A 209,164-nucleotide genomic window follows, 5' to 3' on the forward strand; every position below is an offset into this window, starting at 1 on the left:
TGCCCAACCTGTAAATGAGATGAATTTCATTTACAACAAACTAACAGCATTCCATCCCAGCCCCAGAGCACATTGCATTAACCAGATGTAAATCCTGCTTGCTTCCCTGGCTTCTCTCGCGCGCACTCCTTAGCCCGGGGCCGGCGGCTCTCCAGAGCTTCTTCCAGAGGCAGGGAACCTCGTCCTGCTCAGCCTTTTGCCTGTAAAAATGACATTTATTTTTATTTTTCCAATCTCCTGCAGAAGAAAGTTCAAAGAAATCCCGTTAAGAAATAATACTGTAGTCAGTTTTTTGGACAGGGACAGGTAAATCTGAAAGAACAGTTGAACAAAACTCAGAGTATTCAGTACCCCATGGAATCTGTCTTTTTATAAAGCTTGGTTTTGGTGTTCTGTCCTCTTCTCGTCTTCCCTGAGCCCCTTTGGTGCATGCTGTTAGTGCTGTTAGTGACTGAACTCTGTGTGTTGTGCCTCTACACTTGAAGCTTTTTCTTACACTCTTTTCTCTTTCTGCCTTTCGACTGAACACAGAGAGAAAAGTGTCCTTCAGTATCTCAGTGTGAAGCCTTTATATCTGAAGTAACAAGACAGCGACTGTAGGAATCATTAATAAAAATTAAGGGAATTTTTTACATTCTTCGTGACTAGAGCAGGCAAGAAATAAAAACCTACCTACCTACCTTCCTTCCTTGAATCAAGGAGCTCTACTGGAGTCTACTGCCGAAAATGTGTAGATGGTCTTAGGAATTATTGCACATTGCACTGTTAAGATCTACTGAATAAAGGACAGTTCTCATCTCCCTAAGGACCAAGGATTTTAAGGTCTCAAGAATTACTCCAGGGGAAAAAAAATCAAAATAAAACTTCTTTCATCTTCTGTTTTTGAAATTAGCCACTGATTTGCTTAAGCTTCTGCTAATAATTAGCCAAAACCCCCCAAAACTAGCAGTTTCTATTTACGTCTGTAAATCTAAAGGAAATGCTGTAGAATTTTGTTGAAATGGACTGTATATACAGATACAAAAACCTCACAGCTACTGGCACTTCACTGCCTTATTTGGTTAGCATAATCTGCATGAAATTGCTCTTAAGAAAGTTTATGCTGATTTTTGTTGCATACTGCAAGAGAAAAATTTGTTTACATCCATGGAAAAGCTTGGTAACTAACAGAAGTGGGAGTCATGGGATAATGGTATTATAGAGACATTGTTTGTCCTTTGTGTTTTTCACATTCCCCAGTTACTCTGCATATGTATGTTCAGATGTTTCTGACAGGAAATTGTCGGGTATGTTTTTTCTATAACTTTTATTTTAATAGAAGGCTGTTTTCCACAAATGCCATTTCCAGGATAAGACTATCTTACGATGTTTGTGTATTGACTAATTTTTTTTTTTTACTGTTTGTCTTTTGACATGAGCTGATTGTGGCTTAGGAGGTTTCTTGATGGCAAAAAGAAATGTAAATAATATCATATGCATTTTACAATCAGTTCCCTCTAAGGTTATCTTTTACTAGATACATTTTGTTCATTATTGATTTATATTAAAGTCAACAAACATTATTGGTACATTTGGTGGTTGCATATATTTGTCTGGAAAGATTTGCAGCGAGCTCAGAGGAATTTGATGGGAACTGAGACCCAAAATGAGTTGTTCTATTTTATTAAAGCCAGTAAGCACATTCCTGTTCCTCTTGTAAAGGGCTGAGTTCCCTGTGTCACCTCCGAGTGTCCCAACAGGCAGGTGCATAATGTCACCTGCAGCTTCCTCAGAAGGTGAGCCCCACTGCTGAAGGCAGTTCAACAGATTGAAAAGCTTGAAATCTTCTCAAAAAGGGGAAGAAAGAGGCATGCACAGTAAGCTTTAGAAGGGGAGATTTTCTGTTTGTTTCTTGAAAATGAGTTTGTTCTGAAATTTTCTTTGTGATAAAATGGGCTAAGAGATCTCTGTACTAAGGGCATAGCGGGTATGACAGACAATTCAAAGGCCATAAAGATCAGGAAGATCTCTCCTCACTCTGAATGGCAGCAGGTTCAAGCTCCTTTCAGGACCTGGGTTCTCCTCACTCTCTGCTGACAGAGGACTGAGCAGCTCACACCCCCAGCCAGAGCCATTTGTCACGTTACAGAAAAATGCTCTTGAAGCAGGAGATGAAACCGCAGTGCCAAATGCTGCCAGGATCCCTGCCAGGATCCCTGCTGGGTGGCTGTGTCTGGGGACTGTCACTGTCACGACTCTGGCACACACTGCTGTGTGTGGGGCACTGCTGGGCAGTGTCAGTGCCCTCAGCAGAGCTGGATGTGTCCTTTCCATCACACAGGGATCCCCTCCTGCTCCACTGACCAGCTCAGCTCCTCTCAAGCCGCTGCTTTGCTTTGCAGAGAAGTTCCCTGGCACTTGAGCAGTCAGGTGGCTCTCTGTGCTCTGCCAATTCCCCTTTCCTTCTTCCTTTCTTAACCTTCCCACTCTGTGCCCTTAAAGGGAAATATAAAAAACCAAATTCAACCTGGGAGCAGCCTCTCAGTTCCTGCTGCTCCCAATGCCAGGGATGCACATGGCAGCTTTGTACCCCAGCGATCCCAACCCCAGCACTGCCAGTTCCAGCTTACAGAGGAGGTTCTCATGCCATACAATGTGTATGTTCTGTTAACTTTTCTGGTAGGCTCTGAGGATTTAGTAACATTCCCAGCACCTATTATTATTATTTCTAAATTTTGTCCAGTACATGATGCAGCCTAACAAAGGGAGCTCATGTGTGATTTTTAGGGGTAGCTGATGATGTATATGTAAATAATGCTTTGATATTAATAAAACTGCCTTAAAGGAATGTACCGAGGTGTGAAACAGAACTTAAAAAGCTCTTATTTAAAACTGTAATTTCCTTTACATATTGATTTTTTTAATGTTTGCCATTGTATACATTTATTAATGATGTTATTAAAATGCCAAACCAAATAATTTTTATTCTTATTTTGTGTGTGTATATTTATACACACTTTTTTTCTGGAAACTGATGTTACTGGAAGGGTATTGGTGTCGTGGTGATGTGTGCAGTGAGTATTTCTTCTGGAAGGAAACGGATAAAACTGTAGCAGAATTTTTCTGGACCATGTGTAGTTTGTCCTGTGTGATTTGTGTAGAGCTGGGTAGCTTTTAACTGTACACTATTTTGATACTATTACTAAAAAAAAAAGAGACTGATTTCATAAGTAAATACAAAAAGAAATCATTCTAGATTTGCCAGGTGTAGTATTTGAAGCCTGGTAGATATTTTTGCTGAGATATGTCTCAGGATCCCTTCTGAGGATGAAGTTAAGTCACACTTTAGGCAGTGCAGATTCCAGGATTGTGCACATCCTTCAAACCATTTGTCACATTTAAAACATTCCAGATTTAAAAACCTTGGCAAGTCAAATCTAATACTCTTTTTTTTGGAAATGATAAAGGATTTAGGGGTACCACAATAAAAAAAAACGTGAAGGGGGAGGGAGAGTGAATGGCAGAGAGAGAGTAAGGTAAATATTACATTTAAAGACACATCCTAATGTATCAATGTGGAGCTAATTCAGTGGTGCATCTGTCAGTCCAGAGCTCATTCATCTACCCAGTATTCCTAAATACCAGATGTTCCCTTCAGTCTATAAAATGTCATGTATCTGGACATCTCTCTAGTGCTCTTCCTACAGCTGCAGCATCTTTTGGTCACTTCTTTCCCACTGAACATGACTCCCAGGATAGATGCAGTTGGTTGTGTGTCAGAGGTGGAGAACTGGAACTGCTGGATGGTGAAGGGTTCTGTCACTCAGAGCTCCAAGAAAGGTACCAGATCCTTCCAGATGAAGGAAACATGGTAAGGCTGTGAGTGAAGAACTTGCCTTACTGTAGATGGTGATTTTTCCTACTCGGTTAATAGTAATTGTTCATTCACCCAAGATCACAAATGCTTTTACATGTTTTTAATTTGTGCTCCTGCAGTTCTGGTTCCAGTTCATCCCAGCCTGCGCTGATGCTCTTGCCCTGGAGGCTTTGTTTGTACTGACATTTTCCTTGGGCTGCATCCTAAAGCCTTCACCCCCATCACCCTCAGATTCCATCCCTCACTCACTGCTCCCCTGGCCTTGGGTTTTGGGGGTGCTCATTGCCATGGGATGTTTACTGGACTTGAGGGAGTTGCTGCTGCTTCTGTCTTCAGCACACCGTGATTGAACAATGACAATCAAATGCATTTCCTGTAGTGTAGGTGAGTTGGTTTTTTAGGTAAAAAGAATAAAAAGAAAGCAATGTGTAGTAGGGCATAAATGGGTGCAGGGACAGTCACTCTGTCCGGAGGTATTGACAGGTCCTACAACTTGCAATTTGTTCTTTTCTAGTGATGTCAAGTTAAAACCTTCAAGGCCAGTCCCATGCCTGGGAAATTCTAGTTTTATCCATTTACTGATAAAGACTGTAGTAGTATTTAAAGAATGCCTTTTCTACTTACTAGCTACTTAGTGGTAGATTGCAAAATGTCTTTTTAAGAACACTGTTAACCTTCCAATAACTGAAAGGCAGAAATTTTTCTCACCAGATTATACAATACATAACTGAAACAAATGAAAAAGGAGTAAGCCATTTTTTTCAAGTTTTATTTGTAATGAGATTTTTCACCAGTTTTGCTCTATAAAAATCTATGAGTAGCAGTAGAAAAATGAACTTCCTCTACTTAATGTCTTCATCGAAGTGTACGATGATGGACTCGTGGCCTGTTGATCTCACAAACTTCAGGAAGTCATCGGGGCTTAAGCCCATGGTTGCAGAATTTGTCATTGGATGGAAATACACCTTTTCATGGCCCCCTTGGAGCAGGGCAGCGTCCAGCACCAGCCTCACATCTCCCTGGTCACAGAAGAGGGCGAGCGGCGTGGCACAGCCCTGACCCACTCGCAGCTTTTCCAGCATGGCGTTCTCGTCAGCAAATCTGAGGTTTCCGCTTCCAACGCCCAGCTTTTTACCAAGTTCGTTCAAATTGACCTGCCTGTCGTGCAGGATGGTCACCAGCCAGAACCCTTTCTTCTTTTTGTCTTTGAGAAACAGGTTTTTACTGTGAGCTCCTTTCATGTGTTGGACGTGGGGCATCATTTCCTCAACAGTGAACACCTGGAAATCAGCAGCAGTGTGGTGTCAGACTCTATATCCCATTAGACTCCCAGTCGTGTGCTGGCAGGTATCTTTTGTTAAGTATTTAGAAAATGCTGAATGTTCTACTCGGCCTAAAAGCTGTACCCTTTTACGAAGGAATTTTAACAGAACACGAATAAAATGTGACAAACTGCTCCGGCACACTCAGAATCGTTTCTGTCTCGTGTGTGCAGCAATGCCTCGCTTTAAAGGCAGCGCTGGGAGCGCTCACACGTGGAATGACGTGGCTTGTAACTAGGAGCGAGTAGAAGTTTGGAAAGCATCTTGGATGCCGCCGACTTCAGGGAAAAGAAGTGGGCGAGCCGCCGGGGAAAAGGGGGTGGACCTGGAGGCAGAGTCAAAGCGACCAAAAAACGTCCCCAACCATTCTGCCAGGCCCTGCGAGAACTTCCTCACCGATACTTCTGCTAAAGCCGCAGGGGGTGGACCTCATCCCGCCCTGATTCCGCCGTGCTCCGCTGGCAAGGTGGGGGTTTATAGCCGGGTTTTAAGGAGGTTCCTACCTGGGGGTGCTCGGCGGTGACGGTGGCGATGCCCAGGTCCCGCAGCCGCCGCTCCAGCGCCTCCCGCAGCTCGGCCGCCATCGCGCCCCGCTCCGGGCCCGCCCCGCTCCGGGCCCGCCCCGCTCCGGGCCCGCCCCGCTCCGGGCCCGCCCCGCTCCGGGCCCGCCCCGCTCCGGGCCCGCCCCGCTCCGGGCCCGCCCCGCTCCGGGCCCGCCCCGCTCCGGGCCCGCCCCGCTCCGGGCCCGCCCCGCTCCGGGCCCGCCCCGCTCCGGGCCCGCCCCGCTCCGGGCCCGCCCCGCTCCGGGCCCGCCCCGCTCCGGGCCCGCCCCCGGCAGCGCCCTGCCCCAAAGAACCGGCAAATCCCTCAAAATCCCGCTCGTTTGTGCTAAGGAACACCCCCTGCGGATCAGACCGTGGATGTAATATATCCCCATCCCACCCGAGCCTCCCCTCCCGCACAGTTCAATACATTTCGTGTTCCTTAGAGCCATTTCCTTCCCAAACAGCGACATTTACGCATTGTTTCGACACACGCTGTGTTTGGTTCAAGTGTTGGTTTCAAGCAGATATTTAACCTATTAATCCGTTTGTACGTGTTCTTACTCTAATTTCAGGTTCTGGCGTGCTCCTTGTCCACAGTTTTGCTGAAAACGCTGCTAGATAAGAAAGTTATGAAAAAGTCAAAGCTAAAAAGAAAATCAAAATACATCATACACCCTGTAAACAAAAACTGCATCATTTGTATTTTTTTTAATCAACCAGTAATAGTCAGGAATTGCAACTAAGGGACAAAGCCAAACATTAATGGCCACACAGTTGGAAAATATTTCTACAACCCAAACCATCGTCCTGACCTATGACATCAATAATTATTTGTTTCCAGTTGGCCCTTCAGAATAACAGGCGATCTGTAATAAGCTTTAAATTAAAACAGTATGACTCTGCAGTGAAGAGACATGCGGATAAAATACAATCCCATGCTAATTCCCAGAGCCTTACAGCAGCACACAGGAAGATTTCCAGACAGCATCCAGTGGAAGATCAACTCAAAAAGCAGATTTGCAGTAAACTCTGATGACTGTTTCGCAGGCTAAATCTATTTTTGCATTAAAACGCTTTTCAGGTCAGTCCCAAGATGTGTTGCCCTCGTAGTGGCCTTTCCTTCCCTGCATGTCTTCTGTGCTAGAACACTGACTGCTCTTAATGTGCTTTGCACAACTTTTGGTATTTAATTACTTTTTTTTTTATTATTGTGATCTGTTTTTGAGAAATACACAGCTCAGATATGTGAAGGAAATTATGGTCATTACTTGTCACACACAATTTGCAGTGTCCGGATTTACAGGGATCACCACAGCATCAGGCAGACCCCTGGGATTATCCCTGGGTTTTACAACCAGCATTAACCAGGTAACATTAAGGAGTTTTCACTTGTAGAGCTTCATCTTACATTTTTGTTTTCTCTACTCCATTATTTTAGAGAGGAGGTAAAAATCAGGGACGTTAAAGCTTTAGCTTGCATGTGAGTGGGGAGGGCTTTGCAGAGAGGAAGCTGCTGTCTCCTGGCAAGGAGGAGTAAAACAGATTTAAGTGTGTAGATAGATAAATAGATGTTTAAAAAAATAAGTTTCAAAACCCTAGAATAGGCATAAATTCATAAAGTCCCTGTCCCGTGACGGGTCCGTGTCCCGCCTCCCCTGAGGACCTTTCCCGCCTCCCGTGAGGCGAGGCCCCGCCCCCTGCCGGGCAGCCCTGGGGTCGCAGCTGCGCCTGCGCGGTTCCCTCGCACCCCCTGGGGACGCATGCGCAGAGAGCGGCGCGCCGGGCGTGAGGCACGGAGGGGACGCGGAGCCTTTTCCCTTTCTTCCCTTCCCTCCTTCATTCCTCGGGCTGTCAGGGCCTGCACCCGGGGGCTCGGAGAAAGGCGCTGTCCCCGCGGGGAGGGCGGGCTGCAGCTGGCAGGTATTAACCATGCAGAGCCATGGGCAGGAGAGCAGCAGGAGCGGGAATGTCGCTGCTCCGCCCCGGGAGCCGGGAAGGGTTTTCCGCAGGCAGAGCCTGGCTGGGATTCGCTGCTGTGAGCTGGGCCAGCGGGCCTTGACCTTGTGTTGTTTGTGTGTGTGTGCTGCGTCCTGTGGCAGCTCCGCGGCTCCCTCGGCTTTACCGATTCAGCCCCTCTGCGGTTCTCTTTAGGGTTAAAAACCCCACCAGAACAGCTGGGTCTAGTTGGTTAAGTTTGTCATGTGCTCGCTTGCTGCAGGAGTCAGGGTGCAAGGGAAGTTTTAAAGGGCCCGCAACCATTCTGGGAGGAAGCGAGAGCGTTCCCTGCCTTTGGGAGGGTGACACAAGGACACCTCTGAGTGGGGACAGGGAACGAACAGAGAGTCCGTCCCCAAGCAGGTCAGAATCACAGAGTGCTTTGGGTTGGAAGGGACCTTAAAGACCATCCTGTTCCACCCCCTGCCATGGGCAGCGACACCTTCCACTGCCCCAGGGAGCCCCGTCCAAGCTGGCCTTGGACACTTCCAGGGGTGTGGCAGCCACAGCTTCTCTGGGCACCCTGTGCCAGTGCAGAACAGGCAGCTCTGGCAGCAGGAGCAGCTCAGGGTGTTGTCCGGGATAATTGGCAAAAAGACTCAAACCAAAGTTAAAATGGTTAAAACAAGATGTGGGATGATCTGACAGAAGCTGAGCCAGGGCTTAGCCTCACTGGAGGTCTCTGAGCACACGTCAGCACTGGTGTCACTGCCGTGCTGTGGTCTTTCAGTGGTGCTTTTGTCTTGAAATGCTCAGGAAAAGGGCATTTTGCATTTTGAAATGCTCACCAAATGGCATTTGGTGTGTTTTGGTGGCTTAGAGAGGTGGCTGACGCTTGTGTAATTCTGTCGGTATAGCATGAGGAGTGCAAATGTGGGGTTTTTGTAGGAGACGTCAAAGAACATGCAATGGGGGAATTAATGGTTTAAATCAGAGATCAGTGGAGAAAGATGAAAGATCTGTAAGCTCTTAGTAGATCCATGTTTCTGCAGTGGAGTAGTGGAGAAAGGTGAAGCACAGAAAGAAATGGAAAAACTGGAACAGTCCCTAAACAGTTTAATTTTGCCAGTGTTAAAAAGCCTGTTTGGAAACATAACACTGGTGCCTCGTGTTCCTGAACACTTTGTCCTGAGAAGGAGGATTTTTGAGCCTCGAGGCTGACCTCAGTGTGTGCTTTGTGTTTGCAGGGGGGAAATGAACCAAGGGTTGCTGCTGAGGTTTGAAAATCTGGTGCAGCTCCGTGGTGCCTGCCAGCAGCTGCGTGCCCTGTCCTCCAGGAAAGTGTGTGGAGCACGATGGAAGCCTCTGGAGTTGTCTGCATCTCCCATGTGGTCCCTCCCTCTGCACCCACAGCTCTGGCCAAAACACAGATTAATCAGTGCTGCCTTACCACAGTGCAGACATCTAGCTACAAAGGAGGTAATTAAGGACATCCAGTAATCCCTGGGTTTGTGTGGGAAGTACAAGAGCTCAGCTTGAACATTTGAATTAAAAAGGAAAAAAAGTGCTTTATTCATGAGTATAGAGACTTGCCATAAATCTGTAAGACAAAATGTACTTCATGCATAATTTTTTGCCATTCCCTCTCAAATATGACTTAGACCAGTAACATCATGAATTTTTGCTGACACTGGAGGAAATTATTGCAAACAAAAATGGAAATTGTTTTATTGGCTTTTGTCCTTGTTCTGAAAAATTAAAAATGCAAAAAGATTAAGAGTAGCGTGCTACACATTTGAAATGTTCATTATGATGTGTTAACTCATTCATTAATTGTAATTAATTGGTATTACTGTAAAGAAGATGTGTTTACCTCATACGGCTTGAGACCATTGTCTTTTTAATATTGTCTTTGTTATATCTTAGTTTATATTTCTGTGTTTGTGTCTAATTCCATGTAGGAGACAAAAAAGAAGAAAAAGAAGATTCCCCTGACAAAAGGTGAAGTGGAGATAAGGCAGAAGATGACTGTGGAGGAACTGGCACAAGCTATGGGCAAAGACATAGGTGAGAGCTGCTTTGGGGTCAGAAACAGCAACATTTGTCACACCCCTTCCACCAGTGACAAAGGAGAAGGTGGCTTCAGTGGCCTGAGTGCTTCTGGATCCATCCCAAAGGAAATGTTGGGAGACACAGTGCAGACTAAAGAGAAAAGATGTTGGGCCATCCAAATGACCAGCCAGCCATTTAAATGTGAAGAAGCCATGTCTGTCTGTCTGTCCTCTCCAGCAGAAAGGCCTCAGATCCAGGCAAGGCTGCTCCTTGTGGCTATGCTTCCCAGGGGCTCAGTTATTCCAGAAGGAAAATGCTGCACCTGGTCTGTCAGAGCTGGACCCCCATGCGTTAAGAAGTTGAGGCTAAAGAGCTTCAGCCCAAAATCCAGAGTAGGAGTAGGAATCTTGTGTTCAGGAGCAACTTGTGTTTCATTAGAACAGTCCTTTGATTAACTGGGAGTGGCAAGACTTGTCTGGAATTGCTCCCTCTAACAATTTTTGACTACTGTGATAGGTTCTGTGTTTCTACAACCAAAGAACGGAGCCTGTGATCGGATTTATCAAATTTCCTTCCTCCTTGAATCACTCCTTTGCTCTTTGCTTTAGATGAGTTTCAGTTGTTTTCTCTTTTGGAGTTAGTAGAAGAGTAAGCCATGAATATCTGAGTGGAAAATAAGATTCTAGCAGCTAACAGAGTAGTAATTTTCAGTAATTCTGCAAAAAGTTCTTCTCTGCAAGTATGTAGATTAATGGCAACTTCTAGATAAATCTGACTAAAGGAAAACTGCTTGGTGGATAATACTTATTAGCACAAAAAAAATATGGAAAAGTCTGATGAAGTGGGTTGGATTTTTTTGTCCCACATGTTTTTGTGGATGTAATTATTAAATGTGTTTATGTTTGCTGCAGATCATATTTATGAAGTGCTGCTGTACACAAACATTAACCTTGATTCAGTAGAACCAGATTCCGTCTTAAGTGAAGACCACATCAAGATGATTGTTCAGAAATCAGGAATGAAGTATAAATCAGCAAAGCTGAAAGAGGAAAAGGAAAGAAAAAACACAGATGCTGTCAAGAGGCAAGTTGTGAGCTGCTCTTTTTGGCTCTTTTTATTCTATTCCTTTCTGCAGGTGTTTGGGGAGGAGGCAGCCTGGATTGTGGGGCATTGAGTGCTGTGCTGGGTGTGGCCCAGTGAATTTTTTTTGGCATTCACAACTCCTGTTTTTGCTGCAATTACAGACCTCCTGCAGACCCAGCAGTGCTGACCCCACGGCCCCCAGTTGTCACCATCCTGGGACATGTGGATCATGGCAAAACAACCCTGCTGGACAGCCTGAGGAAAACCCAGGTGGCAGCCATGGAAGCAGGAGGCATCACACAACACATTGGAGCTTTTATTGGTATGATCCAAGTCCACCTGCTCAGCTGTAACACAATTTCCTCTCCATCTCAGGCTGTGTTCATTGGGGAAAGAAAGTTGCCACATAAATGGTGAGAAAGGAAACCATAACACAAAATGTCTGTTGCTGATACCTGTCATAACTCTGGACATAGAGCTTTGAGATTAATTGTCTGCACAAGTTGATATTAAATGATCTGGGGTTATGGAAGATCCCAGGACACTTTCTTGTTCCTGAGGATTTAACAGCACCTTTGACCTTCATGCCAACAATTACCTGACTTTCTAAAACATGTCATTATTATTAAAATGCCCCGACTGCCTAAAACTTGTCATTATTATTAAAATGCCCTCAAAGGGGTGGTGCTTGATGTACAGCACATCAGATGAAGCTGGCTGAAGTGCTGATGTTGAGCTGTACCATTTGTCACAGTGCACATGCCTTCTGGGGAGAAGATCACCTTCCTTGACACCCCTGGCCACGCAGCCTTCTCAGCCATGCGGGCCAGGGGCACCAACGTCACCGACATCGTCATCCTGGTGGTGGCAGCAGAGGATGGAGTGATGCAGCAAACCATAGAGTCCATCCAGCACGCCAAAAATGCAGGAGGTACAGAGTGGGGGGTTTTGGGAACCTTGTTTTTACCTCTCAAAAAAGCCTCCTTGTGCTGGAATCCACAGAACTTGGGAAGTGACTGTCCTCGTCCCATTCATCATCCCCTGTGATGTTTGAAATGTACTGAATGTTGCAGTAATACAAAAAGATCCTAAAATATGAATATTTAACAAGACAGAGGTTCATTGTTTGGGTTTTTTTACCTTCTCTACATGGGTAACTCCTGCAGCTTCCTCCTGGTAGCTCAGATCTTGATGGCTGCTCAAGGAAGAGGCACCAAGTGAGATGAGCTGTTCTAAATGCCTATAACTTGCTCTATCCTCTTCTAGCAGCTCTGGTGGTAGCAGCAGGTTTTGGTTAGGTTGGTGCTGAGTTTGTGTGTTCTCTTTTTAGTTCCTCTTATCCTTGCCATTAATAAATGTGACAAACCTGAAGCTGATCCTGAAAGAGTAAAGAAGGAATTGCTGGCTCATGATGTGGTGTGTGAAGAGTTTGGAGGTGATGTTCAGGCTGTAAATATTTCTGCACTCAAGGTAAGATTGTGGTAGAAAAAATGATGATGTTCATGGGTGTCTAATATGTGCAGAGAAATGCATTTTTATTTGGCACCTGGAAAATAAAATGCTTCTCTTCCTGGTATTTGATCTCTTGCCATGAGGCAAGAGCCAGAATTATTTGAAACACACTGAAATGTATTTTGAGGCTCAGACTTCCAGCAAGCAATAATATCTCATTTTTCTGCTGGTAATTCAGTCCAGCAGTTTTGTGTCTGATGTCTGGAAGTCTTGCCTGGGTGTTGAATGTCATCACATTTCAGCGGGGGAATTTGGCACCAAGGGTTGGACTTCTGATCTCACTTTGCTTGGGCACTTCCTTTATTCTCTGTGGTTTTGTGTGGCTTTATGCAGGGGGAAAACCTGATGGTTTTGGCAGAGGCAACTGTTGCTCTGGCAGAGATGTTGGAGCTGAAGGCAGATGCCACGGGGCTGGTGGAGGGAACCATCATTGAGTCTCGGAAAGACAAAGGGAAAGGGTGAGTCCAGTGCCACCTCTGCACCTTGTGACAGCACAGGCACACTGGGCAGGGACCTGTGCCTCAGTAAGGAAAGGCAGAGCACTTCCTTTGCAGTGCTCCTAGCCAAAGCCTTGAAATACTACTCTGCAGCACAAGAGGTTCTAAACCGGTGGGGCAAAACTCATCACATCCCTGAAATGAAAATCCTGTGACAGGAAATCGTTTCAAATGGTAGAACTTAAGTGGGTTTTTTAATGTCTTTTAAAAAGTAGGAATGATGACTTAACTGTCAATACATACAAAATTCATGACTAGTTTTGTGTAACGTGACATTCTACCCTTAAGTATCTTGGTCCATTGGCAGGTTTATGAATAAGGTGTGTTCTGTCCTCTTTACAAATGAACTGAGTTCTACAAGGTTGTTGGGATTTGTTGTTTGGGGTTGGAGTTTTTTTGGTGGGGCTTCACTTAATATGTAAAATCACCATGTTGCTGGGTTCCCAAAAGCCAGATTTTGGATTGATCTGCAGAAATGAAGAGCACAGTACAGATTTTGGGGCTTTTTAACTCACTGAAACATTTGGTGAGTGCTCTAGTAAATCATCACAGGAATATAAATCAGGAGTTGATGGATGACGCTTGGGACTCTGCATTGTGCCAGTGATGGATCACAAATCCGTTCTGGTTGTGTTGTGCCTACACTGGCTGTGAAGACAGGGAGAAACATCACTTGAATTCTGTCTGTTATTTTTCTCCTCTGCTCTTCACTAGTCCACTCACCACAGCCATCATCCAGAGAGGAACTCTGAGGAAAGGCTGTGTTCTGGTTGCAGGGAAGACCTGGGCTAAAGTGCGTTTCCTGTTCGATGAGAATGGCAAAGCTGTGGATGCAGCCCCACCAGGCACCCCCGTGGAAATCATGGGCTGGAAGGAAAGCCCTTCAGCAGGAGATGAAATCCTTGAAGTAGAGTCTGAGGTACACAAAGAACTCACACTGCTGCAAGGATGGGAAGGAGCTGAGTGACAAAATAAGTGAGAGCTTTTAATCACCTGGATAATCCCATGGAAGGTTGAGCGTGGGGATTAAGAGACCTGAGCTGATGCTCTGGAAGAGGAATGAGGGTTTGCATTTTGCCTCTTTCTTTTCCACCTTTCCCCTGCTGGACTGTCCTCATCTCCACTGGAACAATCCAGTACTTGAGGAGATCAGTGTTTTAATTTGAGAAAGACATAACTCTTGCCTGACAAAAAGAAAATGCATAAAATACAACTTGAGATGGGTGTTGTGAGAGCTGGAAAAATACCACATGAAAGAATGAACAATAATTTTCTTCTGCAATGCAGAGATACTATAAAAATAGGCCTTGAGTCACGTGGTAGCTCAGGGAGGAAAAGCTCTTGTCTCATTCTCTGCCATCTGTGCAGTAAAACTATAGTTAAAAGTGAAGGAAAATGAGTGAGCCTGTAGAGGGGATGTGAAAGGATGAAATTGCAGTGTTCTGAAGCAGTGCTTTCAAGGTAATGATTCTGTCTTCCTGCCCAGCAAAGGGCACAGGAAGTTGTGGCTTGGAGGACCTATGTTGAACAACAGGAGAAGATGAAGAAGGATCTGGAAGTTATTGAAGCAAAGCAAAAGGAACACAGGGTGGAATATGAGAAGCAGCAGCAGAAGCTGGCCCACTTGACCTGGAGACAGAGGAAGGCAGTGCTGTACAAGGCCAATAAGCAACTGATGTTCTCAAGGCCTAAGGAGAGGACAGAGATGGATGAAAACACACTCTCCTTAATAGTTAAAGGTGCTGTCCATGTCTGTGTGCTGCTCCTTTAGTTCTGTGCTTCTCAAATGGTTAGTCTGAGACAGAGCTCTAAACTAACCCCAGCTCCTATTACCAAAAGTTCGATCAGTTTAAAACTTATTGAACTTCTCTCCTAAGGGCAGGGCCATCAGAAAACATCCACTGGTCAGGAGGATGTGCTGCCAGCAGGGCCAGAGCAACAGGAAAACGTAACGTGCTCAATGCACTTACCCAGGGGCTCCTGAGTAAAACCCATACATAGAAACCCCAATATATATACACACACATATATAAAATCCTGTATATGTAAAAAAAGTCCCAAGCTATAACCATTTGGCACCAGCAAAATAGAGGAGAATAACAATTATGTATTGAAGTGGGACAGGAGGAAATTGGTTTAACCTCACTTAGTGATACTCAAGCAGTGACTGTAGTTGAAAACCTGCAAACTTGATGTGACAGTGGAGCAGATGCAGAGCCTCTGGCCCTTCTGTATTTATCCAGTTTATTTCTGAAATTAACAGACATTTTGGGTGGGTTTTAACGTATTACTGAAAATATAGTAAGAGTGACAGATGTCAGAAGGCTTTCTGTTGCACAGTGTGGAGTTGACATTAGTTGTGTTTTTGTGTCTTTGACTTACACAAAGCCAGCAGTATTTCCATTTATCCATGCAGGTGATGTGGATGGATCTGTTGAAGCTATTCTGAACATTCTGGACAGCTATGACTGTGAGGATGAATGCAAACTAGATATTGTCTACTTTGGAATGGGAGACATCAGTGAAAATGATATCAGCCTTGCTGAAACGTTTAATGGTGGGTGTTTCAAAATCATTTTACAGTTTTGAAATTACTGACTTACTGAAATGCACAGGCCTCAGCCAGGTTTTGCTTTCTCAATAATAGTTAGCAGCATCAATAAGGTAAATTTTTGTGAATGTTGAAAATGTTTCCTTGAATATCAGACCAGTGCAGAAGAGGAGGCTCAAAGTCTCACAGAAATGGAAGGACTCTGGAAAAGTTCTTGCCAGAAATTCAGTTGTTCAGGTTAAACTCTGGCTCTTCACTCAGGCTGCTTTATGATGCTCACACAGGGCAAAGCTAGAAAAGCAGGTTCAAAAATAATTTTCTCTTTGCTCAGGGAGGCATCTGGATCTAGGACCGAGTCAGTTGTTGCTGTTCATACCCCATAATTCTCAGAGAATGAGGTCACTGCACATGCCAGTGGCCACAGCTGGGCAAGAATCGTTTAGGATTCACTTCCAGCTTTGTTTGGACAACCTTGTTGGTTTTCCAGCCCAAAAAGAGAGATCTGTCTCCTTCACATGAGCTGTGTGTGTTATTTTCTGCTTTGATACCTGCAGTCTGTCATCAGGGACCTTCTGTGGGCTTTTTTGGGCCATTTATTTTGATAGGTTTGTAGCAGTCCATGAGCCATAGCAGGAGAGGCAAACGGTTCCCCATTAAAAGAGAAGCAGGAATAAAATGTACCCTGTGCTGCAGAATTTCACTCTAACTGCTCAAAGACTGATCCCTTGTAGTCAGCACTTGACAGTTGTTTCATTTTTCAGGTGTAATATTTGGATTCAGTGTGAAAGCCAATGAAAGCATCAAAAAGCTGGCTGATAAAAAGGGAATAAAAATTAAACTGCACAACATAATCTACAAACTTATAGAAGACTTGAAGGATGAGCTGAACAGCAGGCTGCCCCCAACTGTGGTGGAGACTACAGTAGGTGAGTTTTCATTGATACATTTTTGCCTCAAAACGTGGCAAATTCTACACTCCCAATAAAATGCAGCCTGCTTCTACCTCGTGCCAGTTTGTTATTCCTGTGGACTTCAACTTTACTTTTTGTATTTTAGGGGAAGCTTCTGTTCTTGACACCTTCTCTGTCACAGTAGGAAAAAACAAAATTCCAGTGGCTGGATGCAGAGTGCACAAGGGGCTGCTGGACAGAAAAATGAAGTTTAAGCTAATCCGTAACAGGGATGTTATTTGGAAAGGTGAGTGGAATTGCCACAAAACGTGGATTTGTGCTTAGTATTTTTAGATATTGCCAGTTCCCTGGGAAGTCAGTGCAAAGGATCCTAGAGAAATGCTGAATTCTGTCCAGGATGGAGAGAAAAGCCACCAAATGCCAGTGTATTATTGTTCCCAGTGGGCAAGCAGGAGCATCTCAGGATGTTCCTTCCAGTAACCACAAGCACCCCCCATCCCTACATTTTCCTGCTTTCCCTGTGGAGCCACAAATTAATGGAAGGGCAAACCAATCCATTGCTCTGCTCTGCTGCTGGTGGCCTCTCTTTGATGCATTTTCTCTTCGCAGGATGTTTGTCATCACTGAAGCACCATAAAGATGATGTCCAGGTAATAAAAACAGGAATGGATTGTGGATTGAGTTTGGACAAAAATCTGGAGTTCAGTATTGGAGATGAAATTATCTGTTATGAAGAAAAAGAAGTGCAACAGACAACTTCCTGGGACCCAGGGTTTTAAAGACATTTTAACACGTGAACACTAAAGGACAATATATTATGATCCTGGCTGGCCTTTAAGTCTTAACATTAAATGAACTTTCAGAGGTGCACGGGAGCTGTTCTTTACATCAGAGCACTTCAGATACATTTTATACCTGAAATGTTCTGCTCTTCCATCATGTCAAGCAACCAGCTGCCCTCACTGGAACACGGGATAAATCACTTGGGTAACTCCAAGCACTTCGAGTGTGTAAAACCAGCGTGGTAAAATATTTCTGATGACAATCTTTTGGCTCCAGAGTAGCTGAGCCATCTCCTCCCTCCCCTCCCAGTGCTGCTGTACAGTATTTCAGTGTGTTGGCTGCATTTTGTCACCATGTCACCCCACTCTCTAGCACTGACCCACTGTGGACCTCTGAAGCTGCTGTTTTCCCACATCAGAACTGTCTCACGTTAAGACCACTTCTAAGGTTAGCTTGGCTGTTGGTTTTCTTCCTTTTACAACTGGTGCCCAATATTCTTAAAATCCAACTGCTGCTTCAGTTTTCCACTCAGTATTTCACCCTAGCTGGCTGGCAGCACCGCCCAGATTTTTCTCACTGATCAGCAGAGAGGAAACGCAGCGCCACAGAAAGAAACCCTTCAGCCATACAGAAGTTCAGATTTTTATTGTCTGGTACATTTACTTGTCTTCTGGCTTATTGAAGCAGTATGTCAGACAGCACTTGCCACAGTAGTGCCTGTCAAAGTGGCTGGCCATGAAGACTCCAGCCCCACACTCCTCCGAGGGGCACTCCCGGCGCAGGCGGCTGATCTTGCCGTTCTCATCCACCTGGAAGGACAAACAGACAATGGCTCACATGCACTCTCCTCCTTTCAGCAACAATAATCATTTTGAGTATTTTCCATTGGCATAATAGGTGTTGTAATAGCAGCTACACCAGACTTCTTGAGGTACGTGTCAGAAGTGCCCAACTGCAATAGGTCATGTGTCTTTTATTTAACACATGGGATATTTGCAAATTGAAAGAGTTTAAATATTAAATACACCAGAATCTGTGCAGACCAGCAACAGGCTCCACACCCTCCCTGGTGAGAGCTGAGTTTTTATCAAGTTCCCCCCTCCAAATTAATTCTACCTACCTTGTAGTACTTGAGCACTGCAAGCTTAACCTTCTTTCTCTTATGCTTGTTCTTCTTGGGAGTTGTGTAAGACTTCTTCTTCCTTTTCTTAGCACCACCACGAAGTCTCAGCACCAGGTGAAGGGTTGATTCCTGTTTGTAAAGCACATGAAACAGACTCAAAATGCTTTCTCAAAGCAACTACAGCATTTAAACAGGACTTTTCCATCTACCTAGAGGAAGTATATCTCAAGTGCCAGGCACATAGGAAAGCTCTAAAAGGATTATTTTTTCTTAAGGTGGCATCCTAAACTCCCAGCACCAACACTACTCCAATCCCTTAATTTGGCTGAATTAGAAACATTTCTCAATCTCAGCAGCATATCTCGGTGAGCTCTGCCCGTGCCAGCTCCTGGGCACTGCACTGCTGTGTCCTGCCTTTCCTACTCACTTTCTGAATGTTGTAGTCGGACAGTGTGCGTCCATCCTCCAGCTGCTTCCCAGCGAAGATCAGCCGCTGCTGATCCGGAGGGATGCCTGATGGTGACAGAAATCAGGGATAAACGAGGGATGTGAGCTACAGCATGCTGTAATAAAATTAAGATTGCTGCAGGAAATTATATCTGTGTAAGACACACATCAATCCACAAGAGTGCAGGACAGAATAACGTATATAACATATACTAATTGATATCAATATATAATAATCAATAAATGCCTTTAGAACTCACCCTCTTTATCCTGGATCTTCGCTTTTACATTTTCTATAGTATCAGAAGGTTCAACCTAGTACGAAACAGAACAACAGAATCAAAACGCGCTGCACGTTTTAGTTATCCCAGCAAGGCCGAACAACCACGAGGTGCTCCCGGCACAGGCCCGGTGCTGCCACGGCCATTCCGGGCCCCACCGCGCGGTCCGGGCCGCCCGAGGCAGCGCATGGCCGCGATTCCCCGCACATCCCGGGCTCTGCCGCCATATCCCCGCCTTCCGGAGCACCGGCAGGCGGGGGGCTCACCTCGAGGGTGATGGTTTTCCCCGTGAGGGTCTTCACGAAGATCTGCATGGTGAGGCGGGCACGGGGGACGCCGGGGCCGGAGCGCGGGCTGCCCGCGCTGCTCGCGGAATGGCGGCGGCGGCCCGAGAGAGCGCCGCGCCCGCACGCACGGGGTTTCCGTGCGCGCCGCAGAGGGGGCGGGTGGCGAGCCGGGACTACGACTCCCGGCATGCCCCGCCAGCGGCGGCCGCGGCCGAGCCTGCTGGGAGATGTAGTCCCGGCACAGGGGGAGTGGGAGGGAACTGCGGCTCCCACAGTGCACCGCGGTGGCAGTCGTGAGGGGAGGAGGAGCCGCCATGAGGGGAAGAGGAGGAGCCGACGTGACGAGTGAGGCGGGGCCGCCGTGAGGGGAAGAGGAGGAGCTGCCGTGACGAGTGAGGCGGGGCCGCCATGAGGGGTGGAGGAGGAGGAGCCGCCACGGCCGGTGAGGCGGGGCTGTCGTGAGGGGAGGAGGAGGAGCCGCCATGAGGGCGGGGTTCTCCGGCCGTGTGACTCGGTTTTTCTGTGCTTTGTGGTGGCTGTTGGTGGAATTGTTGTTCTAGGGCTAGCAGGTTTTTGATTTACCTGTGTCTCTGTCAAGGCCGGGTTGGACATGACTTGGAGCAACCTGGTCTAGTGGGAGGTGTCCCTGTCCATAGCGGGGGAGCTTTGAGGTCCTTTTCCATCCAAACCATTCTGGGGTTCTGTGATTCTCTGCAGCCTAAATCCCAGAATTCGATGTCCTGGTTCTCGAGGAGGCAGTTTAAAGACGCCTCACAGCCACTTTGCCACCTGCAGATTCCTCCAGATCAATTCCAGGTTTATATCTGGGAAAAGATTTTTAAAACTAGAAAAGCTGTAGGTAAATTGGGAATAAAGGAGCCCTGAGTCACGATTTGGAAATTATTTGTTAGGTGGTTTTATGCTTGTGAGTTGAATACGAGAAAAGCTAAAGCAGAATCGGGATCTGCTTGAATAAATCAGCTGAGGCCATTTAAACAATTTCAACCCTTCTGTGTTTTGGTGAGAAAATAAGAAAGTGGGCTGCTTTGGGTACGGGCTATCTGAGGAGTGTTACATTGTATACAATAATGCATTTTGTAAGATAACAAATAATTGTCAAGTGAATGAGCACTTGACAGTATGTAAAAAGTGGTTTGCTGGGTTTTTGTCTCCAGTTGGTGTAAGCAGACTGGTTGTGACAGAAATCAAGGGTTGATACATTTTCAGCTGGGTTTTGTGCTCCTGTAAACACCGCAGAGGAGTCAGGGTCACTACAATGAATTCCTAATCCCAGGAATAACAGTAGGGTTCATGCTTGAAAACAGCTTTTTGTAACTTTATGGGAGTTTTAAAATGATAAAGCTGTCCTAAACCAGGAGAAAATCAACAATACTGAAAAGACCCATGACATTTATCTCACATGCCCTGTGCTGGCATTACCAGCCCTTCTGTGCAAAGGTTATTGCTGAAATTTCTGAAATTCCTGAGGGACTCCTGCCTGCCTGCCCATGTCTGCCTTCTTCAGACACTGAGATGGGAAAGGCCTAGACTAAATCAAAATCCCAGGTTTTGGGAATGGATAGGAAAAAGGGATGCTGGCTCTGCTTTTAAACCTTGAGTTGGATGGGTATTTAAAGATACTAAAATGCACAGCCCCTGCTCCCTGCTTCTCCACAGCTGTAAGTGCAAAGGACATTCAGTGCCCACCCAGAGAAAACAGATGCTGTTCCAGCTGTCCAAATAAGTGCTGGTTGCCTTAGTTTTAAATTATATTGGTGATTAAATAATCTCAGGTGAATTTAGAGGCTGCCTCATAATGAAAACTTCTACATTTTCATCACCTTGAATGATGTTGCTTTGCTTTTGGGGCTGTTTTTCGTTATCTTAGAGCAGCACCATGAAGCTGCTCCATTATTTTCTCTATTAATTTTATTTTCCTCATGCCATACTTATTAGAGTGTTCCAGAAAGTTCTTTTCCTGTTCATTCTCTCTCTATAAATGTCATATCCAAAAATACATCAGTGGATCATGCAGTATGTTACTGTATGCAAGGATAGCCTCACTTCAGCCAAGTGGGAATGTGAGGTGTTTATTGCCAGAATCAAGAGTGGTTAAAGGAATGCAGTTTTTTCTTACAGGAGATTAAAAGTTCTGGAATCTGAGCCCTCAGCTCTGTTATACTATAGGAAAATATCATTAATTAATATTAATTTTTAAAAAATAATTTTATTTTTAAAATAGAATTTATTTTCATTTAAAATTTTAGAATTAATATTTAAAATATGTGCAAATTAAGACATTTGATAATTTGTCTTTGGCTTCTTTCATTTGTATTTTTAAACGTTTCCATTCTTCTTTTATTTTCATTTAAAATTTAATTATTAATATTTAAAATATGTATTAATGTTTAAAATATGTACAAAACACGTTAATTAAGGCATTGATAATTTGTCTTTGGCTTCTTTCATTTGTATTTTTAAACGTTTCCAGTCTTCTTTTATTTGCATATGGCAGCTTCTAATGCTCATGTATTGCTGACTTGAAAACCTGAATTTCACTAATGCTGCAAAAGGTGTTTCATAAAAATTATCTGCCTGAGGGGATGTGTTCAGTTCTTAAAAAAATATCCTCAGTTTTAGAAAATATTTTTTCATATAAATATATTAGTTGATAAAGTTTGTGACTGTTTTGTTTGGGGTTTTTTTTAATTGCTATTTTTCAAAGGCTTTAATGGTTTTGAGTCTGAATTGATGAAATGGTACTGTGGTTATCCTGCCCTGCCATGTTTTGGATTTGGTGATGTCCCTGGTGAAACAGCTGAAGAGTCACTTGGGTTTTTGGAAAGGAAAGCAGTTTGTGTGCTGTAGCAATTTGGGATATCCCAGTTCACACATGACACTGAATGCAGCCCTTCCAGGACACGTTTTTTGGAGACCCTTTTGCTGTGACAGCCATGCACGTGGAGTCCTTTTGTATCCATTTTCACAGGTTCTTCCTTGGCCCTTTCTCTAAAGGAACTGAAATTGCAGAGCTCAGCTGTTCTGTGTGTTGTGAGAGCTGACAAGCAAATTTTCAATCAGTCTCTGTGTGCACAGATCAAAAAGTGCAGCTGGAGGCTTTTCCAAAAGAATCCAAGTCCTGGAAGGACCTGGGCATTAAATGCTGTTGAAAACCCCAATAATGCAAAGATCTATTTCTGGGTGCTGAGATCTCACTGCCGATGGAATCCCTGGGTATCAGACCCACAAATTAGTTCATTAACTCATCTCCTATGGCCTGCTGAGTAGCTGCTGCTCAAAAATAGCTCCCTCCTGTTTCCAGCCATTGATTAATTAGATCAGTCCTTCCCAAATCACAGTTGCTATATTTTCTGTAATTTCACTTGAAAAGCAATAGATTCTAAGGACTTCCAGCCCCCTGAGATTTACCTGCCAGTGCTGAAATGTGGCCTTTTCTTTCTTCTACATGTTCTCTTCCTTAGACTGCTGTTGCTTAGTTATGGCACCATTTTTAATTCTTATTTTATTTCCTGGCCATATTTCTGACCATTTTATGGGAGAATTTTCAGGTTATCTTCTCTTCTAGTGCTTCTTAATATTGTCATTCTAGGACATTTCTATGTACAGGAAAAAAATGTTCTTTGTATCCATGTTTTCAAGGAAAAGGTTGGATATTATACATGGATACACCTTTGTACCTATGTTTTCAAGGAAAAGGTTGGATATTATACATGGATACATCTTTGTATCCATGGTTGGATATTATACATGGATACATATTTATATCCATGTTTTCAAGGAAAAGGTTGGATATTATACATGGATACATATTTATATCCATGTTTTCAAGGAAAAGGTTGGATATTATACATGGATACATATTTATATCCATGTTTTCAGGAAAAGGTTGGATATTATACATGGATACACATTTGTATCCATGTTTCCAAGGAAAAGGTTGGATATTATACATGGATACACATTTGTATCCGTGTTTTCAAGGAAAAGGTTGGATATTATACATGGATCCACCTTTGTATCTGTGTTTTCAAGGAAAAGGTTGGATATTATACATGGATACACATTTGTATCCATGTTTTCAAGGAAAAGGTTGGATATTATACATGGATCCACCTTTGTATCCGTGTTTTCAAGGAAAAGGTTGGATATTATACATGGATACATCTTTGTATCCATGGTTGGATATTATACATGGATACACATTTGTATCCATGTTTTCAAGGAAAAGGTTGGATATTATACATGGATCCACCTTTGTATCCGTGTTTTCAAGGAAAAGGTTGGATATTATACATGGATACATCTTTGTATCCATGGTTGGATATTATACATGGATACACATTTGTATCCATGTTTCCAAGGAAAAGGTTGGATATTATACATGGATCCATCTTTGTATCCGTGTTTCCAAGGAAAAGGTTGGATATTATACATGGATACACCTTTGTATCCATGTTTTCAAGGAAAAGGTTGGATATTATACATGGATACACCTTTGTATCCGTGTTTTCAAGGAAAAGGTTGGATATTATACATGGATCCATCTTTGTATCCGTGTTTCCAAGGAAAAGGTTGGCTATTATACATGGATCCACCTTTGTATCCATGTTTCCAAGGAAAAGGTTGGATATTAATATCGCCTCCAGCCTGCCCACAGTGTTCAGGGAAATCAGTCAAGATCATTGTGTGGCTTTATGGCAGGGAAAGGGAGAGGTAACTATACACAAATACAGAATAATCTTGCTAGCTGGTTTTTCACATGATTGCTTCTTTCTGCATTAATTCACTGTCTCAGTAAACTGTGGATTAGAAAATTACAATTTTCATTTATAAGAGCTGGTTTTAACCTCAAAAAAGACTTTTTTACCCAAAAGGTGGGTTTGGGCTGTTGGAAGAAATGAGCAAAAAAAGAAAACACAAGAAAATCTTAATAACAAACTTCGAAACGTGAAATTTTAACTTAGCTCTGATTCCAGCCTACAAATGACTTTGGATTCAGCCTTCCCTTGGGCAGCTTTCCATGGAGAGAACCCTGCAGGCACTTGGCTTTCAGGGGAGCCTCTGTGAGCTGGCTCTTGGACAAGCTGCAACTGCAGCACTTGGTGCTCAGGACACAGAAATGAACAGAGTCCTGCTTGGCTCCAAGGCCTGCAAGTTTTCACAGGGGCTTTTCCTTGCACTGCCAGCCCCAGGGGCAGAAACTCTCCAGGCAGCAGGAGCCAAGGGCAGGCAGCTGCAGCAAGGGCCAGGAAACCACTCTGCAGGCAAGCTGACACATGGCTGCCTGGACTGAGCCAAAGTGCTCGAATTTAAAGACAAAATTTCTGAAAATTAGTTTTTCTGCATCCACACATAGTCTTTTGCATCCAATGTGCTTTTTGTGTCTTGCTCCAATGAACTGCCCTTGACTCTGTGCCTGCAGCTCCTCTGTCATCCTGTTGATGTTATGGGTTTTGAGTGCAAGCAGGGATTTTGGCCTTTAAACCTTTTAAACTAAAATACATGCTCTTTCTCTTCTGTGACATTAATTTCATCACCTTTATTTATTTCTTTTTCAACTCAGTCTTTGGATTTCTAATCCACGTTGAAATCAGCGAGTGAGTTCTGCAGTATGCTCAATATGAATAGTAAAAAGCTTTTCAGGGCAAATGTGGTTTACTTTTCCTTAGATGCATTGTTATTCTGAATGATACCAGCAGTACTTTGTAAGGCTGGGCTAAGACAGAAGTTGCCTGAGGAGAAAATCAGCATGAGAAGTTATCTCAGGATGGAATTCTTGAAGATGAGAAAGGTGCCAGGCTGATGGAACGTGTTTGCTGGTCACTCCTCTGCACAACAACAGAGGGAGCACTCAGAGCAGGCAAGTGAAGAATCCTCCTGGCTCTGGGTGAGCTGTAGGAACCTCTGAGCACCACAAACAATGCTCAGAGTGCTTCTACCAGCAAGTATCAAACAAGTTGTTTGTCCATGTAATGTGTCTGTGTGAGAATGTGTGCATGTCTGCATTTTTACTTTCTTCTGTGGAGAAGGAAGCTCTGCAGTGGGCTGGAAATGGAAAGGAAATGGTTTGTGCACCTGTGTTGCCAGCCTCAGTACATCAGGTCTGTCCTTGCTGTAGTTGCACAAGGGTTTGGAGTCAGTGTGAGTGAGCTGCCTCTGAGTGCTCCCTCCCAAAGAGGTGCAGCGTAGGCATGTCCCAGTGCTTGGATTTTTTGGTTTGTTCCCTGCTGGGTCGTTGCTGCAGTCATGGCACAAATGAGATATCCAGATAATTAACAAATCCTGTCAAAACAACAAACACTTCCCTAGAACAAATGTGGGCTTTGGGCACGTGCACCTACCTGCTCCTTGGGCTGCTGTGGGAATGGTCTGGCCTGTAAGAGCCAGTGTGAGAGCTTGGCCTGGCTGGTCCTTAAGAAATGGATCATTCAGCCTTCAGGAAGGAAAGATGGCCAGCTGCAGATTGCCTGGGGGCCTGTTGGCAGAGCCTCTTTGAGCTCAGCCCACAGCCACTATCAACAGGAAGAATACTGAATGTCATTTGCTCTTGTAAGTGGGATACATGTTCCCAAATAACATTTATCTCAGTAATTAGGCTCCATGGAGCTACTGCTGGCTTGTTTCAGTTTTAATACATTTTGGCACTCTTTAAAAGTGTATTTATTGGATGGCTAAATCTGCAGAGTTAGGGTTCACAAGAGAACTGTAGTTAAAGGAAGAATTACTATTTTAGAACTATTGTGTGGATGAGGAATAGGGAAAGGTATGGAAGTTCACTCTGCAACATGTAGAGTGATATGCCCTCAAGTATGTAACCCCTAAGAATGGAACTCAATATAAATCAGATTTTGACCAAAAGAGTGAAAGCTGTGAATGAAAAGGTCACTCACTGTCTTTGTCACTGCACAGAGCTGACCATGCAAGAAAGCAGTGCAGATGTAAGTGCCACACTCCCCAGAGTGATTTCATGGTTCTTGTTTAATGTTTGCAGCAGCTGAGAAGTGACAGTGCTTGTTAAATCAAACGAGACAGTGGTGGACCAAACCACAAAGTTTTATTCTTCTTGTTTTTTCCCCCCTTTGTAGCCATTTTCTCAGTGCAGCAGGGATTTCTAGCAGGGATGCATGACCAAATGGCAACCTTAGTTAGGTGCTTCTGTTGTTGAGCTATTCACTTGTTGGTTGGGTTTTATTCAGCATGCTCTGGAAGTTTTAGAAATCAAGCTCCATAGAAAGTGCAGGTGCAGTGTCCAGTGAATACTCTGTAAAGCAAACTGAGAGGGATTGTACTGGTGTGGCCTTGTGTGCCTCTCTTTCCTTCAGAAGAGCTTGGTGTCTCCCAATCCAACACTCAGTTGCTAATCATCCATTGAGATTTAAACCAATTTAGATGCATGATTTATTCAGTAAGCTCAAGAATTTTCAGTCACTTCATCTTGAAAAAAAAAACCTCTCTAAAAAATTCTCTAGCAAGATAGCAATATACTTTTACCCACATGCTTTTACTGTCCATGAAAGCCAAGCAGTATTTTAGCAATATTCCAACAGCCTAAGTTACAAATAGAGGAGAAATGGGGTTTCATTAAAGCCAGAGACATCTGTAAATGCCCAAACAAGTTTAAAGATCCAAGCCTTGCAAAACTTTACCTCCAGTCTCAGATATTATTTTGGAGGAGAGGTGGGTGGGTTCACACCAGGAGGAGCATGAGAGCTGTCTTGTCACCTCAGTGGTAACAGAGGTTCTGAAACATTTTGGATACATTTATTTATTCTTTTGTATTATTCAAACTTAGATTTTATCATTTTCTCAGGGCCTGACTGACTTGGATAAAACTGTCTGGGCAAAATATGATAAAGGAGTTGTGAGTTTCTAAAATACTTGGAGAATGACCAGAGTATACAGGTGCACGGCATCATGGTCCGATGCAATTCATTACTGCCAACCTGTGAGAAGCTGAATTGCTCCCTGTCTGTGCTTGACTGGTGTGCTGCAGTCACTCCCAAAGGTCAGCCCCAGCATTAGATCTTGATTTATGCAGAAATTGGGCTGTTAACTAACAAGATCTTACTGACTGGGACACTAAAGCTGTGGGAATGAGAGGAAATGGGAGGTTACTTCCATAGCCTCATGCCCAGGACACTTCCCTGAAGGAGGAAGTCATAAGCTGTTCTTCCTGCTTCATGGAATTCCTCTGATTTAAAATTAATTCATTGCTCATCTTCTGTCTTTAATTCATTATTCACTGGAAAAGTACAAAGCCCATCCAAGATCTGCTTCCAGCTGAGTGCCCTTACCACAGGAAGATGGGTTTCCTCCCCCTCACTAAGAAATTTCATTAGAGCTGGAGGAAGTGATAATATTATTTTTATTCAAGTCTTGTCTTTGTGAGGTTTTTTTTTTTATATTACTCTGACAAGTTTTGTGGAGTGGAGATGGGCATAACTATGCTTTTTGCATGCTTTAAGCACGAATCTATTATGTGATCTGAGAGTTAGGTTTTCTGAAGTCATCCAAACCAAATAAAATTTTGTGTTCCAGCTTTTACCAAACAAAAATCATGGAGGTTATCTGTATAAAAGAGTTTGTGTTGACAAACAGATAAATGATAAATGTATTGGTGAGGGTTTATACTGATAAGAATCTATATGTGATATTCAGGAGGACTTTTTAAGGGAAATCAGGATATTAATTTTTTTATGTTGTTTCTTCAAGCTCTTACCATTATTTCACTTTTTCCTTCTATCTTCCTTGTACCCCCATGGGCAAATTATCCTTCTACTTGAAATCTCAGCATGGGAGGAGCAGTCCTTCCCTGAGAGATTAATGATATTAACCTGGTGACCTAATGGGGTAAATTTGGTTTATTTCCATCCCTCTGCAATCCCATGGAAATCCATGAGTCACACTAAGGGTGCTTGGCCTTAGTCCCTTTCCTTCAATGAACTCCATGACTTTTTCTGCTCTCAAAGCTGGATACAAACCCCTGATTTGTTGAAGCCATTGGTCAGAGCCATGGAAAAGGCACCCCTGGCCAAGCATCCAGGCTCTCCCAAGCCTAGAGACAGGAACACTTTGGACACTTGCAGAGAAATCCTGGAAGTTTTCATCCAAATTCATGGATGGAATCTGCTGTCTAGTCCCAGTGCTCAAGGCTTCATTAATTAAAGCTTCCCCCTGAATTTAGCAAGCCATAAATCCTGGCCTGTGCTTTGCTGCAGTGATACTCAGTCTGGCTATCCTGCTGGATAGCTGAAAATGGAAGTAGGTTATCTCTGGAGAAAGCAGAGCAGAAAAGGAAGGATTATCTTCTGAGGGTTTTGTGGTTGGGCTCTCAGCCTTGAACTCCAGTTGTTCTCTATTTTATCCTCTGCAAAAATAAGCATAGTCTAAAAAACTTTTTTAAAGTTCTATAAATACAGTGCAGGGGACAGGATTAGTGAGCATGCAGCTGCTGAGGGCACTTGGGTAGGATGGAGTAAATTAATTTTGAATGAAGCTCACATTGAAATTTTAAAGGCCAAATGGTTTCCCAGTAACTGATGCCACTGGTTTCCCTGCCTGATGCAACTGGGGCATCTAGCTAACTGTGCTTCTCCTTCAGGAGTAAAAATTAAATTATAGTAAAAAGAGAGTGAAGTGTCATTTAAGACGTGTCAGCACAGACTATTCCATGCTTGATGTTGCAAGTGAGAGCTGCTCAGAAGCAGGAAAACCTGCAGAACCCTCCCTCCTGGAATCACCAGAGCAGCAAGGGGTCAATTACCAGCACTTTGATCATAAATATCAAGGGAGGGGGAGGTAGCCCATGGAGTTTCATAAACTGTAGGAACACAAAACCATGTAAGAAGAATGTTATTAAAAAAAATCCTTCCAATAAAACAATATTAGAAAAGAAATCTCTGCTGGATATCTTGCAGAGATTATTATTTCTTACAGAGCTATAGCACCAAGACTACATTCTCATTTCACCAGATATTGCTCAAATACCAAGAGACAGACAGCAAAGATGAAAAGAAAGCATACTACAAATATTGAAGTAGATCTGGAAAGGTCACTGATAGACACTTTAGTTCTGGTTACTTTTCTGAATTCTAAAATGCACAATGAAAAGAGCAGAGGGGGAAAGAGTATAATAATTTGAATTTTATAAATAGAGGTCTGATTCTAGAGATTTATTGCTGGTTAATTTGTACATCTGAGTTCTACTTGGACCAAAATTAAAGAGTAACAAATGTGGTTGCATGATGAATATAATCTGGGTGTCGTAGATAAGTAAACAATGCTTGTGTGACAGCCTTGAGTGTTAGGTTATTTTATTCATAATTGCACAAAAATTGCAGATGGTTGCAGAACGCCCTGCACCTGCTAAGGAGGTTGCACCTCACTCAGCCGAGCTGCTCCTTTCCTGAGGCTGCTGCTGCCGCACCACAGCGGGGCCAGGCCCCTCTCCCCGCTCCCCTCCTCGGCTGCCGTTGCTCAGGCAACGCGATCATTCAGCAGCACAGCAACAACAGCGGGAGGCTGCAAGGGGGGAGGAGAGAGATTCCCAAGGGCTGTGCGAAGCGTGGAGCAAAGGGAGGGAGAATATTGGTACGTGTCTCAGGGAAGGTACTTGCCCTTGTTGTACAGAACGGTGCCAGGGGCTCCTCCAAAGCACTGCAGCTCTGCTGCTTTGCAAGTTCCCCGTTTGGAGCAGCTTCTTCCCCTCCCTTGGCTTTTGCAAGGGGTGAGCAGATGGAACGAGGTGCCAGCTGCTGGAGCGTTGGTGTCCTCCTGGAAGGCCGTGCTGGAGGGTTCATGCAGTGACTTTGCCTGGTAGCCTCGGCATGAGGCATGTCACCTGCTGTGCTGGGCCAGGAGCAAAGCTCTGACACACAGGGACCTCGAGGAGCCACTGCCACTGTGACCGTGTTCACAGGGGCTGGGGATGAGGGAAGAGACGAGGATCTGACTCCATGCTTCAGAAGGCTGATTTATTATTGTATGATATATATTACATTAAAACTATACTAAAAGAATAGAAGAAAGGATTTCATCAGAAGGCTGGCTAAGAATAGAAAGAGAAAAGAATGATAACAAGGGTTTGTGGCTGGGACTCTGTCTGAGCCAGCTGGGCTGTGATTGGTCATTAATTAGAAACAACCACATGAGCCCAATCCCAGATGCACCTGTTGCATTCCACAGCAGCAGATAACCATTGTTGACATTTTGTTCCTGAGGCCTCTCAGCTTCTCAGGAGGACAAATCCTAAGGAAAGGATTTTCCATAAAAGGTGTCTGTGACAGCCAGCACTCAGGGCTTTCCTCCCCTTGGCTCGCAGGAGACCTTGCTCTGTGTCTTGGGGCCTCAAGCATCACAATCAGAAAGCTTCTGGGAGCTGCTTTACTGTCACCCTTGAGCCAGAAATGACACAAACTCACTCAAAGGCTGGTCTGCAGGAGTAGAGAGTTTAATACAAAAAATCCTCTCTTTTATAGACAGATTCAACACTTGATTGGCTAACTAACAAAAGCATCTTTCTCACAAACAGTCCTTGAGAAGAACAGAAAAACAGAGTAGGAAAACACCACCTGCAGGCTGTTTGTACTAACAAGCTCTCATAGTTTTTCTACAGCTCCCTAAAAAGTCTCACAAGTCCACTGTGACAAAACAAAGGCCGTTTTCTCATTTCTGACTAGGCTGTTGCATCCACAGTTTACCAAGTAGGGAAGATGGTGTCTGTAACCATCCTCTTATAGGAGTGAGAAATTATTAGAAAGGAAAAAAGCACAACCCCACACACCTCCTCACATTTCTGCTTTTGGGGTATTGATCCCTTTATCAAAGCTGGTCAAAGTAAGAGCTTGTTACTGAAATTCCTTCGAATTAACGCAGATGAAAAAGAACTATTTCTTAGATCTTAACATTACCTCCTCATTATAATTTGATTTAATTGCTATTACTTTCATTACATCAGTACCAGAACATGAACACTCTGTAGGCTTAATGCAGTCTGTCCTTGCAATTCTGATTTCCAATTAATTAAAATTGATTGGCTGACCTGACATTTATATTTATCACAACATATGAAGGATCCAGGTTTTCCTTCACATAAATTTTACTGCTGTTCTCTGTTAGGTGTTTTGTGCAAAAAAGCTTTACATAATGTCAGATACAGTAAAAAAAGCATCTTAATCTTTTGAAGTTGCATTGTACTCAAAGCTACTATAAACAACAAGATTTCTCCCCTTAATTGCAAAGAATTACATTGTTTGGATCAAACTGTTTCTTTTCCTGGTCATTTTTTGAAAGTTTTGAAATGAATTCTTACAGCAATGCTGACAAAAATCTTGGTTATAATTGTCTGATTAGCACTGCTCATGTTGGCCAATACTATTATCTCATTACTTCCCTTGTAGAAAATGTACATGTGTTGTGTCTCATCTCTGACAGTAAATTCCTTGGAGCCCTGATTGTCTTTTGTTCTATATATAGTTGTCCTGCAAATGAAGTCTTGCTGGTGAGCAGGGCTCTTGTGCAGGGTGCTGACAGAATCAGAACTTCCTCCTGTACATTTCCCCATTAAAATGGGCAGTGAAGGCAGCAGCAGAGCAGTGACATTGCCAGACTTGTTCATGCTGGGGACTGCTCCCAAAGGCTGCAGGGGCTGCTGGAAGTGCTTTTGCCACTGCTGCAGAACAAATACTCATTCAAGGTTTTACACTTGGCCTCCAAGTTTGAAGTTCATTTCTGGAGAAGAACAGTTGGCTTCTGTGACAGTGTTCACAGGGGTCTGAGGATGAGGGAAGAGACGAGGATCTGACTCCATGCTTCAGAAGGCTGATTTATTATTGTATGATATATATTACATTAAAACTATACTAAAAGAATAGGAGAAAGGATTTCAGCAGAAGGCTGGCTAAGAATAGAAAGAGAAAAGAATGATAACAAAGGTTTGTGGCTGGGACTCTCTGTCTGAACCAGCTGACTGTGATTGGTCATTAATTAGAAACAACCACATGAGCCCAATCCCAGATGCACCTGTTGCATTCCACAGCAGCAGATAACCATTGGTTACAGTTTGTTCCTGAGGCCTCTCAGCTTCTCAGGAGAAAAAAATCCTAAGGAAAGGATTTTCCATAAAAGATGTCTGTGACAGGCTACATTTGTATCAGTCCCCACAGAGGGAATTATTTGGAATGAGATGTAGAATTTAGAGCCAATAAGGGAAATAAATAGAATTTATTAGATCAGGGTAGGGAGTAGTAAGGCAAGTGGAAAGGTGTCAAAAAGGGAAGAAAAGTTATTAGGAGTCACATCCAAGGCAATGAAAGAACAGGAGATAGGAGCTGGCAGAAGGGATGGTGATTCTGTGCTGCAGTCTCAGGCACTTTCTGGGTATTTCATGTTTTGGGGCACAGCATCCAGGATGTCACATTGATGGGAAGCTGTGACTTTGTACTGTGGATGTGTGATATTATTCCATTACAATGTACCTGTCACATCACCAGGTACAGAAATAGTTGGGTTTGTGTGGTTACCCTTCTCATCTGTGAAAGGATTGATGGCTCCAGAACAGAGATGGGCACTGTAGTGCTGCACAGAAGGGAAAGCTGAAAGAGGAGACCTGGATGCAAGTGAGGGAGGAGGAGAGGAAAGTTTAATATTATTGATGAACTTTGAGATGGGAGAAAAACAAAACAGGAGAAAACTGTAGGAGATACAGAGATTTAAGGGAGCATAGGCACTCCTTGAGCTGTGAAAATCAAATAATGCAAATGTTTCTGGGTGAACAGCAAGGGATGCTCAAGAAAACAACCATGAATTCATAAAGGAGATTGAAGGAATGTCAGAAGACAAGTATAGCTTTATTTGTCAGGTAGAAAGGACTGTCATCCAGTGGCCCTTCAGCTGGTGGCTGTATAGCTCGTATGCCTTTCCTTTTTAATTCCTCTAGGGGAGTTGGTTTGGGGTTTTTTATTATGATACAAAAAGCTCCTTTTCATTGAGCTCTTCAGTAGAAGGAGACATTGAAGCCCAAAAAATGAATGGAATTGTTTACAGTCATATCAGTACTGCACCGAAAACTCCAAAAAGTGAAATTATTCTGGTTCAGAAGGAGTATTTCTTTACAATGTGGCTATTATAATCTCAGGGGAGATGATAGTTTCTCCTTTGGGGTATTTGAAACTGCATTGGAGAGAAGAGCAGGGGTGAGTGGTGGGTGCTGAACGTTGTGTGTGAGCACAGCAGCAGTGCAGGGTCAGTGCCCTGTGAGCTGAGCCAGCACTGCTTTGCCATTTGCAGCAGGTCTGCATCTTTAATTAGACTCACAGGCAAGTAATGCTGCGTGAATTTGCATCCCAACAGTTGCAATCCAGGCTGGGATTTGAAGTGCAAACAGCTGCTCATGGAATATTTGAATACAAGGTTATATTCAGGATTTTCCTTCAGCACTGAGTATGGGTATAAATATTCTTATGCATCAGGATTAATACATCCCTCATTAGTTGCCCATGTCTAAATCCTCTTTGCACTGAGATACTTACAGGGTGGGTTTAGTTATTCTTAGGGTTGATCCTTTGGCAAAAAAATGTATGACAGGGTTTAATAGTTGTACACTTGCTTCTGCTAAGCCCTGCTATTAAATATACTCTAATTTCCATTTGGTGAGTATATGCAATTTGTCTTCATAGCTGTGGTTGTAGGAACAGGTTTGTATTTTTCTTTAGCTGATGTTTCCAATTTGAGTTTTGTGTCATCAGCAGAGAATTTTGGAGCTGAATTTCTTCCTCATTCTACAGCCTACATGTGGCAGGAGGTTTTTTTGAAGAGGAGCAGCTCAATGGTCTTCTCATTCCAAAATGCTTTGGGAAATTCCCTGGTTGATTCATACACTTGTAAATTTAGATTATGTTTGTCACACACAAATAATGCCAAATTCTCTTGTCCCTCATGGGAGTATCTGACTCTCAGAGGTATTTATTCTGCTGGCTTTGGAATGACAGAGATCTGTACAAACAGCAGTTTGTCCTTCTCAGAACAGTGCTGTGATGCCTTTGTCTGCAGAGAGTCTGGGCCAGGAATAGGCATGAACTGGAGTCTTACATCCTGTGTTTGGGAGCTGCAGGGAAATAGGGATTCATGGTCTTAAGGGATTCATGGCTTTGAGCCCAGATCCTGGCACAAACCCCACTTTTATCTCTTAGCAAGGCAAGGGGTGAATCAGCCTCGCTGCGGCTCAGCATGGCCACAAGGCTTGGAGTCATGTAGCCAAGACCTGCATTCTGGAGCTTGGGATCAGCTGCTGAGACACGGGGGGGTGCTGGCAGCAGCAGAACAGGACAGGTTATAGCAGGTTTGGGAGCTCTGCTGGGCGTTTGGGAGCTCTGCTGGGCGTTTTTGTAGCGCGCTCCCACCTCGGAAGGGAAAATGCTCCTGGCAGCGCAGAGGCGGCCGCGATCACTGAGTGGCCGGCAGGTGGCGCCCGAGAACACCGAGTGCCGCAGCCGCTCTGGGCCCGGTGTCACCGGGGCAGCTCCCGAGGAGCCCCACGTGCGATGCCTCCCGGAATTGAATCCTACAGCGGCAAGTGCTGCACCAAAGGGACACCCACCCATCGCTCCGCGTGAGAACCGAAGCTGTGTGTGGCTGCTTGCAGTGCTGCTGACAGGGACACACAAGAACTGCGGCATCCAGAGGGTAATGCCCATGGCAGGAGGGGGGAAAATAAATTCCCTCCTTCCAGATGTGGCTTCATTGAGTAGTGAGTTATCTGAAACAAATTCATGTGGCAGATAAACCCCTTATAAAGCCTTGCAGAAGGCCAGGCCATTGCAAATAAATAATTGCTTGGGTGGGTGTAATAGGGATGGCATGTCAGGAATGATTTTTTTTCTTAGTCATGCTTTGCAACATGTGTTCAAATATTTCTTTGCTCTCATAACTGTTGGAGAGAATAAGATGGGAGCCTAGATGGTGGAGCTTTCTTCTCTTGCTCAGCACTCAGGTGAAAACACAGAGGGATTGAAGATGGATTAGATAAGCATTCTGAGGGAGTAGAGAACTCTGGGAACAGTACTCTGGCCTATTAATTGTGAAGGATGCAAAAAGCTGCCTGGCCCTTTTCTGGTTGGAAAAGCACAATGTTTATGTTGGGTTTTATCTGATGTACAGCTTCAGTTGGTTTTGTTGGATTGGATGATAATTTTTTCCCCTGCATATCTTTCTTTTTAACTCTTTCAGGGTACCCAAAGTGTCTGCACAGTTCTGTTCAGGTGTCCTTTCCTTGGTGTGTCCCATGTGCCTTAAAATGCCAGCAGGACTGAAAATAAAACTGTGACCCATAATTGAATACTAAAACTGTCATGTAATGCCATCTTGTCAAGATACAAAATTTACTGTTAGTGATGCAATTTATTCTCTGCAGAGTTCTCTGCCTGATTATTTCAGAACTTTTTGTTGACTTCAATGGGAAGGAAGCGAGGCTATGCCATGAATATACTTTTTGTGCCTATTTTGATTTAATCTTGTATATTTGCTAGATGATGGGTGTGGAGGAGAGTCAGAGCATGTAATTATTATGTGTTAATTAGTGCCCTAAAGCTATATTTAATTAAACCTTTAATAGCAACAGATTACAAATATTCTTGGGAAATAAATTGCTCTTTGTGAAGCAGGGCCATTGCAGTGCAGCTGAGCTACAACCCCACAGCCTGACAGCTTGCACCATCCAATGCTGATTTTTCTGTGGGGAAAGATAAGAACACGGGAACGAAGGGCAAAGTGTCAGTGTCACCATTTTAGCAGCTGAATCCATTCTGTCTGTCTCCTGCCAAACAGCCTATTAAACCTTTTAGCATGATGCTGTCTGTGACAGTGGGAGTTGTCCCATTTATACTCCCAGCTTTACTGAGAGAGTAGCAGGAATACCCTTCAATAGTCCTACAGATAAAAGCCCACAGAGAACAGGCAACAGAAGCTGCTTTAAATGTGTTGTTTTCAGTGCATGGTAGCACGTGTTGCCTACCCAAGGATGTTTAACACACAGCCTAAATGGCATGGCACTGAGGTTCTACATAGGACTGAAAGTATGAAACTGTCTCTATAATTTCCATTTATTCTATGGCTGCTGTTGAACTGTTTGACCCTTTACAAGCCCCTTTGTCTCTTTTCTTCCATGTGTCCCCTTTGTAATTCTCAGTATAGTTCAGGATGGCACAAAGGAAATGTGCCAAGCTGAGCAGAAGTCCATTCCTAAGACCTGTCAAAAACATTTTCTCAGCCTTGCTGCACTTCAAAGCAGCAATGTTATCCTTTCCTAAGGTTTGCTTCCTTGCTTAGCAGTAGTTCAGAAATTCAATATGCCATTTGCTTGTGCACTGTGATTTGTTTCACAGAAAAAGCTACTTTTTTTTTGTGGTGATGCTAGTTAAGAACCCAAATTTGGTTTGGTTTCCCGAAGTACAAATATTGTTAGAGGTTTCTGAGTTATGGTACTGCTTAGAAACAGATCTCAATGACTTTCATCCCACTCAGCTGGGACTCTGAGTTCTGTGAAATTGCAATGTGCAAGGTACTGAAGGAATGGGCAGAGCTTGAACTCTTGTTCATGGTGAGGTGTCACACTGTGCTGATCCAAAATCCTAATCAAACAAAAAGAAGGCAAAGGTAGATGTGTAGCCAGTGAATATTTAGGCAGAATTAAAAATAGAACCGTGGCAGTAAAACCCCTCAGATCCTATGGAAAGTGCTGCTGCTCACTGAGCACACTGGGGAGAAGAAGCTTCTGAGACTTTCGGAGCCGCTGGCAGAGCTCTGCCAATCACTGCTGGAGACTGTTAGAGCACATTATGAACAAAGAGAGCCCTCAGCCTCGGCAAGACAACCTGTGCTCCAGATCAACAGAACCATCAAATAGACAATTAATGATTGGCAGGGAGCTGAGCACAGAGGGAAAACTGCCCTGATTTGCCTATGCAAATGCTGCACCTCCCTGCTGTGTACCTGCACTGTGGGAAAGAGCAAACCCACACTGGGGTTTCTCCTGTCCACACTTGTGCTGCCACGCTATGCAAATCTTTACATTCCCACATGTTTACTCTGTGCATTTCCCTTCTCTTTAGTTACCTCCCCAAATAATTAAATCGTTAAACAGCTTGTTTCCTGTGAAGATCTGTTAGCCAGTAAGTTTATTTCCAACTCTGCTATTGACCAGGATTGTAATTGCTGCAATTTGTGTTTCTATTTCTATTGGTGTTCTTACTCAGTGTTTACAAAGGTACTGCTGCTGAATACCCATTTTTTGGTATCTTTCTGGTTAAATGAAGTTTTCCTCTGTCAGGCTTTCAAGTCAACAGATGCTAGCAAGGCAGGCTGAGTGGTCTAAGCTAAAAGAAGATTTTGTCCCCAAAGCTGCAGTCTGGGGAAACCTCCAGTAAATTCCTGGTCCCCATATGCTGTTATCCAGAACAACATGTGGTGTCCTGCTGTCCTTTCCAGGGAAGCAGTGTTTGGGAGGGTGAGCTCTGTCTGCCACCAAGATGGATAAATTCATTTTTGCAGGGTTTTGTACACAGCTATTGGTATTACTTCCAGGCTCTGGTTTTTGTGTAGAATGAACTGATCTTGAGACTTCCAGGGGGAAAAAAGCATCAGAAGAGAGAAAATCAGTCTTTCTTCCCCTAGATGCTCTTTAAGGGAAGAAGATATGCAAATGCCTTTGGATTTCTTTCTGGCAGCCTGCAGTCAGAGCACACAGACACAGCCCATTGCTCCTTGATGGGCACTGCAGTAAAACCTCAGAATATTTACAGTGCTGCCATAGTGCTTGTGTCTCACACATGCTGCACATTTGGCCTTCCTTTTCAGAATTTCTTATCCACTGAAGGTTGGTTCATCTGGATTTACTGAGCAGAGATCTCCCAGCTCCTCCTTAAAGCCTCTCTGCTGACGCCCCACCATTTTCTGTTAGGTAATTGAGGTTATTGTAACACATTACTTGAGGGGCATACAAGAAGAAAGACTTCATCTGATATTCCAAAATAAATGCTGACACAGTTTTTCAGTTAAAAAAAGTTTGTCAGAATATTTTAGAAACTAACAATTAGATGCTAATATTTCTAGACTAACAGGAATAGAAATCAGAATTAATGAGTTCTCTGCAGGTACATCTGTCACATATTTAATGATGTGAGGCATATTTCATGCTCACAGCACTCTGCCAACATTATCCAACCCTTGTAATGCTCTCTGCAGTAAATACCAATCTTGCTTTGCTGCGAGGGTAAATGAAACTCAGTTCCAGCCTTTAGAGTGTCTCCCCCTGAAGTCAGTGGGTACGGACATCCCTCGGGCTGGCTGTGGGCTTGGGGGATTATTCATGAGTGCACACTCCTTGTCTGAGCCCTGTGCACAGCCTGGGGCTCTGCAGGGCCTGCATCTCTCGGGATCTTTTGCTGCTCACTGTGACCCCCAGAGATGTTAAATCTCCTTTCCCAGCCTGGTGCTTGAAGAAGGACTCAGGGCTCTTCAGTTCTCAGTCTCAAGGTTGTTCATTGTTCCTTATCTATAAAACATTTTCTCCTGCCCTGCCGAGCTCTGTCCAGCAGGCAGTTCCAGGCACTCTGCCTGCCCCTGGGGCAGGGTTATGTCTTTATACTAAAAACTACCTGTACAATGTTTACAATTCCTTCCCAATACCTATCACCTGTGTTAGACAGTGAGCTTCTACTCTAGACCAAGCTAAAAGTGCCAACATCCCAGCAGAAGATGGAGGCCAAGAAGAAGAAGGAGAAAGGCTGGACACACCCAGATCCCTCCATCCTGCCTCCTGAACTCCCATTCCAGAAACTCCAAAATCTACCTTTTCACCCTGTGATAACTTCACTATTATTCTACCTAACCTGTTGTGGCTTGCTGATCTTCATGTGAGGTTGGTGATTTGCTCCACAGGTCACAATCAAACCCACAGGTGTTCTGGGCTCTGTGCCAGGGTCCCTGAGCCCCTGGCAGGGGTCCTGGCCCTCCTGGACAGCCAGAGGGATGTCCTGGGTTCCCACATGCATCACTTGGGTGCAGCAGCTGCTGAAGCCCCAGACACAGAGGCAGCTGTTCCCAAACATATCTGTTGAGCTGCTCAAGGCTTCTGGGACAGAGATAAATGCTGAATAAATACATTTGCTTGCAGAACAAAGTTTAACCTGGAACAACACTGTCAGGTTTCCAGTGTGTGGGAATTAAGGGACTGATTTGTCTCTGTTACCATTCTGCCCTGTGTAAAGTGACAATAATAACTGCTCCTATCTTAGAAGAAACTGGAAGGGGAAATATTTCCCTGGTGCTGAGAGAGGGTTGATCTAATAGAAATATGCCTTAATCTTTCTTATGGTAGAATAAGAGTGCCAAGCTAACATGCACTGCTGTCCTAGAGAGTGCACTGACAGAGGCATCCTCTTCTTTTGGCAAACTCTGTTCATTCCAAATAAACTGGGAGACACTGGAAACACTTCCAGTCTTTCCATCATTTACAATATGGCCACAAACAAATTGCATTCAACCTGAATTTTCTAAAAGAGTTGACTCATAATTGGAAATTTGTTTCAAATTCGCTGCTTTTTTCTCATTTGGCTCACTCTCATTTTTAGTCCCAAGTAGTACAACTGTTATGGCCATTAGTAGTTTTTGAGGTAAGAGTTGAATAAAAGGAACACAGGCATTATAGTTTCAACAGCTGCTGTAGTTCTACCTGAAATATTGGTGTTGGCAAGCATTGAATTCACTCCCCCAAAGCAGAAAAGCCACTCCCAATTGCTTTGAGCATGGTCCTGGGAGATGTGCATGTGTCTTTTTGAACTACCTTATTTCAGGACAGTCATTTTCAGGCACAGAGGGGACCAAAGAGAGAAGCTTTAATTTGAATTTTAACTTCTCTCTTATCTAGGGGCTGTTTGAAGGTCTGTGGGAATCCCATTAAAAGCTTAATTTCTAAAGCTCAGTTCTAATTCTGAATTTTCCCTGGGCTAAAGACAAGGAGGATTTTTTCCACCTGGATCTCTGGTATATATTGTGTCTTTGACATCACTCTTGGTGCCATTGGCATAACAGAAACCCTTTCATTTTGTCCATTAAGGAAATCTCCATTTACCCTGTGTGATAAAAACTTTTCTCATGAACACAGACTGTGCCTTATAATTTTGTTCTTGAACTGTAGATGAGAAATTATTCTTTGTCCTGGGAAACGGAGACGGCACTACATGGAAATATTTGGGTTTCCAGAAGCATCTCCTGGTGCACAGGAGTTCTGAGGTTCACAGTGCTAACACACCTCTGTGTTACCTCTGTGCTGATGCTATTTTCCCTTCCTTGCTGGTGCAGCAGAGCATCTGTTGTTTTGTGCCTGGACTTTCAGATTGGTCTCTTCCTGCAGACCAGCAGCCAGCCCAAAGGATCTCTTTGCACGTGGATCATCTTGGCCACTGCCCAGGAGCTTCCCAAGAACATATTAGTGACAGAATCACCCAGCAGCACCCATTACTGGTTCCCTCACAAGGGCTTCTCAAGAATATCCTCTTTTTAAGGGTGTAGAAATAAGAGCTGCTGATAAGAACTGTTGATGCCTCACCACTGTTAGTGTCCCTGGACTAAAGAAACCAGTGCACTTCTGTTGATGTTCTTTTGCTTTATTATTGAGCTGTAGCATCTGGAAGGACTGCTTAAAAAAGAAAAGGTAAATGCAGGGTGATGGAATCCTGACAGGACAGTCCTGGTGACTGCAGGCTGAATGCATGGGCTTTGACAAGTGCCAGTCTGCACTGGAAATTGCACTGTGGCCTCCAGTGATCCAAGCTGACCCTGAACTGGACTGTCCAGAAACAGGGAAAATGACTCTCCTCAGGATTGCTGCAGCCAGGGAACTTCCAGGTCTCAGTCAAACAAGCTGGGCTTGCTTAAAACTAGTTTTTGTTTCTATGAATTGTGTCTCAGGCTTTAGTAAAGATCCATCCAGTTCTGGTTTTCCTACTTCAATCTAGGGAAAACACTCTGTGTGCTACAGGAAAAGCTTTATCAGTTGAATAACAAGTGCTGGGTGGGGGCAGGAATTTTTGCAGAATGTCTGTAAGGGCTGCACAAGCATCAGCAACTAGGCAAGAAAGGATGCTGAAGTGGAAGGGAATCATGTCTTGGGTCCATTCTCCATCTAAAAGGGATGTTCAAACTGCATCAAATACCATTAACTCTGCTCTGATACTACTAAACCAGATTCCTGAGAATGATGTGTGAGAAAAAAGGATGGGTTTAATTGTTTTGATGTAATCTGTGAAGTTGAATTAGCTATCCAGTTTTAAATCCAGTTGTGTTTGCATGTGGCTTTAGTACCTCCTCTTAATTCAAGAGGCCATGTGATCATGTTATTCTCTCACAGACTGCCCTGCAAAAGGCCTGTAAAGTTGAAATGCCCATCAGAAATATTCATTATTTTTCTCTGTGAACTTCTTTATTTTATTTCTGAGAATTTGTTTACTAACAATCTACAAAATGTGAGTCAGCTTCAATTAAAAAAAAACCCAGAAAAATAGACAAACTTGAGTCAGCCAAACTGACTGTTCCTTCCTTTTTGTCAGAACTGAACCTCAGGGAGCTCTCAGAAGAGGCCTCTCCTGCCTTCTTACTTTACTGAAGAAATGTTGTACCTTGCATATAATTCCAATTTGTGAGGATTTAAATGGTAGAGAGAGTGAACTAAACTGTCCAGTGTAATTCCAATTTGTGAGGATTTAAATGGTAGAGAGAGTGAACGAAACTGTCCAGTGTAATTCCAATTTGTGAGGATTTAAATGGTAGAGAGAGTGAACTAAACTGCCCAGTGCTCAGCCCCCTGTGCTGTTCCTGGTCCCAGCTTGTCCTTTTGGGCCTCTCTGGGTCACTTGCACGCTGCTCATTGCCTCAGCTTCTCCTTGCAGTGCAGTGTGGATCACGGTGAGCTGGGATCCAGGCCATCCATGGTGAAATCCCAGAGCAGGGGCTGTGTTTTCCTGCCCTGCAGTTCACGTTTCACTCTGAGTCACGCTTCAGCAGGCTCAGCAGCTGTGCATGGTAAGGGCTTCTGCAGGCCTGTGCTTTTCATGCAAAGGGAGATGGAAAGGCAGAGTCTGAGAGAAATCCAGGTTGATCAATACCAGCTGTGCTACTTTTAGCTGGAATTCAAGGTTTGCAGCCTGGGCATGGCTTGGGAGCACCATGGACAGTTGTTTCTCCAGTTGTTTTGTATGCCCACCTTTTGGTTGAAAGGAATGGGTCCCTTCCCAATTGGCAAGGACCACGTGTGGATGTGTGGGCCTGGCCACCTCTGTTTACCTGCTTTGGCATGGATGTTTGTGACAGCCCCAGCTATAACCAAACTCCCACCCACCTTTTTGATTCCACTAGGATTTGATTCTGGGATTCACATCTGCATATCTGTACTACCAGCCCTCTGTGGCAGCCAGGTACACAAATTAATAGTGCATCAGTGTTCAAGTGCAGCTTTCTCCTCTGAATTCCTCTGTCTCCTATTGACACTTCTCTGTATTATATATTTCATCATTGGGCAGCTCATGCATAAAAGATCCTTATTGATCAGCCATGATGTGAAGAAGTGCTGTTCAGACTTGGCATGGAGTTAAGCAGAAGTCAAATCAAGGACAGGGCTGGCAAGTGTTCAGGCTCAGGCACCACAATGCTGAAATCTGCATTTATTCTAATCTGTTCAGATACGATTTCTGCAATGCAGCCAGTGGCTAAGGCTGACCTTAAATCCAAAGAATCCTTGGCTGTTGGGCTGTTTCCAAAGGCTTAATCCCTTTTGGTCTTGAATTTCTTTTGTTCCTCCTTGTGCCTCCACAGAGTTTAATGGTATTTCTATGGCTGTGTTAGTTTTCCTGAAGCAGTCCTGCAAATTACTTATGGATTGTTGGTATTTTTGCCCTTTCTTTTTGAAGTAATAATTTCCCTTAATCCTACTTCCACAGCAGTGTTTCAGCTGACATGCAAGCACACTTGGAATTGCATCAGGGCTGCTCTGTGAGTCCAGAGGCAGGACCCAGTGTGGTACAAGGCACTCCTCCAAAGAGCCTGAGCTGAGCACTCAGCCACTGCTTTCCTGCCTGTGGTTGAGCTCCAGCCCTGCCACAGCACAGCTCAGCAGCTCAGTGAGGGTGGTGTGTTACAAGTGTTATGATGGGAACTGAGAGGGACAAGTAAGAAACAAGCTGTGCTGCCCCAAGTCCCCATCTGTGATCTCTCTAGGTAACCTGGCAGTGCTTTATTTTATTGTAATAGCAGAAATCTTGAATTTCTAGAAATTTAGGGGCTTCAAATTCGAGAAACTCTACAAGGTATATCTGAGTTAGAATTCTTCTGAGGGAGGTGATGCTCCCCTTCTACTCTGTTCTTGTGAAAGCCCACCTGGAATATTGTGTACAGTTCTGGTGCCCCCAACATGAGAAGGACATGGAACTGCTGGAGAAATCCCAAAGGAGGCTGAGAAGTTGATAAGGGGACTGGAGCACCTCACCTGTGGAGACCTCCCAGCACCTTCCAGGATCTGCAGGGGCCTACAAGGAAAATAGAGTGGGACTCTTCACCAGGATCTGGAGTGGCAGCATGAGGGGGAATTGCTTCAAACTGCAAGAGGGGAAATTTCACACAGAAGGGATTCTTCTCTGGGAGGGTGCAGAGGCCCTGGCACAGGTTGCCAGAGAAGCTGTGGCTGCCCCACCCCTGGCAGTGTCAAACGCCTTGGTGGCCAGGGCTTGGAGCAGCCTGGGATGCTGGAATGTGTCCCTGCCCATGGCAGGGAGTAGAACAAGATGATCACCAAGATCCCTTCCAAAGCAAACCATTCTATGATTCTCTATTATTCTAATATTTATATATTTATTTCAGGGACAACAAGATGAACCTTACCAGTTACACGCCCTTCCAGATAAAAATCAAAACAACCCGAAACCCAACCCTCTACATACTCTAGGAATTTATTTTTTATTATCACCATGACAGTGTGTTTTTCCCTTTGACTTATTTCCTGGAAACAGCTGAATCATTTCTTGCTCAAAAGCTTGCCAAAATTTGCAGCCAGTGGCATGGAAAATTTTGACCCAGAGGTTTGTAAAAAGCTCAAGTCAGATTGTTTTAATGGGGAGTGGCAGGAATGTTCACAGTGTGGAAATCTGGGAGCCCAGAGTGCAATCCACATATATGTAAACAGAGCTGTAATGTTAGATCTCCCAGGGGAATAGAAGAGGAAAAGCTTTTCTTCTGTTTAAGGAATGCAAAAGATTTTAAAGCAATTTTTAAAGCAATTTTTTCAACACTAGTGATTGTGTTCCTGTGGGTAAGCAAGGCCAGGACATTAGATCTGCAAGTGTTCCAGTGGAAATCTGGGAGCCCAGAGTGCAATCCACATATATGTAAACAGAGCTGTAATGTTAGATCTCCCAGGGGAATAGAAGAGGAAAAGCTTTTCTTCTGTTTAAGGAATGCAAAAGATTTTAAAGCAATCATTTTTCACTACTAGTGATCGTGTTCCCAGTGATTCACTACTAGTGATTGTGGGTAAGCAAGGCCGGCGCATTAGATGTGCAAGTGTTCGGAAATGTGACCTTTCCTGTAGATGTGAGCGAGATGACTGCCTTTGGTTTCAGCCCAAGTGCAGATGTGTATCTTAGCACGGCGGCTGGAAGCTTTTCTGCCTGTGGCAGGCACTGTTTAGCACAAGCCGAGGTTCCCTATCGCATGCTCAGTGAGATTCCGCAGGACAAAGGCTGTGTAAATTGAATTACACGAACACCACCTATGGATTCGGGGCTGCCGCATTTGCATCACAAACGCCCCTACAGTGTGCATGCCCCGCACTCACCAATTAGGCTTTCTTCCCAACCCTATTGGTCCTTCATAAAAAAAGGGAAGGTTTTTTCTTTGCTGATGGAGTTGCAAAGAAAAGCTGCTGATGAAGGGCTGATGAATGGTCTGATTGTGTTGCTGTTTGTATAGTTTCACCTTCATTTGCATCAGTACCAGGCACAGATCCCAAGACTCATTTTTCACTTTTCAGTGCTCCTCTTCTTTGGCCCCTGCCTGCAATAGGACCGACCAAACAAGCGCATTTATCTTTGCCTCCTGGAACACGGACTCGGAATATTTCCCTTCGTGCATCCCCGGGGCCTACACGTGGTGGGATGGGACCTCTCCCCAGCACATCTGGCTTCTGTTGCAGGTTGATTTGGGAACCTGACACCAGCTGGAGTGACACAAAATGTACTGGGAGCCGTCACTGCTTTCCCTCGGGAGCGCTTAATGCATCATCTCGAAGTGCGTCTCCATTTCCTGCTTCAAGGATTGGATCTCCTATTTAGTATTTTTTCCCAGCAGTTCCCACAGCGTGTTTGACACTGTAAAATCAGTCCCCACACCTCCAGGACCAGAGAAAGCACACAAACAGCGTGTCAAATTGTTTACACAGAGCACCCCTAAATGGTCCAATCAGAACGGAGTCAATTCTGCAAACAGCAGAGCAATCCCTCTCTTCCTGTAGGAGCAAACGAGCACACACAAGCCACGTTCTACTAGTGTCTCTTCAGTTCTGCAGCTCTTTGGTTCTTCCTATTTTTCCTGTCATTTTGAAAACATAGCAACTGCCAAAAAATAATGATTTTCTTTTTAAAGAAGGAAAAAAAGAGAATGAAAGAATGTGGCCCTTTGTATTCCATATCTGTTCAGGGAACAAGCTTCATTGATTGAATGCCAGGAAGGGGATAATGCAATCTCCCATTCGGCCTGTTTGCATCTTTTTCCAGGCTGACAGTTCAAGTCTGCTGGCTACAGATGGCCTTTGACAACTGACAACACTCACTGTTGTGCCAGTGCATGACTTCATCTGTGTGACACTGCATGTGACTGCAGCTTTCTTCCTCTTTGCTTGCAGGAACTATTCTCCATTTCAGGAGCACCAGAAGAACAGAGGAAGTTTCCCTTGCCAGAACCAGAAGCCTAAAAATGCCTTCCAGGCAGTGGAAAAACAGGATTGTTGGAATATTGATTGTTGGAATATTGTTGCTTGGGGCTTTAACTGCCAAGTCTGAAGTTCAGAGGCCAAATTTGGTAAAGCTTCAATGCTTTTTTGAATGGACATTTTTCAATATTGGTAAGGCCCACATGGGCATTTCAGAGTGTCCCACACTCCAGAGTGCTTCCCAAAGGGACACCAAGCTTTGCGGCTTGTGCTGGAGGTGCACAGGCTGCAGAGCTGTGCTGGAATTTGGAGGAGTTTTTGTCTTCTGTCAATCTTGGCAAGCTCAGGGGATGCTGCAAGTTGAATGAATGAAGTCATCCATCATCTAGCAGTAACTGGAGTAGGTTGAACTCATTCCCATTCTTCTTTTGCTTCAGAAGCAGGAAAAAATTAAGGCTTGTATTCTAGACTTTTCTTTTTGTCACTTTTAAACACAGGTCACAATTTGAATTATGGTTAGTAGCTATTACCTTGTCCTAATTTTTATTATAACCATTTGATGTAAACTTGGTTCTCAGGCCTGTTCTAACACATGTAATTTACTACTGGCTTTTTTGGAGAAAAAAAAAAAAGGGAAAATACTTTTGTATTTTCTGCAACATTTTTTTTTCTGTTTATTGCTCTAGGCAAGTAGAGAGCTGAGATAACAGAGTGGTGTGGTTCACATAGAGGTGCTGTCAAAGTAGTCCATCATGAACTGGGGATGAAATTTAGCAAATTCTGGGCTTCATATCAGAAGATGGCAGCCAAAGAGTTAAATAGAGATAGAAATACTGGACGTCATATTTTTCATCCTTTTTTAGTTGTAGTGGAACTCAGGAAGCCTCCTCTGAGCTATATGGCACAAGCATTTCAGAGTCTTCATGTTATTAACTCAGTTTAGCAAACAAAGTGTTTTTCAATATCTGGGGAACAATGAAGAGTGCATATAATGACCTCTATTTCTTTGAAGATCACATTTCAATGGTGCTGTCTTCACCATGGAGCCACATTCCTGTGAAAATGCCACTGCCATGAGGCTGTGAACCATGCTAACAAATAGGGAAATGAATGTGCTTAGCTGAAAATGTATTTCCTTTGAGTGATTGTGTTGTTGAGTCTGTCAAAAACTGTGGGCAGCCTGGGAGGGAAAGAAAAGCTGACATCCCAAAAGTTGTTTGGTATTAGTGAGGAGAGCCCAGCATCTGCAGAGCATGAGTGAATTCCATAACAGTTTCAAAAGGCAGTTTATTACAATAAAATTTGACTGTCCTGGATAACTAAAATATCTTAATTAGAGGAGAGTTTAGGAAACAAACCAACATTCTGAGAAGCTGATTCTCTCTCTGTCTTGCAAGCAGGCCAAACAAGGCCTTGTGTGTTGAATAAGTGACAGAATAGGTCTGTGACTCTTCAGAGGATCCCTTCTCCAAGTACCACTGGTAAAATAATGTGTTCCCCACATCCTGCTAAGAATGAGTGGGACAGATGCTGCAGATGTCACTTTGACACGTGTCCCATCTGGTCAGATGGCAATCTAAGGGATGACAAAACAGAGGAATGACACTGACAAAAGGAATTTCTATCCTAGTTCCTTTAGTCATGTGCTGGACATGCTGGATGAACAGTCAGGGTCACAGCCAGCGTGTTGGGAGTGCTGAGTTTTAGTTCCTGTTCTGTGCTGAAATCCATCACCTCTGCTATCAGGCACGGATTGATCTCTTCAGGCTGGCAGGCACATGGCCAGCTAAATGTCACCTCTGCTGTGATGCTCCAGCCAGCCTCTTCACACACTTAGCTACCAAAATATTCATCTTATTCTTACAGAGTCTCCTGGTGCAACACAGCTTCTAAAAGATCTTGGCTCAAACAAATCGATTGCTCCTTCTGCCCTTGGTTCTTGGGACAGTGGATGAATCTGCTTTCTTGTTTTGGCATTTCAGAATATGTGACTTTTCCCCTTGTTCAGGCTGATCTTTCTCTATGTGATGACGTGAAGTTGAGCCCTTGGAAAGGACAGGGAAGAACAGCAGCAGCTTGGCTCTGAGCAATCACTTTGGCTGCCACTCTGGGACAGAACACAGGCTGGTGACTGGCAGTGATATAAATATTCAGGGCTGGATTGACAGTATGCAGGACATGAGCCTGCTGGGAACAGTGAAATTGAGACATGTCTTCTTTCCTTCTTTTGTGCTCCTTTGTGAAGGCATCAAAGGTGTCCAGCAACAAGTTTCTTTCCTTCCCCAGAATAAGCTGTTAGAGGACAAGTGGAGCTCAGCAGCAAGGAGTTGTTGGTATTGTTTTCCACTTGGCTGCAAGTCCTGCAGACAAAGCTAGAGCTGGTAAGTGAATATTGCTTAGCCTGGGTGCCTGGACCTTCCCAAAAGTGCTGAGTCTCAAGGCTGTTCTTGCTCCTCCTCAGCTCAAGAGGGGCTGTGGGAATGGCAGAGAACTTCGGTGTTGGCTACACGGGGCTGTTTTATTGCTGTAGGTCACCCCATTACCTATCAGTTTGAGGCTTGATGCAAAGATAATGAGTTTTGGTGACAGTGAAGACACAGCTCTCAGTGGTAGTTAGGGGGTTGCATTTAACATCTGATTCATGTGGTGACATCAGTACTGAGGAATGTTATTTGTGGTCAAAAGTGCCAAAGAGATCAATGGTTCTACTCCAAGACTAACCATTAAGAAAAAAGAAGCTTTAAATGGCTTTCTAGTATGCCTGTTTCCTGAATGTTAAACTGCTCATTACAGCCCTTTTTAACTTGTTCACTCATGGATCAGGTCAAACCAGTATGATTATTCAGAAGCACTCATCCTATCCAGGTGGGATGAATGTGAGTGCTAAGCTCAAGAGCAGCAATCCTGCTAATCAACAGACCTAAAACTGCAGCAGCTCTGGGATTTTTCCCAATAATGGAGCTAGGACCTTGAATATTTAACTGTATTGTGGAGTTGCATGTGAAGCAGAACCATTTCATTTCTGTACTGACATTTATGCCCTTTATTTCCTCTCTTCCTTTGGGGCATTTCCATGTACACCGCAGGAGCACACCTGAGATGGGCTCTGAAAATTGTTGTGTAATCTGTAGGCAAAGAGCATAGCAGGGGAAAGGCATGAAAGGAAAACTACCAGATTGTGAAAGGGGACCAAGACTGACTTTCTGCATTGTTCTTATTGGCACATGCTGTTTGTGCTTCACATTCTTAGGTTGCTGAGAAACCCTGTCATCTGCAAACAAAACCAGCTCCTGCAGGATGGAGTGTGTGCAGAATGTAAAGAGGGAGGTGTCTGTAGGCAGCCTACAGAAGTTTGCCACGTTGCTGCCATGCACACAAAAAGTTCCTGACTTTTGGTACCAGACTCACCACCCTGACAGGCAACCTGGCTGCACTTAAGGTATTTTATGTCAGGAAGTTTTTCTGAAGACTTGACTCACATATTCTTAAGTAGTAAATACAGAGCTGGTATTAAGTTATGCATTATGATCCAAAGCATTGGTCAATGTTGTATTGAAATGACAGCATGTGGAATTTATAGCATATAATTTTCACCAGGAACACTCATCTCAGGGCTTGTGGCTATTTCTCCATGCCCTTGAAAACACTGGTAGTTTTAGTACTAGATTTGGTAAATTCTTGCACAGTATCTCTGGTTCCTATTTTATTGATAACAGAATTTGATCCTGTAGTATATTTAATATTTGGTCTCTGTCCATTTTTGTGTGTCCTGCCATCCCTTTATCTCAGAATGAAAAAAAAAAGAGACTCAGTTGTGAATTCCTTTCTGACCTGTTCCCCATCATTTACCCACTGAGGGCCAAACCTGTCCTTGGATATTTAGAAGCATAGCTCTAACTGGATATTTAGAAGCATAGCTCTAACTAGGAAATGCTGAAATAAATAAAATAAAAATAAAATAAAATGTATTCCCAGTGGTGAAACAATTGAACATTTTCTCAGGCAAAAGCTGCCTAGCCAGACAGCCTGAGAGCAAAGGCCTGGCTGCATTCAGGATCCCCACAGGAAGACACTCCTGGTAATGAAGCTTGTCACCAGGAAGCTGGTGGCAGCAGATGGCAGTGCACAGCCTGGGCCAGGGGTCTCCTCACATTCCAGTTCCCCATTATATCTGCACGGGGCTTCTCTCCTTAATAGGGGACTCGGAGCTGGGCTTAATGGGCTCTGACTAATGACTAAAAAGGGGAAAAGATGAAGAATTGGCTCCTTTGTGATCTTCCTTTCTTTCTTTCACCCATCTTTGACAGGCTGTAAATGGATTTTCTGTAGCTGCTGCATGTCACTGGGGAAATGAGCAGGGTGTGTTTTAGATGATTAGCCATTATCTGGAGGGTTTGCACTCAGCCCTTGCACTGCATCCCTGTGAGACCAAGGAGGCCTTTAAGTTTCCAAGTGGGAATTCCTACTGGGATGTTGATGGGGAAAAAAAATGCCTAAATTCTGTTCATGCCCAAGGCAGTAACAAGACCTGTCTGACTTCATGGCTCGTGACTGAAGCAGGCTCTGGGCCAGCATGTGACTGCCTGGCTCCTCTTTAGGAGCTGCCTCGGTGCCACTAAACGTGTGTCAGCCCCGTGGGGAGAGAAAACACTCCATTGTCTCCATTGCCTCAGCCCACCCTCCTGCCTTGCAGAAGGCTTCAGATTTCCAGATAATTCTGTGTATGTTCAACAGACAGATTTTGGTGATAAGGTTAAGAAATGTAAATGTTTATCCTTCAAGTTTAGCATGTAATTCCAACTTGCAGGAAAACTGATGGCCCATGTTTGTGCTGTGCTTGCAGAGAGCTTGGCCTGTGCCATGTCACAGTGTTTGTAGGAAGTGTGTGTTGGATCAGTATTTCACTGGTGCAGTCTTGAAAAAGGATGAGGGTGATTCATGAACTGAGAAAAACACAGTCTTCTTAGGGAAAAACCAAAACCAAACCTTTGTAATCAATCTATAATCCAACAGAAAAAAGTGCTGTCTGTATTGGAATGTCTTAGGTGAGGCTGTAAGGCGGGGAAGGAAAAAACTTGAATTCAGGCAAGTTTTTTTCAAAGCTGAATATAATCTGAGAATATTTGGGCTTTTTTTCAAAGTACATGGAGTCCCAGACAGATGCAGCCATCAGCTTTTCCAAAAGCCCAGTATGGTTATGGCACTGCCCTGTGCTGAAAGAGGTTGCAGAGGTTGTTTAGTGGGGATTCCCACTGGGGTGTTTGTAGGAAGAAATGACTTAGTGCTGGGTCTTGGCAGGTGAAAATGTGTGAAGTACAAGAGGGGCTGGAAAACAGAAACCTCTCACAGATGGGGAAATGTACAGATAATTTAGGCTACAGATTTTGGCTTAGGACACCTGAAATATTTGAGGGAACTTTACACAGCATGTTCCTTAGAGCTGAGTGATATCCTGGTGTCTCTAGGACATTTCATATCATCTCACTTGGCACTGAGCAAGACATCCAGTCTGAAAACAATGAATTGACTTGGTTTAACCAGGTAATGCATGGAGATAAAGGTTACATTTACAAAGGAAGGTGAGTGGCAGATACAAAAGGGATTCTGCTGTTTATTACTCTGAGAGTAAGCCAGAAAGAACAGTAAAGCCTGTCACAGTTTACAGGAGTGTCTTTTAAGTGTCTGCAAGATGAGGAAGTCAAGCCATGAAGATTTCATGTCTGTGGAATTCAGGGGAAAGATTCCCTAAGGAGTTGGGGTAATCTGGAGACTAAGGCTGGGGGACAAGGTTTGCTGGCACCTCACAGGTCTGTGTCTCCTCTAATAGCCACCAGTGAATTTTATCAGTTTCCTCAAATTAAAAAAAAAATGTTTAAAAACCATAAAATATTAGAGGGTGTTTGAAGGAAACAAGCATAGAAAGATGGATATAACTATCTATTTCTCAAAAAGAGGAAGGGAATGAAGGCAGTGTTGAGGTGAGGTGTGTGTGACAGGAGGATGTGTGATTTGACAAGAGGCTACTCCAGGCTCACTGCAGTGGCCTTTGCTCTGCTGGCATTTACAGTCAGTGATTCTGCTCCTCCACAAGAAACAAGGGCGAGCCTGAAAACCACAGACACCTCCAGGAGGCACTTAGGCTCAGCTGGCCTCAATGACACAGGGTAATTAGCATAATTAGCATCTCCTTGTTTATGGTAGCTGAGGATCTGGCCAAAATAAGTGCAGTGTGTAGCACAATTGTAATGTGCCTTCAATTCACAAAAAATTTGAAACACTTGTAATTGCTGGTATATGCTGTCAATAACCAGGCTCAGTCATTCATCTGTTTGAACTCCACCTGGAAGAAGCAATAGCAGATTTTCTGACTCAGGTATGTAAAATTAAGGCTTTTTTTCTGCCATGAGACATTTGGATGTGGTAGATCACCCACACTTTGATAACATAAATAATGAAGTGGTAAAATGCTCTTAGTACTCTACTAATTGGTTACAATGGAAGTAAATGGCCCTGGTTGAAAATTGCTTAATGGGCAACTTGAGATAGGTTTCCTTTGTTTGAGAGCTTGTTTAGGTGTTTATAGTACAGTACAGATAACAGAGTTTTGGTAGAAAGTTTTTAGCCTAAGTCTAAAGAACAAGATCAAAGTTCTAGAAAAAAAAGCAATCTGTTTCAGACAGGCTTTAATTGCATTTTGGAACAAGCAAAGGATAAAAGTTTTCTGTCTGCTGTTGGTGGATGGAGAGAAAGAAAAGAATGATCAATAGAGCATGGAAATGAAAGAAGGATAATTGTAGACCTGTCAGTGAAAGTATTTTTTTCAAACAGGAACTCAGTTTCAGCTGTCTCAGTTTTCCCACTGGCTGCTCCCTTCAGTACTTTCACTTTCCATGGCAGAACTTTCACTGATCATTTCTGCAGCTGGACATTCCACATTTCTGCCTTCTCCCTGGAGATAAATACTGAATATCTTACAGCCCAGGAGATTGCTGTCTGGGCTAGAAGGGGAAAGGGACACTTAGTGAATTAATTTTTCTGGTCAGAATTTAGTGAAATAATTCTCTGCTTAACTTGCTTGTGATGTTTTGCTATGCTTGAGCAGGATTATCTCATGCTTTTGCACGACTGCTATGAATTAAGTCTCTACCAAAGGTTTTACACATCCATCTGCTGTTCCTCTTTACCATAATGACTCTGCTGGAGGATCCCATGTGGAAAAGGTTGAAGTTGTGATACCTTTCAGTTATACTGGAGTACTCCTGCATTCCTGGGGTCAAACAGGGCTAATTCTGCAGTGCCTTGGGGCTGTACAGAAATAATGGGAGCAGGGACTCAGGCAAGTTCTCAGGGGTAGTTCCTGAAATTCAGGTCCTCTCTTTGGGGCTAATTCTTTATGCACCTCGGTGTTGCTGTCAGGCAGCACAGCCTTATTTTCTTGAGAAAAATTCACATGGGCAGGTGAGGCTTGTTGAGTATTTTTGGTTCCAGTGTAAACATGAAACAATGTAAATCAAAGCATGCTGGATATATTTTTATTGCTGTTGCAATCTTGTTGCTTCAATACACAACAGTAAAATACAATTTAGGGCAAGCTAGAAACTTAAGGTTTATTGGAATATTTACCAGTGAAAAGGTAAAGATGATATCTTTGATATCAAACTTGATATCTTTGTGATGATGTAAATTACTGCAGCCTCATGTAAGTATCTGCTGATGCATGAGGCCTGTGAGCATTTCTGCATTTTTGGAGTCAGAGCATGGATATTTGTCATTACTGTTTGGTGAAAATTGAGTGCAGATCACAGCCTGACAGCCTGGTTTACCCTGCACCTGTTAAAGGCAATTGCAGGGGGTTTGTCCTGAGTGCCATCATATTTTTGGCTGGAGTCTGCAACTTTTATACACATGAATAATTTTATTTTTGTGAATTCTTTTATTGAACTCTGCATGGAAATATTTTCAATGTGGAGCCTTGGGCAGTGTAAATTCTTCAGAGGAGCAATTATTATGCCTAATTTTTGGCTCTGTTGTAACAGGAGTTATAATTTAAACACATATCAGAACTATGTTTGTAATAACTGAAGCAGCAAATACACCTTCTAAAATGTGCTTTGAGAAAGGACATATCACTTGCTAACCATCGAGAAGAAATGTACAGGAGTGAAAAAACATTGAGTTTATGTAGGCTGAGGACAAAATCTAAATTTGTCAGACTTGTCTGTGTCCCTGCATTTGACTTGTCAAATGGAGGTTTTTAGGAAAATGTTTTAATGTCATGTTTAGGAAAATGGAGGTTAATTTTTTAACTGACTTCATTTGAAAAGAAACTTACTGTCAGTGTTGTGGGCCAAATAAAATCTGGTCTCAGTGCTTACATTCCTGTGGATTTCAGTTGAAGTGCTTATGGTAAATCAGATCTGGGCTTGACTATCAACCATTTATTGATCTTTTTCTGAAAGATCAAATTAAAGTCTTGCTGTGATCAAGCAAATTTCTACTGAGGTTCCAGTCATTCCAACTAATTTCAGACCATGTCACCCACTGGCCTGGTTTTTGCATAGTGGGATATTGGCATAGATTTTGGTGTTTGTATGGATACCTGGGAACACTCAAATATATTCTGTCATTTGTCCAGAATTTTGAGCCAAGTTTTCCATGTTAAATAATTATATCTGGATGAAGTTATAAACTCAGATTAGCACTTTACACTGCTGAGTAAGTTTCACCAATTTAGTATGGAAATGTGTTAGATTGTGTAAGATTTCCTGCTGCAACACCTCTCTTACTGAAGCCTTTCCTAACAGAGCAAATCTACTGACTCAGGTAAGAACACTCCTTTTTTTTCCTGAACCATGGAAGTGTAGCCATTCAGAGATGTGCCCCAGGTCTTGTAATTTTTATTTTCTAACTGCTGTATAATGTCAGGGGCTTCAGCAGCCTCTTGGTGTGCCAGGCTGGAGTTCACTTTGTGTGCCCAGCACTAGAAATGCGTGGCTGATAAGCTGATGCACTTTTTATCTACTTTGGAGCCTGACTGACATCTCCAAACACTGTTGTATCTAAACAGCTTGAATATGTGACCTCATTCCTTAAATACCATCACTGGTACAGCTCTTGTTGCTAAAATAAAAGCAGTGTTGATTCTGTGTTGTGAAAACTCCCCCAGCCCCTGTGACAGGCGCAGACCAAACCACACCTCCTTTTACTATGATAAAAAGGTTCCTTTGTAGCCGTTCCAGGGTACCTGCAGCGTGCAGGCTTTGTCACTCTCTTCCTGTTAACCTGTGACTGGCACAGAAATTCAGGCACATGGAAAAGGACCGGGAGCAGTTGCCAAGGCAAATGATCCCAGAAAGGTGAAGTGGCTTCGTTTTGTTTTCTTAGGCTGACAAGTAGTTTAACTACTCTCTAAACTGAGGGGAGATTGGAGTTGAGCCAAGCTTTCCAGAAAAAAGAGGCCAGGATCAGCTTTCCCCTTTTCTGCTGGTTTTTAATGCTCAGAAACAAGCCCTCTGCACTGCAGGCCTGTGGCAGTGCTTTGTTAAATATAACTAGAGTTTTGGAAACACAAGCTATGCCCTGCATTTGAGCACAACCACATGTCTGCCTGCAAACAGTGTCTGTTAAAAAAAATCTTAGAATTTTCATCTTGAGGACCATTTCTGTGGGAGAGTTGAGGTGCACATCCTCTGCAAAGTAAATTTCAAAATGTTATTTTTTAAAAGAACATACTTATTGCTTAATCTTTAAACATATTCTTTAGTTTGGTGCTGAAAATCCCCAAAGAGAAGTGACTACTTTTAATCTTTCCATCTGGTGATAGGAACTGCCATCAGGGTTAGTGCCTGATTGTCACCTGCTTCTTAAAGCTCAGTATTGTTTTGGTAAGGGAGGAGTCACTGAGAGTGACAACTGCAATTTGTATTTTAATTTACAGCAACCAGATTCAACATTCATTTAGAAATAAAGGACTTCCACGTAGCTTTGGGCACCAAAACTGCACTTTGGGGGAAAAAGGTAAAAACTCTTACATAAGTGATGATCACAGCAGGTTGGACATGTCTGCAGGGAAAGGCAGCCTGTGCTGCTGACTGCCCATTGCCTGGGCACTCCTGGGACCTGCTGGTGGCACAGGGAGGCCTCAGCCAGCCTGGATTTGGCACCTGGAAGGTGAGGGAGTCGCTGCAGTGGGGAAAGCGCTCAGTGGTGACTCCACAAGGCTCCAAGGGTCAAGAGGAAGCACCTTGGGGCCAATATTGAATGTGGCTGGCAACCAGGGTAACTAAGCCTCTGAGGGAGTTATGTGCTTACTCTGCCTGCTGCCAACAAAACTCCTGCCAACATCTTTTTGTAGCAGCAGAAGTCTATTAATTCTGCATGCATACACAGCAGCAGAGAGGGGCTGACATCACGCTGGCCTCCATGGAACAAAACACAGACATGAGGAAGGGCAGGGAAGTGGATTGGCAATGTTCCCAAAAAACAAGGAGCAGCATTTCACTCCCATGAAGGCACTGGCTGGGTGCTGGTCCCTGGGGCTGAGAAGGAGCACTGAAATGTTGTAAAGGGAACACAGGTTAAGGGTATCTAGACAACACAGGCATTTCCTCTGCTCATACTGCAATAATTTGCAGACTTCTTAACACTCTGCTTACAGAGGACTCAGGTGCACTGACAGTGCACAGAAGTGGCAGATGGAATCCTGGTAATGATTTTTAATTACATCTTTGTGATACTTGGCATATGAATGAAATTTAGGCTTCCTGATGGTTTTATTAGATCCATAAGTGAAAAATTTACAGACTGAAGGAAAGAGCTGAAAACAGGGCTGCGAGGAGATCCATAATGAGGGATTTAATGAAGTAGTTAAATCCACTGTAGAACACAAATTGTTTTTAATTGGAAACGTTAGACAGTTTAATCTTTCTATCAAATGTTCAGAGGAAATCAAATACCCTGTTGTATAAAAAGCAGCTGGGACACAGGGAGAATGGCCCTTATATCAGTGCTCTGTGAGAGGTCAATGACAATTTTAATTGATGCTATTTCAGTTCTTGTGGTATGGTGGTAACTAGAATAGAAATATCTGAACTGCTTGTTCTTAGAAATGTGTAGAGTTTATCCAGGAGAATTTTCAGCTTAGAATCAAGTACAAAGGTTCGATGAAATCTGAAAATACAAAAAAATGGGTGCAGTTAAAGATCATTTTGTGGGTACATCCCATTCCATTTATTTCTGAAAAATACATGGGGTGGCAACATTCACTTATTTCAAAGACACAGTTAGCAGTGTGGCCAGATATTATTAAAAATGCATCTTGTACAAAACCTAACATTACAGTTCTAGAAAAAAGTTTTTAAACAATTGCTTTTAAAGCTTTTCTCAATTTTTTTTTTCAACTTTGCAAAGCCCTTTTTATGCCTCTTTCTTTGTCAGCCTGAGAGCACAGCATGGTCCTACTAAATCCATCTCTTTGGTGTCAGTGTTGCATACCATCCCAAATAGAAACTAAAGGAGTGGGAATATGGGCTCATGTTGGAATAATAGCAGTATTCCCAGCTTGGTTTTGCTTTTCTCAAATACACAGAGGAAGATTGCTGGGTCCATTAGAGCCTAACAGGAAACAGAATGTAACTAATTTTGAAGGTAGAGTATTTCTAAAGTTTATCTGTCAAGAGACCTACATTCATTCATTCATTTAAAAAACAGAAGAAATTTCTGGCCTTTTGGTCTTTGCTATGGGCTGAAAGATGTAGTAGGGCACTGGGAAGTGATTTTTGGTTCTGCACTAAACATGTAGAAGGTGGACTTTGAGTCTGGGGCACAGGGGGAGTTTGTATCAGACTTAGCTTGGAGCGTTGTTCACCTGCTGGTTCTGTGCTCTCCATGGAGCCCACGTGTCTGTGGCTCACCTGAACAGCGCCAGCCTGAGCGCAGCCAGCCAGGCCAGAGGGGCTCCACTGCAGCAGCCTGAACCCAAACTAGCTGAGTCTCATGCAATAGCCCCTTGCTGAAACAGCTGGCATCTGGTTTAGTGGCAGTTTACTGATAATACGAACTCTCCAGAGCTAATCTTTAGCCAGGCTGTAAAAATTAAGGGTTGCTTCCCTTTTCCCAGAAGCAAATAGACCTTTGCATGGTTCCATGCATTTCTGGGGTTATCTTTTGGGGGTTATCTTGAACATGTTTATCAACCCTCATTAAGCTCTAAAGCTGTGCTTGCATTCTTAGAAGGAGGTTGTTTTCCTTCCACTGCAGAGCTGTGCAGAAAAGCTCCCTCTGGAGAAGCAAGAGGGAGATGGTTTCTCTGCTCTGCTTCCTGCCCAGAGCGCGGTCCCTGATCCACAGCTCCAACCACTGCAGCTTCCCATCAGTCCTTGTGGGACTTCAAACTCCTGTGAGCACTGGGGATTATATCAATGCTGGGGACTGTGTCAGGATAACACCAGCTTGCTGTGTGTCCTTTGTCCCCTGCTAGCTGGGCCTTGCGTTGCTTTCCCAGATTCTTGTTATTTTGGCTCACTTGTGTTTATCCCTCGGTCCCAGCAGTCCCTGGGCTTGTGGCTGAGCTGTCACTCCTGTACATGCTCAGAAGTAGAAATGCTGAGTTGAGCAGCTGCATCTCTTCAACTGTACATTTCCAGGTCTGAACACCTTTTTTTTTTCCCCAGCTCCCTTGTGCTTTCAAGGTTTTAGGTGTAATCCTTCCAAAGAGCATTAATCACATTAAAGATTTAATCATAGTAATGGTTTTGCTTATTACTGTTATTATGCATTCAAATGTCTTTTCAGCTTTTATTTGTGGGTGGGGCTTTTTGCTTAATAGTTGATTGAGGTTGCATTTTTAATCTACAAGGAATTTAATCTGAGTGATATTCATAAATGCAGAGACTCAAATTTGTTATTATTCAATAAATGAAGGTGTGGCTGTTTCAGAGCATTGTCTCAGGGCAGCACTTTCCTATTTTGGTATCTTTGTACAACTGGAACAAGCAGAATGGAAGGTCAGGCTATGAAGTCAGTGCTGGCCATACAGAGAGCAGTGTAACAACTATCTCTTGATTTATTTTGCACCAGATTTTAGTTATCTTGCCTTCAGATACCCATAAGCAACTCCTTTTTACTGTAGTAACACTTAATACACATCCCTGAGAGAAAAATTGGTCCTCAGAAATAAATTTTGAATTAAAAGGTGAGTAGAGAAAATATAGACTTAATTGTATACCTAAAATAACAGAACTGACTCAAATTGCAGATACATTCAGTGCAGCAAGGGAACCTGAAATTAGAACTTTTTTCTTTTGTTTTCTGCCTCTCGGTTTTTCTGCTTGGAATGAGGGCTTTATGCCCTTTTCTTTCTTCTGTCTTCTTTTCAAATAAAACGGAATCAAACTATTAATACATTCAGTACAGCGAGGTAACCTGAAATTACACTTTTCACTGTTTCTTTGCCTCATCTATTTTTGTGCTAGAAAAGGGGATTTCTTGTCCTTTCCCTTTTGTCTTCATCTGTTACAATTTCTGTATATTAGGCTCATGATTCATTTCACTCTTTTCTCCTAACCCTCTCATGTCTGGCCACAGGCCACTTTTCCAAAACCCCAGGGATACAGATTCCATTTTGTTCTGCTTTCTTCTTTCTCCACCTGCTCCTGGCTGACTCTGCTTGGCGTGTCCTCCCATCCCAAAGCTTGCTCAGAAACCAGCACAGCTTCCATCCCCATCTTCCATGTGCAGCTTCCACCCCCGGCTTCCACCCACAGCTTCCACCCCCTGGCTTCCACCCACAGCTTCCACCCCCAGCTTCCACCCACCACTTCCCACCTTCCCCCTTGGCCATTTCAATCTCTCTCCCATGTAACCATTGCTGGGGAGCCCCAACACTCCCAGCTCCAGCGCAGGTTGCTCTGCCCAAGAAAATGACTTTGTTCAGGCACAAGGGCAGGAACTGCCAGCCATTCTCCATGCTGGCTCTGTTAGGTGGCAGGGTTTTTGGGAGAGAGAAGCACACAGCTCATGGCAAGGCCAGAGTTTCTGTGTGGCAGCACTGAGAGCACAAATACATGCAGCAATCATGTGGGCTCCTTACCCAGGTATTGCCAAACCACAAACCTGCCTATCCTGTCCAATCCCATGTGATGTTGCCCCGGGTGACACAGCTACAAACACATCTATCCCACACATCTGTGTGCTGCCAAGGCTCAGAGAGGGTTTTAGACCAAAGCAGTCCTGTGCTGACATGACACAGAGCAAATGACAATGAAATTGCTCTTTGTATCATGCCATTCACTTCATGGGCAGAACTCCTTCAGACTCCTCTGAAGTCTGCCAGTGTGGGTTACCAGGTTGGGCAGTGCTCCCAGCTGAGTGTCTGCTCTGGCTGCCCAGTGGGGAGAAATCTGATTGGAGCCGATTTGAAAAAGCCCCTGGTGGCAGGAGGTATTTATAGCCCAGCACAGCGTCAGGGGCTGCCGTCGGCACTGCGGGCTCGTGGTGCTGCACTCGGTAAATCACAGATTATGGGGGCTTTGCCTTAGGAGCTTACAGCTGAGGAGGGCTCCCAGGAGTGTGTGCCACTACCTGCCAGAGCACAGAGAGTGCCTGGTATGGAGCAACCCTAGTACTATGGGATGTTATTCTGAGCTCTCTTTGATTTTCTCAATGCATGTCTATCTTTCCTTACTTGTTCTAGACCTGCCTTGCAAATCCAAGCTAATCCCAAACATTCAAGAGAAAACAACTACCCAAGAATGGGAAGTGGAAAAACTGACTGCTCTTTTTCCACTGACCCCTTTGGTTTGTTGTTGCCTCAGTTTTCCAAAACACCCCTACGCAGCACATCTCTCATCCACCTGTTGTATTGAGCTCTGTGAACTGTGTGTGGGAGGAATTGACTTCATAACGTGCCAATGTTGTGTAACACTGAGCCTTGGTGCTTGACCGGGGAGCCTGAGCACTCCAGAGGGTAAACTGAACCTAAGTGGTGTCCAACAGCCAGCCTGATAGGTTTGGCTTTTTTGGTTCACATTTTGGATCTCCATCCATCCATCCATCCATCCATCCATCCATCCATCCATCCATCCATCCATCCATCCATCCATCCATCCATCCATCATTATGCCACACACAATTATAAATGCAAAAAGACTGAAGGAGTATCCATGATTTGAACTAAAATTCCTAAGGAGAGAGGGAAAAAAGTCCCTAACGCAATGTGTTAAAACTTACATATTAGAAGGCATGCAATAAAAATTTAAATTTCGTCCAGTTGCCATGAAATGATCTAAAACTGAACCAATGTATCATATACTGTGTATTTATATGGTGGCACCTGATTTCATTGTCAAAGCAGTTTAAATAGCTCTTGCTATTTCTGAAGAATATGAGTGATGACATCCCCTGCTATTTTTAGGAATAATATGTTTATCTTTATTTAGTTGCACTTAGATGGATGCTATATGGAGAAGTAAGCATTACCCAGTCCTGGGCTGTTTTAGTCTGGGGGAACTAAAGTTACTGGTTTGTGATGGTGCCAGTGCTGATCTTTTGTTCTGTGGGTCAGCAGCTGGAGGTCTGGTCCATTTTGGAATCTCTTTTTGTCTGCTCCCAGCTGTCTTCCCTCTTATCCCATAGTGGGATACATAAATTACTTTTACAGGTTTAGCATTGTGAAGCAGTCATAGAAGTGGATTTTAAAAGGGAGAAAAATCCTCAGATGAGGGAAGAGAGGCTGATTCTCCCAAGGTAGTAACTATCACTCATGGAAAAGGCAGGATGGAATATGACACTTACTTAATATAGAAAGCATCTCCTTTGTGTGCCTTACAATTGTTCTTTTTCTTACTCTTGAAGAAAAAGAAAGGATACTTTGCTTCAAAGAAGAATTCAGTGCAACAATTGAACATCAGTATGAACTTCCAAGCTATAAGAAGGGCTAAACCAGGTCAGATGGGCAGAACATGAGGGAAGTGATGACTGGCTGCAAGTGGACTGAACCCGAGGATTCTGTGAGACAAGAGTAGAAGGTAAGTGTGGCACTTCCATAAGTACTGCAAAGGCACCACAGCAGTGATCAGAGGTACACTTGACCATCACATCAGCTACATGAGCACCCTGAAGTATCAAGAAACTGCCTAAATGTAATCTGGGATCACAAGTTACTGAGCAAAATGGAGGAATTTTTAGATGTAACTAATATGGGCAAGGAGGTTGTCTTCTCACCATCCCAGGAATGTATTTGAAATGCCAGTCAATAATGCCTTTGTTTTGAGTCTCTGCTTTTTTACTAGGATAAAAACCTACAAAACAGTTTACTAGGATTACCTACAAAACAGTTCTACACTGTAGGAAACACAATGTGCTAAAAGAACAAATCAAATTGACATGAATTCAGTGGCAGCCTCAAAGGGATCACATATCTGTGTGCCTTGTTCCCCCTCCAGATGACTCCTCCTCCAGTCTAGGTAAAAAACTGCTGCTGGTGTAGTGTCCAAAAGCTGCTCAGGGAGACTGGCTTTCCAGCCCACTGCAGAGCTGAAGAATTATATGATTATATGATTTACACTTCCCTGGAAGTGTTCAAGGGTGCTCTTGAAACAACTTCTTCTAGTAAAAGGTATCCCTGCCTATGGAATATGGGGGCAAGGGGAGAGAAATGAAATGGTTTGAACGTCCCTTCCAGCCCAAAGCATTTTATGATTATTATTATTATTATTCTTTTAAGCAACTGTCATTTACAAGAATTCTGTTGAATCGATTTAGTTGCATAAGTCTTAAAGAAAGAGTGCTATTCAAAATTCTGATTTTATTTTCAAAAACTTCAAGTGAGTAAAATGGAATGAGAAACAACATAAGCTGCCTTTAAAGCCAAACTGATTGGGTTTTTTTTCCAATTTACCCAGGCATTTCTCCCCAGGATATGGTCAAGTTATTTCCAGGCTCATATGTTAAAACTTACACTGTTTAGCAACCTGATTCTACCTGATGGAATAAATCCAATAAATTTTAGCTAACAGCCTGTGCTGAAGTAATCATTTGAGCAGATGTTACATGTCATTCAAGTAGTTAGTTTTTGCTGAAATATGTTAGTTTTTTACAAGATACAATGAGAAGAGTAAAAACTATATTTACACTGAAAAAAAACCCATTGAAAATAGTTTAGAATAAGGGATACCTGCCAAACATCATGCTCTAGAAATCTGAAGAACTTTGGTTTTCTTTAGGGACTAAAGTAGCCCTGTGCCACTTCTTTTCCATGTGCTGTTTTCTCAGTATCTTTTCCTTTCATTTCTGCTCCTTTTTACAGGATATATCAGAAAGACTTTAGCCTACAGGATTTCTTTTATTCCCTTGCCAACACTGTGGTTGCACTTAGGTAGTCCTTCACCACTGGCATGACTCACCTAAAACACAGCCCTATCTACACCAGTCAGAAACTAGTTCCAAACCAGTAAAACAAGCAAATTCAAGTTTCCTATAGCCCCAGGTCTTAAACTGTTTGCATCTCTATCCTGGAATATCTTCAGTTGTTCTCACACCTCTCATCCTCCTTTTTGGTTTTGTCATCTGGGTAAATGACAGACAGGCAGGCTTGTAAAAACTGCTTATGTATACACCAGTGGAATGGGGAACCACCAGCTTCTCCTGCTCCCTCTGCCCATCAGCTCTCTCTAATTTAGCCAGCTGCTGGTTTCTACAAAACTATCAAAACTTGAATCTTCTGCCACTGCCATTGTTAACTGAAATTGCCAAAGTGTTCAAAAGCTGGAATATTTTATCTGGGGAAAGGTGAGGGAGGTAAAGGGCTTCAGTGTATGACCAGCTGGACGTGATACTGAGAAAGCAGGGAAGTCATGTTGGACATTTCTTAGCTGTCCTATCTTTGTCTGACCCAGATAAAGGAAGAGCTCCCTAAATACTCTAAGAAAGAAGCCTCAGTCCTGGTGGTGTTTTCCAAAGCTGCCCTACATTCCATCCCCAGAGGTCAGAAATGCTCTGTGGCCTCAAGCCCACCACCAGGACCCAGCTGAAGACTCCAGCTGCTGGAGCTGCTAAAGGCATTTGCAAGGGACAGGTTGTTAAGAAGTGAGCAAAGTTCTGCAAAATAGCAGCTCTTCCTCTCAAATGTGAGTTCAGATCAATGTGCTGCTCCCTCTGCACACTTTGCCTGTAGAGTTAAGTTTCCTAATTCCAATAGTGATGGCATCAGCCTTGTCTACAGAAATGGTGAAAATGTTGCCCCCATCAATCTGTTTGCTTTCTCCTAGGGCACATTTGGCAGCTAAGGGAATAATCTTGAATTTTGGTTACCAGGCTGTTTCTTTCCTAAGTGAGTCAATATCAATACTGAGAAAGAGCAAAAATTGATCTCTAATATAAATTATATACACTTTTCCCTTTACAAAGCAAACCAGCTTAAATTCCAATTTATTAGAACTGTAATAAATCCCTAAGTTTTAAAAAAGCTCTTAAAATACTGTAGGTAAAATGCCATGATTTCAGAGTGCTCATTCTCGCTGTTGTAAGTTCTAGTCACTGAGTGAGTGGCACCACTAGCTCAGTACCTGGAGTCAGATTGTGTAGGTGATCTAAAATAAAAATTAGGAGGGGGGAACATGAATTAGAAAAAGTAATTGATACTATCTGGAGTTTTTTGTTAATAGAGAAGGGAGTTTTTTTGTCTAGATCCAATGGAACTGATGGTCCTTATGTTCCTCAAGAGTGAGAAGTATTATGGCCAAACTGGTAAGTGAATAATTTAATTGTATTTCTTAAAAGTGTCAGAGGCTTGCAAGGAGTAACATTAAACCTGATGTGGGGAATTACATGTATTCTGAGAATTAGAGAATTCTGGGGGTGTCAGTAAGACAGAAAATTAACTGTATTGTCCTTTAAGTAACACCAAAGGGGTTCTTTCCAAGAAAAAGAGGAATCAGACCAAATTCCCATTACCAGTGGATCCCTGTGCAGCTTTAGTGAGGTGGGTTTTTCACGAGTCTCATTTGCTGGAGAGCATTGTCATTGTTTTGGTTCCCTTCAAATATTATGTATTTCATTGATGAACAAATGTGTTCTTGTTCACTGTTGTAACATCATTTTAATGGCACTCATCAGCTTTGGTCCCTCTGAATGACAGCTTCCAGAGACCAAAAAGAAATTACCTGGATGTAGGAATTTAAAGCTACAGCTAAAGGCAGCTTTTCACAGGTGGCACTTGGTGTCTTTTGGAGCTGTGCTGAAACTGCTCTCGTTCGTGCAGGTGGGTGGGCTCAGCACCTGGCTGGCTGAAGGAAGTTCTGCAGGGTGTGTTGTGACAGGCCTGAATCAGACTATATTGACATGGGTAGTGGGACATTTACTGTAGCAATGGATGTGTTTGATTCCAATCAAACAATTCCAGAGTAAGAAGTGCCTGGAACACTAAAGAATATAACAGGTTAGAGAAGTTCTCATCAAGAAAATGTTATTTATAGCAGAGGACAAGGAAGGACCCATAGAAGATTCTGATAAAGCCCAGCCTGGTTCGCTTACCATCAAGAGATGGAAATCCCTTTGTTCTATTGTTTTCACACTTTCCCCCCTCCATATGCTGCATTTGTATTAATAAACTAAGCAGTGATTTTGTCACAATATGTCACTGCTGATCTTGAAAAGAAGTACAGCAGGTGTTCAAGTGAAGACAGACCTGTGAGGCAAATCTGCTTGATTCAGCACTGGCATGATCTGAAAACAAAGAATTGCAGAGTTTTATCCTTCAGAGATAAAGACATTATGTCTGAAACCTGGGAGATTGTCCTTAAAGCTTAAAAGGAGGGACAGAAACCCAGCCACCCTCGCAATTTTAAATCCATCCTTTAAAATCTCTATCTGAGATCAAATGTGGGGTTTTTCCTGTTGGATCCTGCTGTGAAGTGACAGTACTGCATTTGTGCTATCACCATTATTATCTTAGTCCATGATCTGCTGTGATATCATGTTCCTTCTGTGTGAGATAAAGCAGAAGGTCAGAGTGGACTGACAAAATCCCACCAGTACATAACCACTGGCAGCACTGCTGTGGAAATTCAGAAACATCCCCACTGGGGTTTCTCTCATGGAACGCTTTCCTTCCTAACTTTGCTATAAGAAAACAGCTGATGAAAACTAAGTTTTAAGTAAAATAAATTGCTGAATATCTGCAAAATACTCCTACTTGTTGTCAATCTTCCTAGCAAAATTGTAAAAGAGCTAAAACCTGGCATGTTTTGCAATAGTTTCAGTACTATAGAGTTCTGTTTTCCCCTTGCCTGTTAATTTGAGTTGCTCAGGGAAAATGGAACTCCCTTCCTGTTTCCCCCCAAGACCTTTAGTCACTTCCTGTCTCTAAATAAAAACTCCTTTCATTTGTTCTTAATTGATGATAGATACTCTTCCAAGTATTCTGATAAAATCAGCCAAATTATATATAGATTTTCTCCTTCTTGTAGATGACCAAAAATCCCCCTAGTTAAATATGTCAGCACCGTGTCTGTACTCAGAATTTGACAATTTTTTAAAGGTACCTTTTTGCCTTAGGTTATTTTATAATGGAATTCTGAAAATCCATTTTCTTGTTTAACCAAGAGATGCAAAACATAGATTTGCTGGTGAAATTATAAAGACCTTATTCAATCAAAGCATTTTATTTGCTATGCCTCCATTCTGCTGCTGCTGCAGCAGCATCCCTTATATCACTGTAAAAGGGGCTGACTTGAAAAGATAAATGGAGAATTTGTCAATGAACACCCAAAATCTTAGTGGCAAAGAATGGCATCTAAAGACCTCACAGTTTGTCAGGCTTATTCACCTGCTGGAAACATTTATGTCTATCAGAATTACAATGTTGCCCTCACTGTATTTACAAAAATACTTTGCACATTTATTTTGGTAATTTCTGGTAGTGATAGGGACATTCCTGGGAAAAAAAAATCTCATCTGGAATTTCCTGTGCCTGATCTGAGACTGGATTGGGTGCAGGGAAAGGCTGCTTGGAGGAGCAGGGGAAAGGGTGGCAGCACAGCTTCTCCAGTGTTAGCTTTGGAAAGCAAGGGCTGGACAAAACATATTCTTAGGAATTAAAATTCAGACACAAATAACAATTTAAAGGGAAAAGTGGTAAGAGGATATACCTTGGCCTTGAGAAGATTAGGACTGGAAGCTGGAAGGTCTCTTGTTATTTAGAAAAGGGGGTACCTTAGCATGGCCTTCCCAATACTAATAGCAGCAGCAAATGTTTGGGTTCAGGCTGTTCATGCAAAGAATACAATAGGTTTTCCTGAGGCAGGAGAGGGCTCAGGGCTGGGAATGGAGCCCCTCCATTGCCTTGTTGCCATCCCATTTTTCAGGCCGTGACTGAAGCTGCCGGTTGAACCCCAGTTTCCAGCCAGAAGCTCTTCCCTCTGCAGCTGCCCCTGAGTCCCTCTGTGTGCTCAGGAGCACTGAACTGATCCCCCCTGGGAGCTTCTGCTCTGGGCTGGATGGGACAGCTCAGAGAATGTCCATCCCTGCATCCATTGCACAAGGGAAGTGACAGGAGAGCTGCTTCTTTTCCTTAACTTCTCCTGTCTCACTGAACTGGCAGCTGCTTGCTCCGAGTGTTTCCATGAACTAATCTTTCATACAGGACAATAAATCATCTGTGGGTTAAAAACCCATCATAATGTTGGAGTAGTGTTAAATATAGAATTATAAGGCCTTTTGGTATTATTGAGGCAGCTGTGTGGGTGGAAATTGCATCCAAATAGAAGCTATTTTAGTTAAATTAAGTGTTGCCCTAAGGGCTTTGGCCAATGTTCCATCTCTGAGCAGAAAGCTGGAGACCACACCAGAGTCGAACACGAGGTAGGTGCCAAGTTTTCTTCTGCTCTCCCTCTCCTCTTCCTTACCTCTTTCCATTCCTCTTTTTCCCCCCTTTCCTCTTGCCTTAAATTTCGTCTTCCCTTTTTCTTCCCTCTTTTCTTTTTCCTCTTTCCTTTATGTTATTCCTTTTTCTTTCATTTTTTCCTCTTTCCTTCCCTTTTCCCATTTTTCCTTCCCTTTTTCCTCTTTTCTTTCCTCATTTTTCCCCTTTTTCCTCTTCCTTCCTTCCTTCTTCTCCTTTTTCCTTCCATTTTTCTCCTTTCTCCTTTAATTTTTCTTTTCCTTTCCATTCTTTCCCGCAGAAGTTATACAATTTAAATTCATTCTCTAAAGAGATGATATCTGTTCATGGCCTTATACCAGCACGGGTGGTTAAACAGGTTTATGTCTTCTGAGAATGTCTCCTCCCTGGTTTTTTTCAGACACGGGAAGGTTTTTGCATCATGTTTTGGTTAAAACTTTCATTCCCATCGGAGGAAGGCGCTGGCTGACTGCACTTCCCGCCCCAGGGATGTGCCTGCGGTGATGGGCGCGATGCCCAAGGAACAGGATTGGGATCGGGGTCGGGACCGGGCCGGCGCCTCGCTGTTCCCGGCCCCGCAGTGCGGCGGCACCAGGGATGGCCCGGGATCCTTCGGTCACATCCAGGGTGAGAGAGGCCGGGCTAGGGCGGATGGGTGCCCGGCGCCGTCCGTGCCCGGGAGCCCAGCCATCCCCTTCTCTTTCTGGAAATCGCTGAGGGTTTCTGGCCGCTGTTTAAAATAACAAAAAAAGAGAGAATGACACTACTCCTGGCCGAGGGGAGCGGTGAATCACGCCATGCACTCCCAGGCTGTCTGTCACGGGGGGATGGAGGGGCCCCGGGCCGTGCCCCGTCTCCTTTGCCGCCCCACCCGCGCTCTCCGGGCTGAACTTTACCCGACTTCTCAGCCCCTCTCCGCCGGCAATCGGGCCCGCCCATCTGATGCATATTCATGGAGGCCACGCCCGAGCCCGCTCTTCATTGGCTGCTCCTCGCTCTCTCCCGCTCCCATTGGCTGGCGTCGCCGCCGCTCCGGGCGCTGGGCGGGGCGGGCGCGCCCGCGCCTCCCGGGCGGTGACTCACAGGGCGTGGAGTGCGGGTCCCGCAGCGGCGGCGGCAGCGCAGCCCGCGCCTCCCCCCGCTCCCGCACTACTCATTGTTCCGCCCGCTCCAGGCACCATGGACGAGCTGGACCAGTCGCCCCTGGTCTCCTCCTCCTCCGGGCCAGCCCGGCCGCAGCAGCCACAGTTTAACTACCAGTTCGTGCTCGACGACGAGAAGGAGGAGGAAGAAGAGGAGGAAGAGGAAGACGAGGACGAAGACTTCGACGAGCAGCTGGAGGTGATGGAGAGGAAGCCTGCCGCGGCTCCCGCCGCAGCCCCGCAGGAGCGGCCGCCACAGCTGCTGGACCTCGGTGGCCCCGCCGAGCCGCCCCGCCCCGCTGCTCCGGAGCCGCCGCAGCCCGACTGGAGCCCCCGGGGAGCTGTGTCCTCTTCCTCCTCCTCTGCCACGACGCCGTCCCCCGCGCAGGAGCAGGTCCCGGCCCCCGCCCGGCCCGCGCAGCCCCAGCCGCCCAAGCCCGAGCCTGCTGCTGTTCCCCGGAGCAGAGGGTCCTCCTCCGGCTCAGCTGGTGAGTGCTCCCGCCCCGGGCCCGGGGAGGGCGGCGGCCGGCCGGGGGAGCCTCCACTCGAGCCGCTCCGGTCCTCGAGCCCCGCTGCCCCGCCGGGAGGTTCCCTTTGTCTGCCGGCCCTCGGCCGCCTCCTGCGGCATCGCTCCCTCCCCTCAGCCGCGCTCGGGCGCGGCCCCGCTCCCCGCGGCCCCGCCGCAGCTCATGCTGGAGAAAGGGCTCCCCCTCCCCTTTCTTTCTTTTTTTCTTTTCTTTTTTTTTTTTTCATTATAATTTCTTCTCTTTCCCTCCTCCTCCCCTCTGTGTTATGCTAATGGCGGGAGGGGGAAGCGCCGCCCCGGCCGCCGCCTCGCACATGGGCCGCCCGGGGGCGAGGCCGCCGCCGCCGCCGCCTGGCAACGGCCGCGTCGCGGCGGGAGCGGGGGGCGAGCCCGGGGTACCGGCCGAGGCCAGAGACAGCGGCCGTGTCCGGCAAACCGGCTGAGCCCCGCGGGGACGGCCCTGCCCGCGGTACCGGCCGAGTCCCGAGGGACCGGCCGCGGCGTCGTCGCGGCTCCGGCAGCTTCTCTCCCGGCGCAGAGCCCTCCTCCCCTCGCCGCATTGTCCCAGGCACGGTTCCCCCCGGGGCGGCCCGGCACTGCGGGTTTGGGCGTGGGAGCGCGGGGGAGGAGGGAAACATAAGATACTTGTAATCTTACTCATGTTTAACACAGCGCCTGGAGGGAGGGGCGAGGCGAGGGACTGCGGAGCCGCCGGCCCTCCACCTGGCCGGCACAGCCCTGCGGCCGCAGCCTGCGTGGGGACGCCGCGCCCCGGCCGCGGACTGCGGGGCTGAGCCCCCGAGAGGGAAGCGGTGACCCAGGGAGGAATGTGCGGTAGCACAAAGGGAGACCGGGCTGCTCGCCGCTCTAGGTGTGGCAGTCCTGGATAAGAATGTCAGCCTCGCGTCCTGGATGGCCACGGCTTAGCCACGGCTGTCACCTGGGGCTTCTCCAAGGCGTCGCCCCGTAATGTGGGGGTTCGGCGGAGCACAGGGCTGTGGAGCGGAGGGCGTGTCACCCCCAACAATTGCTGGTGCTGCCCGATTGCCAGAGCCCTTCTCAGGTCTAATCCGGGAGCTGACCCGCATGACTAATGCCTTGCATGCGGATTGCGAGTGTGCTTTGGCTCCACTTCCCCTTAATTCAAAGTAGAAGAGCTGACTTGAGGCCACTAAAACAGTGACAAGGAACGAATTCAAGTGCCTTGAGATCGTCATGGTGTGTGCTTACCTTCATTGCTGTTGTGGTGTTGGGATGTTGTAAAGATGCAGGATTTTAATAATAACTAAACACCACAGTATGAGGGGCCATGATACTCAAGATCTAATTTAAAAAAATCTGTAACAATACTTTTAAAAAAGGCCTGTCAAAACCTGAATTTAGTTTTTTCAGAGGAAGTTTCACAATGCCTTTTATTTGCATGTGTGATGGGACTTTATGGGTACTTGTGTCTTTCACGAAGCCTACTTTGTTTTGTTCTTCTGGAAGCTCTCTATGTAGCAATATGCCAAGGAGATGAATTTTTTTTGTTTCCACCATTTGGAGGACAGATGATGACAAAAGCTTGCAACAGACTGAAGAGGAGGGATTCTATATGATGGATGAACAAAATTTTTTCTAGGCGTGTTCTCTGAGTGGAGCTCTGGATGGTTTAAACAGAACTGAATGGAAGAAATAGGATCTACCAAATCATGTTGCTTTAAAAAGGAGGGATGAAAGCATGTTTTCTGGAAGTGATTTGGATTTTTTTTCCCTCTCTGACCCCTGAAGGATAAGGCAAAAAGAGCACAGTAATTCCTGAAATAGTTCTGTGTTAGAGACCTAACTGTGAGAATTGCGTAGTATAGCTGAGAAGTGGCATCAAGGAGTGATTTTAATTTGTCAGTGATGATTAATTTAGGGCTCTGAAGTAAGGACTGGCATCTGGGGGAGGCCTGGTTTCCAAAGACAAGGTGTTGTAACACAATGCTCATCTAATGATGAGTTGAAATATTAGAAGCTCTGTACTTGAAACTCCGGGATGAGAGCAAATGATGTTGATAAAAGTATTGCCAGGTTATCTCACGAGTACTTTGCCCTTCTCAGATGCAGGAGCACTTAGTTCCATCATGTTAGATATCCATTTAAACATCAAATATTTGTTAGTTTTGCATTTAGCAGTGGGTGTTAAAACCGTCTGGGTCAAGATATTTGGCTTGGTTTCAAATGAGTTCACTCTCAGTCATGCTGGGAGACTTGCAAAATGAATTTGCTGCCTGCAACTGGTGGCAGGGTGGCCATGGCAGGGACAGCCACGTGGTCCTGTGGTTTGCTCTCTGCAGAGTTGTTGTTTCACTTACTTTGAGCTCTGCTGTTTGAATTTCAGGTCTAACTGAAGAATTGCAATTCACAGTCTAGAAATTTTGAAAAAAAAATCTCTTCATATTTGAAATCTAATGCTTTCATTTATGAGGATTTGAGGCAAATGACTTTGAAATTCTGTTTCCAGGAGGAGGAGAGTATGGCCTGTAGCAGAGAATAGTAGGGCTTCTTTTATCTGCAACAATTGGCCATGGTGCTGCCTTTTGGCAGTGGAACAATAGCAAAAATATATTACCTGCTTGATGGCCCATTGAAATGGATTTTATGTATATATGGAGGTGTTTTTAAAAAGAAAACCTTTGTAATTGCTTTTAGTTACACACTTAAGAGTATTCAGTATCATTGTGACATAATTATATATAATGCAAGTCCCTGACAGGGTAACAGCAGCCTACCTTCTGAAGAGCTAATATAAATATTTGCAGGAGGAGAAAACAAGCAGGAGCTCTGCACTCAAACTTGGCTTCTCCTGAATGATTTCTGGGCTTTTTGTACTTGCTCTTTTGTGAGTAGCAGAAACTACAGTTCTGGCAAGATTACTGCTTAAATCTTCTGATTACCTGAATTTACATAGAGTGAAAAAAAAATAAAATTCAGAAATAGTTATCCATGGTCAAAGTAGTACCCTTTTTTTTTGGCTAGCTGCCCAAAGTAAGGATAACCAGTGTACTATGATGGGTAGATACCACTTTGCTTCTTCAAGCCCTAGATTCTGCAGCAAAAGGAGGCTCATAGATCACTTTTCTGGAAGAGACTGGTGTGTTTTGGAGTTAAGCTGCACTTACCGGAAGGCTGTACATGAAATCCACCAGACTGGCCCTAGGCCAGCATGCAGAGAGAATAAAGATGTTTCCTTGTAAGTCTGTTGCCTTCAGCTGACCTGGGTTAAATACATATGCAAACGTTGTGGAGGGCCAGTTTATTAATTAGTCTTGCTTTTCCACGTGATTATGTAGGATTTTTTCTGGAATTCATCCATGCTGAGGAGAGGTCTCAGGAAGGTTTGCCAGCCAGTGTCATGCAGAGGTCAGCAGAGCTGCCTGGAGCTGTCCCTGGCCAGGCTGAGCCCAGCCGCAGGAGGTGCTGAATAAATGCAGATCCATACTTGCTCTGCTCAGCCCAGTGAGGACCTTTTACCCTGCTCATCCTGCATTTGCATTTGATCCAAATTCTAAACCAGCAGATTTGCTCCTCAGATTTCTTTCTGTTGTGCTGCTGTGTCTGCATGGACTCCTTCAGAGGAGTTGTGTGCATTTTAAGCACAGGATGCAGCATGACTTGGAAAAAACAGAGTTGTCCTTGAATGCTGTCACTTGTGACTTTCATTTGCACCCTTCATTTATTACCCACTGTAATAAATATGTAATAAATAATTATGTACCCACTGATCTTCAGAGTTTCTCTGAGGTGCAAGACATTTTCTCTTCCCAAGTATAGTCAGCAAAGCTCTGAGGGAGGTGCTCATAACCTGGATTATCTAATTTAGAATGTGATTTTTTTGGAAAAAATTCTGTTGTAGAGAGGAGAATAATCTGCAACTTGACTGTATAGTAAACCTTCATTTTCACATTTCATGTTTCCATCTTGGTGAGTTCAGCAAAGGATCATTTTCTTTATTCAGTTTTATTCATGGTCATGTGCAGTGTCTAGCACTGGGGGCCTGCTTCTGTACTGAGCTGGTGTCAGAGTTTCAGAAGCCAAGCAGCCCTGACTCTGGTGAGCAGGAGTGTGTGCAAGGACAGCCCTGCCAAGTTTGATGGTGTCTTTGCCTTGTGTGTGTGTGCCTGGACTCGCTTTCCAGGATAAAACCACACAGTTCCACCTACCCTATAATGATGGAGCCCTCAGGGAAGTTTTGGATTGCACTGGGAGTTTTCCCCTTGGAGATGAAATCCTCCAAACCACAGGTTAGGAGGCACTGAGGAGCTGCTGTTTGTTTGCGCTCCTTCCCCTCCTCCCAGCCTGTACTCAGGAAGTTTCCAGCTCGGCTATGGAGTGACCACTGCCTTGTTGCATCACCACTGGTGGCCACAGAACCTCTTTCTTATCTCACAGATAACCACAAACAGCAGCACTTGTGGAAGCTGAGGGAATGTTCAGGCTCCCCAGTCAGAGGTTTTCTCCAAGTTGCTGGGAAAGCAGATGTTGTGTTCATTTTTCATCCTCCAGTGCCCAGGATTTTGGAGAGCACTCAGGCCAAGAGCCTGGCTGCTTAGGAGGAGCCATTTAGGCATCAGTCTTCTTACCCCTGGAGCCCAGTTCCCATGCTGCTGGAATTCTGGGGGGCTCTGGTGGTGGCCACACAGTTTTGGGGGGATTTTGAGGCTTTTTGCCTGTTTCCATGTCCGTTCTGCCACACCCAGCTGCTTGATGGCTGTCCTGTGATCCTGGCTTTGTGTGCTGGGAAGGAACAAAGGGTGGTTAGCCTTCAACTGGAGCACTTGGTGTGCTGGAGTGATATTTCTTTATTTTCTGTTAATATTTTGACAAAAGCTTCTTCTTTTTATTTGTGCTGGCAGGTTTCTATAGTAACTCTGAAACTCAGATAGAAAAATTAGCAAAGCATAGTTCAATCTGAAAATGTCCTTTGGGTTCTAGTTTGGAGGCAAGGAAACAGTTCTTGGTTTTTTTATTGGCTAGAAAATTGAAAGCAGCTTGGAGCTTACAGGTAAATTATCTGAAGATATTCAGAAATGCTTATACATGAAGTAGGAGGAAAATTGTGTAACTCTCAAGCTGCTTTAGAAATGAAAGGAAAAAAAAGAGCTATTATTGCCAAGTAAAAATAGTGAACTGTGAGACCTCAGTAGAAAAGTAATGTTTTAATGCAGTTTTTAAAAAAATTCTTTGTTTATGATCTAAAGTAGAAATGACTCCTGTGTATGATTTGGAAACACTGCATGTTTTCTACTTATTCTGCAGTCTCAGTTTTTAGGGCAGCATAGGACAGCCAGAACTGAGCTGCTGCACTCCAGACAGATGACATGCTTGGTGGATGGCTTTTTTAATTGGCCTTTCCATCAATAAGAACTATTACAACAGCATAAAATAATGGCCTTATTAATATTCACAAGGTCTGAGAAAATCAAATTATCTCAGTGGAATGTTTTTTATCTTTCAAATGGAAATAATCAATCTGCTGCCAGCTGTAGCTGTCAAAATATGAAGATTTTAAGTTAGGTTAGATTTTATGTTTTTAAATTACTGATTTTCCCCATGATTTCCCATGATTTAATGGTTTTATCTCAATTTGTTGCTTTTCTGATGAATAAAGAAAAAATACTTTTAATTTTATCTCCCTCTCAATGTAGGAGTATTGGGAATACCAGTTTAACCTCCATGGTTTTGCTGGGAGACTTGCTTTGTGTCTGAGATGCTCCCAGCTTCTACTGCAGCTTTTTAATGAGCAGGGCAATCATGTCATCAGCTCCATCAGCTAGGGAGAATATGTTAGCTAAGATGTCTTAAATGAGACACAAGACTGAGATAAATATAAACTTTCCTGTTGCCAGTTAAAATGTTCTCAGTCTGTCAAAATCCTCCTGCTTATCCAGTCAGCACTGGTTGGTGACAGTTTTCCTTGAACCCTGCTCTCCCCTCTTTTCTGACAGGAGAGCAAATTCCTTCATGCCTGTCTGTGTGTGTGTCCCCTGTGTGTGGCAGGGCGAGCAGTGCCAAGGAAAACAGACCAAGGAGCATGTGTGAGGCCTTGCAGAGCAGCTTGGGGCTCAGAACACAAAGGAACAAGCCAGGAGAAAAATGGCACTGGTGACACAGAGGCTCCTTCTTTGTGGGCTTCAGCCAGGTCTGCTCAGAGAGATGGATTTAAAGGGCTTTGAACCAAGGCTTCCTTTAAAGATCACACTGATAGACAAGAAAATTGGGGTTTCCCTGTGTATTTAAAAAAAAGAAATGGTTGGGCAAAATCTGTATTGACCAAAATCTCCTGTAATGCTGTTGATACGTGATCCCCTTGGGAGTCAGGAGGTCATCAAGGCTCTGAATCTTCATATTGCTTTTCCCCTTTAATCAAAATATATTCTGCAGATACTGATGGCTACACTGAGTCCATGTTCTTACTCTCTGTATCTCATCCATCAGACATCTTATGCACCATTTTGTTTTATTTTGCAGACTGTAAGCTCTTGTGTCAGAGGCTTGTCACACAAGGTAATGTGTTGGGAAGAGATGCCAAAAGAAATCAGCAGCATCTCGTCTCTATTCTTTAAAGATTATTTTAGTTAATAAATACATTCTTCTGCAATGATAAGGTTGCTCATCTAAATACTGCTTAATTTGTTTAATTGTGGGGAAAGCAGGGAAAAATCCATCTGTACAAATCAGTGAAAGGGAATCTTATGATTGGTATAATCTCTAAAATTAAATTGGATAATGTCTGCATAATGATAGGATTTGCATGGCTCTTTAGACCTCCTGCCTTTGAATAAGTTCTGATGTAATTACTCTATTTTTCTGCTTTGTGGCACTGCCAGAACTCAAATTTCTATTTGTTATTTCAACTTATGGTTAACGTGTCTGGGTCTCAAGGAAGAGTTACTTAGTTTTTAGAGGAATTATCTAGGTTTTTTTGGTTACAAATGTTGCCAAAGACTGAGTGCTTGGATTTAAAGCTGTGTCTAGCTGGACACGTGTGTTTGCACTTGGCTACATTGTTTCTTTCTGCTTCTTTTTAATCAACACATTGAAACAGTATAAATTGCTGTCTGTAAATGCTGAATCTGGGAATGCTCGTGTTTTAGATGGTTTTAAATTAAGGTTTTACTTTGCTATTAAACACATTTGATTTCTATATTAAATATAGTTGTGATTGTGAAGTGGGCATTTCAGGCCATCAGAGGGGGGCTGTGAACAGCTGGGGTTAATTGTGGCCACCTGACTTCAGTAAAGGGAGGCTGTGCCCCCACCTGATGCTAATTTGGGTAATAAAGCAGAATTTCTGTGCTTGGAGTCGGTACCTTGCAGGGGGAAGGTACAGCCAAGGTGTGTGGTGCTGAGCTGTGCCATTTACTCCTCCCTGAGCTTTGGGAGGAGAACAGAACAGGAGCAGAACAGTTTTCTCTTTGTTCCTGAGAGGGTTTCATTTCCTCGTGGTGAGCTCCTGTGGATTGCTGGGCAGGGAAAGGTATGTGCATCCTGTTTGTGGGAATTCTGTGTGCTCTTGGTGTGAGAGGAGTGAAAAGTTTCTTTGGAGCTGAACTGGGGGACTTTTTTCTCTGTTTGTTTAGTTTTGCTAACAAAAGATGCCTGATAAAACGCTGTTCCTGCTGTGAGGGGACGAGGGGTGACACTCGGTGAATGAGGGACTTTTAGCAGAAAGTGGCATTAGAGAAGCACTCTCTGAAATGCTTTGGGTCCTGGCCCTGGTGTTGCCGACCAAAGTGGTTGCAAGAGTGAGGTGAGAATGGTGGCTGTGCCTGAGTGTTTAATGGCCTTTTGGAAACACCGTGGTGGTGGGCTCTTAATTTGGCAGCCTGGGAATTGTAACAGGGAACGTTGTGACAGAGCCAGGATTAATTTCTCTTCCTTGTGTCCCTCTGTCCATGCTTTGGTTGGCACTTGGGCGTTGCAGGGGAATGGAGCTGCCTTTCTGTTCACTGAAGAGCTGATCAAAAGGAGAAGAAATGCACACAGCTCACCTCTGTCCCGGTGCTTTACAGGGACAGCTTGCCTCAGGTGGAGCTATTTTAAAAGAGGAGAAGCTGTGAAATTGGACCATGTAAAAATGATATTAAAAAAAAACTTACAAACCAGTTGGATTATAGATTTCTGCTTAGACAACAAGAAAATGTTATTTGCTGGAGAGCTGTTTGCAGAAACAGACAATTTAAAATGCTCGTTTGAACTTGTTTTCTTCATGCACTTCAAATAGTGCAGCCCAACTCTCCCCGCAGGTGATGCGTGATTCCACTTTGCAGTAATTGCCATGAAGGGCTGAAATGACCTACAGCTGGGTTTGTTAATGATCAAAGGTCTTGGCTCCTTTTGTGATCCCAGCTGTGATGCCCTCAGGGTGTCCAAAATGGAGCTCCATTTTCCCCTTTAAATCTTCAACAACTCCCATCTTCTGTAGCAGCCTGCACACTTTCCTCCTAAGATTTCCAAATAATTTCCTAAACTGGAAACTTCTCTTTAAAAACTTAGACCTGTAACTAAAAAGAGCCAAATGAGAAAAACTAATGAGTTGCTGTGACTCTGCAGCCTGATCTAATGATGTGAAAAGGTGCTATTAATAGTTAATGTTCTTCATCTTGAATGGTTTAAATATTTGGTGAAATCCCGTATTTAGAACAATCACATCATAACAGGAGATGATTTAAATGGAGTTTGTGTAGGCAGCTACTTTTCTCAGGAAATTCTTGTGAAGTTGTGTGCCCTTGTTTTGTACTGCAGTAGGAAATTAGGCATCTGAGAACTTGAAATAATTAACTTTTAAATGGCCACATGTGTTGCTAAACAGCTTGAGATAGAAATGCTGCTGGGGCAGCCTCCACTGTGGGCACATGAGCAACTTGGTTTGCATTGAAGGAACAATTTCTCTTTCATATCTGCCCTGGAGGGGTTGCTGCAAATGGAACTTTTCCATGACTTGTGAGTCATGTCACAGATGCCATTCCTTGGAGTATTAATTTTCCCCTGTTTTCCTTTATTGTTAAATATTTATGTTAACAGGAGAGGCCTTTCACAATGTCCCACTGTGGGAGGTCTGTAAGGTAAAAGCAGTCCCTGGCCTGTTAGTTGGTGTCTTGCTCATTTCCTAGGCTTGCAAAGGTGGTGAAATGGATTCTTAGACTCCATTTTTGCTCATTTTTCAAGACTAGCAGGCATTTTCCAGCAATCTAATCCAGGAAGTGGTTTTGAAGCTCTGGAGGCTGAAACTGCCACCGAGCAGCCTAATGCAGCCTCCTGCCAAAGCCGAGCTGGGCAGCAGGTGAGGTTTGCTCAGTGTTTCTGTGGGTTTTGTCTGGTTTAATGCTGAGCTCATACACAAATTGAGGAGGGCAGCAGAACAATGAAGCTGTGTCAGCACAGTTCTGCTGCTGCTGACTGGAAGGAGACACATGGGAGCAGAGGGAAGGGTCCTCCACTTACACAAATCCAGTGAGGAGGGACAGGAATTGTTCTGGCTCAGTCCTTATTTTCTCTGACTAGACTGAAGTCCTCTGCTTTCCTTTGGCAACTATATTTTTTGGGAAGCAAAAAGGCTCTTTTCTCATAAATTGATTTTCTTGGAATTGTCAGTTTGCTTACTTAATTTTGAACATTTTTCTCTGGAAATATTTGGAAAGAACTTTCATTAGTTGTGTGAGAAATCTCCCTTTATTTCTCTACTTTTTATCTGAGATTTTGGTATTTAAATGTGAAGTTTTATGCTGGTAATGTCAGCATCTTGTAACATCAGCAGTTAGTGGAAATCAGCAAAAATTAAAATGAGGGTTTAAAATTACACATCTTTGTCACGCTGGTGTCAGGTTCTTTATTTTTAAACAACACTGAAATCTGATTCTCATTGAAGGACATTATATTTTAGCTGAAATCATAATGCAGTTTTAAAATATGAGACTTCATGCTAATGAAAGAAGCAACGGGACTATTTGTGGGTGTTTTGTTTTTTGGTTTTGAGGGTTTTTTTTAGGGAATATTTAATTTGCATAAATCCAAGGTAAAAATTGCAGAATGTTTCTGGTTAAAACCAGGCACGTAAAAAAGTTCTCTAAGAGCCATCAATTGGAGTGCTTCAGTAGCTCATATAAAGTGGTACCACTCATAAATAAGAGGTCAGCCTCTATCTTGGCTGCAATGCTGAAAGAGCTTTACTAACTTGCATCATTATGAAATTTTGGCTGAAAAACTTTAGAGTAAGAACTCTTTTTGTGGAGATTGTGTTCATTTTGAAGTCTCATTCTTTTGTGTTTCATGAAACAAAATCACAAAATCTGTCTTCTGATGGAAGTGTTAACTGAGCAGTTCATCTTAGTGAAGGAGTTTGAGTTAGGATTTGTAAAAAGTTATGATCTGTAAGAAGATCACTTAGATTTTTTTTCTGTATGTATTTGGGTGAAGATTTAGTAGTGAAACTCACTTTGTATGTCAGTTAAGGTGTTTTGAATATCTACTTTTGCTTGGCAATATTGTTGCTCAGAGCTTGATGTATTCAGAAGTTTATTTACTTGGTTCTGTTGTGTTGCTTGTTTGGGTGGGTTTTTTTTTTTTTTGTCACCTAATTTCTGCCTTTGAGATGCAAATAGGAGAAGGCACCCCTGGTGATGGATCCTAGAAGTGTCCTACTTACCCACAGAGCTGTGTTTCTGAGAGGTTTCTACCTCCACATGGGAGGTGGGGATGCTCCAGCATCCAGTGTCACTGCTGGCAAAAATCCCTTTCACCATGTCACTTCAATTGCACTGTGCAGAGAGTGCTGCTGATGGGGACTTGTCCTACTCCATTTTCCCTGCTTGCCTGGAGGTGTTACACAGGGCCCACAAGGGCAGCAAAAATCCATTCTATCTTTTTCCTTTGAGCAGGAAAAATGCCTTTCTGATGTGGGTGGAGGGAGAGTGGGTGGTTCTCCTTGGCTGGTTAGGAAACACTGCTTTTATGTAATCTCTTTTCACACTCCAGCCATGTGTGGAAAATAAAGTTTGGGTGTGGACACAATATCTTTCCATTAAGAGAACCTGGGAATTCAGTGGCTGCCATAGGGCTGGCATGGGACTGTGTTGGGTAAATGGAAGCCACAGCTCAGGAGGAGTTTTTGCCTTGTGCAGTCTAAAGGAAACACTGAAAAATGAGAGCCCATGCTCTTAAACCTAGTGCCCTTCCCCAGAAACTGAAACCTCTGTCTCTGGGGCTGGAAAGAGTTCAAAAGATTTTAAAAGTGGAATTTTTGGTAGAGATTGCAGCTGGCCTTTGGACAGGAAGGGAGCAGCACCTTTCAGGGATGACTTGTGTGTTTTCCCCTTCACCTCCTTGCCCCTCAGTGGACTCTGCTGTGTTTGTTTGCCCTTCCTCCTGCATTTCCACCTCCTCTGCCTTGGTGTTGGTTTCCCTGGAAGGCCCTTTTCTGTTGGGCTGTCAGGGTTTCTGTTCACAACCTGGTCCCATCAGGTCCATCCTGCTTTTTCTCCTGCCCCAAAGCACAGACCCTCAGACATCTGATTCCCCAAGCCCCTTCCAGTACATCTGGGATGATCTGCAGGAGGGAGAGTGTGTGGTTTCAGGAGAGGTGTGGGCTGAGGAGCAGTCTCTGCTTGTGGAAAGGATCCTGGTGAGCCAAGAGCTGCTGGAACAAAGGGCCTGCAGTGAGTGGCACTTGGTGTAGCAGTTCTGTGACTCTGTCACGTACCCATCAGTTGTCCTCCAGTGTGGTTTTTGTCCTTTAAAGCTTTGCCACCATTGAGCTGGGACAGTGCTTTAACGTGCTCTAAATTTGGAATTGAGGTTTCTCTCTATATGGTCCTTAATGGAAAGATGTCATTTTTAGAAAACTGAGCAGAAATGCCTTTGGCCCAGCAGGAATTGAGGACCCTTCTGAATACCAAGGCCTACACTCAGCTTTATTTCTTACTCTGTTTTCTGTTGTCTTCAGGTGATACTTAAAATCCACGAAATATAGCAAGAGAGAAATGTTCTGTGAAGCAAACCCAATGACTGTATAGTGTGACAGGAAATGCAGGTTGTGAGGATTTTTGGAACATTGCTGTTGGATTAACTTGAATAAGCCAGACAGGTCATGAGTGTCTGCAAATGGCATCACTTCTACACAAGTCATGGTTTAGTGCCAAAACACAACTTAATGCCCTGTCTGACTGTTATTATATATGTGCTGCTGCAACTACCATATTTCTTACCTCTTGACTTTCATATTTTAAAATCAATTGTTTCTATTATCCTTTGCTTTTAATAATAATAATAAAAAAAGGCCAAAAATATCCCCACCTCTTTTACAGTACTTGATTTTGTCCAGGCACATAGCAAAATTAAAGATTGTTGGTGTCTGTACTGAGAATAAAAGTCTAAGTGCTTTAATATATTTTTTTTCTCCACTAATGCAATTGATGTAAATTGCGAATATTCTTTACCAGCCTCAATGTGAAAACTTTATGCACTTTTCAGGATGAAATAAATTTGCCTAAGTGGTGGTATTCTCACATCAATGTCAAGCCAACAGGCCATGATGGACCTGGGAGAAGCACTGCTGCTGGCACAGAAATCCAGAGAAGGACTGGTTTGGCTTTGCCTCTTTCCTCATGATGGCTGGTGCTGCAGCTTTGAGTGGAAAGTGGAGAACTGGATTTGTCTTGGGAGATGTTGGGCTTAAAGCAAACTCAGCAAAGCCAAATACATTCCTTGGATCATGCTAAAAAAGGCTTTAAAAATAACAGCTTCCTCTGGGGGCTTGTCTGTATAACACCAAAAGGAAAAGAGTAAAGCCATAAGGCAGCCAGTATGGCCCAGTATGGCTGTGCCTGAGGAGTGCTGTGTTTGTGGGGTGTTCCAGAGCTTGCTTTAGTCATTGAACTTCCACCAGTGTTTGATGGAGTTTGTTGGGGCTGCTCTCACACAAGTGTGGGGGTGTGAAGAGACCTTGGGTGGGGAGAGCTAAGTAAGTGTGCCCCTGGCAATGGCATCGGTGGCTGCCCAGTGGTGTGCAAGGGAATGAAAATAAGAGTAGCTGCCAAGGCGTGTCTCACCCTATGGCTGGTCACTGGCTTGGAGGGTGGAGATCCCTCCGTAAAGATCCCATTGTGAATGGGGAAATCTGGGTGTGGGCTCTCCCAAATCACCTGGCTCTGCTGATGGTGTTCCCTGGTTCTCTTGGGTGTCGGCTGTCGATCTGTTGGGTTCACTGGGAACTGACTCCTTGAGTGCTTTCTCCCCTCTTCACCCTGGCCCTTCCTTCTGCTGAGGTTATTTGTTTGTTTTTCAGATGAGACCCTTTTTGCTCTTCCTGCTACACCTGCGCCTCTGATGCACTCCTCTGCAGGCAAGTTCTTTCTGCTCCCCTTTGTCTGAGTACCTCCTGCCTTTCTGACCTCATTAACCCTTTCCCACTAGTCTGCTTCTACTAAAAGTCAGCATGGGTCCAAGAATAGCCTCTGTCACGTTTTTCAGTTTGGACTTTTTGGTTGATCTATTCCAGATTTTAATATGTATTCATTTGTTAACATTGTAAACTGTTTTATAAACAAGAATCCAGCCATCTGTGAATTCTTGGACCCTTGATGTAGGAGAGAAGTTGGTACTGTTAGCAGGTTAATACCTCAGAGCATAGTTGCTTTACTGATTTAGCAGAAAGATTTAATCTATGGTAACTTTCTGCAGTATTTTAAAGAAGTAAAATTTCCACCTGTAGTATTGATTTAGTGGTTTTTATTAAGTACACCATCCACAAATTTTAAAAAAGGTGTCAAAAAAAGGCTTTGCTGGCACATGTTTGTGCAATATGTTTATGCCCAAGCATCCACACACCCCCTGTCTCTGTCTGCCCTTGCCACCCTCCTGTTCTGGCTTTGTTAATATTGCCCCTGTACAGTCTGACATCTTCAGCTTTACTGAGATCTTTGCACTGCATGAAGTTGCTGCTTCTTGAGCCTCTCGCTCACTTCTCTGCTAGAAGTGAAGTAGAGTAGCTTTAAGTGATAGTGTGTATTAACGGCTCATAGTATCCATGCTAGAGCTTGGGAGAGCCTTTTAGTAGCTAAAATCATGTGAACCTGTTGAAAGTTTGCACTGACTTTAAGAGCACTTGCATTCTCTAACTTTCCTTTCTATCCATGGTCACAGAAAAAGTTATGGACTTGCAGGAGCAGCCAGGTAGCACTAAGGCGCTGGGGCAAGAGGATTTTACTGCAGTCCCGCTTGAGCCTGCTCCTTCTCTTCCCTCCTTCTCTCCTCTCTCAGCTGATCCCTTTAAAGAGCACGCAGCCTTTGGTACCCTCTCAGATGGATTTCCTGCAAGAGGCACTTACAAAGAGAGCTCCAGTGAGGTTTATAAAGAACCTATGAAAAATGCCACAAACCCCTTTCTTGCAGAGGGAAATGAAAAAGACATTTCTGAGATGAAATACTCACAGCCTCCATTTGCTAAAGAAGCAGCAGCCATTTTATCTCCAGCTAAAGAAAAAACACAGCTAGAGGGTCCTGAAGAATTACCTAACCTGGAGAAAACACCTGCAGAGCAGCTGAAAATGTCTCCAGAGTCTCCCCAAGATATATTTGAAAGAAACGAGGAAGATCTCTTCTATAACAAAGACAAGTACAGAGGAGGTGGTGATCATGTTGAAAAAGGGGTGCTGAAAGAAGACCCTCTTAGGAGGGAAGAATATGCAGACTTCAAACCATTTGAGCCAATATGGGAAGTCAAAGGTGCTAGTCATGGACTGAGCAGCATGAGAGAGGATGTTGGAAGGAAGATAGATGCCAAGCTGGAGAGCAGTTTGGATGACAAGTATGGCGTGGGTAAGCTGACTGTGCAGAAGGATTATGAAAGAGACAGTGAAGGCAGTGCTGAAGAGCCCTCCTTCCCAAGCACCCCAGAAGCTGTAAAAGAACCTTACATCACTTGTACTAAATTTGACTCTTCTCCAAGTCCTGGTGGTAACAAAGGCAAATCTCTTTCTCCACTAGAGGAAGGCATTTCAGAAAATAGAACCGACGATGAGAAAAAGATTGCAGAACTGAAAGCTCAGACGGGCCCAGAGCAAGGTGATTTTGCTGCTGGAGCAGGTGGGCAGGAAGGGCAGGGAGCTGACCCTGCTAAAGCACAGGGGGTCCTGCCAGTGACACCTGACAGCACCACAAACATGCCCGAGGGTCTCACTCCTGACCTGGTGCAGGAGGCCTACGAGATGCACGATGCAGCCTGCACAAAGCTGGCTTACGAAACCAAGATCGATTTGGTGCAAACCTCGGAGGCGGCGCAGGAGACTCTGAAACCTGCGGCACAAATCTGCCCCTCCTTCGAAGGCTCGGAGGCCGCTCCGTCGCCCATATTGCCCGATATTGTTATGGAAGCACCGCTGAGCACCGGCACTGCTGGGGCAGAGGCATCTGCTGGGCAGCTGGAAGCTTCCCCACTAGAAACATTTATGCCCACTGCCAAGTATGAGAATGTAAAAGAGGCTGAAAAACCTCCTGTATACCAAGAGGCAGTGAATGTCCCACTGACACAGGCCCAGGAAGCAAAGGAGACATTGGCGTTTAAGCAACCGGATGATGAGAGTAGCACCACTCCTGAAGATCTGGAGACTCCTTATATATCTATTGCATGTGACTTAATTAAGGGAACAAAGGTCTCTGGTGAATCTCCTTCTCCATCTTTCACAGAGTATTCAAAGACACCGGTAGCAGAAAGCATTTCTCAGGATGTGCCTGAAGACAAGGAGCTAGATGGAACCCCGTCTCCACAGTTTGGAAAAGCTGGCCTGTTTAATAGCCAAATGATATCTGACTTTGCTGAGGAAGCAAGTGAAGATCCATCTCTCCTCTTAAAAAGTAAATCCACTGAGAGTATTGCAACTGATGAAGAACATGAGGAGGAAGGACTGGTGGATTCAGTAGCTGCCATGGGCAAGCCTTATCTAGAGTCATTCCAACCCGAGCTGGACTCTTCCAAAATTGTTGCTGCTCCACCGTCTGAGCCAATACCTGCAAAAATAGCCAAGGCAGATAAGATTCCTCTTCAAATGGAAGAGCTGGATGCTTTGGCTTATTCAGCTGATGTATCTGTTGCTATGGAACCAAAAACGGGAGATGACAAAGCTCTCTCACCCATGGAGTCTTCCCCAGTCTCAGTGGAAGAAGACTTTGTGATGTTAGGACATCCTAAAGCTGTTCCTGAGTTTGTGACAGAAGCCACTGACCAAGAAACAATGCACAAAGATGAAGACATCAGTAAGGTGATGCAGGGTGAGAAGCAGCTGCCTTGCCCAGAGCTGCCCTGTGATCTGTCTGTGAAGAATGTAGAAGTAAAAGCTGAGGAAGACAGCAATGCCTTGAAAAAGTCTTTGGAGGCTGTGGACAGAGAAGTGCCTGAAGTATCCACCATGTCCTTACCAGCCACAGATACCTCACCTTTATCTGCTGAAAAAGAGATAGTCAGTGTAGTAAAACCAGGAGCTTTTGAGAAGGAAGCTGAGAAAGAAGCTGCTTCTGTTAAAGAAAAGAAAAAACCTACTGCTGTATTTTCAGCAAAGCTGAATAAGTCTTCAGGTAATCTGTGTATGCTGTCTTGCAGTTTGCTGATCTGCATAATTCTTTAGCTAAACTTAAGCATGCCTTGACTTATTCTTTTTAAATCACTTTCTGTAAACTTCTCTGTAGGCCAAGGGTAACAGAAAATGTCAGTGCCTGCACTTGTACCTTTTTCATATTCTGATTGCTTTAGTACCTTTTTTCTGTTTATCAGGGATGGACTCAGCATCTCCAGGTTTTTCCTCCAGCTCTGCTGCTCATTGTCTGTGGATGCAGAAATAAGTGACTGCCCACTGCAGGCCCTTCCATGGCTGTCCCCAGGCTGGGCATGGGGTGGCCTCCCAACCTCTGAATCTGGGGTGCTGTGTGCACATGATTTGAAGAGGCATTTCTTCCTTTTCATTAACAGTTCAGACATCAGAGTGTAAAACTCAGGAAAATACCCCTGCTGCTCCTGTGTGTGCCTGGAATCTGGAAAAGAGTCTGTGAATCTCCAGCCTGTGGTTTAAACAAAGGGTGAACATGAGGAGCTTAGTATGCAGGTTATACTGAAAAAATGGTCATTAAGTTGAGTGTTCTGCAAACACTAAAATTGGTTTCTGTACAGCACAGGTATTAATTTCTGTTTATCTTTTCAGGTGGGCTTGCACTTCAGTATAGTTAATTTTTCTTACAGTAATGTGCAGTTATAGTATCAGGGAGTTGTAATCTTTTCTCTGAACTAACACCTCATGATTTCCCAGCTTTTTGTAGACTAGAGGAGTATTTTGTTTTTTGATATTGCAGCACTCTGCTGCTACTTAAGCTTTGACCAGAAGCAATCACACCAAAAAAAAACACCTACTGCAGAAAGCACAGTGCTCTAAATAGAAAAGCAGGAGATAGTTTGACTCAGCAGCAGTACTGTATTTATGCAGTAGCTGCAGCCTACAGTTCATAAAATAGGATTACAGAATACCCTGAGTTAGAAGGGAACAGCAGGTGCGTGTTGAAGTGAACATCCGTGTTGGTGCCATTGTTATAGGTTTGGGAAATAAGGTAAAGATGTATTTTTTTATATTTACCTTTGCCATTTCTCCTGTCTCACCTCCTCTATACGTACAGGTAAGGCAGAAAGGAGAGAGTTTTGCTTTTCCCTTGGCTTGGGATAAAACTTTATTGATAATCTGCATTGTTAAAACTCTTGGTGTGTTCTGTGAAGGCTCCTCAGGCCTCCAGCAGATAGACCTGTCTAGAGAGCAGCTGTATGTCTTGGACTTCATGTCAAGGGGTTAATGGCTTGGAGCTCAGACTACTTAAAAAAAAAAAAGCTAAAGCAAACCACTGCCCTTAATATAAGAGCTTTTGTGTTAGTTTTTTTAAAGGGAGACCTTTGGAAGGGTCTTTAATTGTTGCATAGGTGCAGCAGGCTGGGGGTGGCAGCCCCTCCCTGTGGCTCTGAGGTGACACAGCTGCTGCTCTCCCATCTGTGGGAAGCTGCCCCAGAAGCTGCACAGACCCAGCTGCCAGAGCAGAGAGGATTTGAGCAGTGCCATTGCTCTGCCATCCATGGCCCAGTGCAGGGACAGGGCCCAGCTCTGTGCTGGGAGCTGCAGCCTCTCACTGTTGTGTTCACTCTGGAGAGCAGCTGCACTTTGCATTTCTGACAGGCTATGTTGTTTGGGAAGAAATTTTTTTGCTTTACACCAGAGGAACACTTGCTTAAAGCTAAATGGATGAGAATACTGACTCAAAAATGGACCTTTTTTTTCTGGATTTTCCTCCACACTCTGTTGTGTTGCAAAATACAGGACTGGACTTCTGAGACAAGCCACAAACAACATCAGTTGTCTGCTTTAAATACCACACTGCTTAGGCACAATTTCATTGAAGAACTAACAAGGAGGGATTGTTCATCACAAGGCCAAGTGCATTTGTGCATGTGTTTGGCCTTCTGAGTCTACCTTTGTTCTTTGGGTTTTTTTTTTCCTGCCCATCACTGGAACTGAAATAGATTTCACTGTGTCTTAAGACTTGTGGAATTCAGCTGGTGTGATGGTGTGACTGATGCTTGTTAAAGCTTTAATCTGAGCTGCTTTACTGGTGCACTTAAATCCAAGGTTGTGGAATGCTTACTTAACAGTGCTGGTTTTTGGAAGCTAACCTAAATGCCAGTGTATTGTAACTTCCCACAGCCCCAGTAGGCTGTGGGGAGCTAACAGGGGTTCTAAAAAGGTTGCAGATACTTCTTTAACTTATCCAGTTCACTGAAGCAAATGTAAAGCTTTGAAAAGTATCCTGGGTAGAAGGAGGTTTGTTAAATGGTGCCTGGCACACCCTTGGGTAACCTGGACAGATTTAAGAAACACAAAAGCAAAAAATCCCAAACCCAGAACTGTATGTAAAACTGGAACAATTTTAAGGGCAAACAACCCCAGCAACACCAGCAATTTCTGCTGTCTTGAATACAGTGATTTTTTTTCCCCCCCCAAGTTTGTATTTCTCAGTAGCTGCTGTATTTGGCTTTGAGCAAACAGCCTCGCTTCTCTGTCCCCCTCCCTAGACTCAGACTGGCATTCCTGAGCTCCATCAGAGCACTGCCTGATAAGCTGGGAGCTCCGAGGGCAGGTCCTGGGGGTGCAGGTGCTGCTGCCCAGCTCCCCGCAGGAGGTGTGAGCACCAGGCATGGGGAGCCATGGATCAGGGCCAGCCTGTGGGACAGGGCTCTGATGCCATCTAGTGTTTGGCACCGCGGTGGGACCCCAGCGCCTGCCGGACAGGAAGGGATCCATCCAGGTTTGGAGAAATTCCCAACTCCTGAAATGAGTTTGAGAGGTGAAAGCTAAATATACACATTACCTATCCCAGCCCTTCTGTTGCACAGACTTTCTTCTCTCATACAGAGCATTATTAATCCTTCCCAAGCCCATGCTTTCCACAAATCTGGTTTTGATTGATGGGATGTGGAGGTTTTTGTATTATTGATATTATTGAATTATAGACTCAAAACTTCTGGCCACAACAAAGTTATGTACTAAAATGGAAATTGGCAGTTTAAATCCCTCAGTGTGTCCATGCTGAGTATTACAATAATATTTGGAATAATGTTGAGATCTTTACCCTCAAGACACTCAGTTTCCCAGAACACCCTTGTTTTATGGTGGGTTTGACCACGAGCTCTGTAGACATTCTCTTCAGATTAAATCTAACTGGTTGTTTGCTTTCATTACAGGCACTCAGAAATGCAGCTAATTAATTATATTTTACATTTCCTGGATTTTCTTGGGGGGGCAAATACAAAGGTGAAGCCCAGGTGGGAAATGTGCTTTGAGAGGGTGGTACTAATGCTGAATTTTTATTTTTTCTCCTACAATATGGGGGCAGAAACCAAATACTTCCTGTGATGCTGTAATAGAAACCAGGTCATTGCAGTTGTGTGAATCTTAAAGGACATTAGAAGTTCTGCCTGATACCAGCTGTACCCACTTGGGGGATTTCTGTCATTTTCTGTGTTTGTGGTGAGTTAAATGGCACCACTCAGCAGATAGATGTTTGGGTTTGTTTGTTGTTTTTCACTGGAGAAAAAATGCCTTGGAGCATCTCTGAGTTTCTTTCAGAAGCAGATTGGTAAAATTCCATTTAATTCACCATAAAATATCTTGATTTAATTTCATCTCGTTGTACTCTTAGATTCTTTGCTTGTTCAGGTCATCTTTTATGCTACCAGGTAAATAGTAATAAATGGAGAGTTCCAGAGGGAAGAGAATTTGCAGAGGAGGAGGAGGAGGAATGAGTGACCAAACCCAATGAGTGACATTTTTCTGAAGGAAGGACACAGAGCTGCTGTGTTTTTATTAGAGCTCTTGTGCCCCTGTTGAGAGGCAAAGGCTTGTGCCATGAGGCTGCTAAAAGAGCAAAGCCTGAGGAAGTTCCTTCAGAGTGGCACAATTAGGGAGAAAATGGAGCATTTGGGCCAAGTTGCCAACTCTGCCAGGTAGGCATCAGCACAGAGGGATCTGCAGGGCTCTTCTCAGTGCCCTGCTCAGGGTGTTCAATGTGTGAGTAGGGAGTGAGTAAAGCACTCACCCTGCCAGGCAGGGCTCCATGGAGCTGGGGTGTGCCATGACACGTGTCCAGAACTGATTGTGTCTGACTGCTCTGGGGGACCTGATAATGGCACCTCCTCTGTACTTGGTGCTCAAACGCGCTCTAGGGGCAGGGCTGCAGTATCCCTGCTGAAAACAGAGCTCCTCCTGAGGTTTGCCACTGCTGGTGCCCAGGTTATGTGTGCAGAGTAGGGGCCCCTCTTGCCTGAGATGGGAGATGGGCTCATTCTGGGTGTGTTTGCATGGAGGGGTGAGAATGAGCACCGAGTATGCAGAGAGGCAAGAGGAGGATCTGGAGGCCTGGGAGGCACTCCTGGGGGCAGTGAGGGACACTGGAGATGGGACAAACAGGACTGGTGGTGCAGCTGCTCTGCTGTGGCCACAACAAACTCTGGTCAGAGTTGCATAAATGCACTATTTTAAGTATAAGATATAAAGAATATAAACATGAAATGAAGAAGCTTTAATTTGGTATCTTTGGAAATTTGATAATTAATGGAAAGACCTTTGAAAGCACAATGTTTTTGGTAAGTTTAGTGACAGTGCAAATATGGAAGGGGACTCAGGTTTTGGTGGTTTCCAGTTCAGCTTGAAGACAGACACAGATTCTCAGACATATTTTGTACTTTTATTTTTTGTACAGTGCAACTTTTCACGTTTGCTTGTACTGTGATGTTTGAATCTACACTCTCTACTTCCCTCCTATTTTGGATTTGTTTGGATTTACCTGTTGAAAATGGGACTGAAATGCACATCCTTGTATAAGTTAAAAAGAGATGTAACTGGTCTTGCTGTCAAAGGAGGCCTTAAATTTATGTAGCAGTTGAAGTCAAAACCAGGGGTTTTGGGTCTCTTTGTAGTAATCTTTCTCAATGCAAGATTGTGCTACTAAAAAGTGAAACTGTCAATTTAAGGTCTGAATTGGGATCTCTAGCCCTCCTGGTCTACACTATTTTCATGAAAACGTGGGAATGCCCTTTACTAGTTCTTAAGAAAATGGTGTACTAGATTTTTAAGAGGCTTTGGAGCAGTCCTGGGAAGATTTTAGCTTCCTGTTGTTAGCTCTAGATTTTAAGAGGAAAATCCAAACTGGAAAAGAAATTGTGGGTTTTTTCAGCAGGGATGGAAACAAAATGACATCAGGATTGCCACAGCTCTTCTCTTTGACATTTGGAGTTGTAGTTCACGTTCCTCTCCTGTTTGTGCAACACTTCCCAAATGTTACTTTCTGTATGTTGGTACTGCAAACTGTCAGGTTCCTGTTTTTATTTAAATGAAGGGAACAGTTAATTGTCAGGTCTGCAGCTGCCAACAGAGAACGCTGATGTAAAATTAAAAAGGGGAAGGTGTTTGCTGGTAGGAATTAGGTAAAGGGCTGAGTAACTTTTCCTGCAGCCTTCCTTAAGAGGAATAAATGCGGCTGAGCAGCTCCTGGGGACTAAAGATACCAGCAAAAGGATTAATCGTGTACTTCATGAGCCTCTGCTTTTGTTCCAGGCACAGAAAGGGTCCTTTTCTATTTCCCTTCACGCTGTTTGTTGTGAAGGGAGAAGTGTTACAAAGACGTCTCTGTTAGTCCTCCAGCAGGCAGACGTTAGTTTACAGAAACCCGAGGGGAAGCCATACATCTGGGAGGTTTGTAAACGCCTTCGAACCTCTGTTTGAAAAGCAATCTATTTAAAGCTCGTCTGGTGACTACTTTTAGCCGGGCGGCGAAAAGCCGCTTAGCGCGGCCGGGCTCTGCAGCCCTCGCTGCCGTCCGTGCAGCGGGGCCGCCGTGCCGGGGGAGCCGCTCCCGCCGTGCCAGCGCTCCGTGCCGGGGGAGCCGCTCCCGCCGTGCCAGCGCTCCGTGCCGGGCGGAGCCGCTCCCGGGGCCGGGAGGAGCCGGTGCCGCCGTGCCGGGGGAGCCGGGAGGAGCCGCTCCCCCCGTGCCGCCGCTCCGTGCCGGGAGGAGCCGCTCCCCCCGTGCCGCCGCTCCGGGCGCAGCGGGGCCGTGCGGTGCCAGCACTGCGTCAGCTCCACACCCCGTCAGCTGACCCGCTCCTGCAGCACCAGTGCAGCACCACTGCGGAGCCCGGGGAAGCCCATGGTTCCCTCCCTGGGCTGCAGGGCACTTCTCCCGCAGCTCTCCCCTCTTGGAATGCATAATTGATAATCCCAGCTGGAGAGATGGACAGTCAGCCGAGCAGTTGGAAGGATAAGGGTATTTATTCTTTCACCTTCTTTGCTTATTTTATTCCTTTGAGATGCCGCGGGTCGTTTTCAGCAAATGGTGTCTGTAGCATGTATTTATTGATTGTGAAATGTAGCCGAAGGTGTGGAGTCTCTTTGTGCCACGTGCAGAATTAGAAAAGCTGCAGGCTAAAATGGGTAAAGAGGAGCAATGCAGAAGAATAAATACTTTATGTAGGTGAAACGGCTTGTGTGACACTGCAGATCTTTTCCAGTCCTACAGAGCATGTTAATGAAGGGCTTGTTTTGGTATGCACGGCACAAATACCAGCGTAGTCCTAGTTTAGTCCGTGCTCCTTGGAAATTTCGAGACTATTAATAATCTAACAATACTATCCATTAATTGTAAAACCCCACGTAATTTCAGGTCATGTTTTAATGTTTTTAAGAGGAGAAACTGCATGCAGACCACAGCAGGGTGGGGATATTGTCTCTAAAAATCTGTTTGAAATATACCCTTAATCCCATTTGCTTTGGATCTTCATAATTCTGTCAAATTCTAGGTAAAACTGTGTCTGATTTTTCAGAATTTACAGCCATAATATTAAATTGTTTTAGGTAAATAAGTAGCTGACCTTAAATTAGTGTGGTGCTGACCTTTGTTCCTGTAAGCACCAATGGGAGATCTCCAGTGTAAATCTCTGTGGATCATTACATTAGTGTTCAGTGTGTTAGAGTTTAAGCCTTATTTGAATAAGTAATCTTCATACTTTATCAAGAGGACAAGCTTTAAAAAAATTAATTATCTCTGGATACTTAAATATATTTTAAAGGGCCTTGTTGTGCTTGGTGCTTGTGACGTTTTCCTCTTTTTTTGGGAATTATTGCTCAAAATCTGGGGTTTTTTATGTTCTACTTGGACAAAATTGCCGTTGCTCTGAAATCCATAGAATGCTTTTCCAGAACCTAAATATATACCAAAAAAAGTCCTGAAGGACTTTTTTTGATCTCTTGCCTCTGCAAAATCAGGTTCTTAAGGTTTCATCTTTTATTAAAGAGCTGTAAAATATCAGGAGAAATATGATGCAGTGTTTAGTAATATATTGTTGTTGACATGTAAGTAATTTAAATGTTCAAGGCTTCATACGTCAGGCCTGAATTCGTGGAGATGGGAAGAAAGAAAGGAAAGGGAAAAAAAATAAGAGGGCTGAGGTCAGAAGGTTTTGGTAAAAATTGGAAGGCAAGTTCCCTTTTTATGTCTTCAGGCCTAATTTTCAGGTTTCTTTTACAACCAGCCTGGCAGGGGTGGTGCTGATCTGAAAGCACATTTCCAACCCTGGAATTTGAGGCCTTGAGAATAATGGAGTCTGTTTTGGTTTAAAACCCCTGAATTTCCCATCCTGAGCAGAGATCAGATCTAAAAGAAAATGGAAGCAGAAATGAAAGGTTTGGGGGAAGCAGAAGACCCTGGTTCTTCTCCTGTTGCAGCTGCTGTTGAAGCCTGGTTTAGAGGGGTTTTTTGTTTAGAACCAAGATGAAGATACTGTGTTTCACATTCTTCCTTTCTTAGGTCAGGCTCCAGTGGCATGGAAAATGATGGGTAAAGTTCAGGGACTGATTGCACTATTCATCCAGCCCCAAAATAAATATAGAAGCAAATATTGCAACATGCTTCTTTCCATGCTAAAAAATTACTAAAAAAAAATTTAAATCTAAAACCAGAGAAGAGCAAAAAGTACAATTTATAGTTGGACTTTGCAGCTGAAACACTACTTCCTAATGAGTATAATCTTAAATTTAGATTTGGCTAATGTGTTGTAGTTGAGGAACAAGCATAATGCAAGTGGTGCAACCTCTGGCATTGATTAATACCTGTGGTATTGATCATCTAGAGATAGATAGGAGGAAACGGGTCTACCCTGGGAGTAGCATGATTTTAATTTTTAATGCTCTTGAAGATAGGCCCATGGAGTAATTAGTACTAAAAGTAACATTTATTATTTAATTTTTAATGATTTCAAGGAATTGTCAGGTTTTAATGGCTGAATATTGATATGATAATATGGTGAACAGCACAGCTATACTTCCAGGTTATCCCAGTATTCTTTTCTAATTAATGAGCAGAAATCTATCTGAATTTTGGTTTAACTTAGTTAACTGATGCCAAAGATTGCATAGGCAACCTTTATCATGAATAATTGGGGCTTTGGAATGGTTTTCCCAGTTGGTACATTGTGCACACATGTACGAGTATCTGGTCAAATAGAAATGAAAGGAAAACGTTGCTTTGGCTCATTAGGTAGTATTTGGGATTTTTTTTTGGGAGTGTGGTAGTGTTTGCCTTGTTTCTAGCATGTACTTGTGAAATCTGTATCGCTTCTTTTGTGGGGTTGTGGTGCAGATGTGCCGAGCCTGAGCTGTGCGTGGTGCAGCCTTGTTCTGTGCCCTCTGGCACCCAGCTGGAGCCACCTGCCCATGGCTCTGCTGGATGTGCTGCTCCACGGGGATGCCTTTGCCTGGGACAGGGACAGCTCTGTTGGTGGCAGTCCCACGTGCTTGGCACCACTTGCAGTCCTGCTGTCACCACCCAGTTTCTCCAGCCAGGAGCTGGTGTTGTTCCTGGCTTGCAAGGAGACACTCAAGGACCAAACTGGCTTCTGACGCATCTGATGAGGGTAAATGGAGGCTGCGATTTTGTGGCCCAGTCTCTGCTCCTGTTAGGATGTTAACCAGGATTTTGAATAATAACCCTGGTGCAAGAAGCCTTGAAAATGTCAAAGCCCAGGCTCTGGTGGTGCTCGACACACCAACCACTGGATGGTTGATGGCTTCTCCTGGGGGTTGGGCAGTGTGGGGTCAGCACTCGGATTCTCTGCACAGAGATCAGGAGAAACCCTGAAGATCACATCCTGTGTGAATATGAAAGTGGAAAAGGCCTCTCTGAGCAATTTGTGGTTGTGGATTTTCTGCCCAGCAGCTTTTCCTGCTCGGTGACAGATGGGACATTCATTGTGCTGCAGCCGTGCTGAAAGCTGCCGCTTCTCAGCGCTGTGTCCCATTTCTCTATCGGCACAACGCTAGACTGAGCCACGAAAGGCTCTTCCCTGTGCCCCTCGCTGTTCCTAGGAGAACAGAAAGGATCCGTGCCTACCTCTCACGTCACAGAAAGGTTCCAGTGGCACAACGCCTGTAAATGGCCCAGTGTTTTTTTCTCCCCTCCCCTTCGACACAGGCAGCCTTTCTTTGGCGCTGAAGCGCGGGGTCTGTGGGGCTGTAAATGCCGGCTAGGGGGGACTTGTTGGTTGTCCATTGTGCAGCCGCATTGCGAGGGCTCCGGCGCAGGCGGCCGTGGGCGGCTCTGCGATGGCAGCGGGCGGAGGTTGCGTAGCTCCGACCTCCGAGCGCCCTCGCAGGAAGTGGAAAGCGCCGGGAGCGGAGCCGTGCCAGGGCTGGGTGCTCGCAGCACGCTCAAGATGGATGCCAAAACGGGTTAGTTCCTTTTTCCTGCTTTTCTGTGCTACACCTGAGCTCGGCTCGCTCGTAGGTCTCGCTTTTAATTGCTCTTTCTTAAAAAAATAAAAACCGAACAAAAACCCCCCCAAAAATCAAGATAAGGTTGCTTGGTTCAGGGGTTTTTATAAAGAGGTTTATCAGGTTGAATATATCAGACCGCTTGTTTTTGTCGTTAAAACCCGATATGACTTGCTCAGTTTTAAGTTAAATATCTGAAAGGAAAAGGCTTTAAAAAATGCAGCGCCAAAGCTATCGCAGCACTTGCTTTAAAAGCAAAATGTAACTGGATGAGTTGTGCATGTAAGGCACGGATGGTACAAGACTATTTTTAGACGTGCCAAGTGACAGTTCGTGCTTACCAAATGTAGGCAGCTGTTCTTGTTTTAGAATAGGCCTGCAAGACGTGCATTAATATTATTTATTTTATTATACTTCATATTGTGTAAAACGCAGCTCAGGACTGTTTCCATAAGGAAAGATGTTGCAGGGCTGTTGCTGAAAATGGGTTTGAGTTTTTTGTGTTTCTGGTTTTATTTTTGATCTGCTGTGAATATCTTGCGTGTAAGTTAAAACCAGAAAGCTGCTTCTAGTAATGCTTTTAATCTTTTCCTTTCAAAATAAATGCAAATAACTTGTTTCTGATCAATTAGAGAATACAGATGAGTGGCTTCATCTGCTTTCCTGGACTGCAGAATTACAAAGCCGTTTTTCAGTGACTTAAACACCGAATTTCCTTTGAGGAATTTATGATGATACCAGATCCGTATGTCATTAAACCGCTCGTTTGGTCCTTCTCCAAAAGGAGTGGAGATGAAATGAGGAAAAATGTTTTATGAGCAGCTTAACTGGTCCGGGAGCTCCTGGCGTGGGGATTTTTCTTATTGATTACTGAGAACAAAAGACTTGATGGTCGCTAAAGGCCGTTTGGCTTTTGCTGTGTGCTTTAATTCCAGCAATGCACCTTTGTTTCTGGCATTCTGGAACTGTCACACAGATGAATTGCTCTTTTTACATTCCTTATAGCTGGAATAATGCATTAATGCATGGAATTAGTGATTTCCTATGAAGAAGCCACAGCTTTAAAGCTGTGCAGAGAGGAGGGAGCAGCTCTTTTACAGAGGTAAAGCTGTCTGCAGGCAGAGGAGCAGGGCTCATACTGAATGTGTCACCTGATACAGGGGCAGCACCAATTTCGAGTGCATGGATGCTCAAATTGCAGCATTTAAAAATAAACACAGTTTTAATACTTGCAGCAAATGCTCAAAAAAAAAGAGGGCTGTTTTTATTTCTTTTAAAGATTCCTTACATGATTTAAGAGCACAAAATCCACTGTTTTTGGCCAGACTGGTTGTGAAGATCTCACCCAGGTGTTGAGGCTCCTTGCAGCTCAGTTTAGGTTTGCAGGTTTACAAGGATTCTTTGGTCAGTCACACCATTTTGTTGATGTTTAATGCAAGGTGTGCAGAGACAATAATCGATTCTTTTGTGTCTGGAAGCAAAGGAAAAAACCGAAACAAAAAGTTAAATTTTGGGATTGCAACCCACACAACAGCAGATCTACGATGACTTGATTTTATTTGTTTGATTTTTACAAATATTCATGGAAGGTTGTGTTGCTTGGAGCCTGGGCTGCAGTGGCAGGAGGAGTTTGGATTGGAGGCGCTGGGAGAGCAGGAGCGTTGCCTCGGGGCAGTGCTGCTCTATCTCTGCCCCCATATGTTTGTGCAGTCACATGGTGGCAGCGCCAGGCCCTGCTCTGCCTGGCTCCTGCCTGCTGGGATGGCTTTGGCACAGCACAGGCAGCCAGGCTGGAAGAAAGGAGTGGGATGGATGGTGCTGGAAGGGTGAGGCTGTTCTTTCCACAGCGCTTCTGGTCTGTGATAAACTGAAGGTGTTGGTGCAGCTGGAACCTGGCTCTGTCTGTGGGGCTGCAGGAAACTTCTGCTGAAATGTGAATTAAATATTGAGGTTAGATACTTTGCATTAGGGTGAGTTTAAGTTTCTGACCGTGGTTTTCATTTTCCTGCTATGCTGTATAGTTTCCATGTTGGAATAACTGGGAAGAACTTCAGCTCTTCTGAAAGTGTGGGAAAACACACCCCAGCCCCAGGGGCTTTGGCACATTGTACCTACAAAAGGGTTACACAGACTTTGCCCTACACAGACTACCAGGTGTTGGATGTTGGAGCATGACTGTGTTTTCATCCTGCAAGAAATACTAGACAAATTCTACTTTTAAAAATGTTTTTACAGTCATCCAAATAATCTGTTCCAAGCTGTGATTAACTGCTTTACAGTTAATTTTGGTGACGTTTAGGATGAGGCAGGATTACTAAATGTGCAGTGCAATAGTAATAGGTTTCTGTAATTCATCTTGAACTCTGTCTCTACTAGGTTATTGCTGTTAACAGACAGATCTGCAGTGGGTGTGTTTGTGTTAAGCCATCACCTATCCCTTGTGCAAGGGTGTACTTTGCTCTGAACAGTGATGCTAAAAATGGCACAATATTGTGTTCTCTAATGAGGGTCACTTAAGGAAAACTAAACTTGGTTTGCAAATGAAGTCTTCTGCATTGGAGCACAGCAGATTTAGCCTGGATTGACGTTTCAGGGAGAGTATTCCCTCTTGATGGCTCAGTCTGTCACCCATAATCAACATTATAAACTCCCATGGGAATGCTTCCATCAAAAGAAAACAAAATGAACTGTTAATGAGTCTTTGAGCAGTGCCTTTGCCTCTACCAGGCTTGGAAAGCTATAATGGTTTTGAGATCTGTTGGTGTCTTGTTATCTGTCCTCAGAGGGAATTGGAATCAATCTCTTCAGGGAGTGACCTCCACAAAATGCCCGACAATGAGAGGAAATGAAGCACAAACTGTGGTTCTGGTGCAGAACACAGCACAGGAGCTGAAGAGATGAATTCTGACATTGCTTAAGGGCAGCATTGTTTTAAAATTTAAGCAATTGCATCTGGGTAATCCTAATAGCAGTAATCCCAATAATCTGAGGTCCAGAGCTGACCAGTACTAAATAACCTATTTCTAGTTGTGGTTTCAGCTCTGGTTTGACAGGGGTTTGCAAGCTCCACTCTTGGTGACTCTCAGCAGTCGAGTGAATAATGAAAAATTACTGCCTTGATATGAATGCCAAAGATGTCTTGTTCTAATTTCTTACCTCTTTTCCATTGTAGTTGTTGACCTCCTTTACTGGCGAGACATCAAGAAGACCGGGGTGGTGTTTGGAGCCAGCCTGTTCCTGCTGCTCTCATTAACAGTGTTCAGCATCGTCAGCGTCACAGCCTACATCGCCCTGGCCCTGCTCTCTGTCACCATCAGCTTTAGGATATACAAGGGAGTCATCCAGGCAATCCAGAAGTCTGATGAGGGCCACCCCTTCAGGTGAGATTTTTCTTTTCATTAATCAGAATTGTGTTGTTTTGGAGAGCAGCAGTGCTGGTACTGCCAGAAGCAGTGGGTGACACATGCTGTTAAGATGTTGCATAATAACGAAAATAGACTCTGCACTGAAATATGTGTTCCCCACTTTCAGATTTTCTCAGGAGTCATACAGTAAATTCAGAAAAGGGACTGAGGGCTTGGTACAAGGGATGGAAAAATCAGAATAAATGTAGCAGGGTCTAAAGCATGACAAAAGGGTACTTTAATCTTTTTGAAACTTTCAAGACCTTAAAAATGTGTGGTTTAGTTTGTAGCTGTGCTCTCCACTTGCAAGGTCAGTGACAGCGTCCAGGTACCCACTGCTGCAGAGCTGCCTCCTAAGAGGAATTAAACCTTATTAATCTGTGTTGGAGGACTTGCAGGAGTGTGTGTTTCCTGTTTCCCTGCCAGCCCTGTCCACTCTGCCCAGCCTTGCATCTCCCTGTTATTAATGAGTGAAATGGCTCAGTCTCCCCTTGCAATTTTCACAAAGTCCTGTTTGCCCCTCTATCTACAGCCCTCTTACTAATTTGGTGGTGTTCCCATCTTCTTTAAGGCAAAGCAAAATGGAGGCTTCCCTCCATTCCTCCCAGGCCATGTGCAGTGGCTCCTTTTCCAGTGAAAGCCAGTCTGGGGGACAAAATTATAGGGAAAAACTCCTCCCATTAGAGTGAATATTCCCAGCTGAAATCTTGCTTACTTCTCATTATCTAAACAACAATTTCAAGCTTTTTTCTTAGCAAGAACAAGCAGAACTTGTGCTACCTGTGCTCTTTCTGCAGTTTTTTCTAAAAATACTGATATTCCTATGTAGCTTCCAGACTCTCATCCAGCATATCTGGTTGCTTACTTTTTTTCTGTATAGCTTCTCCACAAGAAGGATATTTTTACTTGAAAAATCCTGTGAGAAGAATTGGATTTTTGGTGCAGGTGCTGAATATCCTGTGGATGAGCTAGGGAGGGTGAGCAGATGGAAGCCAAGGGTGGATGGCAGAATGTAGCCTTGAAATGGCCACTTGCTGCAGTTACCATATGAAATATTTTCATTTGTCTTGGACTTGCCACAAGGTCATGTTTAGCTTTGCCTTAAATGACATACATGGGAGCATTGTGCAATTTTCATATTAAAAAATCCCTCAAGAAAACCATCCTCAAGCAGAGTCCCCTAAACAAAAGTTTAACAAGTGTAAAATGAGCTCCATTTTACAGATGTGCTGCATTAGTCCTTCTGCCTGCAGCGTGCACATTAGATAAATAATTTATACTTTGTTTAAAGACTCCAAATTGCCACAGCCACTGCAACTGCAGATAAGTGACAGTGGAGTGGAAAGAACATATAACCAGATAGGGTTGATATCTTTTATGTAAAAGAACTGCTCTCACTAGCTGTAAGAATTATTTCTAGCAAATGAGAAATTTAGCTCATTTTGCTGTGCCTACAGTGTGTTACAGCTTGATGGTAATTCCACAAGGGCCTTCCAGAGATGGGTATGTTCCTTTGTGGGATTTTTCCCCCTTGTTTTAGCCTGCCTCTTTTTTGTCTGGTGCAGGTGACTGAGTAAAGAGCAGTGAGAAAAAACTGGGTGGCTAAGAAATAACTTAGGTTAGTTGTGTTTGTCCTTTCAGCATTCCTCACAGTGTGAGGTTTGTTTCTCCATAGCACAAAAAGGAGGTTCTATCTAACACACAGAGCAGGTTTGCAGCACTTTGACTCTGAGGTTTCCTGGCTGTGTCCTGCAGGGCTTACCTGGACTCGGATGTGGCCGTGTCAGAGGAGCTCATCCAGAAGTACAGCAACGTCGTGCTGGGCCATGTCAACGGCACCGTCCGCGAGCTGCGGCGCCTCTTCCTCGTCGATGACCTGGTGGATTCCCTCAAGGTGAGTTTGCCTCTGTGAGGACATTGCTGCTGACCCAGGCTGGCAAAGCCTCCTGCTCCTTGCAGGATGAACAGTGCCTCTGCTTAAGTAAATAACTGGGTGGAGTTTGCTCTTGGTGGTGTTCGGCACAGGCTGGGTATCGAGTGCTGCCTGCTGTGGTGGGGTGGCTGTGAGGGATAACTTGATCTACATGGAAAGCAGAAATGAGCTGTGGCTGCCTCCAGCTCCCTGTTCTGACTCCTTGCTGGTGCCTCTCACAGCAGGAATCTCCTAAAAAAACAAGCCATGCTGCAGTCTGGCCATTGGGGCCGTGTCACTGATGTGTGTGTGTGTGTCTCTTTGCAAAACCTGGCTCTGGCCTAGATTGTCCCAGCCTGCTTTGGAGTTGATTTTCTGTTTGTGTTTAGTGCATAGCTCCCTGTCTTTAAACGTTCCACTTTCTGCTGGAATGGTGAGGACTTGTGTGATGCCCTTGGGTTACTGGGAAGGTGGATACTTGTTCCAGCCCCTGGATTTGGGAGTGAAAACTGCTGGTTTTAGTGATGGGAGTTACTGAAATGGGGATTGCAAATTACCCAGTGTGAGCAGTGCTGTGTAACAGCTGGAGTCCATCCATGTAGAATTTAATGGGATTGGCAGAGCACAACTGACTGAAGAATGGTAATAAATTAAACAAAATGTAACCAAAAAAAAAAACCCAAACCCAAAAAAAACCCCTCCAAAAGAAAAGAATTGACTGAAAACCCTTCAGTTTTGTTCTGGGAAAATTGTATTCTCTTCTTTCAAGCTCTAATAGCCCTTCTTTGTTTTTGGAACTGGTGTTTCCTTTACCTAGTGCAGTGTGTTGTGCACTTCTTTTTCAGTTTGTTTAATCTTCTTGAAAAAACTTGCATTTATCCTGCAGTAAATCCCCTTACTTAGTGCTTTGTAAAGTCCTTTGAGTTGTTGTGGAGTTGGGGGAGGGGTTCCTTGTGAAACTGGGGAAAACCAGGCAGGCTGTCCAAGCCTTTGTTGTAACTGTGCAATAGAAACCTGCAGGCGGATCTTGGAATCTTACCCAGAGTTTGCAGATCCAGTTTCTCATTGTGCTCTAAGTTAAACACAGTTTGTGCCAGAAAAGCTGCACCTGATGCCCTGCAAGGCTCCTGCAGTGAGGTGGCTCCCTCTGGAAGCAAGAGGAGGTGTAAGGGGGCTCTGCTGCTCCTGGGACACGTTTCTTTCCTCAGGAGGGAGAGAGGAGGAGCAGTATTGGCCTGGGCTTGTGCAGTAATCTCCCTGCTCCTGAAGGGCTTTGCAGGAAAAGCCTTTTGAGGAGCTGGTTGTGCATTCTTTTCTGCACTACCATTTCTGTTTTTTGAGACACGATCAATAGTGCTGCTGCCAAAGTCCTGTTTGGATCTGATTATCAACAGCCCAGAAAAACCCAGAATCACAAGGTCACTTGTGTTTCTGATCAAGCCCTTTGTGGTGCATGCCTTGGTCTGAGTTAGGAGATTTCTCACACCATTTGTGTGGGGATCCCAACCCCTTGCAGCAAAGGAGAAGGAAGCAGAGAGAAGCCAGCTGCTGTTCCAGTGAACACTGGTCTGAAAACAAGGCCTTCTGGAGGAATTATGTTAGAAGCAGAATTAATTCCAGCCACAATGTCTTCAAGGCACTCTAATCACTTAAAATACTACAGTCCATAGGAAAGATGTGTTTATTCAGCTGAACTAATTCATTTCCCCTCTCTCCTTCTGACATTTAAAGTGTTTTATGTAGGTTAATTAGTCTAATTTATGGTAGCTGGAAACAACCCTTTATCAGAAACCAGTGAATGTCAGGACAGTTCACAAGCACATGTTACTGATTTTGAAGAGTTTGTGCTCGAGGAGAACACTGGGATTCCAGGGTCTTATGTAATATAATGGCCCTGGTTTAAAAGATAAAAATATCTTGGCTTGTGTAGTTTAAACATCTTCACTGTAGGAAACCACATGTTTATGTATAATTCAAGTTACAGAGCTCTAATGTAGAACATGTCTGCAGGTCAGTTCATTGTGTGTAATAGTTCTGACTGTAAAATCTGTCTTGTTAAGTTTTTTTCTTCTTTATTAAACAATGCTTCAGTCAGGGAAGTCTTAAAATGGACTCTAAATATTTATGCAGCACAAGGAGAAATTCCTCACAGCTCTTGAGGAGTAACTCCAGAGGAGCCCTTGCCAGAGCCCCAGGAGAAGCTGCATTTTGTCCTGGTAAAGGCTGTGCTGGCACTGGGCACTGCTGCTCTTGCTCAGCTGAGGCTTTCAGCAGCAGAGCTCTGTGTTCTCAGTATTCTGTAGCAAAGGAGGGCATGGGGCACTTCTGGATTTGCCCATTTTGGCTGGCAAAAGGGGCTTCAGTCCATCAGCCACCCAGGCCTTTCACTCGTGTGCAGGTCCTTGGAAGGACCAAGCCTGGATCCTGGGCTGCCTCTGCTTTCTTTTTCTTGTCTTAGAGCTTTATTTAGAAGTGTTTCAGGGAAGGGTTTTTGTGTTTGTAAAGGTCTCTGAGGTGTGTTTCAGGTAAGCTTTGTTGTGTCTGTGAGGGTCTCTGGGTTTGCACAGTTTATAAGAAAAAGAAAATAGAGACCAGTAAGGAAATGTGGGATGGAGATGAACTCCAGGCTGGATAATCCTGGGAGAGCTGCTGGAAGTGTCAGAGGAGTGCAGAGGGAGGAGCTGTGGGATCAGAGTCCCTCTCCCCTCCAGTACTGTAAGTGTAGGAGGTTAAAACCCACACATGCAGCAGTTCATGGTTCTGCCCTGATGCTGCCCTGGACTGACTTTGGGTGGAGAGAGGCTTGTGTAGTCAAATGTGAACTCCTGGATTTTGCTCTTTCTTGAACCATAAATTCAATGCTCACTAAAATAAATAATTGATAGTTCTGATAATTATTGGACTTTGGGATTGATTTGTGTCTTGTTACCCCTGTGCTTATGTACACTCCCATTTTCTGCCCTGAGCAGAGTCATCAGCAGTGTCCTGGCTGCTGAGCTGGCTGGGTGGTGCTGAGCTTCAGGAATTGTGTCCATGGGGAGCAGGTCAGGGATAGCTGTTGGGATGGAGGAGAAGCACTGCAAACCATCCCACCCTCGGGGGCTCTTTGCCCAGTGCAAGTTGTGCCTTCCTTCCCTCTCTGGTGGATGTGCTGCATGTGTTTGCTCCAGTAAAACATGCCTGGTGCAGAGATCAGCTCCAGGCTCACCCTGGCATTGCAGGGCACAACTGGGCCAGGGTTTGAATCAATCATGAGCGAGTTCAGCAAATCTGCTTGATTTTCCTTGAGAAACCTGCCAGAATCCCTCAACTACTAGATATGGTTACAGCCTCTCTTGAGGGTTAACTTTGTGCCTCCCTGAGGGTTAACTTTGTGCCTCTCTTGAGGGTTAACTTTGTGCCTCTCTTGAGGGTTAACTTTGTGCCTCTCTTGAGGGTTAACTTTGTGCCTCTCTTGAGGGTTAACTTTGTGCCTCTCTGGGGGTTAACTTTGTGCCTCTCTGGGGGTTAACTTTGTGCCTCTCTGGGGGTTAACTTTGTGCTCCTCCCTGGTGCTGCTCAGAAGTACTGACAGATAAAGAACTGCATCACTTGCAGTTAATGCACCTGAATTATAGACCAGTTTTGAGTGAAGCTCTTGAAATCAACGTGGTTTTGTTGCAGGGTTCATGGAATTAAACTTGTATTGACTATCAATGCCCTTGATAGTGGTGGCTGGCTGTTGATTTTGTTTGGTTTGGATATTTTACATCTTTTGATAAGCTAAAATTGGATGTTGGGATATGTAAGTTCAGAGTAGCTTGGCTGCAGGCCAGTTACCAGGGTCCTGGCCCACACCCACACTCCTGCAACCCTGCCTTGTTTTCCTTGCCAGCACTTTGTGCCCATCCTTTCCTTGGGTGTAGCTCCTGCTGATGGGCAAGTTTCCATCTTGGGGTGTTCACTGTGCCCAGCTCTGCCCTCCCTGGTGCCAGTGCCAGCCCTCTCATGCTGTCTGTCCAGGGTTCTGCTGCAGAACAGCCCCATGTGCTGAGCTGACCAGGGCTGGGGGTCTCTGCTCTGTGCAGGGCAAGGAGTAAACTCTGGGGAAGCTGCTGCTCCTGGCTGCTGCTCAGCTCCTCAGCACTCCTGCAACTCTAGAAGAAAGGGCTGATTTTCCTCAGGAGGAATCCTACCCCGAAATAGAGCTGGCAGCCCTGGGTCCCCTCCCCCTGCTATAGGTCAGAGGTGTGCCTGGGACACTCCACCTGGCACTGAGTGTGGGCAGACCTTTGTGTGGAGCTGGGAGCCTGTGTCCCACCAGGAGCTGCACAAATGCTGTCAGCAGGGAGGGAGAATGGGGCTGAGATAGGGAGCCAGCAGTGGTGGCAGTGTGGGCCTTTAGGGATGTCTTTGCTTCTGAGCTTGGCTCTGACCTGGAGCCAGCTTCCATGTTAGAGCACTTTTCACTCCTCTTGTTCCTAAATTTTTTTACATCCAAACTGCCTTTGGGTTTTTTGAAGGAGAACAGGTAAATCAAGCCCACCCTACCCTGTTACCATCCAGACAGGCTTTTCCTAATGTGTCAGAGCATGGCTGGGTATGTGGGCGGACTCTTGGGTGGGTGACACCCAGGTGTGATCTCCTTTCTCTCTGGCTCTGTCATGCAGCAGCCCTTTGGCCTCTCTTAGCCTGGCCTGTCCCCTCTCTGAAGGATGGGAGGAGGCAGGAGCTGTTTGCCCATGGTTCCTCCCCATGGAGCTGGCAGTGCCCAGGGAAGGCACAGGGCAGTGTTTGGGGGGCACTGCTGACTCGGGCTGAATTCAGCCCCGTGACTGCACACAGGAGGCCCCATATCCCATTACTGCATCCTTGAGCCCTCTCATCAGCCAGCTCTGGTTTCAGGAGCTGCACAGGGCTGAAGTGCAGTGCACTTTGGGGCTGTTTGGATGGGTATTTGTGTGTGCAGCAAATGGGGTGTCCTGAGCACAGAGTGGTGCTGATGGGCTCTTTTTCCCTTGCAGTTTGCAGTGTTGATGTGGGTGTTCACTTACGTTGGTGCCTTGTTCAATGGTCTGACATTACTGATCCTGGGTAAGTGTTTGACTTGTGTTACACACCTGGCACACCAAATAACCCTGGGGAGGCAGTGGGGTCTGGTCACTGGGAGGCTGATCCTGTAGCCTTAAGATGTTGCACTTCTAAGTTCCTTTTTTTGGATAATACAACAGAACAGGTAATTTTGAGTTGTGTTGTTGAATTCCTTGAGATTGCTGATTTCCAGACATTCCATGGTTTATAGGCAGGTTTGTTGTGCTCGTCCCTGTCAGGCTTAGCCTGCCCTGAATGTCACTGCTGTGCTGGGACTTAAGAGGTGCAAGATCTGCTGTGGTCGTGTCCCACTGCAGGATTTAATTTCTTATATCCCAGAGCAGGCTGGCTTTCAGGTGTCAGAACCAACTGATGCCTGAGCAGCCTTTGGGAAGAATTTGCATGACCCACTGTGAAAAAGTGACCTGTGACCAGACTTAACTGTACTGTTGGTGAGATCTGGAGAACAGCCCAGGCTCTCCTTAGTAGGGATCATTGAATTTTCTGGCCAACAATCGGTGCATGGGGCTCAATTGTTCATTTTTCTTGGACCTTTTTGCAAGACATATCAAGGTGTGGAAACTAGTCCTTGTTCTGCCTGAACACCATCCCTGTTGTCAATATTTATACATTTGATGTGCTCTTTTCCAGCTTTGATTTCGCTCTTCAGCGTTCCTGTTATTTATGAGAGACATCAGGTGAGTGTTTAATAGAATCCATTAAATGTTTCATAAAATCAGCTTAAAACCAGAAACAAATAATTAACATTAATTTCAGTCTTCTGAAATATTTAAAGCCTTTACAATAGGCCTTTACCCAGGAACCAGGGCCAGGGAGCACTAGTTCAGTTTGAAGTTCAGACTGTGCATACTTTCCCTTTTCCTTCTTGGTGGAAGAAGAGGTTTCCCCAGCAAACAGTTCTGGAAAAGGCCTGATGAACTTGGAGGCCTTTTCTGCTGGTCCAGCTTTGGTCAGGACTGGAGCAACCTTGGCATGGTGTGTTAATCCTGCTGTACCTTTTGGGGTTGGTATTCAAGATTGGTTTCCCAAAGCTCTGTGGAATTTGTAGCCCTGGCAAAAACAGGAGGTGGGAGCTGCTTGGCCCAGTCCAAGGCTGCTCTTGGGGAGAGACTCCCATGTAAAAGGAGTAGGGAGGAAGGAGCCAAAATAAAATACTTGTGATTAAATGATGGCCCGGGCTGTCTCGGGCAGGTCACTGCACAGGAGGGGGGAGCCAGCTCTGGCTTAGCCCTGCGTCTCCCCTTTCAACAACAAGGCAGCTGTGGGGGCAGGAGCAGATGGCAGAGCCTCATGGGGTCCTGCCCAGGCTCCTCCTCCACAGGGAAAGGGGCCCTGGAGCCCCAGGGCAGGAGCAGGGACAGTGTGTGGGGCTTAACCCGAGCTGCTCAATCCTCTGGCTGGGCTGCAGCCTAAGCTGGTTACCCAGCCTGGCCCAGCTAAGCAGCTTTGCTGTCCTGTGGGGCCCACAGGGGCCCAGCCCTGCACCCACAGAGTGCTGTGGGACTCAGCCAGGCTGCAAAGGAGGAGCTGAGCTGTAACTTCTTTCTGCTTCAATTCCAGGCCCAAATCGACCATTACCTGGGACTCGTGAACAAGAATGTCAAAGATGCCATGGCAAAGTGAGTTGGTTTGGGTTTATTTATTTTCCTTAGTACTGATAACAGTTCCTGGCACACGTGGCACTCCTGTCTAGGACTAATGTGTTCTTCCATGTGCCAGGCCAAGGAGGGAAAAGGTCTCAGACTCTGGACTGGTTAGGAAATGAGCTCCCTTATTGCTGATGCTGTATTGAAACGAGCCTCTATTATTTCTAATAGAAATCTGTGTATGTGAACCCATTAGTGATAGCTGAGCCCCTCAGCAGGTGCAGCTGAGGTGGGGAATGAGAAGTTCAGCAGTGTCATTGGGCTCTGAGTACAAAGCTGTGTTGTGAGGGTTCTTTTCACATGCTGTTGTTTGTAAGATTCTGTTTAACCTTTCCTTTTTTGTTACTCAAACTTACCTTTTGTCTATTTTTTTTTTCCTCTTGCAGGATCCAAGCAAAGATCCCTGGGTTGAAGCGCAAAACTGAATAAAATAAACCTGAAGCAACTTATCAATAGGAAAGAAAGTTCATCTTTTAAGGGGGAAAAATACTCATTGGATTTACATGGGGAGGGTCAGGGAATAGCAAACCCCTTGACATTGCAGTGCAATTTCACAGATCTTTATTTTTTAGCAACGCAGTGTTTGAGGAAAAATAACTGTTTTGACTGCCATGTGTTTCATCATCTTTAAGTATTGTAAGCTGCTATGTATGGATCTAAAACTAATCATCTTTCCTTATCCTGTGTGCAGCACTGGCTAATACAAACGACTGAGACAGCTGTACATTTGCTTCAGCAGAGGTAGTTCCTGCTGCGTGCCGGAGGTGTAGAGCAGGTGGGGCAGAGGAGAACACTTCCCAGTTTGTGCACTGTGTATGGTCTGTGTAGATTGATGCAGATTTTCTAAAATGAGATGTTTTAGAAGAATATACCAGTTTAGCAAGTTTTGAAAAATCTTGCCTTTTTGGTATGAGTATAGCTGTATTGTGATTTTGTTTTATCAATTGCCAATATATATATATATATATATATATGTGTTTCACAAAGCTTAGATCTTTCAGCTGCTCCACAGTGCTTTGTACTTCAGAGAACTGACTGAGGCCTGGACGAGCTCCAGAGCACACAAGCTTGAGAAACTAAAAAGTCTCTGTAAACACTGGCATCTGTTGGAAACAACAAAAGAGAAATGAACAAAGAACCTCCACACAGAGTAAAAGAAACTTACAGCATACACTTTGTTGCACAAACGTACAGTAGTTGATCTTGAGCAAATAATTCTCCAGCTTTCAGACTCTGATAATCTGTGGACCGAGTATCTAATGCTGCAAATGTTGTTTGGAAACTTAAAGCCCTGTCCTGTTATGCAAGAAAATGATAAGTGAAAATTTATACACTTGCAGTTTGAGCTGTACTGAACTAAGTCTGTGGAATGCATTGTGAAATGTAAAAAAATCCCAACAAAAAAGGAAAAAAAAAACCAACCCCAAAACCCCAAGTATCAATAAAGCTTATAGACATAAAATGATACCAGTATTTGGCTTTCTTGAGGCAAGTTTAATATATTTGTGTTTATTTGAAGTTCCTTGTGATAAATTTCCATTGTCCATGGTGGTGGCAGTAGTGTCCGAGTAGAGCGCGGTGCAGGGTGCGTTTGTCACGGTCCCTTTTCTTCCTCTGCAGCCTGAAGGAGCTGCTCAGGGCCACCTCCAGTGTCCCAGGGAGCTCTGGAAGGGTGGTGGGCTCTTGGAGTTTTGAGACAGGAATGCTTGAGGCCATTTTCAAGTTTGAAGGAAATTCCCAATAATTTCTCCAGGTCAACATGTTGATTCTGATTTAAGAGCTGGACATTGACAACTTGTGTACAAATTTATTTAAAATGCAGATTTTAACTGGATGGCATCCTGACCATTGAAAAATAGAAATTCATGCATTACTATTTCATTTTACAGTAAAATACAGCATTACTTCTGAGCATTTTATACAGGAAGCCAGACCATAGAAACAGAGAAACCGTAGGTAAGTGTTTTCCTGACAGACACTATTGCTTGGAGATATTTCTCACATCACTGGTGATTAATTCATTCTGCCACACAACTGGTTTTGTTTGGGATACAATCAACATGGAAGGAAGGCAAACATGAGTGGTTACAGGCAGAGGTGCTCACTGCTGGCAGCACCTGACAGAACAGGATTTGATCCCGAAGGTTTCTTTGAAAAAAAGACTGCATAGGGACTCGTACTGTGTATCTGACAAACTGCTCTGCTGTATAGTAATATAAGGCATTAATAAATTCAATTGTAAAAAAAAGGTGATTCTTTGAGGTTGCTGAAGCACTTTGTGTGTTAAACAGACAGGAATCCACTCCTTTAATGGGATGTTTTTGCTACTTTTCTGTGCAGTGGGCAGCAGAAACGGACTGGCAGGAAGGTTCCAGAGTTCAAAATCCTATTGTCCTGAACTGGGACTAAAGCACTATTGCTTTTCAGAGTCTAAATGTAAGTCTAAATGTTTTATTTTGGCCTTTATTTCTTTTAATTAAGAAAGGTAATTTCAAAGTATGGATGTTGTTCCATGCCCAGAATCTTGAATAGCAAAATACATATTTAAGATATTTCTTTTTAAACTTTCTCCAGTTCCACACTCCCTTGAGTTTTTGTTTTTGACAAACTGTTCTAACAACTAGTGAAGGGTTTGAGTTGCCTTTTGGGAGTATCTGTCCATGGTTCCACTTTTCCATGGAGGCAGCTCTCCTTTGATCTCAGCTGTCCCCCAGGCCAGGACAGGGGGCTCTGTGGGGTGAGGGAGAAGCAGGGAGAGGAAGAGGAGCCCAGAGTCAGCCATGATGAGCTTTTCCCAAAAAAAAAAAACCCTGCATTTCCTGGTACCAGAGGATTTATGTTTTACTTACAAGCAGCGTGGACTGGCTGGAGGGCACACAGAGCCCTGCTATAGGGACATTCTAGGGCTTCCTTTGGAGGCTTAGGACCCCCTTCCAGAACAGGAAATAGGGATTGATGGAGGCTTTCCCACCAGGCCAAGATTCTGGCTGGCCACTGCCTGTAGGAGTGTAAAGCACATTTTCCCAGAAAGGGGGAGCATGCAGGAACACTTGGGGAATGACTCCCTCAATCTTGGTGTTCAAATGTCTTGAACCAAGTCTGTCCAAGCCCTCTCCTCTCACTCACTGTTGGCGTTCAGCTTGCACTGCTGGCTGCAGGAGCAGCTGCCCAGGAGCTGGAATGCCTCACTTTGGCCTTCTGACAGCACGGAAACAGTGGGGAATTCACTTGTGAAGGTATTAAAAACCCAAAGCAGAAAACAGGGATCGTGTAAGTACCCAGCTGGAAAAGGTGAGAATGGTTTAGCCCTCCTCTGGGTGAGAGTCATAGCACCGTGTGTGGAAAGCAGGTGGGGGGAGGCAAGGCTGCAGCCCAAACTACTAGAAAATTATTCCAAGGCACTTCATGGATAGAAAATTCTGCCAAATATATATATTTAAAAATAAAATGGACTTAAAAAAAAGGGATACTTTGCTCCTTCAATTAATGAAAGCTGAAGGGTTACCTCCCCCCTCCCCAGCCTGTTCATTAAATGCTCCCAGCTTTACTGAGTGCACCAAATTAAAACCCACCCGCTTTTTGAACTTTGTTCAAACCACAAATTTGGAAATTAAAGGGCCCAGCATTTTGTCAGCATTTTCTCCCTTTTCAGACATGGTTTGAAAAACACAGTATTAGGCAAAAGCAGCTTTGTGAGTGAACTGTTCATCCCTTTGGGATCCCCAGGTTACCCTTCAAACCTCAGCTTCCTTCGCAAGGGTGTTGGGCTTTCCAAGGCCAGCTCCCATTCCCCTTTGGTAAGTTGGGATGAGTGATCTGGAAATGTCAGCCTGCAGCAGGGCTGGGATTCCTGCAGCCAGGGGGGCATTCCTGGCTGTCCCGGCCAGCACAGCCCTCGCTGGGGCAGGACAGCAGCAGCCAGAGGCTCCTCAGAGGCAGCGCCACACAAACACACTGGGGAGACAGGAGGGACAGCAGGGATTGGCCTTGGGCATGGCCCAGTGAGAGAGGAGCAGAAAATAAACACATTGGGTGTGTGAAGTACAGACTGTATGTGTGTGTGTGTGTGTGTGTGTGTGTGTGTGTGTGAAATACACTCTGTGCACAGTTGCTCTGTCTGCAGTCTGCAATGTGAGCACTGTGTGTTGTACGTGCATTGTGTGCACAGTTTACGTGCCTGTGTATGACTGTATGTGTGTGCACACTCTGTGTTTGTGTGTGCTGTGTGCCTATATGTGCTCTGCCTGTGCTCTGTGGGCAGTGCCTGCACTGTGTGTGTCTGTGTGTATGCAGTGTGTGTCTAAGTAGATCTTTGTGCATCTCTGTGTGCACTCGGTGTGTGCATGTACTGTGCCTGTGTGTGTGCACTGTGTGTATCCATGTCTGCTGCACGAGCACACTGCGTGTCTGTGCGTGTACACATGTACCATTGTGTGCACACTGCATTTGTGTGTGGGATGTGTCTGTGTGGGTCATGTTAGTGTGGCTGTGGTGTGTGTGCACACCGTGGGGCTGTGTCCCTTTCTCTGTGTGTGTGTGTGCCTGGTTCTGTGTCCCCGTGTGTGGGAGTGTCCCAGCCCCAGCCCGTTACCTGCAGTCGTCCCCTCCGGTGCTCACCACGAACTTGTCGTCGTGCGAGAAGCGGATGTTGGTGACGTGCGCCGAGTGCCCAAAGTACCGCTTGTGTTTGGCCTGTGGGACAGGAGAGCAGCTCAGGGCTGGCACCAGGCCAAGCTCTGTGCCCACAGCCATGCTGAGCCCAAGGCCTCTTCACTCCCTGGGAGCTGCCTGTGGCTGGAGCGTGCTGTGAGTGCTGTAAGAGCCTCCTGAGGATGGACCCTGCTGGTTGGGTGCTGTAACACCGAGTGCTGAGGGGCCTGGGAAAAGCAAAAGCTGCTGAGGTGAAAATAAAACAGGCACTTACAAATTTCTCTGTGCATGGGAAGTCAAACAGCTTGACCAGCCCAAAGTCATCTCCTGTCACTATGTTCAGACCAGCGTGGGTCACACAGGCACAGTTGACATCGGCTTTGTCTGCATTTCGTGGCCAGATCCCAATGACTTCATCTCCAAGAATGCTGTTCCAAAATCAAGGTAAATAAAATGCATTAGACCATAAGACTTAACTTGCTGCTGCTCTTCCACAGGGGGCTGAGTCAACACAGGCTAGTAATAAAAAATTGCCGCATTTAAAATAAAATTGTCCCTTCTAAATGATTGCCCTGAGCTCATCATGGAGACCACCACACTAAGACATCATTTTTATGTGATTCTTAAGCAATCTCTATCCATTAATCCTTAGGTTTATTTCCCATGGAACCACTGGCATCATCCTACACCAGCACCTTGTGCAGCTCTGGTCTCTATCAGCCTTCCCCCAGGACTCCTGACTGCACTGTTCCCTTAGCTGTGAGTTCCCAAATGAGGGAATGCTTGGCTCTATGTCCCCTTGTTCTCAGAAACAGGTGTGCTACCCCTGGCTTCAGCTCTCTGTAATCATTTACCCCCAGAGTCACTGCCAGAAGCATCTGCCCCCTCCCACCAGCTGTCAAGAGTCCTCTGAAACGAGGAATTGGGGGCACTCACACAATTTTATGCCAGCAGAGCCGTCAGAGTAGGAGGATTCTCATTTACCTTCTCCCAGCCCTGCCTGGTTGTCACCCACTGTCAGCTCTGCCTTTGGCCTGTCCCACTTCTCACAGGAAGAGCACAGCCACAGTTCTGCAATGCTGGGGGCAGATTCCTGTGTTCATCCACATCAGGAAATACATTTTAGTGACACTCAGAACTCCTCCATACAATCAGTGCATGTTTCCAGGCCTTCCATCATGCTGGTGTTTGCTGATGTGGGACAAGGCTGCCTGGAGTGGCCCAGAGCGGTGTGAGGGGGCAGGGATGAGTGGCAATGAGCCACTGTGGCTCTGTGACAGCCCCTGGTGTAATTAACAGCACTAATTACCACAGCCACCAAACAGCCAGAGCTGTGTGTAAAACCCCACGGGTGTCACACGGAGCTCTGGGGAAGGAGAGCCTGGGGGTGCTCTCAGGTTTGCCAGGCCCTGGGGACACCTCAGCATTTACACCCCAAACCTGTGACTGATCCCAGTGCTGCCCCACGCCCCCCTTGGCTGTTACCTGGTCCAGGTGGCCCAGGTGATTTTCTCTATGACTGCAGGGTCTGTGATTTGCTTTCCCAGGGGCACCTCGTGAACTTGACGCTTGTAGGCACCTGTGGATACCTGGAAGAGAGAAAGGAAAAATCTGGAAAGTGCTATAAACACATCATTGTCTTTAAAATTTCCAACAGTCCCACCAGGTTTTATCAGCAATTAAACATCCAGGACAATATTTCTCTTTTTTCCTCATTATCTGGAATTCATCACATGCCATATTAAAGGAATAACAATGTTACAGGATGATGATGGAAGGGGATGCTCATATGCAGAGCTGACAGATTTTCTCTCACTTCTATACTTTACTTTATCTCAACATAATTTTACTAAATCAGAAACATTTCTGAATTAAAATGAAACCCCTTCAAATTAACAATTTGATTAAAACAACTGAGCTCTCACACACATCCCAGCCTCAGGAAGGAAGAGAAATTATATGGTTATAATATATTTCACAATTTCTCTTTCAGCATTGTCTCCCTTCCATAGACCTGGGATAAAGCTTTGCCCTCAGCACAGCTGGGGCCTGCACCTGTTATGGTGGCCCAGTAAACCCGAGCACTGTGGGGGCTATCCCAGACATACCTGGATGTACCTGCTGTCTGCAGAGAAATCCATCTGAATGACAAAACTGGCAATGTCCTTGCAGTAGCCAATTCGGTTCAGGGTTGTGCCTTGAGTGAGATCATAAAAATCCACAGTATGTTCTTGTGAGCCCACGGCCAAAAACCTGTTATCTGGGCTGATCCTAGACAATAAAACATGGAGTGGGGAATGTCATTGGCTGTTTTGGTGCAAGGTTTGCTTCTCATGCTATTGTGACAGTAACTTTTTTAATGAAAAAACACAAAAAACCTTCTATCAACAGCAAGACTGAACCCAAACCAAAACTTGATGCTTAAGAGAAAAGGAAGACTCACGATACCTCTGACAGAGAACAGGGTTAGCTGGAATATTGGGAAGGAATCATTGCCTGTGAGGGTGGTGAGGCCGAGGCCCAGGTTCCCCAGAGAAGCTGTGGCTCTCCCATGACTGCAAGTGTCCAAGGCCAGGCTGGATGGAGCTTGGAGCAAGCTGGGACAGTGGAAGATGTCCCTGCCATGGCAAGGGGTGGGACTGGATGATATTTCAAGTCCCTTCCAACTCAGACCATTCCATGACTCTATTCTATATTGTTTGTGGTTAAATGATGCTAATATTGCACTTGCATAAAGCCACAGCACAGTGTGCAGAGCGGCACCAATCCCCTGCGAGTCAGCAACAGGCACTGCAATTTGGAGAATTAATTCCCATCATTCCAGCTGTGCAGTGTGGCTGTAACTGAACGAAAGCCCCACCACAGTGCCCTTCTCACACAGGTTCCTTCTCACACCAGCTCACACCGGTTCCAACAAACACAGACTCACAAAACCTCTGCAAATCCACCCGGCCCTCCAGGGCCGTTCCCTCGAGGCAGGGCTGTGTATTCTGAGCACCTCCTACCTGATGTCCTGAATTGCAGATTTCCTGTCCCGCTTCTTGCCCCAGACCTTGAGGCTGTTGACCAGCAGGAGGACGAACTCGCCGTTCCTCATGCCGATGGCCACCATCTCCCCGTCGGGGCTGTAGGCGGCGCAGCGCGCGGGGTGCCCCAGGCTCACCTTGTTCACCAGCTTCTGCAGGGACACGGGCAACAGGCTCACACCTCCCCAGCACACCCAGAGCTTCCAAACACAAAGTACAGAACTTGCTTAATTAAAAACAAATCCACTCTGTTTCCCTCTAAACATAAACCTGAAATGTCACACCGAGACTCACATCCCACCAGGCATATGTCGCTAAGCAGACTTCAAAATAGAGATGTGATTTGGATGGGGGGCTCATGTTTGCATTATTTTGTAGACTGACATCGAGTTTCACACCAGAAAAAGGACTATTTAGCAGAAAAAGCTGAAAAATCTATTTCCTAATTTGTTTGAAAGGTGGCTTTGACATCTTCAACAACTGCTGATTGGCACAGAGCTCTCCCATTTCATTTGGTACATGGAAATGTCCTAGAAAGATCTTGTATTTTCACCTAGCTGGTTGTATTTATAATAGATTAATTTTCCTCATTAAAAATTATCCTGTTAGCTCAGGTAACAAGCTTTTGGAAAGGTTTATGCTGCGCAAAATAAGCTGTAAACTTCCTGATGTTTTTTTTTTAAATGTTTTGTTGTTTTTAAAAATGGTTGCTGTTAGCCAATTTGACTTGGAGAAATCCCTGAGGCAACATGCAGAGTTCCAAAGGAAGGCTCTGAAGAAGAGGGAGCCATGCCTGCCAGGAAGGCAGAAGGATGGGCAGGGGCTGTGTGTGTGACAGCACAGTCTGTGTCACCCAGACAGGCAATGTGGAATTAAAATGCTTCCTTGATCCCCCTGCCTGCAGATTTGGATCAAAATAAACAATGCCCAACAAGAGGCACTCCATGAGCAGGTGTCCTGGTGAATCCCTACATTTCTCTGGGAGTGCTGGTGCCAAACATGACCAAAACCTGCTCTCATTCCAGGGCTGCTCAAAAGCACAGCTGGAAAAATGGATGCTTGGATAAAATGCTCATTTTTAATCCCACACGTTTACATTCACAGCACTCACTTTGTCCGACAGGTCCCAGATCCTGGCTGTTCCGTCGTTGCTTGCAGAGATAAAGATGTCTTTGGAGGGGTGAGTTGCCAAGCCCCAGATTTCCCCTTCCATGTGACAGTCAATTAACAAGTTAGAAGCAGCATTTTTTTCTCCTACTTCAAGGATTTCTCCATCTTTTGTTCCCACTAAGATCTTCCCCTGTTTGTAGCCAAAGGAAAGGAGTGGAGAGAGGAGGTCAGTGTAACAGTAACTGCCACGGTTTGAACTGCCAGAGCTTCCTTGGCAAATACTTGGAAAAAGCATAAACAGATTAAGCTTGTAATTGGTTAATGGCTACTTGATTGGCAATATAAAACAACATTCCTCAGTGGTGTTTTTATCAAGGAATGTGTCAAAATGAAATAGAGACCATCCCTGGAGCTCTTGACTGGGCAGGCCCCACCCCGTGCAGCATCACTGCTCCTTTCTCGTGCACAATTCAAACACGTGCAAGAGTGACTGCAGCAAGTCACACAACTCCGTTATTTCTACTGTGTTCCACTTCTCACAGTCTCTCAGGAACTCCCCGTGGGGGTTTTGTGGCTTTAGAGCAGCAGCAGCAGCTCGGGCAGGCAGCTGAGCTCTGCCCTGCCCGCCGTGCTCTCACCTTGCCGCGGCACACGGAGCGCACGCACTCGATGAGCTGCCCGGTCTCCAGCTGGAAGGCTCGGCACCGCTTCATCTCCTGGTCCCACAGCTTCACTGCTCCCCCCTCCTTCGTGCTGCAAAGGAGCCCTGCTGTTACCTGCTGCCTCCTTTACACATGGAAATCCCACCAGCATTTTTCTGCTTCTATCACTAAACACACACTGACCCACCCTCCACTCCATATTACTATTATGGTGCAATGGGAAGTAAATAATAAAAAATTCAATGCTTTCACACTTCATGTTCAAACAGCACCATCATTTGTACAAACCAAGCTGCTCTCTTGCCATGTATCTCAAATCTGTTTCTTGGCCAATCTGTTTCTTGTGGTAATCCCAGGACCTGCAGCATCTCCACTGGGAGAGGCTGTCTGTAGTTTGACAGAACAAACAAATGAAGAGAACTCCACTTATGGCAGGAGTTCAGGCAACAGGAGCTTATCCAGGTGTTTGGAACAATTCCAAAGAGGTTCAGCATCTCTCCACCACATAACATGTGCCACTGTGGCCCTCAAGTATCCTGTTTTAGTCTTTCACCTACTGATCCACCTGGGCAGGTTATGCAAAACTGAGAGTGAAGCTGCCACAGCACAGAGACCATTTATCTCTGGGCTGCTGCATAAATAACAAAGACAAAAGGCACACAAGTGAGACAGAAGTTGGCACTTGAGGAAGATGCTGTGTCTTACGGCCTCTCCTTCCCTCCAGTGACGATGAGCCCGTCCCGCAGAGTCGTGTACATGGTGAACACCGGTCCCGTGTGAGCCTTGGCCACCAGCCTGACCAGGAAATGATCCTTCCACACGTACACATCTCCATTTATGGCACCAGTGAACGTGAGGTTATTCTGCAACAGACAGCAGCAATCTCTGATACAACAGACACCTCAGCATTTTGGTTCAGCTTCAAGTAAAATCCTTTAAATTTAATTTAAAAGTCCTTAACGACCACACTGGATTGTCCCCATTGGTGGTATCACTGGCATGTGTCACACTAAATACCATTAGCAGAAAAAAACAGGAAATAACAGATCAAGTTTAAGCTAAACAGATAAATAACCAGCAAAGTGGAAAAAAAAAAAAAAAAGCAAAAAGAAAGCCAGGGCAGTAGGTGTGCACAGAGCTTAATAGAAGGCATTCACCCAATTGTGTTCAGGAAATTCAGGGAAGGATCTCAAGGGGCACAGGTTTTAAATCCACATTTCACTAACAAGCACTGGGTTGGATTTCAGCAAGGAAAACTGACCCTCGCAGGTTTAATACAAAGTAATGTAAAATCCTGCAGCAGGTAACTTGAACTCACTGCTCCAAAGGCAACAGAGAGCATGGTTTGCATTTTGGCATCTTCCATGGAACCAATGACTCCTTTCTTGTAGAGCAAAGCGCTGCCAGCCAAGGTCCAGAACTTCATGTGTTTGACCCCCACGGACACGAACTGAGTGTCGGAGTCGGGGCGGAACTCCACAACGAAGATCCTCTCCAGGTGTCCTCCCCTACTGGCAACTTTTGCCCCTGGTTTAATGAGCAAAGGATGAAAACAAAGCTGAATTCACCTGAGGAATTAAGCTCTGATATGATTTCATCAAATAAATTGAGTTGGTATTGGATTAGAGGTCTGTGTCCCAGATGCTGACAGCTGCAAATCCCAACACTGTTTAGGGTATCAAACATCTTAATGCAACTCCCAACGTCCCTGGTTATTCCATTGCATCCCACAGATTTAGGAAATGCAGATTTAAGGCCTTCATAGCACAATCTGTCTCCTGGGTCAGTGAAATAACACAGAAACGTTGGCTATCATCTGGTGAGAAATGCACAGGGACACACTCATGAGCTGAAGAACTTCTCCTCTCCCCTCCGTCATTTCCAAGGATAATTCTCTTTTAGAAATTACTTCCCAAAGGCCTATCTCCATCATAGCACTTGAAGTGTTTTAGGGAAGAAAAGGAATAGTTTTCCTTAATTTCATGTAATTTTATGTTAAGCATCATTCTTTCCTTAATTTCCACTTAAAATAGGTGTTAAAAACTTATCTTCCTGTTCATACTTTTTAGCTCTTCACCATCTTTAACTGATTAACTGGGATAGAGAGGGGAGACAAAACTCCAAAGACTTGAATGGCAAAGGCAGTCATTTGCACAGCTCTGAGGCTGAAGGCCCACGGTTTCCCCTGGCTTGTACCTTCCTGCCACCTCCAGACAGTGATGGTGTGCTCTGGGTCCACTCCCACTGACACCAGAAGTTTGCCCGTGGCGCTGAAGTTCACGTAATTGACGCCTTTGGTGTGGAAGCAGCGCAGCATGGAAAGGGTTTGCTTGCTCATGGCATCCCAAATGTGAATTGTGGGGGTTGTACCTGCAGGCAGAGAGAGGCATTGAAAGAGGATTAATTCTGGAAAGCTTCAGTGCAAACCAGGCATTTTTCAAGAACATTTAACCTGAACAGACATTAGTTGGGGGTTTGGATTTGTTTGAAGATTAGCACTGCTGGGAAACAAAGAGAAATCAAAACAGCTTGCAAAACACAGGGAGGGGGAATCATTGCAGTCCATGGAGTCAGACAAGTTCTAAAAGAACAACATAACATTCATGAAGAGCCTCATGCAAAAGAAATTGCCTGCAGATGTTTCACTTGTATCCATGGTTCACACAGATACAACGAGGCAACATGGAACTCAACAGGACTCTGCTAAATTCACAAACAAATCAGCCTTACCTGGGAATTCTGTCATGTCACCTGCATTGTGAGAGCAATGGCAAATGAGGAAGCACCAAGGGAAAACAATAGGTGAAATAAGTCATGTGGCTCGTGCTGAAGTGCCAGCATCAGCACCAGAAGGAAAACAAAATTAAAAACTTGGAAATGGATATGGATTAAATCAACAAAACAAATAAGCAGGAATATTGTTGAACTTTTTTGGGTATATTGGCTTTTATACACAAATATTGCAACAATATTTAGTACTTGTAAGTTTTAAAAATGGTATCTAAAAGAAATGTTAAAGGCATGCAGGTTTTAACAATTCTTAAATTCAAAAGTGAAGTGAACCTCTACTTATACAAAGTATCAAATCAAACTCAGAAGCACTGATCTCCTGAGGCCTAGGAAAAGGACTTTAGCCTTTTCCATGTCCCAGAAATCAGTGTTTTGCACAGCTCTGGCACCACGTGCAGGTTTGGGTGCTCCCTCCACATATTCCAGCTGCAGTGACTGTGCTCAGGACAGGCAGCAGAGGGTTTGTGTTTGTCACTGTGCTCATCACCCCCTGTCAAGTGACTCCTGTCCTCAAGTTATGGATTCCATTCTCCTTCTGGAGTGGGCTGAGGAGACGTTCTGACCCCGTTCTCCTCCATAAAGTTAATTACTTCAGCACTAGGCTGAGGGGCAGCACATCCTTCTCAAGGCTTAGGACTACTCATCCTGCATTCCCCATGCAATGTCTACTCCTGCAGGAACCTCCTTGTAAACAATAAACACACAAAAGCCACATATCAGTGGTTTCTCAGCTGTCCCCTGATATGTCCCCTAACTCCTGCTGAGATCTCTCTCTGTTTCTGGCCTTTTCTGTACAGCTCCTGTATTCCTGCAGAGAAAATGATGCTCATTGTATTCTCACTGCTAAACAGTGCCTTGGACACAGGAAGGAAAGGAGGAACTCTATAAATCAGATTACAGAGATGATTAGGCAGTTTATCAAAGTTTGCCTTCTGAAATATGATTACACTCCAATTAACTCTAAAATCCAATCACTCACAATCAGAGACGGAACTGAAACGGTAAGAAAACCCCAGAGCTTGATGACTTCTTCCAAATCAAACAAGAAGTAGAATTCCCCACAGAGAAGCCCCAAATAAAGCAGTGCCCTGAGAGCTGCGAGGGAAGCTTTGCTCAGGCTGTCACGTACCGATCTGGCTGGTGGCCACCACGTTCTTGTACTTGGGGTGCTGGTTCACTGTCAGGCACAGGATGTCATCTGTGTGCTCCAGGTAGAAGCTCTGGCTACCTAAGGCCATCCAAACAGGATTTCAGTCACCACAGGACCAGGGAAGAGCCACCACAGAAGCACAGACTGCTTGGGCAGCTGCTACAGCTCTGCAGGGGATGGGGGGCCACTAAGGCTGCTCTGCTCCCATTCCCAGGCACCGCTCCCAAATGCACTATGGACACAACCACCAACACACACAGGTGGATACAAAAGCAATATTTGGGAAATTATGTGTACACCCAGGGAATCAGCCCACAGCCACCATGGCTGCAAGAAACACCAAAATGGCAAAGCAAAGCCCAGGCTTCCCAGTGAAATCCCAGGGAACTGAGGCAGTGAGTGGGGAAGGGGCCCAGAAAGGACAATGGGGCCATCCTTGTTTCCCAGCCCACAGGCCAGAGGCTGTCCGAGGACTCGAGTCCCCAAAGGCCTCCCCAAAGTTTCCCAAATGTGGGAAAGCCATAGGAAGATTAAAAAGTTCAGACTTCCAATCAAAAATATTTTCCTTATCAAGCTATTTTATCTCCAAGTATTTTTTCAAATGGAATTACCAGTGGAGAGGTTTTGGACAATGCCTGCTGCAGCTGTGTGGAAAATGATGTCAGCACCATCGTTCAGGTAATGGAGGTTGTTGCGACAGTCAAATCCTCTGTATCCAAACACGTGGTCTAAAGCCAGCTCCTGCTCCAGGAAAACAAAAAGAACAAGAGTGAAATGGAAGAAAAACCAAGATTTCAGAGCCTGGAGCACTTAAGGACAATTCTAAATTACACAAGTACAAATATCTTGTGGAGGCAATAGAATAACAAAATAATAATTAGTTACCCCCACTCTGCTCATTTATTGAGGCATAACAATATCAGAGGCTATCAACAACCTTTAATTGGTCAACTGAAGCACTACACTTATATTATTTTCTTTTTTAATTATTCAGAGGGCTATAAATGCCCTGGTTCTGTAAATTCCCATTCCAAACAGATACAACTCACAGAACAGGTTGGATTTTATTGCTCTTCCCATCACAGTTAATATTTATATAGGGCATCAGATATTTTAAAGAAGCTATCTGCAGAGTTTTCAAAAATCATTCTCATAAACTACCACATTTCCACAGACCAAATTCTGACCTTAAAGTCCTTAGAGGAAGCTAGGGCAAGCTATGAGTAACTCTGTAATTAAGACATTAATCAGAGGTGTAATTACAGCTTACAATGAGCGGTTGCCAAGGAAATTTCCTCCAGGAAGCCAGCATGGTTAATGGATTGTTGTTAGAGCTGCCTTGGAGCCCTGAAGCCCAACTTAATGACTGCCCCAAACACAATCACAGCTCACTGGGAACAATCCCAATTAGCCACAGACCAAGTGCTGCAAATGGTCCACACAGGTCACAAAACATTCCTGGTTCTGCCTCTTATGTGGGAATTCAAACAAGTTGTTTGGGGAGAAAGGGAAGTTCCAAAGTCAATGAGCAAATTCCATCATTCAAAATCCCACAGAGGATTTTTCCTGGGCCAAAGTTCTGGATGCATTTCCCTTAGGGTTGAGCAGGGAGCATGGGAATGCACAGACTTTGTGATTGTACCTGCCCTTCACTGAGAGACAAACAGGGGTGGATTTCACCCAGCACATGTTACTCTTAAAGAAATAGGAAGGATATGAATGCTGACCTCAACCAGTTTCTTTTTTTTGTTGACATTGTTCTTTTGCAGTTTCTCAGGCTGAGGAGCAGCTCTGCTCACAGGTGGCCTGCAAAGAGCATTTAAAAAAGGAGACAATTGATATATTTGAAAGTTAAACACAACCTTCAAAACCACAGCATGTGTGAGCAGCAAATGGACAGTTGCCCCTGTATGAGCTCTTTTAGAGTTGTACAATAAACTGATTAAAATCCTGCACTTTTTGATGGAAAGTGCAGAAACATTGATGTAGACTTCACAGATGAGTGGCAGAACAACCAACCTTACACCACTCAAAAGACCCCAAACCATAATGATTTAAATCCATGGAAAAATCCTTGAATATGAAATGATGGTAAATTGGTGCTTTCAGAAATGATCTGAAGTAATTTCTGCAGCTGGCAGTTGACCTCTGCCCAGCCTTGCTTCTTCTGAGAAAGCCTTTCCCAAAACCTTGACATGGCTTCAATAAAATCTTCTCAAAATCATATTAAAGATAAAATGGTTGCATTTAAATGCACAAGTCATTCATCCAAGGGAATTTGGGAGATTGAGGCCAGCAAAGCTATTTTATAGAATTACAGTTGCTAAAAGTAGATAGAGACAAATTCAGAACAGAGGTTGAGACAAAATCTGATGGGTGCAAATGGTCTGTGAGGCCAGATAACCTCTGCTGCTGCTGTTGATCCTGCTGGGAAAAGAGGGACAGAGCTAAGGGGAGCATGTGGAAAGCATTCCCAGAGCTTATGATTCCAGAAAAACCTGACCTTGCTCTTACATTCCACGTGCTGTGAAATTTGTTCCTGTCCTGAGACCGTAACTACCAATAATTCCCATTTTGCAAAAAATTAATTGGAGAAGAATGAAATCCCTCTTGTGTATAGGGAGCTGCTTTTTCTGGAGCTGGATTTCTCATGGAAGGTACTAAAGGCACAGTGGACAGAGCACAGTGTGGACTGAGCCCTGTGGGAATGAGCAGCAGGACAAGCTGAGCTCAGACAGAGCAAGGCTGGAGGGAACCAGTCCAAGCCACGTCTCAAGCACAGCAAGGACCAAGAAGCACATGAGCAGGTGACCCATGACACCAAGAGAGTGAAAGAGTTACCTTGATCCCCTTGGAAGCAGCAAATAAAGCCAAGCAAGAAATTTAATAGAGTTTAGGAGTCACTTGTGAGCACGAGACTCATGCACAAGCACTTCAGAGGCAGCAGTCATTCCTGGGGCACAGCACTGCTATCCAAGCATGCCAGCAAAACTAAAACAGAAACCAGAGAGTGCACAGACCCACAAACATCACACCTGGCATCCCTGGGCAGCCTCAGAGCTAAAGGTCCTGCAGGATGGAGGGGACAGGGAAGCTACGTCCAAGCTTCCTGCACACTTTGCACCAGAGCACAAGGGGGTTCCATGGTTGGTTTATTTTCAGGAGCCTGGCAGGGAGGGAACTGCTAGGAAGTTGACAGTTTCCTAGGCAGTGCTGAGAGTGCACACAATGGATGATTGTTCTCTATCCCAGCTCAGCTGCAATTTAGCCCACAATGGCTGTGAGGAGACCAAGTCACTGCCAGGACAGCCTGTCCTGCCTTGTCCTCAGGGAACAAGTACCTTTATTTCCTCAGAGAGTGGCCACTCAAGTCCCCTGGGGTGACCCTGGGTGGAGCAGGACAGAGCAGCGGTGCTGTGATCAGCAGGGAAGGGCAGAGGAAGTTATTACAAAACTTAATTGTTTTACAAAATAAATTCATCATTTCATTTCAGCCCAGATTTATGAGGGCCTCTGAACTGGCATTTAGGAAAAGAATTGTTTTCTTGCATGCTTTTTTCTGTTTTAGTGTTATTTCAAACTGGATCATTTCTACATTTCTTTACCTAGGAATATCAAAGTTTATGACAAGAGCAAGCCAAAATACTTCATGAAAGCAAGAGAACACTACCACTGTGACATGCTTGATAGTCACCAGATTGTAAGCATGAGGCTTAACTTGGAAACACACACAGAGATACTTTTATAGCTACCTGCTCACAGCACACACAAACACAGATGTTGTGTGCATTCATATATACACAGCCATGTATATATACACACACGGGTGCATTCACTGCCTCATCACCACCTCAATAAAACAAATGGAAAGCAGCCATCAGAAACATTGTAAGAAATAATTTCACTTTTAACAAGCCTGTGACTACATCTAGTTTGTTTTGACACAGAAGATGGCACTGCCAAGACAAGAAATCTGCACTGTAGCAAATGACACCCTTTGCCCTGCTGGGCCTGTGCAACCTGCATGGCACATTGCAGCAATGCAGGCCTCAGCTGGGCTCCCAGCAGTACTTACTTGACAATTCCCTGCCTCCAAAGGAAAGCAAGTTAAAACATAACACAAGCATTAATGGTTTCTTTGCAGCAATTGAAAACAAACGTGCTTAGATCATGTTATGGCACAGAGGAGCTCCAGGAAAGAGAGGACACAGTCAGGTAAGAGGGTTTCAGTTCTTTGGGCACTGTGAATACAGCAGAGAAGGTTTCTGTTACTCGTGGCAATCTCGAGGATGATCTCCCATGAGGACACACAGCTGTCAGTCAGGGATAGAATCCAGATCCAAACTGACAAAACCTCAGCACCACCTTCATGCAGAAATGTGAAAATTGTGAGTGAACATTCCTTCCAGCCATAGGGTGGGGAGAAGCCCAGTTCAGGGGAGGGGTGAACAGGCAGCACCAGGATGGAGAACAGCAGATGGACACAACAAGGGCTGGGCTGGGGGGAAGAGGGAATGAGGTTTTGTAAGAGTGGAGCACCTTGAGGGAGGAAAAGATGTGATCTTAGAGAGCAGGGCCAAACTATGAGGAGAAAAAGATAGATCTGTTGAGATGGAAAAAAAAGGTCAAAAGACAAGGCAGATCAAAAACTGTAATGATAAATTCTTTGGGAAGGGGATAGAACCAGCTCCTGTTTCCAGGTCACAGGACAGAATTGCTGTCTGGTTGGAGATGCTGACTGCAGTGAGAATAAACTGGGGAGAACACAAACATTCTGCTCCAAGGCCAACAGGAACAGCATGGGAACTCCAGAAACTGCATCATGGGAAAGGGACCAACAAGGTCTGGGGCAGGGACAGACGGACAGGAGCGTCCTGCACCAAGAAGGTGACAGGCTGAGCCAGCAGCAATGGGTGGGGAAAAGCTTCAGGCCCAAAAGGGACAAAAGGGAGACAGACATGGATTTACATGGCTGCAAACTGGAGAGGAACACACTTGGATCTACACCAACATGAGCAGGGCTGCTCCTGAGAAGAGAAAGCAAGGTTCAAGGAGAGGAAAGGGTGGTAAGGGCTGTATTGGGCAACAGAACAAAAATCCAAGGTTTGAAAACTATACTGTTCATTTCAGAAAAAAATGCAAAAGCAGCTTTTAACTGTACCCTTCACCAGTGACAGGAGGGGACTCCCAAGCGCCCCCAAACTGCTGCAAAACTCCTCAAGCTGTTTTTAATCCCTTCCCAGAAAAGGGATTAAAAGATTTTGTAAATTCTAAACGCTTGGATTTTCCCATCCCAACATACACAGGAGTTTTCCATACAACTTTTCCTGCTGTTACTTTTTTTTAACGTTTTGTAGCTATCATAAGACAACAAAAAGAACAGGATTCAACATGAAAATACCATACTTTCAAACACAGCAGATCAAAGCAAAGCTCAAACAAAACTGGAGAGAAACATCAGTGGTAATTTGTGTTTTTAAAGGACTGAAAAAGCCTTACATAGTTACAATATTTATAACTTCACATGCATGCTGATGCACTCTTTAAAATAAAAAAAAAAAAATCAAAAAACTCAAAAAGAATCACAAAGTACTGCAGGACATATGGTGGGGCCAGCTGCTGTCACAGCCTGTCAGGGCAGCTGGTCACTGCAGTCCCAGGTCATTCCAGCCCAGTGCCCAGTGAAACCAGCACCACAGCAATCAGTAAGGAGGGCAAGCACCGGGATTAAACCTGAGGGACTTTGTTCTGAGCACCTTGGGAACAGCTCCTGTACCTCAGACTGGCCCTGCTGTCCCTCACACACTGAGGGAACAGAGCCTTTTCCATTTGTTTTGTTATTCCCTGCCTAAGCTCCAGCATGTTTTTGAAGCTGTGTTGTGTAAATACAAACACTGAACCAATCACACACAGCAGATTCTCCCTCTGCATGACAGAACATGAGAAACGTGGCTTTTCCATCAGCCCTGGAGTACCTCCTGCACAACATTCCTGGGGAAAGCTGAGTATTTCACATCATCCTCAGTGCAGAGAGCCCTCAGGCTCAGAGAGAGAGGTGTTGGGAAATTGTGGCAACGCTGGCATCCCTCAGTTCCACTCCCCCAGGTGTCACACAAACAGAGCAGACCTTTGAGCCAGCTCTGTGCTGACCTGTGGGAGCAGTGGGATTGACTCTGAGTTCAGCTGCTTGGCAGGGACTGACAAATACCAGTCACAATGTGTACAAGCCTTGGGGATGAAACCAGCAGGCTGTCAAATGCATTCAGGGTGCATTAACTTGACATAATGCTGTTGAGAAAGTAAAAGTGAATATTCCAAATGATGCTCCTCATTCTCAGAGAGGGGCTATCTGCTGGAATAAGCCCAAAGTTATTTTCTCCACCCTAAAGATGTATTTTTTCAGACACATATTGAATAGTCCCCACCTACACATAAATACAACACAGATTCACACTCAGAGCTGTTGCACTGCACCCACAGACATGTGTGTGTGTAAAGGTGCAGGAACCAAGGCTGCAGCCATATATTGAATAATTCATGGGGCAAAGGCTTGTGGGGGCTATTTGGGAAGCTTATATAAGTTAGCTCATGTTGTTTTAAAGAAATCAATAATTGAAAGTAACATTTGAAGAGAGAAAATTCAACTTCTTTAACTTTTCACCTTTATCAGGACATATGATTACACCACAAAGGCAAACACCACAACAGAGACCAGGCTCTGAGGTGGGTAATTCATGGGGAGTGAGACAAGCCAGGATGCCGAGAAAACGGAAAACCGGACAAACATGCTAACGCTGCTTCTTGTTTTCTACACATTCCACCTGCTTTGGAGGAGTTCCCATCACCAGGTACATGTGGAGTCATGCAAACTGAGCTAAGGGAGAGCTGCAGATGCAGGGGGTGTGTTAGGGGTTAGTAGGAGGCCAAATGCAACCAGGCCTTTGCCTTTGAGATTAGTAACATAAACACAATCATCAGCAAGCTCGTGTTACTTCTCATGGTATCAATTCTTGGTTTAAACGGTCCCAGCCCTTTTGTGAAACAGCACAATTCTTCTGTGGCACACAGCAGAGCTTACAATTGTCCTGGATTGTCTGGGACAGTCCCAGCAGTGGCCAGGGGGTCCCGAGGAGCGGGAGCCCCGTGCTGGGAGCTCCCCCTCTGCCAGACGGCTCCTGCTGCCCCTCTCCAGGGCACCCTGCTCCTGACCCCGGGCATGGCAAGGGGTGCCAGCCACAGGGACACACAGGGACACAAGGGGGGTGGGGAGGACAGGAGGGAACACACGGAAAGGGGGAAGAAGAAAACAACGGGGTCGGGGAGAGGAGAGAGAAACAACAATCAATTAATGATCTTAACCAAACGCACCAATGCAACTGCAAGACATTTTAAAACTGTGCCTCAGCAACAGCTCTCCTGTCACTTTGCCATCCTAAAGCTGTAGCTGCTGATGGAGACAGGAAATGTTAGATCCCCTCAAAAATACCAGGACATGACTTGATTCAAATCCTGCAAGTAAAATCTATCATGCAACCTCTACACTCCTCCAAGATATTTGCAGAATCGTGATTGTTTTATTTACATTTGAGTTAGGAAAAATAAATTTCATAAAGGGCTCTCATTTTCTTTCCTAAGGGAAAATGTTATTATTCCTCCTAAGTTTGTACTAATCACTGTTCAGTTCAGCTCCCAACCCTACACTTGCAATCTTCTCAGGAGTCCCATCACTGCTCCTGAGATCAAACTCCTCCTGAATTGAACAATGAATTGTTATTTCTAGAGAAATGATGTACCTGAAGGTTTTCAGATTCACCACTTTCTATAAGAGATGCACAGAGTCCCCTGCAAGTTTATTCCAGCAAACAGAAGGATTAAACAGATGGACGTGTCTCATTGGTGCTACACAGCACCTTTGGAACGTGTTTGATTTCATAAGCTGGAATGCAACTTCAGCAACAGTTTACCCTCTGAATATGACTATTAACAGAAAAAAAAAAACCCCAGAGAGCTCCAAGTCATTGCCCCCAAGGAGCAGCTCACAGAAGCAGCCCCAGCTATTCCTACTTCTTGCTTAAACCAGAAACTTGCTTTTTCTCTTTTTTTCCCCCCTTTCCTTAATTTAAATTGCTTAATTATGAGTTTCTTCTCACTACACCTTCATAATTTTTCCTTTCTCAAAGCCACAACGAAAATAGAGCAAGGGGGACACTCCAAGACCCTCACTAGATGTTGCAGTGAAGTGGGCCAGCAGTTTTCCAGGCCTTGGGATTTACTCACAGTTCCTGTTCTAAGCAGCCTCCCAGCTTGTCCCACAGTTTTGAACACGTGGGCAGTGAGTGACAGTAAGTTACCAATGCCAGAATAGTGCACAATCCCGGGGGTCTTCAGACAGACACATGGCACAATCACAAAGGGAAAGATCTGGAATATTTCCCCCAGAAAAACCTCCTCCTCAAAAGCTTACCAGGTTTCCCCACACACCTGCCTGAAAGAGAATGGAACACATCCTCTGGGTTCCCTTCTTCAAACCTGGAGGGGCTGGGAGAGCTCCTCCAGCTGTGCCTTTGGCAGAAAACCTAAACCTTTGGGAGCTGCCTCCAATATTCCTTGCTGCCTCTTCACCCAGCCCTGTGCACAGAGATTTCAAGGCTCCCCAGCCTCAAGGCCTGACTTGGTCTTAGATTTCCCTGGACATTTAGGATTTCTCTAAAAACAAACTTTCCATTTCACCTGGATTGACCAACTCCCACTTCAGACCCTTGCAGGTGCAAAGAAAAGTCAGGCCAGGGATTTCAGAAGTTTGTCATGGGCAGACAAACCCTTTTCCAGCTGCTGCATTCTCTTGTGCTCTCAGAAAAGATGGAATTGGACACAGCTACAAAGCTTCCCTCATATCTCATACATCTCCTGAGAGAAGTCAGCTTTAGCCTGAGGCACTCCCAGCTGGGGGTGCCAAGGTTCTGCAGGAATTGTGCCCTTATTGTCCCCCTGGGAGCAGGAATTGCAGTCTTGCAGTAACCAACACACAGATCCTGTCTCACTGCACTCAAACCCCAGCACCCTTCACAGCTTATGGCCCTATCCAACCACTACAGCCTCAGAAAGCAGTTTGGATGACATTTTGCCATAAAGTTGCCACTTCTGATTGTTTCACTATTTCTATTAATCCCTTGAAGACAGGAAAGGGAATTGATCTTTGCTTAACAAGTGACATATGAAAATGACAAGATTTTTTATCAGATTGATCAAAACAGCAAATTCCAAATACCAAAGGTGTGATTGTACTGAAGCATCTGTAATTTAAGAAGGAGATAAAAATGTGTACAAGAGCTGTGACTTTCAAGCAGAAAAGATGGGAAGGACAGTGACAAGGGTTTATTTTTAAGCTAGATTAAAACAAAGTACAAAACTGTTGATAACACCAAGCATCACCACAGCAGAATAAAACAGCTGGACAGTACAAGTGTTTCTGGTACAAAACATCTGTACCAATGCCACTTATTATTCCTGTAACATTTTAGCAATTCAGCCAAAATAAAATAACAATTTTCCTTTTTTAAACTCAATTTGCAAACGTTTATGTTTACCAGATGATACACTATGCCTTTTTGTAGAAAGCTGGAGGAACAAATTCTTTATTTGAGGAAAAGAGAGATTCTTAAAAGAAATGGAAAAAGAGAAGGTTATGGTCCAACATTTCATTGTAAAGATCACTGATCCTCCTCCTGCATGGAATTGTTAAAACATTGTGATGAAAAAAAATGGGTGCAACCTTGTTCTTCTTATTGTTCATACCCCACATTTCACACCCAATTCTCCTGTTTTGCATATTTACTGAGCAAAAATGATTAATTACTTTCTGTTCAAGATGTTCAGCACTGCAGTCTTTGAGAGCTTTAAAGACAAACTTATTTTTCCAAGGCCTACATGAGATTGGGAAGTATTATTAACTCCATTTTGTCTCTTGCAATAACAGAACTGGGCTGAAATTCTTTCTGTGGGTTAACCCGCAGCAGTCCTTGGTGTCAGTGCCCAGAGGGGGGCAAGAGCAGGGAAACTCCTGATGAAAGAATGATCATTTCTAAGAAAATGCTCTATCAAAAGAGACAAAATGGATTCCCAGCTGAGTCACCAGCTGGATTCACAGGTAGGGATTTACTGCTCCAGGTTTTGAGGGGGAATTATTTACTGGTTATAGATGCTCCTGTTCTGTCCCCATCAGATTTTAGCACCCCCTCCTTTAGGTCTGTGTTTCACTGGACTCACCCTCTGTTCTTAGCTCCTACCTCTTTTCTTTGCTCTCCTCTCCAACACTGTTCCCCTTCCAGATAATTTTTTTTAGAATATTTCAGCCTAAGGCCAGTGTGTGCCATGGGAAATTCCAGCTTTAACAGTGACAACCTGACACAATTACTGAAGTAACTGAAAATCTTGTAATAAAAGCACCACCCAAAGCCTTAACCACAAAATATTTACAAGCTTACCACTACCACAAGTGCTCTGCTGCAGACACACACACTGCTTAGGAGAGAATATAAATGCTCATGTGAATGGCAAAAGAGAACAACACTCAGAGATGTGTCATACACATGTATTTTTCTCCTTCACATTAACATGTTGTACTGTGTGAACACCATTTTAAATGTCATCTGGTGAATTTTAAAATTCCTGTCTTATTTCTAAGGACTAACTTTAGTTGAATGAAAAGAGATCTGCAAAAGGGCACACATGGAAGCAAAAGCCTTTGTGGGACATACCTCTCTTCCACTGAAACCTCCTTCAGCTGCTGATGGGGCTTTGTGCCTTCCATTTCTCGGATGCTCACTGCATAGATCTTAGTGGTGTAGTCAATTGCTTTTTCTCTTGCAACATCACTGTCATAACCTTAGAAAAATAAAACATAGAATAAAACAAACTACCATAGTGGGACAGGAGAGAACAAGAAGATCTGCAACAATGAAAGGAAGAAAACAAAACCTACCAAGCTCTCCTCACACTGACATTTAGCAAGTTAACTGCCTGTGTGAATCTCTGGTTGGGGCAAGGAAGAATTAAATCCTCTTTACCTCCATCTTCTTCTGCATCTGTGTCTGATTCTTCACTGTCCACCAGCTTGCTCTCCTGGATGCCCAGGAACTCCCTGGTCCAGATCATGAGGGCGGTGTCGGCGCCGCCCACGGTGAGGAGCACGGAGTCGTTGTGCAGCCACTGCACGTTGGTCACCTGGGCACTGTGCCCCACGTACTTCTTGAACCTGGCATGCTGGCCCTGCAGCACACAACATCCCCACTGGCACCCAGCAACCCTTCCTTCCTTCCTTTCCTCTCCCATCACTGCCATCCACACATTTCTTACCTTCACTGGGTAGGAAAAGAGCTTCACAAACCCAAAATCATCTCCCGTGGCCAGGAGGGTCCTGTCCTTCGTGAGACTGGCGGCGTTGACAACGGTGACATCGCTGTGCATGGGCCAGATTCCCTCACAGGTGGGACCAAGCACACATGTCCACGTGTCCCATTCAATCTTCTCTATCTGCAAGCAAAATTCCCCCAGAGAAGGCTGCTAACTTTAAACACACCAAATCCACACTCATTTCATGTGTATCATTTTCTATGTTTGACATTTTTTATTTTAATACTTTGAGTTCTTAAGGAACTGTGCTGTTCCACTTGTTAACACAAATTAATTTTGATGTATCTTCATCAAAAGCTTAACACTTTAAACATTCCCATTTTTCCAAGCAGAGCATGATTTGGATACAAATCTCCCTGAAGGTTTTCTGAGGTGCTAAACATTGGCAATTTGGTAGTCATGTAGAATTACATGTCACAAAGAATCAGCTCAATGAAAAGCCAGGTCCTGCTGTTTGAAAGTGGTTTATTGCCCATATGCAAAACCAGGTGGCTTTGGGAAGGGGATTATGGCAAATGGCTGCTAATAAATAAACAAGAATAAATTTAGAGATACAAGCAGAAATCTACACATTCTGCCATTTACAAATGCTAGGAAAGACACTGTGGAATTATTAAGTAATTATAATTCTAACCATTGTAAATAAAGCATTATAAAAAAAAATACACCATTTGAAGACAATTCTTTAAATTAATTTTCACAGTTAAAATAATTCAGCCCAGAATTCATACCTCAGCAATTCTTATAATATGTCTTTTCCCCCTTGGTGCTTCAAAAAATAGTTGTTCTTTGGCACCAGAATTGACTTGCAATAACTTTCCTGGATACAAAAGGAGAGTTTGTTATGAATCTTAATAATTATTGTGACTACTAAGAACTGTATTTTGATTGAGTGAAGAGATTTCTGGGGGTAAATTAAGAAATTATCCTCTAAGAGAGTGATTCATCGCCAAAGTAACACAGATGCTTAAAATCACTCTAGTAAGGGTCCTATACTCTGATTCAATGCAAAAGCAATATTTTAAATACCATCCAATATCCTTAAGAAGTTGCTGTTGCACAGCAAATCAGTTTCTGCTGATAGGGAACATTTTGCTTGTATTTCACCATCACACTAATGGAAGTAAAAAATAAATGCATTTGCTATTAATTTTCCTAATACTTTTACGAGGCAGCTTTGCCAAAAGTGGAACCTTTGCCAGCTCCCATCCCTTCTGCACTGCTACACTGGCAGAGCCAGCTCCAGTCTCAGCTGTCCTGGGATGGGAAGTTTGCTGTGCCCATGGAGATGCTGTGCTTGCTGCCACTGGCTCACACCACGTTTTGGGGCTGGCCAAGAGCAGGGACAGAGCTCAGGCACACAGGGGGTCCCACACAGATCACAGCTGCTCTGGGAAGGCTCACTGGCATGAGCTCATTATGGTTAATTAGCTGGGACCATCAAGCTCTAGCTTCTTGCAGGGATTGCCATGCAGAGCTCAGCAAGGAAAGGAAATTGGATACCAACAAATGTAATTGCACTGGATCCATGCAGTGCTCCATGGGGAAAAAGCATTTGCATCAGTGGTTGATCTCGATAACTGGAGGGGAACAATTTCCTGATATTCCATTTTATGGGCATTGCCAGTCTGTATCTCTGGCCAACACTTTACCTCTGGAGTCCCAGTCGATGTGGGTGATGTAGCTGGAGGCACCTTTGCAAATGCCAACCCTCTTGCTGGTAAGGACATTGTAAATATCCACAAAGTTATCGTGGGAAGCCACAGCCAGGTACTTCCCTGATTCTGCAAGGAGGAGACACCCAGGTTATTAAAGGGTAAATTTAACTGATACTGGTGTGGTTTTCCCCACTGCAGTCAATTCAGCAGGCAGGGCTGGGCCTGTTCTAGTGCAGCCACACGGAATTGTGAAGTATTTAATGCATGGAGCACACACAAAGCCAATCTTCCTTTGGGACATTCAACCTTGCCTAGACAAGAGAAACCAACTGCAAAACAAACACTCCTCTTCCACCTTATCATGCGGTTGTACCTCGTGAAAACTTTATATCCGAGATCATCTCCTTCCTGTGGTGGAAAGAGACCATGTCCTCCACAGTGTCGGCGTTCACCACCAGGAAGCTGCCGTCGTTCAGCCCGACCGCCAGGGCTTTCCCGTCCGGAGAAAAGGCGCAGCAGCGCCCGCCTGAGGAGGCACATGGAAATGAGCCTGTCATAAAAGCTGGGGCTGAGAAAACCATCGGTGAACTGCAACTGAAAGGTTTCTACATCAACTATGTGATTTTAAAACGGATTTTTTATCTCTTGAAAAAGATATGTTACAGAGGGGTATGATGGACGCTTCGTTACAGGGTTGAGGACGATGGTTTAATCCCTTTTGAAACAGGTTTATTGCAAATACCACCTTCCAGCCACATCCTAAACACACCAATGACAGAAATAAAACAAAAAAATCCACCCAGAACACATACAGAAAGGAAATCCGGATGGAAAATTCAAAGATTCATTAAGGGCAGTGTACCTCTTCCTCAGCATTATTCCTGACACACTCTCCTACAGCTACCCTCATCCATCCCCAAGTTCACCCCTCCAAAATATTTAACTCTGTTTTCCCCCAGCCAGTTAAGGGTTCATGTGCTCCAGATTTGTCACTGAAAATGAACAATTTAAAATTTCCAGAGAGATATCAATGAATTAATAAAATAAGAGTGATTTTGAGAAGGCAGTATTTCAATATAGCTTATCTAATTTTATACAGAGGAGAGGGCAGGAAAAGTGTTAATTTTAGAGAAGTTGGTTTAACAGGTAAAGCTCATATTGACAGCAAAAGATGACTGTGCTCAAAATGCAGGAAATTGTACTCTTGTCTTTATAAGGAAATTTATAATGTCAGCTACATACTGGCCTTAAGTATTCCTAGGCAGGAAAGTGATTCTGAGGTCAACTCATTCCCCTTGAAACTGGGGGAAAAGAGACTGAAGTTCATTTTATTATTATTCATTACAATAGATTAGAGTCCCTTTTTCTTCCTTCCCTTTGCACTGACTTGACACATGCCAAAGCCAATTTATTTCCTGTGCTCCCAATTTCTTAACGACCGTGTCCTTTGCCTAGCCAATTAATTAAAGTGCCCCAGAGGCAGAGAGGGAGCTGCTCCAGGAGCAGGGGATCCCTGGATCCCCAGGCCAAGGCAGAGTTACCTTTTTTGAGTTTCCTGACTGCCAGCATGCGGTGCTGTGCCGAGAGCTCCCAGATTCTCAGCGTTTTGTCGTCGCTCACCGTGGCGCACACGGGCAGGAGAGGATGAGCTGCCAGGCCCCACACTTCCCCTTCCATGTGGCCCTGCAGGAAAGCATTCCACACAAGAGGAAATAATGCCTGTGGGGCTGGGTAATAGCTTCTAAACTTGCCCTGCCTCATTTTGCAAGTCCCAGGCAGTAAAGCTGTGGGGGTACCAGTTGTTGGTTTCTCTGGGTCTGCATTGAAGGCACTTGAGATGGTAGCTCATGTTCAGACTCAGGTGTTTATTGTTTCTTCTCAGTAAAACAACATTTCTTATCTCACTGCTGTGAGTTGGGCAGCTTTTCATTAGAAGGCACAAAGTGGCCAAAAATCTCTTGTTCCAAGGCCTTTTAAGATCGAACCATCCAATTAAGAACTGACACTTGGATTATTTCCCTTTTAACCCAATGACTGATCCCACAGAGCTGCAATGGGGACTTTTCTGCCCAATTACAAAATGCCACCCAAACCCATGGAGAAGGAGGAAGAAGAAACCCAGGACTGACACCCTGTGCCCTCCATCTTGCTTCCATCCACAACATACTAAAAATCCCAAAACCTCAATTTCTCACCAAGTGATTCACCTACACTGCTCTCTATAATCTATTTCACACCTTAGTGGATTCTGGTCTATTCTAGAGTTTAGGAAACTTTCTCCACGAGTGAGGGTCACAGTCAGTGCTCCCCTGGGGGTCAGGGCACCCCAGAGCAGACAGAGAAATATTCCCAGTGCCCTGGGTTTCCACATAAAGCCTTCACCATCTCCTCTCTCCAAAGCTTTCTGCATTCCAAAAGACCTGAACGTCTGCTCTGTCTCCCTGACCAATGTCTGAAACACTCTTCCATGTTCCCCTCCACTGTTACTGGCTGTAATTCCTGTTCTTCCAGTATTCTCCTTTCCAAACTTGAGTTTAATAGGGAAAAGTTACGCCCCAAACTGGACTTTATCCTGAAATCCTAATATTGGCTAATCCTCAAAGTTTATGTCCTTTTTTAGATCCTTGTTTGCCCAAAAGACACATAATATTTTGTTTTAATCTTGCCTCATATTCTCAGTTTTCCAAGCTGTTAATCACTCTTCCTGCTTTTTTCCAGCTTTCCTTCAGCTTGCATACAGTTTGCTGGCACTGCATATCAAGGTTAAATAATTTCTTACTGCTCTCAATCTGCATTAGTGAATGAGTTCAATGTTTTATAAAACACAACCTCACACATCTTGGATATGCAGTCATGCAGGCAAGACAAATTTGAAGGATTACTTCATGTGATCAAAATTTACTGAAAAAAGAGTACCAAAGAACCAGCATTTTTGTAAAAATACAGGAAATGGTTTGCTATGGGAGATCCATACAGTACCTGAACAAGCAGAGTCATAGGCCCACTTTTATCAATTTCAAGTATTTCTCCATTTTTAGTTCCTACCAGGATGTGCCCATGTCCCAGGCTGATGGCTCGGATGGAGGGGTTGTCTTCTAAAAGCAAACCTGAAGAATGCCAGATTTATTTTTTTTTTTTAAATTTCATACCCCTTGCAGTTTATATATAACTCAAATCTGTTCAAAACCATGAACATGAGATAAAACTGCCTGATCAAAGTGCCAGATAATCCATGGATCCCTTAGTACTGCAGAGAGGGGGTTTGTCTGTACAGTGGCAGTACAATGACTGATATTTCACTGCTTTAACAGTGACAAGGTCTGAGGGGCTCAGGAGTCCCAGCACCCCAGACCAATGCTGTGATTACATATGAATATCCCTTTCCACACTGAGGCCTGGGGTATTTAAAGGTCTTTCCACATCACAGGGCCTCTGCTCTCACCACAGGGAATGTGGCCAGCCAAGGAAACTGGACTGACTTTGGAACTGCCAAACTCAAGGCTGGGCACATTTCTCCTTAAAATCATTTCACCAATGAAAACAAAGCTCAATGTCATGAAATAGAGGAGGGACTAGCAGAACAAACTATAAATGACAAGGAATGCAATAAATACATCTTCTGTGGATCAAACCAGAATGTTCCAGCACAGAGTAAACAGCGTGTTCCTGTTCCCTTTGGCTTCTGGTGGATGTGACACCCAGTCCCTCCCCTTTCCCTGCCATTTCCCACCCTCCATGCACACAGTCCTTACTGAAACACACTGAAAGCCAATACCTTTAGAACTAGCAGAGAGTGCTGCTCTTTTGATAGCATATGTCTTCAGACATCTCTCAAACATATCATCCCAAAGGGCCACAATTCCATCTTTTCCACCCGTCACAAAGCCCTGCGCAGCCACAGGAGGAGAGCACACACAAATGTCAGCACTCATGGGAGAGATTCAAAAGGACATGTCCAAAGGCACAATAAAGTCTCCCCTGCTTTTTATTCATGTGTCAAACTAAAAATACTGGAGTCTGTACCTATGAGGGAAAAATTCAAGTGGACAAGATGTGGAGTTGCTTTTCTAGGGTTATAATGATTTGCAACCATATGGAGCACACAGTGCTGTAAACAGGAATGCTGGACCAGGACATTTGCCTGCATGTGGGAACAGGGGATGGAAAAATGTGATTTACCCTTAGAAGAGGCAGTAGCTGGCAGTAACAGCTTCTCAAGTTATTCCAAATTCAATTGATTTAACAGATGCTTCAGCCCAAGTTCTAATAATGCATCAGGGACCAATTCTCTCATTAATTCCCTAGGTAGATTATCTGGGCCAAGTGAATGCAGAAGAGCATAAATAACTAACCAACAAAAATCTAAGTGAAGAGGATGTTCAGTGCCAGGATCAAACAGAAAAATTGATAGGAAAGCTGGCAACAATCAATTAGGGCCAGAAAGGATTGAGCCACAGGGATCTTAATTGACCTTGATATATAAAAATGTTAATAGCTAACATTCTTCTCATCCTTTACTTCTAGAGTTGAAAACATAACCTCAAAAGGGATATTCCATTATCAACATTATCTTCAAATTGCCAGGGGCAAAACTTTGTCCTTAGCTCATTTGTGTGATGCAAATATTTTGCCATAATTTTTTTCATAGATGTATTGATGCAACTGAAAGAGAATTTGTTTTCTGGAATACCTAACTCAAAACCCAAAACCTTTGGATACCTGAAGTCTTGACTAAGACACAATAATAATATTAAAAGATCATGTTTCATATTTTGGAAACTGGTAATGCATGAATATTTTTGGATCAGCTTGAAGAGGCAATGAATGTTACCCATTACTCTCCTGTGGTTTACACAAACATGAAAACCACACTCCTGAGCAGAGTGAGAAATAAGTTCTGAATTTTCAGAGGTCAGAAAGCTGCTGGTCAGGTACCAGCACATGGAACAGGGTGCTTACAAATCCAGGTCTATCAAATAACAGCACTCATTCCTGTTGGCTTTGTTTAACCGCAAACACCTCTAAAATCCATCGGTACAACAAAAGTCAACGTGGAGGAAGGTGACAGATACCTTGTCCAGTGCATGCATGGCAAACACAGGTCCATCATGGGCCTTCACTGTCCTCAGCAGCAGGGTCTCCTTCCAGATGTAGATGTCCCCAGTGGCAGCCCCAGAGAACACCAGCTCCTCCCCGCGCCCGTACGAGACGCTCATCATGGTCTCCAGCTTCCCCGCGCTCCCAAACGTGCCCCGCTTGGAGGTGAAGCCTCCACCTGCAACAGCAGCACAGGCCTTGCTCTGCTTGGGCTGGAAAGGACAAATGTTTGACCCCAACATCTCCTGGGGCTTCCTAATAATGGAAATGCAGAAGCAGCACACAAGGGAAAAGCACAAAGAAAGTGAACCCAGCAATGACAGCTCTGGAGCAGATCAGCCTCAGGTTTGCAGACTGTCCTCCCAAGCCAGAGAGAAATTTGGTGAGGAACTGTGCAAAACCAACTACTGCAATGTCTGGTGTAGCTATGATATTTTCTGAAAAATCCTTTCTTAGGATTTTTTTCTCCTGAGAAGCTGAGAGGCCTCAGGAACAAACTGTAAGCAATGGTTATCTGCTGCTGTGGAATGCAACAGGTGCATCTGGGATTGGTCTCATGGGGTTGTTTCTAATTCATGGCCAATCACAGTCAGCTGGCTCAGACTCTTGGTCTGAGACACAAACCTTTGGTATCATTCTTTCTTTTTCTATTCTTAGCCAGCCTTCTGCTGAAATCCTTTCTTCTATTCTTTTAGTATAGTTTTAATATAATATATATAATGAAATAATAAATCAGCCTTCTGAAGCATGAGTCAGATCCTCGTCTCTTCCCTCATCCCCAGCCCCTGTGAACACGGTCACAGCCTGGCAGGATGGTTTTTGCCCACAGCAGCTTCTGCCATGCTGCTTCTCTGTAGAGGTGACCACAAGCAGAAGATTGGTTTAGCTGTCCCCTGGCATCCTGAGCTTTTGGCAGCAGTTGGCAGAATAAATGGCAGGGTTTGCTCCTCCAAATCACCACAGCCTTGCTTTGGGTCAGAAAGCAGAAGCAGCAATAAGGTCATAAATCAATGCTTAGACAAAAATACGCATAAAATTACAAAATATGATTTGTACAGGTGGCCTTGTGTCAAGGCACTGTGGGCTTCACAGCTGACACCACACTAACTCCCCACTCCATTGAGCAAATCTGAATTAAAAATCACCATTTTTATTGCAAAGAGACTGTTCTTGGAGTAAGATGCTGCTTAATACACATTCCCACCATGGAATTTGGCAAACAGCAATGCAAGTCTACGTAATCACTGCAAAAATAACCTAAAGACTAAAAAAAAGCAGAAAAAGTAATTATTTATCTGAGAGCACCTGAACCACTTGAATGCTTAAACTATGCTATGAAGTGTAGGAAGCTCTTAAAGTGACCTAATTTTGAGTTGTTCTGAGTACTTGTGTAATGTGTACACAATTAAAAAGTCATGAAGAGCAAAAAATCCAGTCCTGAATAAAAAATGTCCTCAATCAGAACCTGATTTTCTGGGAGCCAAGGATGCTTGTTTAGGAGAATGCCTTAATATTATGATTAGAATTTAAACACAATTAACTGAAAATTCTTTCCAAGAAGGAAGGAATATTGTGACATTTGCTGACTCAGAGGTGGGTTTTAACCCCTTTAATATTTTGGTAACTGGCAAAGTTAGTTAAAACTTTAAAAAGTTAAAACTTAAAGTTAGTCAAAAGTTAAAAGCTTAATGAATAAAACAAATTCTTAAACTGGGAATAGGGTGTTCTTGTATTAAAAATGTCCACAAATTCCCATGTTAATCAAATATAAAATATTCAATACAGTACCTGTTTGCTGCCAAAATTTGATGTGCTTCATCCCAACTGTGACTAGTCTGTCCACATGATGTGGATTACACTTCACTACAAATATTTTATCTTTATGGCCCCTGCAATAGAAGTAGATCTTTTAAAAGCTTGGCAAGAATGACTTAAGATTTCAAACTAATTAAATCATTGATATAAATCATTTCCCCATATAACAAAAAGTAGAGAGCCATATTTCTAATCTGCAAGGGCTTTGTTTTGGGATTTTGCCTCATGGAGCTGGCAGGAAGAATTTTGAGCACACACCATGTGGGGACTACAGAAATGTGGGGAATAAAGATCCTCTCCCACTGAATTTCAGTTCATTTAAATCATAACAAAGGAGCAGGCAATAAAGGTCAAGGCAATTAAGAGAAGACATAAAGGTCAAGATAAGTATTTAAATGGATGAGAACTCAATAAATATTAAAAGATACTCTGACAGGAAAAATGAGGAAGTGTTTAATCTGTGGGCTTCAAGATGGAAAATAAAATAATGAATTATAAAATTGTAGCAGTTCACTCAGCAGCACATTCACCTCCAGGTTTAGTTCTTGGGTAATTAAACTTATGCTTGTTGATGTATTTATGGGAATTTAAAAGCTTGGGTCTTATCAAAGGAAAAACTATTCCCAGGTGTAAAGCATTAATTAAATCCATGTCAGTATTTTATAAACCCCCCAAAGCAGGAAGTGTGAGCTTTTCATTATAATCTGCAGGTTTGTGCTAGGATTAAGTCACCTTTTTCCTGACAGGCTCAGCAGATCTAGAAAATCACATGGTTCTGAAACCCCTCTGGGTCAGTATTCCCTTTTAGTGGGAATGTCTGGATGCAAACCAGTCCTGGCCACCTTTGACATCTGCAGCACATCATCCTGCAGAGCAGAGGTGTTTGGTTCCTTGTGATCTTACTCAACAAGGATTTTAATGGAATTAGACAGGAGGTAGGAGAGCCAGGACAGGGAAACAAGCTGCATAATTTAGCTCTGAAACAATTAAAGCAAATAAATAAGAGTACTTAATGTTGCAACAAAAAAAAACCCCCAAAAACCTGAGAAGTCATGCTGAAATAAATCAGCCTAGAAAGATTAAGAAAAAAGAATATTCACAAAAAGTAAACATAAGTGCAGAATAGCCATAATGAGTGTCTGTATATGGTGAGTGGACACCCATTTTTGAGGTTTATATGGGTCCATATGATTGTAAGGAGATGTTATTTTATTCTTGTGTGCAAAGGCCATATGAGGGCTTTTGTCTCTCTCTCTGTCCTCCTGTGCTCACCAGAACAGGGGAGTTGCCTTTAGACACTGCAAAAATTTAAACAATGGCTTAAACGGGAAGGTTTTAGAAGATACATTCATTATATATGAATATATTCATTATATATATATATTCATTATTCATTATTCTATATATATGGATATATTCATTATATATATATTATACAATATACCCTGTATATTTTTAAGATAACAGATGAGCAATAATAGATGCATTGGGTACATGCAGCATTACATGGTGAAAAGAACCCGAGTGCTCCATGTTTTATCTGTCCTGGGAGCACCAGCACCAGGTAGTGACACAGCTTATCATGATCTTGTTTTTAAAAGCTTAAAGGTCAGTGTGGGAATATAGAAAGTATTTCTTTGCTTGCAAGTCAAGCACAATCTGTCTGGGGACAGCAGAACTGGGATTGCAAAGCCCAGGAAAATGTCACGTTTTACAACACAGCCAGGGCTGTTGCTAAGCAAAGCCTCCGGCACGGATTTTAGGCAGGATTTAAACCCTCAGTGCCTAATAAACTGGATGTCTGAGATGAAATTGTACAGCTAACAGACTGTGGTACACACACATGGAGTAAAACACTGATTTCTTCAGTAATGGTACACTAACACTAACAGAGACTGCTGCCACCAGAAAATCTCATTTCTTCTGCAACACGTCACCATATAGTAATTAAAGTAAATTACCTTTCACAGGCACTTTTTTACAGCCATACCAACAATTTCTACTGAGCAGTGCTACATTACATGCTTGCAGAGAGCACATGGAATTCTCTCCTTGCCTTTCTGGTACATGCATCCACCCTCACAGGAATTCTGCTCAGTCCTGGTGACCAGGGGCACACTTGCTTTGTCCAAGGCTGAGACAGAAACCAGGTTCTCAGACAGTTCAATTCTGCTACACTGAACAACTATTGTTGCAATCCAACAGTTGAGTATAAAACAGCTGAGACATGTCACTTTAAATTCTCTTCCCAATACTGGTCCCTTCAGGAAAGCACAAAGGACTCTTCACTGTCAGGTTAGTAGCTGAGCTTTCCATTGGCAATTGGAAGAGCAATGGCTCAGAAAAAGCTGGCTCAGAAGGAAGGCTGGATCAGCAGTGATTGAAATATATATATAGAATAGAGGGAACTCTTTTTCCTTTTAGAAAGTGATCTGGTTATTGATGGAACCCAGCACATCATGGAACACATAAAGGAAATGACACCTCTGGTGACTTCTGCCCTAAGCCAGGACACAAAACTGGAAGAAAATACAAACCACAGTGCCAATGTGGCTCTCCCAACAGCAAGGATAAGAACTCCTGACAGAAATAGTTCACATGATTTCCAAACACTGGGCTGTGCATCCCCAGGTTTTTTAATCTGGGTGTGTTGCTCTGAAACACCATCCTGCTTTCAGAGGGGAATTCTGCTTTATTTCTTTGTTCATAGGAAAAATGTGAATGAGGTTATTCAGAAAAAAAGTAATCAGAGGGGACTTTAAACTGTGGGTATCCTTACCTGGTTGTTGCCAGCTTTTCTCCCTTTTTCCAGTCCCAGAACACAATGGCATGGTTATCATCCAGCCCCACAGATGCCAAACATTTCCCATCAGCTGCACAGAAGCAATACTGAGTGTTAAAGGTGTTAAGGCTTTAGCTGAAAATGTAACAGGCAATGAACCAAAAATCACACTGCAAACTGAATTTCTAATGTGGTATTATAAATGAAGCAAAAACAAACCCCAAACTAATAGTTTGAGAAATTGGAGTTCAGATCTTTCCCCAAGGCAGACACAAAGCATTCCTATGTGAAAGTACAAGCAAAATAATGAGGATCAAACAAGGCAATGAAATTCAATTCATAAAGCTCAAGCACTCTAAATTCACGTTGCATTTTATTTGAAATATTTCTGATAGATAATGCTTCTTTTCTTTGCTTGAAATGGTGCAGAGATTTACCAGTGTACGAAATGTTCACAGGCAGGGTGATGAAACTATAAATATGATATAAAATTTTAAGGCTAAAAATAACTGCTGGCTATCTTCACTTTCACTGCAGGAAAGACACAGCAGGACTGATAATGAGAGAAAGGAAAGCCAGAAGAGAAAATCATCCATAATTCAACAGTACCCAGGCACTCTTGCCACATGTATAAAATAATGATAAACACAACCATCTCTAACAAAGTTTTAGAGACAAACTTCTGTGCTGACATTCTACAAAGTTTATAAAACTAAGCCATGATTATTGCAGCTAATGATAAGATAATTCATAGGGTGCAGGAGGAGCTGATCACCTGCCTGGCTTTTTTAGCTGCAGGGTAGAGACTGAACAAGATCAGTGATCTGGGAATGGGCTTCTCACAGAAATGAATGGTGTGAAGGACTCAGCTTGGGCATATTTGACTTCAAGAGGTAAAAGAGAGTCACTGGTATAAATTACTCCATCAGAATTACTGCAGAGTTCACAGGGCTGAGTAAGTTCTTACAGACTTTAATGACTGACCTTACTGGAAGCAAGTCAAGAAGGAGAAGGGGGATTTAAGAATCAGTAAGAAAGAAACAGGTCCAAGTGGAAGAAGCAGAATAAGGTAGGAAGAAATGAAGTTAAAATACAGGACAAGAAAACAAAATCGAGCTTATTTTAAAAATCCTCAAAAACCACAACAATTTAAACTTTATGCACTTGAAACAGGAGGTTTATGCACTAATATGGACTATACCCTCCAAACAATATCCCAAGGTATAAATGTTAAATTAGCCAGCAGAGGGCACAGCCAAACACTGCAGGAATGAAATGATCCTCTCAGAGTCACAGTGTCATGAGAAGGGCTGCACAGGAAGGACCCAGCTTTCAGAAATGGGCAGCAGCTTATGGTTTAGAGAGAGAACTGGAGGAAAAGAGTCAGCTGCTGCATCAACTACAGCCAGAAAAGGTTGGGAGCTCCAGGTTTCTATCTTTAAGCTCCAAATAGTGTGATCTGAACCTAATTTTGAAAGCTCTGTTGTTAGGACAATGCAAATGCCCTGCACAGGGCAGTGCAGGCCCCTGATCCTGCAGGGAGGTGCACATTTGGTGCAGACACACACAGGCTCAGTCTCTGTCCCTGTCCATGCCAAGAATCCCAGCTAAAGCCAGTTAGGAATGCAGTGTGTGCATTATTCTCAGGAGCAGGTCCTAAAGCAACACTGTAATGTTGAGTGGTTGCTACTTTTTAAAAGACATTCAGTATTTTTTTACAGATTTATGCCCACAGAATATTTGGCCAGTTTATTCTTTACAGGCACATGGGTTCCAAGATCCAGAATATTCCTACTTGGACAGCAATTTACTTGGTGTTAAAAATGCAAACCACAAAGAATTTTCAAGTATAGGAATGTTTGTTCAATTAAGGATCTTATCAAGAAGTTTTTTGACATCTATGCACATTATCTAATACCAGTTAAATCATCCTTATCCATTTTTCTTCCTTCTGGCACTTTATCTCCTTTCAGAGTGAGCTTACAGACCACAGTGGGTCAGCAATTTTACATTTGAATTCCAGCTCTTGGATGAACACCAGGGCTTCTCTCCTGATAATGGAATATGACTGAGTTCCACTGATTTATCTTTGTGGAAGTCAAACTTCTTTTGTATAGTCTTGTCTTACAAATGTGATCTACATCCTAATGAATTCTTACCACATTTCTGGAGAGCAGAATATGAAATAAGCTATGTTTAGTTGAAAAAAAAAATCAGATCAAGTAGAGGATAGTTTAGATAAAGTAATCTCTTAATTTTTTTTAACAGAAGAAGTGAGAATGAATTTTCAAGCCCTTTTATGAAGATACAGAAGTATTTAAGTCCCCACCATATGGATGATATTCTTCAGTGCTGCACACAGGAATTATCCCTTGAAAACTGAGACAGCTTAGGGCAGCCAGCTTGGAAAGACAAGTGGGAGAGACAGCAGACAACTGTTTGTCATATTTACTTCTTCTGTAAACTCACTGAAAAATGTGGCAATTGTTAGCAAATGCAAAGAACTGGATGAGTGCAGAGGTGACATTTCCAACTCATTCATATGCTTTGAGTCACCATCCTGCCTGCTTGGAAATTCTCACACCACCATGTAGACAGTGACCACAATTCCAACTGCACCCTTGGTATTACCTACTAGACACCACCAAAATCAATCATTGACCAAGTGACCAAAGGCCCTCGACTGATTTCACTACACACACTGTTTTTATCCCAATCAGCAAGCTTCCATGTAAAATTGGTTCTGGCTGCAATTTTACACCTCTTTGAATTAACATTGCCTCACAAGGATTGCTTTTAAATTACTCATTTAGATAAACATAGGCTGTGGCTCACCTGAAAAATCCAGTGCACACACTCCTCTCTGGTGCTGGCCTTTGAGCAATGATAAACATTTCAGGGTCTGGGTGTCCCAAACATGGATAGCAGCATCTCTTCCAACCTAGATCAGAGGGTTAATTGGGCTCTCTGCCCACAGAAGTTCAAAGCACACCAAAAACAGTAATTAGCATTATCATATCTTTAAAACCCTACAGAGGTTTGTAATTTGCCCTGTTTTATCTTTTTCAAGATTTATTTTCTCATTCAGAGAAATATCAGTGGATGGTCTCTAAAACGATCAGTATTCACGGTATCATTTATCCTGATGTCTTGAAATATGTACACACTGAATACATCATATTCAGTACCAGATATCAGGAAAGTGCCCATCAGCTTTTATCTGAGCAAGGCTGTTGAAAGCTCCTACAGTACAAAAATACTACAACTGAGTCATGGAAGTCCAAAACCTTCTAGGAAGGAGATAAAATACAGGCTGCTGAATTTTACATGAGAGATTAAAAGTAAATATAAGACTTTTGAAGGCCACAGCACAAGACTGGCAGTGTTTATGTTACATAGGAATGGTTTCATAATCACCTCCAACAGTTTCAGCAGGGGAATAGGAAACAACATTCAGTTTGCCCGGATATAGGAGGAAACAATCCATGTGAGGAAGAAGAGAATGGCATTTTTCCTAATTCTATACAAAGCCATTATTGCTATCACTTTGAACTCCCCACCTGCCCAGTAGCCACATAGTCCTTGATGGGGTGGATGCTGAGGCTGAGGATGTCGTCGTCATGGCCGAGGTAGAGGCGCTGCGAGTGCTGCTGCCGGTTGTAGACGACGGCCACAGCGGCGATGTGATAAACCACCTCCCCTGCCTGCGTGTAGAACAGGTTGTTCCTGCAGTCATAGCCCCTGTACCTGCAGCAGACACCAAATGAACACCTGGCTGCAGGAGATGTGATAAACCACCTCCCCTGCCTGCGTGTAGAACAGGTTGTTCCTGCAGTCATAGCCCCTGTACCTGCAGCAAGCACCAAATAAACACCTGGCTGCAGGAGATGTGATAAACCACCTCCCCTGCCTGGGTGTAGAACAGGTTGTTCCTGCAGTCACAGCCCCTGTACCTGCAGCAAGCACCAAATGAACACCTGGCTGCAGGAGATGTGATAAACCACCTCCCCTGCCTGGGTGTAGAACAGGTTGTTCCTGCAGTCATAGCCCCTGTACCTGCAGCAGACACCAAATAAACACCTGGCTGCAGGAGATGTGATAAACCACCTCCCCTGCCTGCGTGTAGAACAGGTTGTTCCTGCAGTCATAGCCCCTGTACCTGCAGCAAGCACCAAATGAACACCTGGCTGCAGGAGATGTGATAAACCACCTCCCCTGCCTGGGTGTAGAACAGGCTATTCCTGCAGTCACAGCCCCTGTACCTGCAGCAGACACCGAACACCTCATGGCTGCCCCACAGCTACAAATCCTTTGTGTGTTAAAGGAAAGGAGTCCTGAGGGGACAGCTCGAGCTCAGAAGTATCACAGACACTGCTCCCACCAAGAGCAGGGATTAAGGGATCTTCTCAAGGGTTACTTTGCACTCAATTCCTAAATCAGCACTGATTTCACAAAAAGGCTGTATCTTTTACATAGAATTGTGTCCAGGTAAGCTCCACGAGGAATTGGATTGGAGCAGAAATCCATCAGGCATTTGAACAAATCACAGTTTCACAAGCAATTAACAGAGACTCCAGGAAACACCAGGTGAGTGAGTAACAAGTACAAAATGTAGTTTCATAAAACTCAACACTGATGTATTATTTAGCAGTGCTTCCCCTGTTCCTTAGCAAAGAGAATCATGGAATGGTCTGTGCTGGAAGAGACCTTATGGATCACCCAGCTCCACCTCCTGCCATAGGCAGAGACATCTCCCACTGCACCAGGCTGCTCAGGGCTCCACCCAGCCTGAAATACAACTGAAAATAGAAAATCTGTATCTGATATTCTAAGAATTACCCCAGTAACAATGACAAATTAATTGTGGGTAAGCATCAAAAATGCATTGCTTATGCTCTGATAAGAGTTGTTAGAGCACCCCAGCAATGTCAGTCATTCAGAAATAGCAAATATTATTTGATGTTACTCTACCCATGTATAAACTGCAGCTTCAAGCTGTCCTCAGGCGCTCTCTCTCTCTTAAGGAAGGGCACAGAATGGTTTTTCTCTTTACTTTGCTGTTTCAGCTGAGGTAGGTCTTCTTTGTAAACCTAAAGAAGAAATGCTAACGTTAACTGCACGTCTCTGGTTTTCTGAATATTTGTATATGTGAGTGAAAGTGGCTTTAAGCATGAAATGTAATATATGCTAATGTGATGTAGAGTGGTTACAATGCAGAGGCAGGCACTATTGTCCCCAGCCTTCAGATGATAATAAAGTTTCCTGAACAATGAATTCTCCTGGTCTGAGTGGCCCAGAACAGCAATCTGGAGCAGCAGCAGAGTGCATTCTTTCTAGAAGATTCCAGTGTCACTTAGTGAAAAGCAATGCAAATGGTGACTGGGAGTGTCCAGGTGTTTTTTAATTCCATCTGTGCTGCAGTGTCCAAGCTCAAAGCTGAGCATGAACTGCTTCTATCTCAGGATTATGGTGAAATACACAGGAACCAAAAGCACTTCAGTGATCTGCCAACATGTCCACAGCCCCAAAGTATAATTACAGAACTATAAAGACACAAAATACTTTCTATTTAAACACTTTAGAAATGCTAAAACTCTGTGGAGATACTAAAGGTGTTTGAGGCATCCCCAAACAAAACCCATCTCAATGCTGAAATGTAGCTTTAGCTTAGTGTCTGTTTTCTATGCCTATATTTCTTGGACAAATGGACAACGAAATTGCCACTCCCACAGAAATCTACCTGACTTCCAAGAAGCAACACTGGATTTTTGGAAGAAAGAAAAAGACAGAAACAAACTCAGTGAAACAAAATACTGGGGCATCATGTTCTGATGCATCTCAAAATTTAGAATCCTCTCTGCTGCTTCAGCCATATTATTAAAAAGAAAAAAACCCAAACCAAACCCCAATTCTCAAAATAAGATGCATGTTTTTATTTCCCTGTGCTTTTGTCAATTATTTCCTTTAAAAAAATGCCAAATGCAGCTTCTGCTTGGGGCTGTCTCACATTTTCCATGAGAGATGCTATTTTAAAGATGCTCCTGGTTTTCCATGCATTAACCTGCTTGGAATATTGCTCTTGAACTGCCTGCAATGATATTGTCACTTGTAGTTTTTAAACCCAGATGTCCTTTTTGACACACAGACAGTGTGAAGGAGGATGATGACTGATTTGAATACAGATGGAAAATCAGGACGAGGAGGGGAGGAGGAGAATGACCAGCACTCCAGTGAAACTGGGAGTGAATGGAAGGGAAGGGAGAGAATTTGGCAAAATCTCTTTCATTTGTCATTCATGATTGATCTCTGTAATAAACAGGTGAAATAAGCTGTTGGCAGAAGGACTTATGCAATTTATTGTAGTCTAGAAAGTGAGGTGAAAAGATAAAGGATGCCCTTGCCTAAAGCCTGCAATGTTAGAGGTGAACTTCCCACATCCCAGAAAGCATTCAATCCCTTAAATCAACATGAACCAACTTGTTCTGTGATTTCCCCCCTTAATACAAGATCCCAGTCCTGCTCTGAGGAATTTCTGACCTTCCCCCATTGCAGCTGAGAGCTCACTGGACAAGGGGACAGGCAACACTCAACTCTCAATGACAACAGCTCCTGGAACCAGGTTCACTTGTAAACAGAGTCCAAATCACAGAGTGGTTTGGCTTTGGAGGGACCTTAAACATCACCTTCTAACCCCCAAAACACTTCTAAATTCTTTTCTCCAAACCCTTTCCAATTCTCATCTGCAGCTCAAGGGTTTATGTAGATTGGTTGCATAATCAGCTGAATTCCATCAAAATAACTGAGAGCAGCCCATGAGTCAGCAGTAAACTTCCTCTCTTTGCTGAACACTGATGGGAACTTGCCAGGTAATTGGCCCTGGGAGTTATTTCGCACTCACCTGGCGATCATAGTTGATTTGAGCTTCCTGCTCAATGTCAGAATCCAACTCTGGCACGTCAGATAAATCTGAATCTGATTCCTCACTGTAGGAATCAACACCACCCTCTGCTTTAAAAACAAAAAATTAAAAATCTATATATTGAACACATAAAATCACAGGAAAATAGTATGTGACATTTTTATATAATTTAGACTATGGGCAAAGCAGTATTCAAGAAATCTGGAAGCTCAAGCAGCTTGGAAAAGTCATGGGGGCTGACTGAATGTGTCAGGCTTCATTTCTGTCTCTCCTGTTTCCCTGCCCGGGGCAGGAAGGTGGCAGAAAGAAGCAAAATCACTGAGCAGCTTCTGGTACAGTTCCAGCATCAGAGAAATCTGCTTTCAAAACAGGGTCTGGAGAGCAGACACACAGAAATGACAAATAAAAGTGTTCACTGATCATTCTTTGTGCTTAAAATATTTGCTGTAATTTAGATAATTTACCAAATTGTGCATGTACAGAGTGAAATTTTGCCCTTCTGCTGCAGGGAATCCCAATTTTAGCAACCACCATGACACAGTTCATATGGCTTTGGTAGGATATTACAAAGATGATGATTATAACAAGAAAAATATCTGAAGTACAGCTACTGCATAAATATGAGAAATTTGTTGTTGAGATACGTGAGATTGCACTGAAAACTAAAATTAAACAATTAAATGTGTAGTGCAACTTCTGAATGCAAGTTAGATGGCTAAGGTTGAAAATTTAATTATCCAGTCCCTCTAAATGTCTTCTTTCACACACTTTGAGGAATGCTGTTTTTATGTATTCCCAGACACAAATATTGCAGACTGCAGCAGCTTTTAATGTGGCCCAAAGCAAGGCTTGTCTTTGACAGCTTCAATGTCCCAAACATGCTGAGTATATGCAATTCCAAAGAATTATCACTTTTTTTCTTCCTGTTAAATCAATAAGAGCTCTTCCAGCAGTGCTGCATTCTGTGCTGATATAATTTAACAAATACTTGAACAGAGATGATGTTTACCTTGTGGGGAGGCTTCCAGGATGCCATTGGTTATCCCTTCTGGAACAAACCTCCACTGAAAAACAGAGTGATCAGCACCTCCTGTGCTCAAAACCCACTGGAAATCGTGGGACCAGCGCACATTGGTGACATGGGCTGAGTGGCCAACGTATTTCCTGAATTTAGCTCCTGAAAACAACAGGAGAACTGCTGGTATGTAAGGGAAAAATTAACCTTGTAACTAATGAAGTTAGGTTGGGAATAGAAACATACATTTGTGAAATCTGAAAAGCAAAAAATACTCAAATGCTTCATTTGATATGGTGATACAAAAGTAATTGTGATATAAAAATAAGGCATAAAATAATATGGGCAATATCTTCAGTTGCCAGAAAAGTACTTCAGTCGTGGCAGGAAGTACCAGACACACACAAGGTTTAATTTTCACCTTTCTGGCCGTGAGTGCCAGTGTGAACTCAACACATGCATTACATTTTTCCTAAAACACAAATTTTGAAAATACACTGAGATGTGATATCAAATTAAACACTGAAGCTCACAGAAAGGCAAAAGGTTGTTTGATTTGGATTGCTGGCTTTATGCTTGGCACAGTGCAAATCCTGAGGAAGCAGCCACACATTCTCAACACTTCTGAAAACAACTGTAGAGAGAGGGTTAAAGTCTGCTCTCTGTATCCATTAATACTCACAGGAATTGTGCACACACTAATTGGAACTTTACACCAGAATGAAAAGCCACCATTAGAAAATACTCTGATACAGTATTGAGGTAAATCTTGCATTTTTCAGCCATACAAAATTCCATCCTACCTTTCTTTAGGCACGGAAATCTGAATAATTTCACCAGGCCAAAGTCATCACCAGTCACCAGCACGGAGCTGTTGTAATTCCCATCCACAGAGTTGACATCTGTGATGTTTGTGTATTTTGGCCAAATTCCACTCACTTCAGTTCCTATCACACAGGTCCATGAGGCCCAGTGAATTCCTTTGATCTCATCTTTGCTTGTTAGATGTTTCCCAGCTGAAAATGTGCAGGTGAATAACCAATTTCATCATCTGCTTTTTGGAAACTCTGTTTCTTTTCATCATATTTATCTGTGTGTTCTAGTTGTAATTAATTTTTAACCTCAATTAAGAAGAGTCACAATCTTCCTTTAAATTACTATAATCTCTCATTTGTAGTGTTTGAGGACAGCACACATCTGAGGAGTTCTAATGCAGCTGCATTAGAAATAATTAGAATACTAATGAGAATTAGTATGCTAATTAGGATTGGCATGATAAAAACATACAAAAGTGGAAAAACTTCATAATTCCAAATGTACCAAAGAAATGCCTTCAGTAGGAAGTACTGTGAAAAGCATGAGTTCCTAGAACACTTTCAAGTGCTAGAAGGTTAATAATACACAATTTTAAATCATGCTCATGTGCTAGTAGGAGTTTTTCATCCACATTAAGTCCCTGAAATGTGAGTATTTGGTCAGTCAGCCATTCTGTACTGGTACTTTTTACTTACAGAGGCTGTTTTAGAGTTGATTGAAGACTGCCAAACTAGCTCCAAAGAGCCCAAATTTTTATTTCTGAAGCTCTTCTGAAAAAGCTTCCTCTAAATATTAGAAAGTATTCTCAAATAAGAGTGAGAATAAGTCAATTAGTTATCAGAGTTGTTTCTTACCAACAAGCTTCTACATTGAGAACAGTCAGCAATTCGAGCTGACTCAAACAGTTCTTCTATTTTTAGTTACATTCTTAAAAACATTCTGATCACTAACAGGAATCACTCATCAAGGAAGGACAATAGGGACAGAGGGGCTTTGGTAGTTACCTAAGAGTGAGTCAAGCTGCAAAAGTTGCTATGAAAAAAAATGTAATGTACACAGCAGAGACAGCTTTTCCTTAAAGCTGAAGATATTGAAAAAACAAGCAGTGGGTATTTCTCTATGTTCCAGCCAGAAAACTCCACTTTCACTTGTAATATTTGTATCATATTTGTGGTGTTCTCTTCAACCAAAATCAAAATTTAATTGCTGTAAACTTACAGGGCATCTTGTAGAAGAGCCTCTCTCCAGCACCATCGTTGGTCTGCAGGAACTTGCTGTCCACAGACCAGTCAATGTGGGTGATGAAACTGGAGGATTTGTTGCATTCCCCAATCTTTTTGTATCTCTGGGCCACGGCGTAGATGTCCACGGGCCCATCGTTGGAGCCCACAGCCAGGTAGGAGCCATCAGGGGAAAACTTCATCTCATGGATGACCTCCTTGCGGTCCTTGATGTGAACCACCTCGGTCATGTCCCTGCAGGGGCCACAGGGGACAGTGACAGCTGCACACCCAGCAATTTGCAAGCCACAGATAACATAGATGCACTGAATAATTTACACAGCAGAAATTAAATTTCACCTGAAATATCCTTTTTTTTTCATGGATAACTTCCTATTGCTTCATTGCTTCTAAGCATTTTTTAAGCAGCAGACAGAAACCACTCTGCCTTTCCAGAATGTTCCTCATTCTCTCCACCTGCTCTAATGAAATACTGCTTGTACTTCAGTACTTTACTGAAATACATTTTGTAAGTGTATCTTTTAAACCCTGACACCCAGCCCTGTTAAAAGCAGGGTCCTGAAAGGAGAAGCATTGATTCTAAACTTTTTTTAAGCAGCAGACAGAAATCACTCTGCCTGTCCACAATGTTCCTCATTCTCTCACCTGCTCTAATGAAGCACTGCTAGTACTTCAGTACTTTACTGAGATACGTTTTGTAAGTGTATCTTTTAAATCCTGACACCCAGTACTGTTAAAAGCAGGGTCCTGAAAGGAGAAGCATTCCTAACCCAAGACAGAGATTTCCAGGAGGCATCAGACAAATTAACAAGGACAAGATTACTGGGAGACAAAGATGATTAACTTCTTTAGAAAAATAGTCATTGGGAAGGCTTTTAAATTAACATGAACAGCTCATTTAAGTTTTGTTAAAGTCATTCAAGCAGAGCATTATAGGGGTTTTCCCAGGTTTTTCCCTCCTATCAGTTTGGAGTTCCAAGTATTTTAAGCATATGTTTGGCAAACATAAGGAGAACAGTCAGGAGGGGGTAAACTCTTCCAGGTATCAATTAAAACAGCTGTTGTGTTTTGAAATCACGCTGGAGGTTTGGCTATTTCACTCGATGGCCCATTTAAGGTTTTACCTGCTTTCGTGTGCCCTCCATTTCAGACAGAAAATGCTCAAGATGCAGCCATGTAGAAAAAGGCTTTCCACTTACACAAAAAGCAGAATTCAGGTTTATCTTGAAAATACTTACAAATGTCTTTTGATCACCAATTATTTTGCCTGGTATGTGTATGACAGGAACTAAACCATCAGTGAAGAAGATCCCTCTCCAAACCATGTTTTCTCTTTCATACATTTTTCTTCTCACTAAACACCTGTATAACTTCAGACTACAGGAAAAGAGCCAAACTTGAAAATCTTAAATTTTATCAACATTATTCCTAAGAACCAATATTTTGAAATTTATTAAAGCATAGATTTTCTCCTCTTTGCCAAACTGCCACCTTTCAAAAGGGATATGGATGCATCTGCAATCATTATTTCTTTTTCCTCTGATAAGATACCCCGTGTTTTTTCATCTTACCTGACTCTGAGGACGATGAAGGAGCCATCCTTCATCCCAAGTGCCAGCTGGGATCCGTCAGGACTGAAGGACACGCTCCGTACGGCCTCTTCCATATTGCAGCGAGCAATCAAGGCATGGTCAGCAAGGCTCCACAACCTGCCCCAAAGGGAAGGGAAAGCAGGAGGAGGCTTTTCCTGACTGCCCAGGATTTGGGTGTCTTCAAGAGGAACCCCAAAGGTCTAACTCAGCTGGGAAAATCACTTGCACACACCCCTTGGGTTAATATTGTGTAAAGGATTGAGCTCCTTTCAACCTGAACACAACTGCGGTAGAAGAAAACAGAGTGAAGCTCAATTACAGTCATCACTTGGTGTTATTTGCACACTTCACTTATTTGACTGAATTCCCCAAAGTGAATAATAAAAATGAAGCTTCTGTAGACAGGAAGGGTCAATGCAGCTCAGAGTGAAATTTTCACTGAATGCAACACTCAGGGAACATCAACATTCCAACCACAGGGAAGACTTTCTTGTCCTAACTCTGAACGGGCTTAGGAGACAAAACTGCGTATTGATTCCCTCATTCACATCAATGCAATTAAAAAGAATCAACCAGTAAATTATGTCCTAAGATAAAGGCAAATAATGCCCCTATATTTTTCTGAAGGAATGGAAGGAGCTTCCCAAATCACTACAGGTTTACCCATCAGATCTCAGTAGTCTGCAAGACTTAGAAATTTAAAGAACAATTGAAATAATGGGGAAAAATGCATATAAGACCTCTCACAGGGTAGAGAAATTAAGTCAACAGTACCCAACTGTGGTGGTGTTCACAGGGGTCCCAGGATGAGGGAAGAGATGAGAATCTTGACTCCATGTTTCAGAAGGCTGATTTATTATTTTATGATATATATTGTATTAAAAGAAAATTATATACTAAAACTATACTAAAAGAATAGAAGAAAGGATTTCATCAGAAGGCTAGCAAGGAATAGAAAGGAATGGAATGTTAATAAAATCTTGTGACTGACCAGAGAGTCTGAGCCAGCTGGACTGTGATTGGCCATTCATTATAAACAACCACATGAGCCCAATCCCAGATGCACCTGTTGCATTCCACAGCAGCAGATAACCATTGGTTACATCTTGTTCCTGAGGCCTCTCAGCTTCTCAGGAGAAAAAATCCTAACAAAAGGATTTTTCACAAAAGATATCTGTGACACCCAACTATCTTTGTTTTGAGGATAGAGTCATCAATGTAATGTACTGATTACATCCTCAGTAAAATATGTGGATTATGAAGCAGCAGATGTGACTATGTGCTAAACTGGAGAAAAGAGCAATTTGTGCAAGAACTGTAACGTGACACTGGATGGAGTTGTAGAGGAAATCTGGCCAGAAAGGAGCCCCCAGGCTGGATGGGAGATCCTACTGTGAGTTACAGTAAAAGCTCTGGAACAGTAACAATTCCTGTTTTTACTGAAGGCACTGGCACCAAGGATGTGGATGCCACTGAGCTCGGCTCTGCACAGGGAGGTGGGAGGCACTGGGAGCACAAGAAGCTCCAAAGGAGAAGTTCTGTTCTTGGCACTGGAATAAACAGCATAAACACAACTTGGATGGAGCCTGAAAAGAAGGTGGAAAATAAATGAATGTGGGACATTAAAACTGTTTTCAAAGACAAACATGAAGTAGGATCAAGAATCTTGCAGTCTCACAAGGCAGAAGCTGTGATCCTAATATAACAAGGAATGAACCAGGAAGGCTTTGGAAAGATTTTGAAGAAAACACTAGGATACAACTGTTGCTCCAAAATGTTGCTTCCACGGAAGTCAGTCCAATACTCTGGAAGCCTAATTGCAAAACATGAGAGTTTATTTAATAAATGAAATAAATAATTCTCTATGCCTTTAGAGAATGCCAATTTTCCCCTGTTCCTGTGGTAAGAGATAGGGAAGAGGCAGCTTTCCTAGTTGAGATGGTTTGCTTTGGAAATTTAAAATGTTAGAAACCTATATTTGGCTAGAGACTTCTCTCAGCTGGGTTAGGGAAAAATACAGTAAATCCACTTCTCATTCAGACATCCCAGACACAAGAATACCATCTGACTCACTAAATACTTTTATTTCTAAACCAATTTAGATTTCTATTACATACCCACTCTTTGAAAAAAAGTGTGATAATCAAATATTAAGAAAACTTACCCAGTGAAGGGCAATACAGAAACATCCCTGTGGATGCAATTTAAATATTACAGAAAAATGGTAGGAAAATCCTTTTGTGTACCTTTTTATCTTAATGAAAGTATTTATACATTTCACTGGAATTCCTCACACGAAGCCATAGTCTTTAAAAAAATCCCAGTAGCACTCAAATGCCACCCTCTCTAGTGCCCAAACAGCTCAAAGATGTGTGATGTCAGGCACTAAAATCCCTGCACACTTGAGAGAATGGCACATCCAAAGGCATCAGGGATATCAGAACTGCTCCAACAGAGATAAGAGTGATAAGAGCAGCATTAATCAAGGTTTGATGTGCACACAGATCCTGCAGTGCTTCCTGGAGAGGCACGAGCTGGGTCAGGCTCTGAGTCAGCAGCACCTTCTCCAGCTCCAGAGCTGAATTACTCTGCCCACCAAGGGATGAGCTCAAGACAAGAAATCCCATCTTAGTGGGGCTTATTGGCTTGAGGGCAGTGCAATGCTAATCCCAGCTCTGCAGCCCTTCCTCCAGAACTGACCTGCACCCTGCCAGGACACTTGTGCCTGTCTGTAACACTGGGCAGGCAAACCCCAGCAGAGGAGACCACTCATGCATTGCACAAACTGAGAGAAATAATCCTCCTGTGGGAAGCAGGGAGAAAACACAACTGTGGAGAACAACTGCCAGTTCTGTGGGGTTGCCACTTGGATTTTAATTGGGATTAGAATGAGATGAGGGATGGCAAGGATAGGAAACCACTGCAAGTGAAAAGACTGAAAGGGAAGAAAAAAAGAGATCCCAGCTGGGCAGCAAGCCTCAAGGCAGAGGTGAATCATAATGTGCAATCTGAAGGAGTAGGAATCAGAAGTTGGGTGTATGGTAGGAGGTGGATTTTTGGCACACAGGAAAAGCCCCATCTCTTTAACCACAGGTAAATAATCATTTCCACTGGGCAGAGTCCATGCTCAGGTGAGAACACACAGCAGCTCTGTGGGTGTGGACACAGGAAGAGTCTGAGCTGGACCTCCAAACTCTACAGCCAGGAGAGTGGCTTAACTAAACACAGTAAAATGCCTTTTTTTCCCCCAGAGGCTTATCAACGTGCCAGCTTTTAACACAGACAGGAAAAGGAGCATCCTTGATTTTGTGACAATGTCCACAAATATGTAGACAAAATTTAAAAACGCTGCTGCAAAGCCTGAAGACACAAGTGGAGTAACTAAACACAGGATCACAGAATATCCTGAGTTGGAAGGGACCCATCAGGATCACCAGTCCAGCTCCTGGCCCTACACAGACACCCCAATAATCCCCCCCTGTGCATCCCTGGGGGCGTTGTCCAAACAATCCTGGAGCTCTGGCAGCCTTGGGGCTGTGACCATTTCCTGGGGAGCCTGGGCAGTGCCCCACCACCTCGGGGAAAGAACCTGTCCCTAATATTGATTCTAAACCTCCCTTGACTCAGCTCCAGCTGTTCCCTTGGGTCTTGTCACTGGTCACAGACAGAAGTGATCAGTGCCTGCCCCTCCACTTCCCCTTATGACATCAGAGCATTTTCATTAATCTCATTTTCTGGCATTTTAACTGAATTAGTTTTAGATCAGATTTCCTAAACACTGAAGGCTGAGGCAAATATCTTCTGAGTAAAACACTGGACCAAAGTATTTAGGTTTTAAGTTTGTTGCTTGATATTACCAGAAGAGAAATATGATGTGACCATTCCCCATTTAGATCCCCTGTACACAGCAGGACTAAATCAATAATACAAGCAGAAGATATAAATCCAACGCATTTTGAACATAAATTCGGATTATTTTTACATGATGTGCAGCACTCAAATATGAAAACTGAAGAGAAAAAACAGAGTTACTGAGAAAAATACGGGGGTGGGGGGTGTGGATGTCATGGGACAGAGAGAGAGAAATGGCAAGCGTTTCTCACAGCGGCTCGTGAGAAATTTTAGGGAGTTGGAAAGAAGTGATAACTCTTTGAGTACAAATAATTTGCAGGTGGTGTTTTTCTACTTCATTTTTCTGTTCCTCTCAAGGACAGTGTGTGAGGAAGATGTTTTTGTTAGTTAACCAATAGAATAGAACCTATCATACCATTCTATAAAAACCGCGTGGTTCTTTTGAATAAAGCCTTCTTTGCCTTTTCTACGATCCTGCCTCTCGCCTGTTCCTGCCTCAGTCTCGGAACAACAGTGACAGGGGGTGGATATTGTTTAACAGAGTCTTACCATAAGGCCAGCCAGTCAAATGAATCCATTACAACCTAAGGTGCATGTGCAGTAACGAAATGAAGAAAGCGAGTGCAGCCTTACCGCACGGAGCGATCGTCGCTGCCGGTGACCGCCAGAGGCTTCTTGGGGTGCACGGCCAGGGCCCAGAGCTCCCCCTCGCAGTGGCCCTGCATGATCAGCATGGGCTTGTCCCTCTCCCTCACCAGCACCTCGAAGATCTCGCTGTCCTGAGTCCCTGCCAGGAGCCTGTCGGCTTTCCAGCACACGCTGCGGATGGACAGGCCTGGGGGCACAGCGGGAGCTGCCCTCAGTGCCAGCTGCGCCAGGGGGGCACAGCCAACACTGCTGGAATCCCAGATGTGAAATACAAAGCTGTGTTTCGGGTCAGGTACATACAGGCAATGTGTGTATTTGTGATTGTGATATGTGTGGAAACCGACCATAGGACACTTATGAAGACAAATTCTAATAATAACTGAGGAAAGTAAAGCATGGAAGAAGGCCTTTGAACCTATTTTGTTCACAATTAACCTTAGTTGATTTAGGAGCATTGGAATTAAAGCATTAAGGATGTTGCTCTTTGCTTGTAGCTAAGCCTTAAAGAGTTTTGCAATAATAACCTTTTGAAGTATAATTTTAGAATATTGCTTGTACCCTTGAAACTACAGCTTTGGAATATAAATAAAGGAAACATGCTTATCTCATGCCTTAACAAAACAGAGAAAAACAGCTTGAGAAAGGAAGATGAACATCAACTCAAGGATTTATAGTTTCGACCAAGGGAAGCTGGACATCCCTGTTAGATTTATAGTCCTTGCAATTAAAAGGTGGACCCACATCTGGGGAGCTGGACTTCACCAGATGGGATTCATCTTCCTTCTTTCAGAAACCAGACCACCACCATCTGGGGATACTCCTTTTGGGATACATCCTGAGAAAAACTAAATCACAATAGTGTATAGAACTGTGACATGAAGAATTTGGAATAAAAACTGCTGATGAGTAAAAATTGGGAACAGAAACTGCTGAGAAAGCTGATGAGTACCCCTATAAATACCTGTAAGCCTCAACTATGGGTGTGCAGTTGGAGGGAAAACTTCCCCCACTGTACCCAGCGCTGTATTGCTCATACTTTACCATATCAATTAATAAATTGATTGCTGCTTGAATAATGGCCTAGTGAAGCTTCTTATTTATAACACAGAGGTCATTCCCAGATGACATCTTGGGCACTGGGGTCACACAGAACATCCCAGCTGATTCAAAGCTCAAGGTAGATCTGTCAGATTTTCTCCATTTGGCACATAGAGAAAGCTCAATCCTGGGAAAACGTGCTTGCTGCACACCTTGGGAATTTAAAAACCAGCTTCATTTCACAGGATTTAAAGATCTAAATTTTATATTAGTTGTGAAAAATGCATATTTTATGAGTGGCTTTTTGCAAATATTAAAATGAATATTATATGTGTTGTGTTAGAAAGTAATGCTGTATAAATTCTCTTAAGTAGTGTGTTAAACAGAGTTTTAGGTTATAACAAAATGTTAAAATAGAAACTTTGCTATGTAGGATACTTTTTTTTCTAAAGAAAGGACTGGCACTGAGATAGCAGCCACAGGACACCTAAATCTTTCAGAGAAAGGGAATTTATTGCTCCATTATCAGAAGAAATGAACTTCTTCCTGCCTCACTGGGGCAGGATGATGCCATCAGGATTCAGAGGAAGAAGCTGACACTGCCCAGACAGAATCCTGTGTTTGAATGGAATTTATGCATCATGTATGTGGTGTATGAATATGCAACAGGCTGTTATTTATAAGGGTTAATCCTCTGTTAACGTGGGTTGGGTCCTTTTTCAGGCTTGTGCTGCCCAGAAAAAAGTACCTGGACATCTGTAATCTTTGTTTCTATTGTCTCATATTGTCCTAATTCAAATTGTCCAAATTATTATTACTCTAATTGTATTACTATTTTTATAACCATTTTATTACTATTAAACTTTTAAAATCTTAAAAACAAGTGACTGGTGTTTTTCACATTAGTCAAGGGGTTCCTGTGACTGAAGCGGGTTTATTCCTTTTTCCAGTGCTTTACTTTTTTGCACACTCAAATAAAATTTTAATGGTGAATTTAAATGGCTTGTGCCCATTTATCACACTTCTCCACTTTAATCAAAATAGATTATTAAAAAAAAACATTCCTCCTCCCCAAACCCAAACCAATAGAATTTTGCTTTGTATAATTTTAAAAGAACTTGATCTTATTCCACAAACCTGATCCCTACTTTGCAGCTGGAATTTTACCAACCACCAGCTCAAAAACACCCTCTCAGCAGGCTGATCAATTTGGTAGCACTCTCTGGTCAATTGCTTGCAGGGTTTGTATTTTCTGTTCCAGTACATGAAAAAAGTTTGGATAATAGATCTGGATGCTGTGAGATGTGAATGAATTAAAAAATCCATTTGTCATGCAGTCAAGGTCACCCACATCATCATTTTCACATTTTTTGGAACCAAATACATAATGCAGTGAAATATTGGTCACATAAATAAAATATTCTCATCTCCTGAGAAAGTTAAATTAATCCTAATTTATTTTCCTGTCCACTTCCAACAGCTTTTAATTTCTAATGCCATTTTATGACTTAGCTAAATTCATACTGAAGTTCTGACATTCATCTTGGTACATACCAGTGACCACACCAATGGAATTCCAATTGGAATTTGGTGAAAGATGGACATTGTTAGAATACAAACATTGATTTAAAATACAAACAAACCTTTGGATGTGGGAAAGGCAATGTTCTCTGTGAACACATTGCACCTGAAGAAAGATTATCTGCTCTCAGGGTTTGTTTGACAGACAATGCCTTTGCAAAATGCTTTGGAACAATAACTGGAAGGGAGGGACAGAAGGTCCCAGGTAAGCATTAAGGCTCCACCACTGCTCGAGGCTTCAGATGTGCTTAAATTCATCAGTGCCAATGACAACTGAAAGTGAAACCCCACTTGCAGAGGCTGGGAGTAGCCTCAAAGGCAGTTTGCCTTGCCCAAGATCTTTGATTTTTGGTTATTTGTTGCTACTGTTTTCTTACTGAAATTCATGCTAAACATCATGATTGAGGCTGCAAAAAACTACATAGAGGCAGGAGTGCAGAGCACAGGGACTGCTGCTTGGGTGTCTTTTTGAGGGCTAAATTCTATGAGTGAACACTACACCCTTGATAAAGTGTGCATTGTGATCCATGAGATTGTAAGGGCTTCAAATCGTAAAATAAAGTGATGACTGAGCTCACAGGAAGCAGGATTAGATTCAACAAATGTGATTATCACGAATTTAATAACATTCTCTCCAACAAATCTGCCAAGTGCTACCATTCCAAGTGCATGAGTAGAGTATTCAGATGGTCAGCATCTCTGAGTATTAGGTTCCAAAAATCTCAATTTGTTAAATGAATTGCAAGTAATTAAGTAATTAATTAAGGATTGACTAACTTCATTCTCCCATCTTAAGGTGATTAATTAGTTCTCACTTATCTTCTTGCATTTGCATGGTGGGGAGCAGTGATTTCATCCCTGTGTTTATACCATGAACCATGGAACACTCCACAGGTTATAGAATTGTCAGAGAGGGAAGGGAACACAGATCCAAAATAAATATAGTCATTAAGTAAAAAAATCAGCAGTATGCAGAGACATCTATGCTTCACATTAAATGCTGTCACAATCCATTATCCAGATGTGTGAAAAACCATTAAAGGAATAGCTCATTACCTTTGTATCCTTGCTCAGTCTCCCTGAGATCAATTTTAGTGATTGGTTTGAACTCAGTGTCCCACAGCCGAATGCAGCCATCTCTCCCTCCAGTGGCAAAGCCTTCTTCACAGGCATACATACTAAAAATTCCAGCCTGTCAACCAACAGCAGCCCAAGTTTTAAAGGTCTTTACAAGCAATTTAAACACACAAAGCAAACATTTTCAAACAGACTCTTGCTGAAGGCCAGAAACTGCAGGGCACAGAAGTGTTGCCCATCCAGAAAGCAAACCAGCAAACACAGCTTTTATTTCAAGTGCTCCACTCGAGTGGCTTATGTAGAAACCTTAGTCCAAACAGCACTGACACAGCCTATCTGCAGAACTTCACATTTAGCTTTGGTAATATTATGACAAGGACAATTGAAGAACTAGTGGAGCACTTAAAGTAAAGAGTTCCCCGTGATAAACAAAACCAAGCAAACAAGCAATACAAATGTTCTTACAGGAGCAGAGGTGACTGAGACATTCATCATGAATTCAGTTCAGACATCGTTTGGGATCTGACAGGAACTGAAAGAGTGTCAATTCATTCTCTTTGTTGAAAACAAGTTTCTATGACAGCTTGAATTTCTCCTTGGTTTTGAAAATGCCTCATGATTAATGACTGCTGAACTACCTTGGAATAGTTCAAGGAATGCCTGCTGAGCCAGTATTTTATCAGGAAAACCTTGGTTAGGAGATAAGTTGAACTGCATGGAGATAAATACAGTGGAGAGAAGACCTCCATTTTCAAAGTGGCCTTGTGCAATGTCTTCATAAATTAATATTTCTAATTATTAATTACATGAGATTGCATGTTAGCAATGGCAAACTCCAAAATTAATCACATTATGTATAAAGAGGTTGTATTTAATAATTTTAATGAACCTAAGTAAAATTCTGCAAACAGAATTCTGCTACCATAATACAGGGGGTTATTGTTTGCCAAAGACATTGCTGTGTTATTGCAGTTGCAGTTTCATGGTAGTTGCTCAGGTAGAATGTCCCACTGACTCCAGTCTCTCTGCTTTCATAAATTAGGGAGTACTTTTGTAAATAATCAATCCTTAGATCTCATTTGAAGAGGTCCTAAAAATCCTGATGAACTGTCAACATAACTAATTTTGGGAGATCAGAAAAAACCTATTATTGTTGCAGTGCTCTTTCTAGAACAAAACTATAGTAACAAGTGTTAGATGTCATACCACTTTTCTAAAGAAAATTGTCATTTCCTTTTGTTCCAAAAACCCCACATCAGAATGCCATCACCCACAGTCAGATTCCAAATGGGAGCAGTCCTCATTTGAAATAAGACAATGAATCCCTACTTGAAAGCCAGAGAGAAATTAATTGTATTAGACTGGTTAGAAATCTAAGACAATCCTGCACGTCCCCCTTTCACTCTGTAATTATGAGAGCTCCAGACTGGGGGTGGTGGTTTGTGGGTGTGTGTTATGGAGGCAACTGGAGTAAACTCTTTGGAGTATGGCTGGAGTATGGCTGAAACTCCCAGATTCAACAGGCTTGCTCCACACTGAAGCTCTTCTGAGGAGTCAGTCTCCAGCATTGGGGATTTCAGTGGGAAAATTCTATTTAGGCCTAGATAATCTGCTTATCAACTATTTTTAAGTAAACTGATCGTAACTGAAGCTACTCAATCTGTGAAACTTTAGGGGTACAGACTTCATTTGAGGCTTGGCTTACTTGGTTAGATGGAGGCTATAAATACCAGCAGTGTTGGCACTATCAGCTCAGCATCTGTTGGCAACATGTCAACAAACACAACATTACATCTAAGTTCTTAATTGCTGAACAGCCTCAGACATGCTTCTGACCCAAAACAGAAGGAAATCTTTGTAGCTAAGCCTTCAGGAAGTTTTTCAATTCAATGAAAAATGAAAATTCAATTCTCCTTATCAAACAGACAGAAAACACCACTTACACTGTGTGCTCCTTGAATTGTGCGCACCAGGTTGAGCCCTTTCCAAACATAGATGTCCCCATTTAAAGCCCCAGAGTAGGTGATGTCTTCTTTAGCACAGGCTAAACACAGGATTGTTTGGAGATCTCCTGTTTTACCAAATATTCCTCTCTTTGCTGTCAGGGCGTTTCCACACAGTGTCCAAAACTGTGAAATGTAAATGGCAGATCAGGAGAGGTTTCTGCAGAATTTCTGGTTTTTCACATCAGTGTGCAGATCTCAGACACACATCCTGACAGAGCAGTGTCTGGGCAGGCACTGAAGAGATTCCTTCAGTCCTATCAGAACATCCACTACTCCAAAGCCTGCCCATTTACCAAGGAAAGATCCAGGCAAATCTGGAACATCTAAATCCAAAACAAAGGACCAAACTGCTTGAGGGGGTGAGGCTCAGTGCTGCCTCACTACTGCCACACTGCCCTTCTCATTCTCTCCTTGATCTGGTTTTGCTGGGAAATGCTGTCCAGACAAGTACATGTTTTTAAACCCATTTTTTTTTAAACCCAGCAAATCCCATTTTTCTCATCTGCAAAACACAGCTACAGCACTGACGTGATAAAATTCTTTATCTTACACAACCTGTGTGCTGGAGCAGACATTTCTGTCCTTCTCCAGAGCACTGAAAGAGTTCTGCCCCTCAAATATAGTCACAGTTACTGAGAAACCATCTGTTCATGGGGACTGCAAACACTTGTACATGAGATAACTCCCTTTCTCCCAGAGTAACAGGTTCCCAAGTGAGGAAAGGGGACTTCCAGCTGCCACCCCAAAGTCATTAACATTCTGCAAAAAGGAATCCAAGACTGACTGGGGAAGAGAAGAAGAGTGAAGAAAACAGAAAGTTTGTCTCAGAAGGTTGTCTTTGGAGGTGTGCTAGAAATACCAGACTATTTGTTTTTTAATAAGAGTGCTTTTTAAAATTTAAATAAGTATCATTTATCAAGCAGAAATCAGAATTTGTATACTCAGCTCCTCCTCAAGGACCAGACCTTCTGAGGAAGGCAGAATAAAGAGAATATCAATGAGAGATGTGCAAGAGAAGTGCTGAAATCTCCAGTCCTGTCAGCACCAGGATGTTCTGGACAGGTGCAGATACAGAACAGCAAATCTCGGGGTGCAGCACAGCACAGTGTGTCAGTGGAGCCACCCCTGCTCTGTCATCTGGCAGACACTGGACAGGAATACTGATGTGTCTGACATGGATTCATCACTTCCTTCTATTCCCACTTCATTTGCCTACAGCCAAATTTTTAGGTATTTTTCTAAAATTCTTTATTCCAGAAAATCCTTGGATCAAGATTTTTTATTTCAGCTCCTTCTCTGTTAATTCAATTAAATATTCCCTTTGCCTCATAACATCAGCCAATTTAGAAGGCAGAGGGAATACTGTCCCCAGGGCTCTCATTCCTTGAGTAAAACCTAAATTCTAAATTCTCCTCCTTTCTGGTCAGCTGAGGAAGGAGTGCTAGAAGGAAGGAGTTCTCTAACACTGAGGCAGCAGTGTTAGAAGGGTGGAGGGAGGATCCTGAGCTCAGGGAGAGATTCCTGAGCTCCTGGGCTTTACCTCAGCTTCTAATCCCTGCTCAGCCAAATGAGCCAGCAGAACTGGACTGAAGGAAGAATAAACAGCCCAGTTCCCACAGTGATGCAATTCCTTCAGAGCTGTTATTATCACATTCCCACAGCCTCGTACCAAGGAGCTGCTGGAGCACCACTGGAGGGGAACACAGAGCAATTTCCCCTCCATGCTGCTTTTTGACTATTTTTGGCATTCCTTTATCTCCATGTATTTCCAATGCCTGGTATTCTCTGTGTTCAGGGTGATTATGGCCATTTTAAAGAGAAGACAGGTGCCAAACAAACACAGGTTTAGGAAAACAGCTTGCAGAACACAACAGATGGTATCACTGCTGCCAAAACCACCCACAGTTTGAAGCAGTGGTGGTTTAAGGGCACGAGCTTCTCAGGAACCAGAACTAGAGATATTAACTGGTTTCCTAAACTTCTAGTTAAAGCTCTTCCCACCCCAGTCATGTGAAATAATTGCCATCTGTTAGGAATGTTTGTGAGGAGACAGGAGAAAAACAGAAACCTGAAAGGGATATTGGCAGACAAGGATTTGTTTCTAAGCTTTCCAAAGTCATAAGAATGTTTTATCCAAAACATGGATTATATATGTAGGTTTCCATTTCAAACACTTCCATAAAGGGTGACTCAGAAGAGCAAATAGTGGGGCACCAGAGTTTTGTCTCTGCAGGCCCTGCACAGTTCTCACTGGTGTTACATGAGAAGCCCAAGTGCAGGAGGTCATTCTGTTCACCTTTTACCTTGGTTCCTCCTACAGCTGCACAGTGACCCTTTGTGATGCTGGATGAGGGAAACCCCTGAAGGCTGAGACCATTAGAGTGGAATGGAGAGGGTAGAAGACCCAAAACTATAAGTATATAATGATGAAAATTACATCAAAGAATCTTGCTGACTTTCTTGTTCAGGTAATCTGCAGCTCAGGCACTGCCAAATGTCTGAACTGGCTTCAAACAAAACATTCTGCAAAATGTTCACATAAAGAAAGAAAAATATAATCTGTCCTATATTTCAAGTCCTCATCAGGTAAGAACACAGACTTTTTTTTTTTTTTGGTGTGTGCAAGTACTTTTTCCAAGTAAACAATGAAAGCTCTTTACCTTTATGTGTTTTACTCCACAGCTGACAATTCTGTTTGGCTGATATTGATCCCAGGAAATATCAAATATCTGTTAAGAAATATATTAAGCTGATATTTTAACCTGTACAGTAATGGCATCTAGGTTCAGCTTGCTTTTACCAGTGCTTAGCCATAATTTCTGTTGGAACACATTACTAAAAATGAAGGAACACTCTACAGATAAATTTGGAACTCTTTGTAATCAAAGGCAAACACAGAAGGTTCCTCACACAGTTCTGTCAACACACTTCATCCCTGTTCCCCACTGCCAATCCCTTCCAGCTCCAGGATGTTACTGAATAAACAATATTTCCATAGGCATTATTTCCCACTCCCTCTTCTGTGGAGAAGCTCCTTTTTCTGGTTGGGAAAGTCTACAGGAACTAAGATTTTAGTACTTCCAGCCTATGTCCTGGAGAATTCTGATTATCTGAAACCTGATCTTGCACTTACTGAGGTCAGCAGCAAAACTTTCACAGATGCAAACCATGTTATAATATGATAATATACATACAAGTTGTCAGAATGTGTCCATAATTTATTTTAATGTATGCACCCATGTGCTTATATATGTCAGGGAGGTATTTTGCTTATGCTAAACGTGGTAAAACATTTTCTAATCCTGAATAACATTGTAAACTTATACCTCATCAGTTCTCTTCTTTATTTAAGTTATGATCCTTTACCTGAAGCTAACATATATAAAAGAAATATTTATCTCAATCAAGTCTCTTCTACAGGTAACTGTCTTAAGGAAAACTGAAAGGGATGTAACTAAATTTGCCCTCAGAATAAATTGTCTTTTTGAAACACTCAGACACAAGATGATCTTTGTCCATGGAGCACTCATTTCACATCTCCTATGAAGAGCTACAGATCATCCCACTCAGTGGGTAGGTACAAGGTATTTCCTCCCTAGGCTTACTAACAGAGCCTTGTGCTAGGTCTGGCCCAATGAGAAGGAATAAATATCTTGTCCAGTATTTTAAAAGCCTGGCAGAAAGACCAAAATTACCTTTGGATTAACCTAACAGAAACAAAAATGACTTTTGAAAGACCTGTGCAGCTCCCAGAGAGAATCCAGGACCGCTTCCATACATTACCCTGTCAGAGTGGCCTGTAGCTGTTGCCAGGAGCTTTCCTCTCTTCCAGTCCCAAATACACACCGTGTTTTTGGCATCCAGTCCCACGGAAGCCAAACGCTGAGGAGAAACAACGCAATCCAGTTAACAGGAAATCAAGCCCAAATCATTTTGCTGTAGCTCCCAGGATTATGTGCACAAATGGATTTTCCCACATGTGACCTGGGTTTGAACCACATTGCAAAAGCAAAGAGATTCACACTCAACATTTACCCACTGGAGAGAGCACTGAAATGTCTCATCTTCTCTAAAAGGTCAGGTTATTGATTTCAGGCCAGCAGTGTTCCACGTGCAATTCTTACCCTGAAACATCTGAGGTGCTTGTTTCAGGTGCACACCTCTAGCATTTTCATTTATTAATCTGATAATAAAAGTGAAAGGGAAATAAAAGCTTTCACTAGTTCCAACTACTGCTTTGTTCATTATGCTCATTTTGTTGAGCTTTAGAACCAGAACTGGATGCACTTTTAATAATTGCCTTTTTATTGCTTAGTGTATCACATCACCAGTTAAAATAACCAAAACAATGAACTAATAACCAAGCTCAATTAAAGTTTTATTGGCCACCAATTAAAGAACTTCATTTTAATAATTTTCCCATCTCAATAATGGAAGAAATAAAAGAACAGAATAAAATGGAGGCAGCATTCTGGCAGGGAAAAAGCAGAGTGCATCCATCTGTGATATGCCCAGAAGATCAGCCATCACTGTGGAAGTTGCAGGTCTTTTCCCTTCCAGTGACTGTCCTAATTTTGTCCATTTTACATGAACTCCATAAAAAAATTGGCTCAAATTTTGAGTAAGCAAATTGTTTGAAATCTGGAACTGAGCTGGCAAAGAAAATAAGTGTCATTACCACAGACTCCTCTAAAATGCTGTATTAGGAAAAATATTAAATGCAATAAAGCTCTCAACAACTGAATAACAGAGAGAGGAAATAACTGCTCATAGAGGACCAGAAGGCTCCAGTTTCATTCTGTAGCAATAATTCAGGGAGCAGGTACTCGAGGCCTTTTCATCCCATTCCTGAGTGTAAATACGAGTGCACACCTTCCCTCCTGGGAGAGCCCCTGGACAGCCTCTGCATTAACTGCACCAGGGTCACACACCCCTCACTGTCCCAGCAGTTACACTTTCTTGATTTAGAGGAATGAAATTGATGGTTTGGGGCTTTGGTTTAATGAGAGATGACAACAGGCATTACCCTGATGCAAAACCTACCTAGTGAATAATGCAGAACTCAACCACTGTCCCACCAGAAAATGCACCAAGCAACGTGGTATTAATGAAAACAAGAACAAAACAAAAACCCTCCAAAAACCCAACTCAACACCCCTCACCACCACCACCATTTACAGACTTATACCACAAGTTCCTCTGAGTCCAGCCTCCCTCCATGTGAATAAAAATATAGAGAATTTAAATGTTCCTAGAGGAACACAAGGTTTTCACAGGGCAACCTGGACATGTGCTCAGATACTGCTGGGAGGAACAAGGTTCCCCAGGAGGGTTCACCCTCCAGGGAGGGCAGAACTCTGTCAATAGGCTCTGACTCATAATGGAGCTGTGAAGGGAGAGTTAAAGAAGTTTGTAGAGTGGAACAATCAAATAAAATTATGGTTTTTGCAGGAAGTCACAATGTGAAAGGATTTCTGCATTTTAACATTACTCAAAATGTCAACAGAACTCAGGAGCTGGTCAGTGTCAGTGTCACAGCACTCCCAGCTGCAGGGCCACTGAGAAACTCCTGTGGCCCAGTGGCACTGAGGACACAGAGGAATCTCACACAGGAGCCCAACAGTGGGAAATGGAAATCAGACCTTAGTACAGGGAATGGCACCTACTTCATATGTGCAGACAATGCCTATCCATGGCTTCCTAAATGCCTGCCCTCAGGGTACTTTGGCAAGAACCACAGGGAAGAGTTAGGGCCAAGAGAGCTTTTTCCATCCAGGGAGTGCAGGACAATCTGCAATTATACTCCCTTGATTTTAGAAAGCAATTTAATTCAATGTTACAGTTGTAACACTTTGTACAGAAAATGAAGCATTGAGACTTGTCTAAAAAAAGAGAGTCTCAAGAAAAGGGGGATTTGACAGACAACATGGAGAATAGAAATGTTCAGTTCCCTTGAGACTGCAAAATAGAGCACAGCTACTAACCAGCAAATTTGATAAAGAATGTAAAAGACACACAGGAAATTAAAGGTGGCTGGAACCAGTGGATAAACAGATACTGAGGAACCTGAGGGGAGCTTGTGGCAGTTCTGTATCAAGAAACACCAGTGCATGCCCTGAGAAGTCCAAGGCAGGTCATGTTGAGGGCTCTCAGTGAGAGCAACCCCCAGAGACCCCTCCAGGACCACAAAAGGAGCTCCAGCAAGGGGCAGAGGCACAGAAATCAGTTCTGGGGAAAGTGGTGTTTATGTATTAGCTGGGAAATATATTGTAATATGTCTGATCAAGAGGGAATAAATGACCTGTTGTAGAGTTTCACAACACACATTTGATTAGAGAAAAAAAAATCACTCCAAGTGTGTCCAGTGCTGGAGTAAGGAATGGCTGCTTTCTAAAACTTCAAATTGTGTTAGAAAGTTTATTCTTTAGCTGACTTTGGTATCAGCAGGGAAAGCACTATGAGAAACTAACAAGTACTTGATATTTTCTTTTAACCTTGGCCTGCTGAGGAAGGCCTCCTGCCAGCAGAAAAGTGATAATGCTGAATTTCCTTTTTGGTTGAAACAAACTTTTATTTCTCCTTCTGGAAGGGAATATGACAGAATTCTATTAAGAGAATTCCCAAAACTGCCAGAAGAAAATATCTGCCAAGTAGTTTAGGCACATAATTAAACAATTATTTTTAAATCTATACAGATTTGGAAGATCTGGCTAAAGAAGCAAAGTGCTGCATTTTAAATTTTTTCATTCGGTGTGTATGCATTATGGCAGTGCCATTCCCACTCCATTAAAAGTATTTTTAGAAAGGGTTAATCTGAAATAACTCAAAGCAGAAATTGAGCTGGGGGGCATTGATAAAATAGTTCAGGATGAGGCATCTGCTTTGTAGGTAATTCTGTGAAGATGAGATGTTAGTACTTTCAAGGAGAAACTGTAGTTAACTCCTGATTGAAGAGAAGACATTTTTAATTACAGGCAAAATGACAGCTCCTCATTAAATGTTTGAACCGAGTGCAGTTTCCCTCCTGCCAAACGGCAGCTCCTGCTCAGACAGAAAAAGCCCAGACTAAAATATGTATTTTTAAATAGCAACACTTCTGCAAGAAATTCAGCTCCCATCAGGACTGTATTAAACACAGGTAACACAAAATAGGAAATTCACTCCGACTCTCTTTGTCTCCAGAAACTGTATTGAAGGTGCATAAACAAAGGAAGCATTCAAGCTCTCCCCTGGGTATTGATGATCTCCATTTATTAGGAACCATAACAAATCTGCATTCCCCACCCTGTGGAACACGAGGCCAGGGGGGCACTGCAGAACAACTGCGCTGTCTCCGTGCAGGGTCATCTCCAATCTGGCCAGGAGGAATAATTCCTCACTCATTCATCCAAAAGGAACAGATATGCCAGAATTTCTGGTTCAGGAAAAGTGAATTAACTGGGCTCAGAGAGAGGTGAGGTGGCCCTGTTTGAGACCCCTGCACATGGAGCAGCTCTTGCACAGGAGCACACACAGAGCTGAGCTGAACCCATGGAGATCCACTCTGGGAGTGCAGCAGAGTCACCTGGGCTTTGCCCCTGCCTACTTTTATTCAGGAAGTGGAGAGCTGGCAGAACTAGCAGTGAAAAGAATACAGTTCTTATTGCATCTGTACCACTCCTGATTGCTGCATTTATTTGTGTTTTGGGGCTGAAATACAGATCTTCCCTGGCTTTGAACAGCCTCTGGATATAAAAGAAGGAAAGCTTTGCACCGGGAGGTGCAAGCAGTGTCTGTTTGCCCTGTGACAGACACCAGCTCCCTGGGGAATGCTGACTAAACAAACCAGAACTGCCAGCAGCTCTGAGCTCCAAATACTCACAGACTTCCTCCCATGCCCCTCAATTCTGGCTCAGCCTCTCCTGCAAAGCCAGGAAGAGCAGCAGAAAGCCAAGATGCATTATCCATATTCATGTTCTCCAGCAGTGGTCGTTCTCCAGATATAAAAGTGTTCAATGCAAATTTTTATTTCCAGAATAAACTGCAATTTCTCAAGCACTTCCAGAAAGGGAATTGTCACTGTTCTGCAAGGTCAACCTGGCAGTGAGTTTGTATTTTAATTACAGCAAGCATTCATCAGGGCCTTCAGGACCTCAAACACCCCCCGGGCTCATGAGCCTTCACTCCCATGAGATGCTGAAATGCCTTTAAAAAAAAAGGTTTAACCACCAGTCTTATGAAGTTAAACATGAGGGGGAAAAATGAAAAGTATTTATTTCTGAATTAAGAATATCTTTAAAAAATATTACACCATTAGAAATTTTGTTCTGTTGATTTGAGGGCTTTCTTGTCTGAGGTTTTTGGTATCAGCTAATCTAAGCATTCCTAAAAATACTTTAGTAAGTATTACATCAGGAAACTCATCAGGACAAAATTGTCATCAATTATGACAAAAATTGCACAGCCAGAAATTTATTTATAAAGCTCTGTGAAATATTTTTCAGGTACAAATGAATTTTAGGTCTATTTGCCTAAAGATTTTAACATGCCAGAGAGAAAAAAAAAATCGTGTGTAGCTGGGAACAGCCCACCATTGAGTTATATTATGAATTTTGTTTCAAGATATCATCTCGACTAATCACATTGTAGAAAGCCACACTGTGTGTCCTAATGCCATTATTCAATTAAATTGCCTGTGCACCCCAGCCAAGGAGACTCTCCCAGCAGTGAGATTAGTGCAGTTCTTCTGCCAGAAAAGCTGCAGGGTTCTGAGGGCTTTGCCAGGAACTGATTTCTTTGGACAGCAGGTGACAAGTACATGGTGAAGCCATTGCAGTTAAGCCACAGAGGGGCATTTCTGCTCTGGATACCTGTCCAACACCCAATGCCTCCACTCCATCGGATGCCAGGCCGTGATTTCATCCCAAAAGCACCTCCTGTGCAAGGCTGCATTTGCAGTCCTCCTACTGCAATTACAATTACGATACAAACCAAGGCCTTGAACAGCAACCACAACTCAATTGTAACAGGAGCTCCAACACTGCAGCCCCGGAGCTGCTGAAACACCAAACATTTAAGGTGCATCTGTCAGTGAAGCAGAGCTCCAGCTGAGCTCAGGGCCCGAGGAGGAGCTGTACTGACCTGGAGCTGCTGAAACACCAAACATTTAAGGTGCATCTGTCAGTGAAGCAGAGCTCCAGCTGAGCTGTACTGACCTGGCCGTCCGAGTCGAAGGCCAGGCAGGCGACGCCGTGCGTGTGCGCATCCTTCAGGACAGACACGGTCTGGACACGGTAGGAATCCCAGATGCAAATGTAGGGATCCTTTCCAACCTGCCCTGTGGCTACCAAGGTTTTATCTGGATGAACTGCAAGGCTGCAAACAACACACTTCAGTTAGAACACACTTTGGGCATGATCACAGCAGCTGTCTTCAAAACCCAGCTGATTCTGGTATTTACTTAAAATGTTTTGCTGAGACTGACACGGTGAGTGCAGAATACAATTTATCATGTAATAATATTTTAACTAGAAAAAGGAAAAGCATAACCAGAGAATTTTTAAGTACTTTTGATTGATAAGCTGATTGAACACAGACTCAGATCTTAGTCTTTCACAGGTTTGTAATGGATGATTTTCTACTAATTATCCTCTTTTGCACATCAGCTCAAATATTCTGAAATATGGACCAGAGGCTGAAAAATGATATTGTTCATTATTAGAAATACACACAAGAAATCCTCTCATCTTTAAATGTTCAAACACAGCAATCTCAGAACAGACACAGAAGTAAATTGTTTCACCAGAATCAAACCATGTATGTCTGTTCACAACCCTTCAGATATGAAAATGAGAATAAAACCTCTCTGCAAAGTCATATGAATACAAAAGCAGTTTCACACAGTTACCCAGGAAACAAATTTGAACAATGGCTGAGTATGTGAGCTACACATGGAAAAAGAAATCATCTTATTAATAAACTGGCACTGACCAGGTGGCTGAGGGGAGCTGAATACTTCTGCTATCCCAGGAACAGATAAAACTAATTATTAGGAAAAGTTAATCAAAAAGCTTAAGGAAGTTTTGTAGACATATGCATTTTATGGAAAAAGAACAATTGTAGCAGAATTTAACTGTTTTATCTCCCCTGCCCATTCCTCCTTTCCTCCCCAGGCTAGAGTTGTACATTATATTGTGTGTCAGCTGATTCACCTCAGTTCTACACCTACACAGGCAATAAAAGGTGGCACCACAAATTTAAGGTGTGGTAGCTGTAATTAAATTAGAACACTTTTCTTAATTGTGCTAATCTCCCTTACTGCTAGAGCAGAACTCAATCACACGTGCCACCATTTAGCATGGAGCAGGTCACACACCAGAGCCTCCTCTGGGGTTAAGAGCACGAACACATTTCCTAAACATCAGCATGTCTGTACTGAATGTCTCTGCTATTTGTTTTATCCTTTTTGATGCATGAAGTCAGCCAGTGGGGGAACTAAAATTAGGGAATAATATCAATTTTTGGCACCTAAATTAGCAGTCTGATTTCCCAGCCCCGCTGAGGACATTCATCTCCTGCCACCAGCTTTTCCAATGCACTCCCCCTGCCCACGTTCAGTCTGGCTGTTAGATAACCAAGGGCTTATTTTTGGCAGACAGAGCAGTGGGTTAGAGGAAGGAAATGAAGCCAAATTTCAAGAACAACTCTTGGTGACTGTTTGTTACCTGCATATGACTTATATGTTTGATGTGTGTTCAACTATTAAAAATACTCTGTTACAGAGGTCATGTGCTGTCTTCAGAGGGTATAAGATTTCCAAGCCCTTCTCTGCCTCCTTAACTGGGAATCAACTTGATTGGCTGTGTTTTGAACTGTGAAGGTGCATTTTCTAAGCAAACATCCCATAACTGGACCATTTGCAATGAAAGCACATCAATATTTGCACCACTGGAAAACACTGAAATGCTGTTATGTTATATTATGGGAAAATACAATTAGAAGAGACAAAGCATTCAAACAACAGCAATTTATGGTATAGAAAACACATTATTACAGGATTAATTCCTATTCCTCCTACAGGGAGGACGAGATATGAGCAGGGTGGGCTGAAGAAATTTCCCAAGAAAATTCATCTCTGTTTTCCAGGTTTGAGGGAAAAGGACAGGAACTCCCTCTTGCTAAGGAGCTGGGATGCAAACAAGGGATCAAAGCAGCAGCAGGTGCTGTCAGTGCTGCCCATTGGCCCTGGCAGCCACTTCCCCATGCAACAAGAACTTCCCTGTGTGGGAACAGCAACAGGAGCAGCTGCACACGCAGGGAAAGAGGCAGAGATCGACTGCTTTGGGAGTGCCCATTCCCTTCCTTCCAGGGAAGGCAAAGAAAGCAATGGGATTCCTGGCTAAATGTACTGCTGTAAATTCCAAAGCACTCTGATGTGGGATTCACATTCTCTGAACCTGAGAGAAGCAGAGAAAACCATGATCAAAGCAATTCTTATCTCATCTGCTGCTCCTGTGTCATGCCAAAGTAGAATGCAACATGGAGATTGTTTACCCACAGTGATGGTGTTTTGTTTCCTTGGCCTGTCAGGGCCAGGTGTGTGTCCAGACTGTCAGTCAGCAGAGGTTTTGTTGAGTGCTGGTGCAGTTGCAGTTTAGATGTAGTGTAATATTGTATAGAACAATCTAGTATAATAAAGTAATTAATTAGCCTTCTGATACCACAGAGTCAGATGCATCATTCCTCCTGCATATCAGGGGCCCTGCTTTTCTGATACTCTGATGTAGCTGCAAAACACCCCTTTAATCCAAGTGCCTCCAAAGGCACTTTTACACAAACAATCCCTTCAGGATGAACCACTAAAGCTCAGGTAATATTTTAACATTAGACCTCATTAATAAAAGGTCTGTTAGGAAGATCTTTCAGGGAACATTTCCTTTGCCTTCCCTTTGCAAATCAACAAGCCTGAATCTTAGCATCTAAGGCTGGAACTGTGTTAATTTAGGATAATTAAAGATGCCAGACACGTGTTTCAGCAGGGTCTGATGAAATGCTCTATAGAAGTCATTAGTGGATCCATCTGGTCTGGGGGCCTTGCCAGATGGGAAACTCATACTACCTCCACAATTTCTGTTGCAATAATATCCTGCTCCAAGATTATTTTTTTAATAACACATTACAAATCCAATGGACTAAAAGTATTTGTTTCTTGTCTACATTGTATTTTGTCTATACTGCTTTTCTATACACTTGTAAACAGAGTAGGGACCTGAAGTTCCAAGTAGAACTAAGCAGAAGAGTTTAGCTGTGGCTCAAGCCTCAAAGGAGTTACAGAGAAGGCAGAGGTGCTCTTTTCACAGGGATGCACAGGGAGAGGACAAAGGCAAGAGACACAGAGCTGCTTTGTGGGAAACATTGTCTGGATCCAAGGAAAACATTCCTCACTAGAAAACTAAAGATCAGGATAGTTGCCTAGAGAAGTGGTAGAAGTCTCCTCACTGGAAACAGTCCAGGATTTAATTGGCTTGACAGGACCCCAAATAACCACATCTAAGGCTGTGCTCTCAGGACAAAGTTGGACTGGGTGATCTCTGGAGGCCTCTTCGAAACCAGAGCTTTCTATGGCTCCAAATACTGAAATACATCAAGAAAGTCTAAAGTGATAAAAGTAGAAATGCATTTTGGCTCAGAGCAGTTAACTTGCATTAGATAATTGCTCCCTGATGCTGCAAAAAGCAAGCACTTGTGTTATCTTTAATACAGGCATAGAGAATTGAGGGAAACCTTGAAATGGGTGTATCAGATGTGTGATACAAGTTTAAATCTCACTACTCTGGGTCTTTTAAATCTATCACTGCACTACCCTATTCATCAGATAGGCAAAACACTTTTTCACTGCAGTAATGAAAACCTGAACATTTGCTTTTGTAGTTTTGGTGCATAATTTATATTTTCTATTTCAAATGCCATATTAATTTGAATCCTTCTATAATCATCCTATCAGCAATTCACTGTTCATACAAACCAAAGCTGGCTTCCAGAACATCCCACCTGACAAAAAAGAAACTGCTCTTTGAAAAGGAAACAAACACCTGCAGTTCTGAATGAAATCACTGACTCAGGTGGACTGTCACCAGCTCTTGACAATATAATTCATCCTTAGTGCTGGGATGTTTTGCAATTTAAAGCAGTGTGCAAATTTGATGCTAATCTAAAATAACTCCAGCTAGTTAAACACTGATCAATTAATCTCTACTTCAAACCCAACCAGTTTTAAACTGGGGATAACATTTCCTGTTTAGACAAACCTTTAGAGAATCCTGCAGTTTTCTGTAACAGTGCTAGATATATTAATGTAGACTTGGGGAGAGGCAGATACCGTCTGTATTCTATCAACTCTCTTCAGGCAGTCTCTTTTCACAATGAAAGAGTTGTTTCTTGTTAAAACCATCCACAAACCCCACAGTTTAGCAGAACAGAGAACACACCAGGTCTCTCTTCTGAATTTAGGTCAAACTTGTGAAGTACTCAGGGCAGTGACTCTGCTACACTCGAACAATGGACATATCAGACAACAACAATTTTTCTTTCTCTGTAGCAATATCTCTGAAGAAACAGTATTTCCAAGAAGCTCCAAACCTGTCCCAAAATAGCCACAATGTGCCAGCAGGTGTTTTCTCCTTTGTTGCCTCCTCCTGCTCCTGGCAAGACACTTCCAGGCTCCTGGAGCACCAGGAAGCTTCTGCATTTTACTGCTCACACAGTGCTAAGGACAGAGCTGTCCTCACATGGCAGCAAAGAACACAAACACTCACTCAGCAATTCCCCATTTCACAGAGCAAAAGGAGTTTCTTTCCTCAGTTGTGGGGTCAAAAGGGAACTCACTGTACAGACAGAGCTATTTTAGCAGCAAAATAAGGCAGGATGCAGCCTGATCCCTGTTTCTGAATACAACACAAGACATCATCAAGCCCCATTGAAAGGAATAATGGAACAAAGACCAGCAGTTAAATGGAAGCAAATGCAGGGGGATTCAGGAGCAAGGGAATATCAGAAAAGGAAGAGGAGCCAGAAAAAGGGAAGAGGAACAAGGCAACAACAAAACAACCTACACAAACCCCTCCAGATCTGTAAAAATGGAGAGAACATTGAATAGAAAACTGCTGGAATCTGACAGGATAATCCTACATCTAATCTGCCCCCCAAATGAGTTCTGAAACACCAACACCACAACCACGTTTTGAGGAAAATCCAGCTCTTAATAACACAGGAGGAAAATCCAGCTCTTAATAACACAGGATATTGTTGCTCCTGCACAATCACAGCTCCCAACCTTTGCCTCCTCCAGCACAAGGCCGAGACCTGCAGAGCTGGCAGGCAGATCACACACCACAATAACCAATTTTATTTGGCATGTACCATAGGGCAGGTGAGGGAGGCTTTGGGAGGGCACTGCAGGCACGTGGAACAAATGGGAGAACAAAGAGAAGAGATCTGTTAGCTCTGAGACACAGAGACTCTCTGTGCATGTATCTGCATGTATAACACAGTTGATACTCATACAAGTGAATTGCTTTTTTTTACACATCTGAACATATAGCTCTAATGATACTTTTAAATATGCTAAATATTGCCACATGCTTCTTGCAAACAACTCAAGTACAGAGCATATTTATCCTGACAAAATAAAAACATAAATGTTGATAAAAATACTGCAACAGCAACATTTTAATTTACTGCCTTGATTGCTACATGGCAATATCTTGTTTATATATAACAGAGAACAGGACATGTGTACAGAATGATTGGCTTTTTAAAAATCATTTAGGCATTTTTTAAGTCCAAGCTCTTACTATCTGTTCCACTGCTGGTTTTCCCCTCCATGCTCCCTGTGTAGGAAGAAGAGTGATACAGACACAGGTTCTAGCATTTACTCATCACCCTGCATCAGCTTCCTACTGAAGCCAGGCTGCCTCTGAGCCACAATTCCCATGGCCTGTCCCAGGCAGCTCCCATCTGCTCCTCTGAGGAAGCAAACACCCCCAGAGCAGACTTCAGAGTGGCTGGGATCCCTGTGTGGGGCTGGGCCACAAACTGAGCCAAAACTGAATAATTTGAAGTGGATGTGCAGCTCAGACCTAATGAAGGCCCTGGAAGCACAGCCATGAACAGCTGCTGTTCGAGCACACTTATAGTGCCCTGGGATCCTAGGAGCATCCTGACAGGGGTTTTATTTCTAAGTGATGTCCAGAACTCACCTGAGGTACAATGGTGACAGAAGCACACAAAGTTATAACCATTCCTGCCACTCTTTATCCTTGGAGAAGTCCTGCTGACCTGCTCCTTGTGCCAGTGTTTGTTATTCAAGCCCATGGAGTTATTCCACCACATGTCAGTAAGGTTTGTTCAGCTGCTCAAGGCTTACCAGAACTCCTGACAGATCAGGTCCCAAAGGCCTGAGCATGGCAGAACATGGAATTTCTCATGGCACCATGGAGCCACAGAGGGATCAGTCAGGCCAGATTTAAAAAGTGAACAGGTGATTAAAATTTCCCCAGTAACAGAAGGTGAAAGATGCAAAAGAAATGTAATGCTTTGAGCAAAAGCATTCTGCACTTTAATTAAGACCAGCTCTGATTTACACTCATATGCATCTGTACACAGAGAAATATTGGGCAGACTCTCAAATGAAAAGGGAACAGCAGCACAGCACAGTCCTGCAGCACTGAGGCTCCTCCTCACCCATGGCTGAAGTTCTCTAGTGATTTCTTTCCTTGGATAACTCATGGATATTTTGCAACTCTTGAGCTTCTCCCAGTGAAAAGCAATCCTAGGAGATTTTATCCAAAGCCCACATTATAACACTGAAAACTAAGCAACAACTGCTGATGTCCTCATGAATTGTGGGGTTTAGTAACAACTGATCAGGGAAAACACCCAGTATTTCTTATGATCCACACTACCCCATAGATCCCTGCTGTGTAACTCTGAAATTCAACCACCACATTCCAGTTTTCCCATGCATGCTCAGAGTTCCCATTTGAGTCTAATGATATTTGCATTCATGATGATGAATCAAACACTTGTTTTGATGGCCAAAGCAGTTGTAAACAAATACCCAAAACAGATCTACATTACACCCTTCTCAATATAAACATTGTGATTTGATGCAATCAGTAAAATGGACCTAAAACTACCATTTGTAAAGAAAAATCTGCTAGAATTGGAGACTAAAAAGAGAGGGTTGGGAAAGAGCAAGAACTGTACTTAGCTCAGCACTGTATTTGTCACTAGTCTAGTCTATGCTTATGATACTTTATAAACCATGTAACACATTCTGTAATAAAATACACAATAAAGCAGCAAGTAGATATTGGTCTATGATGCTGAGACAAAAACAGCAACTGAAATGCTATCAGTGATTTCTCAATACTTGGAAAGCTAAAGAAACACTGCTGTAAATCCAGTGCTGCTCAACAGGAACCAGCAAAACTTCTGTGTTCATCTGGTATAAAGAATTTGAAGGCCAGTCTGAACACTGTGATTGAAAATATAAAACTCATACATCAGATAAAGCCTGGCAGTGAAGAAATCACATGCTGGAGCCTCCTTCATTTCCTGTGTTCACCTTATTCCAGCCTGACTGTGGAAACACCAGAACCAAATGGAACCCAAACCAGTCACTAACCACGCCCAGCTGCTGGCAATCCAACCCTTCATTTCCCATTTCATCCCACTCAAGGGCCGAACTAACTGCAAATGGCCCGAACGTCGCTGTGCCTTTCGCACAAAGGGATGTGCCATCATTCAGACAAAGATAAGCTGACAGCTCTACAACTGGTGGTCACGGTGAACAGCCAATCTGAGCACTAATTAATTGCCCACGTGCAGTAATTAATGAACGGCCCGCAGCACGGTGATAGGGGCAGATGCCCCCCCCTGCTTGGCAGCACAGCAGGAGCCGTTCCCGGGGGGGGATTCTCCTGTTCCCTCCAGAGGCTGACTCAGGCACAACTGCTCTGGCGTTTCCTCCATCTACTCTGCTTTTTGTGTAGCCAACAGTCAGCACTGAATATGGGTATAACTATGCAGATCACAGTCGGAATCAAAACATTTGCAGCTAAAAAAGAAGAGAGGGAAAATGGGAAGAAAATTTTGGAAACAGGACAGACAAAAGACAGAGCTGACAAAAAGAGGAATCATGGGGGAGCTGCAAAATGAATATAGAAGATGTGATAAAAATAACCAAAAAGCCCAGAGAACAGCCAAGGAGAAATAGGAAATACTGCAGAGAACAAGGGAAAAAACCCAGCCATTGTCACAACTTGCCTGGATCACTCCCACTTTCATTTTTAGTTTAAGGGATTTCATCTCATCCTCTTGAAAATTCCCAGGTATAATCACATCTTGGACAAATTGTGTGGTCTAACAAAACGCCCAGGCTGTGGTTAAATAATTCACACTGGGATAATAGCACTGTGTGCATAGGTTTGCCCTCACCTGATTATTAGAAATAAGGATTCTAAGCCTGGGGAAAGTGCTCCTTCTTCAAGGGCAGCAAACACACTGCTGCATCCTATTTGAGCCTTCTTCTCATGGACATCCTGCCCTACAAGATTTAAAGTTTAGGCACTTCAGTGGAGAAGAGGAAGGGTTTGATTCCCTAATGGATCAAACCAACACACCCTGAGCTGCACTTCACAGGTCAGATCATCCTTTGTATACTGAATGTCTGCAGGAATGATAAATGTGGCAATATTAGATGTGGCTGGTAAAAAGTGTTCATTTTTAGACCCCTCAGGATAGGGGGAGTTTTCAGTGCTACTAAGAATGCTTTTTTCTCGTTATCTCACAGGAGTGCAAACCCAAGACCAACAACTGTTCTCAGGGAAAATATCTTTCTCTTTTAGAGGTTGAAAATCAGCAGAAACAGGAAAGAAATAGAAAGTTCTTATATGATCATGTGGAAATCCTGCTCCCTTTTTGGTCATGCTGAAGTGAATAACAAACATCAAATGGGGCAGAAACCAGTGCAGAGCAAATAGGAACCATAAGTAACATCAGAATGGGTTTGTTCTCTTAACTTCCAGTCACAATGGACCAGCAGCAAAGTCATGAGTTATCAGTTCTGTGAACACTCTTGCCAGGCTTCTGAAGTTCTGCTTCACCAGTTAATTATCCAGAACACAAATACAAACACTACTCCTAAAACTTCAAACACTGTTTATAACAAATACTTCTTATAAATCCATTTTCCTTTTTTCTAACAATCCAGACAAGAAAGGTTTCTCTACCATTAGCCACAAAACAGCTTTATTTTTCTGAGAACACTTACTAAAATAAGTGACTTTTGTTACCTTGCTTTACATTGTACGACACAGCCTGAAGATTCTAAGTACCAAGTGTCTCTTTTGTGTGAGACAGATTAAACTAAACTCTGTTAAACTTCTCAGATACCAGAACTTACCTGGTTTCCCAGAGCCTATTCTGGCTGCAAGACCTTACCCAGCTATAGCCTATTATTAAACAAAAAGCAGCTAAGCACCATTGCTTTCACAGCAAACAAACAGAAAATTAAAGATTAAAACCAACACCTCGATTTCACCATGCTCTGCTGTCCTGCTGATGACAGAGTAATGCAGCACCATGGCAAAACCAACAAATGATTCACCAATACTCTGCACATAAAACCCAGAAAAATAAACAGGAAAGCACCAAAGCAACACACTCAGAATTTAATGCTGATTAGAATGACCCTTTTAGCCTTCTCTCCTTTCCACCACAGGTTTTGTCAGTTGGATTATTTGGTTGTTTTTAAAAGCCTGTGAAAAACACCAATCGCTTGTTTTAAAATTTTAAAAGTTTAACAGTAATAAAATGGTTATAAGAATAGTAATACAATTAGAGCAATAAGAATTTGGACAATCAGAGTTAGGACAATACAGGACAATAAAAGCAAAGAATTAGGAATGAACGTTTGGATGCCTTCCTCTTGAAAGCATGGCTTGCTGACCAAGGATTAACTCTTAAAAGCAATAGCCTGTTACATGTTCATACATCTCATACATGATTCAAAAACTCTTCTCAAATAAAGGGTGTTTTCTGGTTATGGTCATAAAAATGTGTATTTTATGACTGGCTTTCCCCCCTTCATCCTGTAAACCATGGTCAGATTCCATGGAGTCTGCAAGGAGACCAGTCCTTCACAATAAGGAGGCAATAATTCTTCCTCTTTGGGATTTTAGTGGCTTGTTGCTGTTATCTCTATGCAAAGAATTTCTTGCTCATCTCATCTGTTTCCTGAGCTCGTTTAAAAGTATCTTACATAGCATAGTTTCTATTTTAACATTATGCTACAACCTAGCATTATATTTAACACACTACTTAAGAGAATGAATACAGCATCACTTTCTAACATAACACAGAATATTCACTGTAATATTTGCAAAAAGCCAATCATAAAATACACGTTTTTCACAAGCCTAAATAAGTAAGAGAAGCACTCACCAGGGCTCTGGAGCAGCTTTGAGAGGGCAGTTCAACAACTGAACCCTTTACAAAACCTCCTGCTCCCTCCCCACCCCAGCTGCCCCTGGTTTGGTGCAAATGAGGGCTGGCAAACCCAGGTGCAGGGACTTTGCTCATTGCTTGGGTTAGCTCTGTTACTCCCAAATTCTGCTGATTAAATTCAGGTGAATTTAACCACCTGAGAACAATCTGTGCTTAACAGGTGGCAGACAACAGAAAATTGCACAGGACAGAGCTGCTTTTTATCAGAACAAAAGCAAAGACTCGGGTCCACATCAATTTGATACCACAACATTCATTCTCCAGCCAAGGTCATTTTCCCAGTGGAATCTCTGATGTCTGAGGCAGGGATGTTACATTAAACATCTCATGATCTGAGGTGTTTGCTTGCCTGAGTGGAGGCTTCTAAATGTCTGCACAAAGGAAGCTCATTTTGAAGCTTCTTACTGACAGAAAATCCTTATTAGTCACAAGAAAGCAAAGGACACACTTTTAATGGGAGCTTGGCCTGTAGATATTTGAAATGTGTCCAAAACTCAGCTGCTCACACTGAAGGATGGGGTGTATTTTGCTCCACTTGTGAAAATACACCTAAATACCCTCAACTCACATGTCTTAGAAAAATCACCATCAAGACACACCTTCCTTCACTCAGCACATGTAAATATTGCTGAGTTCATCTTTACAGAAATTACTAAAACAGCAGGAAATTGTTATCCTTTGTGCAAAACCCCAAAAGTCTGTGAATTAAAGAGGCTGCACCAGTATCGAGTGGAAGGCAGAAACTCACCCTGGTCATTTTTAGAAGTTAATTGTATACAGAAATTATAAAATTATAATTAGGAAAAAAGTTTATTTTAATTTCTTTTGTGTTTCTTAGTTCATTAATTATATTTATGTGTAAAACAATAGTTCCAGGATGCTTAATTCTCAAATCAGCTTTATATAGTCACATAATGTTATCATTGTTCCACTTTTAATTTCTTTTTAACTCTTAGTATTTTCCTGGGATGTTATTGAATATTTCCTCTAATTCATGTACCGCCATGTTTTGTGAGTATTTTATCTGCTTTTATTTTAAAAAATATAATAAACGAAGGAGAAAGTAAGGGAATGACTTTATCAGTCACTGAGAAAATAAAGTTCACCCCAGTCTGGAATGCCATAAAAAGCACTGAGGAGTTAGAAAGTTCATTTTATTATTCCATCAATCCACTGTCTAATGAAGTAAAAGAAAGAAGCAGCTTGAAACGTAAATATGAATAATAATTTCACAAGCTAAAGTAAAATACTCCTTTGCCTTCTGGAATCTCACAAAGGCTGTGCATGCTCTAGATCTGTATTTTTTCAGACTCGTGTGGATATGAGCAGTGCTTTCAGATGAGAAGCTGTAATTCATCAGGACTAGAAATCAAATTTCTTCTTACACTTCTACAATAGAAAACAGCAGGAGTTAATGCCAACATGCCAAGTGCATCAGACATCCCCTGTCTCTGCTACAACTGCTAAAATGAAATAAATCAAAATGCTCTTTTCCCCAGAGTTGTTTCCACAATCATAATATTTTAAGTGCACATTAAAATGTAGGATTTGAACACAATCCATTCAGCCCACTCAAGTTACTGCCCAGGGTCTGTGGGACACAGCCCAGGGTGTTGTTATTAGAATTTTGTACTGCAAACCAGTTCCTGAGGTTTGGGGATTCAGATCTTTTGTTGTGCTCCCAATATAGGCAAACAGATCAAATAGGAAGCAGAATTAATTTAGCTAAGGGTGCATTGGAGGAATTCCCAGATTTGCCATAGAAGGAAGCATAAAACTGAGGAGAGTTCCATGCCAGTAGTACCTAAGTTTGGTGGTTCCAATTTCTGTATTACAGTCTGCAGTGCTGATACACTTGCAGCCCAGCTGAAATTCCAGCTGGCAGTATTTTCTGACCAGATCTGGATTTCTGAAAGCAAAGGATGAATAGAGATGACTGCTGTGGGACACATTATCCACATTCTGCTCTCTCTTGCAAAAATATCAGACGAGTTGAGAACCAACCAGAATTTTAATGCATGTTAATTTGAGCATTGCATTTTGCATACATTTGCTTTTATTTTTGTATTCTGCAGGCAGCTGGAATAAGTAAAAAAAGATCTGTAGTCATCTCAGAATTAGAAAAAAAATTGAAAGCCAAAGCTTTATTCTATATTCATTATTTAAATATTAAAAGAGTAAAATTATATACTTTGGCTTTCATGATCTTATAAAAAGCCATAAACCTTTCAGAATTAGAAAAAAAATTGAAAGCCAAAGCTTTATTCTATATTCATTATTTAAATATTAAAAGAGTAAAATTATATACTTTGGCTTTCATGATCTTATAAAAAGCCAAATAATCTTATACAAAGCCATAAACACATCAAGAAGTGTTTTCACTTTTACTTGAAATGAGATTCATAACATGACAGGAACACACCTTAAAAATATTGTTTTGTGTAACATGGTATAAGATAATAGTAACTTTTTACTTTATTTAGAAAATTACTGAAATGATTGCACTTCTGTGTAATAACATTCAAGTTATCTTATTTGGCTGAAAACAGGGCTTTTTTAACTGAATGGGATTTTGAACCTTTTCTAAACTATCCAGACCAGCTCCAACAGGATGTCACCCCTTAGCAGTATCTTAAAACCTCCAGGTACAGTTCAAAAAACCCCCCATAAAACCTGGAGATTGGCATCTATTTTCCAACAATTCCTCATTTTAAACCTCCTTCACTTTGAGATGCAGGTTTAGGAAGAGGAGCCTTTGTAGGTTTTCATGTAATGCTTTTACAGGTGATACCCACATTTGAGTCCCAGCTCTTCCCAGGCAGGTGGCCATAGCCTGTTCCATAGAAATCTGGGTTTAGTTTTCAGGTGAATGTTTTGGGAACAATCCAGCCCCTTCTCAGAACCAACACCTGCACTGATGAATTGAATTGCCCTCAGCCACTCAGGGGAGGAGCCACCACATAAATATGGATTTTTACACAGAAGGGTGAGAATGGAAAAAGCAAACAGAACACAAAAGGATGCAAGAACAGAATGAAGAGGAAATAAGACAGCAAGGAAACTTCCCATATATATTAGTGCAAGAATGTCTCAGAGTTAGAGAGGCTGAGGCAGCCTTTATGGGGGTGACTGTGGGGTCACAATGAAGAGCAGATTCCAGCAGCTGAGTGGGAGTTCAATTGATAACTCTGAAGTCATCCCCTGAAGGCTGGTGAGAAGCACTCATCTTTATTCACTCTGTCAGCTGGGCCTTCTTGTTACAACAATGTAAGAAATAGAAATAAAATTAATTGAAGAAAAAAGGAAAAAAGCATTCAGTCAAACAAAGCATAATCTAAAATACTAATGAGGATTCTAACTAAGAAAAATAAAGTTTATGTTCAGAATGTGTGAGATGCTGCCAAATCTTTCTATGAACCAAATTCCTCAGGGCTTTTGCTGGTTTCTGGAAGAGCTGATCAAAACCACATGCTTACATTTTCAAGGTAAGATAGGTGGAAGGTGTTGCATGCTGTATGAACAACCAAGTCTGGGGAGCCCCACACCCATGAGTGATCCAAGAATGAAACAGGAGACCAACCTTCCTGACTTGTCATTCCATTGGAACTCTCCCCTTTGGGGGGGGATGCCAGAGGCACCAGTAAAGCAATTCTACCTCACTGACTGAGGGAGCCAGGAGAAAAACTGAAATCCACCATGTTAGAAACAGTATGCTAACATTCCCACAGGAAGAACCAGAGCAGGACATAACAGAAAATGACATTTCAAATGCCACAGTCTGCCTTCAGAAGAGAGAAATGAAGAGCTAAAAATCCCCAGGACCTCCTGAGCACAATGCAATGTCTGATGCCTTAAATTCATGCTGACATGTAGTGAAACACTTCTGTTTTAACATATTTGGGCATGTTGTCCTAAAGCCACAAACCATGGTTGTGGCAATTGCTTTTTTTGGTGACTCTCACCTTTTTTTTCTTTTTAAAATTTCTGTCACATACTAGAGGGAGAAACCCCTCCTGTCACAATGCAAGAGATTTTTTTTTAATGGAAACATTTCTTAGGAGACTAAATTTCTGCCAGCACTCAGAAAAAGCTTAGATGTGCCAATATTGAACAATTCTACATAGTCCCAACTGCTTAACAAGTCCAGGATTAAGAGCAGTCCATTCATAAATGGAATTAAGGGACATCAGTCCCCACTGCTTCCTCCAGCACAGAAAAGAGGAAAGTGAAAGAGGTAACTGTGTGATGACATTTAGTCAACAATTTATTTAAAAGCCAAAAATATATATTTTTTTATATTTATGCATTATATAATACTGCATAATTATATAATAATTTTATATATATATATATGTATATGTACACACACTATTTATATGTATTTGTGTGTGTACCTAAGTTTAAAAACCCAGACCACAATCCTGCCAATGGCTGAGGTGGATCACAGAAACTCCATTCTGTTGATAGCAGCCTGTGACAGCTGCAGCAGATGTTCAGTTTTGAGGGACTCAGGCTGATAAAATTGTTATATCTATAGGGAAGAAAAAAGCAGGAATAAAATGTGTGCAGTGCAGTCACTGTCATCCTGTATAAAGTAACTCCTGCCAAACTAAAGGACAAGGTAAAAGACCATTTATCCCTAAGCAGTGGGGAGTCCCACAGATTGGAAATGAGAAATAACAGATACCACAGGGAAGGTGAGAAATGCAATACACATTCAAGTAACTATTTAATACAGCAAGAAACAGGGCACTCTGAAGAGCTGACTTATTTAACAGCACTTAAATAAGTCTGTTCTCAGTCGAAACACAAAGTACATGCTTATTCCTAATTTAAATTCTCTTCTGACCCTTCACCTGGTCCAACAGGCAAAGAAAATAAAATTGTGAAGTTCTACTGATGTAGACACAAGTGCCAAAATATTCCTTGCTCAGACAAATGCATGCTGCTTTCTCAGCTCCCTCACAGGAAAATCATGTTTTATCTCACATAAGGCCAGCTCTCAGAGAACAAGACTCTCTGTTCAGATTTACAATATTCTTAAAATAGGCCTTTACAGAAATAAATAGCTGTCACCATCTCCCAGGCAGATCTGAGATTTCCTCACATGCCTGGTGACACTCGTGGATCCACCAGGCTCTGGAAAGTTAAAGATCCACACGCTGGTTCCCATCAAAGCACTCAAACAAGCCTTGGAAATTCAATTCAAGGATTTTCTAGAAATTTTAGACATGGAAGATTAGTTTACTTCCAAGCTTTTAAAGTGATCCATCTGTGTAACAGAGCAATTCATATGTTCACTCATAAGGCAGTGCCCACAGAGTCATCACCATGGCTGGAAAGCAAAATTATGTCTGTGGTAACTGCTCAGAAAGGGAGGAGAAATGGCAAAAGTGAGGACAGAGTCTGGGAATTTAGCAAGTTCTCTGGATCAGATAACTTCCCTTCTGTGCTGCCTACAAAATGGATAGCTGGGGGAAAACATGGAGGGAAAAGGTTCAGGACCTCTCTTTAGTGCTATTTTAGGCAACAATGGGCAGAGGTTTGAGGAAAGCTGCCCTTGCACAGGGAATAAGCTCAAGAGGTCTCAAGGAGCACCACAAGCAGACATTGGAAAGAAACCACACCAATACCTGACACTGTCCAAAGCCCACAAGCCACATCCAAATCCGACTCAACAGAACTTGTCATGTTTATGGGACTGCCTTACAGTAGCCTCAAAATGAACTCTTGTCAAATGTAAATAAAGTTTCAAATAGAAAGTTATGCCATGTTGTTAAATTCATGTTTTCCATAAGTAAAACTTTCAATATTGGATTTCTGAAGAAGTGTCACTGGAAGTGCTCACCAACCTTCCTGTTCCACTGAAAGACCCATCAGGCATTTGGAAAAGATGCTCACAAACCACTTTAGCCTCTCTGTCCTTCCACAGAACCAGGTGCACTAGGCACCCTCAGAATACAGGACCCTCCCTATTATTCAAAACATGTCTTTTAATGCAATTTAAGATTATTAATTATCCAACTAGTTATTAATTTTACCTGTTTTTAATGGATGTGCAGCCAGTCACAGACACAAATAGGAGAGAGCAGGTGTAACATTATCACACCACTAAAATCCATGACATGCTGTATTTAAGAGAGATTACCATGATCCAAAGAATGCCTTTTAAACTTGTGTTTTGGGAGACTAATACCAGGAGTTACATAAACAAACATGCAATTGTGCATTTCTGTGTTTTTATGTAAGCACTGTGATTCATTCTCTTGCCTATTACAATTATTTCTCTTTTTCTCTTGGTTTCTTAGCCAACTCTTCAGAGCAGAGATTGGGAACCTGCAGTTGTGCTTTCAGTGAAACCTCAGAGAGCCGGGCACATCAGAGCCCTTTTTGCTGTATTTTAGGCTCAGTGCTGCAGTGGAGGCTGAAGAGTTTTTGCCATTATGTAACTGCCTGGCAGCATGTAGCTTCAGGCAGTTATAATCTGGTTTACTGCTTGTCATTTGCTAATACTCGGGGTTTTTTCTCTAGCTTATGCTACCAGGGATGTTACAGGGGGTTTGCCTTCCCCTTCCCAGCAGGACAGAGAGCAGGCTCCAGCCCCAGCTGCCCGGCTCGTGTGGAGAGCACAGCACATCCCCCTGCTGCCCCCATGCCCCGTGTCTCCTGCAGCACCCAGAGCAGTGCCCTGCCCTGCCCCACACAGGAGGGCTCTGCTGGTGGCTCTGTGTCCCTGCCCTGCCCCACACAGGAGGGCTCTGCTGGTGGCTCCGTGTCCCTGCCCTGCCACACACAGGAGGGCTCTGCTGGTGGCTCCGTGTCCCTGCCCTGCTTGTGGCTCCATGTCCCTGCCCTGCCCCACACAGGAGGGCTCTGCTGGTGGCTCCATGTCCCTGCCCTGCTGGTGGCTCCATGTCCCTGCCCTGCTGGTGGCTCCATGTCCCTGCCCTGCCCCACACAGGAGGGCTCTGCTGGTGGCTCCATGTCCCTGCCCTGCTGGTGGCTCCATGTCCCTGCCCTGCTGGTGGCTCCGTGTCCCTGCCCTGCCACACATAGGAGGGCTCTGCTGGTGGCTCCGTGTCCCTGCTCTGCTGGTGGCTCCGTGTCCCTGCCCTGCCCCACACAGGAGGGCCCTGCTGGTGGCTCCGTGTCCCTGCCCTGCTGGTGGCTCCGTGTCCCTGCCCTGCCCCACACAGGAGGGCTCTGCTGGTGGCTCCGTGTCCCTGCTCTGCTGGTGGCTCCATGTCCCTGCTCTGCTGGTGGCTCCATGTCCCTGCTCTGCTGGTGGCTCCGTGTCCCTCCCCTGCTGGTGGCTCCGTGTCCCTGCCCTGCTGGTGGCTCCGTGTCCCTGCTCTGCTGGTGGCTCCATGTCCCTCCCCTGCTGGTGGCTCCACGTCCCTGCCCTGCTGGTGGCTCCGTGTCCCTGCTCTGCTGGTGGCTCCGTGTCCCTGCCCTGCTGGTGGCTCCGTGTCCCTGCCCTGCTGGTGGCTCCATGTCCCTGCTCTGCTGGTGGCTCCGTGTCCCTGCTCTGCTGGTGGCTCCTGTGCCGCTGGGGGCTGTGGCTGAGCAGGATCTCGGAGCACAAGCCCGGGGTAAGATTTAATTCCAATCAAATCTGCTCATCGAGTGCATTCAGCAGGGCTGGGCACAATTCCAGATTTAACCATACCATGGCAGCCAGCCAGGATGGGAAATAGCAACACACTTGGTGCTGTGCAGGGACAGAGAAACAGGTCCCTGCATCGCTGGCTGGAGATCCTACATTCTTTCAGAGCAGTAAAAATTACAAGCTACTAAAGGAGGCTTCACATGTCCTTGGTAACAGTTCACATATCTACTTGTTTTTCTATTCTCCTACAGTTTTCCTGAGGTAAATATCCTTTTCCCTTCATTCTTTTCACCCATGCCAGATAAGACAGAAGATATATCACAGCTAATTCTTCAGTACAAAGCTAAGGAAGAATCACAATGGACAAGCTCTCCCTGGGAAGGGAGCAGCCAAGAGCCTGTGAGGGCTCCTTTGTGTGTCTGCACTCTGCTCATTCTGCAAACAAAACTAAAATGGTATTTTTCATGCTGTATTTTATTTCTCTCCCCCTGAAATCAATCTCCTTAAAGGAGAAAAAAAAATCAAATCTGAAAATCTGATAGAAGCCATGGGAAAACTAAATATGAAAATAAAACTAACAAAAACCACGAAGCCCTCAAAACTCTATTGTTCTTGAATGTTCTTGGCAACATTCTATTTCAAAGGAAGAAATTACTTTATATCTATTTTATTAAGATTGAAATTATTTATAAAATTGCTTTTTTTACAAAAGTATTAGTGTTCTGCCAGGGAGGACCTGAATTTATGAAAAGTGATTTTAAGAAGGATGTAAGAAGAATGTGAAAGGATAAAAGAAGAATTTTTAATAATCTGAACTGTCCTTGCCAGAGAGGAGATAAGATGGAAGAGAGATGAGCCTAAACCAGATTCCTTTAAAAAAGGTGTTCTTCCTCCAGTTAATGGAAGAGAAATAATGAGAATTACCTCTCTTAATTTATTCTGTGCCTAAATTTTCTGCCACAATATGAAATGTCAAATTTTCATTTGAAATTCATTTGAAATATTTATTTGGAGATCTGTGATACAATTATATCACAAACTCTATATTCCAAAGAGTCCCATATCCAAAAGAAAGCCCCCAAAATTTTGAGTGCATTCTGAATGGCATGACCTGTAATACAGAAACCAACTGATTATCTGTGGGAAATAAAAGGAGGAGGAAAATGCAGGAAGGGAAGGGAAGGGAAGGGAAGGGAAGGGAAGGGAAGGGAAGGGAAGGGAAGGGAAGGGAAGGGAAGGGAAGGGAAGGGAAGGGAAGGGAAGGGAAGGGAAGGGAAGGGAAGGGAAGGGAAGGGAAGGGAAGGGAAGGGAAGGGAAGGGAAGGGAAGGGAAGGGAAGGGAAGGGAAGGGAAGGGAAGGGAAGGGAAGGGAAGGGAAGGGAAGGGAAGGGAAGGGAAGGGAAGGGAAGGGAAGGGAAGGGAAGGAAAGGAAAGGAAAGGAAAGGAAAGGAAAGGAAAGGAAAGGAAAGGAAAGGAAAGGAAAGGAAAGGAAAGGAAAGGAAAGGAAAGGAAAGGAAAGGAAAGGAAAGGAAAGGAAAGGAAAGGAAAGGAAAGGAAAGGAAAGGAAAGGAAAGGAAAGGAGGAAGAAGGAAGAAGGAAGGAAGAAGGAAAGGAGCATTTTTCTAACACCATTATTTAACAACATGAAACAATCAAAAATCTCATCAAGTCTCAAAATCTCATCAAGTCTCTTCTCTCAAAGAAGAGAAGGGGGGTGCATATGGAAGGTCACAGTGCTCTGCTGTGCATCTTTTGCAAATGGCCAATGCATTATTACTTATGGCCACAGTCAATGAAAGCTGCCAGACCCATGGAGTTCCATTAACCCAACATGCAGCTAAGATCCAGCAGAATTCCTGTCTGGGATTTAGGTGGGTTACTTGTTCCAAGTATCTTTTGTAAAATTCTCTTTTCTGCAACTCCATAGCCTGGGTGCAATTCTTTAAGACTTGGTTCTGGCATTAGAATGTAGTGTAGGGGACAGCAGAGGGACAGTTCACTGCAAGGCCACAGCCACACACCAAACCCAAGCACAGAGAGCTCCCTGGGGAAAGGCAGGTACATTATTCCCCTCTTGGGAAGGAGGGACTGCATTAGAGGGAGTGCAGCACAGAGATGCCCATCCTAAAGCAGCCTGAGATCCCAGACAGAACCACACAAACCTCTCCAGTCTGACAAGCAAAAGCTTTAAAATAGCTCTCTCAACTAAAGACAGCTGTCATAAAGACTCATAGAATATCCTTTTAGACACTTGTGGCCACTCCCAGATGCCACACATTTTAAAAAACTCAACCAAAGCCCCTGTGGAAGTAAAAGGCCAGCACATATGCAACAATCACTGCACCTGCACGAGACCTTGAATCAGGAACACAACTGAATACAATAAACTTGTTTTACAGCCATTAAGAAAGAGCAGTTTCACTGAACAGCATTTCAATTTATTTTTTTAATAAATAATTTCTAAAGAGATGAGAATCCCTCAGAATGCTGGAGGGATCAGGAACCTGCTGTAGATCTACTGCTAAAATCTCATTTAGGTACAGCCCCACTCGTACATGCTCAGCACCGGTGTGACTGGGCCAGGGAGCAGGTGCCAGTGGCATCATCTCTGATCTGCTGCCACACAGAAAGCTCAGCTTTCAGCGATCCCAGCACTGGAAGAAGCCAAAAGGTCCTTTAAGGGCCTTACAAACAGTGCTCAAACACTGGAGAGATGAAAGGCAAAGTTAAAGAAATTTAAATTTAACACCTTTTGTGGTCAGACAGCAGCTGACTGTGACTAAGCTCCAGTTACAGAGCTGCTGGGATACAGAGAAGGAGGCCTGCTCTGCCTAGTCAGGGGGAAAGCAAAAGGGCTCCAGCCTTCACTGCAGGTACAGCTGGAAAAACTGAGGAGGTATTTTGTCTTTGGTACTACAGTCAATTTCTAAAATAAACAACATCTCTTTAAAAAACACAGAAAATTCTTCTTCAAAAGAAGAATTTTCTCATCTTGCCCCAAACTGTTATTTTGCAATTAATATTTGCAAGTAGTAGGTTACTACCACAGTAAATGATACTTTCAATATTTATCTCTGCATGTGGAAGACAGTTTCTGAGGATGAGGAAGCAGACATTTGGCACGAATAGATGCCCAATTTTCATGTGGAGGCATCAATATTAGTATGACTACATATAAACTGCAGTGCCAGTCAGTAATTTTCATGGAGGGTTATGCCTTGAACATTCAAGTCTGCTAAAATAATGGAGGCACTCAAAATTCCCTATAAAAAAATCCAGTAAAATCTTTTATACCAAGGAGTGTTAGGCAGCCAAAATAACAGGGTTGCTGTATCACTCTGAGAGTAACCTTTATTTTATGTTCTGTTTTAATTCCCATCATTTTAGTGAATTTCCATCCATCTGTCAGAGAAGAAAGAACAAACTTCACCGCCAGCACCCACAGAAGTCCCAGCAGTAACGTCAAGCACGCCAGGGTTCACTGTGCTGCTGGAACACTTAAAGAAGCCTGACATAAACAGACACTCAGCCTTGGGATCAGGCTTCCCTAAAGCTTTAGAGGTCTGTTGCCAGGCCTTTCTGAACACCACCCTGAAGGGGAATTGAAATTCAATGTGTCTCTTGGCCAGCCAAGGCAGACAGCTCAATGGTCCTGGGGTAGAAAAGCACCCCCTGCAAAACAAGCTGATGTTCCAAAGAACACTCTTTAGGTGGGAAGGAAAGGAGGCATTTTTGCTCTTTACCAAGGTTCCCAACAATATGAGCAGCTGGCTGGTCAGCAAAAGACCTTTTTACAGACCTCCCATCCCCTCCTACTTTCACACAGAAGCATTCCAATACTTGGAGCTGTAGATTTTCTTTTTTTATTTGAAATTAAGTTAACTCATATGAAAAACCTCTGTGTGTTTTCATCCTGGTAAAGAATGATTACCTGACCATCATGACTCCTGGCCATCTGAAATCAAGCTGAAATAAAATAAGCTTAAAAATTGCAGAGTCTTAACACACAGGAAATGTAAAAAATTGTATCAAAAAATTAGGTTTAGACTGCTCTGGTTAAAGGCTGTGGTTAAATGATGGCCATTCTCACCAACATACAGTGACAAATGCCTGCTGAGCTTCTCTCCACTTTTAATTGATCTAAGTATTTCTAAATCACTTTCAATAAGGTACTGTGGCTGTATATTCCACCACATCTGATGCATTAATACAGATATTTAAGAAACCAATTTATTGCAGGTCAGGCCCTGATAAAGACTTCAAACCTAAGCACAGCACAGCACTCAAGTAGAAGCAAAAGAGGCCACTGGAACTTCATGGAATAAACAGCATTTTCCCAAGGTTTTCCAGCATTGAAAGCAAAGGAGGCAACAAGCTGATTAGAGGAGTTTCTATGGGGAACGAATTCCTTTCATACAAAACTCATTTAACAACTTGCTGCCTCAGAAGAGTTCCCAAAACCCTGCTTCACCCCAGGTGTGCCACGTCTGTTAAGTTTGGATGGCTTGGTGGATGCACTGGTGTAGCGTCCATGAAACGGGGCTGGAATTCCTGTTGTTGAAAACCTCTCCTAAAATCTCTCTTGTAGTCACTGAATCCCAGCAGTCCTGTGGGGTCACCTCGGGGCTCTGAAGTCCAGGGTTAGCCCAAGCTGCAGACAGTGCAGCTCCCATGCACTGATGCTGAACAATCCCCACAGTAACCTGAACACCGCTCTACAACCAACAGCTGCTGTCACCTTCCAAATGGGGGCAACTGAACAGAAACTGAAAGTATTTTAGATCCCTTAACAAGCATAACCCTATGAACAGAATATTGTAACACATAATTTTCAATGTGAAAAGTGCATATTATATGGCTCTATGCAGATATTTACCATATGTATTTTGATTAGTAGTGGTGAATATGTATTTTCATGTATTGAATAGTAGTGGTGAATATGTAATTTCATGTATTGATTAGTAGTGCTGTATTAACATTTTAATAATAATTGTAGTCTTGTAATTAGAAGGTAACTTTTGTAGTTAAAATAAGAACTATGTTAGTGGGTTTTTTTAAAAGAAAAGAATGAGGCACTCACACCAGACAGCAGCCACAGGACACCTGAATCTTTCAGGGAAAAGAATTTATTGCCTTCTTATCAGAAGAAACCAACTTCTTCCCGCCTCAAAGGTGCTGTTAGGATTAGGAGGAAGAAGCTGACACTGCCCAGACAGAATCCTGTGTTTGAATGGAATTTATGCATCCTGTATGAGGTGTATGAATATGCAACAGGCTGTTGTTTTAAAGGGTTAATCCTTTGTTAGCAGGGGTCCTTTCTCGGGCTCATTCTGCCCAGAAAAAGGTACCCGGACATCTGTAACTCTTTGTCTTTATTGTCTCAGATTGTCCTAATTCAATTTGTCCAAATTATTATTACTCTAATTGTATTACTATTTTTATAACCATTTTATTACTATTAAACTTTAAAAAAAATTAAAAACAAGTGATTGGCATTTTTAACATTAAATAAAAAATATTAATGTACAATTCAGATCTTCTGTCTCTGAGGTTTTGATTTGCATAGCTCTGCAAATCAAAAATTCCAGAATTATATTTACTGTGCTCAGCAATACACAACATTGCTTGAAGCATGTTACTCCTTTTCCCCCCACAGCAGCAAGAGAAGAGATCCACATCCTGACACACAACCTGTCTCCTGAAACGACCCTTGTGGAGAACAAGCCGGGCCTCCAGTGGCTCCTGCAGCCCAGGAAATCCCATCCCCGCTGGCACGGCCGCGCTTTAATCTCAATCTGTCCCCCAGCAGCACCCCCAGCACACTGAGAGCAATATTCTGATAATCCCACCCTGTGAGCAGCCCTACATGAACAGCAGCCCTGCAATCCATGGATAACAGCAGGGCTTTGCAGGCACTACAGACACCTGCCAGGGAGAGCAGGCTGGCTGCCTCAACAGAGACCGGCGTGGAGGCAGCCAGGATGCAAACCTGCTTTTGTAAGTGCACAACATACAAAATATCAGGTGCCACAAGAAACAAGGGTGTGTGACAATGTCACATAGTCAGGACAACTGTTCAATATTGCAGAAATCCTTGGAACTCGAAAACAGGGAGGAATAACTTTGTCACTACAAAGTTATAGTGTTATAGTTATAAAGGAAAAATTTCTCAGGCTTAGGAATCTCTGTTCACAAATGACTTCTGCAGAAACAGATAAAACCAGTTATATTTTAAGTGATAGTGAGAAGTATCTCAATGGGTTATATTCTTATTTTTGCTGTTTGCTGTGGCTTTTACATGCACAAATTGCAGAAAAATTATAGGAAAGAACTGTCTCCAAGACTTAATTCAGAGCAAAACAAGGATTGATGTAACTGATCACTGTTCTACAAGTAATGCACAATATTAAAATAAGGAAACCCGTTCTTTTGAAAGTTTTCAATTATTGTCAAAGTCAATGCTGTCACAAACTCCTCTGCAAAGCAGGGCTCACTTAAAGGTTAAATCAGTGGTTCAGGAGCTCATCTCCTCCTGGAGTTGAAGGAGGAGGCACTGGAAGCACAGCACCTGGTGTGGCTTTGCACAGAAAACAGGACAATTCCAAGCTCCCTTGTTCCTGCTCAGCACATCGACCTTATTAGCTGAGTGCAGAACATTCAGTTCTTGCACAGGCAGAACTCGCCTTGCAAATGGGAATCCTGGAAGAAAAGCCATTTCTCCAATACTGTAAAATTTAATCCAATACTTTCTGGTCTGCTTTAGCCCAAACTAAATTATGTCCAGCTGCATTATCTTGATGCAAAACAAGAGACAGAACTATTAATCTTGGAGAACATATTAAACATACACACCTGCCCTTTTCACCAAGGACAAATATCCCCTCTCATATAAATAAACTTCAATAAACACTTCAAGGTAACACACAGTATTACTTCTGAGAATCGTGGCTTTCTCATCTTTTTTTTCAACAAAACAGCATTCACAAAAACACACAAAAAAAAATTCACTGAAGGAGATAACAGCAGTCCTTGGAAGCAGAAGATCTTCCCACTTGAAGGTCTCCCAGTCTCAGTGATTCACAGTATTTTCCAAAATCCAAGTTTTCTTTTTTAAACAGTGTTTCAAACCTCTTTAGAAATGACAACCTGTTGGACTGCAAATGCACACCCTGCTGTTTAGAAGCTGATCTTAAGCAAGTAAATCCCAACAAACCCAGAAAAACTGGATAAATACATTCATCCATTCATCTCAAATGGATTAGAGCCGTGAAGCTTAAAATGTGAGAATTTAAATTCCCACATTTATTAGTGATATCAGCAATGACCACACAAGGCATCATCTACTTCAAAGTGCTCACAGTGGTGGGATATTGCATCAGCAGGGACTGCACAGTGCCCCAGTGGCAAAGGAGGCAACCACCAATGCCATGGTGCAAACAACAGAGTATCCCAGCAGCAGTCTGGGCAGTCTGTCCTTCCTAAAACCCCACGTGGTGACAGCAACAGTTCCTGGCCCCTGAGAGCTGACATGAGCTGCTGCTCAGCTTCTGCTCTTCACTTCTGGACCCAAATGTTTCATCCTTTGTGGAAACTACAGTTTTCCACCTGAATTCTGATGGTGTTGCAGATCAGAAACAAAATCCATCTTTCCAAAGCACGAGTTGGACATTCAGCAAGTCCCTCAAGACACAACTATTTGAACACATGGTTCTGGTTTCCTTTAAAGAGCCCAACAGGCAGTGTCAAAGTACAAATATGAGCCATTCATTCTTTCTATCCCAGTTGTACCTTCTCAACGTGACACTGCCAAAAGCAGGCTCCCAGTGTGACAGGTCTCAAAGTAAAGGGCACAGAAGCTGTACAATACATTTGGTTTGGGGAGGGAGGTGCTGTCAGGTGTTAAAATAACAATTCAAACATAAGCACAGAAGTACACAGCTCTCTACATGGATTACACTTCCTGTACCAAAGAGTATCAAATTGTATGTCCATACAACAAGCAAAACTTTTAATTTCATGATCCTGCAGATGTCTGTAAAATACTGACTCTTCTTTGAGCAGCCCAGTGTCTATTTTCAGCAGCCTTTGGAGCTGATAATACCTTGGAACCAAAATAAACTTTGATGCACATGCACTGCACTTGATGAAGTGCTGCTGCTTTAATGCATCCTAGAGAGGGGGAGAAGGCTGCTACGAGGATACACAGCAGCCAAAAGCTCTTCCTGGGAAAAGTGGAAGGCTTCCTGCAAACAAGGATTGTGTGACAATTGTGTGGTTTGGTTACAGAGTGTCAAAACTCTGGCTTCAGCAGATGCTTCCACAGCACTCCCACACCATGAGTCACCTGGGACTGTTCTGGTTTCACATCATCCAGGAAACGCTTCATTCATGCTGAACGGGGTGAGCAGGGAGGGCAGCACATAGCTGTGCTCAGGGGAGTGGCATCACCAGGCAACATCCTTCGGGAGGATATTCTAGGCTCACATTTCTCTCATCAAGTAGTAGCTACATTAATTTTCTATTTTACTGATGTCAATTTCTGTATTCTGGACAGATTTTTTTAAAGACTACCTTGAGCAATGTAACTGCATTTTTATTTTGTGAGGTTTATTTTTCATCAGCATTTCTGTAAGATGAAAACATAAATTAAATCCACTTCTCAGGCAGAATTTGAGAGAAAGGAGCAATGAACTGGACAGATGAGAAGCAAGACCTGGCCATCTTGCACCAGCATGCTTGGGATTGTTTGCCTGGAGTGCAAACAGCTGAACTTGATTTTGATTTACATTTTCTGGATATTAAAACCAGATTAGTTTGAGCTACATGTCAGATTTATGGCACTCTCATGCTGGGATTTGCTGAGGGCGAGGAGAGCTGCACCTGCCTTCTGCATGAGGTCAGAATTGATGAGCTGGGGTCCCAGCTCTGGAAACATCAAGGTACTGGAACCACGATTTTGCAGCACTGTTGCACTGAGACCTTTCCAGTGCTGAAATGAAGCACTTTGCTTTTGGTGCAGTGCAATAGAAAAACTTAACCTTCCCTCCGTTATTATGACAATATTTCCACGCTTTGCTACAAAATAATGATAATCAACAGTATCTAGGGATCCAGCTCTCGCAGAGATTGCTGCTAACAAATCTGAGCTGCTCTAAAACGACAGGTACAAGCCGAGCTGTAAGAGGCGAGGAGGGGGTATTCTGCCAGCACTACATTCTCCTCCTCCCTTCCCTTTAAACCCCACCCCACCCCACCACCAGAGAAGTCAGCCCCCTTACCTGATAATATCATCGTTGTGCCCGAGGAAGAATTTCTGGCTGTGCTCCCTGGTGTTGTAAACCACGCCGACTCCAGCCACGAAGTACACCACCTCTTTCCCTGCCGTGTAGTACAGGTTGTTGCGGCACTGGTGGCCCCGGTAGCCGTACACCCACTCCAGCCGGAGCTGGCAGCGCGGAGCCGTCCGATCCGCCATGATAACCAGCCCCCTGCCCACCGGCACACACAGCCGAGCGCCGGCCCGCCTTCCCCCGGCACGCTCTCCGCTTCCGAACGGCGGCGATCCCCGCCCGCCTGCCGAAGCCTCAGGTGTCCCTTCCGCGCGGGGATGAGGATGAGGATGGGGATGGGGATGGGGATGGGCCGTGCATCCGCGGATGCGGGATGCCGCCGCCGCCGCCGCGCTACCGCCGCGCCGCCACCATCATCTGCTGCCGCCGCTGCCCAGGACGAGCCGCCGCCGCTCCGCCGCCGCTGCGCGACCCGGGCAACTTCTCGGGGTCACAAAAACACACCTACATAAGCAGCACACCCGGCTTTTTTTTTCTTTCCGAAGGCAAAGTAACTTCTGTGCGTCACCAGCACCACCTGCCAAAGTCTCCCCGCTGCGTCTCCCGTGTTGCGCCGTCTTGGCTTCCTGCACAAAGCTTCCTGGGCGCTCTTCTTCTTAACATATCTACCCTCGGGGCCAGGGCTGGAAGAGAAGAAAACACAACACCCGTGCGCTAGAACCGCAGAGTGCACCTGTGTTTAAAATGCAAAGGGACTGCCTGGACTGGGGAGCTCTCGTTCGGTGAGGGGAGCTCTCCTCGGATGGGGGAGCTCTGCCTGGATGGGGGAGTTCTCCTTGGGTGGGGGAGCTGCTCTTGGATGGGTGCTGTGGCCACTCTGGGTGGTCTGGGGGCTTCTGAGGCTGTTCAGCAGGATCCAGTGCTCCGAGTCCTCACACAAACCCTCTCTTTCAATATCACCTCACATACAACATCCAGCATTAATATGGGAATATTACCCCACCTTTCCTCACCCCCGGCAACCGAAAACTTTCTCCTTTTGGAGTCTACAGCAACTATGTAATTAAGACTATCTTATTTTCCCGTTTCAGTCCCAAAACACTCCAAGTCACCACGAGATAGAGGGGACTGTGGTTTTGTTTGGGTTTTTTTTTTTTTTTTGGGGGGGGGGGGTGTTTCCCTTTTTTTCCCCTTTTTTTTTTCACTGTTATCCTTTGGAATGATACTAGAAGAAATATATTTTCTCTCTTGCCTTCTGCTTTTCCTAAAGCAGAATTCATATTACCATTATCTGTCGAGCTTGTTTGCTGCATATTGGTGGTAAGATATCCACTGCTTTATAGTATCACTGCACAGGAGCCCAAACCCAGCCCTCCAGAAACTCACTCCACAAGGCCACAACCGCAGGGAAGAGGATGCAGAGGAGCAGAACCGAACACCCATTTGCAGTACACAGCGCCAGACGGACGGGAAGAGGGAATTCCAAGGCTGACGACCCCTGTACCTTTTCCCACACAACACGCCTCACACCGACCGAGCCGAAGAGCGGCGTGCCGCCACCGCTCGCACACGGGGTCACAGCGCCGGCAGCACTCCGGGACACGGCAGCGGGACACCCGCCCTCGGGGGAATGCGAACCCCGGCGCCTCGGGAGCCGCCCCCGGCAGGAGCCCGGCCCCGGGCGGGCGCGGGCGCGGCCGGAGCCCTCACGCCGCCGGCCCTGAGGCGGAGCCGCCTTGCCGCCTCACGGGGCGCGCGCGGGCAGCGGCGCGCGGCCCCTCCCGCTCTCCCTCATGAGGGGGCCCGGCCCTGGGGGCACCGCGGAGCCCTCAGCGATGGCCGGCACGGCCCCGCCCCGCCCCGCGAGGCACACGCAGATTTAGGCAAAAAAAAAACCCCATCTTTCTGCTTTCCCCGTGTGCAATAGTCTTCAAAAATCTCACAGAATACAACCAAATTCGCACTCACGTTTTTTAACTCCTTCCCAACAGCCGCTCACCGCACGGACCTTGTTGTATCTTGGAATGGCGGAATGGGTTGAGTTTGAAGGGATCCACAGGGATCATCCAGTCCAGCTCTTGGCCTTGCTCAGGACACCCCAACAATCGCACCCTGTCCCTGAAAGCGCTCCCGGAGCTCTGGCAGCCTCGGGATCGTGGCCATTCCCTGGGGAGCCTGGGCAGTGCCCGGCACCTTCTGAGGGAATGAGGGAAGAGCCTTTCCCTGATGTCCAGCCCAAGGCTCTGACACAGCTCCCGCCGTTCCCTCGGGTCCTGCCCTGGTCACGGCAGTGGAGAGATAGATACCAGATACCGGCCCGTCCTTCCCCACCCTGGCGTTATTCAATGGAAAAACTTCCATGTGATCACAGCTTTCTTTTTATGTTGGTTTTTTTTGGTTTTTTTTTTGTTAATTATCTAATTTACATAATAAAATTAATCAATATGACAGATAGGCTCTTCACCTATCCAGCCAGGACAAATGAAAAACTGGTTTCAAGCCTCTGCTGCCGTAGCTGTCATTTCTCTGTGACAGAGGGCATTCAAGCTGAACTTTGTATTTAATCCTTCAGTAAAATTTATATCCTGTGTTTTGGAAAAAAAAATTATTATCATCATTATTTTAACAATTAAGTACACTAGTCATGCACAAACAGCCCATAAAAACCTCAAAGAAAAACCTTAAACATGTGGAGTAACACAAGTTCAGTTCATTCATTTTTCTATAATCTGTAGTCTCAAGAATTTGGTAATTTTTTGATGGTGGTTGAATTAATTCAATTAATTTAAGCATGATGTTCTGTGTAATTTTTTTGCAATTTAAAAAATGGCATTATTACTTTCCTATTAGGAGCTGTCATGTTGCTGAGAATGTTCCTCAATGCTGCAGCCTGCTGTTCACTGTCAGCACAACATAAATATCCTGGATGCTCTCATGGGCTGTATTTTGGGTGTTAATTCCAGGTTCTGGAGCCCTCAGCATCACAAAGAGAATGGAAGTAGCAATGCAAACCAAAATAAAGTGTGAACCTAAATTTAAAAAGGGAATTTCTGTTAAAAATGGTAGTCTGAATATACTTCCAGTTTCACATAACTGTAAAAATGAATGCTTTAAAACTTAATTAAAAGAGACATAAAAATTGACAATAGCAGTAGCATTTTTCCTCCTCATTGTGGAAAGGAGGCCATTGGCTGGGAACACATATCCTGTGACTTTACTACTTCTTTATTTTATATTTGAAATGTAAAAACTAACTAATGTAGCGTCTTGGACGAGTAGTACCTGAGTGACAGTCACTACTCTGCTGAAGGGACAATTTGCTGCTGCTGTTGTGTTTTTTGAGGGATTTGGGGTTGTTTTTTTGGTTTTTTTTTTTCTTTGGTTGGTTGGTTTTCTGTTTGGTTTGCTTCTTTGAAGCAAGCCTTGTATAGAAGATGCCAGAGAGCAGCACATCTCAAATGAACTCCAATCCTCTATGATACATCCTGCCCACTCTGTACATATCCAAGAGCTGTGATTAACAATGAACACTGAGGTTTTCCCTCCCAGAAACATCTGTCTTATGTCCTAGATCTCTGCTTCACAAAATAGCCTTTATAACTCATATTTTTATGGATGAATGTACAGCAGATGCACAGAGATGGCATATTAATTGCTATTTCAAAATTGGTACCTCTTATTTGAGCTGCAAATACTTTTTAAAATTATATAAAATCCCTAATAACTCAGGGGAGGGATCAGAAGCAGGAGCTGTGATCTAGTTCTGTTTATTTGTTGCCTGGCATTACATTAATCCAATCCTGACTGATGCCTCTCAGTGATTTTACAATTTAACTACAAAATCATAACAGGGGAATTGGCTCTAAGCTCTTATCCCTTGTGGGCAGAAATACTGATTTGCATTAATGCAATGCTTGGATCCAGCCAGAAACAGCATCAGGAAAAAGGAGAAAAGAAAAAATGGAGCCTTTTCTATCCTCACACCCTTTTTGGAGAGACCTGGCAGACAGGGCTCTTCGCAGAGCCAGCCTGGAGGGAACGTCCTGACCAGCCATGACAGATTGGTGCTGCTGCTGCTGTCCCAGAGCTGAGCAGGACAGCCAGGAACGGCAGATGGATCAAACCCACTCATCACACTCTGCACTCTGACACAGCAGCCCAAGGCCTCCCAGACCCCCTCTCTCACAGGGTACTGCCTGCCTTCATCCAGCCTGGGGGCTGCCTTTCTGCCAGACCTTTGTGGAGCCTCAGCCACCGGTTTAAAATCACTGCAGAAAGCTTGATCTTCCCACAGAATCTCCTTTTTCCTGCCACAGCAAGGATGGTGGAGCTCCTCACCTTTCTGTATCCTGGCTGCCATACTTGACTAAACTTCCCTCCTACGATGATTCAGCTGAGACGTGTTTAAATCTTGCCACGAGTTTACATAACTCCTTAGCAATCTGATTTTCTGAGCCAAGAGAACTTTGATCCGAGCTCTTCATTCTCTCTCACCAGTCACCCTTGCATCTCCCTGGGTACAGTGACCTCTCATGGACGCTGCCGGCACTCGGTGAGCAAGGGACAGTTCTGTCTCAGCTGGGCGTGGGAGGAGAGGAACAGCGGTAGCAACAACAGACTTGAAACAAAATTCGCGTTAGGCCCAGGTAATTTTTGCCGGTACAACGCAATGAGCCACGCCAGGGTCTCATTTAACAGAGAAAGAGTATTGTGCGACATTCCTTACTGTGGAATATAAAGTAAATGATATTTCAGACACCGAAAAATGTGTATTCACGCTGCACCGTAGCTGTGGTGTTCACCAGCACCAGGCTGATCAGCTGGGGGGTGGTGCTGAGCAGGGGAGGACCCGGCCGGCACGGACGCACAGAACGCTTTCCTTTCATCCCATTAGGTGTTCCACTGCCAAGCAGCCCGTTCCATGTCCCTGGCGTGTCCCGGGGCTGCCCGCGGGCTGTGCTGGGGCTGCGGGCGAGCCGTGCTGCATTATGACACACTGCGGATGGCGGGTGCGCCCACGGGCGGCGCCCGGGCACCGCAGCTGAGTGAGGCGCACGGCGGCCTCCCACAGCACCGCGCCGGCTGCGGACAGCCACAGCCACCTGCTCAGGGGCTGCCCTCCACTGGGCAGGGCTGAGGTGTCCACCTCTTCCACGAATTTCATTCTTAACATTAATCACAGCCTGGTTTTCTGATTTTTTTTTTTTTTTTAATGAAAAGGACTAATGTTTGTTTCAGCTCATTGGGATTTAAGTTTCTGTATTTCTTCAGCCACCTGTGATTAGCAAAGGTAGGGAAAAACAAAACAAAACAAAATCAAACAAACAAACAAACAAACAAAAAAACCACCAAAAAACCAGCCACTGAAAGTAGCAAAACTCTCATACCTGCAAGTTATTTATTGCAAAGGTAGATTGTGAAAGACCGCACCCATTTAAAGTCTGAGAACTCAACCATAAGAAAGGAGACCATGGTGAAGGGAAAAACATCTAAATCAATATTTCACCAGGACAGAGATTGATAATTCCTTCCTTTTCCTTTACCATTACCAATAATCTTCTTCATACAAAGTACAGTCCTACCACAGAGCATATTACCTATGCAAAACAGATGGATTAATAGATTATTGGCATTAATCTGAAAGAAAACCCTCCCACCAACACATACTAAATTCTGATGGCTAAAGAGTTCTGGGTTTTTTCCCCACATTGTGCTCAATTTGCCTGGAAATGGGAAGGACCCTCTGAGAGCTTCCCTCAGCTTAGAATGTGATGTGAGGGTCCCTCCAAGATGGAAAAAGGAGACTGACCTGACTGCAGGACAATTCCTATTCTTATCAATGACAAGCAACACAGCTGGGAAGCGGTTTGCCTTAATTCATTTTCTTTGAAAATTTTCAGGTTCTGTGTGACTTCTGCAATGTATCTCCAGAGGAAATATCACAACTTAGGTACAAAACAGCGGCAGTAATGTGTTACCCTGTACTAGAAATCCTCACCCTTCAGTGCAGCTCCAGGAGGAACAGAACATTCCATCTGCCAGCAGTCCAGCCAAGATCACCGGTGCAATTCAGAAAGTGTCACGGCCACCTCTGAGCAGGTGACACCGGTGAGAGTGACAGCCTGCTCCAGTTTCAGCCCCATTTCCATCACCCACCTTTGCAGTTTCCTCCTCCCCTGGTATTTTCCAGCAGCAGTCCCTCCCTTGACATGGTGCAAGAGATTCCCTCACTTCTCTCCCTCCTGCCCTGGCACACGGGTGTGTGCACTGACCTGACTTCTCTGACTTGGCTCTGGCTGGGGAGGCTCCTCCTGACCTCTCTCTGCAGGAAACTGCTCCCTGAGGCTCCAGGGCTTATTGGGATTCACTCCTGCTCCTCAGCAACTTCCAGTCAGTCCCTAAGCAGAAAGGATTTTTATTCAAGTCATTCTTGGGAACAACTTCCAGTAAGGACAAACAAGAAAACAACTCAAAAGGCAATGTTCAACCAAGTCACTACAGAACCACACACCCCAGGCTGTTGAGATCCATTTGCCTGACTGCTCACTGCACCAGCTCAGTTGAAGTGACACATATGTAAGGCATCAACATCTCTGTGCATTAATCAACTCAGAAAATTGTTTTA

General features: G+C 43.7%; 5 protein-coding genes and 1 long non-coding RNA gene across 14 annotated transcripts; 3 read left to right on the forward strand and 3 right to left on the reverse strand.

Moving 5' to 3' along the window:
• Window positions 1-4,604: 4,604 nt before the first annotated feature.
• On the reverse strand, window positions 4,605-5,766 carry LOC118685378 (prolyl-tRNA synthetase associated domain-containing protein 1-like). Its single transcript, XM_036380880.2, has 2 exons — window positions 5,682-5,766; window positions 4,605-5,136 (listed from the first exon to the last, which is right to left on the reverse strand). Exons 1-2 carry the CDS (start codon window positions 5,760-5,762, stop codon window positions 4,699-4,701), a joined length of 519 nt encoding a protein of 172 aa, XP_036236773.1. The 5' UTR covers window positions 5,763-5,766; the 3' UTR covers window positions 4,605-4,698.
• A 1,748-nt stretch (window positions 5,767-7,514) lies between these two features.
• MTIF2 (mitochondrial translational initiation factor 2) lies at window positions 7,515-17,497 on the forward strand. 2 transcript variants are annotated; one of them, XM_036380320.2, is made up of 14 exons: window positions 7,515-7,643; window positions 8,906-9,137; window positions 9,620-9,725; window positions 10,622-10,793; window positions 10,955-11,115; window positions 11,548-11,724; window positions 12,124-12,263; window positions 12,639-12,763; window positions 13,517-13,721; window positions 14,289-14,541; window positions 15,219-15,359; window positions 16,115-16,279; window positions 16,410-16,550; window positions 16,874-17,497. In XM_036380320.2, the coding sequence occupies exons 2-14, from the start codon at window positions 8,913-8,915 to the stop codon at window positions 17,041-17,043; spliced, it is 2,181 nt and encodes a 726-aa protein (XP_036236213.1). In that variant the 5' UTR covers window positions 7,515-7,643; window positions 8,906-8,912; the 3' UTR covers window positions 17,044-17,497. The 2 variants fall into 2 exon arrangements, with proteins under 2 accessions (XP_036236213.1, XP_036236214.1); XM_036380321.2 differs by lacking the exon at window positions 7,515-7,643 and adding an exon at window positions 7,896-8,081.
• A 180-nt stretch (window positions 17,498-17,677) lies between these two features.
• On the reverse strand, window positions 17,678-19,301 carry RPS27A (ribosomal protein S27a). The gene is made up of 5 exons (XM_036380323.2): window positions 19,165-19,301; window positions 18,878-18,932; window positions 18,598-18,683; window positions 18,168-18,299; window positions 17,678-17,856 (listed from the first exon to the last, which is right to left on the reverse strand). Exons 1-5 carry the CDS (start codon window positions 19,210-19,212, stop codon window positions 17,707-17,709), a joined length of 471 nt encoding a protein of 156 aa, XP_036236216.1. The 5' UTR covers window positions 19,213-19,301; the 3' UTR covers window positions 17,678-17,706.
• A 278-nt stretch (window positions 19,302-19,579) lies between these two features.
• On the forward strand, window positions 19,580-68,843 carry LOC118684549 (uncharacterized). 2 transcript variants are annotated; one of them, XR_008508263.1, is made up of 4 exons: window positions 19,580-19,627; window positions 62,027-62,199; window positions 64,859-64,918; window positions 68,473-68,843. It is a non-coding gene; the product is annotated as an uncharacterized LOC118684549 (long non-coding RNA). The 2 variants fall into 2 exon arrangements; XR_004979860.1 differs by lacking the exon at window positions 19,580-19,627 and adding an exon at window positions 34,767-34,887.
• A 333-nt stretch (window positions 68,844-69,176) lies between these two features.
• Window positions 69,177-109,621, forward strand: RTN4 (reticulon 4). 6 transcript variants are annotated; one of them, XM_036379438.2, is made up of 9 exons: window positions 69,177-69,702; window positions 83,050-83,106; window positions 83,907-86,333; window positions 99,276-99,483; window positions 101,263-101,401; window positions 106,423-106,492; window positions 107,141-107,187; window positions 108,071-108,129; window positions 108,543-109,621. In XM_036379438.2, exons 1-9 carry the CDS (start codon window positions 69,252-69,254, stop codon window positions 108,583-108,585), a joined length of 3,501 nt encoding a protein of 1,166 aa, XP_036235331.1. In that variant the 5' UTR covers window positions 69,177-69,251; the 3' UTR covers window positions 108,586-109,621. The 6 variants fall into 6 exon arrangements, with proteins under 6 accessions (XP_036235331.1, XP_036235332.1, XP_036235333.1 ...); XM_036379439.2 differs by having other exon boundaries at window positions 69,178-69,702; window positions 84,024-86,333; XM_036379440.2 differs by lacking the exon at window positions 83,907-86,333 and having other exon boundaries at window positions 69,192-69,702.
• Window positions 109,622-109,629: 8 nt separating this feature from the next.
• On the reverse strand, window positions 109,630-203,283 carry EML6 (EMAP like 6). Of its 2 annotated transcripts, XM_036379447.2 has the most exons (44): window positions 202,528-203,283; window positions 175,288-175,447; window positions 169,877-169,975; window positions 168,754-168,822; window positions 166,031-166,216; window positions 164,067-164,202; window positions 160,377-160,578; window positions 155,871-156,008; window positions 154,277-154,533; window positions 153,046-153,258; window positions 152,237-152,404; window positions 151,207-151,313; window positions 149,280-149,398; window positions 147,869-148,055; window positions 147,144-147,249; window positions 144,306-144,399; window positions 141,500-141,600; window positions 139,687-139,889; window positions 138,390-138,501; window positions 137,594-137,721; window positions 136,156-136,297; window positions 134,988-135,140; window positions 134,609-134,740; window positions 133,688-133,776; window positions 132,900-133,076; window positions 132,611-132,812; window positions 132,302-132,428; window positions 125,620-125,634; window positions 124,386-124,394; window positions 123,272-123,350; window positions 122,156-122,285; window positions 121,524-121,622; window positions 120,335-120,355; window positions 119,801-119,974; window positions 118,923-119,131; window positions 118,310-118,467; window positions 117,581-117,695; window positions 116,944-117,132; window positions 115,812-115,984; window positions 114,915-115,077; window positions 114,292-114,395; window positions 113,081-113,234; window positions 112,748-112,848; window positions 109,630-112,110 (listed from the first exon to the last, which is right to left on the reverse strand). In XM_036379447.2, exons 1-44 carry the CDS (start codon window positions 202,722-202,724, stop codon window positions 112,086-112,088), a joined length of 5,922 nt encoding a protein of 1,973 aa, XP_036235340.1. In that variant the 5' UTR covers window positions 202,725-203,283; the 3' UTR covers window positions 109,630-112,085. The 2 variants fall into 2 exon arrangements, with proteins under 2 accessions (XP_036235340.1, XP_036235341.1); XM_036379448.2 differs by lacking the exons at window positions 120,335-120,355; window positions 124,386-124,394; window positions 125,620-125,634.
• Between the last annotated feature and the right edge of the window lie 5,881 nt (window positions 203,284-209,164).

Source organism: Molothrus ater, chromosome 3, assembly GCF_012460135.2.
Source record: "Molothrus ater isolate BHLD 08-10-18 breed brown headed cowbird chromosome 3, BPBGC_Mater_1.1, whole genome shotgun sequence".
Taxonomy (NCBI): domain Eukaryota; kingdom Metazoa; phylum Chordata; class Aves; order Passeriformes; family Icteridae; genus Molothrus; species Molothrus ater.

Excerpts from the sequence above, each read along its gene's own strand:
- LOC118685378 (XM_036380880.2), bottom strand. The coding sequence starts at position 5,762 with ATGGCGGCCGAGCTGCGGGAGGCGCTGGAGCGGCGGCTGCGGGACCTG. Across the intron at positions 5,137-5,681 it reads TCACCGCCGAGCACCCCCAG|GTGTTCACTGTTGAGGAAAT; the intron begins GTAGGAACCTCC and ends GCTGATTTCCAG.
- MTIF2 (XM_036380320.2), top strand. The coding sequence starts at position 8,913 with ATGAACCAAGGGTTGCTGCTGAGGTTTGAAAATCTGGTGCAGCTCCGT. Across the intron at positions 12,264-12,638 it reads TAAATATTTCTGCACTCAAG|GGGGAAAACCTGATGGTTTT; the intron begins GTAAGATTGTGG and ends GGCTTTATGCAG. Across the intron at positions 12,764-13,516 it reads CGGAAAGACAAAGGGAAAGG|TCCACTCACCACAGCCATCA; the intron begins GTGAGTCCAGTG and ends GCTCTTCACTAG.
- RPS27A (XM_036380323.2), bottom strand. The coding sequence starts at position 19,212 with ATGCAGATCTTCGTGAAGACCCTCACGGGGAAAACCATCACCCTCGAG. Across the intron at positions 18,933-19,164 it reads GGAAAACCATCACCCTCGAG|GTTGAACCTTCTGATACTAT; the intron begins GTGAGCCCCCCG and ends GTTTCGTACTAG. Across the intron at positions 18,684-18,877 it reads GAAGATCCAGGATAAAGAGG|GCATCCCTCCGGATCAGCAG; the intron begins GTGAGTTCTAAA and ends TGTCACCATCAG.
- RTN4 (XM_036379438.2), top strand. The coding sequence starts at position 69,252 with ATGGACGAGCTGGACCAGTCGCCCCTGGTCTCCTCCTCCTCCGGGCCA. Across the intron at positions 69,703-83,049 it reads GTCCTCCTCCGGCTCAGCTG|ATGAGACCCTTTTTGCTCTT; the intron begins GTGAGTGCTCCC and ends TTTGTTTTTCAG. Across the intron at positions 83,107-83,906 it reads TCTGATGCACTCCTCTGCAG|AAAAAGTTATGGACTTGCAG; the intron begins GCAAGTTCTTTC and ends CCATGGTCACAG.
- EML6 (XM_036379447.2), bottom strand. The coding sequence starts at position 202,724 with ATGGCGGATCGGACGGCTCCGCGCTGCCAGCTCCGGCTGGAGTGGGTG. Across the intron at positions 160,579-164,066 it reads GACTGAGCAAGGATACAAAG|GCCTGTCCATCCGCAGCGTG; the intron begins GTAATGAGCTAT and ends CTGTGCCCCCAG. Across the intron at positions 154,534-155,870 it reads TTCATCGTCCTCAGAGTCAG|GGACATGACCGAGGTGGTTC; the intron begins GTAAGATGAAAA and ends TGGCCCCTGCAG.